Source organism: Stegostoma tigrinum, chromosome 13 (assembly GCF_030684315.1).
Source record: "Stegostoma tigrinum isolate sSteTig4 chromosome 13, sSteTig4.hap1, whole genome shotgun sequence".
Lineage (NCBI taxonomy): Eukaryota > Metazoa > Chordata > Chondrichthyes > Orectolobiformes > Stegostomatidae > Stegostoma > Stegostoma tigrinum.
The window spans coordinates 64,011,126-64,231,595 of record NC_081366.1 but is presented as its reverse complement, the minus strand read 5'-3'; the positions used below and the strand labels follow the sequence as shown (position 1 = coordinate 64,231,595).

Genomic DNA, 220,470 nt, shown 5'->3' with positions numbered 1-220,470 from the left:
ATATCGCAAGACTCTTCATCTTGAGGCCCAGGATGACATTCTGGGGACTTAGGTTCAAACACCACAAAAGCAACTCTTGGGAATTTAAACTTACTTAATAAAATCTGGAATTGGAAGCTATCAGTGACAGTGCCCAAGAAACTATCATTGATTATTGCAAAAACCCATTGGCTCACTAATGTCCTTTAGGGAATGAAATCTGTCGTCCTCACCTGGCCTGGCTCACTTGTCAGTCCAGATCCATGGCAATGTGGTTTGTGACTGCCTTCTGAAATGGCTGAGCGAGCCACACAATTCAAGGACAAATAGGGATGGACAATAAATGGCCAGTGATAACCACACTACATGAGTGAATAAAGGGAAAGTTAGTTACTTGGCAGAAGTGGATTGTTGCTGTAAGAAGAGACATTTTGTTGAAGCTTTTTGTCCTGAACTCCTCTGGGCAGCCTCACAAGAATACCAAATATCAATGGAACAACCAATATTTGACATGTGTCTCTTCTTTCAGCCATGCCGGATTGCACAGTTTTTGCAGTATATCAGCATCAGGACTAACTGTGTGAGGGAAATCCAATAGAAAGATTAAATTAACATGGGGGTAGGCTGTGCAATCATAAGGATTGAAATATTGGAAAGCAATGCCTCATAGCTGGACATGGTCCTGGCATTGCCCTGTGAATATGTCTCTGTTGGGGAGGGGGTTCAGGAAAATGAAAATGAAACCACCCACCTTTGACGATTGCAGAGTGTAGTTACTCTGTACCCTCTGAATAGCACCACACGATTCTGACTGAGCAGCAACAGGAACTGTCAGGTGTGCTGTGCAGGCTGCTTGGGAGAAGGATTGTGACAACCAGGCTTGCACAGACTGGCTGTGCAAGAACTTCATGAATGAACAACAAATTGGGATTTGACAATGATTTGCTCAGTTCAGGAGTTTGCTTATACCAGCAGTGAACACAATCCCTGCACTTTGTTCTCTATCTGGTAAAGGCAAGAGCTGATATAATTAATGGTGAACTGGGTTCCTAGATTCCTGTTGTTTAAGCTTCCCATTGCTTAAGGGGGGCCATCACATTCTGAACATGATTAGCAGTAGTAAGATTTGAAGGTCATGAAAGTCACTAAAAGATGAACTCTTAGTAAAGAAATAAAGGTCTGCAAGCAACAGCAATAAATAATTTCAATATAACCCCGTGAGGCAAATGCTCCACATATTTAAGTTGGCTGATTGCTTGCATTATTTGCCTGAATAAATAAGTCAACTCAATTAAATACTTCCAACTGAATCATATGAGCTCAAGTTCAGTCTCCTGCCCTAGCACTGTGATTACCAGAGAGCAGTCAGTGTACAGCTGAAGTCGGGGCTTCCTGTGAGCAATCAGATATTTTTATTCATTGATTGAAAATGGGCATCGCTGGTTTATTTGCCCATTCCTCGTGGCACTTGAGAAAGTGGTATTGATTTGCCTGCCTGAACCCTGCAGTTCATGTACTGTCAGTTGACCCACAATGCCAATATGGAGGGAATTCCAGGATTTGGACCCAAAGATACTAAATGAATGGTGATATATTGCCAAGTCAGGATAGTGAGTGGCTTGAAAAGGAACTTCAGGCATTGGTGCTACCAAATATTTGCTGCTATTGTCTTTCTAGGTGGAAGTGGTCGTAGGTTTGGAAGGTGCTGATGAAGGATTTCTGTTGTGCATCTTGTAGATGGTACACATTGCTGTTGCTGAGCATCCGTGGTGAAGGGAGTGGATATTTGTGGATGAGATGTCAATCAAGGAGCCTGCTTTGTTCACGATGGTGTCAAGTTTCTTGAGTGCTGTTGGAGCTACACTCATCCAGATGCATGAGGGGCATTACGTTACACTACTGATTTGTCCCTCGTAGATGATGGGTTGGCTTTGGGGAGTCAAGAAGTGAATTCTCTGTGGCAGAATTCTCAGTTTCTGTTCTCTGAGGAATGGGAAACATGGTTGACTTTTCCCATTCTAATCTGGGACACTGAAACTGTTCATATAGGTGTGGTCACACCCTGCCCAAGATGACCAACTCAGTACATATTGGGGATTGAGGGCTGGGCATTGCTGGTCAACCCAGCATCCACTGGAGAAGCTCAATGATGAAGTGAATGCTGAACGTGCTTATTGGTGCTCATCACATTAATATACTCACTAGAGAGAGCACTTTACTCTGTAGAGCACAGATTAGACAAGCAGCAGCACAATTAATTCAAAGAACTAGGCTGCATGAGGCCCTGGAGCCAGGTCAGACAGACTTGTAAAAACACATCAGTGCACAAACTAATATGGTGAATGAAATAAGCACAACTAATATGACAAAATGAGAATTGTAAACCAGCTACAGAATGGCTTATTGGCTGTGCCACTTTTTTTAATAATGTCCAATAAAATAAGGAACCTTTGCTTAGTTTCTGTGCACATTTAACCCAAATTCTAAACAGCCAGACTAGCTCTTTTCCTATTGGCTTATGATTCCCCCACTTTTTACACCAGTATCAGAGCAGAGTTTATGCCTGGGCCATAGCTCCCTGGAGATTTCTCCTTTGTCCAATTCTCTGTCTGTTTTACTAACCATGATTTTGATCAACTCTCAGAGTCAGTCACTTCCCTTATCATCCATATCACAATATGGTTTCACATCGAAATAACTTGACACTCTCACTTCCATGTGTCAGGGTCATGCAGAAATGAAGATCCCAACCTCACTCCCTCTCCTTTGGGGTTAGGTTCATATAAAAACCATGGTTCCCTCTCCACTGGGCTGAATGTCCAACATTAAATGAGCTCCTCTTCATTCAGACACTCCCTCCAAAAATGATCTTTCTCAATGCTGGAAAAACCCAGTCTGTCCTGGGAGTGTTTGATGATGGCAGTGTAGAGAGAGCTTTATTTTCAGTTTGAAACTCTTGAGGATGCTTTATTTTGTTCCTAAACCCATGTTGTCCCTGTCCTGCAAGTGGTTGATGGAGACAGTGAGGAGGAAGTTTTACTCTGTCTCTCACCCCATTCTGTGCCTTTCCCAGGATTTTTGATGGAGATAGTGTACATAAAGCTTTACTTATATTTTGAAAGATTACAGGAAACTTTACATCTAACCTGTGCTGTACTTGTACTGGCAGCTTCTGATGGGTCAATAGGTCTTGAATTATGCAGTGTTCCAATGTTAATGTCCCTTCCTTTAATGCGCAGAGAATACGGCCGAAAGACTGATTATTTCAGGTTATTTTGCGGATCCTCTCACAAGGTAGTATTGTCCCAGCTCACTGAGGCAGAAATATAATTGCAAACTCAGGATCAGAAGCAATATTGCCAATTTATTATTAAAGCTGGGCCTCAGCTACTTGTTGCCAATGACGTTTTTCTGCCCTGTTGCTGGTAGAACAGTCTCCATCTGTTGACTGTGGCACTACCAGGGGTGCTGCTCTTGAGTATCATTAAGATGAGTCTGTATCTAGTGAGCAAGGTACTGAGCAGTGCTGCACCTCGCGAGATGCTGTAACTCCAATAGAAATCTGAAACTGAAGCCTGAGCTGGTTCATTTCAGAATCATATGACAGTGAGGGAGAGCAGAGGGCCATGATCCAGATGATGGAGTAGGGCTGAGTGACCTCCTCCAGCTGCTATTTTACAATGGCGGACAGAGGTGAGAGGTGGGAGTGAGAAGAAGGCGGAGAGAGAGAATCCAGAGACAAGGAGGGAATTGGAGGAGTTGGATAGGAGGAGGTGGATGCAGTGGAGAGTGAGTGCCACAGGGTTTCCACCATTAAGCCTGCATTGATACTTGAAATCCTTATTTGGACTCACTTGGGCTCTCTCTGCAGGGCATGTTGGGGTGGTAATGGTCAATGGATTGTAGTTTGGGAGAGGAGCTATGGTAGACCTCTCTCCTGTCTCGATTTATGGCAAATGCCATGACATTTAGCATTGATGTTTCCGGTGGATAACTTTGAGGCAGAACTCTTCATTGGTGAATATTACCTGCTGTGTCCTGGAGCTGTGTGTGGTCCTGTACCACCACCTGCTGGTTTAGATCGGGAGTACAGCCACTGGTGACTAGCAAACATCGAGTGTGAAGAGACCTGGATGGTAATTCTTGTCTTTTCCAAAATCCAGACCTGTTCTCTACACCTATTGGCATTGTCATATTGGGTGGAGCTTAATACATTCTTCAGCATTAACCCTTTAAGAAACAAATGTCTTATTGACCATCACCCCCAAGTTTATTCCCCTTTATTAACTTCCGAACACCTGAACTGAATTAGATAGATTAGCTAAACACACATTAACAGAGAAATAGTGTATGGTTGAAGATACGGTGAGAGGACTGACTGCAGACTAAATGGTAAATTTATTTAAATTGGTAGCTAGTAGAAAGAGTCAAGTTATGATTTGTTTGTTTATAGACACAATGTGTTCATGAGCAATTTCTGTAAGAACAGTGATCTCTCTGCATCTTTAGCAGCTGCAATCTCCAGGCTTTAATGTGGCCAAGGCTTATTAGACATCCAACAGTATCCTCAATTCACATTCATGTTTTGAGGCATCTGGTAATTGCAAACCAGTGGGCATATGTTGGGACCTCGCCTTGGCTGATTAACTATTTGAACAGACCATCTTATCAGCTTTGCTGGGTGTCAATAGGAGGTATCAGCCCATTAAGTGAAAGTATGACAGAAGAGGAAATTGATCCCAACAAAATAGCAACAAGTCTGAAGGTGGATATCTGCAAGATAGGGACATTAGTCTGACAAAGTGAATTTGATCAGTCACCTTGGAACAGAATTGAAGCTTGTAAATACCGCTCTACCATTAGAAGTGAAACCTGGCCAAGAAAATACAGTTGCTTACAACAGAAGTGACTGGTACTATGTTGCATTCAATACTTGGCACGAGAAAAGAAACTGGGACAACAACAGTGGCTCAGTGGTTAGCACTGCTGCCTCACAGCACCAGGGACCCGGGTTTGATTCCACCCTTGGGCGACTGTCTGTGTGGAGTTTGCACATTCTCCCCGTGTCTGAGTGGGTTTCCTCCAGGTGTTCCAGTTTCATCCCACAGTCCAAAGATATGCAAGTTACATGGATTGGCCCTGCTAAATTGGCCATAGTGTTCAGGGATGTGTTGATTAGATGGTTTATAGGAGGAATGTGTGTGGGTTGGATGCCCTGAGGGTCAGTGTGGACTTATTGGGCCAAAGGGCCTGTTCCTATGCTGTAGGGGTTCAATAATGAATAAAACTAATTGAGCAAATAAAGTGATGTGACCTGAGACAAAGATTTGTGTAAACATAACTAGACGTGAAGACAGATAGATACCAGAATCTCTCTCGGTGTCCAAGCATCAAGACACAATGGCATCACAATATCATTGTGAAGAGACCAAGAGAATCAGACCTAAATCCTTATGACATTATAACATTGGTGCTTATGCACTTTTCAGCTTTAGTCCTTCAGGAACCGGACATCTCTCCAAGCTTTCTTCCTTATTAACTTTTATACTTTAACCTAGATTTGGCATTAGTCCATTTTCATCCCTGCCCAAATCTAACTTCATAAATTCAGATGTTCTGGATGTTTCACTATTCTTCCTGCATATGCTTACTTCAGACTAGGAGAATTGGTAACTGTGGAAGTTCGGTGGTGATTCCATGGGGTTTATGCAGATACTTCAATCCTTGCAAGCAAATCTTTATTTCCAATCTGTGCCAAATTACATAGATCCTGGACTTCAAGTTATCGATGAAGTTGGGTGCTTGCCCTCTCTGATTGTTTTACTGGTGAATTCAACATGTCCATTTCCTCAGTCACACTACTTGCAGACTATTGCTTGCTTAGTATGACTTCTGTTGCATATACTAATGATTTTTTTGTTGTAAGTGGAGAGTTGAAATGTTCCTCTTTAATTTGCATATTTTTGGCATCTGGCATCAAATTGGAATCTACCAAACAATTTGCTTGTCATGCTGTGTTCACGTCTAAACTCTCTTCAGTGTTGATAATAGCAGAAAATGTTTCTGCCAACATTGTATAGTCACCGATTTCTATCCTGTTTAACATTACCACATATCTCTCTCTGCAAACATAGATAATTTCAATGGTTCTGGTTAAGTTCTGTGATGAATTTAGAAAACTTATGAAATCTTTTTAAACAGCTGTCTTTTAAATAGTTGTCCCAAAATTAACATTTCCTTGACCTGTGGTGCCATGTCAGCTGCTGTAGTACAAATGCTGCATTCAGAGTCAGAGACAATTAAAGTCAAACTGTTCATTACAAACAAGCAGGTGAAAAATTCCTAACTGTCTCCCTCATTCACCCACTCAGTCTCTCTCAGATGAAGTAGATCACTCTGAAATCGCACTAAACCCTGAGATATGGTACAGCAAGCAAAATTATTTATACAAATTCTAAAAAAGAAAACAACGCTGTCTTCAAAATATTCTCAGTAGTCTCATTATTCCTGTGCATACCATTTTCTTTTGGAAAGAACATTTCACCACAACAGCCCTCACTCAGTGAGTTAATGGAATAACACAGAAGAAGAACAGTTTGAGCTATATTAACATCTTTATTCTCACATCCCTAGAAGTCTCTTGGGCAGTTTGCCATTGATCTTAACTAGTTTAATTCCTTCTGCCATGTAAGTTACACACACATTGATCCACAGAGAGTGAGAATCCTGGGTTGCGAAGAAAATGTTTTAAAATATTTGCTTGTAGCATATTTGAGCTTGAGATTTAACATTTCCTGGTCGAAGTAGTTTCACTGTTGTAGGCTAGAACCTTTGTATACCATGGGTGAAGAGACAATCTGGTAACTAAATTACACTCATTGCAATATTAAACTTAGAATTTATAAGATGTACATTGACATTAATGATTGGTTTTGATCACGAGTTTTTTCTAAGAATACATTCAATTCCTCTTCTACTGTAGGTTTGTCTACCTCACGATCATCTGTGTGATTAACCATTCAATTTTTCTCTGCTGTATAACTGTATACTACTTCTGCACATCTTCTGAAATTGACCTGTTGTTTCTCAAATATAGCATTCTTTTTTTAATAGCCAGGCACTGTTAGTGTTGTACCTTAACATTTGAATGCATCCTTCTGATCTCCTGTGACAAGATTTTTGACTTAGGATTGATCTTTGTTGCTTCTGGGCATCAGCTTCACTCATCATCTGAAAGGCTGTCTCCAAAGTTATGTCTTCTTTGCACTATAGTAAGTCTGACAAATAGTTATTGATAATTCAAACAGCAATTCTGTCTTTCATGACGTCTGATCTCAAAACTCCATAGTTGCATTTTTCCTCTAATCGGTAGAGATAATTAATGACATTTATTTATAAACTACCCTGGATCCTGAACTCTTCTGTAAAACGTTGTTCTTCAAGAATATTATATATTCTGAAATTAAAGCCATTGTCAAAAGCTTTGTAGGACTTTGTCAAAGATATCTTTGTTAGGTGAGTTGTGATGTCAGCTATCATCCCAACTTTTGCACAATTCCCATCTATTTTAATGGTTTTACAACATTCAACCTATTCAATTTTAATTTTAAAGATGAATCCTGTCCTCCCAATGGCTTTCCCTGGATTATTCAGTGTCCCCACATAACTATTAAGACCATAAGGAAATAATGTGATTAAAGATTGTCATTAACGGCTTCATTATGAATCCCTAGTCTGCAAACTTTAACAAGTTCTTCCCACCTTTATTGTGGTTTCAATTATTGATTGCCCATTCTTACTGTTGCCTGAATAGTCTCCTTATCTTCTTCAACTGTTATTAGACATTGCCTGCTTAGGCTTATAACTTGTTGCTTGAATTATCAGTGAAATTCTTTATCACAGAGAGCTGTCAAGGTAGGTTTGTTGAGTATATTCAAGGTTGAGATAGACAGATTTTTAATCTGGAAGGCAAAGGTTACATGGAAAAGACAAGAAAGCTGATTTTGACAATTATTAGATCAGCCTTGATCTCATTAAATGGCTGAGCAGTCTTGACTGATTGAATGACCTCCTTCTGCTCTTATGGCATGTGGTCTTATTCAGGCTTCACGATGCTCTTGGTATTGTAGCCTTGGTTTAAATTACATCTATGACCCCACGTTTCTTTTCTTGTAGGTGTAGTGGCTGCCTGCAATGGTGACGGGCTTGATCTGATGTTTAAGTACTTTGTTCGATTCCAGCTTTCTCAGCCTGTAAACTGCATGTTTTTTTTTGTAATTTCTCTTGTCCAGAGATTTTAACTGACCTACCATTTGCTGTCCAACTGAACTTCAACTTGCTCTGGTAGTTCATGGCACTCAATGCAATCATTAACTGTCTTAACTTGTCTACTATTCCTGTTCCATGCAGCTTCTGTGCTTTTCTCACCAGGACTGAAATAGTTTCAGCATGCAATGCAATTCAGTAGGCAAGGTTTGATAAATTTTACCATAATTTGCTCTTCTGCAGGCTTTTCAAATGGTCAGCTTTCCTTCCTGCTGACTGCCCATCAGTGCCTCCCTGAAAGCAACGACTTAAAAACCTCTTGTGTTCATTTAAATTTGCACTGCAGTTTGCCCATGCAAGTAGTGCAAGCGAATTGGACTCCAAACTGCACATCTGCTCACCACATTTTAAGATGAAATGTTATCTATTGCTAGTACCATGTTATACGATGAATTCTCATCAATGCTCACTGTTATATGAACTCCGCTGGACTCTTGGTCACCATAGGTAGATTTTTTTGTAACTAGCTTCCTTTAAGGTTGGGTTCTACAGGGTCAAGGAAAACTACTTGATGAAGAGCCTCATGTGAAGCAAGACATAGCTTATTGCACGACAGCGATGAGATACAAGTTACATTGGTATGATGGGCATTGTTACTAAGTCTTTGAGGAGATCTGGATGGTAGGTCTGACTTGCCGTGCATTCCAGCTTCACATCTGATGACTGGCTTTCAGCATCTGCAGTTCTTACTGTTTCCAAGTCACTGATAACCAACACTGCAAAGTCTCTAAGGATGCCCACTTTGAAGAAATTATCCTCCTTCCTCCAAAGATAGCTCAGTGATTCTCTCTCCCACTGCAAACCCCAGTTGTGTTCTTTGTCCTGAACCTCTTCAGCCACATTCTGAAGAAATCTTGCTACTACAGCCATGTCCCCTTCCTCAGTGCCTGTCTATGCAGCTGGCTCATCCTGCATGGACTCCAAATAACTTTCAGGCCTTCACAATTTGGACCCAGCTGTGACAATTGTTACCCACAATACTTCCAGCAATGATTCTTGCTGTGGATTCTCAGCTCAATACTCTCAGCCGAGTATCAACACCTTCTCTCTGTGCAGTTCGCCTTGTCCCAGCTGTCTCCCAGACCTGCAGAGAACTTCTACTGTTCTTTGCTCTAAGAAGGTTCCACACCCTCAAGTAAGTGCTTTTTCTCCACTCCGTTGGACATCAAAGACCGTAAGTACGCCAAACCCAAACCGTACTTACCCCCAGACATAGACCTCCTCAGCCATTCAGCATCCTGACCTGGTCTCCAGCCTCCTCCAGGATCTGCCATTGACCACGCAGGTGCTCCAACCACTCCTATGGATCATGTGACTGCCACTTCTGCTGATGGAGAAAACCATGTAAATGGCAACATCATTGATGACCAGGCTACTTTTGCTTATGCTCATGTGACTGTGCCAGCTCACACACTCACTCCTGTGAAACTCTCCATTCCAGCTCCTGGCCCCAGTTCTAATCTCAGCCCCAGCCCCAAGCCTTGCCAGGTATTCCCTATCCCCTGTGACCTCCCCCTCACTGATGCTGAATGGTCAGTCCTCAGCAAAGGGCTCACCTTCATTCCCCTGCACCCACACATGAAAGAATTCCATGCAGGTCATGCTATTGAGCTCTTCTTCGATCATGTCTGCACCTATTTCTTTGAACGAGAATCCAACCCCCCTCTAATGACCCCTTCTTGGCCTCCAGTGGACTCCATCCTCCTGGAGGACCCCTTCTAGCCTCCAGTCCTCCCTTTGCCTCTTCATCCCAGACTGCCACCGTGGCATCAATTGCTTGGACCTCTCCACCCCTCTTGCTTAATTCCACCTTTCCACATCAGAATACACCATCCTCCTCTCCCTTCACTCCAAATCCACCTCACTATTAAACCTGCTGGCAAGGTGGCCGGTGGGAGGGGGTCCCAATTCTAACACCTCCTACCGTCTCCTTGATCATGACCCACCTTTGATCACCAAGCCATCATCTCCCTGACCATCAACAATCTCATCACTTCAGATCTCCCATCCAAAGCCTCTAACCTGACAGTTCTCCAACCCTGCACCATCCACTTCTATATCGTTCCCAAAATCCATAAACCCAACTGCCTCTCTTGACCCATTGTCTCTACCTGCTTCTGCCCCACTGAACTTATCTCCACTTACATCGAGTCTGTTCTTTCCCCTTTGGTCCAATAACTTTCTATTTACATTTTTGACATTACCCACACCCTCCACCTTTTCCAAAACTTTCAATTCCCCGGCCCCCAACAGCTCAGCTTCACCATAGACATACAGTCCCCTTACACCTGTATTCCCCTTTACAGAGGGCCTAAAAGCCGTCCATTTCTTCCTCTACCTTAGGCCAAACCAGTCCCTTCAACATACACTCTCATTCGTTTGGCAGAACTGGTCTTCAGCCTCAAATTTTCCTTTGATTCCTCCCACTCCGTACAAACCAAAATGGTAGCCACAGGCATCTGCACGGGGCTGAGCTATGCCTACCTTTGTAGGATACATGGAACAGTTCCCCTTTTACAACTACACTAGCACCATACCCTCACCTCTTTCTCTTCTATATTGATGACTGCATTGGTGCTGCCCCGTGTTCCCACAAGGAGCTTGAGCAGTTCATCAACTTCAACCACACATTCCATCCCAACCTCAAATTTACCTGGAACATTTCTGACACCTCCATCCCCCTCCTGGACTTCTCTGTTTCTATCTCTGGGAACCAGTTCACCACTGACATCCAATTCAAACCCAGTGACACCCACAGCTACCTTGACTACACCTTCTCTCACCCACCCTCCTGTAAAAATGATATCCCATACTCGCAATTCCTCCACCTCCACTGCATCTGCTCCCAGGATAAAGTGTTTTACTCCAGGACATCCTGGTGGCACGGTGACTTAGTGGTTAGCACTGCTGCCTCACAGCACTAGGGACCCGGGTTAGATTCCACCCTTGGGCGACTGTGTGCAACTTGGACATTCTCCCTGTGTCTGCATGAATTTCCTCTCACAGCCAAACAGCCCAAAGATGTGTAGGTTAGGTGAATTGCCCATGCTAAATTGCACAAGTGTTCAGGCATGTGTAGATTAGTTAGGTTATAGAGGAATGGCTCTGAGGGTCGGTGTAGGCTTGTTGGCCCATTTTTCCCACTGACCAATCACAATAACCTCCTACTAGCATCCAGCTATCACCATCTCATCTGATCTCGGTCTAGCTCCACTCTCCTCCCTCTATTTGCTTATGTCACCCCCCTCATCCTCCCCAGTCCTGACAAAGGGTTTCAGACCAAAACATTGGGTTTCCTACTCCTCCAGTGCTTTCTGACCTGCTGTGCTTTTCCAGCTTCACATCCATTGACTTTGGCTTCCAGTGTCTGTAAACCATATTGTCTCCAAGTGAATGGTAGATCTGCTTTCTTTGAGATCCAGAGCTGTTCTTCCCACCAACATTCTTGTGACATTGGGTTAATGCACTCCTCAATGTGAATATTTTCAGAACCAAGCATCTTATAAAGCAATCTCTAGCTAGTAGAGGAACTGACTTAATATTATCAATATAATTTAAATCCTACGCATTTAGCCATCTGAGCTATGAATACTAATAACAATCATATCATTAATACACAGACACAGGAATGTTCCATTTATATAGTACTTCCCCATCATTACAAGTTATCCCAGAACCTAACAGCCAATGAAATGTTATTTGAGGTGCAGAGAATGTTGTGTTGTAGGAAACAAGGCAGCCAATGTGCACACAGCTAACTTGTACCAGAAGCAATATGTTAAATACAGATAAGCTATTTTTGTTGTGATGGTGAAGCAGTAAATAAAGCAGGAGAACCTTCTTGCTCTTCTTTTAAATAATTTGAAGTGATCTTTTAGGTCTACTTGTGAGGACAGATGGAGCTTCAGTTTAATATTTCATTGAAAGACCATTTCTGACAGAGTAGCCTGACCATCTGTGCTGCTGTGAAGCACCAGCCTGAATCATGTGCTTTAGTCTCTAGAGTGGGACTTCTATAATCATTGACACTCATAGATCATAGATCATAGAATCGCTACAGTGAGAAACGAGCTCTTTGGCTCAACAAGCCACACCAACCCATAAGATCATAAGACATAGAAGTGGAAGTAAGGCCATTCAGCCAATCGAGTCCACTCCACCGTTTAATCATGGCTGATGGGCATTTCAACTCCACTTCCCTGCACTCTCCCCATGGCCCTTAATTCCTTGCGAGATCAAGAAATTATCAATCTCTGCCTTGAAGCCATTTAACGTCCCGGCCTCCACTGCGCTCCATGGCAATGAATTCCACAGGCCCACCACTCTGGCTGAAGAAATGTCTCCTCATTTCCGTTTTAAATTTACCCCCTGTAATTCTAAGGCTGTGCCCATGGGTCCTAGTCTCCCCACCCAATGGAAACAACCTCCCAGCGTCCACCCTTTCTAAGCCATGCATTATCTTGTATGTTTCTATTAGATCTCCCCTCAACCTTCTAAACTCTAATGATTCCTCAGCCATTCATCGTACATTAGGCCTACCATTCCAGGGATCATCTGTGTGAATCTCCGCTGGACACGCTACAGTGCCAGTATATCCTTCCTGAGGTTTTGGGCCCAAAATTGGACACAGTATTCTAAATGGGCCTACCTAGAGCTTTATAAAGTCTCAGAAGCACATCGCTGCTTTCATATTCCAACCCTCTTGAGATGAATGACAACATTACATTTGCTTTCTGAATCACAGACTCAACCTGCAAGTTAACCTTTAGAGTATCCTGGACTAGCACTCCCAGATCCATTTGTATCTCGGCTTTATGAATTTTCTCATCTTTTACAAAATAGTCCGTGCCTGTATTCTTTTTTCCAAAGTGCAAGACCTCGCATTTGCTCACGTCGAATTTCATCAGCCATTTCCTGGGCCACTCTCCTAAACTGTCTAAATCTTTCTGCAGCCTCTCCACCTCCTCAGTACCACCTGCCTGACCACCTAACTTTGTATCATTGGCAAACTTCGCCAGAATGCCCCCAGTCCCTTTGTTCAGATCATTTATATATTAAGTAATCAGCTGCGGCCCCCAACACTGAACCCTGCGGGACACCACTTGTCACTGGTTGCCATTCCAAAAAAGAGCCTTTTATCCCAAATCTCTGCCTTCTGTCAGACAGCCAATCCTCAATCCATGCCAGTAGCTCGCCTCGAACACCATGGGCCCTCAGCTTACTCAGCAGCCTCCCATGAGGCACCTTTTCAAAGGACTTTTGGAAGTCTAGATAGATAACATGATACTCAGATCATCTCAACCGGACCCAGCCCTTGTCTAGAGACAAGGGTTTTACTCAGTGAGCCCGATGATTGATACCATATTTTCAGGGAGTTTCTAAAAAAATCTTTCTGAAAGAATTTCTAATTCATCCTAAAAGAACTGGCTACAAAGTGGATGATCGAGCTGAAATAAAAAACAAGTACAGAGGAAAGGGTTGATGTGACAATGCATATTCATAATTGTGGTCACTTGATTGCTGCAAGCTAACATTAACAACTAGGAGATGGTTTTTTCCAACAACCTTGAAGCAGAGGTGGAGTCTTAACCTACATTATTGATAAATATATTTTAAAGGTTAGTATCATTTGGAAATTTCTTTTTTTTTCAAACAAAGGCAGATGATTTCATGACAGTAACTGCATTCTTAAAAGGCCAGAAAGTCACTTGGAATAGTGGTATAAACACATCATTTCCAAAAGATGTGATTCAGTAAAGTGCCTAGCAGGATATTTGTCTTGTTAATTAATGGAATGTCTATACTCGAAAATTTATGACAGAGAGAACACAGACCACATGTCAATGGTTTTAGTTTGACTTCAGTTGAGAAGAAATAGGAGTTCAAGTTATAAGAAAAGTTTTCACCTCAGAAGAAACTACCCTAGAAGCAGGATTTTGGTTTGTTAAGTCCCTAACCTTAGAGGTTAGGCCACCAGTTCAAGAAGGATCACTGGAAAGAGTCATGTTAGGGAAGAAGTGAAAGGCTTGAGAGAGGAGTGATATTTCTCTGGGATTGAGAAACTTTAAAAGATATCGGTGTGAAACAGGTTGAAACTGTTATTACTGATGAAGAGTCAGCAAAATTGACAGGTAGCTCAAAACTCCGCTTTTTTCCCAAAGCTGCTGCTAAACCTGCTGAGTTTTCCCAGCAATTTCTGTTTTTGTTTCTGATATCCAGAATCTGCAGTACTTCGTTTAATGAAACTTTTTGTTGCTCTTTGTAAAGATCTTTGTAAAATATCTTACATAATCTAGCTTTATATTATGTTTGTGCAATAAACTTGAGTTCTTTTGTTAAAAAACATTTTTGGCTTCATATAAATTGGCCGAAATTAAACTTCTGACCCGTCTGGTTCCATTCTGGTTTCTGATTTTTCCAGTATTACCATTAGCTGGGATCATAAAAATATAATTTTACTATGTGTAAATAAAATGGTAATGGTGATCCTACATGAAAACACTCATGCAATACATCTCTCTCTGTGATCCAATCTGGTTTGGAATATTACACAAGAGGGTTTTGTAAAATTATGTAGTAAATGTCTACCTGCGCAATTCAAGCCCAAAGGAGATGTAGGCTCCCATAAGCACAACTAGACACATCTAAAGTATCTTGGAGATGATTCTTAACCACATTTTTCAATTTACTTCAACAGCAAGTCAATATTGCACTGTCAAGCACAGCAGAGAATTTGGGTTGTCTCTGAAAATAGTAATGATTAGCTCAGTGGCATTTCTGTTGTTTTCTTTTCCAAATGATTACTGCTTGCGACCAATGCTCCCTAAGCTGTTCATTAACTTTACTCATCATTAGGGAACTGACATCATATGGCTCATGCTACTGCATAAAAGGGACAGGGGCATTGTGGCCATATTCATAAGGATGATGGTACATGGTACTGCAACAAGGCTCTAGTTATCTCTGTTCAAATGACTTCATTAAAGGATATCATGACATTCCAGCAATCAGTAGGTTACTGAAGCCTTGTTTATTCCAGAAAACCAGCTAGGGAAGCAACAAATTTGAATTAATCTTTTTTCACTTCTTTATTTATTTACAGAATTGCATATTACAAGCAAACACCTCCTAACCCTATAATCACAGTTTTAGACAGAATCTGTAAAACCTAAGTAAAAACAGAAAATGCATAGAGATACTAAAATAAGCAAAACCACAGACAAAATAGACATGGAGAAGTGATCTTTGTATACATTATGTAATCATTTATTTCATATGACTAGAACGTGCATTTCTCAGGTGATTTATATTGTTACACTATTATTATTAGCACAATGTGATTGTCAATGATAGGTAAGTCAGAAGTCTGGCACAGTTGGTGAATGGGGAGGTGAGTCTGTGGTGACCAGCGTTACTCAGGAATAATCTGGTTGGAAGTGGCTGTCTGCCCTGAAGTCTTCCTTCCTGATTTCTCACCATCATGATCTGTTCCACCCTTGCAATCCTCATCTTCTTTGACTTAATGTTTTTCAGTTTCTCACATGATAGATGCTGATAAAGGCAGCAAGATGGTCAGGCTGTGCAGCAAACAGTCCATCAGGACAAGGCTGCATCTCTACTCAGATGAGTCTAGGTAAGCTCCTCCAGAGTACTTTGAAGCTGCCAAGTTACATTTAACAGAATTGTCACGAATCACTAGTCATTCCCAGTACATAGGAAGATAATTGTAGTTGTTGGAGGTCAGTAATACCTGTAGGAGCTTCTCAGAGTAGTGTCCTCGGCGCAACCATCTTCAACTGCTTCATCAATGACCTTGCCTCCATTATTAGATGTCTGCTGATGACTATGCCCAATTTTCAGAACTATTCACAACTCTTCAGATATTGAAGCAGTCCATGTTCAAATGCAGCAAAACCTTCATCTCCTAAATGGCCAAATAACATTTGTGCACACAAGTGTCAACGATGATCACCTCCAAAAACAGAAAATCTAACCATCATTCATCAATGTTCAGTGGTATTGCAATCACTGAATCATCCTCTATTACCATCCCGGGCATTGCCACTGACCAGAAACTGAACTGGACTAGTCATATAAATACTGTGGCTAGAAGAGCAGGTCAGAGGTTATGGATACTACAGGAGGAACTCACTGCCTGACTGCCCAAGGTCTGGCTGCAATTTATAAGACATGAGTCAGGAGTGTGACGGAATAGTCCCCAGTTGTCTGGATGAGCGCAGCTCCAACAATACAAGAAACTTAACACCATTCAGGACATAGCGGCCCCTTCAACTGGTGCCTCATCCACTCCGTTTACTATTAGCATTCAATAGCAGCAGTATGTGGCTTCAAGATACACTGCAGAAACTCACCAAGACTTCTTGGGCAGCACCTTCCAAACCCTTAATTTCTACCATCTAGGAAGGACAAGGGCAGTAGATAGATGGGAACACCACCAGCTGCAATCTCCCCTCTTAACCCCTCACCATCCAGACTTGAAACATATTCCCATTCCTTGAGTGTCTCTGGGTCAAAATTCTGGAATACCCTCACTAATGGTATTGTAGATCTACTTATAGCATATGGACTGCTGTGATTTAAGGGAACTGACCTCCACCTTCCCAAGGTCAACTAGAAATGGGAAATAAACACTGATGCAGCCAACAACACCCACATCCCAGCAACGAATTTGAAAAAAAAAGGTGCTTAAGAAACATAACTACACCATGTTTTATATGAACATTATAAATTATAGCATTCTTGTATTGTAAAGGTAAGGTTGCAATTGTCCTACCAGACCATAGCACTGCTCTCAGAGAGAGAGAGATTATTGGTAGTGGTTTAACCTGGAGGTCACCATGCCACAGATGAGGGGACAGGCTGAGAAGGAGAATCCTTTATGGTAACCTCAGCCAGTCTGGAACAATGGAGATCAAGAATCAATTTACCCTCATTGTCCTGTTTTTGTAGCTTCATAGAATATCAATATTGAGGAAATCCATAGGGCAACAGAAATACAGTAAATTGTTCTTTATTACAATTCTCAGAATTATTTGTATACAACAATGATCTAGCAGTCCAACCTTGTGTAATGTTCTGAATAATAGACAACTGTAATCATCATAACATCAGGGGAGAAAGGTTGATACAATAATTGTATTTGCAAGTTTTAAAAAACATGTTTGTTGTATGATGAATTGAAAATTGAGCCATTGTGACAGGTTTCATCAAAGTCTGTTTATAATCTATATTTCAGGCAACCCCAGTAACCTAGAGTTGACCCTCAGTTTGCCCTATGACATTCTGCACATTGATACTTGAAGCAATATTCTTTTATAGTGCACTGTATAAATTGGAAATTTTTTTTATTATCCATCACAATAAATGAAACTAGTTGTGCTGAAATGCTTTTGTGTTTGGTATTGAGATGTTGAGAGGCTCTGTTTATTGTGGCATTCTTGCTAACACTGATTTATAAAAGTGAGATCTGAACAGTTGGACTTTTGACAAAAAAAATGACATGGCAAGTGTTAAAGATAAGCATTCAGCCAGGTAAATGTTGTCTTAGCCTGTGGTTTATATGCTCATGAAATAGATGTTGCTCGACCAACTACTACCTGCCAACCCAGTTCATGCTGTCCAGACAGAAGTATATTCAGGAGTTGGGGGAAAAAGGGCAGTGTGTTCAAGGGGGCAATGTGTTTAGAAGTGGTCAATGCATTTGGGGAGAGGGGTGCTCAGCGTGTTCCGAGAGGTCAGATGTATTCCAACAGAGGAGGTGCTCAGTGTTTTCTGGGGTGGGGGTGGGGGTGGGGTTGGGCAGCGTGTGTACAGTGTTCAGGAGGAGTTACTGTATTTCAATAGGGGCTGCTCAGAATGTTTGTTGTGGGATCAGAGTGCTTGGGGTCGGGGGGGGTGGTTTCAGTGTGTTCAGAGTGGGGTACCGTGTCTTTAGGAGAGTTATTGTGTTTTGGTGGGGGGTGTTCAGTGTATTTAGGGGGATTAGTGTGTTCACGGCGGTCAGTGTGTTCAGGGTGAGGGGCCAGTGTGTTTGGTTGGGTGTGTTCAGTGTGTTGATGGGAAGGGGGTCAGTATGTTCAGTAGGAGAGAGGGGTCAGTGTGTTTGAAGGGAGAAATCTGATAGCAGGCCTGTTCGGAGTTTCTACACAAAGGAGAAAACAGCATTAACATTTCAGATCTGGTGACCCGAAATGTTAACTTTGTTTTCTCCTCCACAGATGCTGCCAGACCTGCTGAGCTTTTCCAGCAACTTTGTTTTTGTTCCTGATGTACAGTATCTGCAGTTCTTTTGATTTTGGTTAGGAGTTTCTGTTTGGAGACCAATATCTAATCCTAAAAGGAGTGAATGCTATCAATACACTGCTAACCAGCCATTGGCAAAGTAATAAGAAAGGCTTTGTCACATTTTGAGCACAATACAGAGCACATCAAGGGATACACAGGTGAGACTATACAGATTCCCCTATAAAAGGAGCTGACAGGTTCACTGCTTGGCTGTACTTCAAGTTGCCTGTAATGCAGGTCCATCTAAAGCAAGTCACAGTATTTATCGGCCTGCTGGATATGTTAGCACACACTGATTCCTGTGCACTCCGCTAGGATCTTTACCATCAATCAGTAGAAGTGGCATCTGTGAGTGGTACTCGATAATCTCTGTCACTGACCTGAAGTTCTGTGGAAAGAATTAAAACGTTTGATTGTTACATCTGCATTGTAACAAAAAAAAACTTGGATTTGAGTGGCCTTGTGTTTTAATCTTTAATCCTAAAAAAATCACTTGTTAGGTCTCAATTAGAGTACTGTCTCCCTCTCTGGGCACACTTTAGAAAGGATGCAAAGATTTGTAGAAATGGTACTGGGGATGAGGAGTTTCAGATATATTGCCAGAGAGTGGAAAAGTTGTAGTCAATACATGTGGAGCAGGAAAAGCACAGCAGGTCAGACAGCTTCAGGAGCAGGAAAGTCAAAATTTTGGGTGAAACCCTTCATCAAGGGAAGCTGTAGTTGTTTGCAGAGAAACATAAGGAGAAGATTTAATTGAAATATTCAAAACAGAGCATTTTTATGGAGTTTTTAGAAAGAATCTCTTTTAAAGTAAAGTACTGAAAAGAGAAACATGATGCTGCAGCTTTCTTTCCACATTGATCAGGACATTTTGTAAGAATGCCAAACTTCAAACTATCACAACAATTTATATAACAGTAACACAGGGGGCTGATTGATTAGTTTGTTAACTCTGGCTGAAGCTTTGCCATGGAGAATCTATTTCCAGCAGCTGGAAGATCAGTAACTGGGGGCACAAACTGTCAGTGAAGAGATGAGGAAAATATTTTACACATTGAGATGTAATGAATTGGAATTTACTTGAAATAGGGCAAAGTTGATTCAATTATGACTTTCAATTGGGAATCAGGTAGATATTTGAAGAAGAAATATGTGCAGGGCTCATATCAGCAGTCATGAAAATTAAAAATTAATCAGTCAGATTACTGAATAGCATGCTGAGAACAAAACAAACCGTACAACTCACTTCCTTTCCTCTCAGTCCCGTTCCCAACAAGAACACATCCGTAGCCTCTTGATAACGGATTGGAATGTTGTATACTTTGTATCCAAACAGTACCATCAAGACATAAGGCTGCTCATTGTTTCTACGTGAGCTGTCTCTCACTAAGAAAGTACCATCCTGAAAAACAGAGTGCATGAAGGACATGCATAATGTCACAAGACTGAGCTAGTGTAAACTGCAACAGAACATTCGCTTTTCTTAAAAGCAAGGTAAAGGGTATTCATTACACTGGTATCTTCCATGCTGCTGGTCTGGAATGAGTCAGTTGGATTTTTAAGAGCATAATTCACAACCATAGGATGTCTCAATGCGCTTCACAGCCAATGAAGTACTTCTGAAATTAACTCACTTTTGCAATTCAAGGGAAAAGGACAGCAACCTGCACAGACCAATGAGATTAATGGACAAATCACCAGAATTTATTCATAGAATCCCTACAGTGTGGTCATTTGGCCCATCGAGTCCACACTGCCCCTCCAAAGAGTATCATACCCAAATCTCTACGTTATGCCTCCAACACTGCATTTTCCCCATGGCTAATGCATCTAGCCTACGCATCCCTGAACACTATGGGTAATTTAACACGGTCAAGCCACCTAACATGCACATCTTTGGAGAGTGGGAGGAAATCAGAGCACCTGGAGAAAACACACAGACACCGTGAGAATATGCAAACTCCACATAGACACTTGCCTATGGCTAGAATTAAACTCGCGTCCCTGGTGCTTTGAGTCACCATTGCTAACCACTGAGCCATTGTGTCACCCTTAGAGGCAAAAATACTGCAAAATCTGAAACAAATACCGAATTCTGGAGAAACTTAGCAAATTTCGCAGTAGTTGCGCAGAGAGAAGTAATGTTAAGGTTGCAAATCTGATAATTCAGAATTACTATTTTAAATTTAAACAAGGGGCAATTATGATGCTAGTTCTGCTCCTATCTCGTCTAGTCTTAATCTGCAAAGCCAAGAATCTCAAAATTGACTGCTCAACTATCGAAAATCCACTATCTTCTCAGAACAAACAATCCTGGTCTAACCTGTATATCTTGTAACTTGTATCTGTTATTGGACTCACTTCTCATTTGTGATCTGTGTGAAACATTGAAATATCAAAACTATTCAGCCCTTCAAGTCAATCTGCATTCAATATGAACACAGCTGATCTCAATGCCATACTCTCACTTTCTCCCCATACCCCTTGATGCCTTTAGAATCTAAAGATCTACCTCTTTTGTGAACGTACTCAGTGTCTTGGCCTCCAGAGCCTTCTATGGGAGACAATTTGACTGGTTTACTACCTTCAAAGTGAAGAAATGTTTCCTGATCTCAGTCCTAAATGGTGTCTATCTTGACACTGTGACCTCATGTGGGCTATAGTGAGAAACTTGGAAGCATTGAGTGAGGTATCAAGTGAGGCTCTTCTTGACCAAAATATTATATTTTCCAACCAAATCCTGGATGTTGAAAGAAGACTCTCTCGTGAGTAATGAAAGGCCTTTTAAGATGGATGATTGCTAATTATCATCCTCACTGCTGTGTAACCTCACATCAATATGCATAGTCCCATTCTCCCACCCACTGGACAGAAACGTAATGCTGAGAATTCCTGACATGCAAGTCTGAGCAGGTACCAATAACTCCAGCTTGCCACCTGCTCCGCTGGACCTCTATCTTGGACACCTGGCACCACCATCTCAGGGCACACTCCGAGGGCAATGAACATACGTACCCTCCTATACACGTATGTTGACATTGGCCACATACCAGTCTCAATGCACCGTCATCGCACATCTCTGGCACTTATAGTGTGGTTCTGTAATTCCGTGCTGCATTTTAGAATGCGCAAGCGCCTATTGTTCTAATAAATGCAGTAACATGACTGAGCTCATCGATTGGATCAGGCTGCTTTTCAGGGCCTACTTTGAGTGGTCACTCACTTTGAGCCTACTTGGATGCTCATGGTACCTCCACCTTGCCTTGGCTTTTAGTATAGACATAGAGCCACGCAACTTGTCATACTAGTGGTCAGTCATCGGGTGGACATGTTGCTGTATGGTACATTGCTACGTCAATGTCATTATTACACCATGTGTCAACTATTTAAATGGCAAACACACTGCACATTCAACCAAACAGCCATGCCTCAAGTCTTAGGGGAATAGTCCTCAATCAAGTCCAGGAAGACACCCTTTAGTCAGTGGGTCCCAACATGGTAGATCAAGGTCAGGACCCTTCCTCAGAGAGCTAGGAGCCAAATGCAGGTCACCCTATTACCCACCTTGGTCCTTTCTGCCCTGTTGTGGGCTGTTTTCTCCTGCAATAAGACAGAGGGAGGAATTGAAAGTGGATGGCACAGCTGTTAGTTCTGATGTAGGTGGTAGGGAAGTATTAGGTGTCATAGGTAGCATAGATACCATGTGGGTAGCAGTGTGGGAAGAGTTAGTGAGGGAAATGTTGTTGTGGGTAGCGAGAGTGGAGTGAATTGAAACTCTCATCTTAGTGAGAGAAGGATACAGTAGCTATGATACTGGTAGTGAGGGGGAGCAAAGAGAAGACAATGTTTATCCTGGTGGAGGTAAGAAGGTCATTAACCTTTTTGCATTGCTGGATTTTCCTCTGGATGATTGAGAACACATAGGCCTGGGTGGGCTAGCAGGATTTAGTATCATGGCCTTCTCTGTTGATCCTGGGGAAGGAGGATGTCCCTCCTTTGCACCACACTGACCATCAGGGTCCCCAAATATCTGTCCACAAAGCAGGGTACAAATTTCTCTCTAAGATAACAAAGTGTGAAGCTGGATGAATACAGCAGGCCAAGCAGCATCTCAGGAGCACAAAAGCTGACGTTTCAGGCCTAGACCCTTCATCAGAGGGTCTAGGCCCGAAACGTCAGCTTTTGTGGTCCTGAGATGCTGCTTGGCCTGCTGTGTTCATCCAGCTTCACACTTTGTTACCTTGGATTCTCCAGCATCTGCAGTTCCCATTATCTCTGATTATAAATTTCTCTCTATTTACCTTGTCCTTGGCAAATGTCTCTAATAACGTAGGACAGCTCTGGACAGCTCAGCAATTGATTGAGTTCACAACAGTCTTTTAAAGGAGAGATGATGACCTAAATGGTATTATAACTGGACCATTAATCTAGAGACCCAGGTAATATCTGGGGATTCTAGATTTGAATCCCCTCATGGCAGATGGTGGAATTTGAATTCAACAAAAACCTGGAATTAAAAAGAAACCATGAAACTGTTGTCAATTGTAATTTAAAAAAACCCATCTGTTTCATTAATGTCCTTTAGGGAAGAAAGTCTGACGGTCTCGCCACAATGTGACTCCAGACCTACGACTATGTGAATGACTATTAACTGCCCTCTGTAATTATGGATGAGCACCAAATGCTGGTCCAGCAAACAATGTCCACATCCGATGAACAAATATAAAAAGAAATAGCACTGGGGATCCAGGGATATTTCAGCAGTGGTGAATACTTCCAATTACAGTGAGAGAGAGAATCAGGCTCACATTCTTTGAAGTAGGGTTTTTGGTGGATTGTCCATAAGACATCAGTACATGGTTAATAAGGTGACTTTGGAACAATCATGAGAGAGAACACACGAGGCCTAATAGACAGAAGCCTTTCATCAAATTTGATGAAAATAACTCTTAATCATTTTTATTTTATTCATTCATAGGATGTGGGTGTCACCAGCTGGGCCAGAACTTTTACTGCCTGTCTCTTGTAGCCCTTGAGAAGGTGTTGGTGGGTTGCCTTCTTGAACCACTGCCAGTCTATGTGCTGTAGGTTAAACCACAATGCTGTTAGGGAGGTAATTCCAGGATTTTGGTACAGTGACACTGAAGGAACTGCAATATACTTCTAAGTCAGGATGGTGAGTGGTTTGGAAGAGAACAGGTAGGATTCTGTTAAGGTTCAGATCTTTGTGTTTTAATATATAGCAATGGTTAAGACTGAAGTTTGTGTTTCTTTAAAGGAACAGGAACTCTCATTACCTCATTAATACTGCGAAGAGCTGCTTCAGCTTCTGATCGACCAATGTCACTCACGTACCATTCCCTGGGCAAACCCTGAAACGCAAGAATCCAACTGAGAAATTTGCTACCAACAGTGGGACTGAGTTTACAAAAATGATCAGACAGACAAACTCAGGACGCAACAACAGCAGTAAAGTGGTCTATTGGTCTGTTTCCCTGCATTTAAATGCTGTAGGCTGATGCCCAGGATGATGTAAATGGTGCCCTATGTATTAAATGAGCAGCAACTACTGTCATTTACAACTGAGGAGAAAGCAATGCCATTCCCTCTTCCACTGCTGATGAAACTATTGCAAGTGGTGCCCACTCAAACGGCATTGGCAGGAACAACTGGTAAATGAGGCATTTGCAGAACACTGATCAATTCTTCCAGTTAAAGCTGTTGGTGAAACCCTCCCTGCCAGGTTGTGTTTATCAGAAGATATACTTATCTTATACTTCCTTAACAAAATAAGGAAGAAATTACATTTTGACAGCACCTTTCACTGCTCCAGGATGGGAGGATGGGAATTGTAGGGTGGTAACTGGGTGAGGAAGGGAACAGAGTGGTGGGTGCATGATGGACAGACTGGTGGATAGGAAGTAAGAGTGGCAAGTGAGAGGACAGAGTCCAGGTTGGTGAGACAGGTGAGTGAGTGAGGGTGATAGTGTGGTAGGTGAGAGGGTGAAGGGATAAAGTTCTAGATGAGTGAGGACATAGGATAGCAAATTAGGGAGTGGGATGGAAGATGGTAAAGGGGATAAGGTAGGTAATGGGGTTTCCAAGATTGTAGCAGGATCAGGTCTGTAGAGGTGGTAGGGTCTGGTAATGGCATTACATTGGGTGCAGTAGCCAGGGGTGCATGTTTATGTGAGAATCAGGCTATGTCACTGGAATGGCCACTTAGGAGTTAGAAATAGTCTTAAATCTCCCTTATATTTCATGGCTCATTATCTGGGTAAGTCAGTCAGAACCCTCTGAAGCCTTGTGCTCAAATTGAGAGTAGCAGCTAGGATCTTTACAGAGGATTCCAGATACAGGATAATTGTTTATCAGATGTTTATATTTCCCAGGAAATTCTTTTACATCAGTGCATTGGGTCTTGCTAGAGCTCTTGATGTATGTCTTTCAAGGTACGTCCATTCTCTGACCCTTTGACTACCATAAGATATGGGCCATTATCTTTTAGGTGACCCAGCTGTTGGAAGTATGTGATAAAGGGCTGGTAACTGCTGCTATTTGGAGAAAATAGTGAACACAATAAATGTAAGAATGTAATAGAATGACCATTAATGAAGTGTAGTGTTTCCCTACCTGTTCCTGTGGTGCTGGCGGAATTGGTCGCCCTTTATTAACTGGTAAAGGCAAAGGCGGTCTGGGGTCACTTGGACCTCTTGAAAAAGATTGCTTGTTTTCTGTGTACACAAAACAAATTCAGTTGCTCTCACTGCAGTGATATCTCAGGACAACTATTAAACTGATGCAAATCACAACTGCTCAGATGTTTCTCATGGGATCATACAATACAGAAGGAAACCATTCACCCCACAGTGCCTGTTCTGCTTTTTTTTGACAAAAATATTGAAATAACCGCACCTATTTTTATCCCATAGCAATGTAACTTTTTCCTCTTCATGTCTGCAATTTTCATTTTTAAATCCCACCAACCTTTTAGGCAATAGATTCCAGATCATAAGGACTCACTATGTCAAAAAATGTTCATCTCACCTCCTCTCTGAATTATCTGTCAATGTTCAATAACAAATGCAAAAAACGGAAAATTAGGAAAACACTAAGGGAGGATTAGAAGGATATGTCAATACATTGAGATGAAGAAAGGTGAAGGGAGGCTGGTGTGTTACATAAACATCCAACATGAAGCAGATGTGCTGAATGTGCAGCAAAAAAAAACAATTCTATAAGTTTATGTTATGACCATAAATTTGAATGCTCTGGTTACCAAACCTCCCATCAGTGGAAGGTTTCTTCTTTCTCCTCTACATAAACACTCCTAAACCTGATCTCTTTTGCTAACAGCACAATGAGTGTATCTACAGCACATGGACTGCAGCAGGTTAGAAAGCAACTCACCACCACCTTCTCAAAGGAAACTGGCAAGAGAGGGGGAGATGGCAATATGACAGTGATGGCCATTTGACAAGAATCAATTTCTAAAATTCATTACAGGCAGTCTCGGGTTGCAAACAAATTCTGTTCAGCCGCCCGTTTGCAATTTTATTTGTATGCAAGTTGGAACACAATGCAGGGCAATGGAATGCAGCTGTTCATAAGTGCAGGAAATATTTGCCCACTCTCACACCTCTGTTTGGGTTTGCACTTAGGAATACAAGCGTTCTTAAGTTGGATGTTTGTAAATCGAGGACTCCCTCTATTTCTTTTTCCTGCCTCCTCCTTAGATACACAATTTGTCCATCTCCCCGATATCTCGGTGAAGTGTCGAGGTATTGTATGAAGGACTCCTCATGATGTGGTTTTTCTGACCTATTTGTTCTCCTTGCTACCCTGAGTCAGTGATGGCTCTTTGTTAGCTCATACTTACACCTCCAACACTTCCTCCAAATAGTTCTTATTCATATAATTGTCATGACAACGTTGACTGGCCATTTGCTCACAGGGAGCCTGACTCTGTCTTCAGTTGCAATGCCAGCAAAAAATGGATGGATAAAGATTGAATACAGGAGCTCTGTGAATGTAGGTTGTTGCATAAAGAGGACCTTCATAAACTACAATTTCTGGATGTTTTTTAGATGGAGAGTCAATGGGACAATAAATCAAGGTCTATACTTGAGTGATCATTCCGATGTTTACTGTTTTAAAACAATTGCAAAAGTGGGCTCCAATCTTTTGCCTATCCATACCTTAAACAGGGACCAACAGAATTTAGGGTGACATGGTGACTCAGTGGTTAGCATTGCTGCCTCTAGTGCCAGGGACCTGGGTTTGATTCTAGCCTCGAGTAACTGCCTATGTGGAATTTGCACATTCTCCCCAAGTCTGCCAGGAATTCCACTGGTGGTCTGGTTTCCTGCCATAGATGTGCAGGTTAGGTGGACTGGCAATGTTAAATTGCCTATAGTGTTCAGGGGTGTGTAGGTTAGGTAGATTAGGCACGGAAATTCAGGGTAATAGGGATAGCAACGGGGATGCAACTGGGTGGGATGCTATTTGGAGGGTTGGTGTGCACTTGGTGGGCTGAATGACCTGTTTCCGCACTGTAGAGATTCTATGGGCCAATGGCCTGCTTCCACACAGTAGGAATTCTATAATTCTATTCAATGATCGTTAAAAAGGAAGCAGGTTTGTTTGTAGTGATTGGTTTTGATATGCTTTTAAAGAATTCTATGTTTTTACAGTGATTAAATCCCTAAGAATCTTCCCCCTCATAAAATGGCTGCTACAGGTATTTCATGAAAATCTTGATGCTAAATTATTTCCCCAAATGTTGATCCAGTAATAGTTTACACCCAAATGAACTGTATCTTAAATAGATGTTAGAAATGTTGAATATTCAATTTAAATCAATTCCTTTTTAAATCCTAGCATTTGTAAAATTTAAGAGCTTTCATTTATCCAGTGCCTCCCACCTCAAGACTACATGAACCATTTTTTGTGCAGCCTTCCCTCAGTATTCCAATGAATAAGCTAGGGATCAATTCTTGACAAGACAATGAGGATTTTAAGCAAAAAATAAAAAGAGAAGCTGACAAACATTTCTGTACCTTGTTGAAAACGTGGTGGCAGTGAGGCACTCGGAGAAAGACTGGTCATGAATTGGAGAGAAAAAATCCCGTTAATTAGACAGCAACAAGCAAACTGATAATTGGACACAATGACGCTGAAAAGAGGAAATGATTTTTAAAAATGATTGGCTTAATTGTACTAGTCTGCAAAGTACACATAGAGAATAGCGTGGATTGGGAGGCAATGTGCTAATGGTATCATTGTCTCTAGACTAATTGTATAGCAATGCTCTGGGAACTGAGGTTCACTCTTAACTGCTCATTAGGAAATTGGGTGTGGGTAATAAATAGCCAGCAACACTGGCATCTTGTGAATGGATAAATGAGAACTAAAATTTCTGGTCCCAGAGAAGTCAGTGCCAAGCACAGACTTTGAACAGCCTGTTCAGCCGGATAGAAAATTAGAAGGAATGCTGCCTGCCACAGCCTGATGGTGGTGGACAATTAAAAGATCGCTATCCTCAAGAGCCCAGGAGCAAAAGGTAGACTGAAACATTTACAACAAATCTTCAGCCAGAAGTGTCAAGTAGATGGTCTGTCTTGGCCTCCTCCAGAATTCCCTAACATCACAACTGCCAGTCTTCAGCTATACACTCCACGGGATATCAAACAATGACTGAAGACAATCACAAATACAGATTTATCGGTGACTGCAAAAATTATGGACCCCGGCAACATTCTTATTAGTCCTACAAACTTGTCCTCCAGGACTAGCCACACATTTAGTCAAAGGTGCTCCAATACATTTAAAACACTAGCATCTACCTGACAATGTGGGAAAATTGCCCAGGTATGGGCTGTACACAAAAAAAAGCAGCCAACTACTGCCCCATCATTCTACTGTCAATTATCGGTAAAATGATGGAAGTTGTCATCAATAGTGCTATCAAGCTGCTCGGCGATGCCCAGTTTGGGTTCCACAAGGGCCACTCTGCTCCTGACCTCATTACAGCCTTGGTTCAAACATGGGGAAAAAAAGAGCTGAATTCCAGAAGTGAGGTGAGAATCTCAGCCCTTAGTATCAAAGTGGCATTTGAGCATGTGATGTCAAGGAACTCTAGCAAAACTGGAATCAATAGGAAGCAAGGCAAAAACTCTCTACTGATTGGAGTCTCCCTGTTCTGCAGGAAGATGATTGTGGTTGCTGGAAGTCACTCATCTCAGCTGCAGGAGCGGTCTTCAGGAATTCCTCAGGGTAGTCAGATTGGGGAGCCTTGTTGATTATGTGAATTAGCTGTTTGTCTTAGGAGGGTTCCTATGAGAAATATTACACACTTCTTTCTGTAAAGATGATTGGACTGTGGCTATCTAGACTTCACGCATACATAGAGAAAATTTAGGTTTAACAAACGTCGCAGGTCCAATCCATCTGTTGCTCAAAGTCAAGTTATCAACTCTCCAGACTATGTCTTGGAGATTCCAGAAATTCACAATGCATGGACGTTATTTAAAGCTAGCCAGGACAAAATATATAAAGAGTGAGAGAAAAATAATTGATTTTTTTTTTCCATTTTCTTAGATAATTTTTGTTGAACAGCTAATAAAAGACTGAACATTTAGGAGCAAAAGGCTGTTTGATTGGTGGATGGTGGGAGGCATAAGGCCATGTGATGAAACGTCCAGGGAAACACATCTGGTCAGAGTTGGCAACCTTGCTTGTTGCAATTGTGAGTTCTGTTTTTCAGTCAGGACTGCTGATCAGGGCTAGCATGATGTCAGGTGATCATGGTTCATACAGTCGTAGAGATCTGCAGCAGAGACAGAGACAAAGGCCTTTTGGCCCATTGCATGGCTAGTCAAAACAACCATCAAGCTATTCTACTTCTATTTTCCAGCACTTTGTCTATAGCTTTGTATGCCTTAGCATCACATGTGCACATCTGAATATTTCTTAAATGTTATGAGGGCTCCTGCTTCTACCACCCTCACTAGCAACGAGTTCCAGATTCCACCACCCTCTAGGTAAAAAACGTATTTCCTCACATCTCCTCTAAATATTCTGCTTCTTACCTTGAATCTATGACCCCGGTCATTGATCCCAAAGGGAATTATTTCTTCCAGTCTACCCTACTAATGTGTAGGGATTAGAACCAGGTGGATCATGTTAACTACAATATCCTTGATTAGGGTTGTTAACCTAGCCAATCAGAAAGTCCTGGCTGATCAATATTAACAGGGGATTTACAATCTCCCCTGTTCAGCGGGAGCACTGAGCACTGATTCCAGTGGTGATGATTTTAAAAGAATGTGCCTGAAGAGCATTTGCTTGCAACAGTCATCTTAGAGTTGGAGTAAGCATTTCTGACATTATGTCTTTGTTTGGGAAGCTTTACTTGTTCAATCCTGCTATTGAAGACTAGGCCCAATATGTGGAATAAATGTGATATTTTCCAGGCAAATGAAAAGCAATGTGTAATTTTTTGACTGCTTATGTATGCAGCATTTTTTGGCTATAAAGGGGCTTAGCTTTCCCAGAGGCACCAGACACTCAAAACTTGCAACGGTTGATGGAATTCATTAAGGAATATTATGACCCCAAACCCCCTCTAATAGGGAGATGCTATTTGGCTGTTGGGGAACTGGGGAGAATTTGATTTTTTTTTTGATGAGGTTAAGATGACTGGCAGAGGCATGTGATTCTGGATGGGAGATTGCTCACTGAGCTGGAAGGTTAGTTTTTAGACATTTCGTCACCATTCTAGGTAACATCATCAGTGAGCTTCCGACGAAGGCTTCGTCGGAGGCTCACTGATGATGTTACCTAGAATGGTGACGAAACGTCTGAAAACTAACCTTCCAGCTCAGTGAGCAATCTCCCATCCAGAACGTCCACCTGAGCTACAAATCTTAACTTGCTAGAGGCATGTGATTTTTGGGTTAACCCTGAATGAGATGCTAGGCCACCATTTGGTATGTGGGATCAATGATGTAACCATACAGAAGCCCAAATGGACTGCAAAGGTACTATAACTGGCTTTGTCATTAGAAAATATGGCTAGTGGAGCATGGGAACTACAGGAATTCCCAATGGAAATGGATACCCTTACCTGTCCAACTGAGCTCAAGGAACACCTTTTATTATAGTCAATTGCAGAGCCTCATGCAGGGCATATCCTGAGCAGAGGGACCCTCAGAACAAAGCCAAGTCTTGGCCAGGTGGCTAAAAAGTTTCTCTGGAGCTGGGCTGGCAAGCTATTGCAGTTGCTGACAATATGCGGACTTGAGAAAACAAATGAGTCCTGCAAGGCCTGACTTGAGTAAGAAAACTCATAGGCTGGCACCCAACAGAGTGCCCAGCGTGGAAATTCATGTGAGATGGAGCAATTAAATTGCTTTGCAACGACCAAATCAGCTGATTTAAAATTAATCAGAGATAATGGAAACTGCAGATGCTGCAGAATCCGAGATGACAAAGTGTGGAGCTGAATGAACACAGCAGGCTAAGCAGCATCTTAGAAGCACCAAAGCTGACGCTTTGGGCCTAGACACTTCATCAGAAAAAAATTAAAATTAATGTTTGGTTAAATGGTCACTCAGTTCCTGTGGAGGTTGATACCAGTGCAGCTGCGTCTGCAGTTGCAGAACCTGTCTTTAACAAGTTTTGCTCGGGACTCCAATCCTTAAGTTTGTGCAAGACCTCAGCCAAACTGAGAACATACAAAGCGGAACAGTTGTAGTTTAAGGGTATTACTTCAGTTTCAGTCTCCTTTGAGAAGCAGTTGGTACAGTTACTACTGATGGTGGTAAGAGGCTTGAGTGGAATTGGTTGAAAGGTTCACCTAGACTGGCTCAACATTTTTCCATCAGAAAATAGCTGCATCAGTGAAGTCCTAATGAAATACCCAGGGGCTTTCAGGAAGGGCTTGGGACTATCAAAAGGCGCCAAAGTGATTTTACATGATGACCAGGAAGCAATTCCACCATTTTGCAAGGCCCATCTAGTACTTTTTGCCTTGCAGGCAAAAGTAGAGGTGGAAATCAGCAGGCTGGAGAGTGAAGAAATCCTCAAACCAGAGATAACAAGGTGCAGAGCTGGATGGACACAGCGGGCCAAGCAGCATCAGAGGAGCAGGAAGGCTGACATTTCAGGCCTAAACCCTTCTGAAGAGGAACATTTCTGCAGTTCCTACTACTATCTCTGAAATCCTCAAACCAGTCCAGTTTCAGACCAATGGGCAGCTCTGGTCATATTGATTTTGAAGCCTGACAGGTTGGTTTGCCTTTGTGGTGATTTTAAATAGCAATCCACTTTTCACAGCCAGATAAATGCCCAATCCCTTGCATGGAAAACTCAGGTCTTTCCTTGCATTAGTGAAATATTAGTGAAAATTCAGACATAACCTGTCCTCCATTTTGGCACTCTTATACCGGCTAATGAAATAGCGTCAGCCTTCGCAATAGTTGCATAGCCAAGTAGTTGTAGTGAAGTGGAAAATGCAGCTAAGGTGTTGGCCCTCTGATCCAAAGTGAGAGGTGGCACTGACATTCAATGCCTCCCCTTACGGTATCGGGTGTTGGCTCACTGGTGGCCCAATGGAGAGGAATGCCTAATAGCATATGCTTCCCAGACTTTGGCCAGAGCTGAATGCAAAAATGCCCAGATATAGAAGGAAGATTTGGTGGTCACCATTGGTGTGAGGAAGTTTCATCAGTATCTTTATGGACAGGAATTTGTCACATTAACAGCTCACAAACCCCTGCGAGAGCTATTGAAGGAAGACAAGTGCCACCCATAGCTTCTGGTAGAATTCAACAATGGGCCCTTATTTTCAGCATGTACATGCACAAGTTAGAGCACTGTCTGGGAAGCCAAATGTTAATGCGCATGCCCTCAGCTGTCTCCGACTGGCACTCCACCGGTTTGGTTTTAAACTTTTGGACAGCCTTCCAGTCGCCACTGACGATATCAAACTGTGAACATGAAAAGATCGTGTCCTAGCAAAACTAAAATAGCTGCTGGTAACGGGGTATACAACCAGGATTAATCCTTTCTGGAACTGGCAAGACCAGATCACCGTAGAGGATGGTACATTACTGTGGGGAGAAAAGGTGATTATCTGAAGTAAAGGTGGCTGCCAGGTACTGGATGAACTTCTCCAGGACCGTCCAGGGGTTTCCAAGATGAAGATGCTCACAAGAAGCTATGTCTGGTGGCCAGGGCTGGATGTCAATATTGCTACATTGGTGGGGCAATGCCCAGAGTGCCAACAAGGACAAAAATTGTTACCAGCAGTGTCGCCATGTTCAAGGGAATATCTGGGTAAACCCTGGGCTTGATTGCATGTTGAGTAAACCAGTCCTTTCAATTTCCTAGTCTTTGTGGATGCCCATTCAAAATGTTTGGACGTGCAAATCGGTTCAGTAAATTCAGGACATGCATTTGAGAAGTTACAAGCATTGTTTGCAGTAAACAGACCCCTTGAAGTATTAGTAATGGACAATGGGGCATCATTTTCCAGCAAGGAATTCAAGTATTTACTAAAGTCAAATGACATTCGGCACACAAGGACAGCTTCATCTCATCCATGGTCCAATGAGAAAGATAGTGGTCCAAATGTTGAAGTCAAGCTTAAAGAAGCGGCCTGCATTGTCAGTTGATACCAAACTGTTCCGGTTCGTGATTGATTGTAGGACCATCCCTCACGCAACAGAGATAACTCCTCAGAGTGGCTAATGGGAGAAGACACCGTACCAGGTTAAACCTGATATTTCCATGAGGTGGTGTTGGTGGTGGGGAGGGTGAAATGGCAGCAGGAACGCTGATGCTGGTCACATGCTTCCTCCAAGTCAGAGTGACAATTTAACTCAGGGGACGAAGTTTGGTGCCAGAACCGTGGGAATGGCCCTGTATGAGGTTCATGTCAGGTCCTGTGGCTTACGAACTTCAGATAGATGATGTAGTCCTGAACAAAGGTGGTTCACCTGAAAGTTGTACTCGCAAACAGGGCAACATACCTGGCCCCCTCAGAACAGCCAGAAAATTCGTCAGAAAATGTAGGTTCATCCCCTCTGCCTAGTATCAAGGCAATCTCAGAGCCCAAGAGGTATGCAGCCTCAATATTGTTACTGCCAGAAGAAGATGCTCAAGATGCAAGAGATGGGCTACAATCTGGTACACTGTGCCCACATTAGAGTCTGAGTGAGAGGAACTGGGCCTAGCGTGAAAACATCACAGGAAAAGCTACCAGAGAAAGACCATGCCTACATCCCCAGACCAAGTGGGAGAAAGATGTAATAATGAAACTAGTTGGATCTTGTTGACTACAAGATCCTCGATTTGGGTTGTTAACCTGGGCCAATCAGGAAGATCTGGCTGACCAATATTAACGGAGGGTTTAGAATCACCTCAGTTCAGGGGACTGACTGGCCACAGCCAGTGTACTGTGCACAAGTGTGATTTGGTGACAGGATACTGGCCTCTGTGCAGTTATACCACTCTCTCTCAACATTTTAAACATCTCAGTCATGCGCCCCTCTCAATCTCCTTTGTTCCAAGGAAAACAATCCCAGTCTGTCCAACCTCTCTGAACTGAAAGTCTCCAGCCCAGGCAAAATTCTGGAAAATTTCCTTTGCGCCCTCTCCAGTGCCAATACATCTCTCCTATACTGGATATTCTAGAACAGCACACAGAACTCTAGCTGTGGCCTAACTAATGTTTTATGCAGGATAAGGTTTTTGAGTAGATTTGTAGCTCGGGATATGGATGTTGTGGTTGGTTCACTCATTCGCAGACATTTCATTACCCTGCTGGGTAACATCAACAGTGCAGCCTCCGTTGAAGTGCTGTTGTGTTTTCCTACCTGGTATTTAAACTCGGGTCTGTTACCTCATTTCTGGTTTTTCTTTGCAGTGCTGTATATATAGGGTCTAATTCTACATGTTTACTGATGGCTTTCTTGGTGGACAACCAGGCCTCTAGAAATTTCTGTGCTGGTCTCTGATTACCCTGCCCTAGGATTTTGATGTCCCAAATGAGCTGGTGGTTCTCCTTATCTGTGTGAATGGAGACAAGTGTGTACTGGTTGTGACTAACAATTAGCGAAAAAAAGACATGAGGGGATTACACCCCAGAGGTCTGAATGAGGTAGAAATCACTGGAGCCACCAGAAAATCTCAGAGGAAAATGGCTAATGTAACATGCCAGTGGAGTCCTTGGGGGAGTGTGGTAAGCGTGGTTTCCTCAAGGGGAAGTCTTATCCAACAAATCTGTTAGGATTCTTTGAGGAACTAATAAATAAGTTAAACAAAGGAGAGCCAGCGGATGAGATTTTTTTGGATTTCCAGAAGGCCTTTTGACAGGATGCTGTACAGACAAGAGTCTATGGTGTCTGGGCCAAGGTAATGCTGTGGCAGAATGTAGAGAGTGAGGTAAAGGGATCTATTTCAGGACCGAAGTTGTTGATTAATGGGGTTCTGGAGGGGCCCATGTTGAGACCTTGACGATTCATGTTCTAAATTCACAAGTGGGATGAAGGAACTGAGGGCATTGTTGCTAAGTCTGCAGATGACACAAAGACCAGGTAGACTGCATCAAAAGCTTTGCCCCCATCAAAATACCTGGTCACCGCTTCAAAAAATTCAATCAAGTCGGTCAGACATGACCTCCCATTAACAAAACCACACTGACTATTCTTGATTAATCCTGGCCTCTCCAAATGCAGATTAATTCTGCCCTTCAGAATTGCTTCCAATAGTTTCTCCACCACCAAGGTTAGACTAATTGGCCCATTGTTTCCTGTTTTCAGAATGCCTTTCTCCCTTCTTGTATAATGAGACTACTTTGACTGTCTTCCAGCACCTCTCCTTTGGCTACTGAGGATTTATAGGTTTTTATAAGCACCCTTGCAATTTCCTCCCTTGCCTCACTCAATAACCTGGGATAATTTTTGCTCAGCCCTAAGACTTTTCTACTGTCAGACTGCTAGACCACCTCCTCTCTGTCTATGCCAATTTCTTTAATTGTATCACAGACTTTCATCCTGATTTTCACACCTGTATTGTCCCTCTTACAAATGAACACCGGCACAAAGTATTCATTTGGAACTCTACCTACATTCATTGGCACAATTTACAGATTGCCATTGTGGTCCTTAATAGGCCTTAGTCTTTCCCTCATTATACCTTTATACTTAAAACAGCTGTAAAACAATTTGGGATTTTCCCTTTTTACTGACATTGTTCTTCTTATCCCCTTTTAGTTCTCCTAATTTACTTTTTAATTTTGCCATGTACTTCCTATGGTCTGAGGGCTTCTGCAATTTTGAACCCCAATTGAGAACTTTGATCTCAGGTCAATACTTGTCCTTGTCCATTACAATTTGAATCAAATGGAGATACAACTGTTGTTTGAAAAATGCTCCCCCATTAATAGTTCAACAACTTGTCCAGCTTTGTTAATGAAAATTAAGTCCAGGACCACCATCTCTCATATGGGCCTTCTATATACTGGCTTAAATAGCTCTCCTGACTGCATTTAGGAATTCCACTCCTCTTAAAATTTCTAACGACTGCCTTAGTTAATGTTGGGGAAGTTGAAATTCCCCACCAATATTACCCTATTACCTGAAATTTGCTTACATATCTGCTCCTCTATTTCTCTCAATCTGTTTGGGGGCCCATAGTACAATCCTAGCAATGCTATTACACCTTTTTTGGTATTTAAGTTTTATCCATATAGCTTCATTTGAGGAGCTAAGATGTCATCCCTCCTGACTGTTGAAACAGATTCCCTCATCAATATTGTGACATCTCCTCCTCTTTTACCCCCATCCTAGTCTCACCTGAAATTACTCAATCTTGAAACATTGAGCTGCCAATTCTGCCCTTCTCTCTCAGCGACAGCAATGTCATCATATCCCATATTTTAATTTGAGCCTTCAACTGACCTGCCTTGTTTGCCTGGCACCTAGCATTAATATAAATACCATCCAACACTTGCCAATTCTGCCCTTCCCTTAACTGGCCTAAAACTTCCACAGCTTCCTGACTTATTTGCCACCTTGTCTAATTTTGGCCATTCACCTTACCCTGCTCAACACTGCATCTGGATCTTATCAGAAGGTGCCAAGGTAGTTCAAACATTTCCCACCAGCACTAGCAAAGCTCCTGTAAGGATGCTGGCTCCATTCCAGTTCAGGTACAAGTCCCACTGCCATGAAGACCAGTCCCAATGTCCCAGAAATCTGAAGCCCTCCCTCCTGCACTTGTTCTACAGCCACACATTTATCTCAGGCCTAGAACTTCTCTGCAGGAGGTCCTCAGGGTAGGGTTGGAATATAAAAGCAGCAATGTGCTTCTGAGGCTGTATAAAGCTCTAGTTAGGCCCCATTTAGAATACTGTGTCCAATTTGGGGCCCCACACCTCAGGAAGGACATACTAGCCCTGGAGCGTGTGCAGTGGAGATTCACATGGATGATCCCTGGAATGGTAGGTTTAACGTATGATGAATGGCTGAGGATCCTGGGATTGTACTCATTAGAGTTTAGAAGGTTGAAGGGAGATCTAATAGAAACTTATAAGATAATGTATGGTTTAGAAGGGGTGGATGCTAGGAAGTTGTTTCTAGGACCCGTGGGCACAGCCTTAAAATTAGAGGGAGTAAATTTAAAACTAAAATGAGACAACATTTCTTCAGCCAGAGTGTGGTGCGCTTGTGGAATTCATTGCCGCAGAGTGCAGTGGAGGCCAGGACGTTGGATGCCTTCAAGGCAGAGATCGACAAATTCTTGATCTCACAAGGAATCAAGGTCTATGGGAAGTGCACAGGGAAGTGGAGTTGAAGTGCCCATCAGCCATGATTTAAATAGCAGAGTGGACGTGATGGGCCGAATGGCCTTACTTCCACTCCTATGTCTTATGGCCCTTGTCCAACCATTTTCAGCTGCTTCAACAATGAACTTTTGTCCACCAAAAGAGACCTTGATCAAATGGGCTGAGGATTGGTGGATGCAGTTTATGAGGTTTTGCATAGGGCAGGACTTATACAGTTAATGGTAAGGCCCTGGGAAGTGTTGCCAACCTAGAGGGTTAGGTACATAATTCTTTGAAAGTTTTGTTATGTCATGGATAGGGTGGTAAAGAAGGTCTATGGCACGTTGCCTTCATTGCTCAGACCATTAAGGACAGGAGTTGGGATGTCTTGTTGTGGTTGTACAGGACATTGGTGTGGCCACTTTTGGAATACTGTCAGTTTTGATTGCTCTGCTATAGTAAAGATATTATTAAATTGGAAAGGATGCAGAAAGGATTAAGCAGGACATTACCAGGACTGGAGGATATGCTGGGACTTAATTCACTGGAGCAGAGGCGGCTGAGGGGTCACCTTAGAGGTCTATAAAATCATGAGGGGCATGGCAAAGATCTTTACCACTAGGGTAGGGGAGTTCAAAACTAGGGGGCATATTTTTAAGGTGAGAGGAAAAAATTTACGAAGGGACCTGAGGAGAAACTTCTTCGTGCAGAAGGTGGTTCGTATGTGAAATGAACTGATAGAGGAAATGGTAGTGATGGTACATTTACAACAATGGAAGACATTTGGACAGGTACATTAATAGGAAAGGTGTAGGGGGAGATGGCGAAACACAGGCAAATGAGATTAATTTAATTGAGAAACCTGGTTGGCACGGAGTAGACTTTATAGGTGGGGAAGTTCATCAGACACTGAAGCATTCCATGACTTAATGTAGTAAGACCACACCCAGGCTTGGGCTGACAAGTATAAAGTAACATTTGTGCCAGGCAATGACCCACTCCAAAAAGAGAGGATTTAAATGTCAACCCATGATATTCAATGGCATTACCATTACTAAATTATCAACATTATCACCATTGAGTAGAAACCTTGCTGGACCAGCCATATACATCCTGCAGCTACAAGAACAGCATAATGGAAGCCAATTCTGCACTGAGCAGCTCACCTCCTGACACCCTGAGCCTGTCACCACCTACAAGGTACAAGTCAAGAGTGTAATAGAATACTTCCCACTTGTCTGGAGGAATGCAGCTCCAAAAACACTGAGGATGACACCGAACAAGATTTAGCAGCTTGCTTGATTAGCACCATATTCACCACTGACATGTAACAGCAGCAGCATGTACTACCTACAAGATGCAATTAAGGAAAAGCAACACCTTGCCAGTGACCCTACAGTTCTCAAAATCTTTTAAAATTCAAGAGTGGCACAGTGGTTAGCACTGCTGCCTCACAGCATCAGGGGACCTGGGTTCAATTCCAACCTCAGGTGACTGTCTGCATGGGTTTCCTCTAGATGTTCCAGTTTCCTCCCACAGTTCAAAGATGTGCAGGCTAGTTGAATTGGCCTTGTTAAATTGCGTGTAGTGTTCAGGGATGTGTAGAATAGGTGGGTTATGGAGGGATGTGTCTGGGTGGGATGCTCTGAGGGTTGGCATGGATTTGTCGGGCTGAAGGGCCTGTTTCCACACTAGGCGGATTCAATAAAGCAAATTTGCTAATAATTTCTCTCTGACATGCTCTTAGTAGTGAGATGTAATAACGCTACTGGCAAAATACCTTTCTGGATTGGCAAGCTGGTTCCCTCCAGAGAAGCTGGGCTTAGGTCCTGGCCTTGGAGTTCTGTATGGGAATGTGTTGGCATTCAAAGCAGAATCAACTGGTCGAGGTAATGGTCTCTGAGGAAAGTCTAAAGGAGAATTAGACAAAATGGTTTCAGTATTGGCAAGTAGACCTGACATTCTGGAATCTAACACATACACATTCACACAGACAATTGCAACTATCTCCTTTACAAGAAGGTAGTTTTTCCCTAATACACTAAGTAAGGAAGAATTAAGTTATCAAATACGATGTCGTACTGTTTTGACATTCTGTCTGAATGAAAACTTTGAGAAACCAATCAAATTCACCTCCTATTCACAGGGATATTTAATCCAATGTTTTTATTTACATGTGGGAACACATATTAGAAAATGTGCATTTCCTATGTGAAGGTGCTGACTGTACCTCTGGTATTTGTACCTGTGGTATCTGGGTATGTCAGGATTAATGTTTGGGCCTTGATGAATTTCACAGCCCCACCCTCGGCACACCCCCACCCCCCCAACCATATTGTTGAGGGGAGTGAACATGTGACTGGGAGACTTGGAGGGAGAATGATTATGGTTTTAGCTCTGCAAGACCTAGCCACATGGATCTTTTATAGGTCCTTAGTATATAATAAACCAGATGTTGTTTGAATGTAAAAACAATTCAGCCATCACTCCACACACAGCCTGGAGAAACCCAAAACATTGAAAATTCAACTTTATAGAAGATAAACAGTCACACCTGAGAAAAAATAGCACCAGGACTGTAGATTTCTAAAAGACAGATAAAGACTTCCAAACCAACTCTTCAGATGAAGTGGAAGCAGTGAAAGTCAGAAAAAGTAAATCCACTTTCAAAGTTATCCAAACTATGCCAAAGCAGCTTGTGAAGAAAATCACAATCCAGTAATTGCAGGCTGTGTGTCAGAGGACCAAGCAACATTTGCGAGTCTGGTCAGCAGTTCTTAAAATGGATGAAAATTGATCTTAACAACATATCTGTCAGGTAGTACTGGATTCGATCCTGATCATGGGCTTAAAATAAAAACCTTGCAGTCCTGATCCAAGGTTGATGCCACTAAAGATGGCAACTCTGAAGTAGCAATGCAAAAAAAGTTGCAAATATTGTTGACATAATTTACAGCAAAGTAATTTCCAATGATCTTGTATGTTTTCAGAAATATCAATTCTAGACGAGCTGTTTCTCAGGGGAGAGACAGCAGTAACAGTGGGAGTCAGTGTGGGGCTAAACAGAACAGAAATGTTTTCAGTACTGGAAGGAAAATTTAAACTGCCTAAAAGCTGAGAAAAACAAAATTCTAAATTTGCACTAGCCAAGAGTTTCAGACAAATGGAAGGACTAAATCAAGCATGAGTTTGGGCAGTTTGGAGAAAAGGATTCTTATCAGTTGCTTTAAGATTAGACAGCAAGTCTGCAGCTGAACCAGTCAACAAATTACTCCACAGGTATGGGAGCCAGATGATGTTATTACAAACAGGACATTCATGAGATTTTTGATAGATTTGAGAAGTCTTAAAAACCATCAACAACTATTTCAAACTGATAAATATTAAGATTCTGAGATGGCTAAATTAATCCAAAGAGTCCAGAAATCAAGCAAATCACTAGATCCTTTTATTAATACCCTTTAAATGCTGGTTGAAATATGTGAGTATGGAGACCTAAAAGTAAACTTGGAACAAGACAGCACAGTAATTGGTATTGCTGATGAATCCTTATAAGATACAATCTAAAATGCAGCTCATCCCAGATAAACATGGTTTATAAAGCAATAGAAGGAAGGTGAAGGCCGAGTTGTATTATCACTGGATTATTAACTCAGAAATTTAGTCAATATTCTGGAGACTTGAGTTTGAATCCTGCCACAACAGATGGTGAAATTTGAATTCAATGAAAAAATCTGGAGCTAGAAATCTTTCAAAGATCTTAAAACCATTTCTGATTGTCAGAAAAATTTGTCTGGCTGATTAATGTCCTTCAGGGGAGGATATCTGCTATCCTCATTGTAGTGGTGGTCAGACAGGTGGACAAGTTCCCTGATTGAAATGTTAATCTGGTCCAATCAGGGAGCCCTGGCTGACAGATAAAAACAGTAGTGTTAGATATGCTGACAATCTGGGTGCTGGCTCTGAGGAAGCTGGATTAGAGTTAAGGGCTTTCCACGTCTAATTAAAGAGTGACTTGGTGACAGGATACTGGCCTCTGTATTTCAGTGGCAATGAGAGTAAAGTGCGTTCCTGAAAAAACTTGCTTGCAAGAGTTATCTTTGAGTTGGGGAAAGCATTTCTGACATCATGCCATTACTTGGGAAGCTTGCCTTGTTTGATCCTGCCAAAGACTGGGCCAATTATGTGGAAAGAGCATATTTTTTCCAGGCAAAAGATATTGCTTTTCATCTGGCCCAATGAGTACTTCTGAACAACTTGCAGACACACACCCAGCTTTTCCAATGATTAGGAGCCTAATTTCCTTCGAGGCAGATACTAAAACCTATCAAGAGCTCACAGATTTTGTTAAGGGATGTCATGACCCCAAGCCTCCTGTAGTTCCAAGATGCTATTGTTTTTACTCAGCAATTTAAGAACCTAGGGAATCTGTATGAAAAATTCTGACCGAGTTAAGATGACTAGCAGAGGCATGTGACTTTGTTTAACTCTTATTGAGATGTTGAGAGACTAGTTGGTATGTGAGATTAATGATGTAACCATACAAAAGTGTCTACTAGCTAAAGCCCAACTAGTCTCTCAACAGGATCCACAACTGGCTTTATTATTGGAAAATGTGGCAAGTGGGCCACATGAGTTGCAAGGAATTCTGATGGAAGAAGTGGATTGCCTCACCAGACCAAGCTTGGGGAACACAATTGCATAGCCATACTTAGGACATATCCTGAATGGGGGACTTGAGGTCAGCTCACAGCAGAACGCCAAAACAAAGCCAAGCAACTAAATAGTTAAAATTTCCTTCAAGATCCAGGCTGGCAAACCGTTGTTGCTGCCAGTGTACAGACTTGATACAGCAGACAAGTCCTACGAGGCCTAAATTGAGTAAGATCACTCATAGGTCGGTACCTAGGAGACTGCACGCTTTGGAAAGTCAACCTACATCTGGTTTGGAACAATTAAATTGCTTAGCAACATCAAATCAAAACCCATCAAAATAAACATCTGGTTAAATGGTCATCTGGTTCAAATTGAGATTGATACCAACATGGCATGATCACTGTGATGATGCTGTGTCTTTAACAGGTTATTTTGTCCATTTTTTTTTAAGAAAAGGAGCGTTTTAAGGCAAAGATGCTGACCAGTCTACCAGACCCACTCGACCTTGGTATTTTTTTTAAAAAGTTGGAACAATAGAAACAGTCTGGATGGGTATGGATAGCTCTCAGACCAGGATTTCTAGATTTTAGGTTTAACTTTTAGCAGCTGCCATTGAGGACTTAAGTGGAAGTTATCTTTTCCCTCTCTCAAGTACAGCCAAAAACTGAAGGGGGTGGGGTGGGGTGGGGTTCTGTTCCTGGGCTGCTAGATTACGTGAGATAAAAATCTATTTCTCTGCATTTGCCTTTTTTCCAAGGGATGTGGTTGTGGAATATTGCGAGATTGGAACTGTTAATTGGTTATAGTTATTGGATCTATAATTCTATTGGCAAACAGAATAGAATAAAATTGTTCTAAACTCTTCTTTCTTTGGTTATGATTAATTGTAGTGTTTAAATAAGTTGTGTTTTGCTTAAAATCAAGCAGTTTGACCAGTTAAAATGCATCTGGAGCACATCATGTTAAATTTGCCTTTAAAATAAGGAAAAGTTAGTGTTTAGGCTACCTTTGTAAAATATTTTGAGGGGGTCTGGTCTGCTCCGTACCATCACGGAACCAGTCTTTAACAACAATTGCTCTGGACTCCAACCCTTCAGGTTTGCACAAGATCTTGGCTAGACTGAGAACCTATAGCAGAGAACTTTAATGTATTAAAGGGTACAACTTCAGTTCTGATCTCTTATGAGAAGCAGCTGGTTCAATTGCTAGTGATTGTGGTAAAAAGGAAGGGGCTCAAGCTTAATGATGTGAAATTAGTTGAAAGTGATTCACCTCTATTTGCTCAACATATTTTGATTAGAAAATGGTTGCCTGAGTGAAGTACTAATTAAATACCCAGATGTTTTTCAGAAAGGTCTAAAGGATCAGAGGAGCCAAGGTCACCTTGTATGTTGACCAGGAAGCAAATCCTCGATTCTGCAAGGCTGCCTAGTCCCATTTGCCTTACAGACAAAATTAGAGAGACAGAAATCAGAAGACTGGAAAGAGAAGGAATCAAACCCATTTAGTTTGCAGAATGGGCAGCACCATTCATACTGATTTTGAAGCCTGACAGGTCGATTCACCTTTGTGGGGATTTTAAACAAACAGTAGTCCACTTTTCACAGCCGGATAAATACCCAATCCCTTGCATAGAGGATTTATGTGCAAATCTGGCATGGGTGCTGTCCTTCATAAAGCTGAACATGAGTCATGCATACTTGCAATTGTGGTTGTATGACAATTTCCAGAAGTATGGTACAAATGATACCCATAAGGGTTTGTACAAAATACAAATCTGCCATTTGGGGTATAGTCAGCCTGTACAATTTTTCAGTGGACAATGGAGAACATTTTGCAATGTTTACCCCAAGTCACCATTTATCTAGATGATACGCTAATAACAGGAAAGACCAAAAGGAGTACTTGGAGAACTTGGATACAGTCCTTAAACATTTCTCCCAGGTGGGCATTCACCTAAGGAGGGAAGAACGTGTGTCCCGGGCTCCACAGGTGACCAACTTGGGCTACCAGTGGAAGATAAAGTGAGGCCAATCAAGGGTGCTCTGGTTCCCACATCTGTACCAAAGCTTACGTCTTTCCTTGGGCTGGTAAGTTATTATCAAAAATTCATACATAACCTGATCTCCGTCCTGACACCTTTGCATCAACTCCTTAAAAAAAATGGTCAGCCTTGGAAATGGTCATGTAATCAAGCCATAGCTTTCAGGGCAGTAAAGAAAAAGCAATCAATCATTCACTATGGTGTTGGTACACTACATTCCCGAGCAATATCTGGTGTCAACACGCAATGCTTCACCACATGGCATTAAGGTGGTATTAGCTCATGTGGCCCAATGGGGAGAGATGCGCAATATTATATGCATCCCACACTGTGGCTAATGCAGAGTGTAAATTCGCCCAGATGGAAAAGGAACATTTGATAGTCATATTTTGAGTCAGGAATTTCCACCAATACCATTATGGACGTAAATTTTGTAATAATAACAGATCACAAATGCCTACAAACCTACTTAGAGGACAAGGCAGAGATTCACATAGCTTCAGGTCGAATTCAGTGGTGGACTCTAATAAGTGTGTATAATTACAAATTGGAACATTGTCCAGGACGCCAAGAAGCGAATGTAGATGCATTGAATTGTGTCCCACTTGTAGATACACCACCAGAGGTACTGTCACTGAAAGAGTCCATAATGGTTGGGCTATGTAATCATTTCCAAGGCTGATCCTTTTTTAACAGTTGATGCAAAGGTGTCAGAAAGGCTGTTGGAATCCATGGGTTCTCCCTCTCTTTTAAGCATTGAAGGCACCTCTGAATCTGAGATGGACATGGTGGATGTTGCTATAGCGATGCTTTTGCTGCCGGAAAAGAATAAATTTCTCCTGAGACGCTTCAATAGATGAGCTCCTGCGCATTACATGCTGCTCATATCTGATGCAGAGTCAGGAAGAGTCTGACCCGGTGCTAAAACAGCCTTGGGAGTGCTAAAAGACAAAGGATCAGCCTATGTCCTCAGGCTCAAAGTGGGGAGATGTGGTGATTGTAACAAATTACAATGAGCTTTTATTGTCACTTTACTCACTCGCATGAGCACAGTGAAAAGTTTACAAGCTGCCACTTATGGCGCAATCTTAGATACAGATGTACCAAGGCACAGAATCTTGATACAAAGCAGAAAAATAAAGATAAGAAGTTAAACATTACAGTCCTCCTTAGTAAAGGATAGAAAAACAAAGAAACACAGTTCAACATCACAGTCTGTAGTGTCTGGCTAGGCTGGGCTTGCACTCCTCACAAGGTGTGGCCTTGCCCTCACCACTGAGGTCAGCCAGGTGGATGTCATAGAATATGAATTCCCTGATTGGACCAGATTAACAGCACCAATTAGGCTGACAGATAAAGAGGAGTGCTGTGGATGGCATAGTGGCTCTGTATTTAGCATTGCTGCATCGTAGTGCCAGGGACCTGGATTCAATGCCATCTTCAGGCAACTGTATGTGTGGAGTTTGCACATTCTTCCCATGCCTGCATGGGTTTCTGCTGGGTGCTCTGGCTCTGCCCTCAGTCCAAAAATGTGCAGGTTAGATGGATTAGCCATGCTTAAAATAAAGGAGTGTTCAACCTTTTGACACTGTGCACTGGCCCTGAGGGAGCTGGACTAGTGCCAGGGACTTTCCATGGAAACAAAGTGACTTGATGGGATACAAGCCTCTGTGGAGTTATTTATCTTACCCAGTCACTGCTACATGTGACTCCAGACCCAATGTGGTTGATTCTTAATTGTCCTCTGAAATGGCCAATGAATCACAATGGCAGAAGGCTGCTTGAGGGACTGGAAGCCAATGTCTAGTAAGGATCAATACCACAAAGATCAGTACTAGGACCTTTATTGTTTGTTATATACATAAATGGTTAATAGCGAAGAAGGTGGCTGTAGGTTACAGGAAAATATAGATGGGTAGACCAGTGGCAGATGATATAACACTACTAAGTGCGAGGTAATGCACTTTGGAAGAAGAAACATGATGAGGGAATATTTAATGAATACCAGAACACTGGGTGGCTTAGAGGAACAGAGGGATCTTGATTAATTATTCACTGTTCTCTGAAATTAGCATGGCACATCAATAGGATAGTTAGGAAGGTATATGGGACACTTGCTTTCATCAGTTACAGCAGTGAGTATAAACAGTAAGGATGTAATGTTAGAGTTGTACAGAATGTTGGTCAGGCCACAACTCGGGTACTGTGTGTAGTTCCGGTTGCCTCACAGGAAGGATGTCATAGCACTGGGAAGGGGTACAGAGAACGTTCTCCATGATGTTATTATCATAGAATCCCTACAGTGCAGAAATAGGCCCTTTGGCCCAACACGTCCACACCGACACTTGGAGCATCCCACTCAGACCCATATCCCTATAACCTACCTATTTTACACATCCCTGAACAATATGGGCAATTTAGCACAGCCAATCCACCTAACCTGCACATCTTTGGACAATGGGAGGAAACTGGAGCACGTGGAGGAAACCCACACAAATACGGGGAGAACGTGCAAACTCCACACAGACAGTTCCCTGAGGCTGGAATCAAACCCAAGTCCTTGGTACTGTGAGGCAGCAGTGCTAACCATTGAGCCTTCAGGCAACTGTCTGTGTGGAGTTTGCACGTTCTCCCCGTTGTCTGGGATAGAGAAATTGAGGTACAAGGAGAGACTAGACAGACTTAGAGATTGTTTTCTCTAGAGCAGAGAAGACGCAGGGCAGACACAATTGAGGTGTATAAAATGATAAGGTATGGATAGGGTGAATAGAGATCAGCTGTTCCTAGTGGGTAAGGATAAGGGATTTAGGGTAAGGAGAGGGGATTTAACAAAAGTGTTTTCACTTAGCAGGTGGTAGGAATCTGGAATGCATTTTCTGGTAAGGTAATGGTAACGGAAACCTTATAAGCTTTAAGAGCTGTGGTGAGTGTAACAAGGCTGCATTTGACCGAATGTGGCATCAAGGAACCCCAGCAAAACTGGAATCAATAGGTATTGAGGGTGAATTCTCTAGTGGTTAGAGTCATACCTGACACACAGGAAGATTGTCTTTGACCTCCAATATTCATCAGCCCAACTCCAGGATATCTCTACAGGAGTTCCTCAGGGTAGTACCCTAGGTCCAACCATCTTCAGCTGCTTCATCAACAACCTTCCCTCCATCAGATCAGAAATGGTGATGTTTGCTGATGATTGCACAATGTTCAGCCCCTTTAGCAAGCCCTCAGATACAGCAACAGCTCATGTTCAAATGAAATAAGAATTGGACAATATCCAGGCACGGGCTGTCAAGTGGCCATGACCGTTTTCAATCAGAGACAATCCAAGCACTGCCTTTTGACTTTCAATGGTATTACCATCACTGAATCCTACACTATCAATATCCTGGGCACTATAGTTGACCGGAAACTCAACTAGGCTCACTATATAAGCACAGTGGCTACAACAGCAGGTTATAGAGTAGAAATACTGTGGCAAATAACTCATCTGCTGACTCCCAAAGCCTGTCCACCATCTACAAGGCACAAGCCAGAGTTATGACAGAATATTTCCCATGGGGAATGAGTGCAGCTCCAATAACACTCAAAAAGCTTGACAACTTCCAGGAAAAAGCAGCCCTCTTCATTGGCACCACATCTACAGACACCCACTCCCTCCACCATTGATGCTCAGTAGCAGCAGTGTGAACTATCAACAAGATACACTGCAGAAATTCATCCAAGATCCTCGGACAGCATCTTCTAAACCCACAATCACTTCCATCTAGAAGGACAAAGGCAGTAGATACATGGAGAACACCATCACCTGCACGCTGTCCTCCAAGCTGCTCAGCATCATGACTTGGAAATATATTGCTGTTCCTTCACTATTGAACATAGAACATAGAACATAGAACAGTACAGCACAGAACAGGCCCTTCAGCCCACAATGTTGTGCCGACCATTGATCCTCATGTATGCACCCTCAAATTTCTGTGACCATATGCATGTCCAGCAGTCTCTTAAATGACCCCAATGACCTTGCTTCCACAACTGCTGCTGGCAACGCATTCCATGCTCTCACAACTCTCTGCGTAAAGAACCTGCCTCTGACATCCCCTCTATACTTTCCACCAACCAGCTTAAAACTATGACCCCTCGTGCTAGCCATTTCTGCCCTGGGAAATAGTCTCTGGCTATCAACTCTATCTATGCCTCTCATTATCTTGTATACCTCAATTAGGTCCCCTCTCCTCCTCCTTTTCTCCAATGAAAAGAGACCGAGTTCAGTCAACCTCGCTTCATAAGATAAGCCCTCCAGTCCAGGCAGCATCCTGGTAAACCTCCTCTGAACCCTCTCCAAAGCATCCACATCTTTCCTATAATAGGGCGCCCAGAACTGGACGCAGTATTCCAAGTGCGGTCTAACCAAAGTTTTATAGAGCTGCAACAAGATCTCACGACTCTTAAACTCAATCCCCCTGTTAATGAAAGCCAAAACACCATATGCTTTCTTAACAACCCTGTCCACTTGGGTGGCCATTTTAAGGGATCTATGTATCTGCACACCAAGATCCCTCTGTTCCTCCACGCTGCCAAGAATCCTATCCTTAATCCTGTACTCAGCTTTCAAATTCGACCTTCCAAAATGCATCACCTCGCATTTATCCAGGTTGAACTCCATCTGCCACCTCTCAGCCCATCTCTGCATCCTGTCAATGTCCCGCTGCAGCCTACAACAGCCCTCTACACTGTCAACGACACCTCCGACCTTTGTGTCGTCTGCAAACTTGCTGACCCATCCTTCAATTCCCTCGTCCAAGTCATTAATAAAAATTACAAACAGTAGAGGCCCAAGGACAGAGCCCTGTGGAACCCCACTCACCACTGACTTCCAGGCAGAATATTTTCCTTCTACTACCACTCGCTGTCTTCTGTTGGCCAGCCAATTCTGTATCCAAGCAGCTAAGTTCCCCTGTATCCCATTCCTCCTGACCTTCTGAATGAGCCTTCCATGGGGAACCTTATCAAATGCCTTACTGAAGTCCATATACACCACATCCACAGCTCGACCCTCATCAACCTTTCTAGTCACATCCTCAAAAAACTCGATAAGGTTTGTAAGGCATGACCTACCCCTCACAAAGCTGGGTCAAATTCCTAGAATTATCTCCAAGAGCATTTTGGGGCCCACCTATAGCACATGGACTGCAACAGTTCAAGAAAGCAGCTCACCAGCACCTTCTCAAGCCAAACTGAAATGGGCAATAAATACTGGCCGGCCAGCAACATTCATGTCCCATGAGTGAATACAATAAAAGCTGGTGCAACAAACAAAAGCCCTGTTGAGGTTGTGTTTTGAGTATGTTGTCTGTGGAGATGGTTTCACTGGGATCTTGCTCTTGTTCCCGTAGTGCTGTCATTGTTTCCCTTGGAAGTGGTAAGCCTACTGATGTAAATATGGCAGTGACATCAAACAATATCATGGTCTCCTCATTGTCTTTCCTTATGTCCTTGATGGAGCTGAGGAATTCTTGGGCTGTGTGGATTGACTTGTTGACTAGGTACCTGAATCTACTTTGTAGTTTCTTGGCTAATCTGTGTGATGGCGTACCTGGTAGGGAGAGAATGGGTCTAAGGGGTACTTCCGGTTTGTGCACTTTCGTGAGGCCATAGAATTGGGGTGAGTTGGTTTCTTTGGGTTTCATACTTAGGTCTGCTTTGTTGATCTGTCCTATCTGTTTAGGTCTTTTTAGCGTATAGAGGATTTTGTTGCCTTGTTGTGGTGTTGGGTCAGTTTGTACTGGCTGGTATATGTTTTCATCAGTGAGCAGTGCCTGGCCTTGGAGATGTAGACCCTTTTATTTCAGTATTACTATCATGCACCCTTTGTCTGCGGGTAGTATTGTGATGTTCTTGTCCTTCTTCAGTCCTTCCAGGGCCTGTCTTTCCTGTGTGTTGAGTTCGCTCCTTTTTGTTAGTGTCAGGACTACTGTCTGTCTTAGTTTGTTGTGTTTCTTCATTGATATTGTTGGTCCTTAGCGTGGCTTCCAGTGTCACTAGGAATTCTGGTTTGTTGATGCCCCTGTTGTTGTAGCTCAGTCCTTGGGTGAGAACGGCTTTTTCCATGTCTGTCAGTTTCTTGTCGGAGAGGTTTCTTATCCATGTGTCTGTTCTGTTGTTGTTCTTGTGGGTAAGTGTGGCTAGGTTGTCTTGAAGGGTCTGTCAACATCAACGCCCACAATCTGAGCTACAAACCTCCAAAACCTTAGAAACAAAAGTCCATAAACAGAATAAATGTAATACTACGAGGTGAAGAAAAAACCTCCAGTGACCATACACTTCCAAACGAAGGGAAAGCACAACTGGGAGGGAAAGTATAAGGTGCTACGAAGCTTCCCAGTGCTGTAGCATCAAATGACTTTTTGGGGGAAAATACTATCCTATAAGCATTGAAGAATGCATTCTCTGCAGGAAAATTGGCCGTTTGAGAAAGATGCGCTCAATTAAAATCTTTACTTACACAATTTCAAAACAAAGTCTTCACATGTAATGAAGAATCTCTGTCAGAAGACGAACAAAAATATTTCCTTGATAAGATCATTGACCCCAGCCATGCACTCTGGAATACAGATATGTGTGTTTACAGACATTTCAGGAACTTTAATCTAGGTACTGGAATCAGTATAACTATCTCATCTGTCAATGAAATGTAACTGCTAATATATTGCCAGCAGCTATCCTATGAATGTATATAAATATGAACTAGGATCAGGAGTAGGAAATTTAGTCCCTCAAGCCTGCTCCACCATACTGGCCTCAAGTTACCTGCCCACTCTCCATAACCCTTCAAGCCTTTGCTAATTAAAAACCTGTCGATGTCCTCCTTAAATTTACTCAAATCCTGGCATCCACTTCATTCTGGGGTAGTGAATTCCACAGATTCACAACCCTTTGGAAGAAATAATTTCTCCTCATACCTGATTTATTTTAACTACCCCTTAACCTAAATCTCATTCTAGATTATCCCACATGAGGAAATATCTGCCCTACATCAACTTTGTCAATCCCCTATAATATCTTGCATGCCTCAACTAGATTTTCTTTCATTGTTCTGAATTCTAGTGAGTATAGACCTGAACTGCTCAATCTCTTCATAAGATAATTCCTGAACTCTAGAATCAATCCAGTGAAGCTCCTCTGAATTACCATCAATGCAACTACATCCCTTCTCAATTAAGAGAACCAATATTGCATGCATGCTCTAGGCGTGGTGCTTCATACAGTTGTAGCCACACTTCCCTACCATTATACTCTATTCCTTTAGAAAAAAATTACCAAAATTCCGTTTGCCTTCCCTATTATGAGCTGAACCTTTGGACTAATTTTCAGTGAATCATGCACAAGGGCAACCATCTTCTCTCAACAGAAATTCAGCCACAGGATCCATGAGGAATCATACTAAATGTCAGAAGAAAATTACAGGCAACACCCCAGTGGACAGGAAATCTGTTATTGTAGACATTCTATGGTATGCAAAATCAGGACTTCTCTTCTTTAAGTGGAAGAGATTGTACAGATGTCAAACTCTTTAGTATCGTAAAGTTAATCAATCAGCATGATTTCAGGAATTGCTTCAGAAATGACCTTGTGAAACTATTTACTTATTTGAGAAGGCTTAAAACTAAATGTAGCATTATTTTGTGAGGTGATATCTAACCTGTACTGTCTATTCACAACTAGAAAGATACTGTCCCCACTTATAAAACAGGTCCAAATTCAGCTGGAAGAAATGATTAAGATGAGAGTTGTCTTTCTTATCATTAAGTCTACATAGAAGTGCTCTGAACTGCTTTTGGTTCTTAAACCTAACTGAATTCTTCACATCTGTCAACTTAAGTCAATGTAAGGCCACAACTGGAGAAATTCACCTGATTCTTCAGTAAACAAAAATTGGTGAAATTGGCATTGGTGATCACAAGTTTGGTGAAATTGTCACCAAAAAATGCTGCATTCACAAAATTGGATGAAAACAGTAACTTTTGGCAGGATGTTTGGATGAGAAGTCAAAATTACTGAATTTCCTTGTTCCATTTGGGAAATTTTGTTTTAAGTGTTTGCTGTACAGTATAATATTGGTGCTGTGTTATTTCTAGAGAACAATGTTTAACATTTTATAAGGCCTTAAAGGAATGATATATCAAATAGACAATATCCTAATCCTCAATTAATCTGTTGAAGAACATGACCCAATGATTAGTGTGATTTTGAACTACGCTATACAAGGCCCAAAACTTACTAAAAAGTGTGAATTCCTCATAATGTTCATTCATTTTCAAGAGCACCTTGTTAGTCACAAGGCCATAATGGCAGATCCTCAAAAGACTGCCAAAATTTCAAAACAATTGAGTCCAAGTTATTGAATTATCAATATAACAGTCGAAGAAATCTCCAGCATTATGTTAGAATGCACATCTGGAAAAGGCATTTCAAAAGACCAAGGAGATGCTGCTTTCAACAGTTTCATTATAACCCCTTACCACTGACAAGAATTGCAGCTAAAGCTTCATCTACAATGTTAGGTATCGGGCACCAGTTTACTACGCGTCTCAGAGATTGTCTGACATTGTACCCATTGTCAAAGTCGTAGAATGAGTCTCTTAGTCACATAGGCTTGCAGAAAGTTCTCAGGTTATACGATTGGCTTAAAAGTCAGCACAGAGACAACCACAAACCCTGAGTTTCTTTGCTTGATGAGAAAGACCTCTCTAGAATGTCCTGGTTAACATTGATGTGTTTCACTTACAAAATGATATATGGCCAGGGAAAGCTGCAAATGACAGTGTATATATGTCTAGAACCATGCTGACCATTGTCCATAACAGGAAATCAACCTCATTCTGCATGCAAGGTTGGAAACAGCAATGCCCCAGTGGTATGGAGACATAGGACTTGCTTATGCGCACAAACCCGCTTTACTATTGTGATAGAGATAGTAGGAACTGCAGATGCTGGAGAATCTGAGATAACAAGGTATAGAGCTGGATGAACACAGCAGGCCAAGCAGCATCAGAGGAGCAGGAAGGCTGATGTTCAGGGCCTAGACCATTTTCCAGAAAAAAATCTGAAGAAGGGTCTAGGCCGGATATGTCAGCCTTCTTGCTGCTCTGACGCTGCTTGGACTGCTGTGTTCATCCAGTTCTACACCTTGTTACCTTTTACTATTGTGATAATTTGTTGGTGACTTGCGATTCTGGTCTCTCACTCCAGCCAGCAATCTCAGAAAAAGTACACCAGGGCCATATGGGTATCATAAATTGTATAGCATGAGTTCATTTGTCTGTGGGGTGGTTGAGAATATCAGGATCTACGGAAGAAACTATCTGTCAAATGCACAGACCTATGTATCATACAGTAAAGGATACATAATATGCAGAAAAGGGGGGCTAAGAACATAGTAAGAAAAGGGAAAATTTCTATAGGTACCTATAGAAGAAATATTGACCCAAGACAAATGTGGGCCCATCACGGGTAGAGTCAGAAGAATGTATATTAGTGAAGCTAAGTAATTACTCTATTTCTGTTTTCACTGAGGAGCTTTCTCAGAATTATACTTTCAAATCAGTAGGGAGAATGAGTTGCTAGACTAACCACATACAACAGTACCTTGGTACAAATTGTTTCTGACAAATGTGTAACAAGTAGTAAATAAGCCCATGTTCTGGGCATCTGCCTCGGATTGGTTGCAAACTGCTTTGCACCACATAAGAACTATTTGGAGTGGTCTTATCAGAAATAAAGTTTCAGCCTTTTTATCCTCAACACTTTACTATTTTCACTTTAAAGTTCTTGTTCAGTTGGCATGGCTATATTTGGTTTCCTTCTGGCAAACCTTTGCTTCTGCCTTGTTGTAATTTCTTTAGGTAATGTCACTTTAAGAGATCCTTAAACAAACTGCTAACAGTTCACATTTTTTTCAGCCTGAACTCCTTAAACTCTTTGTGAAGCCTTCTGTTTCTGCAGCTTTCTCTGACTGATATTAAGGTACTCAAGACATATATATACACACACACATATATGGCCAAATAATTCTAGCCTTGACCTTATAGCCTTCAAATGCCTTATGTCTACAAAATCATGAGGAGTATAGACAGGGTGGATAGCAGACTACAAAATCATGAGGGGTATAGACAGAGTGGATAGCAAGAAGCTTTTTCCCCCCAGAGTGGGGGACTCAATTACTAGGGGTCATGAGTTCAAAGTGAGCGGAGGAAAGTTTAAGGGAAATATGTGTGGAAAGTTCTTTACGCAGAGGGCGGTGGCTGCCTGGAACGCGTTGCCAGCGGAGATGCAGACTTTAGCGTCTTTTACGGTATATCTGTACAGGTACATGGATGGGCGGGGAGCAAATGGATACAGGCCCTTAGAAAATAAATGACAGGTTAGACAGAGGATTTCAATCGGCGCAGGCTTGGAGGGCCGAAGGGCCTGTTCCTGTGCTGTAATTTTCTTTGTTCTTTGTTATCCCTTGTGGTCAGCCTGAAAATAAAGGATTGTTTTTCCATTTAGGATAAGAGATTTGGGGAAGAATATTAGCCTACTTATGTGCATTTTTTTGATCTTCTAAAAGAGCGGCACGGTGGCTCAGTGGTTTGCACTGCAGCCTCAGTGCCTGGGACCCAGGTGCAATTCCAGCCTCGGGCAACTGTGTGTGCAGTTTGCACATTCTCCCCATGTCTGCATGGGTTTCCTCCGGGTGCTCCAGTTTCCTCCCACAGTCCAAAGATGTGCAGGCTAAGTGGATCAGCCATGCTAAATTGCCCATAGTGTTCAGGGGTGTGTGGGTTATAGGGGGATGTGTCTGGGTGGGATGCCTCAAGGAGCAGTGTGGACTTGTTGGGCCGAAGGGTCTGTTTCCACACTGTAGGGAATCTACCCTAATTTTTAAAAAAAAAGAGCTTTTCTTGCAACTCTCCAATTGGCAACCTTTTGATGTACTTTCTGAAAGCTCATTGCAAAAGCCAGCTCAGAAGTATGTTAACACTGCTTTTGTTCTGATCTATCACGTAGCATTATACAGAGAAGGTTTTCTGAAAGTTGATAACACTAAAACTTGTAGCATTTTTTGATATTTTATATTTGAGATCCTGCAATTTTGTTCTTATAAAGAATGTAAAGGCATACTTCAGCACAAATACAGGCAGAAGTAACAAAGAGACTTATCTGATAATTGTTTACTTACTATCTTCTTCATCCTAAGAATGAAAAGAGAAAAGTGTGTTGTCAGAGAACATTCTTGAAATTCAACTTCCACAAATAGCAAAATAAGTAAAAATGTAGAATCAGACATATGATTTTAATTTCTTCCAGTAAACAATAAACACTTTTACTCTACACTTACGTCAAGTCTTCTGTCCGGTATACTTGGTCTGATAAACAAAAAAAAACAAATATGAATATTCCTTTCAATTGGGTTGAACTTACTTCTCTGAAAGGGGATATTCCAAAACAGATTTCTTTTTCATCAGTGGTGTCTGAGTTTTCACTTTATCCAGCTTTGACTCAATGGTAGCTAGTTGAAATCACTGAAGACATGGTTTAACTGTTTTAACCCAATTAACACAGTCAGTGCAATCCACACTTCAAGATCACGATACTAATTGTCTTTAATATTCCTTATTAGTCATGTATGTGGTCGACTTTTAACTGTCATCACTACTTACTCAGTTTAAGGGCGATTAGGAGTATGCGATAAACACCAGCCTTGCAAATGATACATATTAATGAAACTGTTGCACTAGTAGCATTCACATTAATCTACATGAGTGTATGTGCAATAATGTAAATTAGATGTTATTGAAATCAATATCCTGCTTAACAACTATTTAATATTTTCATTGATACAAATGATATAACTCAATCTGGTGAAGTGCTGTTTGATGTCTTACACAAACACATAGCATCTACAAGCTGGTTTGTTGTTCCGCAGAGGTTTCATTACCGTGCTTGGTCACATCCTCCATGCAGCCTCTGAAGCGTCGGTGTGTTTTCCCATCTGGCTTTTAAACTCTGGGCTCCATTGCGATGGATTGCCTCATTTCTGGATTTCCCACTTAGTGGAATATATATATGGGGTCCAGTTTAATGTGTTTTTTAATAGCCTGCTTCGTGGAGTGCTATGCTTCCAGAATTCTCGTGTTTGTCTCTGTCCCAGGATCTTGGTGTAGGCCCAGTCAAAGTCGTGATTCTCCTTGTCCATGTGGATTGAGATGAGTAAGCATTGGTCGTATCTTTCTGTAGCCAGTGGTGTTCATGTACTCTTGTTGTTAGTTTCGTTCATATTTGTCCAATGTAGTGTTTCTCGCAGTCTCTGCAGGGGATCTTGTAGATGACATTGGTCCTGTCCAAGGCAGGGAGTGGGTCTTTAGTTTGGGTGGGCACTTTTCATAGGGTTGATGTGGGTTTGTGTGCCATTCTGATGCCCAGTGGTCGTAGAAATCTTGTGGTGAGTTCTGATGTGTTCCTGATGTAGAGTAGTGTGATGAGTGTGTTGGGACGTGTAGAATCTTTCTGATGCTGTTTGTGTAGGAATCTCCTGACCCAGTTCTTTGGATATCTATTATCCTTGAAAGAGGTATTCCTCCTCCTCTTGGCATGGATCCACGTTTCTGCAGTGTGTTGTTGCCCTTTTAAGCAGTGTTCGCTCACAGCTTTGTTTGTGTATGCTGGGATGGTTACTATTGAAGTTCAATAGCTGGTCTGTGTGTGCGGCTTTTCAGTGTACTTTTGTTTGCAGTTCCACATTTGTCTTGCACTCTACCATGACGTCCAGGAGTGGGAATTGTTTGTTCTTCGCCTTCTCTCTGAATTTTATTCTGGTAAGTGTGTTGTTTATGAGTTTGTGTATCTCTTCTAATTTGGTCCATTTAATGATGACAAAGGTGTAGCCTACATAGCATATCCTTAGTTTAGGTTGGGTTTGTGGAAAGGTAGTCCTTTCCAGTCTTTGCATCACTGCTTCTGCTATGAGTCCAGAGATCGCCTATGTCCGCAAATCCAACCTAAACTATGGATACCCAATGTAGGCTACACCTTTGTCATCAATAAACAGACCAAATTAGAAGAGATGCAAGACAAATGGGAACTGCAAACAAAAGTACACCGAAAAGCCACACACACAGACCAGGTATTGAGCTTCAATAGTAACCATCCCAGCACACACAAAGCTGCGAGCGAACACTACTTAAAAGGGCAACAACACACTGCAGAAACATGGATCTATGCCAAGAGGAGGAGGAATAACTCTTTCAAGGATAATGGATATCCAAAGAACTGAGTCAGGAGATTTCTACACAAACAGCATCAGAAAGATTCTACACGTCCCAACACAGTCATCACACTACTCTACATCAGGAACACGTCAGAACTCACCAGAAGACTTCTACGGCCACTGGGCCTCAGAATGGCACACAAACCCACACTGACCCTATGAAAAGGGCTCACCCAAACTAAAGACCCACTCCCTGCCATGGTCAGGACCAATGTCATCGACAAGATCCCCTGCAGAGACCACGAGAAACACTACATTGGACAAATATGAAGGAAACTAACAACAAGAGTACATGAACACCACTGGCTACAGAAAGATACGACCAATACTCACTCATCTCAATCTACATGGACAAGGAGAATCACGACTTTGACTGGGACTACACCAAGATCCTGGGACAGGCTAGACAGAGACAAACACGAGAATTCTGGAAGCACGACACTCCACGAAGCAGGCCTTTAATAAACACATTAAAAACTTAACCCCATATACATTCCACTATGGGGGAAACCCGGAAGTGAGGCAATCCATTGCAATGGAGCCCAGCATTTAAAAGCCAGATGGGAAAACACACCAATGCTTCATCAGAGGCTGCACTGAGGATGTGACCAAACACAGTGACGAAATGTCTGCGGAACAACAATCCAGCTTGGCGAGCCAACCAACCTCAACGCCCACAACCCAAGCTACAAATCTACTCCAAAACCTTAGAGACATAGCATCTACATCCTGCTAATGCAAGCCCAGCAATATTGAATTTTCAGCTACACCACTGCCTAAGCTGAAAGTGATCCATTAGGTAACAAGAATTTGGATGGATGTGAATAAGTTTTTCATGGAGTCACGGAGCTTTATACCAAGTACAGATAGGACAAATTGTTCCGCTGTGTGATTACTACTGTTGTCAGAGTTACAACACATTTGATGGAGAGGGCCTCAGTGAACTCTTTCTGCACACTTGTACATTCAATTTCCCACTCTACCCACTCCCACAACTAGAATATTGTATTTGTCTCAGAGGAAGTTCAATCTCAGACAAATCAATTTCAATCAGTTCATTGAAATTGTTGCTGCAATAACAACCCCATTTGGTGAACATTTTGTCCATCTCATATCATCCCATACAGCTTTAATAAACAGATTATGCATAAAACAATTGATTCAAAGCTGAGGGAGGAAAACCCTACATGTAATATTTTCTAATCAGTTTGTTCAGGGATGTTATTACAAACCTCTGGAGAAGCTGGGACAGATGCAGCGCCCCTAAAACCCAGCACTTTTTAAAACCTATTTTTCTAATCAATCTGAGATAGTGGGAACTGCAGATGCTGGAGAATCCAAGATAATAAAATGTGAAGCTGGATGAACACAGCAGGCCAAGCAGCATCTCAGGAGCACAAAAGCTGACGTTTCGGGCCTAGACCCTTCATCGGAGAGGGAGATGGGGTGAGGGTTCTGGAATAAATAGGGAGAGAGGGGGAGGCAGACCGAAGATGGAGAGAAAAGAAGATAGGTGGAGAGGGTATAGGTGGGGAGGTGGGGAGGGGATAGGTCAGTCCAGGGAAGACGGACAGGTCAAGGAGATGGGATGAGGTTAGTAGGTAGATGGGGGTGCGGCTTGGGATGGGAGGAAGGGATGGGTGAGAGGAAGAACAGGTTAGGGAGGCAGAGACAGGTTGGACTGGTTTGGGGATGCAGTGGGTGGAGGGGGAGAGCTGGGCTGGTTGTGTGGTGCAGTGGGGGGAGGGGACGAACTGGGCTGGTTTAGGGATGCGGTGGGGGAAGGGAAGATTTTGAAACTGGTGAAGTCCACATTGATACCATTAGGCTGCAGGGTTCCCAGGCGGAATATGAGTTGCTGTTCCTGCAACCTTCGGGTGGCATCATTGTGGCACTGCAGGAGGCCCATGATGGACATGTCATCTAAAGAATGGGAGGGGGAGTGGAAATGGTTTGCGACTGGGAGGTGCAGTTGTTTGTTGCGAACTGAGCGGAGGTGTTCTGCAAAGCGGTCCCCAAGCCTCAATCTGTTTGACCACTGCACCACAAGAGGGCTTACCTAAATGTTAGATCCTCCCTTTTGGGGATTTGAACCCAGTCATCTGGCATGGCAGGCAGGGAAGACTAACATCTATGCTATCAAGGCCCCTAAGGCTAACTGTTGAAGCTTTAAAGTCATGCACAGGAACGATTAGCATAAAACACAAAATTTAAATAGAGACGCTAATGAGCATCATCTGTTTTCTGTTAACTCATGATTTACCCTTAAAGGAACCTGCATGCCTAGCATTGTCACAACATATAGTCCATCACATAACACCTCACTCTGCCCAAACCCCAACACACCAATGTCCCAAGCTGTTAAGGTTCAGGAAATGACCATGAGCTCATACCTTGGAGATGTTTGCCTCCGACCCAACGATGAATTATTTCTCTCCACTGGCACAGTTGGTTTTGGCATCCTAGTGGAAGGGTCTGATCTGTTGCCAAATGGAGGTCTATAGATATTGAAAATAAACAGCTGATTTTTTTTTGTGCAGTGAAGGAGAATTCATCAAAGCAACACAGAGACAGGAATTTCCAAGTACAGCTATTATTATGAGCTTGGTTCAGTAGTGCCTCAGTCATTCAAGCTCCATTGCAGGACTTGATTGCAAAACTGACTGACACTTCATCACAATACTGAAGGAGTGCAGCACTCTCAGACATGCTATCATTTGGGTGAGATATTAGAGCAAGACCCTGCCTGCCCATTTAGATGGTTGCAAAAAGATCATAAAGTAGTATTTGAAAAAAAAGTTAAGGGTTTTCCTGGATAACATTTGTCAACCTTAGTCAAAGCTGATTAAAAATTTATTTCTTGTATTGCTGTCTGTGGGATCTCTATGTTTGTCTGCAGTGTTTAGTTATCACACTTCAAAAGTACGCTGAGAAAAATACTTTATAAATTCAATTTTTTTCTTGAGTCATAGAGACCAGGAAATTTCCAAGAATTACTTCCAATATGTGCTGATTTGAATTTGATTGTAACTGGAGATGATGAGACTCACCTTAATGTTTCTCAGACAGTGAATGCTCATAACAATCAATGAAGATCTCTACTTCTGATCACCATTTCCACACTTGGCTGGTGAATGAAGACCATGAAGATGCACTTCAATGGTGATCCTTACAGTAGGATAGCACACTTATTGCGAAGGGTGCCTATATCAGGGCAAGGTATGAATGTCCAGTAAATCCTTTCATAGTTACAGTCTTAGGACCAAATCTACGATATAGGGCTTGAAACATTAGTCATGTAGATCACTTTGATACTTTTTTTTAATTTCAGTATTTCAGGACAAAATCTGCTGAATTCCTGATGTATTTATAGTTTGTAAGCATGGCTTGTGCTTCAGCTATTCTGGGAAAATCCTTTCATTGTTGAAAAATATTTGGATACGTTTGACAAATAAAATGATTTGTAAAGTGCGGCAACTCTTTGTCAACATCTTTTCAGTTAATAGGCTGAAAGAATAGTCTGACCATCTTTTTATCCCTTTATTATTTCATGGGATGTGGGCACCGCTGGCGAGACTAGCATTTGTTGCACATCCCTAATTACCCCTAAATCAAGTGTTTTGCTAGGCCATTACAGAGGGGACTTAAGTGTCACCCAGCATTGTTGTGGGCCTAGATTCACATGTAGGCAGGACCAGTCAAAGTTGGCAGATATCCTTCCCTTGAGGACATTAGTGAACCAAATGGGTTTTTACAACAAGACTGACAGTTGGTATGATCTCCATCATGTGACTAGCCTTAGATTCTGGATTTATTAACTGAATTCAAATTCCCGCTATGGTAGAATTTAAAGTTGTGTGCCCAGAGCATTGACTTATGAGTTTTGGTTAACTAGTCCAGTGACAGTACCACAATGCCACCCTCTTTTCTTTTAAAGTGATAGGACAGCCCAAGGAGATTTTTTATCAAAGGAAGATAAATATTAGAATTGAAATGAATATGTTTTTTTTTACCAGCTTGAAGTTGGGTTTCCTTTATACAATTTATCAAGTTCGCTAAGGCTGAGTTTACTTGATCTTCTCATTCACCAGCTAGGACAAATGGTCAGTATCTCTTGTTGCAGATGATACAAAGATAGATGGAGGGACAAGTAGTATTGAGGAGATGGAAGGATGCAGTAGGATTTAGACAAGTTAGGAGAATGGGGAAAAAAGTGGCACGTGGGATACTACATGGGAAAGTGTGAGTTCATGCACTTGGTAGGAATTATAGTGGCATGGACTATTTTCTAAATGGGGTGAAAAATAGAAATCTGGAGTGCAAAGGGACTTGGGAGTCCTACTCCAGGATTCTTTTAAGGGAAACTTGCAGATTAAGTCGGTAGTTAGGAAGGCAAATAAACAATGTTGGTATTTATTTCAAGAGGACTACAATGTAAATGCAGGAATGTACTTCTGAGGTTTTAAAAGACTCTGGTCAGATCACATTTAGAGTATTGTGAGCAATTTTGGGCCCCATACCTCAGGAAGGATGAAATGGCACTGGTACGGGTCTGGAGGATGTTCATGAGAATGATCTCAGGAATGAAAGGCTTAACATATGAGGAACATTTAAGGACACTGGTTCTATACTCAATGGTATTCAGAAGGATGAGGTGGGATCTAATTGAAACTTACAGAACACTGAACGGTCTCGATGGAGTGGATGCTGGGAAGATGTTTCCATTAACAGGAGAAATTTGGACACAAGAGGACAGCTTTAGAGTAAAGGGAAGTCCATTTAGAACAGATGAGGAGAAGCTTCTTCAGCTAGACAGTGATGAGTCTGTGGAATTCATTGCCACAGAAGGCTGTGGAGACCAGGTCATTGAGTATATTTAAGACAGAGATAGATAGGTTCTTGATTGTCAAGGGGATCAAAGGTTAAAAGGATAAAGCAGGAGAATGAGGTTGGTAAACTTATGAGCCATGGTTGAATGGTGAAGCAGACTCAATGGGCTGAATGGCCTAATTTCTGCTCCTATGTTTCAAGGTTATCCTATTTGCTTTTCCCCTTGAAAAAAGAGTTCAATTTCTGTTGCACCTTTCACATCCTCACCTCACGCCAAAGTGCTTCATTGCCAATTAAAAGCTTTGGAACTGCAGTTTGGAAACTTGGGAAATTATTTGCACAAAGCGAGTTCCCACAGAGACAATGGCAAGGTATTAACACTCCTACTCCTTTCAAGGGATCTTTTATATTTAAATGAGAGAGAGGGGCAGATGGGGTTTTGGTTCAGTGCCTCATTTGAAAGCTCAGAAATCATACATCTTCATGTTGAAGCCGGCACCTCCACATCATAAGAAAGCCAGCACCCCCAATGGTACAATGCCCCATTAGAATTGCACACACTGTGAGCCTAGATTAAAATCTAATGCAAGAAGTGGGCTCTGAGCCCACTGTTAACAATTACTCTCTCATCCAGTTGTCTTTTGGAGGCTCCAGGTAATATGCAATAGTGCTTCCATTTTTGAGATGGTGGAAAATATATTGGAGAACATAATCTTGAGCTGATTTGAGTTCATGGCTTATAGTCTAGATAAACTGTGATCTCAATCACTGTTTCACCCACTCCCAAAGGTAGTTCACTATAAAACCTCCCACACTGACCATTCTAAATAAGAAGTAAAAACACCTAATTCCCATTCATATAAATGACTGTATTTCAATGGCTGCAACCAAAACTCAAGTTTACAGAAGGCGTCAAGCTAGGCAGGGAGAGGTTCATGAATTAAAGAACACAAAGTATGGAACAATGACAACTGACAAGTTTGATGCAAGAAGAAAGTATTGGGTAACAAAAAAAGTTATACTGAAATGACTGATGATGAATTTGAGAGCTTGAAGTTTCATAAAATTCCGATGTCGACACTCAATCATCTATTATCAGGCATTAGCTTATTGAACAATGGTTACTAGCTAAACAAGAGAGGAAAATAGAAGTATGTAGAAGTCATATTTGAACTATACAATGTTCTGGTCAGACCACACATTGTGCACATGGACACCACAGGAGATATTCAACTCTTCGACTAATTCTGAACATCAGTAAATCGATTTGTGAGGAATTACTAAAAAAGCTGGGCTTTATAGATTTCACAGGCACAGATTTCACCAGGGTTTCTGCGGTTAACGTTTGAGGATAGGGTGAATAAATTTTGCTTGTATTCCTTGTATAAAGAATGAGGGATGATCTGATCAAAATCTTCATGGAACTTTGGAATGGTTAAAGCAGAAAAGGCAGTGATTTGTCCCTTTGTGATACTGCTGGCTTTCTGTAAGGACAACTCAGTGAGTTCCACTCCCTCACCCAAAGTCCTAGGAATGTTTCCTCTTTCAGTGCTCATGAGGCAGATGGAGAGAAACTCTCTCATCAGGTGAAGGATATCAGAATGAAAGGGGTCTGACTTTAAAATAAAGCAAAGAGTGATGTCGGAAGTATATTTCTCAGGCAAAATGCAGGAAATCAGGAACTCTATCCGATGTGGTACTGGATCAAAAGGAAGTTTTCAAGCCTGGAATTGATAGAATTTTGTCAGATTAGGGTATGGAACAATAGTGGGTAAACAGAGCTGGACTGTAAATGTGCCATGACCTAACTGAAAAGACAGAACAGTTCCAAGTGGCTGAATGGCATTCCCCTGTTCCTGCAAAAGGAAGTGTTTGTCAGTAGCCTCATGCACTTTTCTCTGCTTTGTTCCAACTGGAAGGCGAAATGGTGACCTGTGCCTGGGGAGTATGTGAGCTACAGTAAGTAACCGAAACCTGCATTCTCAGGGTCACATCGGCCCCTGTTGACCAGTGCTCTGACAGGAGAGAAAAAGAGAGTATTCAAGTGAAGAAGTAGTTCTGAAATATTGCTTACCTGGGTGGTCCAGGCATGGCAGGCTGAGGAAACAGAAAAACACAAGGATGATGAGAAGACAGTCTAGATGCATATGATAAAATATTTAACACAGAAGGTGCTGATCAAACTGAATTTACATTGTGAAGTACTCAGCTGTACATACGAGTAACTGAGTTCTCTTCCTTGTATTTTTCTTTGCTCAAACTCTTGTTGCTTGATGGATGGGACAACTGTGAAATAGACTTGCTAGTGAATATTTGAGAGGTGGTCAATTTTACTCCAGTGTTTTTTTCTTGTGGGGCACTGATACTCTCCTGCTCCTCCTGGCACCCACAAAGGAAAGTGTAAAATAACAGACTTTCCGAGTCCCAGATCTCTCCAGGCTGAGCAGTGGGAGATGGGGGAGAAAGGGAAGAGCGCCACTCCCAAGTGATTAGAATTATAACCCGAGCATGCAATATCATCAAAAATCTCAGCATCAGCAAATGCCCGGGGAATCTATGCAACTTCTGGCAATCAAAAGGAACTTTAACTCCCTACCCAAGCAGAAAGGGTTAAACCATTCTTCCTTCAGCAAAGTGACAGCAAGTTACTTCGTAGAAAATGAGCTGATGACTTGGAAATAGTCAGACAAAATAGCTAAACTCCTGAAATATGGGACTTGAACTTCTGAGCCCTTACATCATCATCACGCATTTGATATCTTTGCTACCGTCTGATCCTGGATTCCCCACCTCAACATGTAACTTTGGATTTCACTCATATTAGCCACACCGATTATCATCAGAGCTCTCAAGTGTTCAACACAATCAATTGGACACCATCAGTGACTTGTCCCTCTTTTCATTTTTTGTTCCTACTTCTAAGCTTTTGCTGACTTGTTTCTTTTTTGGATCAGAGTCTGTCCCAGTGGATTTTGGAATCAGTTGATTTTGTTTTAATTTTGATTCCTGGCATCACATTGGCTGAATGCTCCAGGCATGTCTTATTTGGATTCGATATTCCCACCATAATGCGCACCTCCGCTGGTCCCCACCATTCCAAACTGTTGTGTCAACTGAGGGCTTTCCCATTTTTCTGGTGTTGTGTGTGTGCAACAGATTGAAATCAAATTAGCTAGAGGTCCAGCTCTCTAATGACACAACAGAAAGTGAGTCTCATGGTTCTTGATGTTAGAGCATCTGTAGCCAAATTCTGCACATTGTTTCTTTGTCTTTTCTAATTAAGGCAAATAAAAAATATTTACTGCTTATATGTAGTTAATATTAGTGAGAAGGTGCTTATTATTTAGAAAAATAGTTTAGGAATCAACCTGTTTTGAAGAAGTTATATGTTTTTCTGCTTTGCACTTAATTTATTTTATAAATGCAAAACATACCTTATGTTAATTCAATAATAAACAGGTTCACCTCTGAAACACACAAACAATGAAAGGGAGACTAAGGGAGGTGTTCAGTCAGATAATGGAATGAAACGTCCTCTTACCTTTTCTGGAAATGGAGATTTCTTCACTGAAAGGAAACAATTCATAAATAAGAGGTATTAAAATTCCTTAAGAGAATCAAGTGAGTGACATGCGGCTCAGTAGTTAGCACTGCTACCTCACAGTTTCAGGGACCCTGGTTGGATTCCACCCTTGGATAACTGACTGTGTGCAGTTTGCATATTCACCTCATGGGTCTGCATGGATTTCCTCCAGGTGTGCCAGTTTCCTTGCAAAGACCAAAGGCTAGGCAGTTTGGCCATGCTAAATTGTCCATAGTGTCCAGTGATATGCAGGCTGGGTAGATCAGCCATGGAGAATGTAGGGTTACAGGTATGCGGACGGGATGGTTTCGGAAGGTTGGTGTGGATATGGTTGGGCCAAATGGCCTGCTTCTATGCTGTAGGGATTCTATGAAGTTACAGACCATAGAGAGACGATGATCAGAGAACAGACAAATAGAAATTACTGCAAAGTGTGATAATGAAGCATGTATTATGCGTACATTTTCCTTGCTTGTTCAAAGAAAAGAAACCAGAATTCACATCAATCATTTCCAAATCTTATGTCACCATTATAATGATAACTATCTAATTCTCCTTTGACAGCCACAATGGGGTACTGGCTAGCATTGATGCCTCACAGTTCCAGGGAACTGGGTTCAATTCCAGCCTTGGATGACTGTCCGTGTGGAGTTTTCAGATTCTCCCTGAGTCTGGATGGGTTTCTGCTGGGTGTTCTGGTTTCCTCCCACAGTCCAAAGATGTACAGGTTAGGTGAGTTGGATTGGCCATGCTAAGTTTCCCTGTAGTGTCTAAGGAAGTGCAGGTGGATTAGCCATGGTTAAACGTGGGGTTAGGGGAATATAGTGGGGAGTTGGGTCTGGCTGGGATGCTCTTTGGAGTGCTGGTGCGGACACAGTGGGTCAAATAGCCTCTTTCACACTGTAGGGATTCTATGAATCTATTAATCTGCTCCAGCACCCTGTATTCTCACATGCCACATTAAAAATTCTACAACTTTTTTTTTCTATTCACCTGTAATCAGTGTCTTCTGACTTTTGACTCTTCAGCCAACAGTCACAATTTCTCCCTCTCCAGCCCCCTCATGATATTGAAACTTCATTAAAACTCTTGTAATCCTTTTTTAAGGAAATCTGTCCCAGGGACTTAGGTCCATGCCTGTAATCATGTTCCCACACTTGTGAATTTAGTCACAGACCTACTTCCTGGTTACTGAGATTTTGTTGATCTTTTGTGACATGTGTCTATTTATTTCAGATCCCCCAGGATCACACCTTGCTGTGTTAAGTTTCTCCAATGATTGAGGGACCTTAGTCTCCTGCTCAGCCTCTGTGTGGCCACTGGTTTGCCAGTTTTTGCAGCGTTATGATGATTTGGCACAGACCTTGCTCATGTCTCCAGGGAAGAGTGCAGGGAAGTGGAGTTGAAATGCCCATCAGCCATGATTTTAATGGTGGAGTGGGCTTGATGGGCCGAATGGCCTTACTTCCACTTCTATGTCTTATGGTCTTATAGTCTCACAGCACATCTGAGCCTCCAGTCATCTTGGAAAACTCTTGCCTTGTACCAAGCTACCAATCTGCTGGAAGGTGTGGTAGTTAGCATGCAATAACATCCCCATGTTAAAGAAATCACACCCATGCACCTCTGAATTAGAACCTGGAATGTCAGCATCTTCATGGTTACCCACAACAGAGACAGACCCAAATGTCACAGGCCAACAAAGACAGACCCCAGGGTCACGCTCTTACACAGATGACTTGAGAATCATACCTTAACAGGGGCAGACCCCCAGGATCACACCTCAATAAAGCAGATCTCCAAGATCATACCACAAGAGAGACAGATCCCCAGGATCACATCCTAAGGGATGCAAACTCCAGGATCACACTCCAACATAGATTAGGAATTCAGATGGTCTCCAGTTAGCAAGGCAACACCCTCTCCCAATCCCTGGGTGACATATCCATCCTGGGCCTCCTCCAGTGTCACATTGACGCCATCCGGAAACTGGAATAGCAGCACGTCATATTCCACCTTGGGAGCCTACAACCCAATGGTCTCAATGTGGACTTTACTAGTTTTAAAATCTCCCCACCCTCGGCCTCATCCCATGACCAACTCTCCCTCTCATGCCCGCCTCCTTGACCTGTCCATCTTCTCTCCCGCCTATCCACTCCTCCCACCCCACTGACCAATCCCAACCACTACCTGCTACTTGCACTCATGAATCACCATCCCACCTACCTCCCGCAGCCCCACCCCTCCTCTGTCTATTTATTTCAGAGCTCACTTCCCACTCTGCCATTTCTGGAGAAGGGTCCCGACCTGTAGTGTCAGCTTTCTTGCTCCTCTGATGCTGCCTGGCCTGCTGTGTTCCTCCAGCTCCACTCTGTGTTATCAATATACCATTTGTTTTCCTACTTGCTTGCTACATCTGCCTGTCTATTTTTTTGACTGGTGCACAATGGCACCCAGATCTCTCGCACATCCACATTTCCCAATTTTTCACCATTTAAACAATATTCAACTATTTAAATTGTGAATTATTAGTTGAGACATGATGTACAGGAGAGGACCAACTGAAATATTAAAGTATGTCTATCTATGGGAGGACTTTCAAAAAGCAGAACAACATATCGGGGTGGACTCTACCATCAAAAATAAGCCTGTTTAATACTTCTGCGACGCTCACTGAGGTGCGTGACTCATGACTGTGAGCCTCCCCCTCATGAAGTGTCAATATGCCGCTCTTGTTAGTGCAAATGCTCCAACACTGAAACCACCAAGGAATTCTACACTGGTCTTGACTAATTCCTTGCCTAAATGTCAGCAGGTGACAAACTAATCCTCCTTGGAGATTTCAATGCTGTAGTCGAGAAAGGCATAAATCTCTGGAAGTAGTGAAAAGCAAGGAAACGGTAGGGGAAGCAAACTCTAATGGAGCTCTCCTCCTGATGACATATTGGAGCATAACCTTGTCGTAACTAATATTCAGTTTCAGCAGTGAGCGCAGGGCAAAACCTCATGGCAATATCCATGGTTTAAGCACTGGCACCTATTCAACTTGAGCCAAACAAAACATAGAGTTGTCCACTTCACTTACAACATGACAGGCACTTCAACACCTTAACTGATCAACCATCTCCATTTGCCTGGCACCCAAACAGCCGATGCCACAGAATCAATGCTGCAAACAAATTAATGTTGAAAGCCTCAAAGATCCTAAGAAGGCAGCTGTTCTCAGTCACTGCCTTACTGTCAATGTCTCAACATCCACTCACTGGAAACTATGAGGTTGCCTGTCAAATTGGTCAACTGTAAAGTCCAACATGACAAGCAGTTGCAAAAGGGTTGCTGATATTGCGATCAGGAAATATCGTGACTGGTTTCATCAAAATGACTGAGAGATACAGGATAGAATTAAACACAAGCACAAAGCTTTCAGTGACAGAAAGTTTATCCACAGGTTAAGAAAAAAGCAGGTGGCTGATACAACACGAACCCAGTGCTCATGATTATATTCAAGAAGGGAGACAAAACCAATTGCAGTAACTGAGATGATAAAATGTGAGGCTGGATGAACACAGCAGGCCAAGCAGCATCTCAGGAGCACAAAAGCTGACGTTTCGGGCCTAGTCCCTTCATCAGAGAGGGGGATGGGGTGAGGGTTCTGGAATAAATAGGGAGAGAGGGGGAGGTGGACCGAAGATGGAGAGAAAAGAAGATAGGTGAAGAGAGTATAGGTGGGGAGGTAGGGAGGGGATAGGTCAGTCCAGGGAAGACGGACAAGGAGGTGGGATGAGGTTAGTAGGTAGGAGATGGGGGTGCGGCTTGGGGTGGGAGGAAGGGATGGGTGGGAGGAAGAACAGGTTAGGGAGGCAGAGACAGGTTGGACTGGTTTGGAGATGCAGTGGGTGGAGGGGAAGAGCTGGGCTGGTTGTGTGGTGCAGTGGGGGGAGGGGACGAACTGGGCTGGTTTAGGGATGCGGTGGGGGAAGGGGAGATTTTGAAGCTCGAGAAGTCCACATTGATACCATTAGGCTGCAGGGTTCCCAAGCGGAATATGAGTTGCTGTTCCTGCAACCTTCTGGTGGCATCATTGTGGCACTGCAGGAGGCCCATGATGGACATGTCATCTAAACAATGGGAGGGGGAGTGGAAATGGTTTGCGACTGGGAGGTGCAGTTGTTTGTTGTGAACCGAGCGGAGGTGTTCTGCAAAGCGGTCCCCAAGCCTCCGCTTGGTTTCCCCAATGTAGAGGTAGCCACACCGGCTACAGTGGATGCAGTATACCACATTGGCAGATGTGCAGGTGAACCTCTGCTTAATGTGGAATGTCATCTTGGGGCCTGGGATAGGAGTGAGGGAGGAGGTGTGGGGGCAAGTGTAGCATTTCCTGCAGTTGCAGGGGAAGGTGCCGGGTGTGGTGTGGTTGGAGGGCAGTGTGGAGCGAACAAGGGAGCCACGGAGAGAGTGGTCTCTCTGGAAAGCAGACAGGGGTGAGGATGGAAAAATGTCTTGGGTGGTGGGGTCGGATTGTAGATGGTGGAAGTGTCGGAGGATGATGCGTTGTATCCGGAGGTTGGTGGGGTAGTGTGTGAGAACGAGGGGGGTCCTCTTGGGGCGGTTGTGGCGGGGGCAGGGTGTGAGGGATGTGTTGCGGGAAATGCGGGAGACGCGGTCAAGGACGTTCTCGATCACTGTGGGGGGAAAGTTGCGGTCCTTGAAGAACTTGGACATCTGGGATGTGCGGGAGTGGAATGTCTTATCGTGGGAGCAGATGCTGACTGAGGACGAACGGTCAGTCCTTAGTAAGGGGCTCACCTTTGTCCCCCTACAACCACAGATCAACGAATACCAGTCACGATTGGACATAGAGCAGTTTTTCCGCTGCCTTCGCCTCCACGCCTACTTCTTCAACCGCGAGCACAACCCTCCCTCCACTGACCCCTTCACCCGCTTCCAACACAAGTCCTCTTCCTGGACACCACCCCCAGGCCTCCTACCTTCCCTCGACCTCTTCATCTCCAACTGCCGTCGAGACATTAACCGCCTCAACCTCTCCACCCCTCTCACCCACTCCAACCTCTCCCCTGCAGAACGAGCAGCCCTCCGCTCCCACCCCAACCTCACCATCAAACCCGCAGACAAGGGTGGCGCAGTGGTAGTGTGGCGCACTGACCTCTACATCGCCGAGGCCAGACGCCAACTCTCCGACACCATCTCCTACCGCCCCCTCGATCATGACCCCACACCCGAGCACCAAACCATCATCTCCAACACCATTCATGACCTCATCACCTCAGGGGACCTCCCACCCACAGCCTCCAACCTCATTGTTCCCCAACCCCGCACAGCCCGTTTCTATCACCTTCCCAAAATCCACAAATCTGCCTGCCCTGGTCGACCCATCGTCTCAGCCTGCTCCTGCCCCACCGAACTCATCTCCACCTATCTGGACTCCAATTTCTCCCCTTTGGTCCAGGAACTCCCTACCTACTTCTGTGACACCACCCACGCCCTCCACCTCCTCCAGGACTTCCAATTCCCTGGCCCCCAACACCTCATTTTCACCATGGACGTCCAGTCCCTATACACCTGCATTCTGCATGGAGATGGCCTCAAGGCCCTCCGCTTCTTCCTGTCCCGCAGGCCCGACCAGTCCCCCTCCACCGACACCCTCATCCGCCTAGCCGAACTCGTCCTCACCCTCAACAACTTCTCTTTTGACTCCTCCCACTTCCTACAGACTAAGGGGGTGGCCATGGGAACCCGCATGGGCCCCAGCTATGCCTGCCTCTTTGTAGGTTACGTGGAACAGTCCCTCTTCTGCACCTAAACAGGCCCCAAACCCCACCTCTTCCTCCGGTACATTGATGACCGTATCGGCGCCGCCTCTTGCTCCCCAGAGGAGCTCGAACAGTTCATCCACTTCACCAACACCTTCCACCCCACCCTTCAGTTCACCTGGGCCATCTCCAGCACATCCCTCACCTTCCTGGATCTCTCAGTCTCCATCTCAGGCAACCAGCTTGTAACTGATGCCCATTTCAAGCCCACCGAATCCCACAGCTACCTAAAATACACCTCCTCCCACCCACCCACCTGCAAAAATTCCGTCCCCTATTCCCAATTCCTCTGCCTCCGCCGCATCTGCTCCCACGATAAGACATTCCACTCCCGCACATCCCAGATGTCCAAGTTCTTCAAGGACCGCAACTTTCCCCCCACAGTGATCGAGAACGCCCTTGACCGCGTCTCCCGCATTTCCCGCAACACATCCCTCACTCCCCGCCCCCGCCACAACCGCCCCAAGAGGATCCCCCTCGTTCTCACATACCACCCCACCAACCTCCGGATACAACGCATCATCCTCCGACGCTTCCGCCATCTACAATCCGACCCCACCACCCAAGACATTTTTCCATCCCCACCCCTGTCTGCTTTCCGGAGAGACCACTCTCTCCGTGACTCCCTTGTTTGCTCCACACTGCCCTCCAACCACACCACACCCGGCACCTTCCCCTGCAACCGTAGGAAATGCTACACTTGCCCCCATACCTCCTCCCTCACCCACATCCCAGGCCCCAAGATGACATTCCACATTAAGCAGAGGTTCACCTGCACATCTGCCAATGTGGTATACTGCATCCACTGTAGCCGGTGTGGCTACCTCTACATTGGGGAAACCAAGCGGAGGCTTGGGGACCGCTTTGCAGAACACCTCCGCTCAGTTCGCAACAAACAACTGCACCTCCCAGTCGCAAACCATTTCCACTCCCCCTCCCATTGTTTAGATGACATGTCCATCATGGGCCTCCTGCAGTGCCACAATGATGCCACCCGAAGGTTGCAGGAACAGCAACTCATATTCCGCTTGGGAACCCTGCAGCCTAATGGTATCAATGTGGACTTCTCGAGCTTCAAAATCTCCCCTTCCCCCACCACATCCCTAAACCAGCCCAGTTCGTCCCCTCCCCCCACTGCACCACACAACCAGCCCAGCTCTTCCCCTCCACCTACTGCATCCCCACACCAGTCCAACCTGTCTCTTCCTCCCTAACCTCTTCTTCCTCTCACCCATCCCTTCTTCCCACCCCAAGCCGCACCTCCATCTCCTACCTACTAACCTCATCCCACCTCCTTGACCTGTCCGTCTTCCCTGGACTGACCTATCCCCTCCCTACCTCCCCACCTATACTCTCTTCACCTATCTTCTTTTCTCTCAATCTTCGGTCCGCCTCCCCCTCTCTCCCTATTTATTCCAGAACCCTCACCCCATCCCCCTCTCTGATGAAGGGTCTAGGCCCGAAACGTCAGCTTTTGTGATCCTGAGATGCTGCTTTGCCTGCTGTGTTCATCCAGCCTCACATTTTATCATCTTGGATTCTCCAGCATCTGCAGTTCCCATTATCTCTCTCAGTTGCAGTAACTACTGTTTGCCACAAGAGGAACACCTTCCAGTGTTCCACTGTGGTTTATGCCCATCGAGAGGCATGACAGACAAGATCGGGCACTCTTTGAATTCAAGACAAGTGGAAGGAACTAGAGAAAACAGTGTATATGGTCCTTTAAGATCCGGGGAAGTTTTCAAGCTTATGGAGCATCCTTGTTATATCTGGCTGCCCTCAGAATTTAGTCCCCATCCTCTGTCTACCCTGCGACAATGAACAAGCTATGATCCTCACCAATGAAATCATGCTATCTCAATGAAGACTGGGGTCAGTCAAGACTGTTATTGCATCAACACTTGTCTCAATTTTCCTCACTGCAAAACTGCATCTCTTTTCTGGCAAGTTACCATACATTCAGAACTATTTTACAAAGCAGTCAGGAAAGTACAGCTCTGCACCATGTTCAATCCAAAACCAAAACCACTCTAACCTGTTCCTTTTTTGTTGGGTGATTTCTACTGAAGACTTCAGATACAAATGACAAAATTCACCAACGTCTTCAATGTTTCAGTTTAGTCTTTAGCTGACTCAAGAAAATATTATTTGATTACCAAGATCACAAACCAGAGGCTACCTAGCAGCAGCAGTGATCCCTAAACTCTTATATGCTTTATAAACTTGTGCAACCAACAGCAGATACCTCCAAACATTGGAGAAGTACCTGGTTCCTCCAAATCCTGTCACAAGAATGGCAGTCATGGCAGGAACACTTCTCGGTGGACAATGTAAACATTCAAAAATCAAGTCTCTGAAGAAATAAAACATCCCTGCCAATTGAGTCATCAAGAGTGAAGAATAGCATACAGGCACAGAATTTATAGGCAGGGAAATCAATGGGCAGAGACATGAAAAGATCATGCAAATGGTGTGAGTGAAGTGTCAAATAATAAGTCTCTGCAGGTGATCAGAAATGTCAGATGGTGTGAGTAAAATGTCAACAGCTGAATAGTAACTGAAGGGGATAAACTATAATCCAATTTAATGAGTCAGAGAGATAATTGCAAAATAAACATGGTGCTAGTGACAAAAAAAACATTCTGGGTGTGAGTTTGCTCGCTGAGCTGGAAGGTTAGATTTCAGACGTTTTGTCACCATTCTAGGTAACATCATCAGTGAGCCTCCAATGAAGCACTGGTGTTATGTCCCACTTTCTATTTATCTGTTTAGGTTTCCTTGGGTTGGTGATGTCATTTCCTGCATTGGTGATGTCATTTCCTGTTCTTTTTCTCAGAGAATGGTAGATTGGCTCCAAATCAATGTGTTTGTTGATGGAGTTTCGGTTGGAATGCCATGCTTCTAGGAGTTCTCGTGCATGTCTCTGTTTGGCTTGTCCTAGGATGGATGTGTTGTCCCAATCAAAGCGGTGTCCTTCCTCATCTGTATGGAAGGATACTAGTGATAGTGGTGACATGACCCACTATCACTAGTATCCTCACATACAGATGAGGAAGGATGCCACTTTGATTGGGACAACACATCCATCCTAGGACAAGCCAAACAGAGACATGCACGAGAATTCCTTCAAGCATGGCATTCCAATCGGAACTCCATCAACAAACACATTGATTTGGAGCCAATCTACCATCCTCTGAGAAAAAGAACAGGAAATGACATCACCAACACAGGAAATGACATCACCAACGCAAGGAAACCTAAACAGATAAATAGAAAGCGGGACATGGCACCAGCGCTTCATCGGATGCTCACTGATGATGTTACCTAGAATGGTGACGAAACGTCTGAAAACTAACCTTCCAGCTCAGTGAGCAAACTCACATCCAGAACTTCAACCTGAGCTACAAATCTTCTCAAAACTCACTAACAAAAAAAAGGGAGAATAACATGATAGGTTCAAGGGTCATTTGCTGAGGCTCTAACCAAAGTAACAATTAATCCAAAACTGTACCAAATAATTAAGGTAGACAGGTCATAAGTTATCAAGGTGACCGTGTTGAAACAAGACAGTAAAGAAGATTTTACAAATACAGAACAGTACGGTGGGATTACATGTGGCGTGGCAAATCCCAAGATCATGGTTGAGGTCGTCTTCATGGATACGGAACTTGGCTATCCGTTTCTGCTCAGCAATTCCGCAATGTTGTGGATCTTGAAGGCCTCCTTGGAGGACACTTATCGAAGTTTGGAGGCTAAATGTCCTTGACCACTGAAGTGCTCCCTGACTGGGAGGGAACATTCCGTTCTGGCAATTGTTGCGTGGTGCCCATTCATCTGTTGTCATAGCGTCTGCAAGGTCTCACCAATATACCATGCCTCGGGGCACCCTTACCTACAGCGTATGAGGTAAACAACATTGGCCGAGTCACATGAGTATCCATCATGGTGGATGGTGTTTCCACATGTAATGCTAGTATCAATGTAGATGATCTGACATGTTTTGCAGATGTTGCCGCAGTAGGGTTGTGTGGTGTTGTGATTCTTGTTATCCAGAAGGCTGGGTAGTTAGCTGCAAATGATGGTCTGTTTAAGATTTAGCAGTTGTTTGAAAGTGAGAAATGGGGGTGTAGATCTTGATCTTGGTGAGATGTTCATCATCATTGATGCCATGTTGAAGGCTGTGGAGAAATTGTATCATTTCTCTGCTCCAGGGGAAGTATTGGACGATGAAGGGTATTCTATTGGTTTTGTTTTGAGTTTGTTTTCTGAGGAAGTCATTGTGGTTTTTCACTGTGGCATGTAGGAACTGGCTTTCAATGAGTTGAGCATCATATCACATTATTATGAGGGTGTCTTTCAGCATCTTTAGGTGTCTGTCGCATTCCTTCTCATCTGAGCAGATCTTGTTTATATGCAGAGCTTGTCTGTAGGGGATGGCTTCTTCAACATGTTTAGGGTGTATCCTAGAGAAGTGCAGCATCAAGAGGTTATCTGTGGGCTTGTGGCAGAGTGAGGTGTTGAAGTGTCTGTCCTTGATAGAGATGCTTGTGTCCAAGAATAAGACAGATTCTGAAGAAAAGTTTATGGAAAGCCTGATGGTGGGATGAAACTTATTGATATCATTATGTAGGCATATCAGTGATTCCTCACCTTGAGTCCTGCATATTATTGAGCTATGTAATACTGCCTTCTTTGATGGAGCAGTGAGGGGAAGAATTTGAGACTGAGCGGCCCCGAGTGTTTTGAGTTAATGAGTGTTTTGTTAATCTGTAGAATGTTAACCTAAATGCCAGGGCAACAGACCGCAGAGAAGTATCCAGAGCCTGCAGACACAAAACATGCATCTGTCCCTCACTCTCCTTGCCTCAGAAAAACAAAGAATGCTCAAAAGAAAGAATTCATACAAGAAAACATCTAGGTCTATTCGATCGAACATCAAATTGATGAATGACCATCATCCTACAGGCAACATTGTCTCATCAATGCTAAAAATTAAAATAAGCTGTGAGAGACAACTTAATCCACTCTTCAAATCTGGATCTATGATCACCAGAATTTTGTTTATTCTGTTGATCTTTTTTCCACATGTAAAATCTATGTCAAGCTATCTGTCTCTTAACTGTCTAATTGAGAATGAATGTATGTTGAGGTTTTTGCAAAGCAGTACATTAGAAATAGTTTCTTATCTCTGCTTTTTGCTTTTTGTCTTTCTCTTTGATTTAAGTTTGTGTTACGTAAGTAGTTATTTTTGTATTTCTCTTTTCTTTGCTTTAATTGTTTTACATAGATAGTTATTTACTGTTAGAGATGAAATCTGGTGGAGATTGTTTTTGACCCGAATAGCAGTCACGATGGCAAATTGGTCATTTTGGTGGTCTCAATGGAATTTTATACATTTTGTAATGATTTGTGGAACAGTGGGCATGATTTTTGGAGCATTTTTCCCGGTTAAGTCATAAGAATTAGATATCCCTTCACTAACCTCTCACAGAAATGTTCCTACTTTCCAGTGTGGTCAGAGAAAACAACTTTAGAAAATTATACAAAATTGTAAAATGAGTTTTAGAACAAATTTCAAAGCCTGTGACTGTAATGTACATCTAATGTACATGTTTTGATCAATTCCTGCCTATACGGATGAGCATTCGCATGTGCACTACATAACAGAAACTGATGCAGTTCGTGGACCAGACTTACTCTACTGCTGTATTTAGCTTAAAGCAGGGAGGAAGATTAGCAACAAAATGATGACTGCTGACCCTGTTATAGGATCTCTCCTTCATGTGAAGCAACATGATAGAAAGCTTTTCTGATGAAGGGTCTAGGCCCGAAACGTCAGCTTTTGTGCTCCTTAAGATGCTGCTTGGCCTGCTGTGTTCATCCAACTTCACACTTTGTTATCTTGGATTCTCCAGCATCTGCAGTTCCCATTATCTCTGAATAGAAAGTTGTTGTTGTTTTCTCCCGTAAAGTGATTTTCCAGTGGATTACAGTTACCTTTCTGTGGTAGTCTTAACAGGTGTACATGTCACACATGATGTCTACACATACACGCTACCAACCTGGCTGGAAAACCACATCTAGCAGACTCATCTATCTGTGACCTGAAAACCAAAGTCAAATCTCACAACATAGAGTATATGAACACTCATCGATAATGAGTAAAACAATTGTCCAAAATAGAGAATTGCCCTTGTTACCTGTGAACTCAGATACTTCAACATTGATATTGCTGCCCTGTAGGAGACTCAAAGAGCTGGCAAAGGGCAGCTGAGGGAAGAAGATGATGGTTATACATTCTTCTGGATGGGAAAACCCAAGGATCAACCCAGGATGTATGGAATTAGATTCGCTATCAAGAACAAATCTGTCAACCAACTCTCAGAGCTCCACACTGGCATCAACCTCTTGACTATCCATCTGCAACTTACCAAAAACTAGCAGACAATGACTGTGATTGACTGAGCTTTAACCCTTGATGCAAAGATGAGTCCAAAAGAGCCTTCTACCCCACCCTGGACATGATACTGACTAACATCCCTCTGGAAAATAAAATTATTCTCCTTGGCGACTTCAAGGGTTGGAAAGAAAAGAATCAGGAATTACAACTGTAACGGATTCTCCTGCTCACCAAATGTGCAGAACTTCAGCTTGTCATCAAGATCATGCTGTTCCACCAAAAAGACAAACAAAAAACTCCTTGGAGGCATCCACGTTTGAAGTGTTTCAAAGACTCCCTGAAGGCTTCCCTCAAGAAATGCAACATTGATGTCAAGGTTTGGGAGATTGTCATTCAGAAGGAAGTGACTTGAAAGAAGGTCCTGCATGAAGGGACACAATTCCTTAAGAACTTCAGTCAGTGTGAGAAGTACAGAAAAGGAACCGGAGAAAGAAATGCTAGTGATCTTGAGGTCAAAAACCAATTCCACCTACGGGAAGTCCGTGCCAAATGTGTGATTGGAGAGGCAGCTTCAGGATTGGGCTCATGAGCCACACAAAGACCCACAGAACCTTTGACCGATGACACAGAATTTCCTTGGCAGACAATTATATTAGCAAGCGAGTGATTACTGATATGTGTTTGCTTCACAGATTTATGGTACATGTTCTTTCCTTCAATACTCACACAGGGCTCGAACAGTAGGCAGAATGTTTATAAAACACAGACAGGGCAGTGTAGTGAGATACCACAATGTCTCTTTGAAATGAAAAACTTGGGTTAAAATCTACCTTTACCTTTAAGATGAAAGTCTCTTTCTTGTACGTATAACAAAGTGTGGAACTGGATGAACACAGCAGGCAAAGCAGCATCTTAGGAACACAAAAGCTGATGCTTTGGGTCTGGTCCCTTCATAGTTTCAAGTCAGAGCCCTGCAGTCGCCTGTATTCATAAAAACAGGCTCTGAACTGATGCCTTCTTAAATGGGCATTAGCAAATTCTGAGGTCATTATTTTGCAGCAGAGCAGGGCATTCTCACTCATGCCCTGGTCAATAAGCACCGTGAAAACAAGAAAATTGGTCTTCATCATGTTTGTGGGAGCAGCATAAATTACTACAGTGAGAGCACCTCAAAATAACTTAATTTGATAGACAGTACTCTGGTAGGTCCTGAAACAATGAAGTGAGTTCTTGGTTGAGTTTGGGGATCAGATACATGGTTGCAACAAAGTCGAGAAGGCTTTTCTGGGAGGCCTGTGATTTATTTTGACAATACCAAACAGCAGACATAAAACAGTTTAAATCTGTTTACATCCTGTCTGATTTCGCTCTTGCAATGATGTCAATGCTGCTTGTACAAGATGACTGTGGCCCTGTGTTTGTCAGCCTTCATCCTGATTGATCACCATAAACATTCATGAATGGGGACAACTGGCTCTGTGCAACATGAGCATAAAAACATCGTGTTCATTCACAAAGTCCCAGATGATGGTGATGCCTCATGATCACGTGTGGCAAATAACAATTCAGTCCTTGGGCTGGTAAGTGACAAGTAATATTCACAGTGCACACAAAAGACAGACTTATGGGACTTAGATTTATACAGTGCCTTGCATGACTACAGAGTATTCCAAAGCAGCTATCAGCCACGAGAATCTTTTTTGAGATGTAGCTATCGTTGTAATGTAGAAAGTGTTTGCTTCATGACCATCTTCAGTGAACGAGAAATTAAACATTTCCCTTTGATATTCAATGTCCTTACCGTCGCTGAAACCTCACCATTAACATCCTGGGCATTACCACTGACCAGAATTTGAAATGGACTTACGATACAAATACTGTGGCTTCAGGAACAGGTCATGGGCTTGGAATACTGCAGCGAGTGGCTCACTTCCTGATTCCCCAAAGTCTGTCCACTCTCTGCTAGGCACAAGTCAGGAGTGCAATGGAATACTCCTCACTTGTCTGAAAGACTGCAACTCCAACAACACTCATGTAGCTTGGCATCTCCCAGAACAAAGTAGTCTGCTGATTGGCATTGTGTCTACAAACATCCACTCCCTCCACCACTGACCCTCAGTAGCAGAGAAATGTATCATCTTCAAGATGCATTCCAGCACCTCCTACAGGCTTCTTAGACTGCACCTTCCAAACCCACATCCTCTACCTCCTAGAATAAGAAAGGCAACAGATGCATGAAAACACCACCACCTGAAAGTTCCTCTTCATTTCACACCCAATCCTGACTTGGAAGTATATCACTGTTCCTTCAGTGTCACTGGGTCAAAATCCTGGAACTCCCTTCTGAAAGCTACTTTAGTGTCCCTATGTCCCAAGGAGTGCAGTGGTCCAAGAAAAGGGCTTACCAGCACCTTCTCAAGGGCAGTCAGGATGGGCAATAAATGCCAGTCCAACTAACAAAGCTTGCATCCCAGGAACATAGATTTAAAAGAATCTTTTTCCCACTAAATTGAACAGGCTAACAGCTGCTCTAGCAAATAAATTGAGGCTCAGGTGTATTCTTTCATGAAAATTGGTAAAAGATTTTTACAATGTGGATTGTTGTTACTGGAACACAATGCATGAAAGGGTAGTGGAAGCAGATTCAATCCTAATCTTCCAAAGAGAATTGTAAATATCCTTGAAGAGGCAATTTGCAGGCCCATGGGAAAGAACAGGACACATGGACAAATGGTACGGTTTTTCAAAGAACTGGCACAGACACAATGGACCAAACTAAATGAGATTTAACATGGCATAATGTGATCTCAGCCTCTTATAGATGAGTTCAGTAAATATCTGATATCATTAATGCATAAAGCATGACAATATGTTGGAAATGTAACGAATCTTAAGAGAAGTATGAAGTATAGGGAATAAGGAATTAACCTTAGAACAGGTGATTGTTTGATCAGAGATGATTTTTATGGAGTTTTAAAGGAGGCAAGAGAGCGGTATTGAAACAAAAAGAATTAAGAGGGAATTCAGAATTTATAACCTGGACAATCGAAGTCAGGGTACCTGGTGGTGTAGTGAAGGGATTGCAGCCCAAATTAACTTGTTACTTGATGCCAGTCCAGCAAAGGTATGGAGTATTGCTGCAGAATCATGTACCAATTAAAACTATGAGAAGAACCTCTAAGGATAACACTCACCCATTGAAGGGGAATCTCTTTCACTGTGTCCAGATGCTGACTGGTCCAAAGGGGGTTTCCTACTTCTGTCGACAACAGGAGCTGAAAGAAAATGGACAACATGGTTTTCCAACTGTTGAAACCCCAAGGTGCACTTAGTGTAGATATTCAGAAGATGCCACCCTTTGGAAAATCCTCAAAAAATAAAGCTATATTCTGCTCATATTTCTCTTAAGATGGGCTTCATATTCTCACCTGGGAGCAGAATATACAGAAGACAAAGTTGACCAAAGGACAAGATAATATAAAAAGGTTGATCTCAGAATTTGGAAAAATATAGAGAGACACCATTTTCTCCAGACCAGAACACAGCAGTGTCTCCTTCAAATTTGAGCCAGGTGTTCAGAGATGATGTCAGGAAACACATCCTCACAAAGGGGGCAGTGGAATTTTGAGGCCCTCCACCTGTTAATAGCTCATTTCCCTAATGTCTAATGAAATTGTTAGAGGTGTTTCAAAGTTGCCTGCCTGAAACCAGCTGGAGGCAGGAATGGACCAAGTTAGGAGCGAAGCATGGAGCCAGAAATGCCTGTGAGAGTGAGGGTAAATGTCAATCACAGGTGGAAGGATTTGCCTTTTGAGATGAAAATGACAGAAGCTTGTTACAAGTCTCAGGGAGGAGCTTGAATTAAGAGTCTTGCCAGGTTAGGGGGTTGTTACATCCCTGGCATGTCAACAGAATCAGAACTGTGGACATCGAGTCCAGACTCTACTTGAACACACTGGAGGATGTAACTGGATCAAAAACAGAAATTGCTGGAAAATCTCAGCAGGCCTGGAGAGAAAGCAGAATTAAAGTTTTGTGTCCAATGACCGTTCTGGATCTGGTCCTTGAACTAGCTGCATCCTGCAACATTCTCGTTCATTGTGCTCTCCTGAATAAGGCCCTCCAGAGAGGAGTGAATATAAAGCTAGTGAGGATCTGCAAGGAAATAATTCAGAGGCAGAGGATTAGTGATGGGAGAAGGGGTGAGTTGTGGAGGATGGCATGGAATAGAGTGCCCCTACTAATTCTAACTATGTTGCAAGACAAAGTTACACTCTCCTTGACCTTCTGTGCCACCTTTGTCTCCCTTATGGGGTCCAGGCTTCCAGCTCCACTGTGGCATTTATGGTTTGTTCGGCAGACATGAGAAAATTTCTCTGTCTCTCTTTCAGGACAACCACAGTAGTGTCAGTGATAGATTTTGTATCTGAAAGAGTCCACCACTTCTTCTGAACTAGCTCAATTCCCATTCCCGCCAGCTCCAACTGGACTGGAAACAGTCTCCATATCAATTAAGGACTCACTTTCCACAAAACTCCAAACTCTATTCAGAGTCCACCAGAGACAGGACTTTGATACAGAAACAAGCCTGCGTCCTGCTACTCTGGGCCAAAAAAATCAACCTTAAATGATGTGCAATAAATGAGCTGCCTTTAGGTTTCTGAGTAACATTTGGAGGAGTTTTAAAGGATGGTGCTTTGGATAAATACAGCGACCGGGACATAAATCACACTCAGAATTCACAAAATCCTGGAGAAAAGTCTTTCCTAACTCAGGCACATAAACAAAATTTCAATCAACTCAATTAGACAGATTTTTAGAACACAATCTAAAACATTTACTTTATCAAAAACATCAAACTTTATTCTTGAAGGAAGTAACAGCATAGTTAAATTAATATAGCAGACACAGGTTTATTACAAAAATAAGCATTTTGCTTAGAACCTATTACTAACGACTTTAATCAATTACAATGATTTAAAAAGGATGTTATTGAGCTTTTTCCCAATTCATTCAGGGTGCTTTAGCCAGTCCTTTAACAATTAAAACAAATTCAATTTGAAATTGTGCAGTATCCTGGAAGTAACTGCCATTGCAGTGCTACAAGATGAGGTCACTGATTTTTTCGATGTTTTCTAATCAACCGCTTCAGTGATGTTATGACACAGTTTGGGTTGAACCCAGGTCTCCCTGTCCAGAGATAGGGACACTATCATTGCACTACAGGAGTCCTTGTGAGGCCACTGATGATGACTAAAGGACATTGATTGCACACTTGAGATCGTGGCTGAAGCTGACATGGATACAGCAGATGTGCGGGACAGCCAGCAGTGACCCAATAGGCTGAATGACTGAAGTTTCATTACCAGGGAGTGGAGGCTCATTGGTCAGGTGCCCTCAAAGAACACTGAGGGACGTAGAGAAAGGATAGTGACAACTAGCCAGCAACAGGAGAGCAAAACAGCTCAAATAGCCTCCTTGACAGCATCTTCACCATCATTCTACCCACGGTCTCTGTCTCTCTCTCTCTCTCTCTCTCTCACACACACACACACACACACACACACACACACACACACACACACACACACACACACACACACACCTGCCACCAACCCAACCCCACTTAAGGCAAAACGTACTGAGTTTTATCACCTCGAAAGCTCACAAAAAAGCATCATTTGTGAAAGTTGATATTGACAATAAATTTCACCCTTTTCTGGTTATTACCAGCTTTCAATGTGATGTTTTACAAAAGACTATGGTGAGATGTCATTGGGGTAACATCCCATTGATTTCTATATTCTCTATAACTTAATGCTTTTTATCCACTCACACAGAGGTATGCAGACACTACCTTAAAACTTCCTGCCCGACTCAAATTAGGCATAAACTTTGTAAATCTTTATCTTCCTGCACAGGGGTATGTGGAAACTGTCTCAAATAAGATTAGGTGGGAAGTGTTTGTAAAGGCGTGAGACTTCTGAAATCCTGTAAAGTATGTAACTTCTGTTTCTGCTAAAGGTGCCAGGGCGCTGACTTTTGTTCAAGCCAGACACTTCGACAGCTTGAAATTACATTCTGTCACTTCGGCAATTTGAAATCGCCTTCTGTTGTCAGCAGTCACTTCACGAATGATCACTACTGTATCCTGCTTTCTTTATGTTTTTGATGTAGTAATTGTTTTTGTATCATGTGATTGTTTCATGTAGCATGCCATTGTGAGACGTAAAATTGCTTTATGTATTATGCACTCAAGGTATAAAAAGCGGGGTCTGTCCGCCGCTCGGAGAAAATAGCTTACGAGACTCTGCATTCTGTGCTGGGTTGAGTACAGTAATCCTCCATGGCTTATACTTGCTTTGTAATAAAGGATTTGTGTTTTCTAAACAGGTCAGTGTATTGTTATTGCATCAAGTCTGAGGGTCCCTGAAAACAAACCTTACAATGGAAACTTGAATTGCACTGTAAAATTTAAAACTTTGCCCATTTTCTTAGGTGGTATCAGACAAACAATACCAAAACAAACCACTGTATCTGAGCAGAAAGTCCTTAAAATCCATAAAACACTTTGTTACTTCTCAGATCAATTAAAACAAACCGAATGCATGAAGTTTGAAAAGTATCCAAAGAAATGAGTACCTCTATAGCCAGGTGATGAAAAGCCTCGATCTTTGCTTTGACCTGAATCCTCATTGACAGTGAGAGTGGAGAACATGTTTGCCTGGAAAACAGCAAATATATGAGTACGACACTTGTAAAAGCAGATTGCATACTTGTTCCTCATCTATCTGCATAGAATTTATTGTGAATGGAGTCAAATCATTATGGCATAGATAGAAACATTCAGCCTATCAACTCCATGCATGTAAGATTTTTTTGAGCGTATCTGGAAGAATGAAATATTTTCCGTTTCATGTTCCTAACATTGCAATGACAGAGGTAAATTTTCATTTGATGTTATCATTTGTGTATCATTTGATGTTAATAGAGCTCTGATTGTATTATGGGAAAATGTGAAATTGTCCATTTTGGCAGGAGGAATTGAAAAGAAACACATTTTCTAAAGGTTAGAGGTTGTACAACTCTAAGATGCAGAGAGATCTGGGTAACTTAGTGCATGTATCACACAAGGTTAATATGCAGATAAAACAAATAATTTGGTAGGCTAACAAACCGTTATCTTTTATTGTGTGGGAAACTAAATGCAAAAGTATTATGCTTTATTATATAGGCACTAGTGAGACCACATCTAGAGTATTGTGTACAGTACTGGTCACCTTAATAAATAAAGGATATAAATTGTTGGAAATGAAGCATTACCCATTTCAACTCCCCACCCCACTCTCCTCTGACATGTCCGTCCTTGGACTCCTCCACAGTTACAGTGACTCGCAACGCAAATACTTCCTTCCGCCACTCAGAGTGAAAACCTTTTACTTGCAACAAAAGGTGATGACTGGTTAATTCTTCGATGGTGACTTTCACAGCACATGTGTGCTTGAACCGATGCTGAAACATATGTGTACCTCAACCCACTAGTGTACACAGACCGGGGTTGAAACTTGCCTCTAACCCAATTCCCTGTGGGCTGAATCTTACTAGAAATCTGTTGCAATTTTTGGTGAGTTTCACAGACAGTCTGTGAGGCCTAGCAGGTTTTTTTTGAGTTATCATCTCAACTTGCCTCATTGAAGACAAAAGATTTGAGCCCTTCTGATATGTACCACGTCTCCATCGCATGCCACTCGTCACATTCTCCTACTCGATGTAGGTGTAAGTACTTAGCACTGTTGGGATTTCTTGGGATCCCTCGAACTGGCACCATCTTTGAATTTTAGCTGTGCACTGGTCAGTTGTTGACAGTCTTGACTTGCCCTTCATTGTGCACGCGCTGATACAGTAACCACACATGACTGCTGGCTCAGGACACAACAGCAGCATAGCTGACACTTATTTGCTCATGCAGGTTCAGGTTTGTACATCTATCGCTGTGTAAGCACCAACCTACATAACTTGCCTGTCCTAAGTCACATCCCACCTTACAAACCTGCCTGATTCAATGCTACCCTTTCCCCAAAGCCCTATGGATTCCAGCATCCTCCTACAGTTCAATGTGGGACATCCCGTACAGGAAAGCCTTCAACAGCAGCAAAAGTAAACAAAAAAAAACAAATACATGGAAACTACATTTGCCTCTAAGAACAGAAACAGACTGCATGCCTTCGAGCACCACCATATCTTATCATCAATGGGTAATCCTTGTACCCCATTCACATTTGTTGGGACTGGATTGCATTTCTTGCTGCTCTGCTGTATCATGCAGAAGGGGATGGCCTTTCTGCTCAATGTCCTTAGCTTCGTCCTTGCAAGACAACTGCCATAATCCCACATTTTAGGATCTATCACATTCCCCCTTTGCCTGCTAGGGTTGTGTAGAACACACCATGTAGGATTATGTGTTTTTTTTTGCCTGGAGACCTGTTACTTGCTTCACAGTGGATCTTCCTGATGAATGGGCTACAATGTGTCTACGCTGTGTACAAGGGGGCATAGCTACAAATTGAGGGGTGATAGATTTAAGACAGGTGTCAGAGGCAAGTTCTTTACTCAGAGAGTGGTAAGGGCATGGAACACCCTTGCTGCCAATGTAATTAACTCAGCCACAGTAGGGGCATTTAAACAGTCCTTGGATAAGCATATGGATAATGATGGGATAGTGTAGGGGCAGGGGCTTAGATTAGTCCACAGGTCGGCACAGCATCGAGGGCCGAAGGGCCTGTTCTGCGCTGTATTGTTCTATGTTCTATGTTCTAACACTTTATCTTCAGCATGGGCACACTATAGCTCGGAGGACTTAACATTGAGTTCTCCAATTTCAAATAACCTTCCCACCCATCCCCCGGCTCCCCTTCCAGCCCCACCTCCACCCTTCCATTCCATCTTCTGACCCTCCCTTCCAGCCACCAACCGGTCTCTACCATCTATCGACCAGGTTGAACCTACTACCAATGTCCACCTTTCACCACCTCTTTATCTGCAGCTGCCCCTACCCCCACATCCAGTCCTGAAGAAGGAAGTTTTTGGAACACTATTCCTTAAAAGGTGGTGTAAGCAGAGTCCTGATGTATTTTTAAGGCATGGTAGATACTTTTGACCGTGTAGGGATGGGTTGAAGTGTAGAGTGGTAAGATCATCCATGATCCTATTGAATGGTGGAGTGGACTTGAGGGATCAAATTGCCCATTCCTGTTCCTAATTTGTACGCACGTAATGGGATGGGTTGCTTTCCTGCCCTGTGTTACATGCTAACTGAGGGGGTGAAGGATAAATTTAGACTCAGTAGGTTTATTTACAAAATGTAGCATTATATTTCACTGCTGCCTATGTACTAAGCAGTCATTTTTTAAATACAAATTCAAGATACTTAATCAAGAAATGCACTCCATTCCAACCAGATGTCTCATTCAGTGTGGTTTGATTTGCCAGGCTGTGCAGTCACCCCATAAATCTCCAGAAGAAATATGATAAAGATGGCCAATCCTTTTGCCAATGGTCACTTACAATATTGCCCCTGTTTCCAGCTGGTGTAATTGGCACTGAACCAGGGCGCTGAGGGGGAATGGGTGGATGGTTAGTTGATTTTATTGTTGACCGTTTATCTAAAAGAAAAGTAAGGCATGTTGATTAGTAGACTTCTAGACATTTTTATACCCATAAATTATTTCTTAAAAAATGCTTAACTGCTAATGAAACCCTCATTTCTGCCAATGCTCCCTCTGGATTTGACTATTCTGACACACTCCTGCTTGGCTTCCCACCTCATTGCCCACTGCACCCTCAACCCAGATTCCACACCTCTGGCGGTAGCAAGGGGTGAAATTTTTGTGGGTTTGTATAACTTATGTTTGAGGCAGAGGTGCCTCAGTTACCATAAGACTTGATTACTTCAGTGCTCTGCAGACCAGCTTGACGCCTTATACCTTTCACATACAAGATACTGGTACCCAGCTCTGTTCACTTCCCATCATCATTAGTCTACACTAGTTTCCCTCCAACCCCATGTGACTTGTAAATCCAACTAAAATAATGTAGATACAGAGTTCACATTTACATACCGGGTAACTCTCTTTTCATTGCATTTAAATAACATAAAATCAGGCATTAAAGTATTTCATCTCTGCAGGTGAATAAGCAAAGCTAATGTAATAGTTGTATGAAGAACTTTCAAAAGCATAATTAAAGTTATAATTGAATGAGAGGCAAGTCCATAGTGAGACTAGTCTCAGCCTTGTTTTCTACAGAACATTGAAGCTTTGCCTTGATTGATAAGTTTCCCTGGATAGTTATTGGGACAAATTAGGGATTCAGTTTGAATAGAGTTCAGTCTAGCAGAAGGCTTTTAGTTTGTGATGTCTCCAAGCTATGAGAGGCTATGTAGAAATTTTCAAGCCGAGAAAACTATTTATACCAGCTGTCTACAAAGCAGGACTGCAAGGAGTCATAAAACTGTTTTAGCAGTCCCAGAAGGAAAACTGAACATAATCAGTGAATGGAGAAGATAACAAATTGAAATTGGAGTGATATTTCTCTGGGATTTGTGTGTCAAATGGTTATTGCTGTGAAACAGTTTGAAACTTCGTTTTGTTGTTTGTGTTAATATCTTTCTAAACTGTCTTTTACATGTTTTAAGTTGGTTTATTTTGTTTTTATTATTTTGTGTAATGAATTTGTGTTATTGTATAAAAGAACATTTATATCCTTGTGTGACTAACTACCAAAATAACCAACTGGAAAATTAAACTTATGATCTATTTCATCATGTATCATCTGGAACCTGACTAGTCCAGTATTGCTATCAGCTCGAATTGTGGCACTTTATATTTGTGACAAACAGTTCCTGCTAAACACCACTTTGTCATCTGATTTTGTGAAGTTACCTGCATAGTCTGAGTCATTGGAGATTGGTTTTGCTGCACATATCTTGATCTGATGAGCTTCTTCATCATTTGAAGGAGGTGGTTCATAATCATTGTCACTATTATGCCCTTCACCATCTTCATTTGGTGATTCATAATCTCCACCATCATCCCCAGAGTCTTGCTCTTGATCTGGGTCCTCATAGTCGTCATCATCCTCTGTCTGGATTACGTTACATTTACTATTACTGTCAAACTTTTACTAAAGCATCAATGATAATATTTCATTTTCATTTTTCAGAAACAGTACACAGAAAAGGCAAATGAAATTACTTACAAATTCATCTGAGTCCCACCCCACGTCATCAATGGATCTGTCATCTGTAATAACAGAGGAACAATGAACAAGTGTGAAATTTTAAATCCCATTTCCTGCCCGAATACCTCTGGCCAAGCGCACACATATGCACAAGAGAGTTGAACAAACCATTTATTCTGAAGTTTACACCACTGAGACTCTGGAATAACATTTGCTGCTCCAAGCCTACAACCCTGTGGTGATATTTCTTCTAACTGCTCCTCCAAAAATAGCAACTTATTTAGCACATCTAACATGATAAACCATTCTGAAGTGCAACACAGAATCAGCAACAAGATGCTGAGATAAGTAAGGACCCACTGAGACTGGTGACCAAAAACTTGAAAACGCTGAGAAAAGACAATGAAACAATTGGATGTAGAAACCTTTCAAAGGCAATTTGCCCATCTCTGAATGGCAGATACCCAGACCCTTTACTGCGGTGAAGTGCCAGAGGTTGGAAAATTGTTTTACCTTCATTTTCAGTGACTCATATGTTACTTCAAACTCATCTTACCACTATACAATTTGTTAAGACACTATTCTGGGTCATGTTAACTTCTGCCCCAAATCTACTGTTATACTGTACTACTTAAAGGAGAAATGAGTTTTAGTCGAGTTGTGGTGTCTGCTGGGGCTGAACAGTAGCAATCTGATCACAGAGGTAGGAAGTTGAAACCCACTCCACTCTGATATTTGTGATAATGGGAAATGCAGATGCTGGAGAATCCAAGATAACGAAGTGTGAAGCTGGATGAACACAGCAGGCCAAGCAGCATCTGATATTTGTTTGTTAAACTAGATTCACCACAGTTGCAAAACCACCCAAGTTACAAGGGATTCCACAACTTCATCCAGTGTACACCTTAAAAAAATATAAACAAAAAAAAACAAAAGGTGGCCATTCAGTCCATTATGTCACCGGCTTGAAAGAATTAAACACTTAGAACATAGAACATAGAACATTATAGCACAGTACAGGCCCTTCAGCCTTCGATGTTGTGCCGACCTGTCATACCGATCTCAAGCCCATCTAATCTACACTATTCCATGTACATCCATATGCTTATCCAATGACGCCTTAAATGTACCCAAAGTTGGCGAATCTACTACCGTTGCAGGCAAAGCGTTCCATTCCCTTACTACTCTCTGAGTAAAGAAACTACCTCTGACATCTGTCCTATATCTTTCACCCCTCAATTTAAAGCTATGCCCCCTCGTGCTCGCCGTCACCATCCTAGGAAAAAGGCTCTCCCTATCCACCCTATCTAACCCTCTGATTATTTCATATGTTTCAATTAAGTCAGCTCTCAACCTTCTTCTCTCTAACTAAAAAACAGCCTCAAGTCCCTCAGCCTTTCCTTGTAAGACCTTCCCTCCATACCAGGCAACATACTAGTAAATCTCCTCTGCACCCTTTCCAAAGCTTCCACATCCTTCTTATAATGCGGTCACCAGAACTGTACGCAATACTCCAAGTGCGGCCGCACCAGAGTTTTGTACAGCTGCAGCATAACCTCTTGGTTCCGGAACTCGATCCCTCTATTAATAAAAGCTAAAACACTGTATGCCTTCTTAACAGCCCTGTCAACGTGGATGGCAACTTTCAAGGATCTGTGTACATGGACACTGAGATCTCTCTGCTCATCTACAGTACCAAGAATCTTACCATTCGCCCAGTACTTTGTCTTCCAGTTACTCCTACCAAAGTGCATCACCTCACACTTGTCTGCATTAAACTCCATTTGCCACCTCTCAGCCCAGCTCTGCAGCTTATCTATGTCTCTCTGCAACCTATAGCATCCTTCATCACTATCCACAACTCCACCGACCTTAGTATCGTCTGCAAATTTACTAACCCATCTTTCTACACCCTCATCCAGGTCATTTATAAAAATGACAAATAGCAGTGGGCCCAACACTGACCCTTGTGGTACACCGTTAGTAACTGGTCTCCAGGATGAACATTTCCCATCAACAATCACCCTCTGTCTTCTTTCAGCAAGCCAATTTCCGATCCAAACTGCTATATCTCCCACAATTCTATTCCTCTGCATTTTGTACAATAGCCTATTGGTGGGAACCTTATCGAACGCCTTGTTGAAATCCATATACACCATATCAACCAGTTTACTCTCATCTACCTGTTTGGTCACCTTCTCAAAGAACTCAATAAGGTTTGTGAGGCACGACCTTCCCTTCACAAAACTGTGCTGACTATCCCGAATCAATTTATTATTTTCTAGATGATTATAAATCCTATCCCTTAATTCCTTTTCCAACACTTTACCAACAACTGAGGTAAGGCTCACTGGTCTATAATTACCAGGGTTGTCTCTACTCCCCTTCTTGAACAGGGGAACCACATTTGCTATCCTCCAGTCGTCTGGCACTATTCCTGTAGCAATGACGAGTTAAGGATCAATGCCTAAGGCTCGACAATCTCCTCCCTGGCGTCCCAGAGGATCCGAGGATAAATCCCATCCGGCCCAGGGAACTTATCTATCTTCACACTCTGTAGGATTTCTAATACCTCTTCCTTGTGAACCTCAATCACACCTAGTCTAGTAGCCTGAATCTCAGTATTCTCCTCGACAACATTGCCGTTTTCTAGAGTGAATACTGTTGAAAAATATTCATTTAGTGCTTCCCCTATCTCCTCTGACTCCACACACAACTTTCCACTACTATCCTTGATTGGGCCTAATCTTATTTTCGTCATTCTTTTATTCCTTAAATGCCTATCGAAAGCCTTAGGGTTTACCCTGATCCTATCCTCCAACAACTTCTCATGTCTCCTCCTGGCTCTTCTGAGCTCTCTCTTTAGGTCTTTCCTGGCTACCTCGTAGCCCTCAAGTGCCCTAATTGAGCCTTCACATCTCATCCTAACATAAGCTTTCTTCTTCCTCTTGAAGAGAGATTCCACCTCCTTCGTAAACCACGGCTCCCGCACTCTACAGCTTCCTCCCTGCCTGACAGGTACATACTTATCTAGGACACACAGGAGCTTTTCCTTGAATAAGCTCCACATTTCTAATGTGCCCATCCCCTGCAGTTTCCTTCCCCATCCTATGCTCCCTAAATCTTGCCTAATCTCATCGTAATTGCCTTTCCCCCAGCTATAACCCTTGCCCAGTGGTATACACCTATCCCTTTCCATCACTAAAGTAAACATAACAGAATTGTGATCGCTATCACCAAAGTGCTCACCTACTTCCAAATCTAACACCTGGCCAGGCTCATTACCCAGTACCAAATCTAATGTGGCTTTGCCCCTTGTTGGCCTATCTACATACTGTGTCAGGAAGCCCTCCTGCACAGATTGGACAAAAACTGACCCATCTATAGTACTCAAACTATAGTGTTCCCAGTCAATATTTGGAAAGTTGAAGTCCCTCATGACAACTACCCTGTCTCTCTCACTCCTATCGAGAATCATCTTTGCTATCCTTTCCTCTACATATCTGGAACTATTCAGAGGCCTATAGAAAACTCCCAACAGGGTGACCTCTCCTTTCCTGTTTCTAACCTCAGCCCATACTACCTCAGTTGCCGAGTCCCCAAACATCCTTTCTGCAACTGTAATACTGTCCTTGACTAACAATGCCACAACTCCGCCCCTTTTACCATCTTCTCTGTTCTTACTGAAACATCTAAATCCCGGAAACTGCATCAACCATTCCTGTCCCTGCTCTATCCATGTCTCCGAAATGGCCACAACATCAAAGTCCCAGGTACCGACCCATGCTGCAAGTTCACCTACCTTATTCCGGATGCTCCTGGCATTGAAGTAGACACACTTCAAACCAACTTCTTGCTTGCCATTGCCATCTTGCTTCCCTGAAACTTTATTTCGGACCATCCTACTCTCATCCTTTTCTATAGTCGAACTACAATTTTGATACCCATCCCCCTGCTGAATTAGTTTAAACCACCCGAATAGCCTTAGCAAATTTCCCCCCCAGGATATCGGTACCCCTCTAGTTCAGGTGAAGACCATCTGCTTGTAGAGGTCCCACCTACCCCAGAAAGAGCCCCAGTTATCCAAGAATCCAAAACCCTCCCTCCTGCACCATCCCTGTATCCACGTGTTTAACTCCTCTCTCTCCCTATTCCTTGCCTCACTCGCACGTGGCACGGGCAACAAACCAGAGACAACAACTCTGTTCGTCCTAGTTCTCAGCTTCCATCCTAGCTCCCTGAATTTCTGCCTTAAATCCCCATCTATCTTGCTATGTCGTTGGTGCCAATGTGGACCACGATTTGGGGCTGCTCCCCCTCCCCCTTAAGGATCCCAAAAACACGATCAGAGACATCACGCACCCTGGCACCTGGGAGGCAACACACCAACCGTGAGTCTCTCTCGTCCCCACAGAACCTCCCATCTGTCCACCTAACTATGGAGTCCCCAATGACTAATGCTCTGCTCCTCTTCCCCCTTCCCTTCTGAGCAGCAGGGACAGACTCTGTGCCAGAGACCTGTGCCCCACTGCTTTCCCCTGGTAAGTCATCCCCCCCAACAGTATCCAAAATGGTATACTTATTGTGGAGGGGAATGGCCACAGGGGATCCCTGCACTGCCTGCCCGTTCCCTTTCCGTCCCCTGACCGTAACCCATCTGCCTTTTTCCTGTACTTGAGGAGTGACTACCTCCCTGTAACTCCTCTCAATAACTCCCTCTGCCTCCCGAATGATCCGAAGTTCATCTAGCTCCAGCTCCAGTTCCCTAACGCGGTTTTCAAGGAGCTGGAGTTGGGTGCACTTCCTGCAGATATAGTCAGCAGGGACACTCGTGGTGACCCTTACCTCGCACATTCTACAGGAGGAGCATTCAACTGCCCTGACCTCCGTTCCCATTATTCTAAATTCCCAAGACTTAAAAAATAAAGAATAAAAAATAAACTTGTTACCTTACCAATCAGGCACACAGAACCTTTTTTTTGGTTAGAGAAGGAGGATGGGTGGGAGACACTACCCGGGCAGTGTTTCGGGTAACGCAACCACACAAATATATTACCTCACTCACTCACCAGTCCCGTGTTGGCTCCTGCTCAGCATACCTCCGCCTATTCACAAGGTAAGCTTTCTATAGATTCAAAAACCGTGACTCACCGGCTTCCCGACAGGCCCCTGCTCCAAGCTCCCGCTCGCGCTGCTGCTGCAACCAGAAATGGAAGGCACCGGCACTCGAGGTAAGCTTTTTACAGATTCAAAAACCGTGACTCACCGACTTCCCGACAGGCCCCTGCTCCAAGCTCCCGCTCGCGCTGCTGCTGCAACCAGAAATGGAAGGCACCGGTACGCGAGGTAAGCTTTTTAAAGATTCAAAAACCGTGACTCACCGGCTTCCCGACAGGCCCCTGCTCCAAGCTCCTGCTCGTGCTGCTGCTGCTGCAACCAGAAATGGCTCCATTTGTCTCCTCTCAGCCCAGCTCTGCAGCTTATCTATGTCTCTCTGCAACCTACAGCATCCTTCGTCACTATCCACAACTCGACCGACCTTAGTGTCGTCTGCAAATTTACTAACCCATCCTTCTACGCCCTCATCAGGTCATTTATAAAAATGACAAACAGCAGTGGACCCAACACCGATTCTTGCGGTACACCACTAGTAACTGGTCTCCAGGATGAACATTTCCCATCAACTACCACCCTCTGTCTTCTTTCAGCAAGCCAATTTCCGATCCAAACTGCTACATCTCCCACAATTCCATTCCTCCGTATTTTGTACAATAGCCTACTGTGGGAAACCTTATCAAACGCCTTGCTGAAATCCATATACACCACATCAACCGGTTTACTCTCATCTACCTGTTTGGTCACCTTCTCAAAGCACTCCACTGCTCTTGCCCTATGGTTTTTCATTCTTTGAATTTTAAGTATTTATCTAATTTCCTTGTGAATGTTTCTTGAGATTCTCTGGCCACACCCCACTCAGGCCAAATTCCAGATCACATTTGTTTCACAAAAGGCCTATCTCTTAGACCATTAAAGTCAGTATGCAAGCTATAAAGAAGCTGCTGATTCACTAGTGCTCATTTCCTCATATCGCTGCAGCCCATCTTCACCCTTGTTTATTCTGGTCTTCAGCCAGGGAGGGCTCATGAGAACAGAAGAAATAAGAGTTGGTGTCAGCCAAATGGCCTCTCAAGTCTGCTCCATTATTTGACAAGAATATGTGTGAACTTTTTCATTACCTTCATTTTCTTGCCATATTTTATATCCCTTAATTATCTTATCAATCTTTGTCCTGAATCTACCCAAAGGGTGAGCATCTACACCTTTTTGGAATGAAGAATATCAATGATTTACACCTTCCAATGCAGTCGAGCAAGTTGCTTAAAAGGCTGGCAAGTACTCCACAAACAGTTAATGCATCGGTGGAGCAGGAAGAGAAAGGAGGGTTTCAAAACCCTGACACAGGAAGTGGCGAGATGAGTTTAGAGAGAAATGATTTGGTTCAGTAAGCTCCATATTACACTTCAGACTCTGAGTGGAGTCAATGTGAGGGGAAAAGAGATACACCAATTACTTCTCGGTGTCATCCAGGGCTTAGACTGGGACGAGCTTGGTAGAATTTTGTTTTATATTTCAAAAATATACTTCATTCATAAAAAAAACTTTGTATATATACATTAACGCAAAAGCAGTTTGATTCTGCACAGTTGCCTATCAAGTAAACACAAAACATTGGGGTTTGCCTATACATAAAACCAAAGACCTCTCTTGCACATACAATACTAATATTTACATATATTTGACACACTAAGAGGGTCCAATAACTGAATGGACCCCCATTTACCTTCAGCAGAAAGACCTCAGACTGTGGTCTTTCCCTGCTGGGCCCTGTACGATGCTGGGACATCATTAATCAGGATGTCGTTATAACTCAGGAGTTGACAGAAGTTGCAACTCACACCTCTGAGTCAGAGGCAACAAATCAACTAAAATTAAAGAAACAGTAAGAACTGTCAATGCTAGAATCTGAGATAACACTGCGTGGGGCTAGAGGAACACAGCAGACCAGGCAGCATCAGAGGAGCAGGAAAGCTGACATTTTGGGTCGGGACCTTTCTTGATATTTAAAGAAGGGTTCTGACCCGAAATGTCAGTTTTCCTGCTCCTCTGTTGCTGCCTGCCCTGCTATGTTCTTCCAGCTCCACACTGCGTTAGCTAAAATTAAAGAATAGGTTATCTGGCCTTTATCACATTACTGCTTGTGGAAGATTGCTCTGTCTTTTCTGAAGTACAACAGATGACTTCACTTCAAAAGTAGTTCACAGACTGTAAATAAGTTCTAAACTAAGCTAAGAAATTGCAAGCTACATTTTTCAAATGCAAATATTTCTAACTGTAGAAATCGGGAAGCTCATCCGAAACCAAGTCAAATCAAGAACCTTCTCACAGATGTATAATTAAAATGGAATCTACTTTCTGTCTGCAAACATTGAGTTCCTCACTTCGCAAACTTACCTGTAGATTCATGAATTATTTGATTCTGATGCCTAAACATAAAAATAAATTGAAATAATTAAACTGTAGCGTTATTATCCGTTGATACTGACAATCGACACACTGAGATGGCAATACGACATTTATAATGATCCAAAATGAGTGACAGAAAATTCATAGAATCCCTACAGTGTGGAAACAGGCCCTTCAGCCCATTAAGTCCACACTGAACCTCAGAGCTTCCCACCCAGACCCACGCTGCTATAACCCACCTAATCTACACATCCCTGAACACTATAGGCAATTTAGCATGGCTAATGCGCCTAACTTGCACATCTCTAGACTGTGGGAGGAAACCCCCACAGACAAGGGGATAATGTGCAAACTCCACAAAGACAGTCACCTGAGGGTGAAATTGAGCCTGGGTCCCTGGTGCTGTGAGCCAGCAGTGCTAGCCACTGTGCCACCCCTTAATTGGTCAGTTTATTAGTGGTCAGTTATACATCCTGTTATACACACATACCCATTACATGTCTTTCCATTACAGCCCTGCCTGTCCCACCAATTCTACTCTCTTTCACTTTACCTACACATTGTAACATCCCCTCCGACTACATCCTGGCCTGTCGTTCTCCTTCCCATTACATCTCTATCAATTACAGTCCCTCTGACTACCTCGTGCCTATTACACTCCCTCCTATTATGCTCATACCTATTACACTCCATCTTATCATACTCCTCCCATTATACCCCATTCCATTACACACCTGCATTTTACACTCCCTTCAACTACAACCCACAGGTTACACTCCTCAAATTACACCTATGCTTGTTATACCCTTTCCACCATGCCCTTCTCATTACTAACCCAACTAATACACCAGTTCCCACCATAATCCTGCTTATTACAGATGTTTAGTTCATGTCTTACTGGAAAGGTTCATTGACTGGCACTTATGTGGCACAAATGTTACTTGTTACTTATCAGTTCAGTCTGTTACACCCCCAAGATTATCCACCTGCTTGCTATACGTGCACCCACTGCACACCTCTCATTATGAAACTGCCTTTTTTATGCAATATACACTTGACGGGGATTTTTTTGGGTTATGGCAGCGATGAATAGTGTTAATTTAAAAGATGCTTTGAAAGAATTGGTTCAATCATGATGTGTTTCTTCTATACAGTAACAGCTCATGATTGTATGATTATTTTGAAGAATGTTGGGGAGATTTTCCCATGTCCTGGTCAATAATCATCCTTAAATGAACATCAATAAAAAACAGGTTACCTGATTTTCATCACATTGTTTGTGCATAGTTGCTGTGCACAAACTGGCTAAGGTATTGCCAGCAATACAATAGCGGCTACACTTCAAGAGCACTCCATTGGGTGAAAAGTGTTTTGGGAATGACCTGATTCTGTGGAAGGTGCTACATAGATGTTAGTGTTTTGATTTTCTTTGGTTGATCCAAGAGGGAGAATATCACGACTGGGAAACTCAAGACAGTTCGCTATTACCAAACTACCATTTTGGTGGATTTTATCAAGTTCTGGATTCCACAGCATTTGCAGATAGTGAGTAGATTTAAGTCTCATGAACTCCAATATCTTTGGACCAGTGCTTATTGTTCAGTGACCCTGGCTCGAATTTCAGAATTTTGTGCTCTAACAAGAATTTTTTGTCGTGATTTCCACGGTCAAGTAGGTTTCTGCCACGGGTATTTTGAAAGCACTCATGAAAATGATTGGATGACCACAAAAACTTGCATTTATATGTAATGTAAACTTCAATGTAATAAGATACTTCAATATGCTTCTCTAAAACACTATAACACTCATCCTCATAAGGAAATATTAAGGCAGATGACCAAAAAAATTGCACAAGGAGTTAAATTTTAAGTTGCGTCTCAATGGAGGGAAGTGAGTCAGAAAGACAAAAAAATACGGGGAGGATATTCCAGAACTTGGGATTTCTACAACCGAAAGCACAGTTGTCAATAGTGAGGTGATTAAATTCAAGGATTTATAAAGGTGCAAATGTCTTGGAGGGTGAAGGGCTTGCAGGGGAATACGGACATAGTGAAGGTCAGGCCATTGGGGTGATGTGGAAACAAGGATGAAGATTTTAAAATCAGGGCTAGCCAGATCAAGTGCCCATGCAAGAAAATGAGCACGAGGCAACGTGTGAATACCTTTTATAAGGAAATAGAGGATGCTCAGTTGTTGTGCATCTCATGCTTCTAGAAAGGGAGTGAACAGCTTGAGAAAACTGCTGGAGTTCTCCCCGGCATCATGAAAATGAAGAAAAGACTTGTGTCCAGGTGATGAAAGAGTGAGACTCCTTTTACCGAACACCATTATAAAATGTCTGCTTTGCATTTTGTACACAGAATAATGGTGTCAAACACATCAATTCTCTTAGCTTGTGTAAATTGAAATTGAGGAAATCGTTCCCCAAATCATTGACAAAATTGAAAACAACAAGGAAGTGAACAAACAACACTGTCAACATCAGCACAGTTTGTAGCATTCTTGTATCTGAGTCTAAAGATTTTGGTTTCAAGCCCAACTTTAGAGACTGGAACTCATGACTCAGATTGATTCTCCAGTGCAAAACTGAGTGAACACTGTACTGTCAAAGTACTATTTATGAGATGAGACAAGAATAGAAAGCCCTCTCAGATGAGGGTGAAAGATCTCATGATGCTACTTTGGAGGTGAGTGGTTAGAGAATGCTCTTTAGCGTTTAAAACATGGCAGCACAGGTGGAATATGTGACCTGTAATATATGAGAAGTTATGGATTCGACAAGCATCCTAAATGTCCACATGTGCAGGAAGTGCTTCCAGCTGCAGAAACTTCAGCTCCAGTTTTTGGAGAGATAGGTTAGGCTAGGGGGAGGCCGTATGAAAACATGAAGAATTATAAACTGTGAGGAGGATGGTGTAGAATTTTAAAAGAATATTGACAAGTTGTGGAGCTGGTGGTTAGATAACGGATGAGGTTCAATGCTGAGAAATGTGAGATGATACACTTTGGCGGAAGAAAACTGGAAGGAAATATAAGATGGGGGTAAAATTCTCAAGGGGGTGCAGGAACAGAGGGACCTAGGTGTATATGTTCACAAATCATTATAGGTGGCAGGAGAGGTGGAGAGAGAAGTAAATAAAGCATACTGTATCCTTAGCTTTATTAATAGCAACATAGAGTACAACAATAATAGATGTGATTCTGAATTTGTATAAGATGTTTCTTAGGCCTCATCTGGAATAATGTGTACATGTTGTACACGTTACATTGCAGGATAGATGTTGAGGCATTGGACAGATTGCAGAAGAGATTTGTAAGAATGGTTTGAGGACAGATTGAAGAAGTTGGGACTGATCTCCTTAGAGAGATTTGGTCTAAGAAGAGATTTCATACAGGTTTTCAAAATCATTAGGGGTCTAGATAGGTTAAATAGTGAGAAATTTTACCTACTTGCAAAATGAAAAAGAACAAGAAGGCAAAGATTTGAGATGAGATAATGGGAACTGCAGATGCTGGAGATTCCAAGATAATAAAATGTGAGGCTGGATGAACACAGCAGGCCAAGCAGCATCTCAGGAGCACAAAAGCTGACGTTTCGGGCCTAGACCCTTCATCAGAGAGGGGGATGGGGGGAGGGAACTGGAATAAATAGGGAGAGAGGGGGAGGCGGACCGAAGATGGAGAGTAAAGAAGATAGGTGGAGAGGGTGTAGGTGGGGAGGTAGGGAGGGGATAGGTCAGTCCAGGGAAGACGGACAGGTCAAGGAGGTGGGATGAGGTTAGTAGGTAGCTGGGGGTGCGGCTTGGGGTGGGAGGAAGGGATGGGTGAGAGGAAGAACCGGTTAGGGAGGCAGAGACAGGTTGGACTGGTTTTGGGATGCAGTGGGTGGGGGGGGAAGAGCTGGGCTGGTTGTGTGGTGCAGTGGGGGGAGGGTATGCACTGGGCTGGTTTAGGGATGCAGTAGGGGAAGGGGAGATTTTGAAACTGGTGAAGTCCACATTGATACCATATGGCTGCAGGGTTCCCAGGCGGAATATGAGTTGCTGTTCCTGCAACCTTCGGGTGGCATCATTGTGGCAGTGCAGGAGGCCCATGATGGACATGTCATCAAGAGAATGGGAGGGGTAGTGGAAATGGTTTGCGACTGGGAGGTGCAGTTGTTTGTTGCGAACTGAGCGGAGGTGTTCTGCAAAGCGGTCCCCAAGCCTCCGCTTGGTTTCCCCAATGTAGAGGAAGCCGCACCGGGTACAGTGGATGCAGTATACCACATTGGCAGATGTGCAGGTGAACCTCTGCTTAATGTGGAATGTCATCTTGGGGCCTGGGATGCGGGTGAGGGAGGAGGTGTGGGGACAAGTGTAGCATTTCCTGCGGTTGCAGGGGAAGGTGCCGGGTGTGGTGGGGTTGGAGGGCAGTGTGGAGCGAACAAGGGAGTCACGGAGAGAGTGGTCTCTCCGGAAAGCAGACAGGGGAGGGGATGGAAAAATGTCTTGGGTGGTGGGGTCGGATTGTAAATGGCGAAAGTGTCGGAGGATAATGCGTTGTATCCGGAGGTTGGTAGGGTGGTGTGTGAGAACGAGGGGGATCCTCTTGGGGCGGTTGTGGCGGGGGCGGGGTGTGAGGGATGTGTCGCGGGAAATGCGGGAGACGCGGTCAAGGGCGTTCTCAATCACCGTGGGGGGAAAGTTGCGGTCCTGAAAGAACTTGGACATCTGGGATGTGCGGGAGTGGAATGTCTTATCGTGGGAGCAGATGCGGCGGAGGCGGAGGAATTGGGAATAGGGGATGGAATTTTTGCAGGAGGGTGGGTGGGAGGAGGTGTATTCTAGGTAGCTGTGGGAGTCGGTGGGCTTGAAATGGACATCAGTTACAAGCTGGTTGCCTGAGATGGAGACTGAGAGGTCCAGGAAGGTGAGGGATGTGCTGGAGATGGCCCAGGTGAACTGAAGGTTGGGGTGGAAGGTGTTGGTGAAGTGGATGAACTGTTCGAGCTCCTCTGGGGAGCAAGAGGCAGCGCCAATACAGTCATCAATGTACTGGAGGAAGAGGTGGGGTTTGGGGCCTGTGTAGGTGCGGAAGAGGGACTGTTCCACGTAACCTACAAAGAGGCAGGCATAGCTGGGGCCCATGCAGGTGCCCATGGCCACCCCCTTAGTCTGTAGGAAGTGGGAGGTTGCCTGGCCTGGGGATTTTAACTATGAAGAAAAGTTGGATAGACTGGGTTTGTTTTCACTGGAACATGGGAGGTTGAGGGGTGAGCAGATATAAGTTTATAATATTATGAATGGCATGGATAGAGTGGAAAGAATGAAGCCTTTTCCAGGATGGAGAAGTCAATTACTAGGGGGCACCGGTTCAAGGTGCAGTGGGGGTGGGGGGGAGCAATTTAAAAGGTTGTGTGAGGCACGTTTTTCACAACAAAAGTTGGTGAGTACATAGAATATGCTACCAGAGGGGGTGGTAAAAGCAAAAACAATAGCAGAATTTGAGTAGCACCTGGATGTATAGTTGAATAGGAAGGGAATAGAGCAATATGGATCCTGTAAATGAAGACAGTTTTAGTATGGAAGGGCAAAAGTGTCAGTGCAGGCTTGGGGGCCGAAGGGCCTGTTCCTGTGCTGTGTTTAAGGTTTTTGCAAAGAATTGTAGCTTGGGTTGTGGGTGAGGTTGTTGACTTGCTCGCCAAGCTGGCTTGTTTTTGTCCAGACATTTCATCATCATGCAAGGTAACAGCATTAGTGAGGCCACTGATGAGGCAATGTTGCTCTACTCCACTTGGAAATTATACTGTTATGGTGAGTTGTGTTATTTCCAGTTCTGTTCTGTATGTGTTTGTACATGGGGTCCAATTCTATACCTTTGTTGATTGCATTATAAGAACGATGCCTCTGGGAATTCCAGTGCGTATCTATGTTTGGCTGGGGCTACTGTGGTTACCTTGTCCCAGTTAAACTGATGGCCTTCATTGTCCAAGTGTACTGATATTAGGAAAAGTTAATCGTGTTGTTTTGCTGCTAGCCGATGTTCATGTATTCTGACAGCTATTTTCCCTCCTGTCTGACCAATGTGATGTTTGTGGCAGTCCTTGCATGGTATTTTGTAAACTACATTGGGTTTGCATGTCATGGGTATGGGGTATTTAATCCTTGTGAGTGTTGTTCTTGGTGTGTCTGTCGGTTAACCTGCTGACATGATTCCGAGTGGTTGTAAGAGTCTCAGTGTCAATTCTGATACGTTCTTGATGTAGGACGGTGTGGCCAGTGAGTTAGGGCATAGCGTGCCCTGTCAGTGTTGCCTATTTTGTCGGCACCTGCGGATGAAGTTGAGGGGATATCCATTCAGAGCGAAGATTTTGTATAGGTGCTCTTCCTCTTTTTCGCATAGGTCTGGCGTGTTACAGTGTGTGGTTGCCCATTTAAATAGTATCCTAACAAAGCTTTGTTTATGAGCTTTGTGGTGGTTGCCGCGGAAGTTGAAGATTTGGTCAGCGTGTGTTGCTTTCCTGTATATCGAGTTTTGAATTCCCTGTTGGTCATACATTTTAGCCTGACGTCCAGAAATGGAACTGATTGTTGTTTTCTTCTTCTCTCATGAATTTGATCCCAGTGAATACGTTATTTGATGAGGTCGTGGGTCTCTTCTAGTTTGGTGTGTTTTATGATGACAAATGTGCCGTCCATGTACTGGATACACAGTTTAGGTTGAGTGAGAGGGAGAGTGGTGTGTTCCAGTCTTTGCGTGATTGCCTCCGTGATGAGTCCTGAGATGGATGATCCCATGGGTGTTGCATTGATCTGTTTGCCTACTTGACCATTAAAGATGAAGCGTATGGTGAGGCACAAGTCTAGTAATTTGAGTATGTTGTCATTGCTGATCGAGCTACTGGTCTGTATTCCTGCTTCCTCTAGTAATGTGGCCACTGTTTCTTTGTCTAGTGGGATGTGAATTGACACGAATAATGCTGTGATGTCAAAGGATACCATAATCTCGTCATTGATATTTATGTTCTTGAGGATAATGAGGAATTCTTGGGTTGAGTGGACGAAATGGAGTGAACTGCCAACTAGGTGTTTCAGTGTCTGCTGTAGGTCCTTTGCCAGTTTGTGTGAAGGTGTGCCTGGTCGGGAGATAATGAACGCCATCAGTTTAACTGGGACAATGTAACCATCATAGCCCAAGCCAAACATAGACACACAGGAATTACTAGGGTCATGATTCTCAACCCATAATGCAATCAACAAACATATAGAATTGGACCCCATATACAAACCCATACAGACCAGAACCAGAAATGATACAACTTACCAATAACAAACCAGACAGTATAAATTCCAAGTGGTGTAGAACAACACTGCTTCATCAGAGGTGATGATGTTTCCTAGCATGGTGGTGAAACGTCTGAAAGAAAACAAGCCAGCTCGGCGAGCATGTCAACAACCTCACCGGTGCTATACTGCTCTTTCATCTTGTTTTAAGACTTCTATGATTCTGTGGTATGTTTGATAATAATTATCTCTCAGGTAAAATCACGAGAAATGATCATTTGCTTACTAATTTCAATGGTATTCCAGGGATTTTGCTCATCAAAATGACTCATCATATTTCTGCATTACAACAGTGACAAGTTTTCAATGCTACTTCATTGATCATGAAATACTGTGAGCTGCACTGTGAACACAGAATTGAAAAGGTTTTCTTGAGTTCATATGAGAAAGGTTGGCGTGTGAATGACAGACGGGTACCATCATAGAATGGAGTGGTGAGGTAGGGCGTCCTGTTGGGTACAGGTTTTCATCCCAACATTCCTACCCAGTAGCAGACTTGAACTATCAAAGCGACAGGGCTGTTTGCCTTCCCCCACAGACTGACACATTATTGTAAAGGCTTCAACAGGTCAAAGGCTGCCTGGTGCCTAAACAGCAATGCCCTCCACTCCCTTGCCTCCCATTATTATTGGGGACAGCTCAGGCATAGGTGGAAAGGCTGCGTGTTGGCCACCTGCTTTATTTAATACATCACCCTGCCCCTAAAATATGTTGGTGGAAGGGAAGGCTAAAACTTCTGCACTTCCTCCTCAGAACAATTTGGGATGCTCTCTTTAAGCAGTGGTGAATTCAAAAGACTAACTTGTTTGGGAACAGTGTGACAGTCTTAAATATAGGAACAAGTCTAATTTGTACTTTTAAGTTGATTCTCACATGCCTTGGGAGAGGAGCATTGCTCACCTTTTACCCAATCTTCTTCAAACATGGAGGCTGAGCATCAGGGGGAATGGGGCACAGAGACCGCACTCAGTATCACCATCTATAAGACTTTCTCCAGCCAAAGCTTTTTTGTTATCATTAATGTCAAACAATGGGATTGCAAGTAATGGGGGGTGCACAGCAACATCAGGTTAAAATACTCAACACATTGTTCAATAGAAAATTTCAGGCTAAGAAGATCCAACTACCACAAATCTCATGTTATGGGCAGCACTGCTGCCTCACAGCGCCAGGGACTCAGGTTCGATTCCACCCTCAGGCGACCCTCATGCTAAACTGCCTGTAGCGTTCAGGGATGTAGAGAATAGGTGGATTATAGGAGGATGGGTCAGTGTGGACTTGTTCAGCTGAAGAGCCTGTTTCCACACTATCGGGATTCTATGATTCCAAATGTGTAACTGGAGAGTAATTTGTATCTGAGATTGAGGGCTGTAAAATCAACCTATCAGTTGCTCTATCTCCTTACACCCTTGATACTTTGAGGCATGACATCTGTGTAAGGAAGCAGCATGGTGACTCAGTGGTTAGTACCGCTGCCTCACTGTGCCAGGAACCTGGGTTCAACTCCACCCTCGGACAACTGTCTGTGTGGTGTTTACACATTCTGTCCGTGTCTGTGTACGTTGCCTCTGCCCATGGTTTCTTTCCTCAGTTCAAACTTGTGCAGATTAGTGGGTTGGCGATGCTAAAATGCCCATTGTGTCCAGGGAGGCGTCGGTTGGGTGGATTAGCCGGGGAAATGCAGGGTTAGAGAGTTAGGGTAGGGGAGTTGGGTCTGGGTGGGCTGCTCTTGGGAGGGACTTAATGATCTGCTTCCACACTGTAGGGATTCTATCTGTAATATGACAGATTCAAAAGATGAGCAGACAGGAATGGATAGAGGTGTATAGTCCAAGGCTCAAGTCAGGACGAGAATGTGTCATCAACTGATCTTGATTTGTGTATTACAGCTGAAAGATACACTTATTTCCCTCCCTCTTCCACCTGTTATTTGTTTTCCAGCATCCTTCAGTTCCATAACTCTTGCATTTTGTTTTCATACCATGTGAGTTTCACTCTTTTACCTCTTTGGGAAGAAACTCCTTGACCCCTCTCTTTTGTTAATCTCATGACACAGCTGATGAATCTGTCTGTAAATCAGAAAATAAAAATTTTATCTGGAGAACATATCAAATGGATCACAGTCATCATTGGTAAAGCTACACAGAAAGTAAACGAGAGTCTCCAAATTGATAATACAAATTGTTACATCATATCAGAGTATTTTGTATGGTGAAGCTTTTCTGACTTTTGGCATTGACTGCCATTATCATTTGTATCACTATCATGATTGTAATGTTCAAGTTTTCTGTATTTGATTACATGAGGCTGTTTACCATTGATTCTCATTGTACTCGATTGGTTAAGTCTGGGTGTAGACACATGGAAAAGAAGTCAAACCTGTGGAAAGGCATGAAAGCCTGAGCTGTAAGCATGTGTGTAGACATGAGTGCAGAGATACTTTGAGCACCGTGAAGAAAATCTGTTTACAAATGAACATCAGATTAGGTACAGAATGAGATTTTTGCAAAAAGACCTTCATCTACTCTGCTTCTACAAGAACTCATGGGTCAATTTTGGCACAGTTAGACAGATGTTGCTTTTGCATTGTTGGATTAACCACTCTCAGGTTAAGACTGAATCCCATAGGATTGAGCCATCAGTCTGAGCTGAATAGCCCATAACGTCCTTTCAAATACAACACAGGCTAGGTTAGCTGTCAGATCTATTTTATAATAACATGCCTTATCTCCAAATTTTAGAAAAAGCATTCTCAACTGGAACGGTCACTGAACCCAAAACGTTGACTCTGATTTTTCTTCACAAATGCTGCCAGACCTGCTAAGCCTTACCAGCAACTTCTGTTTATATTTTCTACTGGATGACTATGACATTTCCCTTCTTCTAGTTACCACTGAATAGTCTTTCTCTGAGACTATCTACTTATTGGCCGGTTTTGTCCATTTCTGTGCTGACAGCCCATTGTGAGAATAGAAAAGAAAGCTGGGTTTGGATATCAAAGGTGAAAGGAGAATGAGCTATTACAGCCCCTGAGGACAATGAAGTATCACAGCCCCTGACTAAAGAGGTTTCAAACTTTTCTTAAATAATCTAACCAGCATTCCAGTTGTATCATCAGGTTTCTATCGCATTCCTCTAAAACATGCATCTTTAAGACAACCTGTTCAAACATTACCTAAATTTGTTTGGAAGATTAATTTGAGTTGAACACACATGATGAAAGTGGAATGTTAACAATAAAATGTTCGGAGCAGTTGAAGGTCAGGGCTGCAGCATCAGAAGCTGCAAACATGATGTTCAGCTTTATCATGAATACATTCTGCAACTTTTCTTCTAATGTTTCTTTTCTATCTCCTGGGGGACCAATTCTTTTTGGGAAATGTAGTTCTGCAGGCACACATTGCTCTCTAGTTCCTTGCTCAAAAAGTCACTCTTTGACCGGGCCTTCCACCACTCGTAAGCCAAGTTATTCTAAATAGTTGCTGAATCATTTTGTACACAAATTTTAATATTGTAGTCATGTTAGGGCCTGTGTTTGTTTGTGTTAATATCAGAACTCTGACATCACCTCAGCAGCTGAAGCACGAAATCTAGCTTGGGACTTGGCAATCCACCACAATCATGATGGAGCTCTACACTGTCCAATCTAGCACTGTAGTGCAGTACTGAAGGAGTAGTGCAATATCCAGGCTGACACTTCAGTGCAGCCATAAAACATAGAACATATCTCAGTACAGCACAGGAACAGACCCTTCGGCCCATGGTGTCATGCCGGACATGATGCCAAATCAACCTAATCCCTCTGCATGCCCACATGTGCCTATCCAAAAGACCATTAAATGCCCCAATAGTATCCGCCTCCACCACTATCCCTGACAGCGTGTTCCAGGCACCTACCACTCTCACGGTTAAAAACTTGCCCCTCACATCTCCATGGAAATTTCCCCCTCTTAAATTGAATGCATGCTGTCTAGTTTTAGACATTTCGACTCTGTGAAAAAGATTCTGACTATCCCTATTTATGTCTCTCATGATCTTATAAATTTCTATCATGCCTCCCTTCAGCCTTTGCTTTTCTAGAGGAAACAACCATAGTTTGTCCAGCGTCTCCTTTTAGGCCATACCCTCTAATCCAGGCAGCATCCTGGGAAACCTCTTCTGTACCATCTCCAAAGCCTCCACATTCTTCCTGTAATGTGGTTACCAGAATTGAGTGCAATACTCTAACTGTGGCCTAACCAAAGTTTTACAAAGCTGCAACATTACTTCCTGATTCTTGTACTCAATGCCTAGACTGATAAAGGCAAGCATTCCATATGCCTTCTTTACCACCTTGCATAAATGTGAGGCCATCTTCAGGGAACTAGGACCTTAAAATCCCTCTATACATCAGTGCTATTAAGGGTCCTGGAATTAACTATATACTTTACCTTAACATTTGATCTCCCAAAGTGCCACACATCACACCTTTAGATCTCCCAAAGTGCAAACATCACACCTTTAGATCTCCCAAAGTGCAAACATCACACTTCCCCAGATTAAACTCCATCTGCCATTTCTCTACCCTTATCTGCAACTGATCTATATTCTGTGGTATTCTTTGACAACCTTCAATGCTGTCCATAATTCCCCTGATCTTTGTGTCATCTGCAAACTTAGTAACTGGCTCATCTACGTTTTAATCTAAGTCACTCATATAAATCACAAACAATAGAGGTCCCAGTATGGATCTCTTAAGAATGCCACTCGTCATGGACCCCTAGCCTGAAAAACACCCTTCCACCACTACCCTCTGTCTTCGATGGGCAAGCCAATTCTGATCCAAACTGCCAAGTCACCATAGATCCCATGAATCTTAATCTTCTCAATGAGCCTAGCATGAGGGATCTTGTTGAAAGCCTTACTAAAATCCATGGAAACACATCTACTGCTCTACCCTCATCTATTACCCTTGTCCCCTCATCAAAAAATCAAATTAGTAAGACATTACCAGACCTGCACAAAGCCATGCTGACTGTCCCGAATTAGGCCATGTTTTTCCAAGTGCGTGCAAATCCTATTTCGCATGAACTCTCTCCAATAGCTTCCCACCCACAGATATCAGGCTTACCAGTTTATAATTTCCTGGATAATCCCTATTTCCCTGCCCTGAAGGAGTGCTACACTGTCTGAGATGTTTACTTTTGATGGAGATGTCTATCTAGTCCTCAGTACATTGCAGAATAAGTAAATCAGTTGGAAGAACAGTAGAATGAAGAGGCCATTCAGCCATATTCTATAATTCAGATCATGTTTTATCTTAACTCTATCAACTCACCGTGGTTCTGTAATCCTTAATATCCATCACCTAACAAATGTTATCCAGTACAATTTTGAAATTTTCAATTGATCACCAGCTTCAGTAACTTTTTGGGGCAGAGTTCCAGTTGTCCATTATCTTTTGAATGAAGAATCCACCTTCGGGTAAATGTCTGTGTGGAGTTTGCACACCCTCCCTGTGTCTGCGTGAGTTTCTTCCGAGTGCTCCAGCTTCCTCCCACAGTCCAAAGATGTGCTGTTTAGGTGGATAGGCCATGCTAAATTTCCTATTGTGTCCAGGGATGTGTAGGTTAGGTGGATTAGCCATGGGAAATGCAGGGTTTCAGGAATAGGATAGGGAGGTGAGTGTGGCTGGGATGCTTTTTGGAGGGCCGGTGGGGAATTGTTAGGCTGAATGGCTGAATAGGGATCTTGTACTACTGTGGAAGAAGTGCTTCCTAACATCAACCGCCAAATAATCTTGATCCAATTTTAATGATCACCCCAATTTTTCTAGATTCTCAAAGCCGAGGAAATGGTTTCTTTTTGTCAACTTCTGCCTAGTTTGTTCTCCACTGAGTAACTTTAGATGCTTGATTGAGGCAAATAGTGGTGATGTACCATGATTACAATGTTAGACTGCAAATAGGAACTGCGTGATAGTATCATTTACTGATAAGTGGCAGCTCCAGCACATTAGACAACTCCACCCATTGATTCAATGAACATAAAAACAGTTGAGGTGTCAACTGAGCTGGTGATTTTTCAACTCCCATTTTACATGAGCAGTTTCACACTTGTATGTTCCTACTTCATGATGCAACATTACAAGTACTTTTGGTGAAACATCTAGTTACTTTCTAAATAAAATTTCATAATATTAGGAGACAGTCAGCATTATTTGCTTTCTGTTAACGTTAATATTCAACCTGGGTTCTTATAAGAGATCACTTCCATGCTAGAAGAGCAAAATTCATATTTTCCTGCGCAGTGATGTGCCAGCTTTGTGTTACCATCAGAACTCAGATTGGTAGTCAAATAACACCTCAACAACTGAAGTACAAAATCTACATTTGGACTTGGCACTCCACCACCATAATGAAGGAGTGCTGTACTATCCAACCTGGCACCCCAGTGCAGTACTGAAGGGGCACTGCATTATCCAGACTGACCATGCAGTCTGAAGGAGTGTTGCTCTGTCTGAGATGGAGACATTTGTCCAGACCTCTCTCTCTGTGGTTATAAAAAAGATGCCATGACTGATATTTATGCTGAAATAAGCATTACTAATTCAGATCATTTCATCATCGTAATACAATTGTTTATGGGATTTTGCTGTGCACGAATTGGAGCATTCTGAGATTATGAAAACCACTATGTCATGGTATATTTGACCATGACAGCAAATATCCTGACAGGAGTAGCTACAAACAGACAGGACATATCTAGGAAAAGTTTTCTTGCTATTATTTTTTAAGGATAAACAAGAATTCTGTGATATGCTGTTTCAAAATTACTTCAGGATAAGAAGGAAACAGTTTAAATGAATTAACCCAGTCAATCAACAAGTTAAATAAACATTTTGTCTTTACTGACCATCTCTGGATGGCGATCTTGGCAAAACAGCAAACAATCTTGGAGGTTTTGTTCTCTGTGTTTCACCAACTGTTGTGGGCTTCTTCAATCTTTGTAGAGCTTTAATTTGCTCCTTTATAAAATGCTGCCTAATAGCGAGACAGGTAGAGAAAGATGAACCTGGGGCAGCACTTCCATGGATCCTTGAAGGAACCAGAAAAGGTAGAATAGGAGCCTAAGGATATTTTAGGGATACTGTCCTTTGTTAACCAAGATATTCAATATAAAGAATGGTTGTGCCAGAATTGTATGAAACACCAGCAAAGTTAACTATTAGATTACTACATAAATAAAAAATGAAAGAACTGCAGATGCTGTAAATCAGGAACAAAAGCAAAGTTGCTTGAAAAAGCTCAGTAGGTCTGGCAGATCTGTAAAGGAAAAAAAAATAGAGTTAATGTTTTGGGTCTAGTGACCCTTCTTCAGAACAGAGGAAGGGCCACCGGACCCGAAACGTCAACTGTTTTTTCCTCCACAGATGCTGCCAGACCTGCTGAGCTTTTCCAGCAACTTTGTTTTTGTTCCTGTATTAGATTCCTACATGCCGTTCCGTTCACCATATTATAAAGTATACGTGATCAAACTGGAAAGGATTCATCGGAGATTTACAAAGATGCTGCTAAGACAGTGAAATTTTAATATTGAAACATGAGTGGATTTTCTTTGGAACAGAGGAAGAATGAGAGCATGTTTAACATAGTATAAAACATTATGAAGGCAGTAAATAAAGTCCTAGCTCTCCTACCAGAGACTTTAAAAATCAGCGGTATAGATTGAAAGTAATGGTAGAAGGTAAGATGGCTAGTTTCTGCGTGAGATCCTCCAGTTTGTTAATCTCGTGGATGAGGGATGATGAATTGGCTTGTCGACTTTATTGAACCCCTCCCTTTGTTGGTCTCAATAAGGTTAATTTAGAAAGGATCACTTCTTTCAGGTGCCCTTTTCCTAAGTCAGAAGTATTTATGTTTTAAAAGGAGACAATTTAACTAGACTTTCTAGTCAACGAAATAGAGAGTTCATCGGGTACTAAAATTAGAGAAAAAAAAAATCACCATACATCTAAGCACAGATTGGAAATGAGAGCTGAATCTTAAAAATAAAAGTTAAACAAAACTGAATCAGTCTTTGGCTTGTCCGTAACTAATACAGTGTGAACATTAATGGTGTTTGTTGAGCAGTTTTTCAATGATCCTTGGTTTTGCCGCTCGCTAAAAGGAGTCTTTTTTTCAGTTTCTTTTAACAGTAGTTTTCCTGATGACTTGTTTTCCAATGTTCAGACAGAGACTTTATTTCTTTTTTACTTGCACATGCAGGGTGTTGAATGGATGTTCCCAACTGTGCCCCTTCACAGCAAAACTTCGCAGAGTGAAACCTAAACTATAAGTAAGCACTCTAGCATACTAAGGCAGAAGCTCTCCAGCTGTTTTTATTTGACTACCAGGTGGGTTTCTTCTCCCACACTAGGCTAAGCAGGTCAGCAGATACCCACAAGGAAAGATAATGCTGGCAGAAAATCTACCGCATTGAAGATTTCACCAAGATGAGCTGTGGTGAGGAATCAACCTACAGTACCACGCATTCCTAACAATGAGATGTCAACCTGCTAAGGCAATACTACAGGACTACATACATGTCAAACAGTAAAAACAGCCTGCAATATACCACCATTTGATTAGGTTTAAGCTCTGCAGTCTTGCCACATCCAGTCATAAATGGTGGTGGACACTAAAACGACTAAGAGGAGGAGAAGCCTCCACAAATATCCTCATGCTCAATGATGGGAGAGCCCAGTACATCAGTGCAAAAGATAAAGCCGAAGCATGAGCAAAAATATTCAACCAAAAATGCCAAGCATATGGTCCAGCTCAGCCACCTTCGGAGCTCATCAGCATCACAAATGCCAATGTTAAAAATTGTCCAGTTCTGTTCACAGAAAAAAAGAACAAATCCAACCCAGTTGAATTCTGGAGGAAATACAGTAGGAAAAACCTACTGTAGGACTAGAACCACCAACTCAACTGGGACAATGTCAGGATCCTAAGAAAAGCCAAACCGAGGCAAGCACAGAAATTTCTAGAGGCCTGTTTCTTCACAAGAACACATAGAAACAGGTAGAATTAGACTCTACATACACACTACCTTAAAGAAAAACTGGAAATGAGATAATGAACTCCAACGGACTCCAGAATTTAAATAACAAGCAAGAATACACAACACTTCATTGGAGGCTGCACTGATGATGTTAGCTGGCAGCGTAATGAAACATCTGCAAACTAACAAACCAGCTTGGTGAGTGAACCAACCACAGTCGGAAAAAGTCAAGATAAGTGAACGGAACCAGAAGTATTCATCAAAGAGACCATTTTAAACAAGTCATAAGTCTTTTTATTTGAAGATTTGCAATGAACAATTGAATCATTTTTCTATCTGCCATGGAAAAAAATCTATAGCTCCTCAAAGAGAACACACAGACACACATACAACAGAGAAGAGGTATTGTCCAACCACCTTAGGATACAAAAGGGTCAGGTTTATCACCAACTCCCCTTGAAGGATTAGACAAAGACCCAAAGCAAAGTATGCTGCGTTGTGAGTGCAGTTACCTTTAAATCTTACTTGTTTTAATATCTGAAAGGCTTTTTAGGGTGGATTTAAACATTGCGTATAACTTTAAAGTAGCATAATCATGTCTTAACTAACTCTGACATTCTATGAATAAGCATTATTATTACACTGCATCTTTTAATTGATTCTTATAATAAATATTCATAAATATAAAATGTTGGAGCCTCATATTCATATCCTTCCAAGCCCATATCTGGATAACAATGTCCTAAAATTCTTAAAGTAATGCTTTGAAGTGCTGATATTGATAAACTCAAAGTTGTTTCTGCTGTGAAGTGTTTATAGATATCTTCCACCTTGAGATAATTCTGCTGGTTTACAAAGTCCTAGGAGGAAGACATTTCAGAGGAGGATCTAGTCTTCATCTGGTTGAACTAAATTTCTTTGATGATCTGCAATTTCGCTTAGTTGAGGTTTTAAGCTGGCAGTATGATTGATTGGATTGATTTACTTTGCTGTAGAGTAAAGATACTAGAATCATTAACAACTATTGCCCAATGAATGGGACTTAAAAGCAATAAATAGTAAAAGCATTGCACTTTATTTAAATAATCATTGGGTGGTAAGGACCGCAGATACCTTGATCAAACTGGAAAAGTAAAAGGTCAGATTCCAAATTCACAAAACAAGAGAAAGGAACAAGATGACCAGCCAAGCAAAGAGGCACATGCAGTGCAAACACTGATTGGTATATGTCATGCCATGCTTTGAAGAAAGAAAAAGCCCAAATTCAAACTCATTAAATGTTATATTTTATTAGAAACTCATTTACTTTGACTCAGTGAATTGAGATCTATGTCTCACTCTGTTATGGACTGGCTTATTCCACTGGAACTAATTTAGAAATGAAGTACTTGGCTTGCATGGCATTCAAATTCAGCAATGCGACTAACAAACAATGTTTCCAGCAAATAAAAATAAAAATCTTCTGAGGGAAGCTATCACTAAAAGGGAAATATATAAATAAGGTTTGTGAAAATGCTATGGCTTTAAGAGGGTTTTTGGTCCTGATTTCATTTGGAGAGATTTGGGGACAGGCGAAGAGCAGTCTATGAGAACATAAACAACTTGTGAAGTCTTCAGTGATTTTTTTTCAAGTTGGAACAAGAGAAACAGCCTGAATGGGTGTGGTCAAGCTCCCACCCACAGACCAGGAAATTTAGGTTTAGCTTTCAGCAGTTGGTGTTGGGATCTTGAAGAAGTGAATGCTATTTGTCTTTCTCTTCGAAGAAGGACGAGCTGAGGTTGTCTTCCTGGAGTGCTGATTGCATGTGAGAGAAACTGTTTTCTGAATCTGCTGCTTGCTGAGGATGTGTTTATCGGGTGTTACTATATTGGAACAGTTAGTTACTGTATCAATTATTTAGTTAAGCATTACAATAGAGTTATATCTAAGCCAATTATTTTCTTTATTCTTTCTTTTATTGTATTTTAACTATCATTTTTCTTTTCTATTCATTTGTGGGATGTAGGCGTCACTGGCTGGCCAGTACTTCTGGCCCATTCATAGTTCCCCCAGAGAAGTTGGTGGTGAGCTGCCTTCTTGAACTACTACAATCCTCCTGCTGTGCATTGACTCACAATACTATTAGGGAGGGAATTCCAGGATTTTGACCCAGCAAGAGTGAAAGAATGGTTATTTATTTCCAAGTCAGGATGGTGAGTGCCTTGGAGGGGAACCTGGAGGTGGTGGTGTTCCCATATGTCTGATGCCCTTATCCTTCTAGATGGAAGTGGTTGCGGGATTTGGAAGGTGCTATCTGAGGATCTTCGGTGAATTTCTGAAGTGCATTTTTAGATAGTACACACTGCTGCTACTGAGTGTCAGTTGTAGAGGCAGTGAATGCTTGTAGATGTAATGCCAATCAAGCGAGCTGCCTTTTCCTGGATGGTGTCAAGTTTCTTGAGTGTTGTTGGGGCTGCACTCATTCAGACAAGTGGGGAGTATTCCTTCACACTCCTGACTTGTACCTTTTGATGGTGGACAGGTTTTGAGGAGTCAGGAGGTGAGTTACTCACCACAATACTCCTGGATGTGAGTTTGCTCGCTTAGCTGGAAGGTTAGTTTTCAGACGTTTCGTCACCATTCTAGGTAACATCATCAGTGAGCCTCCGTCGAAGCGCTGGTGTTATGTGCCGCTTTCTATTTATCTGTTTAGGTTTCCTTGGGTTGGTGATGTCATTTCCTGCGTTGGTGATGTCATTTCCTGTTCTTTTTCTCAGGGGATGGTAGATTGGCTCCAAATCGACTGGAACTCCATCAACAAACACATTGATTTGGAGCCAATCTACCATCTTCTGAGAAAAAGAACAGGAAATGACATCACTAACACAGGAAATGACAAGGAAACCTAAACAGATAAATAGAAAGCGGCACATAACACCAGCGCTTCGACGGAGGCTTACTGACGATGTTACCTAGAATGGTGACAAAACATCTGGGAACAAACCTTCAAGCTCAGTGAACCAGCTTACATCTGGAACAAAATAAAGAACCACTCTCTTGTGGACCAAGAGGAGGAGAGTGCTGTCTTGGAGGTGAAAGGAGGACGTCGAGTTGGCTGTGCACCCTTGCGACCAGTGGATCTTAATACTGGCTTTGGCCTAACGCTGGTTCAGGGGAGCAGCCAACCTGCAACGATGGCTGCGGCAAGTGCTCGTGCCCCAGGTCAGGGGGTCTGGAACACCATCCGTGTTTCCGTAAAGAAGGTGGATGAAGGTGCACCTGTGGACCGCACCTTCTTCGTGAAGAGGGTCCTGTTGGACTGTTGTGGGTTCACTGCTGCGGACATTTACTGCCTGCAGGATTTCCCCGGAGGAGGTTTTTACGACGTGACCTTCAGGAGTGCCAAGCTTTGCGAGCGCTTCCTGGAGGTTTTCAAGGAGAAAGGAGGTGAGGGCTCCCTCTCTGTATTGACCGCTGTCCCGCTGTTTGTGATGCCAGCACAGAGGAGCCGTATGGTGACTGTACATATGTACAACCCGCATGTGCCAGCAGTTGATGTCCTGACCTTCCTCGGAAGGTAGGTGAAGGTGGAAGGGGACCTAACTGACATCATGGACCCCTTTGGCATCTGGACGAGTAAGAGGCAGGTCAAGGTGACGCTGAGGATGGGCGTGGATGGGAATGTCGTACACCCACCGTCCAGCTTCGCGATCGCCCGGGCAAGGGCTACCTAACCTATGCAGGGCAACCTAAAGTCTGCCATGCCTGTGGGAGGTCAAGTCACGTGGCAGCCGACTGCAAAGCCACCATCTGCAGGAACTGCAGGGAGGAGGGACACCTTGCAAAGGATTGCCCACAAGAGAAAAGCTGCAACCTTTGCGGGGAAGCAGGCCACCTCTATAGGGCATGCCCGCAGCGGGGGACCACCTACGCCCAGGTCGCCGGCAGGGGCAATGCGGGGCCAGCGCCCCCGGAGGAGAGGAAGTCACCAGGGCCCAGCAAGGACCCCACTAATGAGCAGGAGGGCCAGGCCGCGCAGGAGGGCCCAGCCGCGCAGGATGGGCCCGAGGCCAGCAAAGCACCCCTGCAGGCTCCGCTCCCCCGCCGACAACCCGGAGTCGATGGAGGCGGCGACAGGCAACCCAGGGGAGTGGACAACAGTCCGGAAAGCGAGGAGGAAGGTGCGTCGATGGGCCCAGGAACCGCAACCATCAGGCGGGAAGAGGCAGCTACAGGGGGGCTATAAGAGCTCCTCTGACGAGGGGGATTTGGAGAGGGCCCACCCGAAGCAGAAGTTAAAGATCTTGAGGGAGAAGGAAAGCAGCACCCCGCTTCCAGGTGACGGGAGGCGTCCTGAGGCTCCCTCCGACACCCAGTCAAGTGCCGCTGGGGTACTGGAGGGCCCCCCGGAACTTCCAGGCGGGAAGGAGGAAACAGCGTGTCCCCAGCCTGATCCAGAGCCGGACCCTCCTGCCTCCGCACCCCTGATGGGGGATGCCACCCGGAAGGCAGCACTGACGGTTTCCTGAGCCCGGAGAGCGTCCAGCAGTTAGCCCGGGCAATGGGCATGAAGGGACAGATGGAGGGGCTGGACCTTGGACCTGGGGAGGGTACTGCGGTCACTGCCCACAATGGGGGTACGAGTTGCGAGCATTAGTGTGCGCAGTGTCAGGTCCACAGCAAGATGTGTATCCACGTTGGCCTACCTGACCACCATCGAGGCGGACCTCCTGTTTCTGCAGGAGTGTGGGATACCGCACCTCGGCAGATACGGGAAATGGTCCGGCGCCTGGACCTGTGGGCCTTCGATCTGGTCGGGGGGTAACGACTGTCGCTCCTCAGGCCTGGCTATGCTGCTGCGGGGGCGCAACTTCACCATCTCTCAAGTTCAGGAGGTGGTGGGGGGCGCCTCCTTGTGGCTGACGTCACCTACAGGAACGCTCCCCTGAGGCTGATCAACGTGTATGCCCCAGCGGTACAGAGTGAGCGGTTGGCCGTCCGGCAGCGGCTTCCACCCCTGCTGGCTACGTCCAGGCCGGTCATCCTAGGTGGAGACTTCAACTGCATCATCGATGCAGATGGAAGATCCGGTGTGGGGACAGCGGGTGGGGGGAGTCAACTGGACGTCACTTCCAGATTCCTGATGGGCACGGTGAAGGACGCCAAGTTACACGACGTCTTCAGCACCCCTGCAGACGGAGCGCAGCGGAGGTACACCTGGTCGCAGCCAGACGGGTCTATCCGCTCAAGGATAGACTTCCTGTTTGTGTCACGGGCGTTCTCGGTCAGGTCCACCGGCGTCGAGCCGGTGTTCTTCCCTGACCACTGCCTCCTGCTGGCCAACTGTCACTTACAGGACGACCAGCCGGCCGGCGAGGGGACGTGGAAGCTCAACACGACTCTGTTGACCCCAGAGAATGTCGAGGAGCTTAAGAGGGAGTACGCCGGTTGGAGAACTGTGAAACCCCTCTTTGAGTCTCCAGGCGACTGGTGGGAGACGGTGAAGGAGAACATCAAGAGGTTCTTTGTCCTCAAGGGTGATCAGAAGGCAAGAGAGAAGCGGGGAAAGCTGTCGTGACTCCAGAAAAGGGTGCAGAACCTGCTCCTTCTGCAGTTGATGGGGGTCGATGTCACGGAGGACCTCCGCGAGGTGAGGGGCCAGCAAGTCTCGCTCTTTGCCGCGGAGGCCTCCCGAATAATCTTCTGGTCCAGGGTCCGCTCCGTGGAGCAGGACGAGACGTGCTCGCGTTTCTTCTTTCAGAAGGTGCACAAAGAGAGCTCTGTGCTTAGCCGGCTGAAGGAGGACGACGGCTCGGTGACGTCGTCTCGGCCCGACATTTTGAGGATCAGCAGATCCTTCTATGCCGGACTGTACGACACGAAGCCCACTGACAGCACGGCCTCCGAGTCGTTCCTGTCATCTATCACGGAGGTCTTAGACGACGGCATGAGGGAGTGGCTGGACCAGCCGATATCCCTGGACGAGCTGACCGGAGCCCTCAACTCCTTGGAGAGGAATAGGACTCCAGAAAGCGACGGCTTACCGGTCGAGCTGTATTCCGCTCTGTGTGGGGCCTGGTCGGCCAGGACCTGCTGGAGGTGTACGATAGTGCGCTTCGGGCAGGGGAAATGTGCAAGTCCATGAGGAAGGGCATCATCACCCTCATTTACAAGAGGAAGGGGGAAGAGGGAAGAAATTAAGAATTGGCGTCCCATTTCACTTTTGAACGTGGACTACAAAATCCTGGCCAAGGTCATTGCCAACCGGGTCAGGTCTGTCCTGGAGTCAGTGATTCACCCTGACCAAACCTGTGCTGTGCCGGGCAGGAAGATCGCTGAGAGCCTCGCGCTCATCAGGGATACGATCGCCTACGTACAGGACAGGCGGGTGGACAGCTGCCTCATCAGCCTGGACCAGGAGAAGGCCTTCGACAGGGTCTCTCATGCTTACATGAGGGACGTCCTCTCCAAATTGGGGTTCGGGGAGGGCATCCGCAATTGGATCCGGCTGCTCTACGACAAAATCGTTAGCGCAGTCTTGATCAACGGGTGGGAATCAGACAGGTTTCCTGTTAGATCTGGAGTCAGGCAGGGCTGCCCGCTCTCTCCTGTCTTGTTCATGTGCTGTGTGGAGCCCTTTGCCGCCTCCATCAGGAAGGACGTGAGCCTGAAGGGCGTGACTATCCCAGGCAGTGGAGGCCTTCAGGTCAAGACCTCCCTGTACATGGATGATGTCGCCGTCTTCTGCACCGATTGTCGGTCGGTGAGTAGACTATTGGACATCTGCGGCAAGTTTGAACTGGCCTCGGGTGCCAAAGTCAATAGGGGTAAGAGCGAGTTCATGTTCTTCGGGAACTGGGATGACCGCTCCTTCATCCCATTCACCGTCAGGACAGACTACCTGAAGGTGCTGGGTGTTTGGTTTGGTGGAGCTGAGGCGTGCACTAAGACTTGGGAGGAGCGTATCACCAAATTGAGGCAGAGGCTGGGCAGGTGGACGCTCCGGTCCCTCTCCATCGCAGGTAAGAACCTGGTTGTCAGGTGCGAGGGGCTTTCGGTACTGTTGTATGTGGCGCAGGCCTGGCCTATTCCCTGGACCTGCACCGCTGCAGTCACCCGGGCCATCTTCCACTTCATTTGGGGGTCGAGGATGGACCGGGTCCGCAGGGACACCATGTACAAAGACCTGGGAAATGGGGGAAAGGGCGTACTGAACGCCACCCTCGCCCTGACGGCTACCTTTGTGTGCGGCTGCATCAAGCTGTGCGTAGAGCCTCAGTACGCAAACGCCAAGTGTCACTACTTACTGAGGTTCTATCTGTCCCCGGTGTTGCGAAGGATGGGCCTGGCCTCGTTGCCGCGGAACGCTCCGAGTAGTTGGACCATTCCGTACCACCTGTCCTTCGTGGAGAAATTTTTGAAAGGAAACACCTTTGACCACAAGGCCGTCAGGCAGTGGTCAGCACGTAGTATCCTCGGGACCCTTCGGGAAAAGGAGAGGGTGGATCCCGTCGTGTGGTTCCCCACGCAGACTGCCAAAGTCATTTGGCAGAATGCCTCATCGCCAGAACTTTCAAACAAGCACAAGGACATTGCTTGGCTGTCGGTGAGAGGGGCTCTGCCAGTGAGATCCTTTATGCGTGCCCGGAATCACTGCACCACAGCACGCTGCCCTCGAGGTGGCTGCGGGGGGGACGAGGCTGTCGATCACCTCCTTCTGAAGGGTGCCTATGCGCAGGAGGTCTGGAGGGGGATGCAGTGGTATTTGTCGAGGTTCGTCCCGAGCAGCTCCATGACGCGGGACTCCGTGCTCTACGGGCTGTTTCCAGGGATGCACACCGAGACCAACATCAACTGCGCCTGGAGGACCATCAATGAGGTGAAAGACGCTCTTTGGTCTGCCCGCAACTTGTTGGTCTGCCAGCTGAAAGAACTGACCCCGACCAAGTGTTGCAGACTGGCGCACTCCAAGGTCCAGGACTACGTGCTGAGGGACGCGCTAAAGCTTGGGGCAGCCGCCGCCAAGGCGCGGTGGGGAAAGACCACCGTATGAAACCCCTCGTCCAGAATACAAAAAAGAACCCTATCTGGTAACTGGGCCCAGCTGGCGCCTTTCCCAACTGGTCAGGGGGCCAATGGGGACTGTGCGGGGTGACGACTGCTGGGGTGTTTTCATTGCTTTGTTTGTTTTTCCTTCTTTGTTTTTTTCCTTTAGTTGGTGTATGTACCCCCTGGGTAACCTGGAGCGGCTTGCATGACTGGGTAGGTGTGTAAATATGTTTTATTTTTTGTACATTTTACGAATAAAGTATATTTTTTCAAATAAAAATAAGGTGACAAAATGTCTGAAAACTAACCTTCCAGCTCAGCGAGCAAACTCACATCTAGAACCTCAACCTGAGCTACAAATCTTCTCAAAACTTGCTAGCAATACTCCTAACTTCTGGCCTGCTCCTGTAGCCACTGTGTTAACGTGGTGAGTCCAGTTGAGTTTCTGGTCAATGGTAACCACCAGGATGTTGATAGTGGGTGATTCAGTGATGGTAGCACCATTAAATGTCAAGAGACAGTGGTTAGACTGTCTCTTATTGCTAATGGCCATCACCTGGTATTTGTGCGGCATGAATGTCACTTGCCATTTGTCAGCCCAAGTCTGGATGTTGTCCAGATCTTGTTGCATTTGAACATGGACTGCTTCAGTATCTGAGGAGTCATGAATGCTGCTTAACTTTATGCAATCATTGGCGAACATCCCCACTTCTGACCTTTTGATGGAGGGAAGGTCATTGATGAAGCAACTGAAGATGGTTGGGCCTAGGATACTACCCTAAGGAACACCTGCAGAGATGATCTGGAGCTGACATGATTGCCCTTCCACAACCAGGACCATCTTCCTATGTGTCAGGTATGACTCCAACCACCGGAGAGTTTGTCCCCTGATGCCCATTGATTCCAGTTTTGCTAGGGTTCTTTGATGCTACACTCGGTTGAATACAGCCTTGATATCATGGGATGTCACTCTCACATCACCTCTGGAATTCAGCTCTTTTGTCCATGTTTGAATCAAGGCTGTAATGAGGTCAGGAGCTAAGTGGTCCTGGCAGAACCCAAAATGGGCATCACTGAGCAGGTTATTTCTGAGCTGGTGCTGCTTGATAGCACTGTTGATGACACCTTCCATCACTTTACAGATGATCGAGAGTAGAATGATGGGGTGGTAATTGGTTGGGTTGGATTTGTCCTGCTTTTTGAGTACAGGACATGCTTGGGAAATATTCCACTTTGTCGGGTAGATAACAGTGTTGTAACTGTACTGGAACAGCTTGGCTAGGGGAGCAGCAAGTTCTGGAGTACAAGTGTTTGAATTAGTAGTGTTTGAATAGTCGTGTGTTTGCTTAACGTTCAGTAGTGTAGCCAGTCGAATTGGAACACAGCACCTACATTTACCTTTGAAATAAAAAAAAGTTCAGGTCTCAGCTACCTTCTTGATATATTTTGAGGGGTCTGGTTTCATCCATAACAGGACATTATATCTAACAATCAGTGACAGGAGTGACTAGGATGAGGAAAAACATTCTCCTAGACAAAGGTTTATGTTAGGAATCAAGGATTTAAGCTTTATGACACTGGATCAGATATCTCACTGAGAGCTGTAGAGTCATAGAATCAATGTTTTGATCAGACCAAGCTCTGGGTACTTTATTAGGAGAAGTAATCCATTGGTGTTTGCCTTCTCTATGCCTTTCTTGATAAACATGCCTTTCCACAGTTCTGCATCTCTTCCAAATCCGCATAGAAATCACCAAGGAAAATTTGCTCAGCTCCATTTGGATCTTGGGACAGTTGATCAAAGCTGGAGTAGAATTCCTTGATGGCCTCATTCAATGCTTTTAGAATGGAGGTAATGCATTGTCAACTGTTGAGTATTGCTTCTGGATGAGGGTGAGCCAACAGATCATAAACAGTTCAGTTATCTCACTGGATCTGGGGTCGGGGAAGGAGGTGGGTACTTGATGACTCAATGAACAGAAAATGTCCACTGTATCTGGCCTACCTTTTAAATCCACCACAATGATTAGATTCCCTACAGTGTGGAAACAGGCCCTTCAGCCCAACAAGTCCACACTGCCCCTTGAAGCTTCCCACCCAGACCCATCCCCCTATAACCCACACACCCCTGAACACTACGGGCAATTTAGCAACGCCAATCCACCTAACCTGCACATCTTTGGACTGCGGGAGGAAACCGGAGCACCCAGAGGAAACACACGCAGGCACGGGGAGAATGTGCAAACTCCACACAGACAGTCGCCCGAGGTGGGAATTGAACCCAGGTCCCTGATGCTGTGAGGCTGCAGTGCTAACCACTGAGTCACTGTGCCACCGAGTACTTTCAAGGAGACATTAGGTTTCTCTACAATGAATCATCAAGGTAGATTTGATGGCAAAGACCATGAGATAGATCCAGGAGCTCCTAAATCACAGGAGTAAAGCTCCTGAACTGGAAACATCACAGAATCGAGAGAAAATGGCATGTCTACAGAAAAATGAACCAACAAAAACCCCAAGACTTAAAGAACAGATTGTGAGCAGACAGAACACAGGAAATATAGGTACTCATTGACGGATATGCTGTGTGTGGTTTCCTCAGAACTGTCACGACCACATATTGCTCAAGAGTTTAGTAACTGGGAGCTAAGAATGAAGTACTTTTTATCAAGTGTGTACAGACAGTGAGCATTCATTAGAAAGAGCACTTAGAGGATCACCTCAACCAAGTCTCAGTCCTCATCTCCAATATTTAGAAGGACAATAGCATGTCAATAGATCTTTGAGCTGCTGTAATTGGGACCACCTTCAAGAAAGGAGATAAGACTGATCTCAGAAGTGAAAGGCAGGTATTCCTGCTGATTGCCGCAGAGAATATCAATGCAAAAATCTTGCTCAATATCTTCCTTCCTGTGGCTGAAGAGCTCCACTTGGAGTCACAATGTGGCTTCCATCCATCTAAAGGCTCAGAAAGACAAATTCAAGTTCTGACAGCAGCAACCGTCTATATCTTTCTGGCCTTCTTCAATTTCACAAAGGCTTTTGATTCTGTCAATTAAAGGGTGGAGAAATTTGGAGTCTCCTTTTAAATCAGTTGCTCACTGAAATTCATCACCACCTTCCACCTGCCGCACGATGACATTAATGTCGTGATCCTCACCAACAGATCCACCTTAGACCCAACATGTGTGCAAAGCTGTGTCATTGCATCAAAAATCTTCTCCATCTTCCTCATAGCAATGCTCCAGCCAAATCCAAGAAGCTCCCTGCGGGAGTGGAGATATTCCACAGAACAAGGGGTAAACCGTTCAAGCTGCATCGCTTCTAGTCCACAACAAAGACCACTCCGACTCTATCATTCGGCTGCAGAATACAGACAATACGGGCAAGTATGTATTCACTCAGAGGCCCAGATCCAATCTATTGTTGCTACAATCATGGAGACCTAAGAAAGAATGAGTCTTAGGCTAAACACTATGGAACAATCCCTAGACCTTGAGTGTCTTCTTTCAGAAAGGGCAAATTGACGATGAAATTGAACATCACCTCCAGAATGCCAGTACCAACTTTGGCAAAATGAGGAACAGATTGTTATATGACAAAGACGCAAACCTGGCACCAAATTCATGCTCTATCATGCATCAGTCTTAACAGGTCATACTAGAGGCATGGACAATGTAGAACAGGCCCTTAGGCCTTATTGCCCTCTCTTGCCCCTTAGTTCAAATCCCTTGAGAAATGTCAAAATACTGCAATCCACCAGCAGGTTAGTGGCTCCAATATCGGCGTCTCCTCAGGCATCATTCATCATCCCCAGCATCAAGAGGTAGTGGTTACTACATTGGATGGGACACATCATCTGTAAACCTGACATAAAAATCATAAAACAGACCTTCTACCTGGACCTTCATCATGCCGAGTGGTTTCCAGGAGGGGAGAGTAAATGCTTCAAGGATGTCCTTTAAGCATCCTTGAAGAAAGAATATCCCCACTGATCCATGAGAACCTCCAGCCCTATTGAAAAAGGCAAACAAACATTCATGCTTTGTTTGTCAACTGTTTTGACTTCTCTGACAGGTCCAGATGAAGACCAAGTGCCAACAGTTTAAAGATCAAAAGTTTTGACAAAGATCTGTAGCTCGGGTTGTGAGTGAGATTGTTGACTTGCTCACTGACCTGGGCTTGTTTTCGTTTGGACATTTCATCACAATGCTAGGTGACATCATCAGTGAGGGCTCTGGTAAAGCGATGTTATTCTCCTCTGCTTGGATTTTATACCGTATGGTCTGTTATGACACTACTCACGGGGTGCCACGGTGGCTTAGTGGTTAGCACTGCAGCACCACAGTGCCAGGGACACGGGTTCAATTCCAGCCTCGGGTAACTGTCTGTGTGGAGTTTGCACATTCTCCCTGTGTCTGCATGGGTTTCCTCTGGGTGCTCCGGTTTCCTCCCACAGTCCAAAGATGTGCAGGCTAGGTGGATTGGCTAAGCTAAATCGCCTACAGTGTTCAGGGGGTGTGTGGGTTAAGGGTGATAGGTCTGGATGGGATGCTCCAAGGGGCGGTGTGGATTTGTTGAGCCGAGGGGCCTGCTTCCACATTGTAGGGAATCTAATCTAATCTAATCACCACAATGGCCCAGCCATTATAAATTCCATGTGGAGTTGCTTCATTGGAAGCCTCACTAACGATGTCACCTGGCAGCTCGGTCAGCAAGTCAACAACCTCAGTTTAAAGATCATGCAGAAATCCAAATATATCACCCAACTGTTTCAGCAAACATCAGCCTCCACACCTGTGACAGTGTGTGTGCATCAGTATCTCTCTGTTTAGTCACTCCAGGACCTACAACACCGGAGCAGAAGAAAGCCAACTTCATTGCTGAGCGACTACCTAAGAAGATGATGATTTGTTTTGATTTGTACTAGCAGAGCATCTGTTTTGTTTCATATGGTATTTACATTCAGATTCAGAGTATTGTTTTTTGTCCTTGCATTATTTTTTTCAAGTTCTAGCCTTATGTGTTGATGTACTCATAGACCTGTACTTTCCATCCTTTCCTGTCATGGCATGTTTATCCTTTCCCATATTAACATGCCTTCTTTCTTGCCTTGTCTCTACTTGTTGATTTGCTACTTCTTCCCAACATTGATCTTTTGCCCCTTAGTTCAAAATCCTCTCACTTTCCCAGTTATGCACCTCACTAGCGCACTGGTCCTAGCACAGTTCAGGTGGGCACTATCGCAATAGTATAGCATCTACTTTTCCCAATGCTACTGTCACTGTCCTCTGTACTGGAACTAATTTCTCTCACACCAGTCTTTGAGCCACAAATTTGCTTCTCTAACTGATTTTCGCTATAGAACTTTATAATTTATGATTTAGATGATATCAGTCATTGCGACAGTTGAAGCATTCAATCAGCAGCTGTATTATAGGCTAGGAAGAGAAAGCAAACTAGTCATTCAACATGCTTCACATTAGTAAACAGTAAAATCCTTCCAGGAGAATTCTCTGAGCAAGAAAAAAGTCAGTCATGACCATGATGTCTCTTCAGTGGACTGACCAACTAACATTCCCTCATGAGGTTTGGATGATATTAGCAGTGTCAGACACCCACACAAATTAATCGAAGAAACAGTCAACACCCTCAGCAAAGGTCATCGAATTGAATTGAAAGATTATTGACCTGAAATGTTAACTATTTTCTCTCTCCACTGACTCTGTCTGATCTGCAGAAATTCAGTATGATTTTTCTTGAAGATAATACTGACATAAACAAACTTACATTGTTGCTTATCAGACGAGAAAATTCAAAATTACTGCTGAGCTGACTTACTCATACTGTTATATTTTTGCCACCTTCATATAATTTGTTCCAAAACACCAAACCGGTCACTGGAAACTTGATGTAAACTGTTAGAGGAAATTTCTTTACTTAAAGGTGGAAAAGTAATATTATTCACAATGTTGAGTTTAAAAAGTTCAATGGTGTCAACTTTAGCTTTCAACCACAGCTCAGTTTCAGCTTGCCCTCTGAGATCCCTGGCTTCCATGATGCTCGATAAAGTTCTCTCGATGTCCTGGTCAATGTCTATCACTAAGCTGCATCATAAGAATATCTTACCTGGTCTTTATCATGTTGCTATTTATAGGAGCTTCCTGTGTGCAGCTTTGCTGCTGCATTTCCCATATTACAACAGCATACTGTTGTACTTTAGAATTATTTTATTGACTTCAAAATGCTTTAGGAAATCCTGAGAACATGAAAGATACGACAGAAATGTAAGTTTTCTACTTCTTCCTTCTGTCAGCATTCATCCACCCAACTCCCTCGCCAACTCCAGCTCCAATGGGCAAACATCCAACCCTCAATTCAGTCAAGTTGATTGATCCCAGCCAAAGTAGCAATTGGGTGACCACACCTAGATTCAGGATTGCTGGGTTAAAATGCGAGATTGAAAAAAGACAGGGGGCCCCACATTCCTGTTCTCCATCTAACCGAAGTGCACGGTTCTGTTTTGCATGCTCCTCAAGGAGACTGAAGACTTTTGCAAGGATGAAAACAATAACAAATCTCTGTTCAGGATATAACAGCAGCTTCAGGAGAGAAAATTAGGCTAAATGAGGGGTCTAGAGTCAGTGTTGTTTATGCCATTGCCCAAAATTTCAAATATTGCTTTTAGTTCCTGCCAGTAAAACCCAGCTAGGGAATTCTCAGAGACAAGCTGTCACATCTTTTTGACCCCTTTATTTCCATGGAAGGCTCTGGGAAAAGTATTATTTCTCTGTGAAGATTTAATATGAACAACCACAAAAAGTTTTTACACCCTGTCAACAGGAATGTTGATTTCACGTTATTCCCACATGACTTTAAAAATTCCGCACACCTGATTTAAATATAAACTCTATTCTAAACTTATTTCCATCTCATTGCTTAAATTCTACACTTCATGCGAAATAACCTACATACAGCCTTCTGAACAAGACTGTGAATTTATCTGTGTCACATGGACTGCTGCAGTTTAAGAAAGCAGCTGACCACCACCTACTGAAGGGCATTTAGGGCTGGGCAATAAAGGCTGAATTATCCAGAAATACCTCACAGAAACTGTGAACTTAATAAGTTAAGAAGGTTTAAGAAGTGCCTGAAAGTTTCCCTTCATAGTAACTATAAAGCATTGCAGGCTTTCGTTATTAGTTGAACAAAACCCTGTAAAATACTCTATACCAGATCGATTCAGGCAAGACATGCAATCAGTTTGTTTCCATGCTTTCCATTCTCTGTCAGGTGGCTTTTTGAGGCAGTCTCAGAACCGCTTTTCTCTGAAAGATATTGCCTTGAAGAAATGTTGCTTTTACGTTGATTTAATTGTTCTCCTGTAAAGCTGGCCAAAATAAAGATACGTTTTAAGAACATTTTTCCTACTGTGAGTGTGACAATGCTATGCTGGTTTTCTTTCAAAGAGAGACTGTAAGGCAGAGGTGTCGAGCATTCCATCAAAGCCACTGAAGTAAACAGCTTACGAAGTCTTGGTTTTTTTTTCATGTTGGAACAATAGAAGCAGACTGGCTGGGTGAGTCTAGCTCTCATAGGCCAGGATTTTAGGTTTATTTTTAGCTTTTAGCTTTAGCTTTAAGCAATTGCTGTGGTGAGCTTGAAGAAGTGGAAGCTATTTTTCCCACTCTGGATTACATCCAAAAGCTGGGGATTCTTCTCCTAGACTGCTAGATTGCATGTGAGATAAAAATCTGTTTTTCTGAATTTGCATTTTTGCCAACGTATGTATTTATGGGATGTTACTTTTTGGAACAGTTAATTAGTAATAGTTATTGCATCTATTATTCTGTTAAGTTTTACAATTAAGTTGTTGTAAATTCTTCTATCTTTGGCTATATTTTAACAATAGTGTTTAAGTAAATTGTGTTTTGCATAATATTTGACCAGTCGCATTGCATCTTGCACTTTAAGCTTGCCTTAAAAATAAAGAAAAAGTTAGAGTTTAGGCTACCTTCTTAAAATATTTTGAGGGGGTCTGGTCTGTTCCTCAACAGTGAGTCATCATGAACATCTGTATCACCTGAACACCCAAGGTTACTAGCATTATTTAAACTTTATTAGGCCTATCTATAAAGATGATTTCAATACAGACCCACTTGTGACAGAGTTGTTGCCTAGGATTGCAGGATAAACCCCAATCTCTCCAATTATCTAATTCAGTTTATTTTTACCTCTCTTTAATACTGGATTATCCCAAATGTTCCCAGCAGCCACTGGAACATCATGTTTGTGAGGACTTATGCTTAAGAATTATAAGCAGGAGTTGGCTATTTGGTTCTTCAAGCTTATTCTAACATTCAATAAAGTCATGGCTGATCTAATTGCAGTCTCAACTTCGCTTTCCTACCTGGCTCCCATGATGCCATCTTGAAGGGTTTGTGTAATCAACTTTGAACCTTCTCTCAACTGGTTCCAATGGCAGTATATTCTTCCTTCATTTTGATGACCAAGACTGCTTAAAGCACTCCAGATATGGGCTTCCAAATGCCCTGAATAAATGTAGGAGGACTCTCCAATATTTATAATCTACCGACATTGCTAGAAAGACCAGATTCTGTTTGCCTCCCTAAATACTCATAGTACCTGCTTATTATTATTTAGTCTCCCTTCATTTCAGTAAATGCTTTTGTATCACTTCTTGGAGTCTTATGTAGCCTTTATTTCATTGTCTAATCTAGTCATCTATTCAAGTTGAAGCATTGATTGACACTTTTATGACAGTCAAGGCTAAAACTGCAAGATTTCCCCCTGGAAATATTACAAACATTTTCTCCAGATTTGATAGATTTTTCTGATGCAAGAATAGCCAAAAGACCCACTATCAGCACTTGCACTGCATTTTCTTACCCTTCACTCCTTCATCCCATTCTGCCAGTTCATGGACTTTGCTTCTTTATCATCATTGTGAACATTCAGTCAATAATTAAAGTTTTCTGTAGCTTTCCCTTAAAAATCTCACAATTCTTATAGCTTTCCATTCACCAAACCCTTCTATTACCCAAGTGACAATCCTGAGAATTCCCACTGGATGTGCTAGCTCTGTCCTATGTAAAATTAGTATTCACATGGCCTCAAAGTAGCTCCTGATCTTTTGTATCAGAGATGATGAAGGGTCTAGGCTCGAAACGTTAGCTTTTGTGCTCCTAAGATGCTGCTTGGCCTGCTGTGTTCATCCAGCTCCACACTTTGTTATTTCCTGATCTTTTAAATACTGTCTCTCAGGATCTTTATTGCAAGACCTATTGAGGTACAAAATACAAGGTGACTTGTCTACTTCTGTCAGCTGGTCAAAACCAGATTTTGTAATTCATACTGATTAAGATTAGGAATGAATTTTTAAACTGTGATTGTCATGTTTGTCTAGCTTGATCATACCATCATGATATGATCATCTTATCTAGGCCTATCCGGTAGCTATGACTCTTCCTCTTTTCCTTATTCAGTTCTCTGCCTGAAGGCGGGTCCAAGTGGTTATTCGCCAAATGACAGTAAAGCTCCATGATGTTTCATAAAAACTGAAAGAACTGCAGATTCCGTAAATCAGGAACAAAAACAGAAGTTGGTGGAAAAGCTCAGCAACTTCTGAGGAAGGGTCACCAGACCTGAAACATTAACTTTGATTTTTTTTTCTGTACAGATGCTGCCAGACCTGCTGAGCTTTTCCAGCAACTTCAGTTTAACTTCTGTTAGGGTGTGGAGGCAGACTCCCAGACTCCAAGTCTGCTTCACCTGGAATGGGAATTGAACTTCATCTGTTGGTGTTAACCCTAACCTAGATGTCTAAACAACTGAGTTAACAGCATCGCTGTCACTGTCTCCTGTTTAGTACAAGAAATCTGCTAAATTGAATTCTTTCTCATGTATAGCAGAGGCAATGAACAAAATGAAAATTGAGAGAGAAGAGGTATTAGAGAGCTAGGACATGCTTAAGGCATTGATCAGATGGGTCACATTCCAAGTTATTGGAGGAAGTGGGGATGGAGAGAACAGAAGGGCTTCCCATAACCTTTCAATGTTCTTTACTATTGGCAAATGGAAAGTGTGACACTGAGATTAAGGAAATTGTGTTGTACCAACCACAAGCTAATTAATTTAATATCGGCAGTGGGTAAACTTTGAGAAACAATAATCAGCCAAAGATTAACAGATATTTGGTGAGGCATGAGTTCTTTAAGGAAAGCCAGCAAAAATCAATGATGCTGAAAGGAAAGTGATGGGCAGCAGCAATCCATATAATTTTTTTTTCCTTCTGCACAGACCACTGCATGACAGTGAATTCTGGGACTAGAGATCAATGTGGTGATCCGTGCTGGCATACCAATTATCATGTACAGAACATCACAGTGGCTGCACATGTTGCAGCAGAGAAGAAACATTGATGGGCAGTTGAAGACAATAAACTTACAGAGCTAAGGCTTATTGAGGGGGTGATGGGGTGGGAATTGACTGAATTGCGGTACTGAATTGCTAGCAGGAACTTGTTTAACTAAATGGTCTGCTTCTATGCCATAAGTAACTCTGCTCTTATAAAATGACTCAACGCTCCATGACTTTATCCAATACTTCAGACCTAATGGAAATTAATTTTTCCTGCATATGAATCATTTAAATGCAAAGAAAATTTAGAACTAATTGTAACACCATCTAAAACAGAAGGATTATCGCACAGCATAGAAGACTATTCTGGATTTTGTCCATAGGCTCACCTTACAACACGCACCTTACATTTACCTTTAAAATAAGGAAACTTAGGGTCCTGCCTTTCTTTTGAATAGTTTGAGGGAGTTTGATCTCGTCCATAACACTTCTGATACCTTTCACACATTTCACATTTATTAATATTCTTTTCTATTAGCTTTCGGCCTTCCTCATCATCACACATCATTGTTTAGCAGGTTTTTTTTAATCTTTAACATACAAGGCTAACAAATTGTTTGTATAACTTCAAGGTTTTTTTGATTCTTTGTCTTTTTGATTCTTACCACTTGATGCCATAAAAAACTGTGTAACATTCTGACAAGGAACATGATCCATGACAGGGTAATCTTTAGATCCACTGAATTTCCAAAATAACTACATTCTTATACTCAATATCAAGTTTAAACTATACCTTCTGCGTAGAAAGGTTACTCAACAGTAAATGTATCAGTACAAATAAAGTATCTTTCACCAGCTATTTGAGAAGAATTATGACTATCGTCAGTGACATTAATCAAGTGTTACCACTGAAGTAAAGCAAGAAGACATATATATTCCTTAATTTTGCATCAATCCTCACTAAGTAATCTGTCCAACATGTCGTTGAAGTAAGCAGTATGATTTATTGGAATTCATCATTGTCTTCATCCTGTTTTTAGAATTCTATTCAATATGTGACATTGTATTTAAAGCCTGATGACACTTTGACTCATACCTGAAGTTAATATTAAATTGGGTATTTCTGGAATTAGTTCCCTTTAATGCCTTTAATCTTTCTATTGTGATGACATTGGGTTCAGTGTCTGCACTGTTCTGGAATCTGGTACTCATTGAATCATTGTCATGGAATGTCTTCTTTAGTCCATAAAAGTTTAAGAAAATGACTATTTCCTCAGGAATACTTCACAGGCATCAGTCATCTAATCTAACAAGATCTCCCTTTACAAGAACCAAACACCAGCTAGAATCAGAGATAATGGGAACTGCAGATGCTGGAGATTCCAAGATAATAAAATGTGAGGCTGGATGAACACAGCAGGCCAAGCAGCATCTCAGGAGCACAAAAGCTGACGTTTCGGGCCTAGACCCTTCATCAGAGACCAAAATGAAGTCAGCCTTGATTGTATCGAGTGGTGGAGCAGGTTTGAGGAGCTGGGTTGCCTACTACTGCTCCTAGATCATACATAATGTTCTTATATTTATATATTGATAGAGTTGGAAAAGTGACAGTCACTTCATGGAGGAACATATGGACATTAAGAACTTTGTCATTAAGAACATTAAGAACTCTCTGATGAAGGGTCTAGGCCCGAAACGTCAGCTTTTGTGCTCCTGAGATGCTGCTTGGCCTGCTGTGTTCATCCAGCCTCACATTTTATTAACCAGCTAGAATCAGTTGTCTCTCCAGATGAAACACCTTGGCACAATCCACAATTTAAACATCGGAACTGATATAGAATCCCCCAGATTAAATTCTGTCAATCTTGTACAAAAGTTCTTAATGTCCATATGTTCCTCCATGAAGTGACTGTCACTTTTCCAACTCTATCAATATATAAATATAAGAACATTATGTATGATCTAGGAGCAGTAGTAGGCAACCCAGCTCCTCAAACCTGCTCCACCACTCGATACAATCAAGGCTGACTTCATTTTGGTCTCAACTGCATGTGGTCTAAGGAATGGGAGGGGGAGTTAAAATGGTTCACAACTGGGAGGCGCAGTTGACATGTCCATCATGGGCCTCCTGTAGCGCCACAATGATGCTACCCGAAGGTTGCAGGAACAGCAACTCATATTCCGCTTGGGAACCGTGCAGCCCAATGGCATCAATGTGGACTTCACAAGCTTCAAAATCTCCCCCCTCCCCCAACGCATCCCAAAACCAGCCCAGCTTCTCCCCGCCTCCCTAACCTGTTCTTCCTCTCACCTATCCCCTCCTCCCACCTCAAGCCTCACCTCCATTTCACACCTGCCAACCTCATCCCGCCTCCTTGACCTGTCCATTCTCCTGACTGACCTATCCCCTCAGTTTAACAACCAATTAGCATACAATTAACAACTTTTGTTACTTTATTTACACCAATAAAACCCCTAAAAATTGTGATAACTTCCATCAAATGTCCTCTTGACCCATTCTGATTAGAGGAGAATATTCCAGCTCTCGATCTCACCGAGGTTCCTCATACATAGTATCATTCTAATAAACCCAGGACCTAACATTTTGGGTCTGGTGACCCTTCCTTCTGAGGCCTCGAAACATTAACTCAGATATTTTCTTCACAGAATGTGACAGGGAGTTGAAATGGTTCGCAACTGGGAGGTACAATTGTTTGTTGCGAACCGAGCGTCGGTGCTCTGCAAAGCAGTCCCTAAGCCAACGTTTGGTTTCGCCAACGTAGAGGGAGCCACAACGGGTACAGTGGATGCAATATACCACATTGGCAGACGTGCAGATGACAATCTGCATGATGTGGAAAGTCATCTTGGGGCCTGGGATGGGGGGGTGAGGGAGGAGGTGTGGGGGCAAGTGCGGTTGCAGGGGCAAGTGTCGGGTGTGGTGGGGATGGGAGTGGATGGTTGGGTGGAAGTGTAGAGCGGACGAGGGAGTCACGGAGACAGTGGTCTTTCTGGAAGTCAGACAAGGGTGGGGATGGAAAAATGTCTTGGGTGGTGGGGTCGGATTGTAGATGGTGGAAGTGTCGGAGGATGATGCATTGTAGCCGGAGGTTGGTGGGGTGATATGTGAGGACGAGGGGGATTCTCTTTTGGCAATTATTGCAGGGACGGTGTGTGAGGAATGAGTTACGGGAGATGCGGGAGACACGGTCGAGGGCGTTCTCGACCACTGCGGGGGGGAGGTTGCTGTTCTTGAAGGACGAGGGCATCTGGGATGAATGGGAGTGGAATGCCCCATCCTGGGAGCAGATGTGGCAGAGGTGAAGGAATTGGGAATAGGGGATGGAATTTTTGCAGGAAGGTGGAGGGGAGGAGGTGTATTCCAGGTAGCTGTGGGAGTCGGTGAGCTTGAAGTGGATATCGGTTGCTAGGTGGTTGCCTGAGATGGAGATAGAGAGGTCCAGGAAGGGGAGAGATGCATTGGAGATGGTCAGGTGAACTTGTGGTTGGGGTGGAAGGTGTTGGTGTAGTGGATGAACTGTTCAAGGTCCTCTTGGGAGCATGAGGTGGCGCCGATACAGTCATCGATGTAATGGAGGAAGAGGTGGGGTTTAGGGCTGGTGTAAGTGCAGCAGAAGGACTGTCCCACGTAACCTACGAAGAGGCAGGTATAGCTTGGGCCCATGCGGGTACCCATGGCCACCCCCTTTGTCTGTAGGAAGTGGGAGGAATCGAAAGAGAAGCTGTTGAGGATGAGGACGAGTTCGGCTACTCTGATGAGGGTGTCGGTGGAGGGGGGCTGGTCAGGCCTGTGGGACAGGAAGAAGCGGAGGGCCTTTAGGCCATCTGCATGGGGAATGCAGGTGTACAGGGGCTGGACGTCCATGGTGAAAATGAGGTGTTGGAGACCGGGGGATTGGAAGTTCTGGAGAAGGTGAAGAGCGTGGGTGGTGTCACGGACGTAGGTAGGGATTTCCTGGACCAAGGGGGAGAAAAAGTCCATAAAGATGGGCATGAGTTCAATGGGGCAGGAGCAGGCGGAGACAATGGGTCGACCAGGGCAGGCGGGTTTGTGGATTTTGGGAAGGAGATAGAAGCGGGCAGTGCGGGGTTGGGGAACAATGACGTTGGAGGCTGTGGAAGGGAAGTCTCCTGAGCTGACAAGGTTGTGGATGGTTTATGAGACAATGGTTCGGTGCTCGGTGGTGCGGTCGTGGTCCAGGGGGCGGTAGGAGGAGGTATCGGAGAGTTGGCGTCTGGCCTCAGCAATGTAGATGTCAGTATGCCATATTACAACTGCACCTCCCTTGTCTGCGGGTTTGATGGTGAGGTTGGGATTGGAGCAGAGGGAGCGGAGGGCTGCGCATTCTGCGGGGGAGAGGTTGGAGTGGGTGAGGGGGTGGAGAGGTTGGGGTTGATGTCTCGACGGCAGTTGGAGATGAAGAGGTCAAGGGAGGGTAGGAGGCCTGGGGGTGGTATCCACAAGGAGGACTTGTGTTGGAGGTGAGTGAAGGGGTCAGTGGAGGGAGGGATAGGCTCCCGGTTAGAGAAGTAAGCGTGGAGGCGAAGGCGGCAGAAAAACTGCTCGATGTCCAAACGTGAGTGGTATTCGTTGATGTGTTGGTGGAGGGGGACAAAGGTGAGCCCCTTGCTGAGGACTGATCATTTGTCCTCAGTCAGGGGGAGGTCCGGGGGGATGGTGAAAATTCGGCAGGGCTTTGTGTAGCTGTCTTCTATGGGGTTGCTGGCTGTGGAGGCTGTGGGAACATCTGTGGGCTGTGTCCAGCAACATGTGTTTTTGTTCCTGATTTATGGCATCCGAAGTTCTTTCGGTATTTATCATTCTAACAAACATAGAACATTACAGTGCAGTACAGGCCCTTCGGCCCTCGATGTTGCGCCAACCTGTGAAACCAATCTGAAGCCCATCTAACCTACACTATTCCATTAACATCAATATGTTTATCCAATGACCATTTAAACGCCCTTAAAGTTGGCAAGTCAACTACTGTTGTAGGCAGGACATTTCACGCCCTTGCTACTTTCTGAGTAAAGAACTTACCTCTGACATCTCTCCTATATCTATCACCCCTCAATTTAAAGCTATGCCCCATCATGCTAGCCATCACCATCCAAGGAAAAAGGCTCTCACTGTCCACCCTGTCTAATCCTTTGATCATTTTGTATGTCTCTATTAAGTCATCTCTTAACCTTCTTCTCTCTAATGAAAACAGCCTTAAGTCCCTCAGCCTTTCCTCATAAGACCTTCCCTCCATACCAGGCAACATTCTGGTAAATCTCCTCTGCACCCTTTCCAATGCTTCCACATGCTTCCTATAATGTGGCCACCGGAACTGTATGCAATACTCCAAGTGCGGCCGCACTAGAGTTTTGTACAGCTGCAACATGACCTCATGGTTCCGAAATTCAATCCCTCGAGCAATAAAACCTAACACACCGTACACCTTCCTAACAACCCTATCAACCTGGGTGGAAACTTTCAGGGATCTATGCATATGGACACCGCAATCTCTCTGTTCATCCACACTACCAAGAACCTTACCATTAGCCCAGAACTCTGTATTGCTGTGACTCCCTCCAAAGTGAATCACCTCACACTTCTCCACATTAAACTCCATTTGCCACCTCTCAGCCCAGCTCTGCAGTTTATCTATGTCCCTCTGTAACCTGCAACATCCTTCCGCACTATCCACATCTCCACTGACTTTAGTGTCATCAAATTTACTAACCCATCCTTCTATGCCCTCATCCATGTCATTTATAAAAATGACAAACAGCCGTGGCCCCAAAACAGATCCTTGCAGTACACTTCTAGTAACTGAACTCCAGGATGAACATTTCCCATCAACCACCACCCTCTGCCTTCTTGCAGCTGGTCAATTTCTGATCCAAACCACGAAAACACCCTCAAACCCATGCCTCCGTATTTTCTGCAATAGCCTATGATGGGGAACATTATCAAACACTTTACTGAAATCCATGCACACCACATCAACCACTTTACCTCCATCCACCTGTTTGGTCACCTCAAAGAACTCAATAAGGTTTGTGAGGCACAATCTATCCTTCACAAAACCGTGTTGACTATCTCTAATCAAATTATCCATTTCTAGATGATTATAACTCCTATCTTTTATAATCCTTTCCAACACTTTACCCACAACCGAAGTAAGGCTCACTGGTCTATAATTACCAGGGTTGTCTCTACTCCCCTTCTTGAACAAGGGGACAACATTTGCTATCCTCCAGTCTTCTGGCACTATTCCTGTAGACAATGACGACATAAAGATCAAAGCCAAAGGCTCTGCAATCTCATCTCCAGCTTGCCAGAGAATCCTAGGATAAATCCATCTGGCCCAAGGGACTTAGCTATTTTCACACTTCCCAAAATGCTAACACCTCCTCCTTATGAACCTCAATCCCGTCTAGTCTAATATTCTCTTGACATCCTTCCAAACCATTGTTCCTAGAACTAGGCATACCATTCCAGCCAGGCCCTGACCAGGCTTTCAGAAAGAATTAATATTTTCATCCTCTGTCATATTTTCGTCTACTTCCTTTTCCAGCTCCATGGCAAATTCAGAGCCACTTTTTTTCTGATGTCCTCAATCACAGTTATCTCATACATGTATTGAAAATATGAGTATTATTATTGTTGTATATAAATCTGAAAAGGATAATATTGCAGGGTACAATGAGCAACACACCCTATGATGATGTCATGTTGACTTGTAGGCAGAACAGTTTAGGATCTTAAAGAGGAGCATCTGTGTCCATGTCAATCATTTCAAAGTAACATGCAATCAGTTGCTAATATACAATAAACTAGATCTTGTCAAATACCAGAGATTCTGAGTTAGACCAGGAAGTGGTTTTCCTTTCCCACACTAGACCAAACAACTTTGTAGGTTTTAACATTTAAAAAGAACAATGACTGCAATCTTCATCATGAATAGCAGCTCATATAGTGCCGTGAGCTGATTATGACTCATGAAAAGGAAGAGAGAAATACATTTATATTTATATTGCACTCTTTATAACATAATTACATTCCAAAACATTTTAGAGCCAATGAAGTATTTTTGAAGTGCAGTTGTTGTTGTAATATATTAACACTTTACATTTAACCAAGTTCCTATCACCAGAAATGTGATGCTGATCAGGTAATCTGTTTCAGTGATGTTGCTTGCATCATAAATATGAACTGAGCAAATCTCCCTACTGTGGGATGTTTTACATATACTGAGAATGCAGACTGGACTTCGGGTAACATGTGATCCAAGAGATATCACCTCAGTTCTGTCGCTCTCTCTTCGTATTGGACTGGGATTGTCAGTTTCAATTTTGTGTTCTACTTCCTGGAGAAGGACTTGAACCCCAAACAATGTGACTCACCAGCAATGATTTCATTTTGAATTCTGGGAACAAGCAAGATGAACTAAAGTGTAATTTCCAGTGCCAAAGAAGGGAAATTCCCTAGAGAATAACTGCATCAATAAGTGATTTGATAGTGAGCAGAAATGATAAGATCTCTAACAGAACTCAATGCTCGTAAGTTATATTTAACAATTATGATTTGAATATCTAAAGGCTATTGTAGTATTTTTGCCATCATATTCCCTGCAGCAAGACCATGTTACAATTACAAAATTCAGGTGAGATAATTAGATTTCCAGTATTGACAATTCCACGAACTAAAGTGTTCACAACCTACACTGTGTGCTTTCGTTTTACATTATTTTCAAAATTCTGCTCCTAAAGAAGGAATGAGATTCTTAACTTAGGTTGCATGCTGGTTTGCTTAAAGTTAATGTTTTTCAGTAACTACTACCCATACCTGACACTGTTGTCTTTACAGCAGGGATAGCTGAGAAAGATTAAATAGAGGTATTTAAATCATAATGGTTTTGATTGAGAAGGCTGTGAAATACTATTTCCACTGCCTCAAGGGTCAGTAACAACAGATTTAAGGTGATTGGCTAAAGAACTAAAGGAGAAGATGCAGAGTTTTATTTACACTGTAAGTTATACAGTCATAGAGTCATACAGCACGGAAACAGACCGTTTGGTCCAACTTGCCCACATCTACTGAGCTTCCTAAGCTAAACTAGTTCTACTTGCTTACATTTCACTGAATCCCTTTAAACCTCTCCTATTCATGTACCTATGCAAATGTCTTCTAAATGTGGTAACTGTACATACATCTACCACTTCCTCTGTCAGTTAGTTCCACATACTGAACCACCTTCTGTGTGAAAAGGTTACCCTTCCAGGTCCTTTTAAATCTTTTACCACTCACCTTAAGACTATGCCCTCTAGTTTTAAAATCTCCCAGCCTAGCAAAAGGAGCTTTGTTATTCACATTATCCATGCCCCTCATGATTTTAGAAACCTCTAAGAGGTAACCCCTCAATTTCTACATTTCAGTGAAAAAGGTGCCAGCCTATCCAGCCTCTCTATATAACTTAAACCCTCCAGTCCCAGCAACATCCTGGTGAGTTTTTTCTGGACCCTATCCAATTTAATAATATCCTTACTATTGCAGGCAGCCAGAAATGTACACAGTACTCCAAAGGTAGTCTCACCAATGTCCTGTACCTTCTCAACATGACATGCTAACTCCTAAACTCAATGATTTCAAACATGAAAGTAAGGGTGATAAATAACTTCATAACTATCCAGTCGACCAGTGATGCAACTTTGAAAGAATAATGTATTTGAAGCCATAGGTCTATTCAACAACATTACCCAGGACACTAGCATCAACTATATAAATCCTGCCCTTGTTTGTTTTACCAAAATGCAATGCCTTGCATTTATCCAAATTAAACTCCATCTGCCACTCCTCAACCCACTGGTCCAATTGATCAGGATCCCTTTGTAATCTTAGATAACCTTCCTCACTGTCTACTTTACCATCAATTTTGGTGTTATCTGCAAACTTACTAACCAAACCTCTTAAATTCTCATCCAAATCATTTTCATAAATAACAAACAAAAGTGGATCCAACACTGATCCCTGTGGAACATCACTGGTCACAGATGTCCAGTCCGAAAGACAAACCTTCACCACCACCCTCTGTATCCTACAGTCAACCCAATTTTGTATGCAGTTGTAAGCTCTCCTTGAATCCTACGAGATCTAATTTTGCGCATTAGTTTACCACGCATAACCTTATGAAAGGGTTTGCTAATGCCCATGTAGACAATGTCTACCTCATGTCTACCACTCTGCCTTCATAAATCTTTTTGGCCTACTCTGCAGGGAGCAGTCAGAGGATGGAGCAGCAGCAGAGTGTGTATAAAACTAACTGAGTTTGGGGACTGCAGTTTCGTCTGCAGGGAATAGTCAGAATGCAGACCAGCAGCACTGGGCGGGTCTAAAACTAACTGGGCTCAGGGATCATGGCCTGGTCTGCAGGATGCAGTCAGAGGGTGAACAGCAACACAGAGTGAGTATAAAACTAACTGAACTTGGAGCACATTGTAGCTGTGAAAGAAACTGGAGTGACATCACAGTGAAGCTGTGACATGGTTGGCTGGTAGGAAATCTGTACGAAATTTGAAAAAGAACACATCAAAGAAGTATTAATAAACTATTTAACTCATTCATAAATTAATTAATTAAGTAAGTAATTAACTAAGTAGAGATATGCTGTAGCTGTATAATGTGGAAGCTGGCAGTAAATGCGAGCTGCAGCGACCGCATCTGTAGCAAGTGTTCGTTTCCTGAGGGACTCTGGCTCAGAGTTCATGAGCTGAAATCAGAACTTCAAACACTGCGGCACATCCGAGAATGGGAGAACTATCTGTACATTTTGTTTCAGGAGATGGTCACGCCTGGTAGATTAAGTACTTCAAATTCAGTCAGTGATCAGGGACAGCAAGGTGTGATTTCAAGTCAGTTAGGTTGGTGGATCCTGAATTCAAGAACGGAGGAGCCTTAACTCTTGCCCTTGTCCAACAGGAATGAGGTACTTGCTTTCTGTGAGGATGAGGAAAAGGGCTGTAGGGAGGATGAGCCAGCTGATCACTGTTGACAGTGGTACAGGAGGCTACTGAAGAGGGGAAGCAAAAAGACAAGTGGTAGTTGAGGGGTGTCTATAATTAGGGGGATCGATAGCATCCTGTGTAAGCAGGATCATGAGTCCCACATGACGTGTTGCCTGCCTGCTGCCAAAGTGAGGGACATCTTTGACCAGCTTGAAAGGATATGGGAGTGGGAGTGCAATGATCCATTGTTGTGGCCATGTTGGGGCAAACAACATAGGCAAAGCTATGAAGGAGAGGACCTTTTTGGGGATTATCAAGCACTAGGGATGAAATTAAGGTACAGATAGTGTAGCGATTAGGATTTAGCGCTCACCGCTGCAGCCCAGATTTGATTCTCAGTCAGGCAATGCAAGTTCTTCTCTGCTTGCTTGGGGCAACACCGAGGCTCTTTGGTAGGCATTATTGCCTCACAGCACCAGGAACCCGGGTTTGATTCCGTCCTCGGGCAACTGTCAGTGTGGAGATTGCATATTCTTCCTGCGTCTGTGTGGGTTTCCTCTGGGTGCTCTGGTTTCCTCCCACAGTCCAAAGATGTGCAGGGTAGGTGGTTTGCTATGCGAAATTGCCGTAGTATCCAGGGATGTTTGGGTTAGGTGGGTTGGACATGGGGAATTGCAGGGGTAGGGGAATGAGTCAGGGTAGGATGCTCTTTGGAGGGGCAATGTGGATTTGTTGGGCCGCATGGCCTATATCCACACTGTAGTGATTCTATGAGTTTCTCAAAGGTTTACTACTCTCCAGATTACTACTCCAGCCACATGCAAATTGGTGTAGGTATAAGAAAATGAGGGAAGTAAACACATGGTTAAAGGAGTGGTGTGGGAAAGAGGGTTCCATTTCATGGGGCATTGGCATCGGTTTTGGAACAGGAAGGATCTGTACTGTTAGGACGATCTCCACCTGAACCAATCTGCAACCAGTGTTCTAGCGAAAAAGATAAATAGGGTGGTCACTAGGACTTTAAACTAGTGAACTGGGGAAAAAGGAAGCAAAAATGACAGGAAGTATAATGGTAAATAGAAAAGAAAGCAGCAAGTTAACATGTGCAGGAGGGTTTAACTGCATCGAAGACTATGAAAGAAGATAAAAGGAAGGAAACCTCAGGAGATATTATTAATGGAGATGTTAGAATTCAAAAAAAGGTATAAAAACTAGCATAAAAGCACTTTACCTGAATGTTTATAGCATTTGAAACAAGGTAAATAGTTAATGGCATAAGCCATTGCCAATGAGTATGATTTAGTAGCCATTATGGAGACATAGTTGCAGGATGGTCATGACGAGGAATTAAGTATCCAGGGATGTCAGACTATACGGCAGGACAGGCAGGAAGGTAAGGGGGTTGGTGTAGCTCTGATGTTTAAGGACGACATCAGGGCAGTAGTGTGGAGAAGAAGGTTGAATCTAATTCTTTATTCCTTAATGGGATGAGGACATTGCTTCATTGGCTAGGCAGCATTTATTTTCCATCCCTAATTGCCCAGAGAACAGTTACGACAACCACATTGCTGTGTGTCTGGAGTCACATGTAGGCCAGACCAGGTAAGGATAGCTGTTTCCTTCCCTAAAGGACATTAGTGAACCATATGGGTTTTTCCAACAATTGACAATGGATTCATCATGGTCATCATTAGATTTTTAATTCCACCATCTGCTGTGTTGGGATTTGTACCCTGGTCCCCAGAATATCATCCAGGTCTCTGAATTAGCAGTCCAGCAATAATACCACTAGGCCATTTCCTCCATTGCAACTGCGTGGAAATTGGAAATTCTAAGAAGAAACAGTCACTCATAGGCACAGTCTATAAGCTACCAAATAATATCACATTGGGGCAGGCAATAAATAAAGAAATAACTCACGCCTGTAAAAATATTACCGCAGTTATCATGGGAATTTTAATCTACATGTCAATTTTCAAACCAGATCGGTCAAGGCAGCCTTGAGGAGGAGTTCATTGAGTGTTGCTGCGATAGTTTTCTTTAACGGTATGTTAAGGAACCAACAAGAGAGCAAGCTATCCTCAATATGGCCCTGTGTACTGAGACAGAAATAATCAATGGTCTTATAGTCAGGGATCCTCTTGGAAGGAACGATCATGTATGATTGAATTTAGATTACAGATGGAAAGTGAGAAGATAAAATCCAATACCAGGGTCTTGTGGTTAAACAAGGGAGACGACAATAGGATAAGGGAAGGTGTTGGCTAATGTAGACAGGAAGCAAAAATGTTATGGTGGGACAGTTGAGTAACAGTGGAGGACTTTCAAAGCAATTTGTCAAAGTACTCAGCACAAGTATATGCCAGAGTAAAAGAAAAACTGTAGGAAAAGGAGTAATCAGCCATAGATGTCTAAGGAAATAAGAGGGGCTATCAGATTGAAAGATAAGGCATACAAAGTGACAAAGACCAGCAGGTAATCAGAAGATTGGGAAAACTTTTAAAGGTCAAAAGAAAGCCACTAAAAAGCTATAAAGAAAAGTAAGATAAATTATGACATTAAACTATCTCAGAATATAAAGCAAAGGTTTCGATAAATATATGAAATGAAAAAGTGTGGCTAAGGTAAACATTGGTCCTTCAGAGGATGATAAGGGGGATCGAAGAATGGGAAATGAGGAAATAGCCGAGGCATTGAACAGGTGTTTTGTATCGGTCTTCACAGTGCAGGGCATGAATAACATGCCAGTAATTGATGATAAGGTAGGTGAGGACCTAGAAACAATCATTATCATGAAAGAGATAGTGTTGGGCAAGCTAATGCAGTTAAAGGTAGACAAATTTCCTGGCCTTAATGGAATGCATCTCAGGATACTAAAAGAGATGGTGGGAGAAATAGTAAATGCACTCATAGTAATATTTTGAAATTCAACGGACTCTGAGGCAGTTCCAGCAGATTGGACAACAGCAAATGTGATGCCACTGTTTAAAAAGGAGGTAGCCAAAAGACGGGGAATTATAAGTTGGTTAGTTTAACTTCTGTAGTGGGGGAAATGCTTGAATCTATCATTAAGGAAGAACTAGCAAGGAATTTAAATAGAAATTGTCCCATTGGGTAGACACAACATGATTTCTTGAAGAGCAGGTCATGTTTAACTCATTTACTGGAGTTCAATGAAGATATTATGAGCTTGGTGGACAACAGGGATTCAGTAGATGTGGTGTATCTAGATTTCCAAAAGGCATTCGACAAGATGCTGCCTTGAGGCTGCTGCATCAGATAAAGGTACATTACGGACCATGTATTAGCATAGTTAGAGGATTAGTTTTAAAGTGGGGATGAATGTGCGCTTTTCTGTTGGCAACTAGTAACTAGAGGTGCGCCTCAGGGGTCAGAGTTGGGACCACATTTGTTTACAATTTACATGGATGATTTGGAGTTGGGGACCACGTGTAGTGTGTCAACATTTGTGGATGACACTAAGAGGAATAGTAAAGGAAAGTGTGCAGTAGACTCTGAAAATTTGCAGAGGGATATAGATAGTTTAAGTGAGTGGGCAAATGTCTGGCAGATGGAGTACAATGTTGATAAATGCGGCGTCATCCATTTTGGTAGGTATAACAGTAAAAAGGACTATTATTTGAATGGTAAAAAAAAATTGCAGCTTGCTTCTGTGCAGAGGGAGCTGGGTTTCCTTGTGAATGAATTGCAGGTTGATTTGCAGGTGCAACAAGTACTTAAGAAAGCAAATGTAATTTTGATTATCATTGCTGGAAGGATTAAGTTCAGAAGCAGGGAGGTTATGTCATAGGTGTATAAGGTGCTGGTGAGACTACATCTTGAGTACTGTGTCCAGTTTTGCTCTCCTTATTTGAGAAAGGATGTACTGGCACTGGAGGTGGTGCAGAGAAGATTCACTGGGTTGATTCTGGAGTTGAGAGGGTTCGCTTTTGAGGACAGACTGACTAGACTGGGATTGTATTCATTGGAACTTAGAAGAATGAGGGGGAATCTTATAGAAGCATATAAAATTATGAAGAGAATAAATCAGATAGAAGCAGGGAGGATACTTCCACTGGCAGGTGAAACGAGAACAAGAGGACATGGCCTCAAAATTAGGGGAGGTTGCAGATTTAGGACTGAATTGAGGAGGAATGTCTTCACCCAAAGAGTTGTGAATCCATGGGATTCTCTGCCCAGTGAAGTAGTTGAGCCTTCCTCATTGAATGTTTTTACAGCTAAGATAGACACATTTTCGAACAGTAAAGAAATGAAGTGAGAAGGTGGGTAAGTGGAGCTGAGACCATGAATAGATCAGCCATTATCTTATTGAATGGTGGAGCGGGCTTGAAGGACCAGATGGCCTACTCCTGGTCCTAGTTCTTATATTTTTATGTATATCCCACAAAAACTTAATCAAGTTTGTGAGACACTATTTCCTATGCACAAAACCATGCTGACTAACAATAATCAATGCTTGCCTCTCCAAATGCATGCAAATTCTATCTCTCAGAATCCCCTCCAACAACTTACACATTACTGATGTTAAACTCATTGGTTTGTTGATGCCGGGTCTCTCCTTACAACCTTTCTTAAATAAAGGCACAACATTAGCCACTCTCAAGTCCTCTGATACCTCACCTGTAGTCATAAATGATACAGATATCTGCAGTAGGAGCCCCACAATTTCTTCCCTAATTTCCCACAAAGTCCTGGGTACGCTTGATCAGGTCCTGGATATTTATCCATCTTTATGTTTTTTTAGGACCTCGAGCATTCCCTCTTTTGTAATGTGGACTGCAACAAAGTAATATTTATTTTCCCAAGTACCCTTGCCTCCATTTCTTTCTCCACAGTAAAAACTGATGCAACATTTTCATTTAGTATCTCTCCCGCCTCCCATAGATCCACACACACTTGTTGATCTTGGAGGGGCCCCAACTCTCTCCCCATTTGCTCTTTTGCTCTTAATTTACTTGTAGAATCTTTTCAGATGATGCTTAACATTGTCTGCCAAGGCTATCTCATGTCATCTTTCCGTGATCCTGTGTTTCCTCTTAAGAAGTTAAACTATCTATATCCCTCTGCAAACTGTCAGAGTCCTCTGCACACTTTGCTTTACTATTCATCTTAGTGTTATCCACAAACATTGACACACTACACATGGTCCCCAACTCTAATTCATCGATATAAATTGTAAACAATTGTGGTCCTAATACTGATCCCTTATACTCGTCAAGAGATTCACTTGATCAATGTTGACTAATCAATGAATCCTTTTTCTTGAACACAGCCTCAATGTCCTTATTCTTCCATTGTTTCCTATTCTTACAAGCCTTACCCTTCACTCTTTTCAGGAACATAATGCCTCTGAACTCTATATTTTAAAAGCCTCCCATTTGCCAGTCATCCCTTTATCTGCAAACAATCTATTCCAAGCAACTTTTGAAAGTTCCTGTCTCATACCGTCAGAATTTACCTTACTCCAATTAAGAAATTTAACTTTTATACAAGGCCTATCCTTTTATGTAATGCTTTTAATACTAATAGAATTATAATGAGTTGTCTGAAAGTGCTCCCCAGCTGACATTTCAGTCGCTTGTCCTACCTTATTTCCCAGGAGATGGGCAATTTTTGTTCCTTCTCTACTAGATATATCTATCTTTGATGATCTGAAAATAATTGCTTAGAAGAGCCACGGAAGCTGTTTCAATGATAAATTTAAAAAGGAATTTAATATTTATACTTTAAAAGGAAATATTCCAGAGCAGTAGGAATAGAGCCAAGGACTGAGACTATTTTTTTAGTTCTTTCATAACAGGCTGACTGGCCTTCTCCTGCTCTGTAAGATTTTCTGATTCTATAATCTTAAATTCTGCAAAGCTGCAACGTAAAAATGAATACTTCTTATACAATGTAACTAATGAGTTAAATGGACTCCATGTCTCAGCTACTCTCAAATTTACATGATTTAGGAACTGCAAAGTCTCAAGATATTGAAGTAACTTTAATTCAATATTATTCGCATCAAACCGCTGCAATATTGAGGCTTACAGGAATTACACATGGTACACAACCCCTCTCAAAAGCTAGCAGGGAGTGTTTGTGCAAGAACTGCATATTTTGCAACTTATGCTGAAGTTTGCAACATTTAACCAATCAGGATGTCTGAAATTACATCACACTCTCACCACCAAAGACCCGAAGCTTCATTTTAGGGCAATGAGTAGTGAAACTACAAGATTAGCAGAAAAAACACACTGCTCAAAGACAAAAATACTGAATATTGTGGTCCCCTTTTGGAATGGAACTTTCAAAAAGCTTTCATGTTAGTTTTGACATCTGGAAAAAAGTGACATTTTAAATGTTTATTTCAGTTTTCCAATGCACTTATAAAATGTAAATCGTTCTATGTCATAGAATTCAATGCATACGAACTCTAAAATATTTAAGAACTAATTATCTTGAAATATATAAGATTTTGAGTTGGTTTGACAGGGTAGATGTTGAGAAGATGTTTCCATTAGTGAAGGAGTTTGAAACAAGGGATTTTAGTTAAGGAATAAGGAGACACTCATTTAAAAATGAGATATGAAGGAACTTCCTCTCTCAGGGGAGTGAATATCTTGAATTTTCTATCCCAAAGAGATATGGAGGCAAGATCGCTGAAAGTATTTAAAGAGGAGGTAGTAGATTTTTTTGAAATATTGAATAGTTGAGGGCTATGATGAGCTCATAAGAAAGAGAAATTGAGGCCTGGGTTCAGATCAGCCACAATCATACAGATTGGTGAGGCTGGCATGAGTGGTTGAATGTGCAACTTCTGCTCACATTTTTGATGTTAATTGCAGTTGAAAGGTGTCAGCTGTATAAGCTGCAATACTACAATCCATTCAGGAAAATGATTTCCTCATTACTTTGATTCTGGGCAGACATAACCTTAACATCAAAGATTACAAAACACACCAGATGTAGTGACTGAAACGATGCTATCCAAATGGATCTCACAGACTATGAATTCCCTGATTGGGGTTGTTAATCAGGGAGTTCTGGCTGACAGATTGCAAAGAGGAGCGTCAGGAGTTCTGCTCACTCTAGGAGATGACTCTATGCTAACTGCATCAGTGTTGCGTACTATGCGCATGTGTATAAGGGGTAACTTGGTGATGGAATACCAGCCTTCACGGACTTATTTCAAAGGCGATAAGAGAAAAGCTCAATTGCAAAGGAATTGCTTGCAACAGTTGTCTTTGAATTGAGCTAAACATTTCAGGTATCATGCCGCTATTTGGGAAGCTTTACATTTTCGATACTGCTATCAAAGACAGGATCCAGTATGTGGCAAGGATGCATTATCTTTTCCAGGCAAATGACATTGGAGCAGACAAAAAGCAATGAGTAAGCTTCCTGACAATGTGAATGTGCAGCTTTTTCAGTTGTTAGGAGCCTAACTTTCCTGCAGGGACCAGATACTAAAACCTTTCAAATGTTGACAGATTTAGCAAAGGAACAATGACCCCAAGCCTCCTTAATTCTAAGATACTATTGATTTTACTTGACAGCTTGAGAACCAGCGAAGCCCGTATTGCGAATTTTGATGAGGATAAGATGATGGGCAGAGGCATGTTGATTTTGGTTTAACCCTAAGTGAGATGCTGAGATGCTGTTTGTAAGTGGGGTTAATGATGCAATCATGCAAAAAGTGCTGGCCTCAGAAGCCCGACTGGCCTTCAAAGAGGCACTACCACTGGCTTTATTGTTAGAAAATGTGGTGAGTGGAGTTTATGAGTTACAAGGTATGCTGAAGGAAGTGGGAACCCTTTCCAAGCTGACTGAGCTTGGGGAACACCACTTGAGTGAAAGCATGACCTCTCTCAGGATATATCCTAAACAGAGGGATCCTAGATCAGCCCATAGCAAAACCCCAAACAAAGCCAGGCTTCAGCTAAACAGTTAAAATTTTCTTGAGGATCTGGGCCATCAGGCCATTGTAGTTGCTGCCAGCATGAGGACTTGAGACAGCAAAAGTAAGAGAACTCAGGCTAGTATTCAGAGAGTTCACACTCTGGAAAGTCCACCAACAGCTGGTTTGGGCGAGTGAAATTGCTTAGTAACATCCAAATCAGAACCAATCAAAACAAACATCTGATTAAATGGTCACTCAGTTTTAGTAGTACTTCAGTGATTGTAGAAACTGCCTTTACAAAATTTGCTCTGGACTCCAACCCTTAAGTTTGTGTAGGACCTTGGCCAGGCTGAGAACGTATACCATGGAACCTCTACAGATTAAAGGTACAATGTTGGTTTTTGTCTCTTATGAGAAGCTTTTGGTTCAGTGACTGTGGATTGTAGTAAAAGGTTTAGGCCCAAGCTTGATGGGGCAAAACAACTTGACTGACTCAACATTTTTCAATTAGAAAATGGATACCCGAGTGAAGTCTTTGTTAAATACCAAGAAGTTTTTGAGGGACGTCTAGGGACTATCGAAGTGGCCAAGAAGCAATTCCATAATTCCTAATGCCATTTTCCTTATGTGCAAAAGTACAGGCAGAAATTAGGAGGCTGGAAAGCAAAGGAATTATCAAACCAGTACAGTTTGCAACACCAGTTGTGCAGATTGTGAAGCCCAATGGGTCACTTCGCTTTTGTGAGGATATCAAACAAATAATGAACTGTTTTTTGCACCTGGATAAATATGCATTTCCTTGCATAGAGGACTTGTAGACAAATCATGAAGCTGGACATTAGCCATGTGTACCCGTAATTGTGATTAGATGAGGACTCCCAGAGGTATACTACAATTAATACCCATTTGGGTACAGAACTGCCCTTTGGGGTATAATCAGCCTGCACCACTTTTCAGTGGATGATGGAGAACATTTCAGAAGGTCTACCCCTGGTTGTCATTTATCTGGATGATGTGCTAATAACCATGAAGACCAAGAAAGACCATATAGAAAACTTGGACATAGCACTTAAACGTTTCTCCAAGGTGGAGGTCTGCCTTAGGAGGGAAAAAAATTATGTTTCTGACACCCCAAGTGATCTACTTGGGCTACAGGGTTAACAAAACCAGGTTACACTCTTGGAAGATAAAGTGAGGGCAATCAAAGGTGCCCCGGCTCCCATGTCTGTACCGAAGCTTAGGTCTTTCCTTGGGTAGGTGAATTAGGCTGAGAATTCACATGTAACCTGGCATCCATCCTGGCGACTTACATTTGCTATTGAAAAAGGGTCAGCCTTGGAAACGGTCTCATGCCCAAGATGTAGCCTTTAGGGAAATGAAGAAGCAGCTGGACATGAATAGAGTTCATTCGTGGGGACAACAACTGAAAAGCTGCAAGCATCTTTTACAGTACATGGTCTCTCGGAGGTGTTGGTTACAGGCAACAGGCCATCATTTACCAGCAGGGAATTCAAGTATTTCCTCGTCGGATGATAGTTGGCATGTAAGGACACCACTATATCACCCATCGCCCAATGGTATGGTATAAAGAGCAGTCCAAACTTTGAAGGCAAGCTTATAGCTACAGCCTACAGCTTAACTTGATACCAAACTATCCCAGTTCCTGTTTGATTATAGGACCCCCTCACACACCTATAGGGATGGTTCCAGCAGAGGAGCTAATGGGAAGAAGACTCTGTACCAGCTTAAAACTGAACTTTCCGGACCTGACAGGGAGGGTTAAATTGCACCAGGAATGCTACACAAGACTCCTCTAAGTGAGTGAGGCAGTTTACTTCAAGGGACAAAGTTTGGCATTGAAACCATTAGAATGGTCCTGTATGGGTAAAAGGCATGTCATTATGAGGTCAGGTTCCATGATGTACAAATTTTTTGTAGGTCAGATGGTCCTGAACAAGCACATGGACCACATAAAAGCTGCAACCTCAAAAACAGGGCAGGAGCAAAACATAACCACTTCCTTAAAACATCTGGCAAATCTGTCAGAACCTAGCATCTTGTGTTCTAGCGTCAAAGAAACTTCTGAGGGTGAGATAAGCATGGCAGATGTTGTGGCCTTGATGCCATTACTGCCTGAGGAAGAAGATCAGATTCAGCCTATATGCTCCTGGCGCAAGAGGCAGGCTACTGACTAGTATACACTGCCAATGCCTGAGGCAGAGTCGGAGGAATGAGACTTGGTGCACAAATGCCCCAGGAGAAGCTACAGAAAAAGGAATGGGCCTATATCCCAGGAATTAGAGGGAGGGATGTGGTGATTGGAATGATGTCAGCCAGTTGGATATCATAGAATATGAGTTCCCTGATTTGGGCTGTTAGCCTAGTCCAGTGAGGGAGTCGTGGCTAACAGATATAAACAGGAGTGTTTGGGGTTCTGCTCAGTCTACGAGCTGGCTCTGTGGTACCTGAGTCAGTGTCATGTACTATGCATGTGTAAATAAATTGTGACTTGGTGACATGGTACCAGACTTCATGGAGTTATTTCAATAGAGTGTTGTGGTAATGTTACTGCACCCCAGGCATTGAATCATCATTCAAGTAATGAATAAGAAATTCCATTTGTGATCATTTGAGAATTAGAATTTACGAAATCTGGAAGAGACAGTGTCCGTAAACATGGCCAGTTTCAGGATGAACTGGGACCCCAGCTTCTCACGGCTGGTAGGAGTAGCTGTGAATTACAGACATGCAACTCGTCTCCACATTCTTGCTCTACCATATAGCCACCCATTTCAGGCTCTCCTCAAATTCGGAAGCTAATGCACAATTCTGTAGCTCTGAAAGCAATGAGTGCTCAAAATGAAATTGAATATCATCAAAAGCAGTCAATGACATTGCATAAGATACCACTCAAATAAAATAAAATCTGACAGAAAATAAATTGGTATCCCTCACACCAAATAATGAAAACACCCCTAGTATAGAGTCATATAGGTATCTACTACTGCTCATGTTACAGGAGCTAATAAAGATACCCCTATTCCTTCATCCAGATCAATAAAGACACCTTCACTCTAGGTAGCAAAATAACCCTCACTCCAGGTAATAAAGATACCACCACTCCAGGTAATAAAATTACTCCCATTCCAGGTAATAAAGTCACCCTCCACTCAAGGTAATAAAGTCACCCCAACTCCAGGTAATAAAGATACCACCACTCCAGGTAATAAAGTCATCCCCACTCCCGGTAAAAAAGATACCACCACTCCAGGTAATAAAGTTATCCCAATTCCAGGTAATAAAGGTACCTCCACTCCAGGTAATAAAGTTACCCCAACTCCAGGTAATAAAGATATCACCACTCCAGGTAATAAAGTGACTCACACTTCAAGTAAAATAGTTAATTCCATTCCAAATAATAAAGATACCCAAATTCCAGGTAATAAAGAATCACAGACTCCCTGTAGTGCAGATTCAGGCCATTCAGCTTATCAAGTCTGCACTGACCCTCTGAAGAGCATGTACCCTATCTCTACAACTCCACATTTACCATTGTTAACGCACCTTGCCTACACACAATGGGGTGGTCTCATTCCAAGTAATAAAGTTACACAATTTCCATGTATTAAAGATAACACTATTACTGCTAATAAAGTTACACCCACCCCGGGTAATAGTTACTTAAAATAAAGGTAATAATGTCTCCCCAACTGCCAGTAATAAAGTTACCCTAATTGCAGGTAACAACCCCCATCCCAGGTCATAAGTTACCCAAATTACAAGTAATAAAGATATCCCACTCCAGCTAAATAAAGATACCCAAATTCTAGGTATTACAGATAACACTATTACTGCTAATAAAATTACTCTCACTTCAGGTAATAAAGTTACATCAACTTCAGGTAATAGTTACCTAAATTCCAGGTAATAAAGTCAACCTGCAACTGTGGGTCAGAAAGTTACCCAAATTCCAGGTAATAAAGATATTCAAATTTCAGGTAATAAAGATACTAAATTCCTGGTAACAAAGATACCCCAATAAAGTTACTCCCACTCCTGATAATAAAGAAACCCCCACTGTAGATAACAAAGAAACTCCTACTTCAGGTTATTAAGCTATCCAAATTTCAGGAAATAGAGTTGTCTTTATTCCCAGTAGTAAAGATACCCCCACATTAGGCAATAAATTGAGTCTTGAGCACATTATCGTAGTTGTCACTCCAGTGTAGCTCTAAATGGAGGGTTGCACTGTCTGAGTTGCTCTCTTTCCAATCTGTTAAATTGGCTCATGGCTATAAAGTTGTCAGGCTAGCACTTTAAGAGGTACAGAAGAATGTTTACTCTACTGCCAATGTTTCCCAAACTGTTTATGCCGAGACTTAAGTGATTATTACAAAAGCAGAAATTGCTGGAAAAACTCAGCAGATCTGGAGGCAACTGTGGAGAGAAAACAGAGTTAATGTTTCTGGACTCAAAATATTAATTCTGTTATGCTGGAAGACCTACTGAGTTCTTTAGAAATTTCTGCTTTTGTTTGCGATCTTATATCGGTCTTTGTTTTATCTTAGCTGATTATTGTCTGACGGAGCTTGCTGTTTGTAAATTGGCTGCTGCTTTCCACATATTTCAACAGCGACTAAACTTTATTAGTTGTGAGATCATTTTGATTGCCGAAGTGTTATATTAGTCCAAATTATTTCTCTTTTCTTTCTATTTTAATTCATTTGTTCTTGGGTTTTGGTCAGGCTTTGGGAGTGAAAAAGGTGTGAAAATCTTTCCTCTAAACTGTTACTTTGATAGTCTGGCAGTGTAGATGTAACTGAGATGACCTCATTAAAAGAAAGACAAGGATGACTGCAAAAATTAAAAATTGATGCCAAAGTCAACATCCATAATTAAGGAAGTCATAGCTTTACACACTATACTGCTGTTCATGTCCAGTAGAACCATTGTGAGTGCCCAAAAATGTCCTGACTTCAGTAAATGATGGCACCGGCAAGCAAGAAGTTGGTTTGAAGTGTGTCCACTTCAATGCCAGGAGCGTCTGGAATAAGGTGGGTGAACTTGCAGCATGTGTTAGTACCTGGGACTTTGATGTTGTGGCCATTTCAGAGATAGAGCAGGGACAGGAATGGTTGTCGCAGGTTCCGTGATTTAGATGGTTCAGTAAGAACAGAGAAGATGGTAAAAGAGGGGGGGGAGGTGTGGCATTGTTGGTCAAGGACAGTATTACAGTTGCAGAAAGGATGTTTGGGGACTCGTCAACTGAGGTAGTATGGGCTGAGGTTAGAAACAGGAAAGGAGAGGTCACCTTGTTGGGAGTTTTCGATGGGCCTCCGAATAGTTCCAGATATGTAGAGGAAAGGATAGCAAAGATGATTCTTGATAGGAGTGAAAAAGACAGGGTAGTTGTCATGGGGGACTTCAACTTTCCAAATATTGACTGGGAACACTATAGTTTGAGTACTATAGAACATAGAACATAGAACATAGAACAGTACAGCACAGAACAGGCCCTTCAGCCCACAATGTTGTGCCGACCATTGATCCTCATGTATGCACCCTCAAATTTCTGTGACCATATACATGTCCAGCAGTCTCTTAAATGACCCCAATGACCTTGCTTCCACAACTGCTGCTGGCAACGCATTCCATGCTCTCACAACTCTCTGTGAAAAGAACCTGCCTCTGACATCCCCTCTATACTTTCCACCAACCAGCTTAAAACTATGACCCCTCGTGCTAGCCATTTCTGCCCTGGGAAATAGTCTCTGGCTATCAACTCTATCTATGCCTCTCATTATCTTGTATACCTCAATTAGGTCCCCTCTCCTCCTCCTTTTCTCCAATGAAAAGAGACCGAGCTCAGTCGGGATGGGTCAGTTTTTGTCCAGTCTGTGCAGGAGGGCTTCCTGACACAGTATGTAGATAGGCCAACAAGGGGTGAAGCCACATTAGATTTGGTACTGGGTAATGAGCTTGGCCAGGTGTTAGATTTGGAAGTAGGTGAGCACTTTGGTGATAGCGATCATAATTCTGTTATGTTTACTTTAGTGATGGAAAGGGATAGGTGTATACCACTGCGCAAGAGTTATAGCTGGGGGAAAGGCAATTACAATGAGATTAGGCAAGATTTAGGCAGCACAGGATGGGGAAGGAAACTGCAGGGGATGGGCACATTAGAAATGTGGAGCTTATTCAAGGAAAAGCTCCTGTGTGTCCTAGATAAGTATGTACCTGTCAGGCAGGGAGGAAGCTGTAGAGTGCGGGAGCCATGGTTTACGAAGGAGGTGGAATCTCTCTTCAAGAGGAAGAAGAAGGCTTATGTTAGGATGAGATGTGAAGGCTCAATTAGGGCACTTGAGGGCTACAAGGTAGCCAGGAAAGACCTAAAGAGAGAACTCAGAAGAGCCAGGAGGAGTCATGAGAAGTTGTTGGAGGATAGGATCAGGGTAAACCCTAAGGCTTTCTACAGGTATTTAAGGAATAAAAGAATGACGAAAGTAAGATTAGGCCCAATCAAGGATAGTAGTGGTAAGTTGTGTATGGAGTCAGAGGAGATAGGGGAAGCACTAAATGAATATTTTTCGACAGTGTTGTCGAGGACAATACTGAGATATAGGCTACTAGACTCGGTGGGATTGAGGTTCACAAGGAAGAGGTATTAGAAATCCTACAGAGTGTGAAGATAGATAAGTCCCCTGGGCTGGATGGGATTTATCCTAGGATCCTCTGGGAAGCCAGGGAGGAGATTGTCGAGCCTTTGGCATTGATCCTTAACTCGTCATTGTCTCCAGGAATAGTGCCAGACGACTGGCGGATAGCAAATGTGGTTCCCCTGTTCAAGAAGGGGAGTAGAGACAACCCTGGTAATTATAGACCAGTGAGCCTTACCTCAGTTGTTGGTAAAGTGTTGGAAAAGGAATTAAGGGATAGGATTTATAATCATCTAGAAAAGAATAAATTGATTAGTGATAGGGAGTTTTGAGAAGATTTGTAGTTCAGGTTGAGGTTCTAGACGTGAGTTTGCTCGCTGAGCTGGAAGGTTAGTTTTCAGACGTTTCGTCACCATTCTAGGTAACATCATCAGTGAGCCTCCGACGAAGCGCTGGTGTTAAGTCCCGCTTTCTATTTATCTGGTTAGGTTTCCTTGGGTTGGTGATGTCATTTCCTGCGTTAGGGATAGTCAGCACGGTTTTGTGAAGGGTAGGTCGCGCCTCACAAACCTTATTGACTTCTTTGAGAAGGTGATCAAACAGGTATATGGGAGTAAACTGGTAGATGTGGTGTATATGGATTTCAGCAAGTCGTTCGATAAGGTTCTCCACAGTAGGCTATTGTACAAAATGCGGAGGAATGGGATTGTGGGAGATATAGCAGTTTGGATCAGAAATTGGCTTGCTGAAAGAAGACAGAGGGTGGTAGTTGATGGGAAATGTTCATCCTGGAGACTAGTTACTAGTGGTGTACCGCAAGGGTCGGTGCTGGGTCCACTGCTGTTTGTCATTTTTATAAATGACCTGGATGAGGGCGGAGAAGGATGGGTTAGTAAATTTGCAGACGACACTAAGGTTGGTGGAGTTGTGGATAATGACGAAGGATGTTGTAGGTTGCAGAGAGACATAGATAAGCTGCAGAGCTGGGCTGAGTGGTGGCAAATGGAGTTTAATGAGGACAAGTGTGAGGTGATGCACTTTGGTTGGAGTAACCAGAAGGCAAAATACTGGGCTAATGGTAAGATTCTTGGCAGTGTAGATGAGCAGAGAGATCTTGGTGTCCATGTACACAGATCCTTGAAAGTTGCCACCCAGGTTGACAGGGCTGTTAAGAAGGCATACAGTGTTTTAGCTTTTATTAATAGAGGGATCGAGTTCCAGAACCAAGAGGTTATGCTGCAGCTGTACAAAACTCTGGTGCGGCCGCACTTGGAGTATTGCGTACAGTTCTGGTCACCGCATTATAAGAAGGATGCGGAAGCTTTGGAAAGGGTGCAGAGGAGATTTACCAGAATGTTGCCTGGTATGGAGGGAAGGTCTTACGAGGAAAGGCTGAGGGACCTGAGGCTGTTTTCGTTAGAGAGAAGAAGGTTGAGAGGTGACTTAATTGAGACATGTAAGATAATCAGAGGGTTAGATAGGGTGGTTAGGGAGAGCCTTTTTCCTAAGATGGTGATGGCGAGCACGAGGGGGCATAGCTTTAAATTGAGGGGTGAAAGATATAGGGTAGATGTCAGAGGAAGTTTCTTTACTCAGAGTGTAGTAAGAGAATGGAATGCTTTGCCTGCAACGGTCGTAGATTCGGCAATTTTTAGCTACATTTAAGTCATCATTGGACTAGCATATGGATGTACATGGAATAATGTAGGTTAGATGGGTTTCAGATCGGTATGACACGTCGGCACAACATCGAGGGCCAAAGGCCCTGTACTGTGCTGTAATGTTCTATGTTCTAATGTTCTATGTTCTATGTTCTAAATAATGCATCTGTTCCACTACCAAAAATATCGGAAGAAATTTTTCTATGTTCTATGTTAACTATCTCCAACCTTTCATTGATGTTTTCCAACATGAGATCTACTACTACATCCAATGATAAAGCAATTAAAATGGCACTACGTACTGTGTCTACTGCATTGCTGTCTCCAGCATTCACCTGATATACAAATGATATCAGCCAGAATCTAATCAGGAAGTGCTCTGCAACAACTCTTTCCACATGGGCAGTATTGTGCTGTGTTTCTCAATTTCCTTTTTGCAAAGGCAATGTTTGAGATAATGATCTCTTGCACACTAGCCTAAAATAACCTTTAAGCTCAATGGTGCTTCAACCCGTTTCAAGTGGAAATGTGAGTTTATCACTGGTTCTGCAGGGAAAGTAACTATTCAACCTCTTCACCTTACGTTACCAGGTTTCTTTGCTCATTCAGTGATGTCATTTTTTCTTGCAGTTTGCAGTTTCTTGCAGTTTCCATCTTGCAGTTTCAAGTTCTTCACTGCTTTTCTAAGTCTCTGCTGTTTTGTGAACACTGAATATTGCTCTGAATTGCACTTCAGAAGTGCTTCGTAGTTTACCTCATTTAGTCAGTCTAATGGTCAGTGTTGATGTTGTATTTTGATCAGTCCTGTGGTCAGTTTCAATGCTGTTTGATTAGTCCTGTGGTCAGTTTTGGTGTTGTTTGGTCAGCCTTGTGGTCAGTTTCGGTGTTGTTTGGTTAGTCTTGTGGTTGTTATGATATCACTTTAAATGGGAACAAGCGAATGAGCAAATAGCCAGGATGTGGAATACGTGACGAGAAGCCTTTGCACAGTCTAGTTTGTAATGTGACTAAGTGCGCCTGTGATTTTGTGTAACAATAGTTGGTACAGGAAACTTCAAAGGTGACAGTATATCATAGAATCATAGAATTCCTAAAGTGTGGAAACAGACTCTTCAGCCCAACAAGACCACACCGACCATCACATCATCCCACCCAGACCCATCCCCTTATAACCCACCTAATCTACACACCCCTGAACACAACAGAGCAATTTAGCATGGCCAATCCACCTAGCCTGCACATCTTTGGACTGTGGGTGGAAACCACAGCACCTGGAGGAAACCCGTGCACATGCAGGGAGACAGACTCCCAATGGTGGATTTGAACCTGGGTCCCTGGTGCTGTGAGGTAGCAGTGCTAACCACTGAGTCACTGTGCTGCCACTTGCAGCAATAGTGAACCACATGTCAGGGAAGATACAACTCAGTCGTTTAATTCTCCCAGAAAATATAATGCAGAAGAACACTTTGGAAGATATGGAGTGAAACAGCATTGTTCAACATGAATATCTTCACCCCAGCTTGTGCAATACATGCTGAAGAAAGATGGCTCATTCTGGGTATGCTTGGACCCAAGACATATAAGTATTACTTTAAAGAGATACCCACATAAAATTACAAGTCTAGAACAATGGGAATCTAAATTCAATAGAACTAAATTATTTTCCAAGTTGGACTCCAAAATTGGATATTAGTCAGTTCTTGAGGTAGAAGGATCTTAAGAACTCACAAGCTTCAGGACACCATTGGAAAAATACTACTTCCAGAGACTGCCCTTTGATTAATCCAGCAGTACATGCAGAAAGTATTCCCGGACACACATGTATTACCAATGATACACTAATATTATGAAAGGCAGTCCAAAGAAATTTCACTAGGTTGAACCTAGGAATGGAGTGACTGTCTTATGATGGAAGATTCAACATATTGGAGTTGCATTCCAGGTAATTTAGAATAATGAGAGGGAACCTTAATGAAATATTTAAGACTCTTACAGGGCTTGACAGAGTAGTTCTTAAAAGGTTATTTACGTTTTGAGAGAAAGTCTAGGACCAGAGGATACAGAATAAAGATTGCAAGTTAAACACATGGATGAGGAGGAATCTTTTTCTGTCAGATGGTGGTCAATATGTGGAATTCTTTATCACAGAGGGATGTCGAATTTGGGTTACTAAGATTATTCAAGGCTGAGAAAGGCCAATTTTTAGTATTATTGAAATCTAAGAATATGGGGCTAAGGCAGGAAAGCAAATTTGAAGATTATTCGTTCAGCCATGATCTCAGTGAATGGTGAGGTAGACTCGATCAACTGAATGACTTTGTTACTGCATCCTTTGGTCTATAGTCTTATATTAATGATGGGTAAACCCATGGAAGAGCATAACCAAAATCTATACTCACTAATGATAGCCGCTCATTGTGTCGGAAGTGTCTTTAAAAGCAAGAAATGTCACTGCATTCCAATCAGATTAACTTTCTCAATTCTATCAATCAAGAAATCTATACTGGCCCAGGAAAACTCAAAGTTGATGCCCATGCTGACTTGCTAGAACAAAGAGGAGCTGCAGTAACGCATCAATATTTTGACCTCTAAGCACTTGACAAAACTTTTTAACAATCATTGAAGGGTATTCTACAAGGATGGCAGAAGACCATAAAAGAAATAGTCTTAGAGTTTGATGCATCTCAAAATTTTAACCACAATGGCCAACCGTCCTAGAAGATGAAGGAGTCAGGGCGGGAAGGGTGAAGGTGCAGCTCTATAAAGGAAGTGAGACAGGATGTCCCTCCCACCTCATTCATCAACATTATACCAAGAAGTAATGATACAACCTCAACTTGGAACTCTTTCTTAGCTAGAACTCTGACTGCATTCAAAGGCCAGCATTTATTCTGATCTTTAATTGTCCTTGAGATGGTGTAACGTGTGCTACCAGCTATATTGGAAGAGAACAGACAACCTTTCTTCATGTTCATGCGTGGTTTCACTGAGAGAAACCAGTCCTAAGTATCAGCTGCAACAAGGAAAGTAAGCATTTTAATTGAGCGTAGACAGCCAAGCTTCCCTGCCTCCAACATGAACCCTGAGACTTGAGCTAATCATCCCAGTCTTGACCTCCAATCTAGATGCTAACCCTGACAGTCTCAATTAGCCTCAATTATTAATTCTTGGGAATGTATGTGTAGTTTGCCAATACTTCAACTAATTAATTTTACTCAGAGAGAACTCAGGGTGGTTGACAAAGTACTGTCAAGTCCTGGCTGATATATTTGGCCTCATAGGTGAGAAAAAGCACATGTTAAAAAAACGCACCTCATGTGTTTTTTGAATCTTTCTCTTTTCACCTTAAAAATATGCCCCCCTGTCTTGAAATACCCCACCTTAGGTAAAGACACCTGCCATTCACCTTATCTATACTCCTCATGATTTTACAAACCTGTATAAGGTCAGCCTTCAACCTCCTACCCTCCAGTGAAAGAAGTCCCAGCCTATCCGGTCTCTCCTTATAGTTCAAACCCTCCATTCCTGGTAACACCTTGGTAAATCTTTTCGGAACACTCTTCAGCTTAATAATGTCTTTTCTATAACAGGGTGACCAGAAGTACTCCAGAAGAGGGCTCACTACCATCCTGTACCATCTCAACATGAAGTCCCAACTCCTATACTCAAAGGTCTGAGCAATGAAGGCAAATGTGCTAAATGTCTTCTTTAACCACCCCGTCTTTATGTGATGCAAACTTCAAAGAATTATGCACCTGAATCCCTAGGTCTCTCCATTCTACATAACTACCCAAGGTCTTATTTTGAATTGAATAAGTCCTGCCCTTCTCATGAAATAACATAACAATGAGTACAGAGGACACAGTCATTGAGCATAACTACAATATGTCTGCACCTGTTGCGATCTGACACCAGACATTTCCCTTCAAATTCTATCTGATCACAGTGGGCCATAAGGCCTCCTACTGCTGCATAACGTTTCTGTGATCCGATGCAAAGACCATAGTGATGAACTCCTGACGTCCATTTGTAAGGCAGTTCCTCTTTAACACTCAGGCAATTAAACTTCATTGTACTGTCATTGGTCAATGCTCTCGGAAAAACATTGATAAATGTTCCAAACACGTAACTATGCAATGGTAGCTTAATTAACACATTCACTCACCTAAAACTTAGTAGGTAATTTTATAGAAATTTTTAAATGAACTATGCAAAGTACGGAATGCATTGTTTTGTGTGAATAATGCTGTATTATGATTTACAAATAACAAAGTGTATGAGAAGTTTAATGATAATTTTCTGAAAAACATAGGAAACAAAAATGAGTAATGAGAAGTTGGAATAAATAATTTCCCAATTCCAATAGTCACTATTTCTTTCCAGTCCAAATGCAGCAGCTGAACAAATAGCTGCACAAAAATGTCTTGAATTTGACCATGTATAAAATGGGTGATCAGTGAATCGGAAGCTAGTTTTTCAACTCTCTCCAGTTTCATTTCTCAGTCAATGGTAGAGACGTAATATGGCTGTTAATTTATTGACCCCCCAATTTACATAATCAGAAAAAAGTCAGGATCAACAGGAGTCCACCAGTTGATAAATGAATTTAGCTGAATTGAATATTGAGAACGTGTAAGCATAAATGGAGCTGGTCCTGAACAAGGTGATCAAATGTGAGACTTCCCTATTGTCATGCAAATGCTGGAAAGTGTTCTGTGCAAAACAACTGACAAATAGCATTACATTGTGCTATGTGTCGAATCACATACAGACCAATCATGTTAGGTCAGTATGATATTATACAGCTCCCGCACTGTACCTGTGACACTCAAATCATTTTTGGAAGTACTTACGGCACACGTAGCGTAGGGAACTTCTGAATGTCATTTTCGGACATGCTCTGTAAATTAAAAAGAAATGCTTTGTTTAGAAACATAATTGTTTTTAATGTAGATACACTAGAATCAAGTATAGTGAATCAATTTAAAGCAGGTGTATAAAGACATAAAGAGTGGCAAATGAAACTAGGTTGGGTTGTACAATTTTGTGTGAGATCTGTTAAAATCTTCTGGTCGTTTCCTACAACTTTGTTTCTGAGGGTTTGCTATGGATATCTGTTAGATTGGACTATATTTATTGAAAAATGTACAATTGAAAAATGCCATTGCATTCTGCAGGATGACTGACCAGGAAACTCCTGTTCTTACCACCTGCCATCTGGCATACTAGAAGGATTTACAAACTGACAATCAACCTGCTGACCAAGTTGTGAATATATACTTCAGGACTTATAAGTGGGATTCGAATTTAGATTTTCTGTTCTAGAGGTTGTGATGCAAGACAACTCCTCCCAATTAAAACCAACTAATAGAAAAACTGGTTCAAACAACACTCAAAGAGACTGGATGAAAAAGATCAGTTGGTCTATTGAAGCTATCATGTTCTTCAGTGTAAATCCCTTACCCACCTGTACTCCCTTTCTAGTGGGTGCAAATTCCATGATTCTCCCCACCTCCCTCCCATAAACATTTAGATCCACCATGACCACTGCAATCTCCCTTCAAACTGAACACTCCTTCCAACTTCCTCCACCAGCTATCTAAACTACAGGAAAACTGAAAGTGAGTTGCTGTTGAATTTCTCTATGAGGTCTTGGGGATCACTGAGTCTAAAAGTCATCCTGAGAGATTCCTTTCACAGCCTTTCACAACCCTCTATCACCCGCTGACCCTGAGTGGAATTAACAAAGATTTCATTATTAACGTTATATTACCAGTCCATGTCTTTGCTTGCTGGCAAAAGCTTGTTTTTTTGAAATGTTAAACAATTTCTGTTCTTATCTGATTTACACTTTCACGTGACACCTCCTTACTTTGTATCTTGATAAATATAAATAGCTTAAAGGCTGCATTTAATAAGTGCTGAGGTATTAATAAGCAAAATCAACAACTAGTTATCAACAGAGTATTATTGGATAAAGTATCTTTAATTACCCTTGAATAATCCCAAAGCTCTAGCCCACACCACAGAGATTCCTGCACAGGAGAAGCCACCTGGGGTCCATTGTGTATCAATCTCAAACTAATCCCACTGCCTTGCTCTCTCTCTCTTGCTCTCTATCCCTGTATCAATCACAGACTCATCTTTCTGACCCATTCTTCCCTCATAGTCTGTATCAAATCCTAAACCAGTCCCATGGTTGCTGTGTTCCTCCAGCTCCACACTGTGTTGTTGCCTGGCTTGCTGTGTTCCTCCGGCTCCACACTGTGTTATCTCTGACTCCAGTATCTGCAGTTCTTACTATTTCTCTGGTTGTACTTGATCTCTATGGTTTTGTCTCAATCCAAAACTCATTCCGTTGCCCTGCTCTTTCCCCACAGCTCTGTATCAATCCCAAACCAATTCCACTGTCATGCTCTGTCACCATAGCTCTGTATCATTCCAAAACTCATGCCATTTCTGCATTCCTCCCTGCAATCCAATATCAAGCCAAAGTTCATCCAACTGCCTTGCTCTCCCCAAACTCCATATCAATCCCAAACTAGTTCTATTCTCCTTCCATGGCTCTATTCCAGCTTCAAACTAATCCCAGTGACACAGTCTTTCCTCTACAGTCTGTATTAATCACAAACTAATCCCAATGCCCTGTGGTCTCCTCACAGTACTTTATTAATCCCAAACTATTTCAACTGCCCACTTGCTCTCCATAGCTCTTATCAATCACAAACTAATTCCACTATGCTGACCTCTCCCATTGTCCCAAATCAATTGGAAAATAGCTCCAATGATCCACACTCTGTCTCTCCATGGTTTGGTTCTAGATCTAAATTAAACCCACCACTGGAACATTAAGTCCTGTGAAGGTCCTGACCTGAAATATCGATTTTCCTCCTCCTCTGATGCTGCCTGACCTGATGTGTTCCTCCAGCTCCACACTGTATTGATACTATCTCCAAAGGTGCATTCTGGAACAATCCCAGGATTTGGCAATTAGAAAAGTGAACAGTAAGTTTAAGTCTGTGTGTGTGCATGCACACATGTTGTTTTTAGAGCTCCCCTCTCCCACCATAAAGAGCCCGCCTCACTGCCCATTTTGTAGGCTGCCTAGCAGCTAGTAAAGAAAGGAATGAGTTTGTTAGACTGCTTCACTGATCATTTCTCAGTAATACAATCAGGGTCATAGTTATATCACCCTCCTGACCTCTGATATCAGCACCAATCTACAGACCATAACCAGTGTTCTGCTTCACAGAACTCAGAATGCTAACTCTGCTTTCTCTTCACAGCAATTTATACTTTTTGTTTGTTCCAGATCTCCAGCATCTGCAGTTTGTTGTTTTATTTCTGAGTTAAAATCAACCCTGCCTTTCCCAAGCTTGTGCCTTTGTCACCACATTTTGGAGTAATTTGAAAAACTATGTAAGTTTGATCTTTTCTACTCCATGGAGTAGTGTCGCATTCTGGGTTTAATTTTACAGTACAAAGCTGGTCAGATGAAAGGATAACTACTGGGAGAGCACTTTACTGGTAAGTGATTATTAATCAGTTAGATTTAACATCACTATAGAAAAGGAAAATAAACAAGATCAGAGGAAAGGTTCTACATTGACACAGGAAGACTGATTTTACCAGCTGATAAACCATTTAGTCAAACTGAACTGGAAACTGCAATATGAAGATAAATCAGCAACATAGCTGTTGAGGCATTCAAGCAGGAGATTCAAGGGGTTGGAGTGAGTATTTTCTCAAAAATTGGACAACCACTGCCTCCTGAATGACAAGGTGCATAAGGCTAAGATAAGGGGAAAAAAAGGCAAAACATATTGATATTAATTCTGCAGAAAAGCCTAAATGAGTATAGGAAGTATCAGCATGAAATTAAAAAGGAAATTAAGAAAACATAAAGCAGACGAGGAAAATACTGACAAGTAATACCAAGTAAAATCCAGAGATGTTTTAAAATGCAGAAGGAGTAAAAGGATAACCAAAAATAGAGAAGGACATATTGGAGACAAAAAAAGTAGCCTAGATTGAGCAAAGGGTGTGGGGGAGGTTCTAAATGTTTCGGCGGTATTCGTAACACTGGAGGCAGAAGAATTTCAAGGACTGAATGAATCAGCTTAATTGTCACATATACTCAAATGAGTACAATGAAGAGTTTATAAGTCACCACTTACAGTGTCATCTTAAGTACACGGGTACCTAGGTACAGCTTCTTTAGTTACGGATTAGTTACACTGTAACAATGTCACCAATACACAGCACCATCTTAGGAACACAGTAGCTAGGCATATTCCTTAGTTAAAGGATAATGAGAAAGAAGTTATACACAGTATAACCACAGGTCAGAAAAATCTGAAGCAAGTTAAAAAAACAAACATCAATCTCTCTCCAAGGGCTCTCTGCAGCAGACCAATGCATGGGGCCACCACATGGTCTGACAACTGCCTACTGCTACACACTGCACCAGGCCACTTCTGCCCACCTTGTTCTGGGCTACTGCCACCAATCACATTCTGGGCTGTTGCCGTTATACTCCACACTTGACTGCTGCAGTTACTGCCACAATGCTCCGCAATGGGCTGTTGCTGACACAGTTCGTCCTGGGCCGCTGCGCCTGCCTTGCACCGGGCCAGTGGTCATTGTCGTTCCTATTCTGGATATGCTGGTCACTGGTGTCCCCACTTTGGGCCACTGACCCCACTTTGGAAACCGAAAGCTGGCAATTGGGACCGGGGTGTGGGGCTGAGAGTACAAGAAACAGAGGAGGAGAAGAAAACCACAGAAGGTAAGAAAAGAGAGAGGAAAGAAAAATCATAGTGGAGGAGGAGGACTGTGAAATATTGGATGGGATAAACTTTGTAAGAGAAGAAATATTAAAGGTTTGCCATCTTTGAAAATAAATAAATTGTAAGGTGGCTGAAATATATCCTAGCTTGTTAAAGGGAGGTAGGGAGAAAAGTGCAGGGGCTCTGACCATCATTTCAATCTTCCCTAGGCTACAGAATTGAAATTAGAGGTTTAATCAGTCTTAGAAGAAAGAAACAATAATTTGAGTATTTATAGGCCCATTATCTTAACTTCAGTTACAGGTAAATTAACCAACTGAAGAAATGTGTAAAGATATAGAAAGGCATGGATTAGACAAGGGAAGTTAGTATGGGTTTGTTAACAGAGAGTTGTGTATGACTATAATTGATTGGAGGTTTGAAAAGGATAGCGTAGTAGATATGGTCTGTATGGATTTTAGCAAAGATTTTGACAAAGTTCCACATACCTGACTAATCAAAAAGATAATGCCCTTGGGATCCAAGGGACAGTGACAAATTGGATCCAAAATTAGTTTCATTACGGAGGCAAAGGCTAATGTTTGACAGATTTAAAAACTCAAGAATGGGCATCCATGACATGCTGTGGACCATCAAAAGCAACTGAATTATATTCCAACAAAATCTACAAACTCAAGAGCCCATTGTTCTCTCACTCAACAATTACCATCAAGCCAAACGATCAACCGTTGTACATTAGAGAGTGTTGTGGGGGGGCATGTCTGGGGCAGCACAAGGCACAGCTAAAAATGAACTGTCAACTTGGTGAAGTTACCAACAGGACTGCTTCTATGCCAGACAGCAAAGGTAGTAACTGACAGAGTTAAGTGATCCCACAACTAATGTGTCAGATCTAAGCTCAACAGTTCTGCCACATCCAGTCATGAATGGTGATGGACAATTAAACAACTCACTGGAGAAGGAGGCCCCACAAATATCCCCATCCTCAACAATGGAACAGCCAAGACTGGAGGCCTGTGATCATCAGTATGCCACAGGATTAGCTGGGTCCACTGTTATTCATCATTTATATAAACGATTTGGATGAGAATTTAGGAGGTATGGTTGGTAAGTTTGTGGATGAAACCAAGGTTGGTGGTATAGTGGACAATGAAAAAGGTTATCTGGCAATGCAGCAAGATTTTGATCTTGGCCGGTGGGCTGAGGAATGATAGATGGAGTGAATTTTGATAAATGCAAAATTTTGTATTTTGGTAAGGCAAAATGGGTCAGGACTTACACAGTCAATGGTAGGGCTCTGGAAAGTGTTATAGAACAAAGAGATCTAGGTGCACAGATTCACTCCTTTAAAGTGGGGTAACAGGTAAACAGGATGGTGAAGAAGGCTTTCAGCATGCTTGCTTTCATCAATTAGAGGTCTGAGTATAGGAATTGGGGTGTTCCATAGCATCTACATTCCTGGTCAAGCTGTTCCTAAGTTACAGCACTGACATCTAACTGACAATGTGGAAAATTGCCCAGGTATGTCCTGTACACAGAAAGCAGGACAAAGCCAACCCAGCCAATTAACCCGCCTGCCCTGGCCGACATATTGTCTCCGTCTGCTCCTGTCCCCTGAACTCATCTCCACCTATCTGGACTCCATTTTCTCCCCCTTGGTCCAGGAACTCCCCAACTACGTCCGTGGCACCACCCACACCCACCACCTCCTCCAGAACTTCCAATTCCCTGGCCCCCAATACCTCATTTTCACCATGGACGTTCCTCATGCAGATGGCCTTAAGGCCCTCTGCTTCTTACTGTCCTGCAGGCCCGACCAGTCCCCCTCCACCAATAACCTCACCCGCCGAGCCCAACTCGTCCTCACCCTCAACAACTTCTCTTTCGATCCCTTCCACTTCCTACAGACAAAGGGGGTGGCCATGGGTGCCCGCATGGGCCCAAGCTGTGCCTGCCTCTTTGTAGGTTACGTAAAACAGTCCCTCTTCCGCACCTACACTGGCCCCAAACCCCACCACTTCCTCCATTACATTGATGACTGTATCAACACCGCCTCATGCTCCCAAGAGGAGCTCAAATAGCTCATCCACTTCTCCAACACCTTCCACCCCAACCTCAAGTTCACCTGGGCCATCTCCAACACATCCCTCACCTTCCTGGACCTCTCTGTCTCCATTTCAGGCAACCAGCTAGAAACTGATGTCCATTTCAAGCTCACTGACTCCCACAGCTACCTAGAATACACATCCTCCCACCCACCCCCCTGCAAAAATTCCATCCCCTATTCCCAATTCCTTCGCCTCCACCACATCTGCTCCCAGGATGAGGCATTCCACTTCCGCACATCCCAGATGGCCGCGTTCTTCAAGGACCGCAACTTCCCCCCCCACCGCAGTGATCGAGAATGCCCTTGACCGTGTCTCCCGCATTTCCCGCAACACATCCCTCACACCCTGCCCCTGCCACAACCACCGTAAAAGAATCCCCCTCGTCCTCACATACTACCCCACCAACCTCCGGATACAATGCATCATCCTCCAACACTTCCGCCATCTACAATCCAACCCCACCACCCAAGACATTTTTCCATCCCCTCCCTTGTCTGCCTTCTCTCCGTGACTCCCTTGTCCACTCCACATTCCCCTCTAACCCCACCACACCCGGCACCTTCCCCTGCAACCGCAAGAAGTGCTACACTTGCCCCCACTGTACTCAGTGTAGCTTCCTCTACATTGGGGAAACCAAGTGAAGGCTTGGAGACCGCTTTGCAGAACACCTCCACTTGGTTTGCAATAAACAATTGCATCTCCCAGTTGCGAACCATTTTAACTCCCCCTCCCATTCCTTAGACGACATGTCCATCACAGGCCTCCTGTAGTGCCACAATGATGCCACTCAAAGGTTTCAGGAACAGCAACTCATATTCCGCTTGGGAACCCTGCAGCCCAATGGTATCAATGTGGACTTCACAAGCTTCAAAATCTCCCTCTCCACCACTGCATCCCAAAACCAGCCCTGCTCGTCCCCCCCCAACTACATCCCAAAACCAGCCCAGCTTGTCCCTGCCTCCCTAACCTGTTCTTCCTCTCACCTATCCCCTCCTCCCACCTTAAGCCGCACTTCCATTTCCCACCTACTGACCTCATCCCGTCCTCCCTTGACTGACCTATCCCCTCCCCACCTATACTCTCCTCTCCACCTATCTTCTCCTCTATCCATCTTCGGTCTGCCTCCCCCTCGCTCCCTATTTATTTCAGAACCCTCTCCCCATCCCCCTCACTGATGAAGGGTCTAGGCGCGAAACGTCAGCTTTTGTGCTCCTGAGATGCTGCTTGGCCTGCTGTGTTCACCCAGCTTCACACTTTGTTATCCAGCCAATTACTGCCTTGTCAGTGTACTCTCGATTGTCTGTAAAGTGACATCAATAGTGCTTTCAAGCAACACCTGATCACCAATAACCTGCTCAGTGATGACCAGTTTGAGTTTGCCATGACCACATAGCTCCTGACATCATTGCAGCCTTGGTTCAAATTTTCAAAAAAGAGCAAAATTCTAGAAATGAGGTGAGATGTGAGTGACAGCCCTTGACACCAAGGCTACATTCCACAAAGTGTAGTATCAATGTGCCTCAGCAATCCATGTTTAACTGTAACAAGATTTGGACAATGTCCAAGCGTGAATTCCAAGTACAACACAAATGCCAGGCAATGACCACCTCCAATTAAAGACAGACAACCAATCACCACACCTTGATATTCAGTGGCATTGCCATCTTTGAATTCCCCATTATCAATATCCTGGGGTCACCATTGTCTAAAAGTCAACAGGACTCACCATGTAAATATAGTGACTGCAAGAGCAGATCAGAGGCTAGGAATACCACAATGAATCAGTCACCTCCAGACTCCCCAAAGTTTGTCCACCATTTACAAGGCATAAGTCAGGAGTGTTGATGAATTGACTCCATTTGCCTGGATGAGTGTAGCTCTAACAACACTCAAGAAGCTTGGCACCATCACAGTAAACTGGTTTGATTGATACCATATCCACAAACATCCACTTCCTCCACCACTGACAATCAGTTGCAAAAGTGTGTACCATCTACAAGATACGCTGCAGAAATCAACCCAAAATCATTAGACCGCACATTCTAAACCTACAGTCACATCCATTTAGAAGGACAAAGGCAACAATGAAAACCACCACCTGGAAGTTCCTTTCCAAGCTACTCACCAATCTACCTTGGAAATATATTGCTGATTTTTCACTGTTGCTGTTTCAAAATCCTGGAATTCTGTCCCTAATGGCATTTTGGGTCAACCTACATAATATGGACTGCAGTGGTTCAAAAAAACAGCTCACCAACACTTTCTCAGGGCAACTAGGAACAAACAACAAATGCTGGTCTAGCCAGCGATGCCCTAGTCCCATGAGAGAATAAAACAAATTGCCATCTTCTTTTTACAGCAATGGATAGGTTTATAAGCATAATAAGTTGGAAAGTACTCTAACAAGAAATGCATGTACAATCTAGCTAAATGGCAACTCATAACATCACCTAGATGAATTACTTTTCATTTGTGCATCAGCCTTTTTACCACTTCAGGCATTTTGATGTCAATTAATCATTTTTGAAGGAAATATCTCCAAGAATGGGTCTGCAGCAACTGATGAAAGAACAATCACAAGCAAAAAAGCTACTGAATTTGTCCTCACCAGTGTACCTGTTTCTGTCCATATGTTTTGATAGGGATGACTTCACAATCCTTTGTGTGAGAAAGTCCCTTTTACATTGAGAACATCTTTTATAGTTTTATGTAGCACTAGAGATTTTGAACATATCTAGTAACTGAAGGCTGGGTATCCATGAGGTGCTGTGGGCCATCAACAACAACAGAATCATACTCCAACACATGCTCCAACTTTGTGGCCAGCATATCCCCACTCTACTGTTGCTGTTAAGCCAGGGGATCAACTCTAGTTCAATGAAGAGTGTGGGAGGACATGCCAAGAGCAGCACCAGGCATACACTGAAGTGAGACATCAGCTTGGTTCAGCTACAAACCAGGACTGCTTCTATGCCAAACAGTGTAAGCAGCAAGTGATAGACTGAGCTAAGTAATCCCATGACTAACAGATCAGATCTAAGTTCTGCAGGCCTGCCATATCCAGCTTCGAATGATAGTGGACAAATAAACAAGTTACAGGAGGAGGAGTCTCCAGAAATACATAATGGAGGAATCCAACACATCAGAGCAAAAGACAAGACTGATAAATTGACAATAATCACTATCCATTGAATACTGAATGGATGACCCATTTTGGCCTCCTCCTGAGGTAACAAGGTGTAGAGCTGGATGGACACAGCAGGCCAAGCAGCATCAGGGGAGCAGGAAAGCTGATGTTTCAGGTCTAGACCCTTCTTCAGAAAAAACAAAATTCCTGAAGAAGGGCCTAGACCCGAAACGTCAGCTTTCCTGCTCCTCTGATGCTGCTTGGCCTGCTGTGTTCATCCAGCTCTACACCTTGTTATCTCAGATTCTCCAGCATCTGCAGTTCCTACTATCTCTGAAACAATTTTGACCTCCTCCTGAGGTCGCCAGCATCACAGATGCCAGTCTTCAGCCAATTCGATTAATTTTACTTGATATCAAGCAACAGCTCACAGCAACAGATATTGTAATCTATTGGCCCTGACAACATCTTGGCAATAGTACTTCTGTTCCAGCGTTAACTTTATCCTTAGACCAGCTGTTCCAGTTTGGCTACAATACTGGCACCTACCAGATGATGGATAAAATTGCCCATATGTGTCCTACAGACAAAAAGTTGGGCAAATCAATCCAGTTTGTTCCTGCCCAATCAGTTTACTCTTGATCATCAAAGTGATGAAATGTGTCATCTGCAGTGCTATCGAATGGCATTTATTTAGCAGTAACCTGCTCATTGACAACCAGTTTGAGTTCCGCCAGGGCCACTCAGCTCCAGATCTCACTCACAGCCTTGGTCCAAGAATTAAGATTCCAGAACTGAGGTGACAGTGACGTCCCTGACAGCAAGGCTGCATTTGACAGAGTGTGGTATCAAGGAAGCCAAGCAAAACTAAAGACAGTAATAAACAGGGAAATCATTCTTTAGCTGGAGTCATAGCTGACACAATGGAAAATGGTTGTGGTTGTTGGAGATCAGTCATCTCAGCTCCTGGATATCTCTACAGAGTACTCTGCATCCGCAGAGTAGTATATCAGGGCCAACCATTTTCAGCTGCTTCAACAATGACTTTCCCTTCATCATAAGGTCAGAAATGGGGGTGTTTGCTGATTATTATGCAATCTTTACTATCATCCATGACTCCTTAGATACTGAAGCCAATCTGTGTCTATATGCAGCAAGACCTCAGATTTCCTGAGTACAATGGCAAAGTGTTGATTCTTAATTCAGAGGGATACAGGCTGCTGAGATGGAAAAGGCACTGACTTTTCATCTTTGCACCTCACTTTCTGATATGTTGCATGTTCTAAGTCCAGACCCATACGTTGCAAAAAATATTCGTGCTACATAAGTACCAGGAAATGACCATCACCAAGAGAAAATTAAAGTTCATCCCTTGATGTTCAGTGGCATTACAATTATCAACAGCGTACCATTGACTAGAAAATGAACTGAATTGGATATATAAATAATGTAGTTATAAAAGCAAGCTAGAGGCTGAGATATCCACAGAAAGTAATTCACTTCTGACTCCCCAAATCCTGTCCACCATCTACTAGAATCTCTAGAATTGAATAGTCTCCACCTTGACTGAGCTCCAAAAACAGTCAAGAAGTTTATTCTATTCGGGGAAAGATAGGGGGCGTGATAAATGACCTGACTTCACCGCTACCATTCACTCTCTCCATGACTGATACACAATAGCAGCAGCATGTATTATCTACAGATAACAAAGCGTGGAGCTGGATGAACACAGCAGGCCAAGCAGCATCTCAGGAGCACAAAAGCTGATGTTTCGGGCCTAGACCCTTCATCACTCTCTGATGAAGGGTCTAGGCCCAAAACGTCAGCTTTTGTGCTCCTGAGATGCTGCTTGGCCTGCTGTGTTCATCCAGCTCCAGACTTTGTTAGCTTGGATTCTCCAGCATCTGCAGTTCCCATTATCTCTGTACTATCTACAGGTTGCACTGGAGCAACTTATCAAGGCTCCTTCAACAATAACTTTCAAACTGGAGGCCTTTACCATCAAGAAGGGCAAGGGCAGAAGATACTTGGGAATTGCAAGTTCTTGCAAGTTCCCCTCCAAGCTATACATCATCCTGACTTAGAAATCTATCATGTTCCTTCAGTGACGCTAGTCAAAATCCTGGAATTCCCGTCCATGAGGCCCTGTAGGTGCACCTGATTTGATTTGATTTATTGTCATCTATACCTAAATACAGTGACAAGCTTTGTTTATGAGCAGTACAGGCAGATCATTGTAAGCAAGAAATACAGATCATAGAGTGATAAAAAAAAACTAGACAGAGGCATACAGGTTACATCGCATAAGGTGAGTGCTGGGCAAGGTCAGCATTAGTAAGATCAGTATTATTTGAAGTTACAGAGTCCATTCAGCAGTCTAATAACGGTAGGGGAGAAGCTTTTCTTGCACCTGCTGATGCATGCGTTCAAGCTTCTGTGCCTTCTGCCTGATGGAAGCTGTAGGAGTGCATTACTGGGGTGGGGCAGATCTTTGATGATGTTAGCAGCTTCTATGCAGCAATGAGTCATGTAAATAGAATCCATGGATGGAAGATTGGCTTCCATGATGGCCTGGTCTGTGCACACAACCTTGTGGCTTCTCATGGTCCTGGGCAGAGCATATACTAGTCATTATGCACCCAGACAGCATGCTTTCAACGGTGCGTCTGTATGAGTTGGTGAGGATCCTTGTGACCATGCCAAATTTCCTGAGCCGCCTAAGGAAGAAGAAGTGTTGTGCCTTTTTGAGCATAGCACCTCTGTGGGAAGTCCAGGATAGGTTATCAGTTATCGTCATTCCCAGGAATTTGACACTCCTAACCCTCTCAACCTCAGTTCCGTTGATGTACATGGGGTGTGTCTCCTCTTTTCTTTCTGAAGTCAATGATCATTCTTTAGTTTTGCTGACATTGAGAGAGGGGTTGTTATCATTGCACCATGTTACCAAGCCCTCTGTCTCCTTCTGTATTCTGCCTTGTCGTTGTTTGATATCCATCCTACCACGGTGGTGTCATCAGCAAATTTGTAAGTGCCGATGGTTCAGAATTTTGCCACACAGTCATGGGTGTACAGGGAGTAGAGTAGGGGACTGAGAATGTATCCTCGAGGAGTTCCACTGATAAGTGTTACCATGGAGCATGTGCAGTAGTCTATCTTCACTGATTGTGGCCTGTGGTCAGAAAGCTGAGGATCCAGTTGTAGAGGGCAGAGCCGAGACCTAGGTCTCGGAATTCTGAGATAGACTGGAAGGGAAAGTAGTGCTGAAGGTGGAGCTGTAATCAATGAGCAGGGGTCTGACACAAGTGTCCTTGTTGTCCAGATGTTCCAGGGATGAGTGCAGGGCTAGGGAAATAGTGTTGGCTGTAGATCTGTTATGTCAATAGGTAAGGTGTAGAGGATTAAGGCAGATTAGGAGACTCGAGTTGATGTGGACCATGACCAGCCTCTCGAAGAATTTCATGATTATGGAGGTCAGGGCTACTGGGTGGTAATCATTAAGGCACATTGTCTGTGCTTTCTTCAGTACTGGGATGATGGTGGTTTTCTTGAAGCAGGTATAGACTACAGCTTGTAGGAGGGAAGAGGTTGAAGAGGTCAGGGAATATGTTCACAAGCTGGTCCACACAGGACCTAAGTGTTCAGCCAGGGGCTCCATTTAGGTCCATCTCTTTCCTTGGGTTGACTCTCAGGAAGATGAATCTGACAGCTGCAGCGGTGTCAGTGGGCACAGGTGCATCTGGGATTGTTGGTTGTCAGACTTCACACTGTGAGCTGCAGCAGTTCAATAAGCTTGATCATCAAGGATAATTAAAGATAGACGATAAATGATAGACATGATAAAGATTCCCACATCCCAAGAATTAATAAAAGAAGCAGAGTGAAGAGGAACTGCCGCTATGCATTTTAGTTAAGGCTAACAAGACAGCACGACCCACCATTCAATAAAACAGACGTGAGCTCTCAAAGCTATTTCTGAAGATTACCAAGCCAGCCTAGGAACAGGAGGAAGTCATTCAGCCCTTTCAGCTTACTCCACCAGCCAATCTCTACCTCAACTCCAGTTACCTGTCTTTAGTATCCTTACCTAACACAAATCCATTCATCTCAGTCTCAGGCATTTTAGTAAGTTATATTTTCCAATATATCTATGTCTACCTGTATTTTTAATGTGAAATGCTGAAATTGAAAAGTGTATGCAGGGCTGCAGTGCAGGAAATAACGTTCATAAACGGAAGCTTGTGCTGTAGATAGTTTGTGATGAGGAATCAGATTTTGCTGCATCGTGCATTTCAGACTGGATTACTTTCCTGTGTCAGAACTTTACCACAATATTTCATCTTACTCATTTTTTTTTGTCAGTGATGTTGTCTTAGATTGAGCTTTGAAGTAAGAATCTTTTCAAACCTAATCTTTATCTTTGAGTGCATTGAGTGTGTAGCATTCAGTCAGCCTAAACACAATACTGTCCTCATTTTCTGTGAATCTTCAGCCTTATGGGCCAGCAATATACAGGTGACGGGTGTTGCTCAGGGTCTTCGTAGAGTGGATGGTGTAGAGTACCATCAAGGGCATGCCAGCGGCTGTAAACTATGGTGGAAGAGTAATCAGCCAGAGAATGTGATAAAAGCACAAACCCTCTCCCCATACAGGAAACAGCATTCCTCTTACCTGGCCCCGCTGTAATTTTAACAATCTCCATATATTTTCCAAATCTTGGTGTTTGCAATCCTGCCCCCTCACAGTCTCCAACCAGTCTCACTGATGATATACCTGCAATAACATGGCTCCAGCCATTGCTATATCATTGACTTTGCAAAGGGTAACTGGAAGCCTTCATATATTTGAAATACAATTTTCAAACCATCAGAAGAGTTCCAAAAACAAGCCATAAAAACTTACCAGAAATCTCTGTCCAGTAATACCATTCTTTTTAACAACTTTTTCACAGTCTTTCCAATCCAGCTGTTGAACACAAACAGAATGAGAAAATTAGCTTTCGTGTATTTCAACATAATATGAGAATCAAGAAATTCATTCAGCTGTAGTCACCTGTATCTCAACTGGTAGCACGCTTGCCTCTGTGTCTCAAGGTTTGTGATTTCAAATCCCACTGCAGAGCACATAATCTGTGCTGCGAACTGAGGTACTGCTGCCCTGTTAGTTGCTTCAGGTGAATATATAAATTTCCATGGCACTATTTTGACAGGCTTTATTGATTATTCAAACAACATCAAAAAAGCAAACGATATGGTTCTTGTCACAATGCTGATTGCAGGATTTTGCTCTGCAGAAATTGTACATTACAACAATGACTGCATGTTGAAGATACATTTAAGTGTCTGTGAAGTGGTTAACTGCAAGTTCTTCTTTTTCAGATTGTGTCGTCAGATGTTGATCTTAAAGGAGTGCGTGCCTTTGAAGGGGCTGATAAATTCTTGACAAAAGAATAAGGACTGTTACACTTAATGGTTTCCACCATTCCTTCAGTTTACAGTGTGGAAGCTTATTTCTGATGAACAGATTCTCACTGTAAAGAAGAGCTTATCAATGCAAAATAGGAAACTCCATCTGTGCTCTGGCAAACATAGAGGCAGTGATGCAGTAGAGGCTGGGAGATGTGAATGATATTGGAAGGGAAAGACTGAGAAGAAGGGCGTTAAATGCTTGAGGTCACCTGAAGAGAAGGAGGAGGTTTCTATAAGGTTCTTCACCTCCACCAGTGAATCTTCAGCCTACCTGTCATGTGACAGTTGTGAGAAGTGGCTGCCAGCAAGCCAGACCTGATAGTATATTGCATACAAAAACAGAAATTTCTCAGAAATGTCAGCAGGTCTGGCAGCATCTGTGGAGAGAAATCAGAGTTAATGTTTTGGGTCCAGAGACCCTTCTTCAGAACTGTGAATATATTGGCTAGGAACAGAGACCTTTCCTTCACCCAATATGGATAGCATGGGAAAGGAGAGCACTGAGGGGAAAGTAAGGGGAAAGGTTGGCTGTGTAAAGAATGCTAGGATGTGATCCAGGCTTGGTGGTGGTTTGGATGTTGGAAACATTTGGTGATGAGGCTATTGGCTGTATTACACAAATCTACCATCCCCCCGCCCCCTTTCTTCACTGTGATCCTTGGCAGGAATGATGAGAAGGATGCTCTGAGGGAGGCATAGTCATGTGTTGATGCTGCACAGCATAGACATGCAATAATGCAGTAAACGGATACACAGGGTTTTATGTATCATACAGATGATAATTGAAAATTAAATTTTTATACTGAACATGTCTATCAACAAAAGGAGTTATATATCTATTATAAAACGGTAACTGCTTGATTTGTTTGTAGGGGAGTGCCGTGCAGATTGATCAGATTGACACTTGCTTTGCGAGTTAAATTATGAGGTCAGGTTGTAAATGGTAGCCCCTTAATTTTCGACTATTGCGAGCTGTGTTGATCGAGATATTTAAAACAATAAAAACATTCAAGAGAAGATGTAAAAAGATTGATTATAGGTGGGCGCATCAAGAAAAAGGGAGCATAATCTTGATATTACAGTCAAGACAAGAAAGGTGTCTTGGAAGAAGGAAGAAGTTTCTACAGGTTCTTTCCCTTCACCAGTGGAACTTTAGCCTCCATATTTTTGCAAGTGTTTCATCAGTGGGACTGCTTGGAAGCTGTAAGAGGGCAGGATTGCAAACATGAAGATTTGGAAAAAGAATGGGAATTATTATAACTACAGAGGGTCCAGGTAAGAGGGATGCTGTTTTCTGTATGGGGAGAGCTTTAATGTATTTCAAAACAATATGAGAACCAAGAAATTCATTCGGCTGCAGTCACCTGTATCTCCATTGGTAGTATTCTCACCTCTGAGTCGGAAGGTTTGTGGTTTCAAATCCCATGGCAGAGACCTGAGCACGTAACCTGTACTGGGGAACTGAGGTGAAATCAGAAGCTATGTTTCAAAAAGAGGGGTTAGTGGAGACCTTGCTCATTTAAAAGACTGCAAATGTTAATGGGAGCTTTCAAGGGAAGAATTGTTGATTTTAGTTGGATCAGGATAACAACTTGGAGAAAAGTTGGGAATATGAAGTTGCAGAACAACTGAGTTGGGAATGAGTGAATGGCAGAATACACTTGAGGGGCTGGATGCTGTAGTGATTAGAACAAGGTCAGGCAGGTGGATTTCACAGAATATGAGTTCACTCACTGGGGCTGTTAACCTGGTCCATTCAGGGAGTTCTGGCTGACAGATATAAACAGGGGTGTCATAGGCTATGTTCAATCTAGGAGCAAGCTCTGAGCTAGCTGGGTCAGTGTCATTTACTGTACTCTTGTAAAGAAAAGTTGACTTGATGATAGGAAACTGGCCTTTGTGGAGTTACTTCAAATGTCTTCCTTCTATTATCCTGAATCTGTGTCATTACGTTACCACAGCTGTCTTCTGTCTGCCAGTTTTATGGCAACAACAAATAGCATTAATAGAGAACCTAGCGGGGGAGAAAAAGGGTCTTGAGATGATTCACAAAAACTTTGTCAGGCAAAAACTGGATTCTCAATGGTGATTAAGTTGACATGATGCTTTAGGCAGGGAGATGAGTGTTGACACAGGATATTTTATGGAAGGAATTCCAGAGTGTGGGGCCTAGGATCTGTAAGGCATGGCTGTCAATTGTGGGGCAAAAGGAAGACGGATAGAAAAAGAGCTGGAGTTAAAGAACTGAAGAGTGTGGGAATGAGTTAAAAGTTTGAAAGATAATATAGAGATAGGGAGGCAACAGTCCATGAAGGGTCTTAAATATAAGATTGAGAATTCTATATTGTTGGGGCATGGAGAGCCACAGATAGATGTAATGAACGTACAACGTTTGTGTTGAATAACATACAGATTCAGAGTTTTGGGATCATCTGATGTCAATGAGGGTCAAAATGAGAGGCTTGATCAGGAAGACCTTGGAATTGTTCATTGTGGAGATTATTTCAGTCACAAGTGGGCTGTGGCAGAGGCAGAGGTGAAAAAGTATTAATGAGAAAGTACACAATATTTGTTAGGGAGAGTAGATGTGATCGGTTAGCTTAGCTCAGGATGGAATAGGACACCAAGTATACACTGGTTCAGCATGGAGTAATGGCCAAGAAGGAAAACGGAATCAGCAGTTCAGGAACAGAATTTGTTAGTGGACTAAATATGTTGATTTCCTTTTTCAGGCAGCACAGTGGCTCAGTGGTTAGCACTGCAGCCTCACAACATCAGGGACCCGGGTTCGATTCCAGCCTTGGGCAACTGTCTGTGCGGAGTTTGCACATTCTCCCTGTGTCTGAGTGGGTTTCCTCCGGGTACTCCGGTTTCCTCCCACAGTCCAAAGATGTGCAGGCTAGGCGAATTGGCCATGCTAATTTGCCCGTAGTGTGCAGGGACGTATGGGTTATAGGGGGATGGGTCTGGGTGGGATGCTCCAAGCGGCGGTGTGGACTTGTTGGGCCAAAGGGCCTGTTTCCATACTGTAGGGAATCTAATCTAATTGAGATGCCTGACAACAGAAAGGAAGAGTAGGAAGATTGAAAGTAATGGTGGAGAGTGGAGCTACACGTTCTGTTCACAGCAAACTGACTCTGTGTAATAAATGGCTTAATTTTATCACGTAAGTGAGTGAAATTTGAGTGAGTTAAAGTCAGGTCCCACAAGTCTTTGGCTGACATTACCAAGGGTCAGAAGATGAAGAAGGAACTTCATGACAGATAGACCTCCAGATGTAATTCAGGAGCAGGAAATAAGTTAGTTATGGAGATACCTTGTCTACCAATGAATAAGAGAGAGCAGAATCAAGAAAGAATCAGCTGACTCTGGACAGGATGTATTGACAGTGGTGTATTCATCAACGCAAAGTTGTAGTGATGTCCTGGAGGACAAAGAAGGATTATTTATGATGCCCACTGTCACAGTAGAGGATGCATTTTATGACTTTGAAAGGAGAAACTATATGGGGCTAGGGATGAGGTGCTGCAGGAGACACTGAAGACATGTTCAAATCAATGTGGCAGCTGGTTTCACTAAAACTTACATAAAATCTGGAACTGAAATTTAGTTTCATTAATGGTGAGCACTATACTATTATTGGCTATTGTATGAACCCATCCAATTTACTCATGTCCTGAGGGAAGGAAAACTATTATCCTTGTTTGGAATGATCTGCATGAGACTCCAGACTATAGCAACATGGTAAACTCTGAACTTCCCTCTGCAATGGCCTCACAAGCCAGTTGGTTCAAAGGAATTAGGAATGGGCAATACGTCCATGTCTTGCCAAAGCTGCCTATATCCCATGAAAGAATAAATAAAGAAAGATGGCTTTCTCTGTGACAAAAGGGTGGTAATGAAGATGGGTTGGGCAGTTTATATGGAGGAAGAGGTCAGGCAATGACAGGAAGTCAGCAAAATTAGAGGAGGGATAATAGGGAGAGCTGAGAAAGGAGTTGAAATTGAGATAACTGAAGAAACTGAAGGAGTAACCTAGGACATAGATTAATGGATGTAGTGGAACAAACATGAGGCAGGCAGCTCAACCTGAACAGACTGCATGCGATAATTTTCTGGAGAATATGTGTACTGAACAAAGTTCATTGTTTACATGAACAGACGTTTGGCCTATCCATTTCTGACTCAGATCATTGTATCAATTTAAAAGAGAATCATAGTCTAAGAACAGGGAAATTCCAGGATAGAGGGACGAGGTGAATTCATTGGTAAAAGAGGAAACAACACCTCTAGTACCTTCCAAGACTAGGGAGCCTGAACAACATAAGGTTTTGGTTCAACACTATAGCCAAATCTCAGCAATGTTTAGTTAGGTTGCCAGCAGGCCTTTGCCTCGGGGCTCAATTTTACACGTTGAAAATATGGCTATGCTTTTTCCTTCTGTTAGCTTGTGGCCTGTAATAGTTTCCCTTGACCTATGAGTGATTGCTGGCTGAGACTGGTAGATTTCTGCAAACTCTTTTATTCACGCTTATGTACATAATATGTTTCCTGCAAGTACATCTCTCACAATAACAGGCTATTCCATCTTTGCTTCACAATCTCTTGCATCTGATTGCTGATGTCACTGTAACATCACAATATATATCCATTACGCAACAACAGTGTCTGTTAAACAGTTCTTTAATAGGAAGAGATTTATAATTATCTCTCTTGTCTATGATGTATGACCAACCTTCAGAAGAGGTCAGGGATCAGCACTTTAAAATCCTATTTCAACCATCCTCAACATGAACTGACCCTACCATTGACATGATCATAAGTCAGTGAATACTCTTAATGCATCAGTTACCAATTGTTAAAAGCTTTCCATGTGAAGTCATTTGGTAGGCAAAAGGGCCTGTTCTGTGCTGTGTTGTATTATATTTAAAACTAGCCCAGAGATGTGGTTGGATGAAAGAGAATAAAGAAATATGGGGACAAGACAGGCAAATGAAATCACAACCATTGATCATATGATGATTAAACAGGAAGGCAGGGAGGCTGGCATCCATGGCCTGCTTTACTGTATGCTATTTCTGTATAATTCATAGAACACAGAACTGAACAACACAAGAACGGGTCATTCGACCCATGATGTTGTGCCAAACATGATGCCAAATTAAACAAATCCCTTCTGCCTGCCCTTGTTCCTTATCCCTCCATTCCTTGCAGAGTCATGTGCTTGTCTAAAAGTCCCTTGAACAATCCTATCGTATCTGCCTCCACCACCACCTCTGGCAGCACGTTCCAGATTCCTACCACTCTCTGTGTAAAAACCTTGCCTCTCACACCTCCTTTGAACTTTCCCCCTTTCACCCTAAAGGCATGCACCCCAGCATTACTCATTTTAACTCTGGGAAAAAGATTCTGACCGTCAGAATGTATCATTTCTGTACCGATATATAAAATGAATATTCACATGCAACAGGCAGAGACACCTTGCTCGTTAAATCCAAAACAGACTTGAGGTTATTTTAAAAACAAATGTAGCAATTTAACTGAGCCACATTTTCCATGTTCAAATACAAGGACTATAACTTCATATTGTAACATTTGTCTCTGGCTGGCAAAAGAACAAGTACTCCTAAGGCAATTTCAGGACTTGCTTCATGAAACAATTTTTCTTTTGCAATAGTTTCTTTTAAATCCATAATTATTGGAAACTAGCTGCTGATTTAAGCATTTTTATTGCAAAATCCAAAAAGACCTTTAGCAAACACCGCGGCTTATCTTTTCAATCAACTGCGCAGGATGGCTAACAACAAGAGTTAGCATTTATATAACTTCTTCAATGTAGTGAAACATCCCAAGAAGCTTCAAAGAAACATTATCAAAAAAACTTTGATGTTGACAACTTCAATGGTATGAGATCAGGTGGACCAAAGTTTGGTTAAAGAGGTAGGTTTCAAGGAGTGACTGAAAAGAAGAAGACACGAGGCAGAGACATGGCAAAGTTTGGGGATGGAATTCCAGAATTTATGGCACAGACATTAAAAACCAATCATGGAGAGACAAAAATTGGAGATGCTGAAAAGGGCAAAATTGGAGGATCAGTGAGATTGGAATGGCTTCTTCTGCTGGAGGAATGTCTAGATCGAGGAACAGCCAGGGCATTGAAGAATTGGAAAACAAGAATGAGAATTTTAAAATCAAAATGTTGCTGCACTGGGGGTAATTGTAAGTCAGTGAGCAAAAGTGTCCGGAACTTAATGTGAGTTAGGGCATGCAGCAGAGTTTTGGATAAGCTCAAATATAGGGTGGACCGAAGATGGGAGATTGGCTAAGAGAGCATGGGAATAGTTTGAATCTAAAGATAAAAAAGGCATCAACAAAGTTGATGATCACATTAATATATGGAAGTGTAAACAAAGAACTTTTTGAACTTTAAAGAAAGTACAACTTCCCGGCATTGATGATGAAAAAAGGCATACTACCACATTCTAACATTTTAAAGCCAAACTTTGATATAATCATTGCCAACCATTGAACTGCTTAAAGTTTTACCTTGCACATCAGCCAGATAATCATTCTACACAGCTAAAAAAGCATTATTCATGGAGTTCAGTAGAATACAAGGAAGAACAAAAGAGCCTTTGGCTGTACCTACCATTCTGAAATAGTCAGCCAAATGATTTGGGGACCACTGAAGTACATCGTTACGGTTTGGAAGGTTTCTGAAAGCCATTGTTTTTTCTCCCAAGTCTCCAATTATTTTTCGCTTAATATCATGTTACAACATATAGCTGAGAAGAATAACGGGTCTTTTCTCTTCCTGTCACGCACCACAACCTTCACAGTACCTAGAAAGGAAGTGCGTAGGGTGCTGATCAATGATAATAATGAATAAGATACTTCAGTCGGTAAACATTTGGTTTACTTCTTAAAATAATTAAATGTAGGCTGAAAAGTAAATGCTAATGATGGACTTAGAAGTGAAACTGTATCATTGCCTCCTGCTGAATGTTATTTTGAGAAAATCAACACTAAAATGGATTTGACTAACTTCCTTTGTCACTTCCCCTCTTTATTCTACAGAAATTCAGCAGAAACTGTCCTCTCGCATGATTATACCAGACTTCAGTAAGGTACCTCCAGCTCTGATCATAACACAGTGAACTTAACTAAATGCAAGAGGCACATGTTTTGCTCAGCAGTGCAGAAAGACCAACTCTCTGGGATGAAATCCCAGTCATTGTTTGCTTTTTAAAAGGTATATGGTTAAGATTGAATCTCACACTCCCACACATTAAAGAAGAATGAACAGTGAGGAATTATTTTCAACCTAGAATTTAACCTCAGCTACAGTAGTTGGGTGATTATGTTGCTGACTTATAGGCTTGGCACAATCTGCTGGAGAATGTGGGGTCAGATCTCATCGTCACAGTCTGATATTTGAATTCAATTTTGAAATTCTTGTAATAAAGCTGTAACTTTAAGTAAATGTTGCCTTGAAGTTAACAATTGTCATTGAAAACCCAAGAGGCTTATTTATTTCCATTCGGGAAGGAAACTGGGTGTGTTTATAGAGTCTGATCTAAAAGTAACTGCAGTCTAATGTCCGACCCGAGAAATTATGTTAAAATGATTAGTTCAAAAAGACAGCTCACCATCAGCTTCTCAGTGCAGGGATAGGCCAAACTTAACAGTGATGTCCATGGCTAAGAGTGAATTTTGAAAAATCAAGGGGTGCAGTAGATTTATGATCAGTATATTGGACTATATTGACTGGATTTTATTTGAGGTTTCTGATGGTTTCAATGTGGAATATCTGAATTGTTGTTTATTAGCTTTCAAGAGTCAAATAGTTTCTGGAGAGAAAAGGGCACAGGCCTGCAAATAAAATTCAGGAACTATTTTAAAGCCATGCCTCTAGTGCTCATAAAATTCTCAAAAACATGTGTATTCATATATTTTCTGATAACATTTGCAGGTATTGGCTCTGACAACATTCCAGGAATCATGCTGTGAAGATTTGTGCTCCAGGACTTGCTGCACCCCTAGCCAAACTGTTCTGGTGCAACTACAACACTGGAATCTAACCGATAATATAGCAAACTTCCCAAGTATGTCCTTTACACAAAAAGCAGGTCAAATACAACCTGGCCAATTACCACTCTATCAAGCTACTCTTGACTATTATCAAACTGACAGAAAGTGTCATTGACAATGCTAGCAAGTGGCACTGGCACTCAATTTGAGTTCTGCTGAGCTTAGTCAACTCCTGGCCTCATTATAGCTTTGATCCAAAAATGGGCCAAAGACCTGAAATATAAGAGGTACAGTGAGAATGATTGTCCTTGACATTAAGAGCAATATTTTACTAAGTTTGGTACCTTAGCAAGGAACCCTGTCAAAACTTAAGTCAATGAGAATCATGGGAAATCTTTCATCTGTTCGGAGTCACACCCAACACGAAGAAAGATGGCTATGGTTGGTGGAAGCCAGTCATCTCAGCCGCAAGACCTCATTATAGTTCTGAAGAAGGGTCACTGGACTCAAGATGGTGACTGTGTTGACTCAGATGCTGACAGACTAGCTGAGTTTCATCAGCAATTTCTGGTTTTGTTTGTGTCAGATCCCTGCCACCTGCAGTTCTTCGTTCGATATTACATCACGAAAGAATGTTTGCTGATGACTGTTCAATGTTCAGCACCATTTGCAATTCCTCAGAAGCTGAAGCAACTCATGTCCAATGCAATAAGATCTGGATAGGTTTAGGCTGACAAGTGTAAATAACATTCACATCATACAAGTGCCAGGCAAAGGTCCTCTCAAAAAAAGAGAGAACCTAATCATTGACCTTGACATTCAATGGCATTAGCATCATTGAGTCCCCCACAATCAACATACTGGACATTGTTTAGAAATTGATCTGGACTGGCAATACAAATGCTGTGATTATAACAGCAGGTCAAAGTCTGAGAATTCTGCAACGAGTAACTTGCCTCATGACCCCAGAGCCCGCCACACAAGATGGGATGCCGATGGAATGCTCCCTGACTTGCCTGAATGAGTGCAGCTCCAACAACACTCAAGAAGATCGCCACCTTCTTTTGCATCTAATACTGAACTTGTACCAACTACAATAGTTTGCATTAATTGTTGAGTAGACAACTCAAATGGACTGGCTTTAGATTAATTTGAATATTGTATTTACAGCGAAGAACTCAAGAACTATTTTGACAGAAACTTGCTTCACAAAAGTTTTTAAAAATCTTTCTTTTTCCTCCCAGGAATGGAACTGTGGCACAATGTTTAGCACTGCTGCCTCACAGTGCCAGGGACATGGGTTCAATGGGGACTTAGTTTGCAAATAAAGAGGGAAAAAAAATCCTGCTTGATTGCCATCACATCCACTAACTTAAGTGTTTACCTCTCCAACACTTGGAGATGACCATTGTCTGGCACTTGTGTGATGTGTGAATGTTATTTGTGGCTGCATACCATGTATAAAATGCACTGCAGTGACTCATAGAAGTTCCTTCAGTAGCACTTCCTGAACTGTCCAGAGAGCTCATGGGAACACCATCACATGCATGTCCCCCACCAAGCCACACACCATTCTGACTTACAATGATACCATTGTTGCTTCACTGCTGCAGGTAACTCCCTTCCTAACAGTACCAATGCCAGATGGATTGCAGCGATTCAGGAAGACAACCCATCACTCAAGGGCAATATGGGATAGTCAATAAAAGTCAGTAACACCAACATGCCATTGAAGAATAAAAAAAACATAAATTTTGATCTCTGCATTTATTGTGGAAAGTGATTTTTTCATACATGTCACAGTCTAATTACACCGTCCCACCAAAAGTGGTACTTCAGTACCTGCTCTGGTGAAGTATGTAACTACCATATGGCAAGTTTACAAGAAGTTTTTCTATTATAAATGTGGTCATAGGGACAAGAAAAGATGACAGGAATTGAATGTATTTTTTATATATGACAGGAATATGCTATAGAATGGAATCATACAGATATCGAGGGTGTTTTGTATAAACGTCAAGTAATTAGTTCAAGTGTTCAGATTGTTTTCTGTAGAGAGTGAGGTTGAAGTATAATTTGAAATAGAATATGCCCAGTAGAGTTGCTGATGAGAAAATAATTGAGGAATCTCATTGTTTTTGGATACCTCTGCAAAGACAAACAAGGTAAAAAAGCGATTCAAGAATTGGGAGTTTGATGAGGTGACATGTTCTTCTGAGTCCCACTTCCTGCATGGGAGGAGGGCATGTGAAGTATCATCAGATCCTGTCCCAGATTCCTCCACTACCTATGTTTCTGTGATGCTATTGTAGCAGGCACAAGGAAGATGTTCCCTGCTCAGATGTTGGAAGAAGGCTTTGCACAAATCATAGAATCCCTAGGCTGTGGATAAAGGCCATTCAGCCCAGTGATTCTGCACTGACCCTTGAAAGAACATTATATCCTATCGCTGTATACTTATATTGATTTCACTTAACCTACCTAACTTGCACATTATTGGCCAATTTAGCATAGCCAATTTTCCTAACTTGCACATTTTTGGACTGTGTGAGGAAACCACAGCATCCTGAAGTAACACGCACAGGCAGGGGGAGAATTTGCGAACTCCACACACACAGTCACATGAGGCTGGAATCGAACCCAGGTCCCTGGCGCCGTGAGACAGCAGTGCTAACCATTGTGCCACCATTCCATATCTGGGGAAGAAAAAAAAATATTTTTAAGAAGTTTGGTTAAGCAGGTTTCTGTCAAAATAGTTCTTGAGTTCCCCACTGTAAATATAATATCCAACTTAATATAAATCTAGTCCATTTGAGTTGCTTATCCAACAATTAATGCAAGCTATTGTAGTTGGTGCAAGTTCAGTATTAGTTGCAAATGAAGGGGAAATTACATGTCAGATGTATTTTGCTGAACAATATCTTTGGGATTATGTTAGTGCATCGACTACTGGAACAATGAATCTATCAGAGAGAGTGAAAGGGTCATTGAAACTTGCAGACTTTTGGAAAATGCACTGTTTGGAAAACATCTAACTTCATTCTGATTTCATTTAGATAGGTTCTCATTCAGACTGCAGACTGGAAGAATCTATTACAACATTCTGAACAGAAACCATTCACTATCTCAAACACATCAGACACTGTCCTGTCAATGTTACATTAAAGACATTCATTAAAAACATCTTGGGGCTTGAGATGCAATCTGTTCGTCAACTATGCTAAGACATTGGAGTAGCACTGAATGTTGGTATCACATTGGAGCCATTATACGAGCTGCCTAATTAATTTTATTGCAGTAAATGGACTCTCAGGTAGTGTATATAATTGTTTCTTTCACACGGCAGCTCAGGGATTTCGTCTTGATTATTTAATAAAAACTAATCAATTTCCTTTCATGCCAATTTCAATTTATGTTGAACACGGGGGTGTTAAGTGATGATTTTGGCTTTTTTTTGTCTTTATTCATTGCAAACAAGGAAGGAATATGAGCTCTAAAAGAAGTTATTGCAAGGTTTTCAGTCATGGTGATTTTACAATATAACCTGATTTGAAATAGGTCACACTATTGTATGATACTTAATAAATTGGTTCCAAAGATGCACCAGGGAAATGATGAGCTCTGGTAATGTTACTGAACTAATAATCCAAGGGCTAATACTCTGGCAACTGGATTTAAAATACCACCATAGTAGCTGGTAGAATTTAGATTCAACAAGTATAATCTGGAATTATTCACTGATGTTTACCATGTAACTACCACTGACAATCTTAAAATAAAATCTGGCATATGACCAGTCCTTAGGAAAGGAAGGTCTGCTGTTCTTTCTTGGACTGGCCTATATAGGTCTGGAGTCACAGAATGTGGTTGAGGCTTAACTGTCCTCAGAAATGGCCAGGCAAGGAGTTCAGTTCAAGCGCAATTGGGGATGGGTAACTAATGCTGACTTTGCCAAGAGGCACATCCCATGAAAGAACAAAGAAAACAAAACTAGAAATTTCTGCATAATGTGAAAATAATTTGCAGAAGCCCTGTCCTGTGCAACCGATCACGATATCCACCATCCTGAAAGCCATTCCAAATTTATGAAAGTAAGGCTTTTTCATCACTTGGGGGACATAATAAATAATGCCCTGTTGCTTCTGGGGCCCTTCAAATGCCTGCACTCCCTACTTTCATTAAAAGCTCACAGATGCTTTGCTCCTCAAATCCATTGCACTGTGGGCATGACCCCCCATCCCCCATTTATCCTGCTGCATTAACGCCACATTTAGTACTGACAATCACACAGCTACTGCAAAGAAAAGAAATGCAAATTCGTTAGACCATAAAGCAACAGACAGAAGCAGCTGCTACAACATTACTAAAGAGAATGAGCAATTGCTCAAAAACAAAATGTCCTAATGGTACCTTCTGACATTGCAGAATCGCAACAGGAAATCAGAGCCCACAAAAACCAGCATGAATCACATGTGCCATGATACACTGCTAAAAAAAAACTGTTAAATACTGCTGCACAGCCAAGCAAATCTGCACGCTGTCAGCCATAGGTCAGAGACCCTCACTTCCAGCAATGGTCAGTCTCCACAGACATAGAATGTTTGAGAGTTGTAGTCCTGCTTGACTGACTACAGAATAAAATCTAGTCTGATATTTCAGTGTAGTGCCAAGGGAGTACCACACTGCTGCAATTTCATTTCTGTGGCTTAGTCCCCAGAGAAAACATGAGGTACAAGTAAAGTTGCATAGTGTGAAATTGCAGTGTGAGAGAAAAGGAAACAACTGTAGGAGGGCATTCAAAATTCAGGGATTACAGTGAGATTAGGGATCATATTTGTCATGTTGCCATATTGTAGAGTCCCAGGTTGCAACATAGATGAGGCACAAAGCCCAAGGTGGCAGATTAGACAACTGTTTCACAATGAATAAGCAAAGAGGGGGAAGGCTTTCATCAAAATCATGAATTGTACTAATATATCATGAGGGGAAACAAACTGGGTGGTTGGATCATGGGTAGGATGGAGCTGAAAGAGGTAAGGGATGCTGTATAGTTAATGAAATAGTCTCAAAGGTCCAACAGTTAGATGGGAAATGTAGTTGAAGCTTTAAATTTGTGACATAAAACTGAGAATTGTATTAATGAGATGGTTGACATTGTCGGGAAATGTAATTATAACTCTCATTTCACTACAAGTAATAGCTAGAGGCCACCAACTGCATTAGGACTCCTGTGATAAAATGTCTGCATATAGATTTCTGATGTAAATGTTTACATAGGCAGTTTCCATTACAAATCTTAACAGAAAAGTCATCACAGGGAACTTTCAGGCAGGCCTAAATACCACACACTTAACCTTCAAGAATGACTCGATAATAACACATCAATAATCATGGAATGCTACCTAGGCAAATTTCTGAGCATTCTTAGAGTACACGACGCTGCTAAAAGCAGGTGCGCCCCTCCTCGGCTGAAGATTGATATTAGAGAAGTGAAAGAGTCCATAATAGTCAGATGGCTAGTCTGTTCCTTGAACACCTGAAGAAGGATCACTGGACCCAAAATGTTAACTTTGCTGGGGAAAATATAAAAACTTTGAAGATTGTTACCTTTAAATTACTTTGACCAGGCAAATTCAAGCAAAGTAACTATTCACAGTTTGTCCACATGTTGGTGAGGAGCTGGGGACACTACGCACACAGGCTGTTGGCACTAGGACCTTTCCGAATCAATTGCAGCTAGCTTTATTTCATTTTTTCTGGAGGCACTTTTGCAGATTCTGAATCCTCCTTTAGGAATCAGTCACTTTGTGATGAATTTTCCTAGCTAGTTTACAACTCAGTTCTAATTTGATGAAAGGTGTTTGGGGAAATGAGAGAGACAGAAGTGAGGTGAAGGCTGTTGCTTCAGCAAGTTATCTCCCTGAATGTTTGAGTTAATTTTTATTTCACCCATAAACTAGGTCATGTATTCTTTCTTTGAAAGTGTTGTAGATTTGCTGTTCTGTCCATGTAGCTTGTTCCAAGCAATAAAATATTGTTACTATTGTAGCAAGTGTCTTTTGCTTTGCAAATCATATCTTACAATAAGTTCAAGATATACATCCAGTCAATAAAAATATGAATTGACATTTTGAATAAAACATCTTCATAACAACTGTAAGCATTGAATCCAATCCCAGAGCCGTTGGCCCTTTTCTTTTCCAGGTGTTTAATCACCTGTTTGTGGCTTGCCTTCCTGGGTCAAGCTCAGCCAACTGGCATCTGTGAAATCCATGCCAACCCTTGACAAGCTACCTCAGATCAGATACACACAGTTACTGCTATAGACACTAGAGAGGAACAGTTTAATTCATTCATTTCAAAAGAGAATTAGAAAGAAAAGCGCCTGAAACGTCAGCCTTCCTGCTCCTCTGACACGGCTTGGCCTGCTGTGTTCATCCGACTCTACACCTTGTTATCTCAATGTTTTAATCTGATGGTATTGCTTTAAGAAATGGATTGGATGGGAATTTGCTGGTCGAAAGTGTTCAGTTCATTCTCCATTGCCAATGTATAAAACAAGTTGCAAATCAATATGAGGAAGAGATATCGCATCGTCTGTGATTCTCCATTAATTGCTGGAAGGTTTTATGTTATTTGCTGCTAACTTCAATCAAACAACATCTTGTCATTAATGTCCTCGTATTTAAACAGCCATTGCCAATTAAACCCACCACCGAAAGTATGAGCTGGTTAGCTAATAACATAAGTACCACTTTATACAGGCAGCTCTGGTCATGCAATGAGCAGTCAGTTTATGAAACAAGGGAATAAACACACCAAATATAGGCAGGGAATAGAGGGGATGTGGGCCATGTGCAGAAGATAGGATTTATTTATAATAGCATCATGATCAGCATAAACCTGGTGGGCCAAAGGGCCAGTTCTCTATTCTAATTGATTGATCATTCTGTCATAAAAACCAAAAGAACTGCCCATGCTGTAAATCAGGAACAAAAACATAACCTGTTGGAAAGGCTCAGCAGGTTTGGCAGCATCTGTGAAAAATAATCAGAGTTAATGTTTTGGGTCCAGTGATCCTTCCTCAGAACTCAGTTTGTCCTGTCATGCTTGTTGACTGCAGACATACTATATTCCCCATTCCATATCAGCCTGTGAGGTATGTTCAGTGCCAGTATTCAAGCTGCAAGTATGAGGGTAAGTGATAAGTCATCTTTTTCTGAAATCTGATGCTACTCTAGAGGAAGCAGTTGGTGGCCAACAGTTCTTGAATATTTGAAAATACAGAAGCACAAGGATAATGACAAGGGATGGGGAAGACATGGAGCAAGCAGGAAACCCACAGTGACTACTTCAGCAGTCTCTACGGCAGCTTTCAAAATGAACAGAGGAGTGAATGATGTTTTCGCTAAGCATGGGAGGTTAAAGGGTGACCTCATAAAAGTTTATAAAATCATGAGAGGTACAGATAAGATGAATAGCAAAGGACTTTTCTCTAGGGTGGGGGAGTTCAAAACAGGGCATTTTTTGTAAGGTGAGGGGACAAAGATTTAAAAGGGACAACTTTTCTACACAGAGAGGAGCTCGTATATGGAATAAACTGCCAGAGGAATTTTGATTTGATTTTGATTTATTATTGTCACTTGTACGATACAATGAAAGGTTTTGTGTTGCAACGCAGTACGGGAAGATCATAACATACAAAGATCATAGGGTGATTGAACAGAGCAAGGAATACAAGGAATGTTCACAAAAGCAAAATCAACACTGAATTTAAAATTTGAGAGATAATTTAAGAAATCTAATAACAGTGGGAAAGAAGCTGTTCTTGAACTGGTTAGTAAGTGAATTTGAGCTTTTATATCTTCTACATGATGGATGAGATTATAACCAGGCTGAGAGGGGTCTTTGATAATGCTAGCTGCCTTTCTGAGGCAACAGGAAGTGTAGACAGAGGCAATGGTTGGAAGGTTGGCTTGTCTGGGCTGTGTGCATAACGTTTTGAAGTTTCTTACAGCCCTGGGTGGAGCAGTTGCCATACCAAGCCATGATGCATCCAGATAGGGCGGCACGGTAGCTCAGTGGTTAGCACTGCTGCCTCAAAGCGCCAGGGACCCGGGTTCAATTCTGCTCTCGGGTGACTGTCTGTGTGGAGTTGCACGTTCTCCCTGTGTCTGCATGGGTTTCCTCTGGGTACTCCAGTTTCCTCCCACAGTCCAAAGATGTGCAGGTTAGGTGAATTGGTTAAGCTAAATTGCCCGTAATGTTCAGGGGTCTGTAAATTAGGTGAGTTATAGGGGAATGGGTCTGGGTGGGATGCTCTAAGGGGGTGGTGTGGACTTGTTGAGCCAAAGGGCCTGCTTCCACACTGGTAGGGATTCTATGATGCTATGATAATTGGTGAGAGTCCTTGTGGACATGCTGACTTTCCTTAGCCTCCTGAGGAGGAAGAGGCATTGTTGTGCCGCCTTGACCATCACATCAACGTGGTGGTCCAGGACAGATTTTTGATGATCGTCACTCCTAGGAACTTGGCTCTTACAAATGTCTCCACCTTAGCTCCCTTTATGTAGAAAGGGGCATTCCCTCCCTCTCGCTTCCTGAAGTCAATGATCAGCTCTTTAGTTTTGCTGACTATGAGGGAAAGATTGTTATCCTCCAGCCACATCACCAAACACTCCATCTCTTTCCTGTATTCTGTCTCATCACCGTTTGATATCTAGCTTACAACAGTGGTGTCGTCAATGAGCTTGTAGGTGCAGTTCACATGAAACTTGGCCACACAGTCATGAGTGTATCGAGAGTACATTAGGGGCTGAGAACACATCCTTGTGGGGTGCCAGTGCTGAGAATTGTCAGGGAGGAGGTGCTGACGCCTATCTTCACTGATTGTGGTCTATGGGTCAGTAAGTCGATGATCCAGTTGCAGAGAGCAGAGCAGAGACTTAGGTCTCAGAGTTTGAAGATTAGTTTGCTTGGGGATTTTGTGCTGAAGGTGGAGCTGTAGTCAGTAAGTAGAAGCCTGATGTAGGTTATTATCTAGGGATGAGTGTACGGCTAGGGAGATGGCATCTGCAGTGGTCCGTTGCATGGTAGGCAAATTGCAAAGTATTGAAGTAGACTGGGAGGCTACAGTTGATAAGAGGCATGACTAACCTCTCGAGGGACTTCATAATATTGGAGGTTAGAGCCACTGCTATATGCAGGTAAAGTTACAACATTTAAAAGACGTTTGAACAGGTACATGAATAATAAGGTTTTAGAGGGATATGGGTCAAATGCAGGCAAGTGGGACTAGCTTAGTTTGGGAAACTTGGAAGGATGAACAAATTGGACCAGAGGCTCTATTTCCATGCTGTTAGCTGTATGAACCTAATGGTGCATTAGGTAGGAACTTACAATGACTATCCATCGTCTTGTTGAAATCAGGCAACACACTGCCACCCTCCTCAAAATAAAACCCTGTGGTGCCCAGAAAGCAAGCACAGCCAGATGGTCATAGTGAACCTGCCCAATTTGCCTCCTTCTATAGCTTGTATCATTGGTTTAATCCAGGAACAGGTGCAACACGAGTAGTGGCCATGTCCTCAATGGAAGTAGAGATCACAAGGTGTGGAGCTGGAGGAACAAAGCAGGCCACGCAGCATCAGAGGAGCAGGAAAGATGACATTTCAGGTCTGGACCCTTCTTCAGAAATGGTGGAGGGGAAGGGGGCTCAAATAAATAGAGGGAGAGGGGTCAATGATTGAAGGTGGATGGTGAAAGAGATAGGTGGGAGAGAAGACGGATAGGTCAAGGAGGTGGGGATGAAGCTAGTAAAGGTGAATGTTTGAACTGTGGAAGGGTGGGTTAGTACGTTTGCCGATGACACATAGGTAGGTGGAGTTGTAGATAGTGTGGAGGGCTGTCGCAGGTTGTAACTGAACATTGACAGGATGCAGAGCTGGGCAAAGAAGCGAAAGATAGAATTCAACCCAGAAAAGTGTGAAGTGATACATTTTGGAAGGTTGAATATGAATGCAGGATAAAGGATTAATGGCAGGATTCTTAGCAGTGTGGAGGAACAGAGGGATCCTGGGATCCATGTCAATAAATCCCTCAAAGTTGCTACCCAAATTGATAGGGTTGTTAAGATGGTGAATGGTGTGTTGGCTTTTATTGGCAGGGGAATTGGGTTTAGAAACCATGAGGTTATACTGCAGCTTGATAAAACCATGGTCAGACTGCACTTAGAATACTGTGTTCTGTTCTAGTTGCCTCATTATAGGAAGGATATGGAAGCTTTAAAGATGTGCAGCGGAGATTTACTAGGATGCTGCCTGGACTGGAGGGCAGGTCATATGAGGAAAGGTTGAGGGAACTAGGGCTTTTCTCACTGGACTGAAGAAGGATGAGAGGTAACTTGATAGAGGTGTACAAGGTGATGAGAGACATAGATAGAATGGATAGCCAGAGACTTTTTCCCAGAGCAGAAATGACTAACACAAGGGGGCATAATTTTAAGGTGATTGGAGGAAGCCATCAGAGGTAGGTTCTTTACACAGAGAGTGGTGACTGCGTGGAATGCGCTGCTGGCAGTGGTAGTGGAGTCAGATACAGTAGGAACATTCAAGCGCCTCTTGGATAGGCACACGGATGATAGTAAAATGTAAGGTCTGCAGGGTAGTTTGATCTCAGAGTAGAATATTAGGTCGGCACAACATCATGGGTTGAAGGGCCTGCACTTTGTTGTATTTTTCTATGTTCTGTAAATCAAGATCTTTTCTTTGGTAAACAGGTAAGTATTTTATAGCAAGAACAAAAAATGCTGGAGACCACAATGGGTCAGGCAGTATGTATGAGGATTTAACGATAATCGAAATATTAGCTTGTTCTGTCTCCATGTATGCTGCCTGACTCGCTGTGACCTCCAGCATTGTTTGTTCTCTGTGCAGATTCCAGTATCTGCAGTAATTTGCTCCTACAAGGTATTTTATCAATCTGTTGTAGTAGGGGTTTGTTTTTTCACCAGGCCGAGGAATCTTGAAGCATATGGGTGGATATGAGAATTGTATCTCCACTGGTGGATGTCCAGGACAAAAGGGCAATCATGTCATAGAATGTAATGGTAACAACTCTCTTTAATATGAAAGCACGCATGGGAAAATGTTGTCATACATCAGGAAGGAAGAGGGAGGAGAAATACTTGCTTGTAGAAAGTGAGGCAGATCAACAAAACATTGGAAAATCATCATTATTTTCTGTATCTTAGTTTTAGATATAGGTGTAGCACAGTCAGATAAATGCTCTGTTGATCACTAATCCAATTTTCTTTAACAAGTAAAACTCCTTTGGCATATTATTCAAGGAAGTTATCAGTTTATACCTTTGGGGGGTAAAGGGGAAACCTAAATGCCATCTCTTAGCTCAGAATAAAAACTTGTAGCCTCTTTCTATGCTGGCTCTGCCAATGATTGGGATTGTATCCCTTCCTCACACTCAATGACCCAAAAGACTTGCCCTTGCCTCAACAATTTCCCAACCCTTTCAGCTGGCAAGCTATACTCACTTGACACGTCCTTGCTGATAACTTGGAGCTCCAGCTCACTGGGGATTGGAGCAGGGTGGTGGAATAACCAACTTTAAGCTATGTTTTAGTTTTAGCTATGAGTAGATTTTCCTCCAGAACAATGTGAGATTGAAGCCTTTTCAGCGGCTTTTCACTGGTCTTCTGTGGAATCCTTGCTTATCTATATTTTCATCCTCAGTAAGATTAAGTCCTGTTTATAAGCCACTAAACAAAAGTGTTGATTCATAATCAAGATCTTTTAAGACCGTAAGAAATAGAAAACAAGAGTAGACCTTTTGGCCCCTCAACTCTGTTCCGCCATTCAATAGAATCATGGCTGTATGACATTCCTCATGTGCACTTTCCCCTCCTTTCCCTGTAACCCTTGATTACCCTACTGATCGAAAATCTATCTCGCTCAGCTTAAATATACACGAGGCTCTGTCTCCACAGCTCTCTGTGGCAAGGTGTTTCAAAGGTTCACAATCCTCTGAGAAATTCCTCCTCAGCTCAGTCCTAAATTGGCAACCCTTTATTGAGGCTATGCCTTCTTCCATGAGGGGAAACATCCTTTCTGCATTTACCCTGTCAAACCTTTTAAAAATCTATATCTTTCATTGAGATTACCTCTCATTTTTCTATATTCCAGTAAGTAGAGTTCCAACCTGTTTAGCCTTTGCTCATAAAACAATCCCTCCAGACCAATAATAATTGAAGGAGTTCATGAAAAATAGTGAGTATGAGTTAATCCCACAACAATCCACTGAAAGAAAAAGCAAGCATGATCAATAAAAGTTTTAAGCTGCATTAAGTAAGTTAAATGATTATATGAGACAGAATGTGCAAATTTAGTCAGTTTAATGTATACAGTTCATTTACTCCGATTTTCTTGTGTTAAGAAAGGCTTTGGAATTAAATTGAATCCACAGCTAAATGCTGATGTAGCAAACACATAGGACAGGCAACTGACGCTATGCTTAGCTGAACTGATTGTAACCTGAGTCCTCATCAGCAGTTTGAATGGCTAGCAATCAAATAACACTCTGAGTTGTGTTCAGCAACATGATGTACTACATAAGCCTCGCATATCAGAATCACATTTTTGAAAGATACCAAGAGGAGGACAGAAATTGTCATACTCAAAATTGAAGGAAAGAATGGCTTACAAATAGCCATATAAGAAAATTCAGAACAAGACAGCAATCTGAAATGTACTTGATAAAAAAAATCAACAAAATGCTATTCACACAAAAGGCTGTAAAAAAAAAGACTGCAGGATTCTGGAAAACTAAAGGTGAACAATCAATTCAGGTGTTTGAAAGAGTGAATAACAATTACTTAACGTGGGAAGTAGGATAGGATTGGAACTCATTCTCCCTCTTAATCCTGCTTCACCATTCAATTACATCAAGATAAAGAAAATTGGCAAAGGAAATAGTGAGAAAGGGTGAAAAGAACCTATCTTACAGATAATGAGGCTTGGCTTAGAGGTCAGACATCCATGAGCCTGTTGATGGCTTTGGTTTTTGGATCTCTTCTGTCAGTCGCACTATGTTTATTTACATAAGATAGTTCAAGAGCTTTTAGTTTCTGCTGTTAATATTTTAAAGAGTCTGGATGGTTGATCCTTTTATCGGTTGCTGTGGTCAACATGCCCAGCATGCACAATACTGGATACTTGGTGATTATCTGAGAGCATTAATGTCTTCATATTACTTGCCAGCTTAATAGTAAAATGTCACCTGAATCATTTTTTCCTCTTTATTGTAGGAATCAAATGACAAAAACAATCTATGAATTTAAAGATTCATTTATAGGTAAACAATTATGTAAGTAATTGAAATGTTTTGAGAATGTTCCCAAAGGCTTCCTTCTCACAGACAATTATCTCAAACAGCCGTTTTTAATGGCACCTCCTTTCACCTGTAATCGGGGTCTACTTTCTGGCCAGCAGTAAAGTAAGTTTTTTTTTAAAATCAGGAAATCAAAAAAGTTATCAACTAAGAGCTACTTTTTAAAGTTTGTTTTTACGCATGTGATTGCCACTTTAGGGTAAATTGGTTCTATGCATTGTATAGGAGCTAACGGGCATGCAAGTACTATGGCAAAGCATGAAGGTTACAGGGGTTATTGAAGTTGAGTAGGGTTGCATAAGAGGAGGTTTTGAACTTACCTTTCAAAGGCTCCCGCATCCAAACTATAGTTTATGAGACCTCAGAGGCGCCGTGATAAATAACTCTTTGAAAAGATAGATCAATTCCATCACAATTGTTGAGGACTTGTTGCACATGGCTTGCTGTACTAAGATTCCTTTCTCTTGCTCAGTTCAGGTCTATGATCTTGTTCAACATATCATTACGGACTTGGACTTATTCCTTGCACACCTCTTTAATATTCATTCCGTCAAATCTGAGGTGGTGGTAATAGCATGTTGCAAATAGGGATAAAAGAGGGAGGATATAACCTACAACAACATTAAGTATAAATGCGGTGGGACATTAAGAGCAAGGATGATGTTCAAAGATGTTGAAAATGCAGATATCAAGGGCATGTAGGCGACTGCTTGTTTAAAAACAAGAATGGCTTGCAATAGAGCTTACCTTTAACAGAAGAAACTGTTGGTTTGGATTTGGGACAATTGACTGCATGATGAAGGGAGCACACACTGCACCATGGACTTTACCACTTTATGGGATACACGGACTTATCTGTCCAGGGGTTTGTCTGAACTCTTATAAGATGGCAGGCATGTCTTGACAAACATTGAGTTTGTCTTGGAGCTAAGAACATTTTTTCATTGGTGCTGTTTGATATCCAGACTGCAAGCTTTCAGTTTTCTGTCTTGGAACTCTAGAAATTATCCAGACCTAAGTATTGGGAACATACAGGCTTCTTGCACGTGGGTACTATGCTTGAGAACTAGAGGACTGCTAAGAGAATCCTACCTATATGATACTAGAGGTATTTCTGGAACTATTAATTGGAGCAATTTGAGAATAATTACCATCTCACTGGAAGTATCAAAGTACCTATAAGGGCTTTCCGCAATACTTAATGATGACAGCACAGAGTTCTCAAATCATCTGCAAAATCCACAGGGGCTCTGATCTAATGGATCCATGAATCAGCTTAATTGTGGAAGTTGTTGCGTTGTAACTAAAAAAAGTAAGAAAATTCTTTGTACTCTTCTTATACAAAAGGCTGCATTCTTGATCTGAAAAAACATTACATTAACATCTATTTGGCAAACAATGTTACACAGCGCGCAGCTCAGGTGTTTCTTCTGGATGCGACAACTGAGGTCCTGAACCTGGTCAATTCAATTCTGGAGGTGATTGCTCATGCTTGTGGCAAGCTGCAGCTTGTGAATCAGGAATGCCAACTTCTTGTGAGAACTTGCCTTACTGCCTCGATCAACGTGTGCCCTGGTCACCTTTCCTATCACCTGAGGTTGACCAGTCCTCATAACGCTCAGTCACATCTCCCCAAAATAGAAGTGATGAGGGTTCTGTTGTCCCTGCAGGCTCAGCACCTGGAACACAGCTGGCCATCCCTGTCATGAAACTGTCCATCAGGTTCTGCAACTGTTTATTCAAGTGTGTTCTGTCCAACTTCACTGATGAGCAAAAAGAAATCAGATTTTATATTTTTGGTATTGATGTAAAGCATACAGTTGTAAACACAATCTGCTAATTACACAGATTTATCTCCGCAGGTCAGCCGTACTATTTTTCAAATTTATAATACCATTGAAAATCCAAATGATTAGCTTGAACACTTACCCGGGCTGCCACTAGTGGTCCCTGGTGTGCTCTTCAACCACTGCTCAAGCAGGGGTACCACCAGCTTGTGCTTACTCACTTCTGCCTTTATCTCTGAGGGATGCACAAGATCTATAATCACAGCTTTGTGAAAGAATTTGAGGAGATTTGGATTCAGACGAAAGTTCACCTGTGAGTCTGACTTCAATGCTGGATAAGTTGTTGGAGGTGATTCTGAAAGATGGGATATATATTCGTTTGGAAAAGCAAAGAATGATTTGAGGCAGTCAGTATGGTTTTGTGGGAGGAAAATCATGTCTCACAAATATGATTGAGTTTTTTTGAGAAAGTAACCAAGAAGATTTATGGGGCAGAGTGGTAGACATTGTCTACTTCCACTTTAGTAAGACCTTTGACAAGATTCTGCATGGTAAGCTAATTAGTAAAGTTGAATTACACGGGACTCAGGGCGAGTTTCCCAATTGGATACAAAATTAGCTTAACAGAAGGAGAAAGAGTGATGGTAGAGGGTTGTTTTTGGAATGGAAACCTGTTACAAGTGGTGTTCCACAGGGTTCGGTACTGGGTCTTCTATTGTTTGTCATTTATATAAGTGATTTAGACGACAGCATAGAAAGCATGGTTAGTAAGTTTGTGAATGACACCAAAATTGGCCGCATAGTGAACAGTGAAGACGGTTACCTAAGATTGCAAAAAGATTTTGATCAACTGGGTAAATGGGCTGAAGATTGGTGTATAGAGTTTAATTTGAATAAATGAAATGTATCACATTTTGATAAAACAAACATGGGCAGGACTATACAATTAAAAGAAAACCCCTGGGTGGTATTGTAGAGCAGAGAGATCTAGGGAATAGATTTATAATTCTTTAAAATTTGCGTCACATATAGACTTGTTTGGTAAGAAGGCATGTAGCACATTGCGTTCATTGCTTAGACCTTTAAGTACAGGAGTTGGGATATCATGTTGGTATTGTCCAGATTATTGGTGAGGCCTTTTATGCAGTACTGGTCACCCTGTTATAGAAAGGATATCATTAAGCTGGAGAGAGTTCAGAAGAGATTTACCAGGATGTTGCTAGGAGTGGAGGTTTTGAATTATAAGGAAAGGCTGGATAGGTTGGGAATTTTTCACTGGAGTATAGAAGGTTGAAGGGTGACTTCATAATGGTTTACTAAATCATGAGAGGTATAGATAAGGTGAATGGCAGGTGTCTTTTCCCTGAGGTTGGGGATTTCAAGACTGGGCGCACATTTTAAAGGCGAGAGAAGAAAGATTTAAAAAAGACGGGGCAACTTTTTAAACACAAAAAGTGGTTTGTGTGGGGAATGAACTTCCAGAGGAAGTGTTGGATGCAGTTACAATGTTTAGAAGACACTTAGATAAGTACATGAATAAGAAATGCTTGGAGGTATATGGGCCAAATGCAGGCAGGTAGGACTAGTTTTGTTTGGGATTATGGTCGTCGTGGCCTGGTTGGACCGAAGGGTCTGTTCCAAATGGTATTTGCCTCTGTGACTACTTTGCAAGATCAAGGTTACCTGCAAACAACCTGATGCGTGATTTGGAGATCATCAGGGTTCTGCATTAACTGATGAAGTATTAACTTCCAATTTGCCAATTCTTATATGGATCCATCAAACTAAACATCTTGCTGGATTATGCAACTTTGGCTTGAATTTGTTAATGTTCCAATGAATGGAGATAATCCTGGATACCTCTGGCTCCACAACCATTATATCTGAAAGAGATGAAGTTATGAGAATTACAAAGCTGCAATTGACTTGCTGTTCCAATAATAGAGATTTAAACACCAGCTTTACATGGCTTCCTTTCCCTTGATGGTTTACTTAGTCAGAAGTTCAATGAATCTTCAGTCAAATTAAAGGAAAAATGAGTTCATACAGCAAGACATTTGCATCCTATGCATATTACTGACCGATCATTTAGGTTTCTGGATCTGATTTAAAGCAGCAAAATAAATAAAATGCCCACAACATACAGGTTCACTTACTTTGATAACATGAAATGTGAAAACTGAGAAAGCATAATTTCCATGTATTTACATTTTACATTCTAAATTTAAAATAATATCATTTCCACTCTAAATGGTTCCAGAGTTGGGACGTTATATTGAAATTGTACAGGACGGTGGTGAGGCCTCTTCTGGAGTGCTATATATAGCTCTGGTCGCCCTACTATAAGAACGATATAATTAAATTGGAAAGGGCTCAGAAAAGATTTACCAGGATGTTGCGGGGAGTGAGTGTTTGAGGTATAAAAATAGATTGGAAAGGCTGGGACTTTTTCACTTGAGTGTAGGAGACTGGTGACCTGAAAGATGTTTATCAAATCATGAATACGAGAGATAAGGTGAATAGCAAGGATCTTTTCCCTAAGGTTGGATAATTCAAAACTAGCAGCATAGTTTTAAGATGGGTAGAGAGGTTTTTAAAAAGAGTATGGGAACAACTTTTTTTATAGAGAGTGGCTCATATGTGGAATGAACTGCCAGAGAAAGTGGTGGATGCAGGTACAGTTAGAAAATTTAAAAGACATTTGGATAAGTACATGAATAGGAAAGGCTGAGATGGATATAAGCCAAATGCAGGCAAGTGGGACTAATTTAGTTTGGGAATATGGTTGGTTTGGACTATTTGGACTGAAGGGTCTGTTTCCATGTTGTATAACTGTATAAATGCATGTGGACTAGTTGATTATGAGCAATGTGGGTAGCTGTTGACCAACTGGAATGAGGAATTTCAGATTTGAACTTCCTGTGCAGGAGAAGTGGGTGCCAGAAACTATGTGCCTATTACGTTCATACGGTGCCATTTTTAGGAGACTCAATAAGAGAAGAAAATCAACTTCATAGAAATCCAGCCTTTATTGTGCCTTGGTGAGCTAAGGCAAATGTGATAGTAGTTTGTGTCAGCTTTTCAATCTGGAAGCAGTAATTATAGTGGCTGCTGATCTGATCAGGTTTCCCATGTTACTTCCAAAGCTCATGCTCAACAGATCACTTAGGAATTGTGTTCACTTTTCTACAGTGTGTGTGTTTCTCTCCCTCTGAGTTTCTTTGTGTTTACCTTATCTGATCTCTTGATATGTTTAACTTGCTGAGAGAGATGAGGGATTAAACCACTTTCCCAGCTCATCAATGGAGCATGCTTTGAAATTGACATGGCGGGTGGTGTTACCAAGCTCTTGCACAATTCGCAATGGTGAGAAAATTAGCAGAATCATTTGAGATAGTCATTGTGGAGCTTATTGATGTCAAGACCAAAATGTCCCATTATCCAACCACAAGTTTAACGCTGAGGTGAGATTCTTGCTAGAGAGTGATGAGAGGCCTATTAGTATGCATTCTCCTGTTCTCCCACACATCAGAGCAAAACTATACTTCCAACATGAAAGTCAGAGTAGTAACGCAGTGATTCCAGCTCAGTGCTCATCCCTCCTCACATCCTGGATATCAAGCATAAACATCTTGGGGTATAATCCCTAGACACCAATTGGATGCACACCTCTACCTGATTCACTAGAACATCCATGTCTCTATCAGCAAAGTGGGATGCTAATTTCCTTTTGCCTGACCTGTGTGGAGCAACTGATAGGAAATATGCATGGAAATTGTGGACTGCTGACGCTTGACTGAGTTCATAGCTGTACTTTAAAGATGGCACCAGAAATCTTCGGACATCCTGGCAATGGTCAGTATTTCCACCTGCAGCACGTGGAAAAATCCAATAAGTAGGCACAGTAGGCATGTGATACATAGGAAATGGAGTGTGTGTGAGAAGGTAGAGTGAGGAAATGTGCTAGGGCTTGTGGAGAAAAACCCTCCATGAAACTTGCTTAAATTGACTCATAGCTGACTTCTGGTAAAAATCAGCTCATTGCTTCTAATAAGGCAGGAAGCACATTTATGACTTCCTACTGATCATGATAGAAACTCAGGATACATATTCAAGTGACTTCCACTGCCTTCCTTTACACGTTAGGTTTCTCTTGGTGGAATCATGGTTAATGGTGGCTGTAGTTCAAATAGTTGATACTTGGTCTGAATTAAATCTGTTAGCAGCAATACCAGATACTGTGTATTCTGCCCACAAGCACCAATTGTGACTCATAACTGTAGTTGTAACTGTGCCTCTGAAGTTTCTACGTGATGAGAGCTTAGGTAAAGTCAGACACTAACTTCAGTCAGCCTGCACTTAAATGCCGGCACTTACTCACTTAAAATGAGATTTGCTATGATACAGGAAAGAAATGCAATGGAGTACAGGTCTCCAGTGCTGAATCTATTGTATCACCAGTCTGAAATTACTGAAATGGAACTTTTGTTCTTTTATTGAGTTTGTAGTTCCCGAGGTAAATTCTATTTGAGCAACACTTAGTCATAATCATAAAGTAGAAGAGGTCTACAGCAACGAAAAAGGCTTTCACCCCATTACAACTGCAACAGTCAAAAACAACCCAATTTCCCAGCACTTGTCTCAAAGCCTTGTATACCTTGGCATCTCACGTGCACATCTAAATACTTTTTAAATGTCATGAGGATTTCCGGCTCCACCATCATTACAGGCAGTGAGTTCTGAATTCCCATCAACCTCTGGGTGAAAATGTTTTCTTTTATACACCACATCCAGCTGCCTGTGCTTTACAGCTGCAAAGTCAACTTGATAGTATTACTGAGCTGTTGTAGCTATGTTCGTCTAAGGTTGTCGGTAGATCTCAGCTGTGACCAAATGGAAATGCTCTCAAGTCACAGTCAGGGTTTTCAGCACAAGCTGTCAATTCTCATGATTGTCTATACAGTACACAAGGTTTAGCTAGATGGCTGATGTAAGGAGGAGAGTATCCATTCACAGAATATTAAAAACAGATTGATTAGATATATAGATCGGGGCAGACGGAATTTAATCCTGAAAAATTTGACATTATGTACTTTGGAAGAAGAGAAAGGGCAAGAGAGTCTTTTTTAGATTAGATTCCCTACAGTGTGGAAACAGACCCTTCGGCTCAACAAGTCCACACCACCCCCTTGGAGCATCCCACCCAGACCCATCCCCTTATAACCCACACATCCCCTGAACACTATGGGCAATTTAGCACAGCCGATCCACCTAGCCTGCTCATCTTTGGACTGTGGGAGGAAACCGGAGCACCCGGAGGAAACCCACGCAGACACGGGGAGAACGTGCAAACTCCACACAGACAGTTACCCAAGGCTGGAATCGAACCCGGGTCCTTAGCGCTGTGAGGCTGCAGTGCTAACTACTGAGCCACTGTGCCACCCACAAATGTCTCAATGAATAGCAAGACTAGGAAGCTCAGAGGAATCTTGGGTGCTCGTCTATATCCATCACAGATCCCTGAAGGTTGCAGGACAGCCTAACAAGATAGTTAAGAAAGCAGATGGGATGCCTACTTTTGTAAAGCGTGGCATAGATTATAAGAGCAGGGGGGTCATGTTGCAGTTGTGCAGAACTTTAGTTAGGTCACAACTGGAGTATTGTGTGCAGTTCTGATTGCTACATATTGGAAAGATACGACAGCACTGCAGAAAGTGTGAAGAAAATACACCAGGATGTTACCTGTACTGCACAATTTCAACTATGAAGAGAGGCGGGATAAGCTTAGGTTGTTTTCTTTAGAGCAGAGAAAGGCCGGGCGGGTTGGGGGGGATGGGTGGTACCTGACAGGGGTGAATATGATTATGAGTTTTACAGTCAGGGTGAACAGAAAGCAGCTGTTTCCCCTTACTTGATGGGTCAATAACAAGGTGAAATAATTTAAAAGTGAAAGACAGGAAGTTCAGAAGGGATTTAAGGAAAACTGTTTTCACCTAGAGAATGGTGGGGGGTCTAGAATTTACTGCCTGGGATGATCGTTGAGGTGAGAAACCTCACATTTTTGAAAAAGTACTCAGTTAGGTAGTAATATATTTTTGGCAGTACAGACTTGATACACTGAAGGGCCTCTTCTGTACTGTATGAATCTGTGATTAAGGATTATGGAATTTCTACAATGAGCAATTTACCTCCTATCTTCCGAAAGACTGTACACCATCTACAAGACACAAAGTGTGTTTGAGTACTCCCCACTTGCCCAGATGAGTGCAGTTCTATCAATACTCAAGAAACTTAATGCCATTCAGGACAAAGCAATTTGTTAATGTATCACATGAATAGTTGTAGTCACAATACTGACCTTTGCGAAACTCCACTAGTCACTGGCTGCCATCTTGAAAAAGGCCTCCTTATGCCTATTTTCTGATTTCTGCCAGTCAGCTTTACTAACCTCTGCTGAGTCCTCCCCTGCCTTTAACTTTTTCCATAATTTTTCCATGTAACTGAATGACTTCGAATGTCTCCCTATACCACGGAGCTACTGTCAGTTTCCTCATCCTCCCTATACACCCCACTCTCATCCACACAGGGTGGAAGAATCTCAAATATGTTTGACAATCTCAAGCAAAGTTCCTTCTGCACTACCTTCCAGATCCCTTTACTTGTCCGACTTGTAGTCACACTCTTCTATCCCTGACCACTGACTGAAGTTGAGCTGGTTAACCTAATGAGTATGGCTACCTCCTGAAACACATGTTAGGGTAACTCTCCCTCTCCCTGATGTGTCACAGTGTTCAAAGTTCAGACTCCAGCTTATCAACTCTGAGCTGGAGTTCCTGATGCAACCAACACTTACCACAGGCATGGTCATGATGAAACTCAGCAGGGTCCATCAGCTTGCACATCATGCAGATACAACACATCACCTGGCTGGCATCATAATTTTAATTACTCAATTATTAATTTTATTTTAAAAACATTTCATACTGTTCATTTAGTTTTTAGCCTGGGGAGGCAGTGGCCTGGTGGTATTATTGCTTGACCTATTAATCCAAAAACTCAGTTCTGGGGACCCAGGTTCAAATGCTGCCATGGCAGATGGTTGAATTTTAATTCAGTAAAAAGAATCTGGAATTAAGAATCATGAAATCACCATTGGCTGTCATGAAAACCCATCTGGCTCACGAATGTGCTTTGGGGAAGGAAATCTGTTGTCCCTACCTCGTCAGACCTACATGTGATTCCACACTCACAGTGATGTGGTTGACTCTTAACTGCCCTCTCAGTTAGATAAGGACAATAGTCAGCGGCACCCTCATGAATAAATAAAACAATATTTCACGCGTTTACTTTCAATCTGAAAGGAACCTAATAGATTGGTTAATGATAGCTACTAATTTGACAATGAATTTATGGTTTACCTGTGATGCTCCTCTTTAATGCTGGGGCCCTGATCCTGGCTTTCAATTTATCTTGTTTTTAAATAAAAATTTACAAACTATGAGCCAAACAAAAGCAAGCAAAAAAGCACTTCTTCTCCATTGCACTGAATTCCTGCATTGCCTCCAAATTCCCAGAACTAGGTAGTCACTCTGGCTATGTCTCACTCTGGATGTAAATTCTCCTTCCTGACTATGCAAGGTTTACACATTCCCATTTGTCCTGACACCAGTCACTGCAGTTAAAGCTGCTGGACCACCTATTTGGTTTGGGTCTTCCTCTGCCATGAGTAAAATGGGACAGAGTGTGGTGACACACTCAGGTAGCCATGAGTTGGTCACTCTGGGGTCACATAACGCTCAAGATGAGTGGCCACCCAACACCTCCACCAATCTTTGTAAAATGGGAAGTAAGTCAAGGGTTGGGTAGGCAGTAAGCAAGTTTACAACCTCTTCTGTCTTCAAGTATGTTGCTAGGTGAAGTTTCTTGAGTTATAACTCTTGAGTTATGACACAGCAGACTGGCCCAAATTATACATAATCATGCTGTTAGATGTGGTCTCCAAAGGGAACAATTAGAAATTACTTGTGTTGCAAATGAACACTATCCAATTTCATGATACATGTGATGAGTGCCTAGCTACTGTATGTGATTCAAAGACCTGGCATTTGTTTAACATTATTAAAGCCTGCATAAAGAAAACAGTTCCTTGGAAGAAAAGACAGAATGAAATAGCAAAATAAGGTACCTTATTTGTAATCTGCATTTTGTGTGAAGGTAATTGTTTTGCTGGTCTTCATTATTTGAACAGATTACTTATCAATACTGAAATGCTTGACAAAGTAAGATTAACTTATTGTATTCACTGGTCAATGTGCTACAACCTGCACTTCTACCTTCCATTTCAGAGAATACATGAATCAGAGAGTTAAAATGAAAAAAAAATTATTGCTCATGAGGTGAGATTTAGCCTTGCTTTCATTTAATTTAAGCCATAAAGTGACGGTGTCCAATTCAGATTTATTTTGGAAAAAGACAGCCATGCTCATACAAGCAAAACACTGCAGATGCTAGAACGCATATCTATGAACAGAAAATGCTGGAAATGCTCTACATGTCTAGCAGCATCTGCCGAAAGGTCTTTTGCCTGAAATGTTAACTCTGTTTCTCTTTCCACAGATGCTGCCAGATCCTGCGATTTTGTTTTTTCATATCAAACTACTTTCCCGTTAAAGCTAGAATCCAAGTGTGCATGTATGTTACTGGAATCACTTTGCATTGTACATGATTATTTTACTCTTTTTGATGTTAATATGATGTGTCTGTATGTTATATAACATTCCTTATAGTAACTGTGTAGTGTCCATGAAACCTTCACATCCAATTTAGTAATCCCAAAAGCAGTCTTCAAAACCAAGATAATACTGCATACCAGAGTTACAGAAAGTGAAAAGCATAATTTTTCAAGAAAGAAGAGCATTTCTTTAATGGCTCTGGACATCCCAAAGTATAATAAGGACATGAAGTTCTTTTAACATTTAGTCATGATTCTAATATGAGAAACACCGGCCAACTTGCACACAGCAAGATCCCACAAACTGCAATGTACACTGAAAAACGCTGACACTCAAGTTTCAAAGGGAAGCAAAAAGTGAAAGTGTTTTTCTCGATGAGGTTGATTTTGCTATGCCGCTAAGAGGTGGGTTTCAGTTGAAGTTAAACTGCGGTCTGTTTTCAATTAGCTAACCTGCTTATGAACATTCCTCAGATCATTTATCATTTACAAATCTGTTAAATAAAGAGGCAGAAATAGAGTCAGATGCCGGTAAGCTAGTGCAAAACAAAATTTCCCCCTTCCTTTGAGAACTCCTCTTGAGATTTTCCCAAGGGCTGCTTTTTTCATTTTTAGGAGAATCTTTTATCATTTTTACCAACTCACTAATTGGATGATATGGTCACAGAACACAACTTTCAGTATTTGCCCCAACGTATGGCATGTTTGGACTCACACAGAAGCAGGATTAGAAAGAATTAATAAATAACTATCAATTTTCTATTAAAGTCTCACCACATAAGGAAGACAATTGTTTCTTAAATACTACAGTATTTAACCTGGCACAAGATGAGCTGAAAATAATTGAACACCCAATTAATATCCAACAAACACAAGACAAAAGGAATAATTCTCTGATCCTCTTCAAAACAGAGTTCCAGAATTATTTATGTTAAGTGTAAGGGTTTGCTTTAACAGGAACAAAATAGATTTTTTTAAAGATAACTAATATATTTCTGTAGACAAAACACATTTTCCAAATTGATTACAACTAATTTGTTTCCATTGCACAATTACAATGATGGAACAATTTAACCAAATAGTTACTACCCTTTCCATTGAATTGCATATTTAAATTTGACAATTGACACAGTTGTCATTACTCCAGCAAACACAGCAGTTTACCCAGGGTTAATCTTGAGTTCTGTGCAGTTACTGAAATCAAAGTTAGAGGAGAGATGTGATTGCACTGGAGAGAGTGTGGAGATTTACCAGCATGTTGCCAAGATTGAAAAGTTTTTAACTGGTGCAGACTTGAAGAGCTGAAGGGCCGCATGGCAAACTTGAACAAAGGACAAAGAAAATTACAGACAGGAACACGCCCTTCGGCCCTCCAAGCCTGCGCCGATTGAGATCCTCTGTCTATGCCCATCATCTATTTTCTAAGGGTCTGTATCCCTTTGCTCCCTGCCCTTCCATGTACCTGCCCAGATACATCTTAAAACACACTAACGTGTCTGTGTCTACCACCTCCGCTGGCAAAGCGTTCCAGGCGCCCACCACCCTCTGTGTAAAGAACTTTCCACGCATATCTCCCTTAAACTTTCTTCCTCTCCCTTTGAACTCATGATCCCCAGTAATTGAGTCCCCCCCTCTGGGAAAAAGCTTCTTGCTACCCACCTTGTCTATACCTCTCATGATTTTGTAGACCTCAATCTCCGTCTTTCTCATGAAAATAATCCTAATCTACTCAACCTCTCTTCATAGCTAGCACCCTCCATACCAGGCAACATCCTGGTGAACCTCCTTTGCACCCTCTCCAAAGCATCCACATCCTTTTGGTAATGTGATCACCAGAACTGTACACAGTACTCTAAATGTGGCCGAACCAAAGTCTTATACAACTGTAACAATACCCTGTCTGATGAAGGAAAGCATGCCGTATGCCTTCTTGACCAAACTATTGACGTGCGTTGCCACCTTTGGGGAATAATGGATCTGAACACCCAGATCTCTCTGAACATAATTTTTCCCCAGGACTTTTCCATTTACTGTACTCTTCACTCTTGAATTAGATCTTCCAAAATGCATCACCTCATATTTGCCCAGATTGAACTCCATCTGTCATTTATCTGCCCAACTCTCCAATCTATCTATATTCTGCTGTAAACTCTGACAGTCGCCTTCACTATCTGCTACTCCACCAATCTTTGTGTCATCTGCAAACTTGCTAATCAGACCACCTACACCTTCCTTCAAATCATTTATGTACATCACAAACAACAGTGGTCCCAGCACAGATCCCTATGGAACAACACTGGCCACGGGTTTCCAATTTGAGAAATCCCCTTCTACTACTACTCTCTGTCTCCAGTTGCCTAGCCAGTTTTTTATCCATCTAGCTAGCACACCCTGGACCCCATGTAACTTCACTTTCTCCATCAGCCTGCCATGGCAACCTTATCAAAAGCCTTACTGAAGTCCATGTATATGACATCTACAGCCTTTCCCTCATCAATCAACTTTGTCACGTCCTCAAAGAATTCTATTAAGTTGGTAAAACATGACCTTCCCTGCACAAAACCATGTTGCGTATCACTGATAACCCCATTTTCTTCAAAATGAGACTAGATCCTATCCCTCAGTATCTTCTCCAGTAGCTTCCCTACCACTGACGTCAGGCTCACCAGTCGATAATTACCTGGATTATCCTTGCTACCCTTCTTAAACAAGGGGACAACATTAGCAATTCTCCAGTCCTCTGGGACCTCACCCATGTTTAAGGATGCTGCAAAGATCTCTGTTAAAGCCCCAGCTATTTCCTGTCTCGCTTCCCTCAACAACCTGGGATAGATCCCATCCGGACCTGGGAACTTATCCACCATAATGCCTCATAATGCCCAACACTTCCTCCCTTCTTATGCCGACTTGACCTAGAGTAAGCAAACATCTATCCCTAACCTCAACATCTGTCATGTCCCTCAGCTTAGTGAATACTGATGCAAAGTACTTGTTAAGAATGTCACCATTTTCTCTGACTCAACGCATAACTTGCCTTCTTTGTCCTTAAAGTGGCCCAATCCTTTCTCTAGTTACCCTCCTGCACTTTATATACGAATAAAAGGCTTTGGGATTTTCCTTAACCACGATTGCTAACAATATCTCATGCTTTGGAAGAATATCGGGAATATAGGGCAAATCTGAAATGAGGAATTAGAGGGCTAAGAAGGGTCTTAGCCCTCTAATTCCTCATTTCAGATTTGCCCTATATTCCCGATATTCTTCCAAAGCTTCGTCTGTCTTCAGTTGCCTAGACCTTATGTATGCTTCCTTTTTCCTCTTAGCTAGTCTCACAATTTCACCTGTCATCCATGGTTCCCTAATCTTGCCTTTTCTATCCCTCATTTTCACAGGAACATGTCTCTCCTGCATGCTAACCAACCTCTCTTTAAAAGCCTCCCACATATCGATTGTGGATTTACCTTCAAACAGTTTCTCTCAATCTACATTCCTCAGACCCTGCTGAATTTTGGTATAGTTGGCCTTCCCCCAATTTAGAACTCTTCCTTTTGGACCAATCTCATCTTTGTCCATGATTATTTTAAAACTTATGGAATTGTAGTCACTATTTCCAAAGTAGTCCCCTACTGCAATTTCAACTACCTGGCCGGGCTCATTCCCCAACACCAGGTCCAGTATGGCCCCTTCCTGAGTTGGACTACATACATACTGCTCTAGAAAACCCTCCTGTACGCTCCTTACAAATTCTGCTCCATCTTGACCCCTAATACTGAGTGAATCCCAGTCAATGCTGGAAAAGTTGAAATCTCCCATCACCACCACGCTGTTGCCCCTACACCTTTCCATAATTTGTTTACATATTTGTACCTCTATCTCACGCTCACTGTTGGGTGGCCTGTAGTAGTGTTTTTGCACCCTTCCTATTTCTGAGTTCTACCCATATTGTCTCACTGCTCGAGTCCTCTAGAGTGCCCTCCTTCAATACAGCTATGATATCGTCTTTGACCAGTATTGCAACTCCTTCACCCCTTTTACCTCCCTCTCTATCCCACCTGAAGCATCGATATCCTGGGACAACTAGTTGCCAATCATGCCCTTCCCTCAACCAAGTCTCAGTAATAGCAATAACATCATTCTCCCAGGTATCGATCCAAGCCCTAAGCTCAAGTACCTTACCTACTACACTTCTCGCATTAAAACAAACGCACCTCAGACCACCTGTTCCCTTGTGTTCATCATCTGCTCCCCGACTACTATTCCCTTTAGTCACGCTGACTCCATTATCTACTTCCCTACAGGCTTTAGTTATTACCTCCTTTCTAACCAAAATTTGGTTCCCACCCCCCTGCCACATTAGTTTAAAGCCTCCTAGACAGCATTAGCAAAAGCACCCCCAAGGACATTGGTTCCAGTCCGGCCCAGTTGTAGACCGTCCAATTTGTAATAGTCCCACCTTCCCCAGAACTTGTTTCAATGTCCCAAAAATCTGAACCCCTCCCTCCTGCACCATCTCTCAAGCCACACATTCATCCTGGCTATTCTTTCATTTCTGGTCTGACTAGCACGTGGCACTGGTAGCAATCCTGAGATTACTACCTTTGAGGTCCTACTTTTTAACTTGGCACCTAACTCCCTAAATTCTGCTTGTAGGACCTCATCCCGTTTTCTACCTATATCATTGGTGCCTATATGCACCACGACAACTGTTCGCTGTTCGCCCTTCCCCTTCAGAATGCTCTGCAGCCGATGTGAGACATCCCTGACCCGTCCACCTGGGAAGCAACATACCATTCAGGAGTCTCATTTTCGACCACAAAACTGCCTATCTACTCCCCTTACAATCGAATCCCCAATGACTATTGCCCTTCTTTGCAGCAGAGCCAGCCACGGTGCCATGAGCCTGGCTACTGCTGCCTTCCCCTGGTGAGCCATCTCCCCCAACAGTATCCAAAACGGTAAACTTGTTTTGGAGGGATATGACCGCAGGAGACACCTGCACTGCCTTCCTGCTCTTTCTCTGCCTTTTGGTCACCCATTCCCTTTCTCCTTCAGCAATCCTAATCTGTGGTGTGACCAACTTGCTAAACGTGCTATCCACGACCCCCTCAGCATCGTGTATGCTCCAAAGCGAGTCCATCCGCAGCTCCAGAGCCGAAATGCAGTCTAACAAGTGCTGCAGCTGGACACACCTCCTGCACGTGAAGGAGTCAGGGACATTAGCCGTGTCCCTGAGCGCCCACATTGAGCAAGAGGAGCAGAACACAGGTCTGAGATCTTGCGCTAGGGGTTTCTCATTCATTTGATACTTCACTGAATTCAAGTTTTTCTGGTTCCCAGTTAGCTGAGTATTCATAGAATTTGGCTCATCGAGCCCACACTGACTCTCTGGAGAGCATCCCATCCAGACCAGCCCCATCACTGCATTTCCAACACTATGGGCAATTTAGCATAGCCAATCTACATAACCTGCATATCTTTGGACCATAGGAGGAAACCAGAGCACTCAGAGGAAACACACGCAAATTCCACATGAGACATTTGCCCGATGCTGGAATTGAACCCAGGTCCCTGGTGCTGTGAGGCAGCAGTGCTAACCTTAACGTTTTTGAAAGGATTTAGAGCTCAGGTTACGGATGAGGTTGTAAATTTGCTCGCTGAACCGGTGTGTTTGGTTGCAGATGTTTCGTCACCCTGCTAGGTAACATCATTAGTGCACCTCCAGCAAAGCATCAGTGTTCTGTCCCACTTGTAATTTATTTGACTCGGTTTGCTAGGGTGGTTGGCATTATTTCCAGTTCTGTTTCTTAGTGGTTTGTGTATCAGGTCCAGCTCAATGTGTTTGTTGATGGAGTTGGAAAGCTAGGCCTCCAGGAATTCCCTGGTTTGTCTGTTTGGGTCGTGCTGTTATGGATGTGTTGTCCCAGTTGAATACATGTCCTTCTTTGTCCATGTGTATTGAGACCAGTGCAAATTGGTCATGTCTCTTGGTGGCTAGTTGGTGTTCATACATCCTTATTGTCAGTTTCTTCCAGTTTGGCCTATGTAATGTTTTTCACAGTCCTTACACGGTATTTGTATGTTATGTTAGTCGCACTGGTTGTGGGTATGGGATCCTTTACATTCATCAGCAGCTGGCGCAGTGTGGCTGTTGGTTTGTGGGCTACCCTGATACCCAAGGGTCTGAGTAGTCTTGTGGTCATTTCTGATATGTCTCTGATGTATCGTAGAACGATTAGCGTGTCTGGCCGTGTTGCGTCTTCTTGTTGTGATCTGTTGTGGAGGTAATGGCAAATTGTGCTTTTTAGGTAGCTATTCCTTTTAAAAACTCCGGATAAGCGTTCCTGTTCTGCTTTATGCAATTCTGGATTGCTGTAGTGTGTTGTGGCCCGTTTGAATAATATCCCAATGCAGCTCCATTTATGGGAGTTGTGGTGGTTGCTGAAGTAATTAAGTATCTGGATCCGTAGATGTGGTCTTTCTGTACAGCTAGTCTGGAGTTCCCTGTTGTTTTTACATTCTACTATAATACCTAGGAAGGGTAGTTGGTTATTGTTCTCTTCGTCTTTTGTGAATTTTATTCCAGTGTGGAGGTTGTTTCCATAAAGGATTTCGTACCCACAGCCAATAAAACTAATGTAATATACAAAATACCATGCAAGAAAAAACAATACACAGACCAAACTAGAAGAAAACTCACAAAGATACAAGAACACCAAATAGTCACCAAGAGACATGGCTAATTCTCATTGGTCTCAATACACATAGACAAAGAAGGATATGAATTCAACTGGGGCAACACATCCATAACAACATGAGCCAAACAGAGACATGCCTGAAGTTCAGGCATTCCAACCAGAATTCTATCAACAAACACAATGAACTGAACCCAACATACCAACAACTGAAAAACAGAACTGTTCAACCACCCCAGCAAACAGAGGCATATAAATAACTGGCGGGACAGGCCACCAATGCTTCACCGGAGGTGCACTATGTTATCCAGTATGGTGATGAACATCTGCAACCAAACACACTGGTTCAGCAAATCTACAACGTCAGCAGTGCCAAGCACTGAGCCACCATGTTCGAAGATAAGTTTAAAACTTGCCTCTTCTTTACAACGTTAACATTTCGCATCTCTCTTTCCTTGTTAGAAGTCCTCACCGCCCGCCCCCCGGCAAAAATCAGATGGTTTCTCGACAAAGCGCAAATTCCAGTTCCTCAACTGAGAGCTTGTAGGTGGGCGCACATACTGCTTTATCCTGTACCTAGCTGCGAAAAGGAAGGTCTGAAGAACAATCACTGGTCCCTAAAGATTAACCCTGCTTTTTCTCCGCGAATGCTATCAGACTTGCTGAATTTCTGTCGCAACTAATGTCTTTACCCTTGAAAGGATGTACAAATTCAAAATAAATCTCGGTGGGAGAATGGCTAATAGATTTAATTTCGGGTATTAATTTGCGAAGATAATAACAGTGAGGAAATTCTCGATGTCTGCCAGACATTAAATGGTGAATTTGACATTATAAAACAACAATCAAACCCACTTGCAAGATCCCGTGGTGTTGGCCGCGCTGCGGTTTTACGTGGCCTCTGCGGCCGGGAGCGTGACATTGCAACGCCACAAGGGGTCACATGGTATCTACCCAAAACTGTCCGTTGGCGGTCACGTGCGCGGATCAAGCAAGAAGGCGTTATGAATATTACCATTGACAAGGGTTCTGTTAACGACGGCTTCGTCACCCTTTGCGGGGTTTGGGTGCTTTGTGAGTGAGAGTGCGGTTATCTGTTCCTCTTGAACAAACGACACAGAAGTCGTTCTGGTAGTTATAGCTTGGGCGGAGCGCTGTTGGGTGGGGAGTGGGGTAAGGAACGTTAGGGGTGACATGAGGCCGGGAATGTGGGATAACACAAGTGAGTTTCAGTGGTAGAAACCACAGTTCCACGAGTGTGGAATGGGGATGGAATTCAAATTCCCATTGTCTGCTGACGCAGTCCAGTCCTGATCATTTAGGATGGGCAATATTGCTGTGGTCTGGAAGGAAGACAGCAGCCTGAGCTCAAACCAGCAGAGGTGAATCTTTACAGCCCTCTTGGTCACGTTGCCCTCTTTCAGACACGTGATCATGCACGTTCTGAGTTCAATAAACTGCGTACTGACTCAAATGGAAACTGCAGTTTTTTCGGGTCATACTTAACTAGATACTTCCGCGGTAATATCTCCAAGGTTCATTCCTGGGCCTTTTTTTTTACACATACTGTTTCTGATCTATCCAATACCACCATTCCCTGATGAAAGATTATCCTGTCTGATTTTGGCGATTAACTGGGATTAAAATGTCTGAACTGCATATGATAGAAATCAGAAACCAAGACAGGAATTGCTCGGAAAAGAAACTTGCATCTTTGTCAGTATCCGAAGAAGGGTCCCTGGGCTTAAAACATTAATTCTGATTTCTGTCCACAGATGCTGCCAGACCTGCTGATCTTTTGCGGCAGTTTCTGTTTTTGTTCCTGCTTTACAGCATTCGAAGTTCTTTTGTTTATCCACATGTGGAGTCAGGAGTCAAACAGCAGGTGTCTGTGACAGTAGAAGTGTTATCTTTGTTATATTTGAAACATACTGTGGAGATATAAACTTGTGTTTGCACCTGTAGTAGCAGCTTAGTCCACCTGTACTGTTGATTGAACGGACAGAGTTGTTTTATTAAGTGCAAGATAGCAACTTTCCAATACTGATGTATAACTGACTTTCATATGAGGAAAGCATCAAGGCTCAAATCTGTACCTCTTGCTGATAGTTTGGAAATGTGCAATGGGCAAGAGTATGGAGAGAAAATTTCCATCACTTTGCAAACAATTTGTTGAACAGAAGTTTAGAACTGATTACAATTCAAATATGATTATGAGTAAAATGGAAGTTTACTGGCAGGTTGACCATGTAGGTAGACTATGATGCAGTGACACTGAAAGAGCTGTAAAAGATATCTCGTAGTGACAGACATTTTGTAGTGTTTCTCACCTTGTGGTGAAAGGTTGTAGTTGTAGTTATGCATTAGGAATCTTGTTGAATGATGTATTTGGGCAGGCCAAACAAGGCAAAAGAATACTCGATGAATGATAGGACCCTAGGAAGTACCGAGAATTAGGAAGACCTTAATATGCATGTTCACTGGTCATAGAGATGTACAATATGGAAGCAGACCCTTTGCTTCAACTCCTCCTTGCTGACCAGATGTCACAAACTGATCTAATCTGATTTGTCAACATTTGGCCCATATCCCTCCAAACCCTGCCTATTCATGTACTTATCCAGGTGCCTTTTTAAATGTTGTAATTGTACCCACCTCCACCACTTCCTCTGGCAGTTCTTTGCAGACGTGCATTACCTTCTATATGAAAATGTTTCTCCTCTGGGTCCTTTTAAATATTTCCCCTCTCACCTTAAACCTATGCCTTTTCGTTTTGGGCTCCCCTACCCTGGGAAAAAGACCTTGGCCATTCACCCTATCTGTACTACTCTAGCACTACTACTTACCAGGATGTTGCCTGGGCTGGAGTGTTTTCTATGAATAGACTGGTGGTGTTTACCATAGAGCAGAGGAGATTGAGAGGGGACATGATTGAAATGTAAGAAATTATGAGGGGCTTCGATAGGGAAGACAGGAAGAAACTTTACCCCTAATGGAGGGATCAGTGACCAGGAGCCATAGATTTAACATGGGGTAGAAGGTTTAGAGGAGATGTGAGGAAAATGTTTATACCCAGAGAGTAGTGGGAATCTGGAGCTCACTGACTAAGGCTGGGTGAGGCAGAAACCCTCATAACATTTAAGAAATATTTACTGCTGAGGCCAAGGCGTAAAAGGCCATGGGCCAAGTGCAGGAAAATGAAATTAGAATACTTTGGTTTGTTTTTTGATTGGCTTGGACATTGTGGAGTGAAGGGCCCTTTTCTGTGCTGTAGATCTTTAATGGCTGCTATTTAGTTAATTTGGTCACTGTTTTTAATTTTGGGATGTGCATGTTTGGGATGTGGGTCAGTATTGACTGCTCATCTATAATTTCCCTGAGAAAATGAAGTAACTTGCTAAATGGGTGAACTGTAAGGGCAGTTAAAAGCAAGATGGCAGCAGTGAAATAGGCAGCGTACGGGCTCCTGTGCCCGGGCTTGTCCTATTTGTCTGCATTTTTGTTTGTTTTTGCTTTTCCCTTCTACTCATTTTTCTCAAACTTGCCTGATGATAAAGAAAGCTCTAACGTGGGAGGTGGCTGCCGAGAGGATTGGTCAGCCTGTGAAGCCTTGAGCGGGACACTTGTGTCCATGTGGAATGAACCCCTGGCAGTGGCATGGTGTGGCCTGGGAAGCCTGGGGCAGGACGCTAGTGGCAGCATGCTGTAGCAGTGGAGAAGGAAAAGTTGGAGTCTCTTTAAGATATCATCTTTTTATTTTGTTTAAAGTTAACGTGAAGGGTGCCTATGTGCAGGCGGCAGTACACAGTTTTCACTATTTTATTGTGAAAATATGTCAATAAAAAGATATTCTGAGATTTTGTCATTATCTTGACAATGACTACATCATGTAAGTGAGACAGTGTCAGGATATATCAATTGCTTTCTGTAAAGGCCAGAAGTAAACTGGTTAAGTTTTTATAATAGTTCAACAGCTTCATGGGTCATATTCTTTAAATCATAATTCCAGTTTATAAACTGCCATCATGTTACATCACCTCACATTCTCTGGACCCATTGTCCAATAAGGTGTGCGATTGTATTCTAGCTTTAGATCCCTGTTTGCTTGTGCAATCTTGTCCATATGTTCTCCATCAAAGTACATCCAATCCAGTCAGTACTGCCACATCAGTTAATTCTTGATCTTCTGATGATGAAAGGGGTCACCCACACTTGCCTAGCGCCAATCTGCTCACTGACTCTCACTTCCTTACAGCCTTGATTCAAACATGGACAAACATGGATTCTAGAAGTGAAAGTGACTGCCTTTGACAACAAGGCTGTTTTTGACCGAGTGTGGCATCCAGGAGCTCCAACAAGACCAAAGTCATTGGGAATGGAGGTGATCACTGTGCTGAATGGAGTCATATCTTCACAATGGAAGATAGTTGTGGTTTTTGAAGATCAATCATCTTGGCTCCAGGGTATCTCTGAAGGAAAACCTGAAAG

General features: G+C 42.6%; 1 protein-coding gene across 1 annotated transcript; it reads right to left on the bottom strand.

The window, feature by feature from the left end:
• Window positions 1–17,068: 17,068 nt before the first annotated feature.
• On the bottom strand, window positions 17,069–184,325 carry lcp2a (lymphocyte cytosolic protein 2a). Its single transcript, XM_048543731.2, has 21 exons — window positions 183,990–184,325; window positions 176,775–176,837; window positions 162,705–162,751; window positions 106,185–106,250; window positions 96,845–96,876; window positions 89,351–89,394; window positions 89,035–89,236; window positions 87,659–87,756; window positions 84,737–84,818; window positions 81,289–81,369; window positions 65,822–65,847; window positions 64,355–64,377; window positions 59,844–59,948; window positions 55,522–55,549; window positions 55,363–55,375; window positions 39,222–39,351; window positions 27,669–27,709; window positions 25,243–25,343; window positions 23,907–23,981; window positions 19,856–20,011; window positions 17,069–18,997 (listed from the first exon to the last, which is right to left on the bottom strand). Exons 1-21 carry the CDS (start codon window positions 184,065–184,067, stop codon window positions 18,872–18,874), a joined length of 1,617 nt encoding a protein of 538 aa, XP_048399688.2. The 5' UTR covers window positions 184,068–184,325; the 3' UTR covers window positions 17,069–18,871.
• Between the last annotated feature and the right edge of the window lie 36,145 nt (window positions 184,326–220,470).

Bases quoted from the DNA above. Each gene is read 5' to 3' on its own strand.
- lcp2a (XM_048543731.2), bottom strand. From the start codon at position 184,067: ATGGCTTTCAGAAACCTTCCAAACCGTAACGATGTACTTCAGTGGTCC. The intron at 87,757-89,034 runs GTAACTTCACAA...CTTTTCTTTTAG, and splicing joins CAATGACTCAGACTATGCAG to ATAAACGGTCAACAATAAAA. The intron at 25,344-27,668 runs GTACAGAAATGT...TTGTGTACACAG, and splicing joins GCCACCACGTTTTCAACAAG to AAAACAAGCAATCTTTTTCA.